We start from the raw sequence: 288,358 nt of genomic DNA, 5'->3' as shown, positions 1-288,358 counted from the left end.
TGGCATCCATTAACAAGTATAACAACAAATGAGCAGCCTTCCGCGTATTTGAAGATTCTTATATACGGTTAAGCAGCTTGACCTATTTAGGTCTTCCCTTAGAAGATACACTCAAGTAAAACAGTGAAAGTGCCAACAATTGATTAACTTGAGTTCAGTCAACTTACATTACAGTTTTCTTTAAGGAAATCAGGTGTATTAACAAAGGGAAAGAAACCTTCCAGAAACCGATCCGCCTTCTTATAAAAATCGTTCAACCGTTCTCTCTCCTCACAGGTAATAATATAATATAACATAGCATGTTACTGCAGTCAAGAAAGTAGACCTCAAATTTGTTCGGTCTGTCGATACCGAGTGATAAATTATTGATAATAAGTTTCAAGTTTTTGTAAAGCTTTCTTAAGATCTGGATTGGAGTACATTTTTTTATTGTTTTCTTCAGTTTTATTTTTTCGATAGATGGCAACTCTATATGTTACGACGTCGGTCGTCCCGACAAATGAGCAGCTTATTTGTAAGAAAAGGACAGGTGCAAAATTCTAGATCGATAGCTTAAAAACTGAGGGACTAGTTTGTATATATGCAGACAGACAGACGGACATGGCTAAATCAACTCAGTTCACCATGCTGATCATTTATATATATATATATTTTATAGGGTCTTCGATATTTCATTCTGGGTGTTACAAACTTAATATACCCTGTTCAGGGAAATATGCTATAGAGTTGCCCGTTATTCATGGACTTAATACTACATAAATAACTATGTCAAACCTTTTGCAACGTGTTGGATTAGTGTTAAGGCGTTTACTCGAAATTTCTCGCATTATATAGATAAACTATACCCTAGGGCCTAGGATGTGCAGAATTTCTAATGTCGTGCTATAATAAAATGTTGCTGAAATCAGGCATGAAAGTATGCTCCAGCAGATCTAAATATATATAGAATTTAGTATTATATAAATATATATAATTTAGTAGAAAAATCGCTTCGGCGATATAAAATCTGGTGACAGAATACTTTTGAGCGTAATATAACCCCTCTCTAAGGGTAGTTCAGTGATAGGATCTTACGAATTATTGGAAATTTTTTGATTGCTTGTCCTAAAAAATCGTTCAGTTGCAACATGTGGCAACTCTACTAAATTAACATTCTTGAAATCAATTATTTATATTACCTAATTGCATTACATGGGAATTGGTGGCAGGCGCCAGTTGGCACCTGGACATCACCACTATGTATAATACATACATACGTACCTACATATGTGTTTTTTGTATGAAATTTTTAGTTGATGATTTTTTAATAAGTGCAACAGTTTAATACTTATGTAAGTCAGCTGGAGAATTCACGCGAAGAAAACGGAGAGTTACAACTTCATAAATTTTTAAGTGTTTGGGTTGCGAACTATTTCGTGTATGGCAAAAGTTAAATGCTTCTGATTGTGTTAACAATTATTAAATAATAACTTATTAAACAGTATACTAGTGTTTATATATAAACGATAAGTGCAGAAATACTGGAAACTTTATTTATAAGCTTTGAACCTAGTTCATAACCCCACTAACCACAGTGCAGTGTGAAGAAAACACCTGTTGCTGCCACATTCTCAATCATATATAATCCATTTAACTTATAGAAAATGTTTTGCACAGCAAATAGCTGTTGTTTCATTAAAAATTCACTCATTATTTAGTTATCGCTGCAATTGCTTCTAATTCCCAAAGAAATATAAATTTCGAGGAAGTTACCAAAGTTTTCAAACCATACTTGTATTAAATCACAATTGTGCCTGCACGACGTTAGACCAGATTTTAACCTCTTGAGGAAGTCCATCTCAAGTTGAAGAACTAAATAATGCCAAGTACGGCACCGATTTTGTTTCAAAATAGGTAGTAAGATGTAGTCCCTTCATATTATTACATCCCTTCATATTATTATAGAAAATTTAAGAAAATATTATAGAGATGTTATAGAATTAAATAAGACAATAAAATTTTTTTTTTTTAACCACTTAACTGGTATTAATGGTTGTCTTTTCAACGTGTGGTTTCCAATCAGGCAATACTTTTATCGGAGTTGGTCTTTTTTACAGCTTTTACACAGTTTGGTTTGCCATTTCATAATAAATAGACTTACTTCGGTATAACGTTTGCAAAAGAGCCCACAATGAAAATTTTAAACAGAGCTTTTCCTTCATTTTCTCTTATTTCGAGTAAATAGGGTGTACTAGTAGACATTCAAACATAGCACAATATACTTCTGCATGGACAGTGTTCTATAAATCGTTGTTTTTTCCCCCTTCGAAATTTTTTGCCCCGCAGTCATTGTTGTATACGTATAATAATACTGATATTTATGAGTTTTGTCACTTACTCAGAAATTTAGGCATTAGACCATGGTGGATCTGCATCCTCAAATATATCATAGTTGGAAATTAAATACGGATATTTACCTGAAAAGAAAAATAACAAAATATTCGTTTTTAAAGAGCCTTCGAATGTCATGTTAATAAGAGGGTTGAATTTTATATTTCGCGATTAGAGAACAAAAACAAATTTTATAAAATAAACATTAATAATAAATTATATATTATAATATAAATATTAACCATCGAAAATCGCTCTATGATTTTTTAAAATATTATCCATTAAGATCTTTACACTTTTGCATGCGTTTGAACCAATTGTCGAAGCACTTTTGCCACTCTGATTGAGGTATCGCCAAAACATGTGTTCTGAACACATCAACCGCCTCGTCAGGCGGCGAAAAACGTTGAACTATTAGTTTATTTTTTACGTACGAGAATCAAAAGAAATCATTCGTTGCCAAGTCACGACTATACAGTGGATGACTCATCAAATGGATGATTCGGCTCATCTTGAAACACCCATCCAGTCGACTGCTGTTTACTTTCGAGCTCATTCGACACGAACCTTTTTTGGCGCGATTAACAAATTGTGTGGGATCCAAGTGAATAAATCTTTTTACAATCAAATATTGATGGAATATTGAATTTATGCTGGTCCCACTAATTTTTATAGTTATCTCAATCTCGCGATAGGTTACATGACGATTTGACAATATAAGTTTGCGCACAGCATCAAAAGTTTCTAACACGCGAACCCTCAACAATCAAGATGCTCGAACAAACTGATTGTACTTAATAACGTCAGATACTCTCTCTTGCCCAGATTTTAGAAGAAGCGTGTCGTCGCCCCACTCGACGTTACAGCCTGTGGGACCACTTCGCGGTTAAGTTTGAATGCTGATTTGAATTTGTTCCCATGTACGCTTTGAATATGGCTAACAATGAACCACTAACCAACCATATCCCCAGGTTTTACTACTTTCCGACATCATTTTGTAGAACTTTTTAAAAAGCTTAAACTTTGAGACAACAGTACTCGAAGCATTGGCGACCTCAAGGCAAAGATTTGTGCCGAAATCGTCAACACTTCAGGCGGTATGTGCTCGGACGAACAATGAAAATGAAAGAACTAAAAGTAAGTAAGCAATTGTTGTGATCTGCAACCGATTAAGCATATTTACGACAATCGGATTCATTGCATTATTTTATGATGAGGTTTAGGTAAGCAGCAAAAACACAATAAAGGCTGAAATGACTAACCACAAAAAAAGTCATATAACAAAATTTAATTCATCAACCACACACGGAAGCACAAGCAAACTGACCGCAAAAGTAAATTGAAAAAAAATATATATATTTGCACCATCATAAAAAGATCAACGAAACTTGGCAGCCAGTTGATAGACGCACCCATTGAAAGTCGGCGGTGACCGCTTGACCTCGCCAACGAAGATTTGTGGTTGCAACCGCAACAGGTTCAACAAGCAAAGTATTGGGTGAGTTTCAAAACACATCCACACATACCCAATGACATGTGATGTAAAATTTCAAGTCCAAAGCATAACTCAACAGCTTAACCCACACAGATATATGTAAATACATACACAAATCCAAAGAGAGGCTTAATAACGAAATAAAGCAATTTGAATGAACTTATAAATCTTTTAATCCAGTTGTAAATTCAAAAGAGCTCCATACAAAATTGGCACAGTTTCAGCTTCAGCGTCCGTTACTCCCCAGTCGCTTTTACTCTATCTCTCTTCCTCTCTCACGGCCCATTGACTTCTTCTTCACTAACTGAATTGTCGTTTGGGATTGTATGCCACACGCAAACACAATTATTTAAATCACTCTCAAGCCATAACAACAGAGATCATTCACAAAAAGGTGGAATATCAAAAAAAACAACAACTATAGCATATGTGCGCAGATGGCAGAGTTTGACTAAAATGTTTCAATCAAAAGCACTTAATCAAAAAATAATGATGAAATTTAAATTGAGTTGCACATATTTTATTGCAATTCGCTTTATATTTGTGGTAGAGTTGCCAGAGAGGCGCGAAATATTAAATTTTATTTCTCCTTTTCTCTCTCTCTTAGGTCTACGTACATATATCACTTTTGGAGAATCATATGGGTCACTACTTAATTGTAATCAAAAAAAAATTCTGGCTTTGCGTGTTTAAAAATTGAAAAGAACACACCAGGTAAGGTAATCATCCTTCGAGGGAGGCATGGGAAGGAAGGAATCGCTGAAGGAGAAGAGCGGTGAGCTTTTTTACGGATCGATCAAAGCTTGCGGGGAGAGCGCAGCCTCCTTCAGAGTGGTGACTATCCACTCCGATAGTAGGGCAACGATATTAGCCTTGAGTTCGCTGACTGTGCGCTCAAGGCTAGTGAAAAGATGTCTAGACCCCTTATGTCTAGCATCGAGTTATTTTATGATCAGACTGGCTTGCTCGCTTAGCTTTTCAGTCTCACTAACTGCGGAATTGGAACGGATAGGAGCTACGTTGGCTTCTTATAGTTCACTACTGGACTGTTGGGCCTCAGACCAAATCAGCCCACTCTGGTCGACTATCAGCAGCAGTGCAATCGCAACTCCTTCTTCGCGCTCAGTAAGGTTCACCTTTCAATGGTTGTAGGGGTTCTAACTAGACACCAAATCAAGGCAAAAATACTTCGGACCTCATACATTTAGACATCTAAGTGAAATAGCGGAAATAGAAATAGAACACCCAACCAGATTTGTCATTTGTAAGCTGATAACCAACAATAAGAGTTTTTCGTTTGGCATCACAAAGAACTGTACTTATCAGTGAAATTCTGATCCCCCTACAATGATGAAAGACCAGTCATCTAACCTAACCTAACCCAATTAATATATTCCAATCAATATTTTATCTCAAAACGTGACTAAGGATTTTTGAAAAGTGGAAAATCAGCAATACCGCTCGGTGTTTCTTTACTTTTTTTTACAAAAGAAATTAAAGAGCTCTCGAATAAATAAATATGGCAACTCTATTCCTTCGGGAAAGCCAAGTGCCGATGCTCTAAAAACAGCTACCATAGAGAATAACGTGTTAAAAGTCCACAGTCTTCTATCGTCTTTAGATCGCCGATTGAAAATGTGCTTCATCCAGCGAACTTGCTCCGAGAGACGAAAGTCGAAGACTGTTCTATCGACCAGAAATGTGAAGCTGCATTTTCATGGTTTCATAAGATCTAATCTACACCGATTTCCTGAAGAAAGGTGGCCCGGTCATTCTTGTCTTCGGAGAACATGTGGCAAAAATAACAAAATTTAAAATAAACAATATTTTATAGTATGGCAACCCTTTCTGTAACACACAATTAGTGTTTATTTAAATCACTTTATTACACACACATATACACATATGTATGTACATAAAAGACGTTGCATATATTTTACTGCTCAATTATTAGCAACGAGAAAAAAGCTCCACGCCTCAAATCCATCCAAAAGCTGATCACATCCAAATTCTGTTATGTCAAACGAAGAAGATGTCACCCCAACTTTTTGTGAAATTCATATTATGCTTCCCAACATACAGTGGGATGAATAGATATGAAGAAGCTATTAGAAATTCCTTTAAGTTTTTAAAGATATTTAAATAAAAAATTAAAATACGTTCCTTATCATTTGAAACAAAGCGTTGGCGGGACAATAAATTCATTGCAACGAAAATGTGTTACGCAACCAAATTTCGTCACCATGGATTTACAGAGCGCCTCCATGCTGCTGAATCGATTAAACTTTTTTTCGATTGTTCGAAGTTATACAAAATAAACAATGTGGTGTTGCCAGCCTCTTGAATAATTTAAACATAAATATTATAAAACAAAGAAACACTGCAAGCTGAAGAGTTAAAAAGGCTTTCGCAAGCTGAAGAGTTAAAAAGGCTTTCGCAACTATTTTTAATTGCCATCGTTGCTAAATTATAGAGAAAAAAACACAATATGTCATTCAGAAACGTTTTACTTCTGCCAAGCGACTTTATACATAAAATCAACTAAGAAATATTATTTATTCCCTTACAACCACTGTATATTGTACACTGTATACTCTGATGTTTCCCAATCAATCGGTAGTAGGTAATAAATAATAAATATGTATGATAAATAAAAATGTGATTACTTTGCTTAAATGTAAATAAATAGCTGCTGCAAGGACAATCAAATTGGCATACAAATGAAGCCGAAGGTAAGGACGCCAAAAGCGCAGCTTAAGAGCAAATGGGTGAGTGCAAGTATATATTTATGATAATATACACATACAATGACATTTAAAGACATGTAAGAACGCCAATCAAATGTGCTTCAAACAGATGTTCTACGGTACTGCCTTTGGTTTGTTTTGAGTTCTTTTTGTGACTTTGCTTAGCAGAAGTTCCCCTTTGTTTGCTGTTACTTGCCTCTTTTTTTTGGGCTTCTTTCGTCATTAACATCATCATTCTTTGCTTGCCGTGGTTCAATCAACTGTTGTTCGCAAAAAGTTGAGTTGACAGACCTGTTCAATGTGACATTGCTGGGAAAAGATATCTTTTGAGGTATTAATTGCAAAAATCTGGCCGAAATGGCAACAAGTGTTTAAACTTTAAATCTGACGTTGTTTACCATGTACAAGTATGATCAGATAGGTTGTGGTAAATGTGGCCGACCACAAATGAGTAGCAAGGAAGTTTGTCAGACTTTTTTTGAGAGTCTAAATGCAGCAGACTATCAAGTTTTTTTTACTGGGATGAGTTTACCACAGGCGGCAATGATACTGATGTAAAAATATTTCCTCATATCACCCGTAGTCCTTTTCGAGTTGCCTTTCAACATTATTAACCTTATTTCATATGAGTAGGAAACCAAATATGTCATCTGTAACCAGTTCATCTCCAATAACATTTTAAAACCAAGAATCTGATAGTTGTTGCCCTCGACAACTAAAAGGTATGACGATAACAACCAGTTTCCCTGTCTTGCATGGGAAAACATATCAGTATCTGTACTCTATTTGGGCGCAACGAACCTTTCACACCTTACTTTCACTGAACTGCCTTTTTTAGAAACCAGCGAAACTTAATAGAGGTCTAAAAAGTCAAAACTTATAGTGGAAGTGCTGACCACCAATAAACTCCCAATTGATGCAAATATTATCGGTAAAACAATTTTCCCTAACAACAACCCTTAAGGGGGGGTAGGATTTTTACTTTCGAAAAATCATTTTTTTTTTGTTTCTCTTATCTTATTGTTTAACATTTCAAAAATATGTCCTTAAAATTTTAGGTCGATAGAAACAATATTCTTAAAGTTATTGTCTTATTAATCTCCTGGCCTTTAACGCTAAAATCAATAGTTCATAAACTTTAGACGCGTTTTTCTCAAAACTACTTTTTCAAAGTCCGTGTTCACTGTCATTTCAAAACTACTTGACCGATTCATTTCAAACTTTATACACCTTTTCGACATATAAAATACCGCCCCCCTACGTTTAGTAAAAAACATTTTTTTTACATTAAGGGGGTTTTTCACCCCCAAAATGGCGAAATTTTTAGTGGAAAATAACAGTTTACACTTTAAATAGCCGCCAAAAGTTTTTAAATGAAAAAAAAATATCAGAGAACGTAGGGGGGAAGATTTGATCATAAATTTACTAATTTTTCTTGGTTTTTTCTTTCGGATAATTTCCAGCCGAGTTATGGTGAACACCGCAAATTTTTTTTTTCTTAAGACGTTCTGGGGGAAGCTCCGTTACCGGCTTATAGCGATCGAACGAGTGTGGGGCAATTGAGGACCTACTACAATTTTATTTAATTACACCCTGAACAGTGTATACTACGTTTGCCACGAAGTTTGTAACAACCAAAAAGAAATGTTGAAACCTCTATACATATATATATATATATACCCTAAATTATAAACGCGGAGAGCGGAGTTGATTTAGCCATATCCGTCATCAATTTTCCTTTAATTTATGTCGCTGGACCCACCGCTAACGCCATATATTTATATACTATATATAATAATCTCAATTAGCACCAGCAAATAATAAAATTTAACAAACATGAGATTAATTCGGAAATTATTTAACTGGAGAATGTGCAGTCCTCTTACCAGAATTCTTCTAAAATCTTGAAAATTCTTTTTATACTTTAAAGGATCAATTAATATCATAAAGCCATAAAGCTTTTAATATATTGGACACATATAGAATTTTCAGATTTACAGACATATATATATGTATAATTTTTACTACTTAACGGAACACGCCTTTATGAGTCGCCGCAATAAAAAAAAGACTTCAAAGTAAGCCCCGCTTAACCGCGAGTCATCATATTTATATACTGGCGTTGCGCATGCGCAGCTGTCAAAAATTTTAAAATTGTAGATTAATATAATAACATGTTAGAAAATAAACACAGAAATAATCGAACCAACATATTGAGTGACAATTTCATCAAATGGCGTTCGCCAATAAATAATCGCTACAAGTTAACGGCAAACAATTTGCGGTTGTCGAAAAAATGTCAAAAAATGCAGTGAACTGGAAAAAAACGCGCAGCACTCAGAATTTGTGTACACGTCAGAATATTTATGGACATTCGAACGTATTCATATGCTAAGTTATTTGTTGCATATACAAGTATGTACCATATATACCGTGTATATATACAGACAATCCAATAAATTGTAGCAAAATGTTGTTCTCAACAATTTCGAGCTCGGCTTAGATGAATGTACATATGTTCGTATGTTCGAAGCTCATAAATTTCGTAGCCAAAACCGCAATGACGACAACCCACGCGCGCGATCATAATGTCTGCGATACTTAGGTGGTGAGCTGATAGGGGTCGACCGGGCGGCAGTAGCAAAAAACATTTTCGTAATTTGTTTGTCAATTTGTTTATGAACATATTGATCGGGTTGTTGGTATTTTTTATTTAAAAAAAAAATATTTAAAAATTTTTTTATATATATTTATTCAATATACCTATGTATGTTCATAAAAAAAATTTATTTTTTTTTTTAATATTTTTTAATATCTATGAGTTTAAAAATAGAATTTCAAATTTTTTGTAGATATTATATTTCTTTTGTTTGCCTCGACTCACATGCGAAATTAAAAGTGTGCCCTTGCATTGAATTTGCGACCGATGTTGTTGCTGGCAATTTGTTCATTAATAAATTATAATATTTACAACAGCAATAGCTGGCAGCAATAAAAAAATTTGTTTTAAAAATTTCGAATTTTACACAAAGACCTATTCAAGCCATAATATAATTTTAAAATACTTTTAAGCTTTTAATCATTTTTAATCTGTTTTATAAACGATTGTTGTTTATGTATAAAACTTGTTTGTTAGCTGTTGTTGTAGTCTTTATAAATCAGCAGCTATGATTCAAAGCCTGATTTATGATGTTGTCAACGTTGTGAGGCAAATACGGCAATTTTATTTGGTCAAAAAATGCTAAAAATCCAAAATGTTCATTTATCAGAGAATAAATTTGCGATTATACAAATATCTACCGTTTTTTTTTAACCTAATACACATGTTATAATTATTTGGATAATGAAAATTTTGTTCCCGTCAGAGCCGGTGTCAGAAGTGATAAACATCTTATTATCAAGATCATAATTATTAGACCCTGCTTATTTCCTCATAAAGAATGATCCAATCACTATCAAATTGTTTCTGCATATTGAGGCCGAAACCACTGCAGTATTTGAGGACCTTTTTGCATGGCTGTTGAATATTTTTTTAGAATCTCACACTATGTATGCCCCTTTACTTATGGTAAACACTGTTTTTGTCAGACGATTGTGTTTATGTTGCGTGTATCCTCATTGACCATATATAATAATTTTGTTTCAATCACGTGCCGTCTTATTGTGCTATATATTCATTTCTGTCCTCATATACAATCAAGATAAATCCTGAGTTTCACACAAATGTTCTGTAACGTGTGTCAGACTGCTATTAGTTAAGGCAAAACAGGAACCCAGACATATGCCATTTGCTCTACCAATGATTTGGACCGAATCAAAGGTTCATTTAAGTAATTTTTATTTTTATTGGACTCAAACGTAAGACATTAAAACCAAGTTCAACCATACTACCCAGTATCTAAACTTGTCTTCGGCCAACAGACCCATCCTACATAGTGCCGAACTGCCTGTGCCAGGCCACCAAACCGATGAAATGAATTTAGTATATACTTATCTGAAAGAGGGAATCCCCAAACTCAGGGAGGCGAAAATTAAAGAGGGAATACTGCAGCTGATAAAGGATAAGAGCTTTGAAGAAAATCTGAATGGTCAGGGAAAACCCCGTCTGGAAATGTTTTGCGAACGTTGTCCAACATTTTCTAGGAAACCATAAGTCCGAAAATTACAAAGATATAATATAATAAATGAAATTATGTCATATTGTATAAACCTTAATGTGTAATATTATTTCCTTAGAAATACATATGCCGGACTCTCTTCTGTATTTCTTGCTGGCAAATTTGGGTGCTATGAGTGACGAACAATGCGATAGGTTCCATCAGGACATTTCCTTAAAAAAGACCTTCCAGAAGCCAATTTTTCACGCAAATCATAAGAATTTTTTCTATATTAAGCAAAAATTTCTCAAAATATAGCTGATGTTTGTACTTTTTAAGAAAATATATTGCATGTTTTGATGTTACAGGAAAACATATCGTGTCAATTCCTTTTCATTCACATATTATACTTTAGTAGTCCTACTACATTCAAAATTAATTATGTTTTCATGTGACAAAAAAACGTTAAATTTTGTTAACCAATGTAAGATAAGAGGAAATCAATTTATTAACGATAACATAAGTAATTAAAGAATAGCTGGGAGCAACTACAAAGTTGACTCATATTATATTGTAGAAACAATAAAAGAGAAGCATGCAATTCCTGATCGCTGTTTCAATAGTTTATCAGCCTAACCTTTCCAAAGTTGTATAATGGAGCCGATGGTCGTCTACAATTAAATGTTTGATTTGCTCGTATTCACATCACGTCATACAGGCTTTTCTAAGAAGAGTAGTATGATTTCTTAAAAAAAAACACACATAAATTGTTAAGGAAATTCAAATGTTTTTTATTTAAAGTGAAGTACAATCGATATAATTAAGTTCTGAATAGAACATCATTCAAATGGCCTCCACGACTTCTTTTGCAGGAACGAATTGAACCCAATTTTAGAGTACTTTTCCACTAAATCAAGTCATATGTCATGAATAGCACGTTCAATATTTACTTCTAAAGCTTGTAGAGAGTCTGGTTTATTGCTAAAGAACACTGACTTCTAACGAGCTCACAAGAAGTAGTATAACACACACTAAGTCACAACTTCTTGGAGGCCATTCAATGTCACAATTTCTTGAAATTTTTGAATCTCCAAACTTTTATCGCAATAATTCGGTTGTTGCACTTGCCTCGTCTTGTTGCAATCAGATGTTGTCAAGATCAACTTCTTCCAATTACGGCCATAAAAAGTTGGTTACCGTCGATCTATACCGCTCTGAATTATTAGTAAAGGTGTCACCAGTTTCTTTACGAAAGAAGTACGGACCCATAATTCCACCAGACCAAAAACCACCCCAAACTGTCAATTTAGGTGAATGTAAGGGTTGTTTGTGAATAATTTATGGATTCTCTTCGTACAAGAATTTTCAAAAATTCGACGAATAGCGAACACAGGTGGACGGTTATTACGACCATAAAATGGCAAAACGGCACGGAAAGTTACAATTGGAAAGCGATTGTTTTTATAATAAAAAAATTTAATAATTGGTAAGCGTTGTTCTTGCGTATATCTTTCTTTGATGAAATTGTAAACACCACTGAACACAATGAAAAAAAATACGGATCATGACATATTAAAAATGGCCGAAACACTTGGACATCGTATCATCCCTATTGGAAATCCCGATATATGGTATTTCTATAATCTCTCATAAATTAGGTAACCATCACATATCATCGTAAGTTCTGTCATTTATGGACTGGAATTCGAATTGCCGCAAACAGAATTGATTCGAATCTCGATCTGGATATCAACATGGTTTCCTACGTTAGGGGTTCGCCAGATTATAGGGTAGCAAAACTGGCTCAGTGTGATGCTACGAGAAGCAAGTAAACGTGATTTTCAAGTCACGAAAAGCAATCGATATTGTTTTGCTAGTTTTCATGTAATCAGGTTGTCGAATTCGATACGAAAGTGCGAATCGTTTGCGGCGATGAACGATCGACGGCAGTATCTCAGATAACTTCATTTGAAAAGTGACAGAAACGGAAAGAGTGTGTAGATACTAGTTTATCATGGGCATAAATCTAAGGGATATTTCAACTAACTAAGCTTGAGAACACTGGTTCCATTTAGTAAAACACCCGCCAAAAACTATGAACCAGACTTATAACTTATAAACAATCAATTAAGCGGTAATCTAACTAGCCGCGGGAATTTCTTTGTGGTAAAAATAAAATTTAAAATTATTTGCGAAATTTTTGTGAAATATTTATATATTTCAGTTATTTATTAAATAAAGGTGTCAGTACAATAATGACTCCCTATCGCTGTGAGATTTACTTTATCAGAAATTTATATCATATTTTCTGGTAGCTTTCGATAGCTAATCGACACAGAACTAGTACCTTGTTGTTGTTGTGGCCATTGAGTTTGTGTTGTTATTGTAATATATTGCTGTGTGCTATTAATCCAATCGTTTTCAATTGAGTACTTACACAACTATAAACGTTGTTGTTGCTTTTGAAGTGTTTGCTTTTATATGTGCTAATATAACCATTACCTGACTTTTTCTTTGCGACAGAAGTTGTTTGTTGTTGTTAGCATCAATAGCGATCAGCTAACGCCAGATCAGCAATTGACTATCGGCAATCGATGCGACGATGATCTGTCAATTCAATAGCGTTCGCAACAAACATATACATATACTATATACTGAATATATGTATATATAAATGGCTAAAGCTGAAGTAAGACCTAAACTACAGCAACATTAACAACAACACCAACTACTCAACACAGTTGTGAGCAAAATTTCGACGTACTACGCAATAAAAATGTTGCTGCAGCACCAAACGGTTGACAACGCATTTGCTGGTGACAATAAAAGCAACAAAGAATATGTCAAATACAAAAACAGCAAATCAATGATAACTAAGGTGTTTGAAGTTTCGCGCAACACTTTTAGAGCTAAAGCTCGGATTATTTTAAGTTTTTTCTCGAAAATATTTAATTTTATTTAATTTTTATTTTTTGTCAAACACACATTTGCAATAAACCAACTTACACACATACCTACATGACTGTCTACGATTTTGTAGTAATTTTTTTTTGTAGATTTTTCAAATTTGTGTCAATAAGATTGATTGCTCGACAGCAGCTACACACCGGTTGATATTGAGCTGCCAATGGACAGATCGATGTGCTCACGGACGGCCAAACGGATGGATGCTTAGTTAGTTGGTGGATTGAGTGATTTGCAGGCAATTGGATAGCCACTACTTAATAAATATAATATTATATACTCGTATATAAACGCGACAGCAATCACACTTGAGTGTTGCAGCTAGTGTTAGCAAGCCGGCAAGAGGCATTCAAGCCTAGAAGCTGGCGCCCTACACGGCTGATTGAATAACAAGCGCAAAAAACGAGCTTCGCTGCGTTGCAAGCGGTGTAAAGTTCGCCCAACAACAACAAGTTGTTTCCTCCGTGAACTCGTCTGTTGTTGCGGAGTGATTGCTGGTGTTTTTTGTTGTTGTTGTTTTTGCTGTTATGATTGTTATAGCTGTTGTTGTTGCTAAGTGCTGATGCTGCTGTTGTAGTTGTCATTGTTGATATATTTGCTGTTGTTGTTGCTATTGTCACTGCTATTATTATTGTTGTTGTTGCTATTAATATCTTGTTGTGTTCAGTGTTGTAGTTTTTGTTTTTACTATTATTGCTGTTTCCGTTGTTGTTGCTATTACTATGTTGCTGTTGTCATTTTTGTTGCTGTTGCTTTTGCCATTGTCGCTATTGCTATTGCCGTTGTTTTTGGTATTATTGTAGTTAATGTTGTTGTTGCTATTACTCTTGGTGTTAGTGCCATGGTTGTTGTTCAATCTGTTGCTTTTATTGTTAATATTGTTGTTGCTGTTGCGCATGTGTGGTCGCCACACACCAATATTGCTGCCACCACTTCAACTATCTTTGAACTCGTGTTGTTGCTGCTGTTGGCATTTGGCCTATTAACGAGCGCACGTCTACCCGTCCGTCCCTCCGTCCGATCTGTCCGTCACAACTGGCAACGTCGCGTCGCAATTTGATGAATTGATTAAATTGTTTTGTGTGCGCATAACTCAGCTCGGATGACACTGAGCCGCCGCTGTCGGTCCCATTGTTGTTGTTGCTGCCACAATCGCATTGAATGGTGTGGCATAATGTTATGCTGCGCTGCGCTGCACCGACCTGAATCAAATCGAATTGAATTGAGTTACGTGGAATTAATTGGGATTATCTCCTCGAGCATTTTTGTTATGAGTTGTTGTCATTTCTGCTTGATTGGTCTATAAACTTGTTTAAGTGCATACATATTTATGTAAGTTTTTCGTGTTGCCATATCTGCGAGGCTTTAGTTAATTGTAACATATAGACATGTGTATAGATGTGTGTGTATGCAATTTTAATTGTTTCGAGATCGTTTGTCGCTCGAAATGTCAAAAATGTAATTGGTTTGAGAAGAGTGGAAATAATGTGTGATTACTTTTTATCGATATTAGGGTGGCACTGAAGTATATGGTAATATATTATATATAGACACATTTTACATACATCAATTTTCCGGACACTTGGCATACAGATTTTGCACCCGACTGTAGACTTGTAAAGCTTGCCATTCAGGGTTAATGCTGAGAAAATATAAAGAAGCCTTACAAAATACCAAAATGTCAGTTGTATGATGAGTCGGAAGCTCTGGAACAATACTCTTTAGTGACAAAAAATATAAGTAAATTTATTCAGATCCGACAATAGACTGTTTGGCTAGGACCACACTATCCTTAAACTGTCTACAAATTCACCCAAAAGATTATGCAACGGCTTTTTGGAGACTTCACTTGAGTAGTTGTGTTGGATATCGTATACAGATTTACACATAGCGATAAGTGCAGTGTAAGGACGCATTGTTATTTCGCCTTGATAAAAATAAGCAAGTTTTTACAAACTGTAAACCTATTGCTTGGTGCCACACGCCACATGCAAGTTGAACCTGTTGCTCAAGAACAATTAAGATGAACGCTTTGTTATGAAAATCTATTAAAAATATAAAAGCCAATTACCAGTCCATGACAAAGAGGCCAGCAAAGAAAAAGTGAAATGTGAATGTGTGAAGTGTGAAGTGTGACCCAAGTTGTCGATTACTAAGCTCTAAGCATCAAGTTACAATAAAAAAGTTATCCGTAACTGGTTTGAGCTAGAAAATAAAAGGCGTCTGATAATTAGTTAATATGATTACTATTATTAGTTAAATTACAGGCCATTAAAAACATGTAATTGTGCTTGGGGCTACGACGCAGAAGACAAAAAAAAAGTTATTTAAATATATAATACAGTGCATTAAAAAAAACAAAGTTTTTGCTTTGCGCGATCAATTTGCAGAAAACTGTTTGTTTTTTTCTTAAAGTGTCACGTGGTACCGTAAAATAAGAAAAATGTAACGTTTTGAAACTGCAAAGAACAGGGGGGAATGACGTGATATCTTAAAGTGAGGACAGAGCTTTTGTTCTCGTTTATGAGAAGAAACCACTGATCAGCTGTCTAAGAGAAACCGAAAAAATTGTGTTTAAAAGGGGATCTTTAAATACAATACGGGACAGACTTCAGAGATCTGGTATTAAACGCAGCAGTGCTGTAATCAAACCCCTACTTTCAAAAACACACAAGGTTGAAAAGAGGTTGAATTGGGCACAGAAAAACATCAAGACGTACATGTTTATGCACGCTTCTCTGTTCATGGATTTGAGGTTTAGAGGTGCTACACAGAAAACCTGAACGCCGTTAGTATGATAAGATCTCATAAAAAGGGTGTATTTCAGTCAGCTGAAATGCTTTACGGCAAAAACAACTATGATTGCATACTGCAAGTAGACAATGATCCGAAATATAGTAGCAGACTCTGTACTCAATGGAAACAAGAACACCATATTGTACTACAGATTGGCCATCACAGTCATCAGACGCCAATCCAATAAGAAATGTTTGAACTACTACTGAAAGCCACAATATCAAAAAAAAAAAAACATTTAACATCAACAAATGATTTCATTCAGCTACTCCCACATACATGGAGGATGGAGGTCGCTTCCTGTGGAATATTCACAAAATTTAGTTGCAAGTTGCCATCAAAGATGTCAGGCTATATAGGCAACGCTGGAGATTGGAACAAGTATTGAATAAACGTCAGCTATAAGAAAACAATTTATTTTCTTTAATAACAACATTTTTTACAATAAACGCTAACTACATTGCGGAAAATTAAATGTTATTTTTTGGACGCACTATACGCTCTTAAGCCATCATTAGGCTAAATGTGATCCCAAGTATGATTATGATTACTATGCACCACTCAATAAATCGCTAGATTAGATGAAGTTCTTAATTTTGTTTCGCCCTGCTAAAATTATTGAGAACCATGAAACATATATCTTCTAAACCAACTCTAATATTCTCTTCTGAAATTCTTACTACGTGCTTTTAAGTGAGGATAATCATAGAGGAACATTGCTATATATCAAGTTATATACAGTTGAGATGTATGCCACGCAACGCGCCCCGTCTGTCTGAATGTGAATATGGTATATCTGCAGGAACCGAAGTGTGTCAATTTATATTAGCCAAGCTTTTGCACTAGAGAAAGAAAATGCCCAATTCTGCATTCATCGAATATTCCTTTTCTCAGAAAATGATAATGTTTGTTTTCATCGCACCCGGAATTCTTGGCACTTGCTTGCTTTGAAACTGCGCCGGTGGAGCTTAGTGCTTAAGTCACGATTAATTATTTCATGAACCCCACCATTTTAGTAGTTTTTTCTGAATTTAGAAACCTCTATACCAGGCAATTAAGCTTGATATGTCCCATGTGAGTGTATGAGTTGATGAATGAGCACTTTTTCAACGAATTTGTATGAAGCAATGCAAGCAATTAATTGCAATTAAAAGGCAAATTAAAAGCGCATACAGCGATTATCGTAAAATGTAATTGAATGAGAGGAAAAATAACAATGGGAAAAAGAAGCAACAAAAACAACAGCAACATAGAAAAGTAAGAACAACCAATGACAGCAACACACAATAAGTTGCATACATATGGTAGATGCACCTTTTTGATATTTTGAGCATTAATTATGCCACCAGCCCATGAGTGCCATAATATAATATAATAAAGTGATAGCAACAGCAATCGGTGTACAATAACATTGTCAACTGCAGGCCATAAGCGACTAACAGAACGCGCATTGGCGGCGGCGACAACGCTTTAATCGCTTGCGGATTGAGATATTTAGCCGCCAGTAACAGCACAGTGCCTACAAACCCACAGTAATAACAGCTAATATCAGCTAATAACAGCAACAAATAGTGTGTTGGTTGCGGCGTCAACTAGCAACGGGTAGTTTGTTGCCACATAATCAAATACATACGAGTATGCATATATATATGCTAGCGGGCTTATGTATGTATGGTATGTATGTGTGTATATATGTATGTATATATGCATATATGTATATATTTATGTATATTTGTATGCATGTTTGTAAGCATATTTACAAACTGCGGCTTTATTGGATGCTTGCGAGGTTAATTACATGTTTGACGCCACGTATGCGTGTATGTGTTGTGTTTATATGCAACAGACACTTTTGCAACATGCTGCGCGCCACTGGAGCTGTTCAGCAACATTTCACAGCGCTTTTTGTTGTCATATTTCATAATTGTTGGCGTTTGTTAATGCTGCGCATGCGCACGGGCGACATTAGCGGCACGCAGAATGGGGTGTAGTCCAATAAATATCGATGTGCCTGGCTACAAATGTTTTGTGCCAACAACCTGTATGTACATACGTATAACTGCTATGTTGCAATTTGTACTGCGGCGTGTGATTGGTGCGGCGAGTGCGTGAGAAAATCAGAAAATCTGTGATTTAATAAACTGAAGTAAAATGCATGTGCGTTTCGGAGGAAAAAAACCCAGCAACATAAAAACAAACGCTATAGCAACACTTTTTGCTTTATAATTACGGAAGATGACAAATACTGGCAACAGTAAACCATAGTGCTCGTGGCCATGCGCGTACGCGAGCAACGGAAACTGTTTGACGGGCGCCATCAAAGCGTGTGTTTACATTGTGCTGATTTATTGCACAATATTTATCAATATGTAACGTGCGGAAATTGAAAGTTTAGTTTAGCTTGTTTCTAATTCGAAAAACTTTAACTAATTATGAATAATGATAGTATAAATAGAGAGGTCGACAGTTTCGTCCCGTTACTTTTTTTATACTTTCGGTAAGGTATATTAAGTTTGCCATGAAGTTTGTAAGACCCAGAAGGAAGACCTTATAAAGTATATATTTAAATGATCAGCGTGACGAACTGAGTCGATTTGGTCATGTTTGTCTATCGTGAACTAGACCCTTAGTTGATATCAAAAAGCTTATTATTTGTCGGAACCGTCAATATCGGACCATTATAGCATATATAGTATATACAAACTGGACGATCATTTTCCAGTCTTTATACGGAAAAATTTTTTATTTGACGAGATACCTTCACGAAATTTGATATAAATTATTGTCAAATGCAACGCTACAATCTCTAAACACATTGTTCAGATCGGTTCACTATAGCGTATACCTGTCATAAATCGATCTGTCATATAGCGATCAAAATCAGAATAAAGATATTTTTCGACTTTTCTATGCTAAAAAAATGCAACTATGAAGGGTATTATAGTTTCGGTGTAGCCGAACGAAAGAATGGGACGGCGCTGCTTTCGCAGTCGGGCATAAACTTGTAGATCATTATATTATATTTGTCAAACATTAACTACCTATACAAGTATCTAAACTTACAAATAAATATTTGTATATATATGCATATTAGTTTCCTATAAGTAGTCGTGCGAGAATGCAGACGACAAAGTCTATATAAAAGCACCTTGTCATGTAAAGAAGAAAGAGGTAGGTTTTAAATAAATAACAGAGTGAGAAACTGCCGTCGCATGGGTATAAAAGGTAATGGGAATCGCTGATGACAAACTCTAGAAAATATTATAGCTTCAAAATTATTGTTTCAAGTAGAGAAGATTAGACGATCAACCCAATAAATGGAACCAGTTTCAAACCGATTTGGCCTTCAAGAATACATGAAAGGGCGCAATGGTTAACTGGCAAAGTTGTGACGTCTATATAGTGGCCACGTTTTAATAAAATAACGCACTATTCCATCATGTTTATATAACGAATTTCTCTATTCGTTAGAAAGAAATTTAATGACAAACTTGAACTGAGGCCTATTTCAAAGTAGAAGGCTAATCGCACTACGATAAAGAAATTGAAAATAAAAATTACCCTTATGACTCAAATTTTCCCCCAAAAAATAGGTTTTCTTTCGATCGAATTGAAAATTTCAGCCTGCTTATAAAATATGGTAAAGCTTTATTTTGATCTTTCCCAGCGGGCATGGTATTGACTCTGCCTCGAACTCATCTAATGAGGCTCATAGCTTTACCAACTCATCTGCTTTTTCGTTGCCGAAAACGTTCCTGTGACCGGGAACCCAAATTATGGACAAGTGAAGTAGACCTACCAGGTAGCCTTTCTGCAGTTATATAGTAGCCTATAATTAATCTGTTGCGTCGACAAGGCCAGCATGGCTTATAGTCAATAGAATTTCACAGGCCTTCTCTATACCTAGAACTTCTGCTTTGAAGATGCTGGCTAATACCCCACCTCTGTAGTCCATTTTTGATCGGTCGCTATAGATAGAGGTATTAATATTCTCTCCTGTTAAACTTCTTCTTCATTCACGTCTAGAGGATAGCCTCTTCCAAAAGTGACCATTGAAATAAAACCTTGGGAGGATATAGACTGATTCACTTCGACTTAGAAGATTTTTTTTTTCGATTAGAAAAATTTACTTGAATTACGTTGTCGAGATCAGATCAGAAATTTTAGACTTTTCCCTTCAGGAATAAGCCATGTTGTCGAAGACATTGTTCATTTCTCTACGTGGCTTTTCTATATGCTGTCTCAAAAGTTCGCACAATATTATTGTCATTCATTTTCGGTTGAATCGTTTGGCTTTATGGCTTTGTACATACATACATACATATATAGTATCTGTAGTGTCATTTAGAAGTCAGCGCTGAAAGGTTAAAGCATTTTGTAGTTGGCGATAACATGTGGCAGTTGCAGCTTACTTGCAAGTCTCGCTTATAAGCGCAGTCAACTAATTGTGTTTTTTCCTATTTAGATTTCGTATTATTTATTGCATTCCAAGACTTTTTACAGAAAATATCCACTTTTTTGTTTTTTTTTACAAATTTTAATTGTGTAATTAAATGTTTGATCACTTTATGTTGTCAACTTTATTTTTGTATATTTCCATTTGGAATAACTTGCTACCAGATTTGGGTGTAATTAATCGACCTTACATGCCAGCAATTAACTAATCAGTTTTAGACATAACATTACACGAAAATATCTCTCACATTATGATACATTGGTGCAAGTTTGGAATACGCGATATTTTGGATTTCTATTCTGACTTGCTATGTTAACCGTAGAGGAAGCTTCGCAGCTGTAAAGAGTTTGGAAATATACTCTCAAAACTCGAAAGATGTTCGGTTAACGAAAAAGATTCAATATTACCGTTAATAACGCTACCAATATATGATATCTTGTGCTAAGACAACATTCGTTGGACAAAAATAAGTAATATTAGGAAATCACTAGAATGTCTTAACACGAAACTTTTAGTGATACTAGTAATACAACAGGTACACAGTAAATTATCTAACATCAGTCTCTAAGTGATACTTGCAGAATATGCTATTAGGTTAAAAAATTAGCATAAAACATAGAAATCTTCGAGAGTTGCGTATAAAAAACTTTCAAGCACGTCAATTTCCTTAGTTTCCGAAACTACCCAATTTAGGATGCCCACTTTTCGGAGATTTTCAACAGTTTAATCAATAAAATTTTACCATTATTACACTCGAACTGTGGGGAGATGTCAGACCCGCGATGACTAGAAGGACACACGTCTTTTTAACAACAGGAAGTCCGCCAGAATGACAGAATCTACAATCATTTATAGCAAAAACAAAGAGACTGACTATAAAACTTTGTTTAATTTCAAAGAAGTCGAGGCTATATTAGGGCCAAAAAAACGGACTAATCAAATAGAAAAACCAAAAAACAAGAAAAAACGTTAACTTCGGTGCATTGAACCTATGGTACCCTTCGCAAGTACAAAAGTTTTCTTATATAGAATATTTTTAAAACTACTCAAGCAATCCCAATAAAAGTGGTAAAATATTAATTAAAACCAACTTTGCCTTCGACATAACAGTATATATATAAATTTGTGCACGAATACCCATTAACTTAGTCGTCAGGAAGAGAATCTTAGTACATACATATGTTTCTAGTATTATATTATTGAATAGAGATATGCGGTGAACGCAAACTCAAAAATCATTTGTGTCAAGAGTTTATTTTAATTGGAGAGTTATATAATCTTAAAACCAATAAAAAGTAGATGGAAATGCTAAGTTTACTGAACAAAGAAAATGTTGTCCAAAGCAATATAAGTATATTGTTTATTTTTTATGCACCTGTGAGCCTGCTATAAATTTTGAAATTTTCAAATTCGAAGTGATTTTCTGTGTAGTTTAAGCTTCCGAGATGCCGCTGAAGCCAAGTTTTTACAAAAAATCTGAGATACGAATAATTTTAACTCATACATATTCGATATATTTACCAATAATTGGAGGATTTCAAAAATTGCAGCGCTAGGTGGCGCCAGAGTCGAATTATTGCCAAAATCGACCCCGATAAGACCCGATATATTCACTGATATATATTATATATAAAATTTACAACAAAGTTCTTTTCATTTTTCAAACAAATATTAACTATTAGCATAACTATTTTATGTTTATCGATTTTAATTAATTATATGCAATTCAAATATACTTCAATTGCAATTGCAATAAACCCGTTCACACCACAGCTGAGTGATCGGCAGTGCAGCGACCACCGTGAACGTCATCAGGTGTGAACAAGCCGACAAAGCCACAAAAAATACAGCATTTACTAAAAACAAACAAAAACACAAACACCTAGTCGACAACCCTATTTGGGCATGAAAAGTGCAAAAGCCGCAACATATGGCCGCCATGATCAATCGCCACACCGCACCAACCGTCAGACGGCGCCCAGCCCGAGACTCAGCTGGGTGACAATTGCCAACTGACAGAAACCAGTAGCAACGACTTTGACATTTTGATTATAATTGTTTCGCTGCGACGCGATAAATGCATTACTCAAGAAAATTGAAAAAAAAACAACAACAACAAACAATTCCGCAAAACTAGTAGTAGAATTATAGCCGACCAATAGTTATTAGAGTTGCAGTGTTGTGGCGGGGTTGGTGCGGTGTGCTGCCGTCGAGCGGTTTAAAAAATAATTACAAAGCACTAAAAGTTGACATTTGACAATGGCGACGACGATTGGCCGTTGACGTTTGAATGGCGAAAAGACATTGAAAAATGAATGGAAAATCAACAAAAGGTAATAATCTAATATATGCTTATTTGGTTGATAATTTAATATGGGTGCGCTCGGTAGGTGTTGAAACCACATGTTGCATATGTGAACTGTATTATTTTAGCGTGCTTGAAGTAAATTTTTTAACCAATATTTAAGCACACGTAGTATATCCCAGGCTCAGTGATTATAAACTCGTCAAAGTCAATTCAAATCCAATTTTATAAGTGTATCTGCTTAAAATATTATTGAATGAGATATATCAAAAGTAGTGGTTTGTAACTCGTGAGTCACGCATAGACCAGTTGTGGTATTTAGCGATGTCAGATGGAGTGTCGTTACGTAGTTCATGAGAAGTAGTCATCCTTCAGGATCACAAATGTTTTAAGCGTTGCCTTGCTAGTACGGTACAAGTGCATAAGAGATGTTTAATTGTTTCACTGATGTCTTGCTCTTGACATGTCAGCCCCATTCTACAAGCATGTGCCGCCACCACTTCCTACAGTCTCTTCTATTGTATCGAGAGTGAGTAGGAACTTTGTGTATTTTTGGTCTACCGTTTTGCACTTGACTCTTGCGGTTTTGCATTCCGATAGATCATTCCATCGAATTTTAACCTTCCCTGCCATGCTCTTTTCCAGATTGCCGTAAAGACAATGCGTGGGCTTACCAATGTCAGTGACAGTACGTACACAACTCTTGGCAATCCCGTCCATTATCGCATTGCCATCGATGGCCTTGTTACCTGGCACCCAGTAGATATGAAGTCGCTTGTTTCTGACGGCACTCTGCACTGCTTCTCTGCTTTGTTTACTTTGATCCTTTTTTCCCAATTGAAATGTGGAATTATGTAGTCGGTGCGAGCCAAACCGCCATTACCCACTCTCTATATGTAAATTCTCCTGCAGCCAGTAGTCGTCTCGCTGATTTTGCCGGGCAACTTTCAGCGAAGAGATCTATGGGTGGCAGGTTCAGTACTAGTTCAAAAACTGCCGTTGAATGGTTCTCATTTCTAAAATCAAATGCCTCGTGGTAACCCTGTATAATAATAGGTAGAACTTGAACAACTTGGAAGCTGGGTAAAGCTTTGAATTCAAATGATATACAGAAAACTTTTATATTATATGTATGCCTATGGATGTATTGATAAATACTAACTCAATCATAGCCTAATATACAATACAAACTCCAACTACTGAACGAGAAAACTTATAATTTGCCTCCCAAGCAGATAATCTTGGACTAACACCTTCGAGGTATTCAATTTTTCACATGCCAAAGATAGCACCAAAATTAACTGGCTATTAAACAAAGATCACGCGTACATATTTCAGGAAACGATTTTCAAAATCAATAACGCCAGTAATGAACGAAACAATAGACTACTTTATTTTGATACTAAATTCCTTGCTTGGAGACGGTGACTCGATACTAATTGAATAACCTCATATCCAGTAATATTTTGAATGTCAGTTATTAATAGATTGATATCATCTACCCATTAAACGCCATTAAATTAAATTCCCATAGAGCTTAAAGCTCCATTAAAGCTTCTTAAAGGAATTCGTATAATGCGACCCTTTTCCTTATATCCACTCATTAGCACACAACACCTACCTGTTATTAATATCATAAATGCACTTTACACTCCAATTAAGAACTTAAATGCAAATATATATGTACATATGGTATATAAGTCCAATTATCAATGCTGCGATCTTGCAATAATCTAATGCAAAAGTCACGTTGACACTTTCAGCTGCTGTTTTTAACAGCCCACAAGCCATAATGCTAATTGAACGCTAATCACTGGCAAGAGCCGGCGAAGTAAAGCCAGACAATGTGTGTGTGGTTCAGAATGTTGAAGATCGGCAACAACAATAACAACAATGTGCAAATAAATTCGATTTACAAACGGCGAAGATATTAAATTTTCCAATGGGATACCAATCAGCGAACAAAGCCCTGGCAGTGAGCTCCGCATTTGTAAAGGGAAGAGACAAAGTATGGCGAAGATGGAGACGAGTTGGAAGAAAGATTGCGCTTATTATAGCAAACATAACAAATGTATGTAAGCCGGGATAGCAACAGCCAACCCACTGTAATTGCGCTGAAATGGCCAAAGTGGCCGCCAACTAGTTCGCGTTCACCAATTGTTGTCACAATTTTTACGCACATAAATCGTTGGGCAACCACAGTAAAGTGGGCTTAAACGACGCGACGACAGTAAAAGGCAGCTGCAGAAAATACTCATATGTAAGTGTTTACATACTTATGCACCTCAGTGTATAGTTCGAGGGCAGTGCTGAATTTACGGGCAGACGAGCTACAGTGTCCGAAGGAGACATAAAAATTGATCAAAATTAAAGTATATGAAAATATTTAAAATTTTTTTTAATAATATTTCTTTATAATACACTCAATAATTTTTTATTTTAAATTCAAAACTTTTAAATTTTTCATAAAAAAATATGAACTACGAGTATATTCTCACATGAAAGAATGATTTAGGTCAACGAATTTGACTTTTCTGAAAATTTTTAATTCTTATTATTAATGCTATTTCGATTGGCGTTTTTCTATTTATTTTGACAACTTTCTAGATTATTTTTTTCCAGTGAATATTTCCGATATTTCAATTATAACTCTATTATTCAGATATCATCAAAATTAATTCAGTCGCGCTTTAGTAATAAATGGTGAAACTTACCAGACTTGGTTTTTTTATATATAAGATTTCAAACATGAAGAGCTGTTTCCACGACATTTGGGCCCACAAAATCAGAACGGGCTCAGATTTATTTCCGATCAAGGAGTTTGAACCTAGTAGTATACCTCAAAATCAATTTGGTAATATTTTTCTTCTAAAACAATAACAAAATTTTGTTTTAAACACTAAATAAATTTATATACATACATATGTATATTTCCTATTTAAGTTAGATTAGCAGAAGTTAGGTTAGGTGGCTAATCACCCATGCCCATGCCATGGCGGACCTCATACGATTCATCTTTCACCAGAAGGACCTTGCGATTAGCAATTATGCGATCTGACCAGTGCTTACCGAGCTGGCCTAAAGCCGAACCATCCATGAGTGAACCGCAAGAAGTCAGTGGTGCTCCTACCCGTCCTAATGCTACTGCTAGTGGGGCAGAAGTACATAACCTTGCAAGTTCATCAGTCTTACAGTTTTCTGCAATTTCACTATGAACAGGCACCGTCCTATTTAAGTTGTAATATTTTATATATTTTTTAAATACGTACAAATATTGTATATTTTTTCATAAGATAAATTAAATTGATGTAATTTCAAGACCATTCCAGACAATTTGATTTATTTATTTAGTTTTTTGGTAATTTTTGAAAAAACAAATATTGAATATACAACGACCCATTTGGATCAGGTGTTTTTGTATTTTATCTATTAGAAATTATTTAATTTTTGATCAAAGAAAAAGAAAATTTTCAAGCCATTGTAGAATAAAACATGATTGAAACGGTGGTTTCAACTAAACATTTATAGTTTCCTACAACCGAAAGTGGTAACATATATGTTTTTGCATTTAGAGAGAGATTGAAATTGACTTCAAGGTGATATGATAGAACTTTCCAAACAGAATACTTCGACTAGCTTCGGATAAGTTTAAGTGCCTACTTCATATTCAAAAAGCAGATTATAGCCGCAGTTCTAGTAAGTAAGATTTTCTCAAATCGAATTAAGAAATGTTCTGTCTATATCACAAAAATATTCACACTTTTCCTATTATATTATATATTAACAGTGATGGCATCTACTTATGTACAATAAGTATATAGTATATATAGTAATATACATACTATAACTAAATCAAATTAAAACAAATTTATAGACAAAAGTTTCACTGTGAACCCGCAAAGCCAACAGCAAAGTTGTTCAATCTGCATTCCCCTTTTGCAAGTAAGCTATTACTGTTCATTGGTGACATTATACATAAAAACAACAACAACATTATCCAGTCCGCACTCCATCCATCGTTCAAAGCTCATTTACTTCTGATTTATTTTATTAGATCAAATTCAGTAAGTTATTTTATTTTGTTGTTGCCCTACTTGCTAATTAAAACTCGCAACTACACTAAAATTAAACAACTATCCCTCTCATTATTTTATATAATGTATTACCTATAAAGCCAATGTAAAGCCATTATTGCCATTATGATAAATACCTTATTTAAATTCTGTTACTGAGTGTCGATTTCTTTTCGATTTTTAAATTTTGTTCACGGTCCAAATGATGTCCAAGAAATATATCGATAACAACGATAATTCACTATCTAACCGTAAGTCAGTCAGCCCCCACGCACCTTATTGAATTTACAACATTGCCCGATTTTCATGGTAAAAGCTGATTAATAAGAGACTAAAAAATATATCTCTAAAACCATTTTGGAACACCACTTACTTAGTTGGTATGTTGGACCTCTGCTCTCTTCTAAAAAATTATTTATCACAAATGTCAATTCGATACTTTCTAGCACTAGACTTTCGTTTCATTTACAGTTGAGCTTACGTAACCAGGACACACTCAGGTTTATATCCAATGAAGAGCTGTCAACTCGACAGCATGCTTCAAAATTATTTAAGGAACGTCTTTCGCGGCCAGAACAATAACAGCAACATCTCTAGGTTTCCTTTTAAAACATTTACTTTTGAATCAAATACTCACCTCTTCAGGCAGTCATTGGCATAAATAATGTCATAAGGTCATTGAAACTCACCTGAAAATATAGAAAACGCAATATTTATTATTCGTGATAGACTTTTTGGGAAGAATTCATATAATTGGAAAATTTTTAACTCTCTATTTTTTCACGGTTCACCAAAAATGAAAACTTTCCCATCAGTGCTGATGGAATTTACAAGTACAATACAAATAAGGGGATCAGTACTTCCCTTAGCTATGTCATTTTTCACGATGTATTAATTATACTCTCCGATCTCAAGAATTAGTACGAAAATATTCTTTAAGCAATTAAGCAAATTTTTAATTTTTTCGAGACCCAAAATAGATATATATAGCGGATACTTAAATAATCAGGTCAATTAATCACACCCACTCCCGCTTTACATAACACTTTGATAAACTCTCTGCTGAACATATGGTAATAAATGAACTTGGCAACCCTAATTCACACCAGTTCGCTCCCTTTTGAAGCAACTTTTAAACGCGCTCTCTTTGCAGCATGCTCTTATCCTTAATCAGAATACTGCCACAACATCATTAAACACTCTTTACAAAGCCTTGCCACAGCGGTAATCGACCACGCAATACAAGTATCTGTCTACTTGGGTGGTCCACCAGCGGCAGCAGCCAAAGCCGCAGCCGCCGGATCACTGCAATTTTCTTTGCTGTTGCAAGTTATGTATGCATGCAACCGAGCGTTTGTGTTGCTCTTATAGTGGCAATTGCTATATTGGCACTGCTGCACTTAATGAAACTTCAATTGTTGTTGTTGTTTAATGTTTGTTTTGCTGATATGTTTTTATTGCAGTGAATCGAAGATTTAATGTTTGTATCTTGCAACGTTTACATTCGCAGCGCGCGCCAAACTTTTTCACCTGGGAGGGGCAAAGAGGTCGCATTATTATTATTATTGTTGTAATTATATGTGTTTTTACTAGCCTTCCTATACTCAATTTCTCAATTCCATTTTAATTGCTTTCCACCACTTGGCGCCAGCTTCAGAGCGCCTTAATCACTGCAGCGACCCACAGCGGCGCGGCCGCAAACTCGGCGAACGCATATCTCACTGCAATTACAGTTAGGTTGATCTGTGTCTAGAAGTTAGTCATTTTTGATATTAGAAATATTCATTTACAGTGCGCCACCTTGCTCTGCGGTCCAACGCGCCGACGTAAGAGCCACCTCAGTGTGCGCAATGCGTCAGGCGGGTCGTTGCGCTGTGCATCTCTGTGCAATAATTGCAAGCGCGTAATTGCAACACATACATATATACACATGTGCTACGATCCATTGTTCATTGGCGTCCAAAGATCAACATTTCAGTGGCCATCGCGATAGTCTTCTAACAGTTTCGCGCATACCAGCGCGGCTACTTCTCTCCTACTCTCTTCGTTGGCTGTCGTGGACCACCAGCGCTTGAGTCATCGCTTATCGAAGTGTGTGCGGACGGGCATAACCACTCGCTGGCTTTGGTTCGTTCCGTGTGTGTCTGACGGCTGCCATCAACGCATTATCAGCATTCTTCTATTGATGATGATATTATTGTGGCTTCAAGTATCGGGATATGGGAGTATGGGAGACCGGTTCGTTGCATGCAATGCCTTAATTGCCGATCTTATTGTTGCATAGTGTTGTGGCGTTATCATCTAATATTTAGCTGAGAAGTCATAAGTTGCGCTCTTCCCAGTCGTTAATTACACAAATTGAAAAATCACTATTTACATTTCGTTTTAATTGAATTTTAAATGATAAGCTGTAGTATAGATTAAGAGTTAAAATGAATCGGCATCTCCATAAAGTTTTCTGATTTATCAGGGTCTGTGAGTATTTACATTGATATTGAATTCAAAGCGCTTCATTTGACCACATAATGCCAAAACTCTAAGATAATTTCATAAACTTTCGACTCATAAGATTGTTTTCATACTTAAACCTCTCACTAGCACAGCATCAAAATACCAAATAGGAACTCGATTGGTAAACTGGACGTAGCAGAGTTGCTGGAAAATGCAAAGCCGATGAGATAGCAAGACGGTATATTCATGCCACACTCACAACGAAGTGGCAATAGCCATTTATGGGGTAACGCTAAAAATCTTGTCGGACGCAAGTTATCAAAATTGTTTGAGAGAAGTTGAGGTGGAAATAGTCAAACACATTCTTCCCAATTGTACAGGTTTTGCAAGAAGTTTTGAAGATTGTAACATCTCGACAGACATACCTTCGACGAACCAGAAGACAGCCGAAACTGATATTAGCCGTCTCAACAAATTTGTCATTGGCTCAAAACGCTTTGTCGATGTTGGCACATTTAACAGGATCGAACTTTTCACCTAATCCTAACCTCTCAGACTCATAGCTTATAAAACTAATAAAACAAATTGTTCCGGGTTTCTTGAAATCCTATTTGTTCTACGATTATATTTCAGAAAGAAGTAGAGAACCGGTACTCAGGAGAAAGGAAGTACATAAAGACTAACCCAAATATAAGTTGTCAGCATTAAGTGGATGAGGATCAAATCATTATAAGGGAAGGTATAGCCAAACTTTACTTGAAAATGCAGACACTTCATCCAGTTAAGACTCCCTGTTTTCGAAACTCCACCATCACAACAATATTTGAAGCCAATAAAAGACACTATTTGAAGTAAAACCATCCAAAAACAAGTAAGGAAGGGCCAAGTTCGGATGTAACCGAACATTTTATACTCTCGCAAAGTCAAATGGTATACTCGTTTGAGATTTCTTTGTGGATTGGCTGATGTTTTCGGTAGAAGGTCAACTATAGGCACTGGGGTCCACATATTTAGTACTTAGGGGCTTGAACACTTTTGGTTCGATTTAGACAATTTTTGGTCACTAGGTGGCATACTTTAAACGTATTATTCACGCAAAGTTTTATCCCGATATAATCATTGTTGCTTGATTTGCATAGTGGAATGTGAAAGAATCAGATGGAATTGAAAATGGTGTTACATGGGAAGTAAGCGTGGTTGTAGTCCGATTTCGCCCATTTTCGCACTATGACATAGAAACATGAAAAGAACGTTATGCACCGAATTTGGTTGAAATCGGTTGAGCAGATCTCAGGATATGGGTTTTCACCTAAAAGTGGGCTGTGCCACGCCCACTGTCTAATTTTGAACGCGGTTCCTATAAAGTCATCTTATACCATCTCAGAGATAAAATTTAATGTCTCTGGCGTGTTTAGTGCTGATTTATCGCGCTTTTAGTAGTTTTTAACAGTACCGTTATATGGGGAGTGGGCGGAGTTGCCACCCGATTTCAACTATTTTCACACCGTCAATAGAAGTGCTAAAAATATTTGCTTCCAGTGAATTTTGTTATTATAGCATTAGCGGTTTAGAAGATATGCACATTAAACCTTTTAGAGGCGGGACCACGCCCACTTTAAAAAAAAATTTAACTGCAGATGCCCCTCCTTAATTTGATTCTGTGTACCAAATAACAGTCTTGTACCTTATTGCGGAGCTTAGTTATGGCAATTTATTTGTTTTTGATTAATGGCGTTTTGTGGGCGTGGCAGTGGTCCGATTACGCCCATCTGCAATACCAACCGTCTCACGATACCAAGAAACATGTCTACCAAGTTTCATAAAGATATCTCAATTTTTACTCAAGTTAGAGCTTGCACAGACGGACAGACGGACGGACGGACAGACAGTCACCCGGATTTCAACTCGTCTGGCTTCCTTTTTTATACTCTCGCAACCTGTTGCTACAGAGTATAATAGTTTTGTTCACCTAACGGTTGTTTGTATCACCTAAAATTAATCGAGTTAGATATAGGGTTATATATATATAAATGATCAGGATGAAGAGACGAGTTGAAATCCGGGTGACTGTCTGTCCGTCCGTCCGTCTGTACGTCCGTCCGTCTGTCCGTCCGTCCGTCCGTGCAAGCTGTAACTTGAGTAAAAATTGAGATATCTTTATGAAACTTGGTAGAAATGTTTCATGGTACCGTGAGACGGTTGGTATTGCAGATGGGCGTAATCGGACCACTGCCACGCCCACAAAACGCCATTAATCAAAAACAAATAACTTGCCATAACTAAGCTCCGCAATAAGATACAAGACTGTTATTTGGTACACAGGATCACATTAGGGAGGGGCATCTGCAGTTAAAATTTTTTTTTAAAAAGTGGGCGTGGTCCCGCCTCTAATAGGTTTAATGTGCATATCTCCTAAACCGCTAATGCTATAATAACAAAATTCACTGGAAGCAAATGTTTTTAGCACTTATATTGACGGTGTGAAAATAGTTGAAATCGGGTGGCAACTCCGCCCACTCCCCATATAACGGTACTGTTAAAAACTACTAAAAGCGCGATAAATCAGCACTAAACACGCCAGAGACATTAAATTTTATCTCTGAGATGGTATAAGATGACTTTATAGGAAACGCGTTCAAAATTAGACAGTGGGCGTGGCACAGCCCACTTTTAGGTGAAAACCCATATCCTGAGATCTGCTCAACCGATTTCAACCAAATTCGGTGCATAACGTTCTTTTCATGTTTCTATGTCATAGTGCGAAAATGGGCGAAATCGGACTACAACCACGCTTACTTCCCATGTAACACCATTTTCAATTTCATCTGATTCTTTCACATTCCACTATGCAAATCAGGTAAAAATGATTATATCGGGGTAAAACTTTGCGTGAATAATGCAAATAAAGTATGCCACCTTGCGGCCAAAAATTGTCTAAATCGAACCAAAACTGTTCAAACCCCTAAGTACTAAATATGTGGACCCCAGTGCCTATAGTTGACCTTCTACCGAAAATATCAGTCAATCCACAAAGAAATCTCAAACGAGTATACCATTTGACCTTGCGAGAGTATAAAATGTTCGGTTACATCCGAACTTGGCCCTTCCTTACTTGTTTTACGTTTAGAAATATCTATAGCTGAATCATAAGTACCTTACAACCTTTATTTAAGACGATCGATACATTAAAATCAGAGGTGATACCATTTTAACGCATCCGAAAAATCCAAGCCGGCTTCGACTTGTCCACATCTGGTAAGAACTTAACTTTCACTTTAAAATCTTTAGCGCACAACAATATACGCTGATAAGCTGAAAATTTCGTCAGTGATTGAGAACGTCAAAAACAAGCCCTCATTAAGGTTCTGATAACAGCATGCCACTTTCGAAATTTCTCAAAATAAGTGTTGAACTTACGCCATCAAGCCGCAAGCCATCATATTCCGTCATAAATCTCCGAATTACGTTACAATCAAAACAATGATTAGGAAAAATTACAAATCAATTAAGATAAGCCGAGCTCATTTGTTGGTACACGGACCACCCCAGAGTCAGCGTCAAAATCAAACGCAATCACACACTCGCACATAAAATACACTTGTTGACAAGCTGCTTGTAAGTAATTTATTTGTAATTTATGACTGGTTGTTTCTATCTGTGGTAGTTTGTTTTTCATGTATAATATTTCTCGGAAGTAACAAATTTCGATAATTCATCTTTAGCTATTCGCCTGCGAGTTTTGATGCCTCGGCTGGAGCGTTTATTTGCTCAACACTCGACGTGTGATCGAAAACTATGCGAAACGCTAAAGGCGTGTGATGTAGGGCTTTGAAGGCTTACGAGGCTTTAACGACTGCCAGCGCGCCGGGCAGTTAGATAGTTATTACATATAGACATTACAGCGCTGATGGGGAGATAGACAAATGAACAGATGCAGAGACTCACAAATCAACGGCTGACCGTTTGCTTGAATAATTGAGATAATCAAGAGCCGCAGAGAAGACTCCATGCAATAATAGACGGGTGGACTAACTGACGCTTGCATTTACCGCGGCTAATGGCGAGTATGTTTGTATATGTGTATGTATGTGTCTTAACTCTGGGCACAGGTACCACTTACACACATTTGATTTCCACTAATTTTGACTGATTTGAATTTGAGTTGTGTCTACACGGCGCACAGAACTCATAAGTCTTTTTTTAATTTTTTGAAAATATAATCAGCCAAGTTTAAAGATATCATAAAGTGGTAACTAGAAATAAAAACAAAAAAAAAAATATAGTAAAACAGTGGAAGACACTCAAGTGTCAAAAGATTATGATACGAGTCGCCACTTGAGTGCCTCAGTTTAAAGCACCAATGTATGCATACGAAGATAGCCGAGTGCGGACACACAAAATTTCCTACCTAATGCTAACTATACATGCATACATATATAAATAGGTGTCTGATATAATAATATATTTATGGTATGTATTCATACATAAAGGGTGTCTCAATAAGAACAAGATTGCTCTACGTTGAAGACATAAGGTCCAATTATTCTCTTGTCTTTCACTTATGGCAATACCTCTTTCCAATAGGGCACTGATGCCATTTTCGGAAGATAATCAAAAATATTCGTCTCTTTTTCAAAGAAAGGTAAGTTTCACTATAACTATCCACTAAGGGAATCCGCCTGGTAATATGCATATAACTTGATAACATTCGTGTAAAGAATTCGCCCAGATCAGTCCTATTTCTCGATACCCAGCTTGATATTTACCTTTAGATCTTCGAATTTTCCACTACCAACGGAAAAAGCAGACATTGCAATCTACCTCTTTTTCGAGAACCTGTACTAGGGTCTTGAAAACATCCTCTATATTTGCCAGCATTTCACATTTCTCACAGAAAAAATGCTATATGATCGGATTGGTGTTCCAAAAAATCACCTCATTGGACATAAATGGGCCTATCTACAGCGCTAGTGCTTGAAAGCTTGGGGATCGAAAAAAAAGTGAAACATATCTATATTCTATCGAAGAGAAAAGTTGGTAGTCCATGCATGATATATAAAGCCAAGGTGGTTTCGGAATACAAAATTATAGATAAGATCTGCCCTAAGATCTGCCCCAACTCGCCATCAAAGGAAACTTACTTCTTCTTCAGCCAATATGTAGAACCAAGAATTATCCTTCACTGCTAAATATTTTCAGATGATCTATCTGATTTTAGTGTACCTCTGTGCGGATAGCAACTGAGTTTTAATTCACCTAATCTTCTAGATCGTTTTTATTAAAAATCATAATATGTAGAATCACAAACAAAAGATGCAACAGTCGAAATCTCATATAGCTATAGAGTCTTCTCCAGATTTATACAACAAAGATCAATACAACCAGACTTATTACACAGGTAGAACTTTTTATACCCCCAAAATAGGAAAACAAATATTGGACTAGATAAGTAAACCCGTAAGTTTGATCTGAAAAGGAATGCAGTTTTTTACCTGCGGTTTACCGAGGACCTTTCCTAGTAAATTCTACCTATGGATATAGAGGTTAGACAGGTAGGAGGGTACAGGTATTTAGGTATTTAGATAAAGAATAGTTACGGTATAAAAGGCGTGAGCAACGATCACGGAAATCAGTCCCAGTCTGTAAACAGAGAGAATACAACGCGCCTAAAAAAGTAAAAAGCTTCTTGACATTAAAAATTTTGCTTTTAAAATATAAATATTCGAAATTAATTTTTTAAACTCGATTGCAAATATTAATATGGCTGACATACAAAACTGTAAAGCATTATTCTACGAATTCGAGGCATTCTTCAAGCAGAAGATGGGGGAGTTTATTTGCCGAAAATCAATTGAGAACACTGAAGAGGAGAATCTCGGCGAGGAAACACCAAAAGCATCATTTGTACACACTGAAGAGGAGAACTGCGGCCAGCATTCACCAAAGAGATTAAAGGAAGTAACGACTGTTAAAGAATCAGAGACGATGGAAGCACCTAAGCTGAACGAAAAACAATTACCTCTAATATTGATACCCTACGTAGGGTCGCCACTGGCACACGAAAGAAGAGCGAAACGTAGGTGGTTAGATTTCGATGTCGAAGAAAGTGATGAAGGAGAAGATATACAGGAAATTATTCATGAAAGATCGAATAAGTATAATGTGAAGCGACTTAGATTAGAAGAAGAAGAAGAGGAATACATAGTTTTAGATTAAACATTTAGTATTAACTATTTTATAGAATTTTTATTGTACCTATGCGTTTAGAAATAATTTGTTATTTGATCTTTTGAAATATAGTAAGAGCTGCCATAAGTTCTGTTACAAATTCAGCCTTTTATTTCATAATACCAAATGCGCGGTTTATGTGAAATGTTCCCCATTTGCTTTAACACAAGCCTTCAAACTATGCGTCCATTTATCAGCACGCACAGTTTCTGCTCCAACTCTGACCACAAACTGTAGTTCAATTGATTCAAATCTGAACTTTCCGATGGCCTGCAGCTATAAAACCAGAAATATTGCTTTTAAAGCACTGCTAGGTGGTTTTTGCTTTATGTGCTGAAGCAGAATCTTGCTGAGAGATCCAATACTCTCTATCGAAGAGAGTATTAATTAATTGCCTTATCCACAAAGGTAAAGAGGTTTAAATCCTTTACAAGAGACTCCCGACCTTTGGAATTTTGCGTCTTTGTAACATTTTCCATGGATTTTGTCGTTTTAGTTATTTTAAATTTCTAGAGCAGTGCAAATTTTTGCATCTGTAAATCAGATACTTTCATCACCGTTGAACCGCTTGCATCTGTTGAGCCTTATTTGCTTCAAGCGCAGTGCCAACAGATGACTAGTTGACGGACGTTAGGCTTTCATGTGGATATCATCTCAAATAAGTCCTGGCTATAATTTTCTGCTGCCTCAAGGGATTTCACTTTTTTCTGAGAATTTTTCCGTGCTTTATGCAATGTAAACTTTGTAACAGAATTTATGGCAAGATTAAGTATATATTATTACACAAGAATTTTGACCTGAAACCTTCATCTCTAAGAAGTCTTAATTGTTTTGAAAACCTCGCGTACCTATTAAACATTTCCGAGGTAAGTCTAAGTAGGCGAAATTTTAAAGAAGTAACTTATTTTAACAAAGTAACTACCGGTGCTATTCCCAAGTACCATTAAAGTTCCGAAATCACGTAACTTACAACCACAATTACTATGATATGGTGGAACGTCATTATCTGAATGAAACTTAAAAACTTGGAATATACATATTTGTTGGTTTTTACCAACCTTTAGGAAAATTACTCATAATATAGACCAGTCAACTGCATGTAACAATGCTAATTCATCACACGATCCACCACAGTTACAAATACATACTGTTCTTTTTTAATCGAACCAATTGAGAGGTATAAAATAGAACGTGAATCAAACGAAAAAACCCAAATTAAGAAAAAGAAATCAAGCACTGAAGCATAAAATGTACAGTTGTTAATTCAAAATCATGCCTTGCAACATAAGGCGCAATTAAAAAGGCAACAACAACATCCCTCACAATTGTCCAAAATACCGTCTGCCTCGAGCCTGAACATGTCAAATGCGGTTGACCACACCCATACACACTAATCCACGCATACATATATGGTAAATTAGAACCCAGCCATGTTGAGAATATGAGAGAATCAATGTTGCACTACAGTTGTCAGTTGTTGGGGCAGTCATCAATGTCAAGTCGACACGACGATACCACATACAAATCAAATAATAATAACAACAACACAAACAACAATTGCTTTGTTAACAACAAAGCCGAGAAGCAAAAGCATGCAATCCGATTTTGACAGCACCATCGGTCTGCTTGCGGTGGCGTCAGCGACGAGTAGCAACAGTTGATCTCTTGGAAGGTCATTCGGGAAAAGAGTACAACCAAAACCCTCAACACCAACAAAAGAAAGACGCTACAAAATCAAAAATAATTCAAATCAAAAAGTGGAGTAAAGACGGAAACGCATTGCATTGCCAGCCGATAACAACACTAAGCTGGCGTCAACCACACAACAACAACAGCAACAAAGAATGCTTGCAACAACGCCGAAGTCTGTTGGTGCTGTTAAAGTGTTTGCGCAGTGTGGCAAGGAAAATAAGTTGCTCGAAAATTCCACACGAATAAGCACACACACAGACATAGTCACACATAATTCCGATTTCCAACGGCCCATGAGGTAATCGACAAGTGTCGGTCACATGGAGTTCTCAAATTATTTATTTATTTTTTTTTGTTTGCTCTTTGATGAGTGTCAATAAATTGATGGATTGTCAATCAAATGGAGAAGAGTGAATTTATTAAAGAATGAGTCAGTGTAGTGAAATATGTACCCCCATTCACCATATTTTAGGTGAAATTAACTCATACAATATCGTCATTAGAGTGACTTTACCGCATGAGATAGAACTGAAGAAAACTTAAACAAAAATTAAGTGTTAAGCTCCTGCCTGAAAGGTAAGGTCGTAGGCATCCAAACGGTAATTCTTTATTTAATTTAAAGAAATGGTTGGAACCATCTATATATAACTATATGATATGATAGTATAATAAATCGTTAGATCACTAAAATATGAAATATTATTAATAATAGTAATTGTAGAACTAGATACCCTCTTCAATTACGTTTTGATTCGAATAAGTTGCGGCTTAAATAGTTTCTGTCCCAACACAGTGTTTAATATTATTTTATAACTATTGGTATTCAGTCTCAGATAAACCTTTACAGTCTAAATCAGTGTCAAGACTTATTCGAGATTACATTAAAGCCTACCGTCGGTCAAGTAGTCGTCTTCAGACGAAAGTATCCGTTTTATATATAAAAAGATGTTCACTATTGAAGAACTTGTTAATAAGCGAAACGACAAAATCCATGCAAAAAGTTTTTTAAAATTTGTTATTCCAAAGGTTCAAAGGTTAGTCATCATCCAACTGCTTGGCTTGGTTTAGTGGGGAGTTCATGTAAAGGAGTTACATCTCTTCACTTCTGTGGAAAAATGCTTAAAACTGGGGCAAAATGGTATCAGCAGGGTGTTTTAGAAAGTGTGAAAAAGTAATTAAGCAATGCATGCAGTGGTTTAAAAGCAATATTCATGCTTTCATAGCTGCACATGATTGGCCATCGGAAAGTCCAGATTTGAATCCATTGAACTTCAGTTTGTGGTCAGAATTGGAGAACATGACCTGTCGAATAATCCACAGAAATTTGGAGAGTTTCAGAAATTATTTGGTTCCAGCAGCCTAAGTCCATGCCAATGGAAACTGCGCGGGCTGCTATTGATCAATGGTCGAGTCGTTTGTGTGCTTGTTTGTAAGCAAAAGGTAACCATTTCGAATAAAAACTTTTACATTGCCCATTTAATGTATGCGTTATTTATAAATATATAAAATAACTTTATTAAAATTTCATTTTTACAACCTATCATAACATATAACAGAACTTATACTAATGCAACAATAAATTAAATCGCTTTTCCAACTAAACAACTAGTTCCCTCCACAATCAGCCACTGATATTCACTCTGTTCTCTTCAAAAGTGTGGAAGAGAGTCCAAAAAAAATACATGGTACCTTAATAATCTACAAGTTTTATTATTCAGAGGAAATTATGGTATATCTGCTTTTGGAAACTTATAAGGCCTATATATATTTAAACTCCGAAGTAAAATTTCCCCGGGTGTATCTCAAAGACTAATTTTAAAAGTAATGGGACTTCATTTTAACATTCTAGGCATGATGATTGATTTATGATAACTAAAGTGCACTGCATAACCAGCTTATAAAATTTAAAATATTCCTAAACAAACATTTCTCAAACAGCTTACAATTATGTATATAAATTTATTTATTGTTTAATTAATTTGTAAAAATTATAATTTTCCTAAAATTAGCAATTAATAAAAAAATATATCAGCAAGCACTTTTTAATCCGATTAGCTTGATAACCATTTTTGAGAAGACACCTGTTTATTTTCAAATTATTAAAAATGTAATATATATATAACATATTCATATATTAAAAATTAAAATAAACAGCAGCATTTCTCAAAAATTGTTTTAGTTGTATAATTGTCAAACATATTTAGTTTTATACCTTTATTGTATTCATTGGTTATTTTAAAGAGTTTATGAAAAAAAAAAATCAGAACGGCTGGCAACGCTCCTCAAAACCATTTTAGCTACGTTAATTCGTAAACCACTCAGTTTAATACCCATAATATAATAAATTTCATGTTCTGCATTTTTACTAAATTTAAGTAATCAACTACAATTTTGCAAACAGATGGCAACCTTTAACTATTTTTGTTTTAAATCAATATATTATTAAATTAAGTATTTACATAAAATATTTAAATTTAGTTACCATTTACCATAACACTCTATTTACTGTGAGCGTGAAGGAATTTCGTTTAGCACACAATTTCGTTGCAGTCACTGGATTTTGCGAATGTGTTTGAAGAATTTAAACTCGTACTGTAAATTTGTATATTTGCCTGTTATATACATGTATTATGTATATATATAGGTATGTATATGGTTCTTGTCGGGTTTTTTTTTGCTCGCCACAATTTACACCTCAATATTTTGTATCCATTTATTGCTGTATTTTAATTATTAATTTAACATTTCAATTGCCATTTGAACTTTTTGCGTAAACTCTAGCACAATAACAACAAAGCAAGCTTTCAACTACTCCATCATCACAGCATGCTTGCCCACCTACCTGCCTACAAGCGAGTACAAACACACATAGAAACAAACATACATATACATATGTATCTACATACTAGCTTGTCTGTTCAACCACTTGACTGGCATCAGTTGACTGATTACGTCTGTCAAATGGTTGGTGATTTCTATGACTGGGTGGTGACTGAATTCTTTTGCCGCCTTCAAACGGTAAGTTTACACACATGCACACACACACACCTAAGATGAAAAATTACAATATTTATGGTATACATTTGTGGAATATGTAGGTAGGTGTGTGCGTTATTGTTGTTCATTTAATTTGTTTATTTACTTGTCATTATTTTTGCTGCTAAAGCAATTGCAGGTAGAAGAGACATAGAAAACCAAAAACAAAAAGAAAAAGAAAATCGCGAAACGATTAATGAATGACGGGTAAAATTAAAAAGCTGTCAGATTTCATTAAGTCTAAATCTCATTTGATTATTCCATTTCGTACGCTTATTTAGTCATCTTTAATGTTGTTGCGCTATTGTTTTGCCAATTTTTATTGCTTTTAATTGGTTATTGTTTTTTAAGCCGGATTATAATTCATTTGCGGAACCGCCATTCATTGTATGGTACATTCCGCTGATCGCTCGAAAAATGCTCACTCATATTTTTTTTTTTTTTTTTTTTTTGCTACAATGAAAGCTTTGATTTTGTAAGCTGTGTACCGCTCCACTGAACTTACGATCGTTTGCTTGTCAGTCAGTACAACAGTTCATCAGCATGGCTCAATTTTGATTATTTTGTATCTGTAAGTGTGTGTATGTGTAGATTGAGGAATTACTATAAATATTGTCGAACTTTGTGAATTCCGAAACTCAAACAAGAAAAAACGTTAACTTCGATTGCACCGAAACTAGAATACCCTTCACAAATAAAGAAGTGACTGTATGCAAGACTTTAGAGCAATATCTCAAAAACTGGTTTACTATATCGCATATATACAAGTTCAGACAGACGGACAAAGACATGGCCATGGACTCAGCTCGTCGTACTGATCATTTATATATATATTTTAAATTGTTACCGCCGCTTTCTTCTGGGTGTTACAAACTTTGTGGCAAACTTAATATACCCTGTTCGGGGTATAAAAATAGGTGTGGATAGATATACCATCTGAAGATACATATCTATAAAATTAGCACTTACATTTACACTAGATAATTCGTCAAACTTTTTCTTGAATTATTGAACTCTATGAGAGCAACTACAAACCATCGGAGAGCGACTGTCGACACTGAACAACTGCTTCGCCTCAACTTCGAAGACGCTCTTCGTGTGATCTTATATTACAAAAGCTCTGATCAAAACATATTTGGCCGAGCTTTTCCTTCGATTCGAAGAATGCCGACAAGTAAAATGATCTACAATTTTAAGCGTAGTCTAAAATATCTAAACTAACAATTGTAGATTTACCATGGCCTTCAAAGATCAAACTCTGTTCCTGCCTGACGGTACTGAGCGCAGGGCAAATGAAATAACGGACTCCGTCTAATAAAATTTATTCCCTGAGGAAATCTGAAATTAATATTTTTACTGCAATCGAGGATTCATTAAAGGGTTTTACTGCCAAATTATATGAGTCGAACCTCGTGCAAACTTCTTTTTTCCAGAATTAAAAACAATGGCTCAGTTTCAAACAGGCTTGCCAATAACGGCATCGAGTTAATGGAACAGCCCGTTGGATTATCGAAGTAATTAAATGTTTTTAGGAAGCATGATAAACAAACTTAGGCTATCACGACATTTTTTACTCGCCTTACCATTGAGGTAGAAAAATAAAAACTTCGAGAGAAGAAGACAAAACTGTGACTAGAAAAATTCTCTAAAAACCCCGTGGCAGTTCGGAGGCGAATTGACACTCAGTTTTAAAAGATATACCTTATACCGAGAATTCATAATCTCACTATTCGTTGATATTGGCGGTATTTATTACAAGTAGAGTAATTACAATCAGCTCCACAATATTCACCAACTGTGCTTCTTTCCCTCCACCCTTGCAGTCGCTAAACACTAATCGGCAATGCTGTGACTTCCAAATGAAAAAAGAAGTCGTTTTAAGTAAGGCGCATAAATCTGTAATTATGTATGTATACATACACGTAAGCATGTCTGCAGATATCTGTGAAATAATCAGTTGCAACAACAATTTGTATAACCACAAAATTAATATTTTGACAGTTGTAAATATAACTGACAAAAGGCGAATGAAGTTATAAAAAATCATCGAAAATCAGCGACAGCCCGCGGATTAAGCTGCACAGCGCCAGAGGGAGAGGCAGAAGCGGGGTATACTTAAAGACACTACAATGAAATGCCGAAACTTGCGTCTATCTCTCTTACTAAGTACGGCGTGATCAACAGCTTTAGCTTTTTGTTGTTGTTGCTATTTAACTTTTGACTTTGCCTTATCGCCTTTCGCTCGAAATCTTTAAGACACATTTTGGGTGGTCCATTGGTCGGTCGATGACAAACTCTTTGCCGATGCATGGGCGCACGAGCGCTCGGGTGAAAGCGCGTTAGAGCGATGGGAGCGCAAAGTGTTGATTACACATACTAAAAGCACAATCAACGCATTTGACATGCGATATTCATGTTTACATACGAAGAACACATAATGATGTTTATAACTAAGCATTCGGCTGTCTTTGCAAACGCCTTAATGGCTTTATTAGGGTTAACGATTTAAACTTTATACGTATGTCGGCTCATGTGATTTACCGCAATAAAGCTATGCATTAACGGTTGTTTTACATATTTTGACATTTGATAAATTTTACTGACTTTTAAAAGCAGATAAACAATTAGCGGAATTCAGCGCCAAAGAAGGAAAGGGAAAGTGAGAGTAAAATAAGAGAAGACAGGAGTAGAAGCAATGCCGTTACAATAAAAAAAACGTTTAAATTATTTAATTTTTTAATATCTCGCGTTTTTTGTGAAGAAATTTTCCATGCACACACATTAGTTCTAGGCCAGAGGGTCTTGAGTCAAATTTCTACTTTCTCTCTCTCTCTATCTAGCAATAAATACGGTTCTCCCTACCTTTCTCAAAAGCTAATCCATTTTTCACTTCTTACATATAATCCAGATAATTGAGATTTCGCTGTTCTATGCTTTGCCCTCTTTTAACAACTTCTTAACTTAGGCCCTAACCTCAGGAACACTACAACTCTATGCATCTTGTCTGCTGTATTATTTCTTATTGTAGGAGCCCCAGACAGGAAGAATATAAGTTGATGCGGCTCTTTAGACTAACATTCGCAATATCTTTTGCTAAAAGAGATGCGAAATGCGAAGTTTTCAACTAGTTTGTGGTTATTTGAGAATATATTTAGTTGCTTTGTGTAGCCATCCTTTTTTCTTTCAAATTGACAAACATTTATTCAGCGCTTCTGATTTGAATATTCTTGCAGAGCTCGGCTCCCGAACAGAGAAAATTTGTTAATACTTCGAGAATTAACCCCCGTTACCATTGCTGAGTTAATCGACTTAGATGCTGAACTACTCGGTTATCCTCGGACTATCGACGAGCCCAAATCAAACATTTGTGCAAAAATCATCAATGCCATTACAAGCTCATTTTATGGTGACCAATCTTTATTGCCTTATATTCTAAAATATTATTGTGAAAGAGCAAATTCAATAACAGTAACTCAATAATAAAAAGCAATTACTTTTTCCCCAAGTTATTTAGTATTACACATAGCGATAAATATGGCACACCCTGTAATTGTCTTTTGCTTTAAAGACTCATACTGGGTTCTTACCTGTTGATATTTCCTCTCACTTCTTATAAAGCTTTTTTAAAATTACTAAAACTTCATGTAATACATAACCACTAATGCTAGAAATGGATATATGAGAAGTATGAGGATTTCAATTTCAACCAAATTTGATTAATTAACATCCTCTTAGTAAAGTTAGAGAGCAAGCGAAATTGAACCAAAACCACGATCACTTTACATACAATGCCATTTGGAATCCCAAAAGCTATTTTTATATTATTTATATATATATATATATTCATTTTACCATGAATAACACCAACAGCTCAAAAACTAGATTAGTTTAGGTAATCAGCCTGATCTTCTGAAGCCACGAATTATGCCGCTTGGTCAGCTAAAAATATCGGTCCGTTGAGATGCCCAGAACTCCTAAGAATCGAGCGAAAAGACCAAGGCATCTCGACAAAGCGTTTTGAGTCTCCCACAATTTTGTGGAGGCAGCTAATTTCAAATTCGGCCAATTCGCCTGGTTTGCAGAATATCTGACTACCGAGATGATTAGCCAAAAGTTGAATAGTGGTGGTGATAGGGTCCAGATCTTTCACCTTTGTCCATGCAACTTTGACAATTTGCGTTCACCAAATTTTTTAGCCTCGACGAATGAGTGCCAATAGTACAGTGGCCACTTAGAACACTTATCGTTTCGACGAGATCAAACTTGCTAAAAGCAAGTAATTTAATAGATTTATTACGTTCCACTTTGGGTTCCTCCTGACCTCGCTATCCCTTATATGCCAATATTTACTGAGATCACATGAGGTCCACAGATCCAGTGCTAGGATTTAAAAGACTAGCCGAGCACCGACTCGTTACCAGCCTGATGAGATTGCGGTAAGGCAGGCCTTTCTTGCGACTTCAAAGCAGTATATCTACTGTTCTCCTCTGATGTAAAATTACTATATAGGTCTGATAGTCTAAAGCTCAAGTAAATGGAGAGCTCATTACAGAAAATTGCATCTCCATTCTTTCTTCTGAATTTTTATTCATCTTTGAAAAAGATCACTGAGGCTCTTCACCAACGACTAGATTGTCTCTGGCGAGGACCCGCCATATATCTTCCAAACCCTAGCTTAGATATATAATGTTTCTAACATGTAGCAGCTCTCTGTTGAAAATCCCTAATACTGTCTTCTGCTAATTTCTTGTAATATGTGAGTATGTAGCAAAAATTAATCCAAATAGGCTTTGACTTTGCTATCCTCAATATACAGAAACATGAACATTCGAGAGAACTGTGTTTCACAAGGTCTTTGGATCCGTCCACGTGACCAATGAGTACTGAAGAAGATGAAACTACGAACGGTATGAGCTTATGACGACGACATGGATATAATTACGAGTAAGCGAATAAAAATTCAACGAATCCACTGGTTAGGCCATGTCGTACGCATGGAAGATGGTGCTCTAACAAAAGTTCCTTAGATTCAAGACCAATGGGTGGACAATGGAGGCAAGGGTGCCCACGCATCCAATGGGAGCGCAAAGTGAACAGGGACTTGTCTGCACTTAGGGTGTATAACCGGCGTGACCTCGCAAAGGATAGGGACAACTGGCGAAGTTTTGTGTTCTCGGCCCCTACCAACCTACGGTTGTAGTGCCAAAAAAGAAGATTGAACAAAATATTCTGTTAACTTAAAAATGGAAAAGTTGGACAGTAAGTGCTCAATTTTATACGAATCTTTCTGTTGTGAACGTTCAGTTTATATGGCAGTTATATGCTATAGTGAACCGATCTGAAAAGTTTATTTCGTCATTGTAGCATATACTATCTAGTTTTATAGGATCTTCGATGTTTCCTTCTGGCTGTTACAAACTTCGTGGCAGACTTAATATACCTTTTTCCGGGTACAAAAAGAGGATCGAATTTTCTGCGCCCTCTGAATACACCTCTTCATTTAATGATCAGGAATTAGACCGTTAAATTCTATTCAAATCTTTATTACAACTGTCGTCTTCATATATTTAGTTGGATATTTATGTATTTTGTTTACTGAAGTATTATATTACCAAATGGCAGATATATGTACTTCTGCAAAGCTATAATTACGAGTATTTACGAACGAGTACGAGCATATCGAACTGGAGCGACAGAATGTTAGATAAGTGGCATGCTGGCGAACAGCACGTGCAACATAATAATTTTTGTGGCCATTGCGAATGTGTTAACTCGAACAAAATGGTAACCGATGCAGCAAATGAAATGCATGAAATGCTAACTAGCCATGAATGTATGAGTACGCGCCGGCTGACCGCAAATTCTATAGTTACAAATGAATAACTGGCAAATTAGTGGGGCAAAAACTAGAAATTTCCCTTAAAAACCACAAATGCTTTCATGCGATGGTCGGCCGGGCTATTCCTCAGGGTACCATTGCGGACGCGCACAATTGCGCTGCGAACAAAAAACAAATTAAATGGCAACAACAACAACAAAGTGAAATACACTTGCCATGCTTAGCTGCCACATCGCCGCGCTGCATCACTGCACCGCTAGCCATCTGCGAAGCCGCAACTCCAGTCAACTCCATGCCACATGGCAACTGCTGCAGCTCATGAACGCCTCTAATGCCGCGCACATCGCGGTCCGTCGCCATTTGTGGCGCGTAGTGTATGTTGCAACAAAAGAAATACGGCACTTAAGAAACAACAATCGCACTTGGCCACAGTTAGCGATAGTTTGCTTGTTTACAACGAACCAGCGTTTGTTGTTGTGTGGCAACTTCCACTTGACTGTGCGTTGTATTGTTGTTATTGTTGCGCTTTGTGGCAATTGCTGATTTTGTCTCATTTCGCTTGTTCAAGCATGACACTTTTATTGCTGGCCATATTGGCGCACCAATACACACACACAAACACATACACATATATGGTACACACTGATGTGTCTAGCGCTGCAGCGATAGCAGTTATTAGTGATGACGCTGTGTCGCCGATAATGCTAACAACTGCGGCCGGTCTGCTGCCACATGCCACTGCAACGGTGATTCGGAGGTGCCACAAATATGTTTAGTCGCCGACAGGCTCACCACTTTTCCAGCTCATTTGTCTAATTTGGTTGCAACAGCAGTGAGTTAGTAAGATAGGCAGACGGACAGACTCACATTTGCTAATGCCACACGCTCGCCAACTTTGCTGCAAATACCGCCAATAGCTGCAAATGCCATAAACTGTGGCTATCGGTGGTCGTAAAGCCATTTATGGTGTGCTTAGCGCTTTTTTTTTGTTTTTGTAAAATATTAACATGGCAAGTGTGTGACTTAATATAAATATTAAAACACAAATATCTATCTATCTAACTATCGACATTTTTATAATAAATTGTTAAGATTTCGCACTTAATAACTTTAAGCTACAAAGGCTATGTGAGGAAATTAAGCTTTTTTGTGGTCACGTGACCGCTTTGAATGGCGTATTTGCTAAAATTTGTCTAAAATGACGAAAGTTCGAGATATTTGAACAAGCTTTTGGTATATGCCCCAAAGCTCAGTTGCAAAGGGTTTTTTTTTAGACGTGTAATTTTCAACGAGGCAAAACTTTTTTCGGAGTTGGTGTTTTCGACAGCTGTTACTTGATTTATATTTAGTTTGGTTTGCCATTTCGTAATGAACAGACACACTCAGGAACAGCGTTTGCAAATTGTGTAAATTTATTGCCAAAATAATGGTTCGGTTCGCTCACTGCGTCCAATATTTGATCGACACAATCGCCGAAGAGAGTTGGTAACTCGAGCAATCATAGATCGGTTTCGCAGATCGTGTATTACTGCGAATAATTGACATCCTCAAAAGCACCGTACAGTGCACACCGATTACGCTATTGCTGCTGTGGAGCCGAATAACACAGAAGACCCGAATGGGGTCATCCGCCATCATGCGCAACAATTGAAGCTGTGCCCACCCACTTTATGAAAGATTTTGCGGAAGGATTTTGGTTTGCTGGCTCAATAATCCAACTCGTGCAAGAATTGATGGTCGTTCGTCTCAAGCGCGTTGCACGTTCGGTGAATGCGCCCAAAAGGAGATGGTCCCCAACCCGATATTCACAAAAAACTTTTGTTCAGCCGTAAATGGTTGAATGGATCAATAAACAAAATTGTCGCATTTGAAGTAATGATAGTCCACAAACCGTTTTTGAGACGCCGCTACATCCTCAAAAAGTCACTGTTTAGTGTGCTCGATTTGCAACCCTCTGCAAATTTTTCGTTCAAATTTCTTCAAAAATCATGCCGACTATAGTGTTAAGGTCAATGAGGAACGCTATAGAGGAAAGATATTGATGATGGATGACCTTTGGTTCCACCAAGATTTTTAAGATCGTGTAATTTTAAACTGCTAGACTATTTTTTGTGGAGTTATTTGAAGTCACTTATCTACGCAGATACGCCCGAGACGATTGACGCCTTGGAATAGAATATTTGGGGCGTTATTACTGACACACAGCCCCCAATTGCCGCAAACAGTGGTCGAAAATGGGTCTCTGGCTGAAAATTTTCTAATCAGCCACGTCGATAACTTGCCTGAAATAATTTTTAAAACATAAAACCTTTATCTCTATAATAAAGCTAAATTGTTGGTCACAACATTAAATTGTAGGGGTTTTATTTCTCTCTGAAAACTACATGTCTAAATAAACAACCTTTAATAAGAATTTAGTCCGTGCGACTTTGCAAAAGAGTATAAGGTGCTTGCTTAAAGAACCACCCTTTATTATCTATCATAAATTTTTTCAAAACAATACTTCACTGTAAACATGTAAGCGCTATAATTATTTTACTTCTCTTCTATAACTACAAGTATATATAACTACTTCGTATCTACGCTTCTTTCACTCTTCTCCATAATATTTCGTAGAAACAACTACTGAAAGCTGTAAATTTTTTTGGTAAGTCTGTCTTTTTTGTTCCAGTCTCACAAAATAAATTTTTCGTAATTCGTTAGTTTAGATACTCAAAAAGGTTTCTCCAAATTCGAATTATTTTCATAGTTCAAAGTTTAATATTGTGGCAACTGGACCGGTTTAAGCAAACGACGAAACATTAAATTTTTTCAATACGGTCATCACGACATCTGAAGTTTTTACCAGTAAATTTTCTTGAAATTTGGCGCCATTATTTTTGAAATATTCTATCTATTTATCCTATAAATCAACAAAAACTAAACATTTCTAAGTTGTAATATTTTTCAAATCAAAAAATCAGTTTTGTTGGTTTATACGTTAAGAAAGTTTGTTGTGATCAAGAATCCGTCATTGTTTTATTTATCAAACGACCAACGCTGGAAATCGTGTCGGATAGGACGCGGTCTTTCTTTCTCCACTACTTGAAGGACGCATAACTTTACTTTTTTCTTTTAGAAATTTATTTTGTGTACTCTGAAAATAGAAATAAACAAATGGATAAAAAAAAGTATTAATTGCCAAAAAACGTTGGGCCTCTAGAATAGCCCCTCAACATATGCAACAGTCTTCCTCCTAGTAAATTATGGCACCTCAGTATTGTGTATACAGTATATCTGAAAGAGCCCGCATTTAAGGTCTTAAAATAACCCTTAGATAAAAATGAAGAATTTAGTTTTAATCTAACGTGTAAAATATAAGATGTGGCTTAAGCTTCTTCTCTTTTCGTGTACTCATAATAACTGCCCCTGTTTCTTCCAAGCGACTTGGTATTGGTTAAACATCGAGCGGCAAAACAAGTGCCAGTACTGCCAGGGACTCTTTCAAAGCTCAGTATTAAGCCAATTCAAAGTTAATCTTGCGCTTCGACCATAGAAGACCTTCAAATACCTAACTGTTACTACGAAACTCATATTTCAGCACAATTAGGCTCATATGTACACGGAGCTTATATATCTTTCGTTACACTAGTTGCTCACGAATACAATTAATTGCTGTGTTTGTTGAACGCACACGCACCAACAACAACAATTATTGCAGCAACATTGTTCTATGCAAATTTTATGCAACACAAGTAATCTGCATAAAATTCTAATTGAGTGCACAACATTAATTTCGAATATTTCAACACCAACAACACGAATACATACACATGTACCTACTATATGTACATAAGTATATGGCACTTCAACGGTGAAATAAAAGTGAGTGAAAATGATTTAATAAAAGCAAAATGAAAAGAAAACTAAAAAAGTAACCAAATTACTTCACAACAACACCAAAAGTTACATGCAACATACACACATGCACATATACGCGCCTAACCACCAAGTGCTGGAAAGAGGAGTGATGCAACAACTTTATGATCGCGGCAACTTTTTCCACTCAATGGCTCAATTTACGGCGCGCCAACGATTTCCGCGAAGCGAGCACGAAGGCAAACGGTCACATGCCACAGGCAAGCGCTGCTTCCTCTTCGCAGGAGCATTCACTTCCCGCAATTCAGCCAACAACTAACTAAGCTAACAGCAACTCCCTCTATTACACTTTCGCTCGTGCTAACAATGCGCTGTACATAGCACCGCACAGCACAATACCGCATAGCAAGGCATGGCATGGTATAGCACCAACACGCTTGTGTGACGTGCGGTCAAAGTGATTATCATATGACGTGACAGCTTCAAATATTCATGATGCATTTGGGTCATAAACATATTGTTGTGTTATTGCTTTAACAACATGTATTGTTGTTGTTATGGCTGTTGTTATTGTTGTTGTAGCTGTTCCTTTTAAGTTTGACTGCTTAGTTGCTTGATTTAGAATGTTGGCGTTGATTTTGTTATGCGCCATTTGAGGTGTTTTTTATGGCCAGACATACATACATACTTACATGCATACACACAAACACCCACACATACATCACATATACACATAATTCGCTGCAAATTCCCAACATTGCGCCCTGTTTTGCATATGAAGCACGTGACGAGCGTTGGACCTGCCGGTTTTGGCATATTTTTACTATTTTTTGTAAGACTCCCATATCCACTCACATTCACTGTTACATACCTACACACATACTTAGCAATTGTCGAATTTCCTCCATTCACGTTTTTAGCGCAATTTCGCTCTAAAACACTTTTCCATTTGTTTTTTTTTTTTTGTTGTTGGCGCATAAAATGTTGAAAAACTGCACTGACTTCATTTCCGTCCCCTTGGCTCCCTTGGCACACTGGCTCCAAGGTAAGTTTGGTCGTTTTGATTGTTTGTCCTTTTGGTATCGTATTAGTCTCTACACCTGTGCCTAGTGATTTTTGACATGCAAAACTGTTTCGGACGACTGCCAGCAATAATCTGCGCTGTGGATTGTATAATCATAATTACAATAACAAAAATCACAAAAAGCAAAAAGATAATTTGAAACAGACAGCCAAGCTGTTTAAAGGACGCTTGGATCAGAACTATTTAAGATGTAATATACTTTGTAGGACATCAGCCTGATATCAAAAGTCAACTATTAACTATGTGAGCAGTAAGTTCCACCTGTAGTCAGCGCCTGAAAATCACAGATCAGCAGTGAGAAAAGAGATAATTCTATATTACGAAAGGACAAAGTACACGAGTCTTTCGTCACAATACCCGAGTTAAGAGTTCCATCGAAATTAAAGCTCAAGTTGAAGAATTTTTTTTTTTTTAATTATCTTCTTGAAACCCCTTTTAAAGAGTTCGATGATTTTGTCTAAAAAATTCTTCCTAAGTAAAAACTTCTTTTTTAAAAGACAAAACATCTCCAAGTTATGAATAGCAAGTTCCACTTATAAGCTGTTTAGGCAGTCCTGAAGACAACTTAAACATTATCATCCTGTTCCACAAGGGAAGGAAGTCGTTACGCACTATATACATGTACATCTGCATACCAGGTATTAAAAATCTAGAACACGATAAAGCCTAGTATGACGGTGCAGACAGTTAGACTTAGATTAATTAAGATGAATGAGACAAAGCGAGTTCTATACAACTAATTCGTCTGAGTCAGTTTCGAGAATAGGAGTTAGTTTCTAGAAATAGGAAATTAATAAATAAATTATTTTTGAGAACAACAAATTAGAACTCTATCAGAATAACATGCTGTAAATTATTAAGTTATGGTTCAGAGGCACGCATGATAATAATTTATAACTTCGTGGACGAAATTCTGCATAAGATTTCTTAAATCCCAGCCACCGGCGCCCTCTTTTGTCAGAAAACATCGACCACTGCTGTAACTGCTGGTGGGAGTAAGGGAAAAGAGAGAAGTCCTCGCATTTTCCATAAGAACCGAAACATAATCAGATTTTTAAACGACCAAGGATTACTAAGGCTCTGGTATTCTTTACAATTATGTGGAACATTTTTTTTCCCGGTACAGAAAACACAATAGGGAGATACTCATTTTTTGTAAGGATCAAGCGCATTAAGACTGGAACACTTTGGTATTGTTGTAAGTCAACAAACAAGATATAGTAGAAGGTATTGTTTTGTTAGATTAAAGCCATGTTCCTGATTTATATTGTAGCCTGAATGTCTGATGTCAGAGTTTAGTTTCCAAAATTTGTAGTCTTAGTTTTTAAGAACCATCTGGGTCTGAGATAATAATGGTAGAGACTTCAAATATTAAATGACGAGCTCGGTTCAATAGTTAGCAGAGCTGTTAGGACCAGAAGGGAATGAGAAAGTGAAATGTTCGAGACTACGAATTCGCCATCTCATCAAATATTCGCATCACACTCCCCAACTCTAATTCCTTCGTGTCATTTTTATGAACGAACGAATCGTGTGAAAATTTACTTACATGAAAAAACAAAAACTACAATACGTGCAATGTCTACTTATGCGCACTAGCCAATAATACAGCAACAACGACAACACCAGGAATGCTTCTATTACAAGAACATTAGAAGAATCGGAATCTCGAACGCCAAGGAAAGCAATACAATGCCTGAGGGAAGCGAAGGCAGGTGCAGGTCAATTAAATGCATTAAACATGCGAAAAGCAAAAACTTGTTACGCAAATATTTTGAGCCATTAGCTGCCGCCCGACAGCCGACAAGCGACAGCAGAGGGCAACAACAGCCAAGACAGCAATAATAACCGGGAGGAAAAGCGCCAGAAAACTGGCAATAGACAGTCAAGGAGCGAAAGCAATGCAGCAGTAGTGACAACAACATGCACAAGTATACTTGCACGCACAAACATATATGCATACAAATACTTGTACATATAAGCATACATACATACATACCTACAAACAACCTCCAGCTTAAGTCTTGGCGGCAACGACGCAGCCAACGCCAATCAACGCATAATCAAAACAAGCAAACATTAGACAACAACAAAATCGATAGCAGCAACAGCAACAACAACAACAGTGACAGCAGCGCTGGGAAATTAGCAATAACAAATCGGTTGGAAATTGCTAGCCATCTATTGCCCATTGCTGCCATTCAAGGGTGTTTATGTTTGTGTTGTTGTTGTTGTTGTTATTGTTGCGTTTATTGCTAATATTGTGTGTGTCGGTGCGATTATGACAACATAACAATGAATTGCCGCGTAGCATAACCGCTTTGTGGTGCATAATATTGAAACTTTTGTTGTTGTTATGTTTGTTGTTGTTGTTGATATGAAGGTATAGTTGCCTTGAGGAGCGCCCGAACTCCCTTCAAAACCATAGCCGGTTTCAGACACTTTATTGCCGCCAACCCATGCGGCGAAGGGGCATCAGCAAAAACAACAACAACAACAATAAGAACATTTATGACAGCCGCGGCTCCATTAAATACTAATTAAAAGGTCGCACGCCGGCGCTAACGTATCATTTTCCAATTAATTATTCAAAAATTTCCACTTTTCGCATTTGGAATTCACCAACCTACAACAAACACACACATATGTAGTATATAGATATATACATATATACATATATACATATATATATATATATATATACATGGTAGTACGTGCAACAAGCTAAGCGCCAGCAACGCCTGTTCAACATTCTGCGCCGGCGACGGCGTCATCATCGATTGTTTGTTGTTGTGGCAAGTATTTATTTGTTATCGTTGTTGTTGTTGCTGTGTGGTTGCACTGCGTTGCTGTGCTGGTCGGTTGTTATTGTTAGCATTATTGCCGATTTTAATGCTCTCCTGGCGACTGTTGTTGCCGTGACTCATGGGTGTTGCTTGCTATTGTTGTTGTTGCTAAGCGATTTTCACATTGTTTTGAGTGCGCAAATATTTCCGCCAAGTTGTCGGTGGCAGTGCGCACATTGTTCACCGATTGTTGCATGCAACAAATGGATGTGCGTATTGTGCGTAATGTTGCAAACAAATTTTTACATTTGTTTGTACATATGTTTGTAAATTTATATAACTGTGTACGGGATACAGCACATAATTGCATCATAAATTTTATATTGATTTTTAATCACCAGAGAGTTGCACTTTTGTATTATATATTATATATATGTATGTATATATCATACAGGTTGGTTGAAAAGTGAGTAGTGCTCACTAAGCAATAGCACATTTTTTTCTCAAGTTAGTATATCTGTCGTGAGAACACATGCAAAGTTTCAAGTCATTCTGTCAATTATTTTTGGTTTACAAGTCATTTGAAGTTGACGTGTCAGAGTATTTTTTTAATATACTTGTAGAAAAAAGTTTAATATTGCGCATCGTAGATCATATGTTTTGAAAGGTTTAAAAGCTAAGGAAATTTATAAAAAATTCTTAGAAGTATAAGGAGTCCTCGCCTTCAAAACGCACCGTTGAATTTTGGGCTGGTGAATTTAAACGTGGTCGTACTAGGCTTGAAGACGATCCACGCGAAGGACGACCAAAAAACGCAGCTACACCAAAAATCATTGTGCGAAGATCCCAATTTGACTAAGCGGTAAATTGCTAATGCCATCTCAGACGAATGGGTACTTCACATTTAAGGTGAAAATTACATATGAAATAACTATTTGGTAAGTTAGTGCCGCACACGTTAACAATTCAACAAAAGCTGGATCGAAAACTAATTTCTCAGCATAAATTGGAGCGTTTTAAACAGATTAAAACCGATTTCCTGCGTCATTTTATAACTATGGATAAGACTTGGATCTACCACCTTGATCCTAAATTGAAACAACTGGTGAGGTCACCAGGTGAAAGCAGCAAAGAAGGTTATGGCATCAGTTTTTTGGGATGCAAAAGAAATTTTGTTCATTGATTATCTGCAGAAAGGTAAAACAATGGCGCAAAATAATTGGAGTATCTTTGGAATAAGTGTATTGAAGTTAAGGGAGATTATTTTGAATAAAAAAATATATTTCGTATCAAAAACAGTATTTCTTCATTTCAAGCGCATAAACTTTTCAACCAACCTGTACATACATATTTATCGTACCTTGTCTCTACTTTTATACCCATTATCATTTGAAAAAATTGTTCTAGCTGTAAATATATATTTTTCTCCAATAACAACACTGAAATATACATAAAATGTTTTTTGTAAAAACAAATTTCAAGATTTCTTCTTCTTCTCTTAGTTTCAACTACATAAATATCACTACACTTGTTTATGGCAAGGATGTTTACAAATACTCACTTTTTATCAGATTTTCGTAACTAAATTTGTGATTTCACTAAGCCACAAAAAGAGCACTCTAAATTAGAGAGCCCTCAAATTTAAAGACCAGAGACTTACCCAAAGTACATAATTTCGACAAAGAACCACTTTAATTTGATGCAATATTTACTCACATATGTGTGTATGTACGAGTATGTACACAAACACATTCATATTCACATTTGCATTCATATATAGGCGCACGTTAAGAAAAAATAATTTGAGCATCTTTTTCCACAGCATTTTGCAAATAAAAATGTCACTCCGCCAGCCAATTATAGCGTTTTACCTTGCAACCACACTAAACTGCCAACACAAAAGCGACTACACACACTTACATATATGCATTACATGTGGTCGAGTGTGTAATTATAAAGTGAAGTATTTAATTTTTCATATAACCAACAAATATGGCGCTTGGCAGCAAATAAACGAATTGAAAAAAACGCCAATAACAATAAAAACATCTGCAACTAAACTTTGAACATTTCATTAAAATGTCATTTTCAGCGACAGCAGCGACCAGATAATTTAACCGCAATACGCAGTTGTACACGTCAACTGCAATAACGACTACAACAAAAACAAAACGAACGAAAAAAGCAATAATAATTGGCAAAATATAACTAGGCGTTACAAGAGTGTTTGTCACTGTGGCCAACATGTGTGGCAACAACAAAATGGGCAAAGGTGTGTACTACATATATACGCGAATGGAAGGGTATTCTAAAAGACGAATATCGATCGCGTAAAATTCTCTTGGACACATTTTTAGTTTGGCATTAAAATGCTTAGAGCTGAGTTTGTTATCGAAATTTAATTAATTCAAATAGCAAATTCAAGTTGACAAAATTAAAATACCCTCAAGGCCACAAAATTACGCAAAACTCAACTGAATTTAATTATTCTCATAATTTCTATTTTTATACTCTTGCAACATCTTGCTACAGAATAAAATTGTTTTGTTTACTTAACGGTTGTTTGTATCACCAATCACTAATCGAGTTAGATATAGGGTTATGCCTATATACATATAATTTGGCACAGTAGCAAGGAGCACCTGAGGGCTACAAATTTTGCAAAATTGGAGTGGCCCGCCCTCTAAAAGGTTTAATGTACAGATCTCCGAAACCACTTAAAACAAAATAACCAAATTCCCTATAAGTCAAGAAGATACCAAATTTGATTGTATTTTATTAACGATTTCATCGAATAATGGATGTTTAATTCTTGCGCAACATTTTTTAATATAAAAATTTTCGAGCACCTGAAGGAATTTGCCGAACTTTGATTCTTGCAAGTTGCAATAGTATATCGTACAATTTTTGATTACACCCGAACTTAGCCCTTCCTTACTTGTTTTATTCTATTATTATTCATAGCTGCAATCTGACTGATTCAAAAAAAGTTCTTGTATGAAAAACTTTTTCCTTTGACGAGATTTCTTCACGAAATTAGACATGTATGATTCTCCAACGCTACAATCTCCGAACAAATTATTTACAATAGATCGGGCCACTCTAAAATATAGCTGTCTTTTAAACGATCAAAATCCAGTTCTGGTATGGGTTAATAATTTTTTGAAGGATATTATTGGTTCGGAGCAACTCTTGTTAACGTATTTATGGTTTTGATCTGAAAATTTTCTTAAAAACATCCTACAGCTACACGACGACGTATCAAAACTTCCATTTTTCGAACGGTATCAAGACACATAAGATGTCTATGGAATATTTCAGATAAATAATCAATATTTTCTTGAGAATTGGTTTGCTTATCACTTCACAATTATTTCTAATAATAGTTATAAACAATTTTCGAAAACAGTTTTCGGAAGTAGTATAAGCATGCCTTTTCTACGACAGCATAGATCCAATCATTTCAAGAACCAACTAATTTCTTTAATTTAGGATAGGTTAGGTTAGGTTAAAGGGTCGATCCTAGAAGAGATCTCACTTAGACAGGTTCGCAAAAAGTAATATTGCCGAGATGCTTCAATCTCAATCTTGAAATGGCTGGATAATGGGGAAGAAGCTGTGACAAGCGTCCGACAAGAAATTTAGCCTTACCATGGCATGAATGTCTATTGGACAGTGTCCAGTAAGAACGCCTACTTTGCTAAGGGCAAATAGTTCATAAGATATTCTGCGTTCTACTCTAGTCCAAAAGAATCTCGCCTTGACACAGTAGCTGGTCGTCGACCAGTGCCAGAATGCAAGACGCCAATTGAGAACCAACTCATTTCAATTCCGATGTGAGACGAGGGTGGCCCTCTGGAATAAAGCATTTATATAGATATGCAGTATACAAGATTGACAAGAAAGAACTCAGATTTTTCTGGGAACCGGAAGAAGAAAAATTTTACCCGGGCTGTCCAAAAAAATCATGTTCACCTATTTTAATACAAATCTTAATTATCACTTTAAAAATGGGCTCCTGAACCAATACAAGCATACCAACGCTTAATCCAATTTTCGATGCCGGCTGGGACGGCCTTCAGTGTCTTCAGAAAATTTTCGGTTTCGCCTCATTTTTGGAAAGCCATTCGCTAGATTGTTGGACAGTTTCGAAGTTATATCCATAGATTTCCGCCTAGCATCTAGCATTGACACGCTTCAAACCTAAAACATTAACCAAAATGTGTTGAGTCGATCCATAGGAGATGTTGAACTCCTCAGCTATCTCAATGAAACCAACAGGACGATTAAAAACTGCGAACATGTTAGTACTCGATTATCATATTGAGGGCCCGCAACACCGCTCTGTACTTCGTTTTGCATAGATTTACTGTTATCCATCCTAAAGTTGTTCAGGAAAAGTTGAACATGAACCTTAATTTGTGCCATGTCTATAGAAACCCTCGTCCCAGGGCCCTCAGTCTCCCACATTGTGCAGTTTTGAATAACGGTTTCGTCGAAACGGGGCTTAATAAGTTATAATGCTCTCTCTGGTCTTTAAAGCAGTGATTTTTACGCATCTCTCTAAGTTTTACTCTCCTCATTTCTCTAAAAAAGAACACATAATTTCACCAATTAAAAGCATACAAGTAATCGCATATTTACCATATGAGCCTTCGTAGCAGATTAGATCATTTTCTCATCCACTTTAGACCAAAGTATTCACTTCAATTTCCAACCATTTTAAAGGGCAATATTTACAACTGTCACTGCCACACTTGGTTGTGCAAACAAACCGTGCAAATGTGCAGCTACTTTAAAATTGCCGCTACAAACCAATTGAAATGCACCACGCTCACGGACAAGAGCACCTTGAACCACAACTAAAACTATTCCAGGCAACTAACCGCTACTTTGTCTCCTCTCGGCATTTTGCTGAGCAATTTTCCATTTGCAAAGTATTCGTCATTAAGCAATTTCCCCGCCACAGTGCAACAGTGGCTACCAAAAGTAAACAAACGATTTTCAATTTTCCCAATTGCGCAATTTTCCAACTTTCGTTACGCTCTGCTACAAACAAAACCTATTCTTTTAACTCTATTGCCACCTATGCTTATATTCACTTATATACCTACTATATATGTATATCTACTTGCACCTTAGCCGCTTCATGCTACTCCCTCAATGCACTGAAATGCCGATTCGCCATGGCTGCCACAGTGTTGCCTACTTTTTTCACGGAGCATTTGAAAAAAGGTAATTGCTGCAACATTTTAGCGGTCGGCAGAGCCAAAAGTTGTACAGCAACAACAAGTGCAACATTTTGCCTAATTTACTGTCGGTCTTTTTCCAAGCCCAAGACCAAGTCTGTCTACAGCGGAGAAATGCTCAATTACGGTGAGTGTGGTAAGTGTTGAAGTTTCAAGTTAAGTTTTTTTTTTTTTATCCTTTAGCGGTGGCTGTCTAAAAGTGTTGAAACGGCCATTACGTCGATTAAACGCTGAACCAAGTTGAAGAAGGCAGAGAGTTGTGGAAATTTAATTTTTACTCTCTATGAGAAAAATAGTATTTTGAAGAAAGTTTTCAATGTGTTTATATATCCACTTATATATTGTACTATACATTAGAGTGCTACTTAAAAATTTAATAACACATAAAAATTAAAAATAAATAATTAAATCAAAAATATAATTAATTAAAAGTAAAGCACTCAATAAATACATTTCTCACGAATTTTAATAGATCTTTCAATCGATGATATTACATTTCGAATACATAAAAGTTTTTCTGCACATTGTAAATTGTCAAGGGATATTGCACAGAATCACCCTCAAAACTACCCTAAGAATACTTAAAAAATTATGTTGTTAATGTAAATAATATTCTTCATTCACCACTCATATAATATTCAATTAAAAATTAAAATGATTTTCAGTTTGTTCTCACAATTAATGATCGCTCTAATGTACATTAAAAATGAATTACGTATATATATTGGGTCTATAACTACATTCGTAGGTTTCTTTTTCAAGATTTTATTTACCAAAAGCATGAACAATAGTATAATTCAAAGTATTGCCCTGAAAGCTATAACATTATCCCAACTTTCTGGCAATATATGGATTCCATCCCAAAAGAATAAGCACTTGCTTTGTGGCCAAGAATGAATCAAGCCAATTTTTGATACTCTGTTTTGATGTGAACCAGTTAGGGCGTTCTGCATCGATTGGAACAAATAGCTGTCAGTATGGCCATATGGTGAAGCAAAAATTCTCAGCCGCTGTTTTCCAAATAGTTTCTAACCGGTCTTGCAACATGGGGCCAAGCTTTGTCATGTTGGAAATTTATTGTCACATGATGAGGTAACACCGATAGAGAGCCTCATCTTTTCGTCAAGGATCCTTTTTAGAGTTGTTGTAATAGATCCATTTTTCATCACCTGTCACTATCCAATGATTTCTTTTTGAAGCATTCAAGCAGCATTTCTGACATGCATAATCGCCTTTCAACGTATCTTGGGTTCAATTCCTATAATTCTGATTACTAAGTCATGGAAATTATGAAAAAGAAGCGACATAATAAACACCATTTATATAGTACATTGATTCTCGACAATGGCGTCAGTAGATAGACTTGGTTGAATCATACAATGAGCTCTCAATTTTATTATGAAATAAAATTATTTTATGAAATAAAGAATAAAGAAAGGCTCTTCGCAACACCTTGAACAACTTATGAGTCAGTCTTTGATGTAATTTGAGCAACGAGTTGGCTTTATTTAAAAATAATCTAAACTAATTTCTCACTAATCTAAGCTACTAATTTATATAAGGTCACTAGGCAACTTCTCTTGTCTCAGCTTCTGTTTTAATGTTTTATAAAAGTTTATCTTTTTTAATTAAAATTTAACGGTCTGTGAATAATTTTGATCACAGAATTAATAATTTAATGTAAACTTATACATTGGACATCCTTAAATAAGCACTGAAAGAAAGATATAGAGAAATCATCGATTTTGTTTCCATTATCTATAAACAATTAGAATATCTAAATTGTTTTCTAATCTGCCTGATATAGCCGACAACAAATAGAGTTTGTCGAGTATATTCGCCAAAAAATATACTCAAAATTCCTCATGTCAACATAAATATATTGGCAGCTCTTTCGATAGCCAATCGATTTTACCATCACTTATAAAAAAATATATTTTTTTTTTGTTTTTGATTAAACATTTGCATATGTGTATAAATTTTGTCATTCATTCGATTAATTAACCCGAATGCAGCCGTCAGTTGTCAATTGGCAGCAACCAGACTTGCCATCCTACATAACACAATACGTAAATATTTTGGTACTTAACCAATGAAAACATAAAAATTTTTGACGACTCTCATTTTAGTTTATTGCCATTTTAATTGGCAGTTGGCGCGTTTTATGCCGCACATCTGCATTTTTCGGTGTGTCAAAATTTTGCATTTTTGATTGCACTTAATTGCGACAATATTATACTCGAACAAACCAGCAACAAAGTTAATTCTCATGAAAACCATTCTACGTTACGTTAAAACCAAACAATTTGGTAATTCCAAAAAACAAAAAAAAAAAACAAAATTGAAAATTATTTTTGCAATAAAAAAAGAGACGGCCCATGTATAATGCCGTACTAGAGAGAGACTAGAGAAAAGTATGAAATTCGCGGCTAAAAGTGAATGAAAATTAATTAAACAGTTAGGTTAGGTTAGGTTTGATGGCTGATCCAGAGATCGCACTTGGACTACTAAATGCAGTCCTTGTGATGCCATAAAAATAAAACTCCTCTAATTCAAACTTATAATTCAGCAAAATGCTTTGTGATGTTTGATTGAAATTTGCTCAGGCGCTTAATTTTTATTCCCAGTAGTTCGGTAGGATGTTTGAAAGTGTGAGCTGCCAAGTGTTGGGGCCTTAATCTCGCAAACGCGGGACTATCAAGAAGGAAGTGCTGAGATTGCTTTCCAACTCGTCTGCTTCCATATAATTAAACAGTCGATTTCACTAAATTCTTTAATTATTCGAGTGATAGTAATTCAGCGAATTTCTAAATCAATACAAAATTTTATTCAATTTTACTACACTATTTTCTGTGTCCTACTTGCAAGACAACATATGTTGGTAACATCCGAGTAAAACGAGCAATCGGCCGTAATTAAGCCGTTATATGCTCATGTGTCACTGAACCAGATTCTGTTTCTGATATCTACCCCATTCATTTCGCATGGATTTAGACAACCCACCGTTATCATTAATATTACAAGCTTTTCACTTTACTTTCAGTAACTTTTTACGAATTTCTATATGATAAATATATGCTCTTGAATTCAAGCTATACTTGTAAAACTATAGTTATTTAAAATGTTAATCATTGCAAGACCCATACTTCTTTCAGACAATTTACTCATTATATTTCTTACACACACACACACATTTACATTTTTTTTCATCTTATCCAAAAAGTAAAACCTATTATTTGATCAGCATCTTTGCCGATATTGACAGAGAATTTTCACTTCACATTATCAATCTTGAAAATACTTATGTACATGACTAACTTTTAAATCGCTCTCAACCGCATTGCGAATTTAAAATTAAAAAATTTATGGATTTTCGATTTTAAATTTCAATCATTAAATTTTAAAATTAGATTTTGTAATCCTAAAATCAGAAATAAAAATTGATATTTTGATAGAATTATATAATTTGTTTTGAGCTTTTGCGATTAAAAATTAAAAATTAATTTTTATTCCAGTTTTCGGAATTCCAATATTTTTTTTTTTGGATTAAATTTTTTTTTCTTTTCAATCCGGAGTTTGAAGTTAAAAATTTAAAAATTACTGTTAATTAAGATTTTCGAAATTACAAAATAAAAATTAATTTAATTCAAATGTTAATTCAATTATTTTTTTAATGCATTACATTGATATCAAGAGTTAGTTAGATATAATAAGAAAGTAATTTTTTGTGCAGGTTGAAATATTCTGGCATTGTTTGATATTCGTTTTACCGAAACATTTTTTTTTTTGAGATAATTGTTAAAGGAATTCAAATTTTACACGAATATCTGTATATTATATAACTTTAAAGCGAGAAACGACAAAAAATCTAAATTTTGAATTGGTAAATTGGGAAAATTTAAATAATGACAAAAAAATCGGTATTTTGTTCTAAGTCAATTTGTGCGAAAAAAAGAGAATTAATTCTTTTTTAAGATGTGTAGTGTAAGTGGCAATCAACAACGTGCAAGTTTGAGTAATTTATTTTTTGTAAATTTTTGAAATATTAATAAAGAACTGATGAAAATTTATAGCAAAATATTAACCCAGGTCATTTTAGTTTGAAATTACTCCCATTGCCTACCAATTCCTTTGTAAGTAGGTTTTGTTAATGGACACATATAAAACATATTATATATAGATTTTGAACTTTAATTTTATAACTATATTATTATGTTTATATGTTAGTAATAATATTTTTCGCGAACCTTTATGGATCTTATATGTCAACATATTTTAAGTAGCATACTTGAGATTAACGGCTTAACAATTACATAGGCGAGTGGCTTTGACTAAACCTATACTAAATACTCAGTTTTATTAGGTTAATATTTATTTTGTCGCCTAAAATTTTAAAACAATTAAGTTTCAGTGGAAAATGTTAAAATAAATCAGCACTTGAAATTTGCATACTTATGCTACTAAAACGTATTATATAAAGCTTGGCAAATGTTTAATTTTTTATGATGTATTAAAGTTCTAAAAAGATCATTCGACCTCAACTACAGAATATTACTCATTGTAAAAGATATTGTATGTGATTCGAACACACCGGTAGTAATTAATAATGTGATTAATTATTACATATTTAATACCCCGAAATATGTATTTCAAAATATTATTTTAAATCCTTCAAAACAAAAACCTTTTAAAAGAAATGCTTTCAAAAATTTCGATTCAGTTATAGCAAACAAAATAATTTTGAAATGCAAAAAATCTCTTCTCCACACAACCGAGGTTATAAATCATAACACATTCCTTGCATACCAACTAACACTAGCATATTAAATAAGAGCTAATTCTTTAGTAAAACAGTAAACCAAAGTAAATGAGTGTTATTTAGGACCAAATACCGCCCAATCCAGCAAGCCTGCCTCTCTAAACTGGCCAAGTCCTGTGAAATTAAAAGCAAGAAACACACATCCAAACACATAAACACATGTATACGAATGGATACACACATACATATATATAAATATATACACACAAACATAATGGAGCACAAAAACATTAGCTCTCCACTTAGAGCCCTTAACGACCCAAAAAATCACAAGTCAAAAACAATTATCCACTCTCAACACCACTTTACGAGTTGCCAAACCGAGGTATACTCATATACACACACACACACACGCATATATGTGTTTGGCTTAGCTTTCTGTGGTCCAACGCCAATTTGGAATTATTAGGGATAAGCCAGAAAGCCAGAAGGATGAGTCAACCATACTGAGAATTCTCTGCGGTGTCATAAAATAAATTCATAAGCACCCATAATTGTAAGCGTTTGACAGAACATGAAAAGCGGGGTGAGAGCGCGGCCGTGAGGGAGGAAAATTAAAATTGAGGAAAGTTAGTGGTTGAGTGCTAGCTACAACAACAGCTATACACATGGTGATATTTAGGGGAAAAGAGCAGAAGAAATTTACGTAAGTCGCACTTGATAAGTGTTTGCATAGCGTAATGAGCTTAAATGATGTGGGGAGAGTATATATACAAGTATAGTCAAATATTCAGACATGAGTACATACATTATCAGTTGATAAACATATACAATGCGCAAATCGCTATTTATGTGAGAAAGTTGTGCGTGTGTGCATGTGTTTGCGACCCCTGACATATATTAAACGCTCTGGCAACACTCACACGTATACACATACATAGCACATGTGTTCCATATACAGTTACCACTTAAATATATACGAAGTAGCAGCTGCGCGTTCCCTTAACTGTGTTTTGGGGGGTGTTACCAAACCACACACACACATATATGTAATCACATACATACATACATATTTATCAAGGGTTGTTCGCACATTGTACTTTTGTTGTTCTACCGCTACCGTTACCGTTACCACTGCCATTTGTTGTATTATTTATTGCTTAACCACTTATTGTTTGTTGTTTTTGGAATTATTGCCTTTTCTATGCGCCATACACATGTACATATGATTGTATGTGTATATTATGATTATTTGATGCGCGTAAACTTTTAATTAGCTGCGCTTGAGTTTATGTTAAATTGAGAATAGCAGACACATACTTCACTTTCAAGTACGGCAACCACGAAAGGATGGCGCTTCGCAGCCTCAAAGTAGGCTATGTGGTATGAGTTAGAAACGACATATGTGTATATGTACGTACATATATATATTTTTATTACAATTTTTTAAATTGTATACTATTTAATGTAAGAATATTTAAATTTGAAAAAAATTTAAAAATTTATATAAATTTTTATTTTAGAGAACATACACACAAATGACACTTTTGGTATGCATCTATGTATATGTGTAATATATGTATGTATGTATGTAGAGCTGCAATGCCACATTGTAATAGTTCCTGTTACTCAGGTAAAATATTGCTCTACTCAAAGTATGCACTCGAAATTAAGCTGGTTTATTTTCATCTTTTACTGGCACCTACACTTTAAAAATAAATAATTAATTGCATCATACATGCATACAAAATGCACAATAACGCGACATCATTTTTCATTGGTTAAAAGAAGAAGGAAAAAATAAATAAAATATGAACTTCTCATAAGGAAACAAAGTTGAAATTTTCGTTATAACTTGATTATACTATCTCATAGTAAAATCTTAAAATTATATATATGTATATATTATATATATGTATATATTATATATGTGTAAGTAATAAGATGTAGTGAATTGTAATCAATAAGAAACTGAATTTCGAAATGTTTTGTTGATCTTCGATATTTGCATTTTTAAGTGACCTTATGTGCATACAAATACATGTTTAAGGGGTAAGAAAACTTCAACACATACAAAAAAATAAAAATATTAAAAAAATCTCGACAGTGTTGTTTGAAATATAACATTTTTATTATATTATTTTTTGGAAGATCCGATTTCGACCGCTCTCTAACTTAAGTTTGACCGAAATTTGTTATACCCCATTAAAATAAGAATAAAAAGGGATTGCCTTAAATTTTAGTAAATTCACTACCACAATCAATTAAAAACACTTCAAAAAGCCTAATTTCGAAATTTGAAGGCTTTTTAGACCACAAAAACTAAGAATTTACTTTTTTACCTAAAACAAAAACTCCCAAAGGAATTTAGTTTGGTCTAAATCCCAGCGGATTATTGCACATTATCATAGGGAAAATGGGAGAAATAGCTGTTAATTTGACAATAGTTGAAATTAAACTATTGCAAAAAAATTTACTAAAATTGCTTGCATGGACGTATGTACTAGCTGTTAGCTGAAAGATTAAGCAATTATGGAATGTTCTTGTACTTACACACACATATAGGTATACTGAAAATTTTTAAAATAATTTATTTAAATATACATTATTTTTCATCTATTATTGGGTGTGTGAGAAGGCTCTACTAGTATTATTTCGCGCCGTGTTCATCTGTGGCTATATTAATTTCAAAGGTACTGTCATTTCGCGTCGTTTTCAGTAGATGTCGAGATTTGTACCAGATAAAGTGTTTTTGCGGGGAGTTCTTCTTCATTACTTTAACATGAAGAAAAGTGCTACCAAAAGCTATCGTATTTTACTGGACGTTTATGGTGACCATGCTTTAGCCGAACGAATGTGCCAAGTGCCAAAAATGGTTTGCACGGTTTAAAAGTGGCAATTTCGACGTAGACGACGAAAATTTCAAGACGAAGAATTGGAGACATTGCTCGACGCAGTTAAAACTATTTGGAAAACTGTGGGTGGGAAGTTCTACCTCACCCGCCTTATAGCCCAGACATTACACCTTCCGATTACCACTTGTTCAGATCAATGCCGAATGCCCTCACCGGAGTACGCTTCACTTCAGAACAGGGTATCAGAAATTGGCTCGATTCTCTCTTGACCTCCAAGCCGAAGAAGTTCTTTTGGGATTGGATCCACAAACTGCCAGAAAGATGTGCAAACATCGTAGCTTCCGATGGACAATACTTTGAACATTAAATGTATAACAATTTTTTACAATAAAGTCTTAATTTTCGAAAAAAAAACCGCACACAAATCAAAGTAAGTTTCTTCAAGCAGAGAATTTTGAAAAACTTCGGTATCAGACGATATCAAAAATTCAAACTTCGATAGATCAGATCGCACTAAATATTTAGTCGCGTATTTAAATCTTTCACTGGTATTAATCAAAGATACGAACTGAGACTAATTCTGATTTACAAATTTCCAATAATATAACCAATTCCTCTCGAGCTGACTCATTAAAATTAAATTAAATTAAAAAGAAGCTCAAAAGTTGAGAAAATGTACACATAAAAGAGTAAACATCTTTATATGTAATTGTTTTCTTAACAAACAGAACGACTGCGCATTCGATGTTCCATACTCTGTCTTCTAAAGCGATAGGCTCGAGTATACCACATCCAAGCAAAAACTTCAACACCGTTACAGCACAAAAAACATGACTATCATTTCGTATATATGTAAATATAAATCAAATAATATTCAAAACTTTTCAAAAAATATTATCACAATATTCTTATATGCTTACAAATTGCGGCTAAATAGACAAAACGCAGAACAAATTCTAATTAGCTTGATAGCAATTACAAAAAAAAGCGTATATATATGTAAATATATTTTTTACTTTTACATATATATCGCCACATTGTCGAAATCGCAACTCATCGCACCTACCTGAACTGGGTCGATCACTGTAGCGCGTGCAGTACACCCACGCCGGCCAAACGATGGGACCGCTGCCGCTCGCACCTGTACCGCTGGACTTAACAGCGTTACCGCTGCCGTTCGCCTCTTCCATCGCCTTCGCGCCAAACTCCCCTGGTGTACACTTCGCCCCCGACGAACTTAACTCACCATTGGCGGGCGACTTAGCATGCTCAGAGGTAGCGCCAAAGCTGCTGCTGACCGCGGTGCTATTCGAGTCGCTGCTGTTAGTGCAGATATTGGCGAGTGTGTGTGAGAAGTTTAGAGTTGCGGACGACGCTGCTGTGGTTGTTGCTGCGCTGAGGTGCGTTAAATCAATCGCGGTAGAGGAACTGGCAGCGCCACCCACAGCAGAACCAACAGCTGGTAAAGCATTTGCCGCTTTACGTACGCGCTGCGTAGCGCTACTACTATTATGAGTAGTGATACCTTTTGCAGCGCGCGCAGCATTGTTACACGCTGCCATGCAGGCAGCGCCTTCCGCAAGCCGCCTGCCAAAATCCGCTTTTAATATATTGTCAATGCTAAATTTTAGCGCTGGTTCATTTAGATTGTTGTTGTTGTTGTTGAGGTTATTATTGGTATGATTGCCGTGCGCGTATGGAAAATGCGCTTGCATTTGCGCCTGCAATTGGCTCAGGCTCGAGACGGCGCTAGCGGTTGTGGGTGAGAGTTGTGTATGCGCTGTAGTTAAAGCGCTCAATTTGTTCAGGGTATCGGTGCTATTTGGTAAATTTGTTTTATTTTGCTGTTGCGTGGCTTGGTTGTTATTAGCTACAGCCGCAACAGCAACAGCGGCTGCTGCTGCGGCAGCGCTAAGTTGTGACATTTTTGTGATAGCCGTTAATTGGGATTGTATGCCCGCGAAATTGGACATTGGTTGTGGCGCGCCCTGTAAGCGCGTAAAGGTGCGTCTATCAGGCGTCAGTGTGTCTGCAACGGCTGCGCCGCGCAATGTAAACGCGCTGGCGCGCGCCGCTGCCATCAACTGCATCTGCTGCTTCATCAATTCCTCGGCATACATGTGTGACTTACGCATAAATTCCGTTTGAAAACTAGCCGTATGGTTGGTGGTACGAGGCAGCACCGGCACAGGCATGCGTAGCGCGCTGGCCACGACATATGGGTCTAGCAGAGCGCTTGACGCTTGTTGCGCTTGCAGTGATATATGCTGCTGTTGCGCTGAGCTCGTGCCACTACCAACACTCTCCTCATCCAGCTGTTGAATGGTATTATCGTCCGTTGAGGCACTGGAACGCGCATCACTGCCATCGCCGCTTGCTGAAGCCGTTGCGTGTACGCTGCTAAAAGCCGACGGCGCGCATAATGCCATCATATTACCAACATTGCTGAGTAACAAGCGCCGTTGCTGGTTAAAATCACAAAAGCTAGGTGCTGTTTGGCACGCGCTAATATTGGCGCTGCCACCTTCCTGACCCACAGACAATTCGCTATCTTCACTACAAAGACTCAACGCATCATCTTCTTCTTCAACATCCGCCTCCGTATCCACTTCCTCCTCACACCGTATTGCTGCCGCATCAGCCAAACGTGCTGCGGCGGTTTTGGCTTCCAATTCAACCTCCCTCTTTGCACTACCCTCGTCATCGCCCACCACATCCATTTCATCAGCTGAATCAATCGATTCGCACATATCGACCTCGTCCAACGCGTTCGCCTCCCTGGACATTGTGTCGCTGTGACGCCTGTGCTTCTCACCTGCCAAAATAGACGCGCTTGGGCTCAAACGCGGACTTGTTACGCCATGCGCTTGCAACAGCATACAATCCGGATGCATATCGACGCGACGTCGACGCAGCGCGCACAGCTGTTCGAGTATGGGCGGTCGCGTTTGCGATTGTGACGTCAGTCCGTTGAGCGGTGACGTGCGGGGCGACAGTGAAGCTGATGAATTGACACAAATCACTGGTGACAGCGTCGGCGTCGCAGGTGTGGATAATGCGTTTTGTGTGAGTGTGCCGCGCGTGGTCGCGACCGTTGACATTGAACTGCTGGCAGCTAGCACTCACTAAATTCGTTTCAGTTGCGCACATGGAACGCCGCAATTGATGAAAAGAATTTGCACATCAAAAATTGTTTTCGAGTGAAATGCCGTCGGCAAGAAAGCGTTTATTTTCACGTAAATCTGGGTTCACTGCCGCTTGTCACTTTCATAATCATACTTTATAAATAACTAATACAATAACACATATACACATACACGCGCGTGGCTGTCAGCAGCGTGGCATCGATCAGCAAGTCAAAACGTTAAGTCCAGTAAAAATCGCGCTCACTAATTATTGAAACGGTGTTGAAAAAACGCGTCGGCAATTCACAATTTTTTAGCTTTCATGCTTGTTCTTCTTTTCACAAGTACTATTTGCTTTGCTCAAGCCACTATTCATACACTATACAAGTACCGCTTGTGTTTTCTTCTACGCTTTGCTTTTGTATTTTTTATTTTGCTTTGTCGGTCAAATGCTATAAAAATTTCCAAGTAAAAGAGACGCGCGCGCCCGTTCAATAACTCTTCGCACTGCTACTCTGGCCGACCACGTCGTTTAACTGAGACCGGCGCCGTCGCGTATAGCCGCGCCACATGCGATCGCACATTAAAACGCCTGCCAGTTAGAAGCACCCACCCCTCGCGCCTTCACTATACAGCGCAAATTTCCACTTAGACTGCACATAAGCACATAGGCGCTAGGTGGCAAAGTCGTTCGCTCACTCGCTCGCTTGCCAATTTCAAATGAGCCAACAGCAACGGCAGTACTACTATAACGCTCTCACGCACACAAACGCCGGCGCTCTCTAGAAGTATATCAGACGCCTCACAGTTTGACTGCAGCGCGCTGACTGAAATTGTGCCCAGATCCAATGAGAAACGCGTTGTTGCAGTGCATGCAGCGCTGCGTCGCCGCTCAGTGGTTCGGCAGGTTTTTTGCCTGCGCACTGCTGTGAGAGTGAGAGCGCGTATGTTTCCAGCACGCAGCTGCCGTTAACACAAATACATAGGCGTAATGGTAGTATATAAGTGCGCTATAGGGCAGCTGCGCTGTGCGAAAGTTGAGAAAGAGTGTGGACTAGTGTTGTCCGCGTACGCGAGTGGTGTGAGCAAGCAAAATGTATATTCACTGGTGAGTAGTACTAGTACTAATGCGCTAAAAGCGTGCCACTATATTGTGCTTTGTGTTTTTGTTGCTATTGGCTTAAGTTTGTTTTGCTTTTTTGTTGTTCTTGTTGTTAATAAGTTATATTTTACGCTATCCACTTTGTTACTGCTATGCTGGGGTTACTCTCTTTAAACTACGCTAATAAATTGCTTGTTGTTGTTGTTTGTTCTGCTATCGTTTTTCCAATTCTTCTTCTACCACCTCCGCTGCTGCTGTTATTCTTGTTGCTACATCCATGCATACATATGTACGGCAACTGCTTTTGCTTTTATCCTCGCGGCTTCACTTACTTTTATCAATATTTTCTTTATTTATATTGCCGTTGTTATTATTATATTTTCTTTTCTGTCATCACTATGCGCTTCCCATATTCTTCTTCTCCATATGAATTTTGCTGAAAATACAAAAACATATTGAGATTTGTTGTTATCAACAATGTTGCAGCGGACATCGTGCGGAAACTCGCAAACAGTTTCGTTTTTGCGTATGCATGTATGTATGTATGTGCGTAGTCTTGTTTATATATGGTATAAATATGTTCTATATCTGTACGTATCTATAGACGTGCATGTGTTCGTGTATTTTGTTATTCTTGTTGCTGCTGTCATTTGAGGTTATGTTAAGTGCTTGTATATTTGTTAATTAAGTACGCCGTCGACACTTGAGCTCATTTTCACTGCCAAAGTTAGGCAAAATGTTTGCTGCTGCATATGAACATATGTATGTGTATAAAGGCATGCCTGTCTGACTACATATCTACATATATAACTATGGGTATTCCAACTTATAACATGAAGGTTCGCTGTTTATTTACTTTAGGGTGATCGGCTATAAGACTTTTTAGGTAAAAAATTAATGTTGATATATTTTATAAGAATAATACAGGTCAGTATCCGAAAATATGTTTAAAATCATTTATTATGATTGTAAATTATAACAAGTAAAGAAAGCTACGTTCGGGTGTTCCGAATTTATAATACCATACACAAATACAAAAGCTTACACGCAAGCACTTGATTCCGATCTTTCAGTTTGTAAGGCAGTTATATGCTATAGGAGTTCGATCTGAACAATTTCTTCAGAGATTGTACCGTTACTGTACCGTTATATATTTATATATAGGGTCTCCGACATTTCCTTGTGGATGTAACAAACTTCGTGGCGCACTTAATATATGTACCCGGTACAGAGTATAAAAAAGTTGCGTAAGAATTATTAGACTAACGAAAATCTTGATATTTAGTATATGAGATCTGCGGTAATATTATACAAATTTGCTAAGATAAGATATAAAGGCAACCGGAGTTGCAGTTGTTAGTTAAGATATTGACCGATATATACATATGGTAGTGAAAAGGATAGAGAAGGCACTGAAACAATTTCAACCATTTTTAAAACCAGCACACATTATTACCAAGATAAGACTCTCTAAGCTTGACAAGTTAGGATAAGATTTCGACTATTTTTGGACATGAGATGTCAACCTTGAGGGCAATATTTATACAAAATGTTTTCCGATAACTTCATTGCTATATGATTTGTATACTGTAAATGAAGGGAGCAGATAGAATTTAAAATTTTGTTATATAGAAAGTAGGCGTGGTTTTATATCGAAAAGAAATTCCGCTATGACCAGGCATCCAAGTAAGTGTAATAATGAAGTAAATTTATGCAGTTGATATGATGAGTAATGAAAACATTTATAATCAAACACTCCTTAACTAGCCTTGAGTGCACAGTCAGCGATCTCAAGGCCAGTGCTGGCTGGCGGTCTGCTACCGGAACCAATGCTCATCTCTCTAAAGGAGATTGCACTTCAGAGCAGATCATCTGCTGCTACCTTAATGGCAGCTAACTCACTAAAAAGACATTACAGTAGTCTTGTTGGCAAAAACTAGAGATTATGTAGAACTCCCAAAAGTATAATGAATAAGTACAAGCGGAAATTAAAGGCATTAAACTATGCCTGTTTCTTCATAGAATAAAGAAAATATTTGAATTTTGTATAATGATTCTATGTATTATAAATTAATAATCATAACTATCTGTTTTTTGTTATTAATAATTATAACTGATTTATAATTTAACTAGCAGGAATCGTTTCGTTTAAGAGCCAATTGCGCGAGTGATCCGCACTGCACTTGTTTTTTGACAAGTAATTTTTTTCTAATACGTACATTTTTAAATTCATTATATCTTTCAAATTGAATGTTCCAATCGTATAATTCAAACAATTATGTAAAGGTATTTTATTTGCATTGAATACTAAACAATTTATTTTGATAAGGATTAGTATTAAGGAAAACAGACGCGTAAATTTAATGTTTTTTTTTCTAAATGAAAGAACACTTATTGTGACGTAACTACAACAGTTGGACATATGCCATTGGGACATTTTTGTAGATAATTATACGTTCTTCAAAGTCGTAGTATATTTTTTTGTTCTATAATCAATAGTATTTGCAGCGCACGCGTTATAAGAAATTCGTTAGCTCATTTTTTTAAAACCTTGGGTTACATTATTGGCGTTTTAGTAAGGATGCCTAACTTTTTGAAAATATAATGTACCCTATGTTGACCGTGGACAGTGTAACTTAACAGTGGTGATAGAATTTTTCAAAATCCATCAAGGCTTCGAAACTGCCTACTCAATTCAAACAAAAAAACAAACGAATTTTTCCGCTTTATGCTATTAGCATAGATGATATCAAATTGAATTAGTCATTATGATTACCAAGAAATTGTTCCGATTACTAATCGTAATGCAAATGTAACATCTCTACTCAAGATTAAATGGAGAACTAGGAAAGAAGAATTGAATTCACACAATTGCTGAATAAAAGATACATATGGTACATACATTTATACAATACACATACATATACAAGTATACAAACAAAATTTTAAGGCTTTTGGTTGAAAATATCTATCAATAGGGATGCAACGCGAAGTCTCCGTAGGAAATATTATTGAGATCGTTTTCATCTTTTTAAAATGTTTAATTCATGCAAATTTTGTGTTTAAAAATTTCGTTTCTGAAATTTCTTAAGCATAAGTACATGTTAAATAAATTTATTATTGAAATATGTGTTTATTCATTAATTTTTGCATAGTTATTATATCTAAGGTTCACTATTCATCCAACAGCTGGCGATGTTAGCAATTGTTGCCATTAAACGTATGCTGAAAAATCGTCTCAAAGTTTGAACTGCTTTTGTAAGTATTGCCTTACAAATGGCATACAATTGCTTGCTGTTGTGTTAGTTAAGCATAACTTAACTCAAATAGCTTGCACCGTCCCAACGCATGCCAGTTTTGTGCCTTAAGTCTTTAGTTTGTTCGAGCTTAGCGGGTATTGTATACAAATTTTTCGACTCTTATTTTTCTTATTTATTATTGCATATTTATTCATATTACAGGCAGCTCAGCAATTTTTCATAACTTCACTTTTCTTCTTTTTTGGCTACAATTCGTTGGCGCTTTTCTGTGAGCGCAATAAAAAGTCTCCTGCGGCTTTTGCACCGTGCAACATTTTCATTTGCAATAATGCGCGCTGCAGTACTTATAACTGCGCCACAACTAAACCCATTTATTCTTGTATTTTTAGTTTTTTGTTGTAAAATATTATGAAACTATAAATGTTTATTGCATACTTGCAATTGATTTTGCCTTCGCATTCAGTTCGCGTTTGTTTACTTTTCATAAAGGCAAGTTGCCTGACAATCTAGCAGTATAGCTGAGAGAAGTGCAAATTTCAGTTATTTATCTGAAGCATAAACATAACTATCAGCTGATTTGAGAGAAGCTTTGTTAGTGCGACTTTGTGTGAATAACAATATTTTATAATGACAAAATTATAATGACAATTATTTATTATTAGATAGATTAGAAGTGTGATAAAAATGTTTCGATAAGAACTTAATGGAGAATAAACGTATAGGAATTTTTATTGCAAAATACAAGACACCGCACACTCACTATAATATCATAATAGAATTTATCAACTATCCAAAACGTACCTAAACATTTGTAAATTGAAGAGATGTAGACCCTCAAGAGGCTAAGCACCCCCTTCAACTTACTACTACTTATGTTAGCTACTATTCCTTTATTCATTTAAAAATATGTCAAATAGCAAAGGAAACATGAACTAAATTTTAAATATCTCCCTGAAAGCAGTTTCCTAAAAAAAATCTTAAAATTCTTATAATTAAGTAGAAAGTCTCTTTCAAGGAAGTAAAAGATTCCATCGAAAACCTCCATTGTGTTTCATAAAGCATCATTTTGGCCTAGTTGTCCATAAAAACCCATATACGACTAAATAAATTAATATCAAATGGCATGGTAGTTTCCATTAAAATACGAAGGTAAGCTTACCGAGGCGTTTGGTTTAAATCATCTTCAGTTCTTAATTTCACTAAAAAAACAATCAAAACTTAATTTCGGCTGCCTCGAAGCTGTAATACCTTTGAGAAACACAAAAGATTGCATACAAGAACTTTAACTCTAACTAATTGTTCAATTTGAATATATAGTGTATAAGGTCTCCGACGTTTCCTTCTGGGTATAACAAACTTCGTGGAAACCTTATATAACCTATTTGACGATAAACCTGTAGTGGGTTCCAGACACAGTGATATTCCAAATAACTGTGAAGCAAATGAACTAACCAGAACAAACGCCTCCTTACAAATAGACTCCGATATAGAAAGAATATATATGCCTCTGACTGTAGAGATTTAATATATATAATGTAATGTAATAAATGGGTCTAGGTCGAAGCTATTTATGACTGTCTTTTTAGAAGACACACCAGCAGACTGGTAACATCATACAACGATTACTGTGGAAGCGACCAAGAGGTATAAAAAGAAGAGACTCTAGAACATTTTCTATGCGACTTTGTATTGAAAAAGAATCGCAACTTAAATTAAAAAGATAATCCTCTCAAGCCGTTGCTCTCATGTCATAGTTTTCTAAAAAGTCTTATATCTTTATGTTGAAATCGACAACAAAATCACGTATGTATATAAAGAAGTATAACATTGGACGGAAATGAATATCGTCCACAGTTGTTCCATATATGGAACGCAAGTATGTAGAATGGTAACTTGAATATCAAGAAGCCACAGGTAAAAGTTTCTACAAACGATTTGTGAACCACTGGCTGTGAGTAACGAAGGATATCACTTAATATGAAAATAATCGGCTTTATGGTGGCTCATTGAGCTTTCACCTTGTAACTGCGTTACCTTGAACGTGTCGTTCGAGTGGGTCTATGTTTCAAAGCTCTGAAAGCATACATTTCGGTACCAACTAATGAAGGTAGTACAGGAGAAAGAGAAATGGGTGATTCTTTTCAATATGAAAGGTCATGTGGAAAGACTTTGGTTCTGTAAGAGATAAATACTTCCGTAAACAAGGTATCTTGAATATATGAGTTGTCTAAATTTTCTGTTTATCTAGATATGTTATAAGTGTTAAACAAGTAAGCTAAGTTTCAATTTTTGACTTTTAAATAAAGTAAATACAGTCGTATACGGTAATCTTCTCCGACATTTTTAGACTACGGCGTCTGGATCTTATGACATTGCACAACTTTCTATTTACAATTTTTTCTCGACTTAACGACTTTAAACTAGGCTCGTCTATTTGAGACTTGAGACTTGTTTGAGACTTTCTAAGTTTAATTAAATAAAAGAAGAGTAAACTACTTATTTATAAAGTGTGGTAATATTCAACGCTATTTGTGACAAATCACTATTATTGCCGAGGCTATTATTCTAACACTGTAAGCTGGAGTGTTAATGGTTATGTTTTATCTGCGTAATATCCAATCATTGACAATTACAATAACTCAATAGCTTTATTGATACTCCTGATGAATTGTCTGAGCTCTCCTTCTTCTATATACAAGTGTTGCTGCTATAAGAGTGTTTACAGCTCGAAGAAAACAAAAGCAAACCAATCCAACTCATTCACTCCATCTGACATGGCAGCAGGTGACTTGAGTAAAGAAATTGTAGCAGTGATACTGTAGTGATGCCAATTAATTCAAACTTATGTTCAATATTTATTTACATACAGACACACATACATACATATGGTATATGTATGTATATAAAACTTTTCACCACGACTTGTCGCATTTGTGTGAATCGTTATGTTCGTTCGTGGCATATAATTAGGTGTTTCTGTTTGTTAATTTAAATATGTCGCCGTTCGAACCGCCCAGTCAACTAACAAAGCCTTCAACCGACCGACCAATCATCCATTAACCAAACTCCTAGTGAACCTGTCCATCAAGCACATTTCCATTTCAAAAGTAGAGTTACCGCAGTTTTCTATGTAAGCATTTGCATACTCATTTTGTTTACCCTTTAATATATGGAATACCCTGTAGGGAGAGCTGGTAAAACTAATGAAAGATGCAGCAAGAAAAAACTTAAAATTTCAAGAGTGTTTCGCCACGTATAAAAATGGTTTTCTATGGTAGTCAACTTGTGGTAAAACCCAAGGAATCAAAATAACATATATACATGTACGATCAATAATTAGTACTAAAATTGTAAAATACGAAAAATATTTTATTCACCACAATTTTAAATGTGTGTTGTGCGAACTAAGCCTCGCTTTTCTTGATATGTATATTTGGTTAAAAGTTGTCACATGTCCAGCGCTAAGTTATTATGGAGATCCAGTTTTACAACCTAACCTTCAAATATGTCGAAAAGATTATTCGAAGAAGCGATAAGAAGACCGAAATGGTACCCTAGGTTAGGCATTGTAAGTTCTTATCACGAAGTGGAGTGATAACTATAGCAGATTATTAATATAATGCAATGAAATAACATTATAGTGCCGCTGGTTTTAACCAGCAACCATCCCTAACCTCATTTTTGAAATTAAACATTTGAATTCAAACCTGAGGTTTTTAAAATCAATAAATACATACTTACATACATATAATAATAAGTTTAAGGTTCTCCTCGTCTCGCACTTGGTTTTATAGCTCCTGGGTTCAGGTAAAAATATGAATGTTAAAGTTTCCTAAATTTTTATTAGTTGTACTAAAATAAAATTACTATGTAGCCTCTTCTAGAGAGAGCCGTATTTTTATTAACCATATTTTAGTACCGACCAGCGCAGACAGTTATCATTTGTCCATAGTCCGTTTAAATTTCCCTATTCTACTTGTACAAGTCGAACGCCTTTATAATCGGTCAATTAATTTATTACTTCATTCTCCATTCCATCTTTTCCAAAACCTCATTCGTAAGGAACGATATGAGTGTTCAAAACTCCTATGAGGAGTTCAGCATAATTTTCGTATCATTTCTTAAAGACCCAACACAATATAATAGAATCCGATCCGCTCGAACAAGTTTGTTTTTGACGATTGGTGGGTTGGTTGTGAGCTTTTGAAGCCAACGAAATGGAAATCAATGAGAATGAGGAAATTTCAATTTAATTTGTTTGGGTATTGTTGTAAGTATGTGTGTATGAATTGCATTCGAACTTTCACCCAACGCCCATTGTCTTTGTTTGCATTGGTAAGTTGTTTGTTTTTTCATGGTTCACGCGTCACCGTATTTGTTTTAACGCTATTCGCTTTACTCACACATACATACTTATGTATGTGCATAGGTAAGTGGTGCATTTGATATGTAGTTGTTATTGTATTCAAATTCATTTAACATTTATTGCATGTAATTGAGGCGTTGCAATTCTAATTTGTTGTTTGATGAATAAAATAGTTTTCAAATGAATGTCAGCGCTATGAGTTCTGGTGTGAGTAATTAATAGGCAATTAGTAAGCTTTCATTGAACAATGTGTTGTGAATTGATTTAACTGGATAGACTGTTCATACATATATGGCACACGTAAATGTGGTATTATAAATAGTGCAAAGTATATTCACACACGTTAGGAAAATAAAAATGTTTCTGTGGAGGGTTGCCACCTAATTGTAAATTACAATTAAAGAAGAAGAACTTTTAGAAGAGTTGCCACCTGCTCAAAAAATTAATTCAATAATATTAATTATATAAACGAATTATTGCAGCATGTGTAGGTATTAAATCAAAGATGGTTTTAAAATATTATAATTCGAAATACTTTTGAGGAGGATTGCCACCCGTTTGCTCCTTTTAAATAGAAAATAATAGTTTTACGGAAAGACTAAGTATTGAAGAGATTTCAGAAAATAGATTATATTTTCTTAAAAGAGTTGCCACCTGTTTGAAAAAAGTACTGGAATAATATTTACATATAAGGCAAACAAATTATTATTAACATTGATATTAAACTAAAGTTAGGTTAAACTTAGAATTTCAGATGAAAAATTTTTGAGAAAAGAGTTGTCACCTGTTTAGAATTTTTTACTCAATTATATTGATAACATAAATTATAACTAAAATTCGTTTATGAAACCAAATTATTTAAAAAGTAATATCCGAGATTAAAAGTAGAATAATTTTGGTTGAGCTAGAACAAAAACACCAATCGAGATCCAAGCAGTCCTCTTGGTCTTTCCAAAACAGATAAAGGGCATTTTTCTTTAATACTGAATACTTCCGAAGCTGAAGACCCTTAATCGATTAGAATAATTATCTAGCGTGGTCACTATCACTAAAGTTCTTGAAAAGCATTATTCCCTTTTTTTTGAAATTCAGTGTTGTCCACATGTAAATATACATCAGCCTTTTGTTCAGGATTTCTCTTTGACGTCACAAAAGCGGCCTCATCTCCATAATGAGAGACTTATTGCGTCTACGTATTGTTCGTCAAGAGAGGACTTTATTTTTCAATCACCTACTCAGACCAAAAAATTTGACAAAAGTTGGATTTCAACATTGCTATTTATATCCTGAACAGGGTATATTAAGTTTGTCATCAAGTTTGCACAAAAAGAAGAAAACGTGTAAGACGAAGAAGGAATTTGGCTTAATCTCCGTTAATCACCAAATGCTTTGCTGCTTTATCTAATTTAGAGAATGCGGTACTAGTATCGAACACAAAGGTTCTTTCAGTATTGATTGAAGAAACTCGCTCATTGATAGAAAGTTTAGATATCTCCTACCATAGCTGATCTTTGTCCGAACATTTGAATTTGGAGCAATTGATTTATTAAGGGTAAGATAGGGTCTGATTCTATCAGCTCAAGTTCAGCTGAAGCTTCGAGGGTTTCGTCAGTCTATCGTCGCAAAATATGGTCTCCAATAATCCATCTAACGAGATCGTTTTGACTTCGAAGTGGTTTCATTGTTCATGTTAATTACGTGGAGGACTAATTTGAATATGTTTACTAACTAGAAGACATACAAAGGGACGAAGAAAAAAAAATGATTTTTGCGGTCTCTCCCATCGGCTTTAATTGGAAATTATATAAAATTGGAATAAAATCTGAATTATCCGTCGCGATGACGGGTATGTATGGAAAAAAGTGGAAGTATGTTTTCTTTTGCATCAGGGAAAATCTCTGCTAACCGATTTCATTTTGCAATCTGCCAAACCAGAGCAGACCAGGGGCACACAGCACAGCCATTACGCTTGATTTGCCAGCGTCCATGTTAATATTGGCGCAAAAGCCATAGAAATGCATCAATAAAATCCAATAAAAGCTCGACAGACGTCGTTCGATACTCGACATTCGACAATCGGCTGCAACGACGCTCGCTGACATGACACAATTGCCAAAGTGAGGCAGAAAGCAACAGACACACCGGCGGACCAAACAACAACGGAACGACTTGACTGAATGCAACTCAAATTACAAATCAACATACAAATGAATACGCAAATTGCAGATATAATAACAACAATGCGAAATGAATGGCAATGCCGTGTCAACAATGCGCAACGCACACTGATGCCTGACCGGTGGATAGCTGGATGACGGCTAGCGGCTGGCGGTTGACGTAGCAAAACTGGCGGACGACTGGGCAGCTGGCAGCAGTGACTACTGCCGCTTGCCGCTTGATAGTCAATTTGTGTTGTAAGCGAGGCGATTGCAGACAACTTTTCGTTACAATATTGCCCGCTTTTCATGGCGATTAAATGGTTAAAATGGTCACTTGAATGGCTGCCGCCGCTTGAGCTGTTTAACAAGCCCGTAATTAGTTGTGCTTTTCACTTAAACAAACAGACCGACCCGCTCTACGAACAACCGAACGTTAAATGCAACAATTACAACAACAACGAGTGGAAACTGATGCAAATATAAAACAGCAATAAGTGCGGCAGTGGTCACCGAAATCATATAAAATACAAATAAAGTAGGTAAAATAGTGAGCGACAGAACGCCTGAATGCCTGAGAGACGAAACCCCGGAACGCCTGAGCAAATAAGCCTGCAGCTAACAGGCAATTGAACGCATGAACGATGGTACAAATGAAAGCTGACAATTGACAATGCGTCGAGGATTTAATTGAAAGGATGTGGCCTGCTGGCTGCCTAGCAGCCTGATAGTGAAGTCGAGTCATTGAGCCCCACTCGACTGCTTGTAGCTGGGGCGCTCTGGCAGAGAGGAGTCGCAGACTAGTAGTTGGAGCTGCAATGCGATTGAGGAAAATGTGTGAAGAGTGTTGAACAACACACACAACAACAAATAGCCGACCACAATGGCTGCAAACGCTGTTATTATTTCGAAGTGGAGTTGAGAGGCCACGTCGTCGGCATACTGCAGTATGGGGCTAATGGGCGGCTGAGCTTGATTGAATTAGATGTGGCACGTACTACGATTGTCACCACTTCTTTTGTTTATTGAAATTCATTGATATTGTTAATTTTTAGAGCTTGGTTTTCAAAGTTTTAATTTTTGCAGAAAATTGTAAATTTTCCATGTATTAAAGCAAATGGCGGTGACTACATCAATCATAACAGCCAAGTACTTAAGTTAAAAAATGGTACCTCTTCTTTGGTAGCATTTTGGGTTGGTATTGCTATACTGCGCCACTCCCAGACAGCTGGTGAAGCCGAAGAAGCGCTTCGCTTGGTTCTTAAACCAACAACCAAACAAAAGGTGACTCTTTCGTCGATGCATCGCTGAACAATTACTCCATGTAATCTTGTTTATATATTATATACAATATTTTTTCTTGGAAGGTCAAGTCATAAGATCAGCGCCCGCGATATATTCCGTGGCTAACACTCCATCATTTGGCTGTAGATACTCGCAAGAAGGTTTTAAAATTGTGTACATCTTCTGTTCTTATGAAATAAAATAATCAAAATGAATCTGATTTAGAAGACATATCATATGATATTTTGATATCGATGAATGTGGTTGATACAGAGTCATAGACTACTTAACAACTCTTCAAAAGTACAAACGTTTCCACACAAGAACTTGATTTTGGTCGGCCACAATGTATGACAGCTATTTATATGCTTTAGTGGTTCGATCTTAGCATATTCTTCGGATATTGTTTTTACGGTGATATCTCGGCAAATAAAAGAGTGTTCCATACAAGGACCGTTAGATCGTTCAGTTTGTATAGCAGCTATTAGCTGCAGTGGTCCGTAATCGGCGATTCCAACAATTGAGCGGCTTTTTGGGGAGAAAAGAGCATTTACAAAATTTCAGATCGATATTTCATAACTAGAGACTAGTTCTCTTATATACAGATAGATGGTCAGACGGACATGACTAAATTGACTAAGCTCTCATTTATATATACATATATATATTTAATGGTGTCTTCGACGTTTCCTACCCAAATATGGTAGAGAAGATACATAACACAGCTCTATAAAAACAAAAATTTTATCTTAATGAATTTCGATGCTTTCAAGTGTTCAGATTAAGACCTTATTCATGAAAATATTGATGATTGCTTTTGAGATTTGTATATCTGATATTTTGATCAACTACCGTCTTATTAGCAATAAAATTAGTTTTTTCAGTCATGAGTAGGGTTCTGCGCACCTTTTTCACGCCTACAAACATTAAGTGAAGGATATGGTCATATATTAATGCGGTAAAACTATAAAACTTGTCGGACGCTAGTTATCAAAGAGAGGAGAGTGGGCTGGAAACTTGCAGGCACCTCCTCCTCCATTGATTGACAAACCAAAAGACATAGCCAAAGCTGGAATTAGCTGTCTCAACAAGTTTGTGAGATTGAGATTGTTTAAGACAGATCTCTCTTAGGATTGACCTCTCAACCTAACCTAACCATTTGTAAACAAATTTCCGAACTTAGTAAGGCAAAGATGAAAGGAGAAAAATTTGATGGCCCTCAAATACCGCAAATAATGAATGATACAGATTATATCAAGGTTAGAACTCTTCCGGAAATTGAAGCTTGAAAAGGTTTGTTTAGATAGTCGAAAGTTTCCTAGGCAATCACTAAGTAACAAATTATCAAGAATATGTGAAAATATTATGACAGCAAATTTTATCAACTTAAAATGTCTACGTAATAATGTGGATAAGTTTTCGGATAATTTAGGAAATTATGCTAAGGGAGAGGGAGAACGGTTTCAACTAGTATCTAAAAGTAATGGAAAAAAAGTATCAATGTTACTGGGATCGTCATATGATGGCAAATTACTACAAGTTCTTAAAAAAGGATTGTCGACTGTAAAATTATAAAAGGAAGCTCATCAAAGGCGTATTATTGAAACAAAGTGCGTTTTGTATGTTTTCGACATTTACCTTTCTGTTTTCTTCGATACATCCTAATTTTTCAAAACAAAACTGACATTACACAGATTTCAATTAAATTGTTTCTTGGTTTCTGATTTTGTAAAGTGAAATGAAAATAAAGATTTAAAAATAAACGAGAGCAAACCTTACTAAACCACTGATAGTTTGATGAACTGTGGGAACATATATATTCGAAATCGAACTTATACCTAGAGCAACAAAACCACTGTAGATCAGTGTAATAGGTATTTTGATAGAGAGTTCCTTAACGCAAGAAAACTATTGTATAATAGATATAGTCATACAAGATCATAATCTTACATACAAGATTTGCAACTTTATGCTAGATAAATATATTGGATTTAAACCATTAAATAACCCCCAAAGCAAGTGTTTATTCCAAATTCATTGAAAGATCTGAATATCCCAATATAACCGTTAAATATATTAACGCATGATCACAAAAATAAACAAATAATTGAACATTCTTGAGAATAAGTAGTTTATTACGTATACAGTTATAATTGATAATAAATTTAAAGTAAAATTTCTCCAACAAACAACAACAAGCGATCATTTCCATTGAGAATTTCTCTTTGCCATTTTTAATTTCCGCATTGACATATGTATTTGACAAATGTCACACGGTTAATTGCTTATTCTCTCCACCACTCTGTTTATAAGCGAATATCTACAATGCTAGGCATAAAAAATACCTGTTATGGCTGATTTGTTTTTAATTTGTTTGGGTTTGTGGTCACAAAATGTCCACTGCATGCGTACTTCCGCATTAAAAATGCACAAAACAAAGCAACAGCAGCGACCTCTAGCGTTGATCTTTAGTAATTTACTGCAAATTACATGCCTAAGGAGCTCCTTCTAACCGTGCTTAGTGTCGTCAGTTAACGCAGCCGAAAGAAGAAGCCAATAAGTCGCGTCGTGTTCACAGGCGATGCGAATGTGGTTTTCATTACTCGTAAATATACCGTACAACTTGTTAGCGACGCATAGCAGTATTCTAAATGAAGAGCCACAAAACAGGTGGAAATGGGCGGTGAAAGCGCGTCAAAGAAAAAGATTAGTGCGTCGAATAGAAGTAATGGCGTTTCTTCGACATTTTCAATATGAAATAAGAATTTGTTGTAGTTGATGTTATAGCTGTTAATTGGGAATTAATTTGAGCGTTTTCGGTGGGTTCGTTCTTACAAGACGAAGAAGGTTAGAAAATATTATTTTAATTAGTGTAGTAGGTAAGTGCTTAAATATTACAATTGAAATATTTTACTCTTGTAAGCTTAAGTGTTTTCTATGAAGGCAAAATATAATACTTCCGTTTTTGAATAAAATAAAATTAAAATAAAGAATTGAATGAACCAAAAGTGGGCACTAATGACAGTAGATAAATCTAAAGCTGAATTGCGCTGTATCTGATCCCTGCAGATCCATTAATAAATCTGAGGAGGAAGTAAGGAGGAAAGGGTTATGTATTGGTTAATGATTCTGTGCTAGTGAATTTTCACCGCCAAGATTATATTCTCCTGTAATGAGATTTTTTCGGCGTAAGTTAACTTTATTACTCAGTTGCTTTCTTAGCTAAGGCGCCCGCACTTATGCCATTATTAGGACCATTGTGCTCCCGGGTGGTAAACAAATTAAGTCTTATCCAGCAACTTAGTAGATTTGGTAAAAAACCTGATTTTTTCCACCCCAGCTGTCCAATGTCCCTTAAGTTGGAGCATTGGAAGCCGTGGTATACTCCACGTCGCGTCCCATACGGCTGACATTCGCATAAATAATGTTCCAGCGTCTCATCACCCTCCGCATATGCTCTGCATTCCGCCGAATCCATTTTGCCAATTATCTGAAAACGGGATCTTAAGGGGAAATGCCCAGTGATGATTCCTACAATATTACTAAAAAGCTTTTTGGCATTGTCTCATACTTCACTTGTATATGTTTTGCCGGATGTCGAAATCGTAATACTCATTGCGCCCGTAATCCCCAGCAAACAGGCCCGTTGCCCTGTTTCAGGTTTTTAATACGGAACTTTTTCGATAATGACACCAATACTAACATATGGTGAAGTATGGGACCGACGACACTTGTGTAGAGCCAATAAACCATTTAGGGTCGTAAACCCTTTTTTTCATAATGCAAACACTATTAGAGGGGTCTAAAAACGAACATAAGGCAATATATTAGGTGCGCAACTAAGTTCTCGCCGTTTATTTTTTAAATGCAATTTTATTGTAAGGAAGTGGTTACAAATGAATTTCTCGAAGTATTGCCCATCGGTAGTCACATCTTTTTTCCATCTTTCTGGCAAAGCTTGAATACCATTACGGTAAAACGTGTTCATCTTGTGATGCTATCCAAGAATCAAGATGTCGTCTTGTGAATGGTACTGCTTCTTTTTGGAATTCCCGATGTGCTTCAGCCGCCGATTTATTTGACTGAAAAAAGAAAATCAACACTTCTCGCAAATGACAATTATATTGCGAAAAATCGGAAGTATTGGCACAAACAAAAGTATAGACAAATAAACAAAGTCTCTAATGTGGAAACGCAGTTTCTTTTTCAAAAGTCTAGGTAAAGTTTATCACATTTTAAATATACTTAAATTGATCACCACTAACTACTGGAGCCATCTATTGACAAACAGCGGGAATTTAGTTGCGCACCTAATATAAGAGCCTATTTAAAAAGAGGTTTGGACTCGATGATTTTAGATGGTAATCCGTATTTGCAAAAAGATCGATAGTAACGTTAAATAGAACGGTATATACCTATGTTAGATTCAATATCTGTCTGTATGGTTCTATTGTATCAATTACACTCGGATAACAAAAATATTAGAACACGATCCTAACCTATATGTAAAAAAACATTTAGAAAATGTTAAAAGGCTTATCACAACTGTTTTTGACACTCTCTTGTTCATTATTTTAACCTTTAATTATTAATTATTTTTTTTGTAATTTTCTCCAGCATTTATTATTTGATCAGTTTGTATGAGACCATAAAAGATCACTAGAAGATTACAAATCACTTCACATAGTTTTTTAGTTCAGAAAATTCTACATTTTCAAAAATATAATATGTATTAATATTCATAAACACAGAAATATATATGGCAACCCTCGTAACAGAAGCTATGTTAGTAATTGTTTACTTATTGTTGTTATTGCTTTAGCGCTATCCGTTATGGCATGCAACTTTATTTAGTAGTGCCACAACCTGACGTTTATATTGCACAACCCTCCGCTACATCCTGGCAGGAGCAAACAGGCCAAGACCCTTGCAGCACTAAACTTAGAAAAGTCAACTTTGCCTGGACTCCACAATATGTGCTTCGGCCACAGGTAATGCAAATCATTACCATTATGGCTACAGCTACATAACCAACATAATCATTACAAGTTTCGCAGGTACAGCTGCAACTATCTAACGCTGGACAGTTGGAGTTGGTCCGTAGCTAAGCAGCTAGTGCCTCAGTTAGAATTGGCCGGGCCAGACGGTCGGGTGAACAATGGTGCCAGCGAACAAATCAATTTTTCCCGCATTGCACGGAGCATGCGGCACACTACCAAGTACATGTGGCATGCGGCATATTCGCCAGCCACATTTGCAATAAAATGCAAATGCAAATTTTCCACTAGCTTTTCGCATTTGCTACTCCAACGGATTCCAAATGGATCGGCGCGTTGTCGACGATCGCGCGGTTGGCTCGTGTTCGTTTGCCAGCAGTGAGCACACCCATTTTTTATGGTACTAAAAAATTATTTGCTTGCTTTATGGGATACACACACACACACAAGTATGTGAAAATTTAATATTTGTTAAAACTTTTGCCCTCGCTCTGCCGTTTGTCAGTCTGTACGTTACAAATGCTATTTCATATTTCAATATTTTCTGCTTTGTATTGATCTTCATCTGATCCACCTTAGACGAGATAAGCTTGTTCGCGATCGGCGTTGATCGATTTTCTTGCACTTTGCTTGCTGCGATGATCACAGCGCTTACGATGACCCTTAACGATCCACACACCTAAGTGTGTCTGGTGTATTAATTTTGTGAACTAATTTAGCCATTTTGATTACTTTGACCCGAAAGTTTGTAGCTCGTGTGCGAGGCTATCGACGGTATCGATTACAAAGATCAGAGAGTTCATTTGTTGGGAACAAGGTGGATTTGCGACTGTTGCAGCTGGCCCTAATACTCGTAATATGAAGTGTGACTATTAAGTAGTGGTAGTGATAATGAGTTAACACACCACCAATGGTCAATGGTCATCGGAAAACTTTTGCTATAGAATTTAGATTTTCTTTCTATGAGAAAAGCTATTGATGTTCCTCTTTTATAAATTTGGGAAAAAATGTAAACGCGCAAGGAACATTCAAGAACTAAGTTGAGGTGCTTTTACATATCACTGCCATCATGATCCAGCGTATAGACCCAAGTTATACGTTAATGCAATAATATTACATATTAGCGGTTTTTTAAAATCAATTTACTTTTTGAGCGAGAAAACCAAAAAGATGAATAGATTTAGCGGTCTTGTGATTAATTATTTGGAAAAGCAGTAGTTAAAATATTTTGTTTCCATTAAACGATTTTTGAGGAGAGTACTTTAACAAGAACACGTATGGAGTGGTACAATGCATTCAGTGAGGAAATTTTCCAACACCCCTATAGATTACGATAACATCAAAAACCGTGAAGAAAGCTGTGCTCAAAAATCATTTAAAACTCTCTAATATAACGACTCAGTACACATTGTTTGATATATTGGGCCTTGAGTTAGACAGCGCCACACTCTAGTAATTATCGCACACGAGATGTTTGCTAAATAAAAAAAGCAACCAACGAATTCTAACCATTCAATCTGTCAAATTTGGTACCCAATCAGTTTTTCTTGTCTCAATTTTGAGATGTGCGACATTAGTCAATAGAGATAAAATAAAAGAAAATTCGACGATGAAATAAAAGTGTTAATCCGTCCAATTTGGTCGCGCCAACTACATCAACACTACATGATAGTAAATTTGCCTTGCAACAGTGACGCCATCGGACGGTGAGGTATGCCCTCTTAATAAGCGAAATCACCATTTCCAGACAGAAAATCTATCCGAGATCCTATTTGGCCAGTGTTTGCACCAAATAAATTATTGGACCATATTTTTTGAAACAAAATGATACTGCCGATGGAAATCGATATCAGTGGACATTGGCTGATTAAATCTGCCAATAAATGCAAGAAAAACTATTCAGTCTCTCTAACAAAACTTCCCGGGACATCTGATCAAATGAGGTTGATGCTGACCATACAAAATGAAAAAGGCAGGTAATTTTTTGTTCCGAAATTTCTTGTAATCGAAATATAGCCAATCTAAGTTGAAAAGGACCAAATTAAATAAAATAATCTCAAATATAGGTGGTTGTTTTTGTACCGTAAACAGGGTATATTAAGTTTGCCATAAAGTGCGGCACAGGCAAAAGAAAACGTGGGAGACCCTATAAAGTATATATATAAATAAAGTATATAACAAAAAAAGATCTTTCTCGGAACCGCCGATATCGAACCACTGTAGCAAATAGTGCTGCCATACAAACTGATCAATCAAACTCATGGCCTTGCATGGAAACCTTTTTTACTTGACAAGGTAACTTCACGAAATTTGGCATGGATTATTGTCTAAAGCACCGATACATTCTCCGAAGAAATTGTTCAGATCGAATAACTATAGCATATAGCTGCCATACAAACTGGACGATCAAATGCTAAATAAAGATATTTTTATGCTATAAAAAAATGCATCTGTGAAGAGTATTTTACCTTCGGTGCAGCCGAAGATAACCTTTTTTCTTTTTTTTTAATTTATTCAACAATTACATACCAACATAAAATATGGCATGTGGAGATTCCAGATTTTCAGAAAAAAACTCCATGAACCATTTCACCGTTTCCACCATTCACCAAAAATAATTTTTAGATATTTCAAATTCATTTTAAGTTAAATAAATACATATTATTATAGTCCCTGCACAACTATTTGTACCGGTGTTCTCTATAAGCGTCAACTCATCCTTTATCTTCACTCTTTTGCAAATTGATCAAACTTTCCAAATTGAAGTTTCATTATTTGAGGCGCTTTTTTGTACCATAACCTAAAAACGTGTAAAGTGAGCATATTGTTTAAGTTCGAGATTGGTAACTGTTAATCGAAAAGAAACTGTCATGCGAGTGTCAAAACTACAAACTAAACCAAACGAACTGACATTGGCGCAAATTAAAATAAATAAATGACACTTTTCATACGAATTTTGTTTGTTTAGCCTGACAACTCAGGCATGACCCGAACAAATCTCTAATCAAATACGAAGGAGATGGAGGAACAGCCAATTGCCAGATGCAGAAAACAATGGAAGGCGGTAGTGAGTGAGGTCCATATAACAAATGCCATTACAAAAACAAAAACAAAAACAAAGAAAAAGAAAAGTATAAAAAGCAAAGAAAATGGCAGCAGAAATAGTCCCCGTTTCGCGACGAATGCGACGGCGATGAGACAGAAATCAACACTCGGAAATTGGCGCAAATAATTGTGGTGTTCATATGTATATATGTATGTATGGAATGTATAAAAATGCCAACTAACTACCAACCAACTGCGTTGCATGCAACCGCAGCATGTGAGGCAGCAACTGTTGCAGCATTAGCAGCCTTATTTTTAACCCTGTTAAATGTAACAGAAAATTATTGTGAACAACAAACGCTTACAGCCAAGCCAACAGACAGTCAGCAGCAACGACGATATGATCAGTGTGCAACAACAAATAGGAATTTTCTAACAATGCCTGCAGACTTGTGAGTGAGGGTGTTCGCGGAGAGTGAGTGAGGAGGGGTGGGGGAGGTGTTTGGTTACTGTTACAAATTTCTAAATCAAAGTTACGCTAACGAAGTCACCACCAACGACAAAACGACAATGGCGATCACAATGACGGCGACTGCAACAACAACAAGCAAATGTTACAACAACAATACCAACTGCGCGTACATTAAATGGTGTTAACAATCAACACCAACTAGTTGCAACAGCTGCCACCAGCGACAACAAGCACTACAACAACAACAATAACAAATATATTGCAGCAGCAATAGCAACAACAACATGCAATCCAACAATGCTATGCCAATAAGTGGGCAATAATGTAAAATGGCAACTTCAAGTCGCCCGAAGGCGCTCATAAATTGTTGCCACCACCAACATTGCTGGCAATAAGAGTGCCAACAATAACAAAAACAACAGCAAAAACCGCAACAATGACAACATTAGCAGCCGCAGTAGTAGCGACAATATCAATATTATTGCATGCGCAACAACAAATTCCACAGGAGTGCAGAGGCAGCAGCAACAGCAACAAGAACAACAACAGCAATTAGGGAAACTCCACAAGTGTCAAGTAGGCGACGCGACAGACAATTGAAGACACAAATCGCCAACTACATAACCGCATGATCAACTACAATAAAAACAACATCAGCAACAACAAAAAATGGTTAGTTACAACAACAACGAACACATACATTTGTATAAACCTAAGATCCTTAAATCACAGCTGCACTGCCTTCCCCTACAAGCTGTAGCAATGGGTGCTGCTGCTCCCGCATTTGCTGCCAATTAAAGTTTGAAAATCGGCAATAAAATTTGTGGCAGTAATAGTCGATTGTTTGCTCTCTTAGTGTTTCTGGTTTCCTTTCCGTTATCTGAAATAAATAAATATGTACTTGAAAAAACACATGTAATAGTCGTGCAACCTATTTTTTTGAAAGAAAGCATGTATACTTAAACCAGATATTGGTTGATAATAGTTCGACTTCGACGAAATTTTTTACACGTACTGCGAATTCAAGTCAAAACAAGAAAAAAAAAACGTTAACTTCGATTGAAGCTACAACACCCTTCGCAAATAAAAAGGTTTCCATACAAAAACTTTATTTTGATCGTTCGGTTTGGATGGCAGCTATATGCTACATTGGTCTGATATCGGTGATTCCGGCAAATGGCCGAAAAAAACGTACGCAGACTTTTCAGAACGATATTTCAAAAACTGCAATACTAGTTCACGTATATACAGATAGACAGACAGACGTCACGGTGATCAGACCTTTCCTTCAGGGTATTACAAACGTCGTGACAAATTTAATATACGCTGTTTAAGGTATAAAAAGTTTTAATAGGGACGTCCTATAGAATATAGAACAGCTGGGTCACATTTTCGATACTGACTTTTTTGATCACTTTTTTATACCCAGTCTTGAATGTTCTATTAGATAGTTTCTTTTTCGGCTTAAAAGTCTGTTGAAATTGAAAGTTGGTAGCGTCCATCCACAAGTTGTGAATTTGTCAGTGGATGTCTGTCTTTAATAAACGGGCCAATATAGCATATAAGTAACTTTCATACAAATTGACCGATAAAATTTAAGTCATTGTATAGAAAACTTTTTTATTTGACAAGATATCTTCACATAATTCAGCGCAAATTATTATCTAAAAAATCGCTACAATCTCTGAAGAAATTGTTCATATTGGACCACTAGACCAATCAGCTCTCAGATACTTTGAGAAGCAATTGTTTCCAAAATTTCATCATGGATGTTTGGAATAGCGTTCATTTAAAAGATTTTAGACTTGAAGAACTTCACCATTTTTTGGAAACTATGCAAATTTATAATAAAGAGTAAAAAAAATCTGATGATTACTAATTCATGATCTAGCGAGAGATTCCATTTTAGATTTTTAGTTTAACGAAGAACTTTATGATGATTTGACGGTGGATGGATCTTGTTTTTTTATTTTTATCCGAAGTCACCTCTTACTGGTAAATTTTAAAGATCTAATTCTCGATAACTTTTTCAGCTGTGCCATCAGTATCCCACGAAAACACCGCAAGAATAACTGATCTAGTTAGATCAAGCTATAATTAGTCTATTTCGAAACCGCGTAATCAATCAAGCTAAGTCTCGCTTTTTCAAGGGATTGGCATAAGAAGAGCGAATAGAATTCCATATTTTTAAAAGTTTATATATCATAAAACTGAACTCAATTTCTGAAAGCAATTTTTGAATCAATTAATCCTAATACAACTCTTTAAACGTATACTAAATCTTTTTTCCCGGTCGGTTATTAAATTTTCGTGTAACCCGACGTTTGTACATGACAGCGCAATGTGCAACCGTGTGAGTTATACAATTGCCACCGTAAAGTGTAAACAATCAACCCACCAGCTGTGGGACACACAACAACAAGCAATCGCTGCTGCCACAGAAACAAAACTACGCAGCTAAACTAACGGTGACAGCTACAAATGGCCAATGGTCAACACTTGGAACTAGAAGAACTACAAACACAACTTACTAAAACTTAGACAACAACAACAACAAGGGCGATCAATAGTAGTAGGCTTAAACAATAACAACAACAAAATCAGAAAAACAAGAGCAAACTTTTGACTACATACTTGTATATTGACCATAAGCATAAGAATTCTTATTTAGGTATTTACAAGGGTGGTCCCTAACTGAAGAAACATTATATTTTTAATAGTTTTTTCACATTGCACCACGAACTCGAGTTTATTTGTCAGTTAGCAGTATAGCATTAAACCCACAAACTCACAAACTTCAAGTTTGTTTTAAAAAAAAATTTCTATAACTCGCCTAAAGGGGTTAAAGTAGGCTAATCGTTAAAAAATGTCTACCTTAAAAATTTTATTCTTGGAGAAATTTTATTAAACATGCATTTAAAATTATAAACCTGTTCTAATATTGAAATTTTGAAAAAAAAACTGAATCAATTTTCGGAATCAGTTTTTTCAAAAGCTCCTCAGAGAACTTAGATTCTAGGAGCTCAAGATATTTGAAACAAAATAAATTGCTTATTAGAAATTTCCCTACTACTTGTATATAATGTTAATGTGAAACTACAGTTAAATTTTCAAGTACTCGTAGGTACATACGAGAGTCTTCGAGTATCTGCGTCGTCTGATTTGAAGTCATACTTGCTGAAGCTGCCTGAACCAAACAATATATTAATTTTTTTTTTCAGAATACTGTACTGACCATAAAAACCATTTATAGTTGTTTAACATTTTCGACTTTTGTATAATTGACTTTGGCGATGCAATCAAAAAAATTGTTTTACGCTTGTGAACCTTATGTGAAGAACTGGCGCTCCTCAATCTTCTCCAATCGGGCCCAAAAGGTGTATGCATTATTAACGACATTAAGGCAACAGCTAGTGTGAAATTTGAAAAACAATTTTTTTTTTGCATATTTCGATAGTCTATGCTTTTAAAAATAACAGTAAAATGTGAAATTAATATTTAAAATATTTAAGTTTGCCGTGGTGTTTGTATCCTATAAAGAACATATTATACATAAATGATCAACGTGACAAGCTAGCTAGCTAGCTAGATAGCGAGTCGATTTAGACTTGTCCGTCTGTATATACATGAACTAATCCCTCAGTTTTTGAGGTATGCACATGAAATTTACCACACGTTTTTTTCTCTCCAAGAAGCTGCTCATTTATCGGAACCGCCGGTATCGGAATAACTATAGTTTATAGCTGTCATACAAACTGACCAATCACAAACACAAGTCCTTGTATAGAAGCCATTTCAATTTGTTTAGGTGAGGTATCCCGAAATTTTCGCAGATTTATATCCGAAGAATTGCTATTATCACCTAGTGAAGTGCTTGTATGGAAAACCTTTTAATTTGACAAAGTATCTTCATGAAATTTGGCATATACATATTATATTATTATCCAAAGCATTGCTATAATCTCCAAACAAATTATTTAGATCGCGAACCTATAGTATATAGCTGCCATTCAAATTGACCGATCATATTCAAGATTAAGATCATTTTTACCCTTTTATGCTATAAAAAATGCACGGGAATTATAGCTTCGGTGCAGCCGAGTTTTTAGAAGAGGTTTTTTTTGGTTTTATCTACTGAGACAACTGGAATCAGCAGGAGGACCTCTTTTCAGCGCCGTCAGTAAACGCGCGCAGCTCGAAAAATATTTAATTTTGGTCTTCAAAAATTTCACCGTGTATTTTTTAAAAATGTATAAATATACTTTCTAAAACAATTGATGCAGTAGTGTTTTTTTGTAAATATCTTCTGTTTTAATATGTCACACTGAGTGTGTCCTTTAAAAAATCTAACTTTAATTTACCAGTACCACCCTAATGCGCACGTAACCAACACCCAGGAAACTCGCAGCAGATTGCCCACGAAAGCATCGATCGCACTTGCAAATTGGCCAGTTCGTCGTCGAAGTGCCGTATTTAACACCTCAGCAAAGCTAACAACGATAGCAACAACAATAAACACTTACAACAACATGATTGGCTACCGTGCAACGTGCAACGGGCAACATTGCCGCTATTATAAATTGTATTGTATGCATTTACTTTTGTTTTTGCTTTTTGGCAGTGCTGCTGCGCCTGCGCATTGCCGCCTGCATTTTTCGTAAATGTACAGTTTTTTCCAATTTTCGTTGTTCAGTGTGAAAAATGGAAAATATTTGAATTGATTTTCAACGCGGCTTTTAGTTTATCTGCACGTACGCGCAATATCGCCTTAATGGCTGTACTGTGCTGCGCTGCGCTGCCGTTGTGGCCAAAATGGATAATTGGTTGTTGTAGTTGGCTTGTTCACTCGTTCGTGCCTTTGTTTGTTTATTGGCAGCATTCTTTCATTGCTGTTAGTATTGTTTTTGCTGGCATTGTTTTTCATATTGTTGCTGGTTTTGGTTGTTGTTGTCGCCGTTATTGGGTGGCGAATATTGTACAGGTCTTGTTTGGTAGCCACTCTTTTGGTAATTGAATTGGCTTGTTAGCACCAAATTTTATGGTGACAGTCGAAATGAGATGGCCAACAGTGATAAATTTATTTTTCCAAGTGCGTAATTTTTCTAAATTCTTACAGACCTTTTTTATTTTTTTCCAGCACACTCGAACGAAAAAATTAGTTATAAATACTTGTGGAGTTTTTTGGTAATTTCATGTTTTTTGGCTTTACAAGCAATTTAAGCCGTTTTTAGTTAGCAGGTTTCCAGCATTAAGGCATGTGAGTTCAATTTCAAATAATATGAAATACATATTAGGGTTGTATTCACATGCTTGTATTGGCTAAATAGAAGATCCAGAGTATTATAGTTTTATTACAACCTAACACTTGTTTGTAACACCTAAAAGTATGCGAGATGAATATAGAGATAAGTATGGTATACCAAAATGATGAAAAGGACGAGAAAAATGGATTTCCGACAACTTTAGTAAAATGTAGAGATATCTTGATAAAGCTTTGTCTTGCTAAAACCTAAACTGCTATAACTAAACCACATGTGAGCTGTACAACGAGAGTGAGGTCACATTTGGTTGACAAAAGATTGCAAAAATTTACGAGTGTAATCGGATAAAAACTAAAAAAAGTGTGAAAACTTTCTAACACAATGTGTCAAAAGCATTAAAAATGAATAAAAAATGTACTTTTAAATCAAGCTTCATAAACTTAACACTTTCCTAATATTCTTATATTACAAAATACAAATTATTAAAATCGGTTTACAAACTCACCTACCACTCAGGTATCCAATAAAAGATTCCATCTGATCATTTCACTTTAGAATAAACCCATTTTTGGAAACACTTTGCCTTCAAAGTGTGGCACCTCTCTTTTAAAAATTATCAAAATCGAATACCGAATATAAGCCTGTCAGTACGTATAGCAGACTTTTTACTGAAAATATCGATCAACCGTGTGATAAATTATTGAAATTCAGAGAGAATCGGTTCATTATTTCCGCTAGTCTCGACATACCTTAAATGACCAACTTCCGGTAAACCTTGTACTGTATATATAACTAGGTCAATACACAAAATAGCTTAGGTGCGCATATTGAATGAAATCGGAGCATGAATTACCCCAGACCCTCCCTATCCAGGACTTGCAACGATTTTCAATATACTAGCGGGCTTAATGCAGAATATATCGATCAATGGATCTTAATAAAATTGAATAGACACATATTCGCAAAAATACTCTAGTTTATTAAAAAATATAAATGCAACCAGTTCACATCTTGCCATAGCACCCACACACCTAACATATGTAACTATGGAGCCTCTGGTTGACTTTATACCATATATTATATGTACATACATACAAGTATATCGATCAATATGTGTGACATTTCATTGAAATAATATAAAATGTTCGTCTTTAACCAAACTGAGACACTCTTTATATGTTTTTCTATTTTTTTCTGCAGTTGGTTTAAAGATATAAAAAATTTGCTCAAACAAAAATACAGATGAAAAGCAAAATATAAAATATTTTATAAAAAAATATTTTCAAAACGGATAACATAAATAGCGGGGAAGAACGCTAACGACAAATTTATGTAGGCGAACAAAACAATGTACTCGTATATATTGTAAAAAGCTTGGTCAATCAAAAAAAATTGTCTGTAACCACCACTTAACTGTACTCTAATATTACGCAAAAATATGGTGGTTAAACAGAAAACAAGTACGTACTTCAAAGCAAAAACAAGTATTTGTGGGCACATCTACCTGTTGAAACACTACCTAGAATTAAGGCAAATCATCTTAAACAATGCGTCGGATCATTTATGGTATATTTCGATAGGATCATTTATATTTGCATACACTGAGCACCGTATTGAACGGATATCTCTGTTGACACCCTCCCAGATCACTCACGAGCAGCATCATGTGAAGTACTAGTAATTGCGATTTATCGAAGATATTATTCCAAAAAGGTACGATAATGAGTCTGAAATACAAATCGAGATTTGATGCATTAGCTATGTGGGCGAAATCGTTTATGCTTGAATCTTTTTATAAGAGGCAAAAGAAGCTAGTTATTTACTACGATATCTACATACCGGATACCTCCGATTCCGACGACGAAGAGCAAACTCTTCATAGTGAAAATACGGACGAACTTCCCGAATAAATCGCCAAAGCGATACATAAAGTGAAGAAGACTCACAAGTGGCTTCTACAACATTCGCAATGAGACAGATCAAGCGAAGACGCTCTATCTACCTACCTACCTTCGTGCTAAGCTAACCGATCCAAATGCTGCGACACTACAGCTGATTGGACAAGTAACTTCTTTTTAACATATAAAAATAAATTAATAATATTTTTAGGGCCTTAAAGTATAAAAAAAAATTTTCTTATTCAATGGCTTTTCGCTAATACAAGTAGAACCAAGTGTTTTTTCAAATTCTTTGAAATTTTTATTCCTTCGGTAAAGAAAATTTTTTAAATGTTATTACTTACAGAGTTTTATTATTCAACATTCTCGAGATCATTTTCAGAAATACTTTGTTTTGAACCCTCAGTTTTGATGCAAATCACTAGATGGCGTTGTTGTCAATTTTTTTGGGTTTATTCAACATACAACTTCTCTTCAAGTAAACAAATTGTAGACTTCAAATGCCGGCCATTAAACTTTTCAAAACTAACCGATCAGAGTAAAAAAACTCGGATAAATTATGCAAATTTAAAATATGGATATTTTGTTTAACCAAGTCATGTCAACGGCAATCCCGTTGTTACACCGTGCAACACTCGACTGGGTATAGAACAAAACTCATTTTTACGAGAGTTTGAAATTCGAAGGCAAATATTTCAATATTGGAGACTAACTTCCAAAAACGACTAAAACTCTAAAAAAAGTTCGTTTCCCATATAAAAAATCAATTTTCCCATCCATCAACTATTGAGCTCTTAAAGTGAGATAAATGCGAAACTTTAACCAAAACCTTGGAAAAATTTATTCAAACAAGAAAAAAGTTAACTTCGGCTACACGGAAGCTACAATACTCTTCACAGTATAAAAAAAAAATATCTTAACGTTGATTTTTGTCGATCTGTTTAAATGGCAGCTATTTTCTATAATGATCTGAGCTAAACCATTTGATCGAAGGTTATAGCGCTGCGTTGGAAAATAATCTATGCAAAATTTCGTGAGGGTTAAATAAGAAAGATACTTGAGTTTGATCGATCTGTTTGTGTGGCAGCTATATCTTATAGTGGTTCGATATCGGCGGCTCCGACACATCTTGAGGAGAAAAGAATGTGTGCAAAATTTCAGATTAATATCACAAAAATTGAGGGACTAGTTCACATACATACAGACGGACATGGCTAAATCGACTCTGCTCGTCACGCTAAGCATTAATATATACACTTTATAGGATATTCGACGTTTCCTTCTACGGTTTGGGAAATATAATCCATTTTAACATACTTTAGTACAAATGTCAAGAGATTGCTTTTTTGAATGGGGCCTTTAGAACCAATTGCGTTTCATTCCCCAAGTAGTTGTAGTAGCACTAGTCAGCGAACAGAACGAAATAGAGTTAGAGTTTTAGCGTTCATACGATAGTCTGGGCTACGTAACCGGAACGCATGCGGATTTTTATCCGGCTAAGGATCAACTCGAAAACATTTCTCCAAATTACTTCGGGGATGTTTTCTGGCGCTACGACAAAATTATTTAGAGTTTTTAGGTCACAAAGAACTACTCGCTTTTTCTTTATTGAACAGACTATATTATATATTATATATATATAGTTTTTACCTATTACCAAAAAATTAAATGTAGACATTTGGTTTACGATCTACATAAGTTTAGAAGGGCTTGGTCAGGACCACTTTTTGTTTCGTTACTAGTACAATTTTTATAAAATTTCTCAATTGGTATATTCCATTGGCCACTCACAGCCTTATTTATAGATCTGCTTAGATCTGTCTTTGATAATGCTCTTACGCTATCTGACCGACCGAAGCTTTGTAAAGGAGAAAGTTGACATCACTTTTTTGAAAAATCGAAGGCTTGAAAATCCGTTCCTCAAGTAGTTTTAAGGGAATGATTCAGGTACGTCTAGTTTTTTCCTACAAATAAAACCAAAGCGCCTGCCATTTCATTTCATATTTAGCAAAGAATTATTTATTGAATTTGTTCGTTGAGTGTATGTACAAATACAAGTGTTGTAACTTTGCATATATCTATTTAATGTTTTTCTGCTTTAATTAAGTTTTAATCTTTGTTATTTTTGTATTTTTATTCAAGTTGCCTGTACTCATTTATTTAATACTTTTCTGTAATATTTTAATTTTAATTTTTTTCAATTTTTTTTTTAAAGTATTTCTCTTTGTTTATCTCATTTACATTGCTGGCTTAAATGGTTTGAAATCACAACAACACTCTTTAAACGCAGCTAAAATAACGGTTAGTGTATTTATTTATTTATGTACAGCACATACACACGTAGCTACATATAAGTTCATTGCAAGAGTTTGTATATTATTTCTTTGTGTGTGTGTGTTTGTGTATTTTATTGTTAGAAATTTGTTAGTACAATGGCTAGTTACTAAATTAGTTAATTAAATTTGAAATATACAAGCGTTCATTTACATACATATATATATGTTTCTATATACTAACGAGTATTAATTCTTGTAGTAATTTGATAAAAACTAATATTATATTTTATATAATTACATGCTGTCGTAAATACATTTTATATTTATTTTCTTTTACATATATACTTATATATTATATATATATATAAAACATATATGCATGTAAGTCTTCAAAACCACATCTAGACTCCATCAATTGAACGAATGCAACAATACTGAGTTTATCATTTTAAAATTAAATTGATTTCATCGCATTGAATATATGTATATACATACATACATACATGTGTGCCCTGCAGTAAAAAAGCGGGACAGTGTAGTGACTAAATGACTATCTCTGAATGGAAGAGTTATTGCTCATATTTGCAGAGGCACTGAATTTCCGGCTGCTTGTTTCTAAAATGAAGAAAAAAAACAAGAAAAAACGTTAACTTCGGTTGCACCAAAGCTCTAATACCCTTGACAAATACAAAAGGTTCCTTACAAGAACTAGTTTCTTATTCAGTTTGTATGGCAACTATATGCTGCAGGAATTCGATCTGAAGAATTTCTTCAGAGATTGCATTATTATCTTAGGCAATAACCCATGGCAAATTTCGTAAAGATATCTCATCAAATTGAAAAGCAGCTTCTTGGGAAGTAAATGACGTGTGCAAAATCTCAGGTTGATATCTCAAAAACTGAGGAACTAGTTCGCGTATATACTCATGCTGATCATTCTTAACATATACTCGTTTATATTTTATAGGGTCTCCGACGTTTCCTTCTGGGCGTTACAAACTTCGTGGCAAACTTAATATACCCTCTTCAGGGTATAATTGCAGACTTTTTCCAGAGGTTGGGTATTATTATACTTTAAATTTAAAACCATGTGTTTAAATACACCGAAATATAATATATATGTATATTCATTATTGTATATATATAAAATATCATCTCACTCAAATAAACTAGTGTGAAATTAAAAAAAAAAAACAATTTTTTCAAATTTCGACCATAGCTAACTTTTATGGCTGAAAATCGCAAGTTCAAAGGCTGTGCTGGTAAAAGTGGTGCAAATCAGAACGTTTTTGTATTTTATAAAGTATTATCGTGTTGTATGATATTCTATTCAAACTTTAAACAACAATTTACGAACTGACAAATCACTAAAAAAACATCCTTTATTTATTTTTTAAACGCCTCTGGCCAATCATGTACGCGTACTAGAGAAAGACAGAACCAGTACCGCTTACTAATGAAATAGTTCTGCGCTTATTTCAAACCAACTCGATTTACTGCAGGGCACACTTACATTTTTCTTTAAGTATTGAGTGACATTAAATTTTATTATGAACATCGCACGCATTTGGAAAATCTTTTACAGTGTGGCATTTTCAGTTAATTTTTTTACAATTTCTAAATTTTTAACATTTTTTTCATAACTATTTTTTTTTTCAAAAATATAAGTATGTACACATGTCTACATATATTTATTATTTTCTATGTACATATATAGGTTGTTGTTAATACATATATATTAGTAACATCACATGTAATGCGGCAAAGGATTGCGCCTTTGCTTCGAATTTCATTAAGAATCTAATTTTTTTAATTTATATTTTCTATTTATTTATTTTAATTTTTAATTTTTTTTTTATTTTTTTTTTAATTATTTTTTTTTATTATATTTTATTATTTATTTAATTTTCACAATTTCTATAATTTTAATAATTTCTATTTAAAATTTCAACTGGACATTTAGCGGCTAGCAAATATAGTTTGCATTTGTTTAATATTTAATATTCTTACATATTTTTATATACATTACATTTGCATATACATTTTATGTATAAAGTATACAGCTATATATTATTTTTTTACAATTATTATTATTTATTTTGCATTTCGAAAAATTACTAAGTATTTAAACTTTGTAATTAATACTTACATAGATTTCTTGTAATTAATACATAGATTGAAAAACTATTCATTATCCATAAATACTTAATAAGTACTTTAATTACCCGTATAAACGTTTGCAGCTGCCTGTTTTACGTGACGAATCATCACTAGGTGGAGAGGAATCATCACAAAGAGCAAAAGAGTTTTTTTTTATTTATTATATGTACATACATACATATATATACTACATATATTTATTATGAGTAAATACATACATCATCATAGAAATATCACTTAATAAAATAAAAAATAAAAAATAAATTAAAAAAGTCACGAAAATTTTAAATTAATATTTTAGAAATGAATAATTTTTATTAATAAAATTTTTTTTAAAATTATTAATAATATAGTATTATAATTAATAATTTTAATAATATTTGTTTAATACTATTTGTAACTCAATTATATTTAAATTTTGACGTTATAAAAAATTGTAGTAGATGCGTTTTTGCGCAAATGAGTTACAAAAGCACTTCAAATCGAAAAAAAAGTATGTCAGCTCTTTTCGTTTATGACGTTACGTTTCTCACTCATTTACTGTATTTTCTTGACTAGGAGAAAATATTTTCTCTTTTATGTGTATGCACTTCAATTTCCTGTACGTATTTTAATAGAGTTAACTTTTCTAAAGGTCCAACAACACCGAAGGTGCTACGAATAGAATTCATACTATTTTCTTCGCCTGCGAGTTCGAGTTCTATGAATTTTACCCACCAAAATAATTTATTTAATGAAGCCTTCTGTCTCACATTTTTTGATTAACTGTATTATATAAAAGATTGGCGATCAATTAAGGATCACTTTTCTAAGTTTATGCTGTCTCAAATAATCGTCATACAACAAAGAAGCGAAGAGTTTCAAGCGAAACCCATTATAGATAAGCGAAAGTAGAAATTAAACTTGGCTTCCAAACCTCTGAAGTTATGTTAAATTAATTTTGTGATATACATATTTATAGGGTAGGTAGGGTAAAGAATATTCAACTGATCAGAAATATATTTTGAATATTAATAAAATGTGTATAAATGAAAGGAAATAGTATTTTTTTGATAGTTTTGGCTGAAAAAAGAATGTATAAAGTAAAATTTCAAACCACAGGTAATTTAATTAAATAATAAAAGATTTTAGATTTGTGCTTATAAATTTCAATATTTCATAATAAATTTACACTTACCATAAGGAAATTGCAAAATTATTTGTTAATAAAATATATTGTAAATAATTTATTTGATTATTTTAATTAATATGTGTATTGTTTTTGAGAGTATATGTACATACATACAGCTATTTAGGATTATATAGGACAAAATTTATTTATTTTTTCGTTAAAAAATTCTGTATATACATATTCTTGTTACATTTAAGCAAGTGTTGAAAACATATTTAATGTAGACATTATTATGCAAATATATGTGTATAAGTATATAAAGTTTATACATATGTACATTAATATATATGTATATATATATATTGTAAAAATTATATGTCTAGTATCTATAAGCGTAATTTTTCATGTCGCAAATATGAAATTTCATTTGTTCAACGAATCTCAAAAAACATAACCTTAAATTAAAGAATATAAAAAAATTATATTTTTGCTATGATTTAACTTGTAACTGCTCTCAATAACAATAATTATTATTTTTTATATAAAAAAATTTATTGAAAGTACCAGTCTTTAACTAAGAAAATTAATAGAAAATTACTCTCCGTCACAGTGCTAACTACATATGGTACATATTTTAATAAGTTGACACCCGGCACAATTAACTTTCTGACACGCCTCTGTTTTCTAAAAAAATTGCTGACATATGGCTGATTTACCTGGTATATAATCTTTAATGTTAATTAAATTCAATTCGGCCTTACTTAATGATCATTACCCAATATACCAACTGCTGTACTGTACTAAACAAAAACGAAATGGAAGAGAGCGTTAGACGAAGCATAATTTTAGGCGGTGCCGAGATACACAAAACATAGTTCCAAAGTACCCTGTAGGAAAAGTTAAAGCAATTCAACTTTCGAAATATCTATATCGTATATATTGACTCATAATCAGCGCCCGTAAACAATGATTATTGCTGCGATTTTGAAATCGATTACCAATTACTTACAATCGACATACAAAAAAAACTGATAATGTCACGTTGACCCTCTTTCGAGGATCTCAGCTTTTCGGTGAAGATTGTTTAATTTCTGATTCATTTTATAATAAATAACCACAATTTTTTACCAAAAAAAAATAAATTCATATATAATCATTATTTTGAGCAAAACACACATGAAAGTCATTCAAAAAATAGTTTCTGTCTGTAAATACGAGTCTTCGAAATAATAATTTCTTTCCAAATATTTATGTTATTCACAAAAGAGAAAAGGAAGATATACTTTTGTTCTAAAAGGGCAGTTAACAAGACACTCTTTAAAAAACCTGTGATCAAAAGTGAGTTTTTTTGGAGCAAAAAAGGATAAAAATCATAAATTATTATACTTGATTATTTACGATTTATTATAATATTAATCAAAAATAATTATTATTGGTGAAGGCAATCATAAAACTGAATATGTACTTTTATTTCTATGAGCCTAGCCTAATTATAGCAGGGTCTCTGAACATATGAGTTCCGTCAAATTTCTTAGGAATTACGAAGCATTTAAGGGGCAAAAGTGGTTCCATACTTTGTAAGGCAAATCTTTCAATTAAAAATTAGGCCAAAGTCGGCATAATTTATAAGAGAGAGAAATTAATTTTCAGTATATAAATGTATATATCTCACGTTCAAAATACATCCAAATATTATTGAGAAATCTAAGACCAATATCTGTGTAAAATGCGCCTTGAACTCAAACCAAAAAATTTATAGAATCAAAATATATTTGATATAAAAACTTTCGAAATTTCTCCTGACTTGTGTTATTGTTTTACCAGATTTTTACAAACTACAACTGTAGGCAATTTTTTATTAGCTGGAAACTTTAGACTTCGAAGTGCTTTGGATTATTATATATATATAACTGCTTTCGGTTGATTAATTTGAACGAATAACCACAAATGGGCTTGATGTCCAAACAAATAAAAAATAGCTGTTGATATTATCAAATATTAAACAAAAAAGTTCTCAAAACCTTTAAATTGTTTAAGAAAGCTATATTCGGCGGTATTGATAATTTCGAAAATCAAAATTTTTTACTTCATTTCTATGAAAATTTTGCATCTACTAATAAACCACACGGAATACTCGAAGGAACCGTTGCCGAAAACAGCTATGTGTTAGCGACATGGTTTTTTTACCAGAGCGGTATTCAGCTGAAATATTGCGGAAACATGAAACATATGTTTTTACTATTGTCGATGTTGTTGTAGCACCGAAGAACATGTCCCAACTTTTTTTTAGAATGTTTTCGCATTGACGACTCTTGTCTGGATTTCAAATTCGCCTCAATTAATTTGCGACTAAAGTTAAGTACTTGCCTCAAAAATTATTAAGGGGTTAGGTGGGGTTGAAAATTAATATTCTTGAAATATTATCTTAAAATTTCAAATAGATCCGAGTAAAATTCTAGGAGATAGACCCTTCGGTAGCTCCGCCCATCACACCACGTCAGTGCACCGTTTCGCACTTAAACGCGTTTATAGCAAACCCCAATTTCATAAATCGTTGGACATGACTTGTCGAAAAGTTATGAAGCGATTTTCAAATTTTGCACACATTTTTGAAATAACATTATCTAATCCTTGATAAAATGTGTTCTTTGTTCAAAGTCTGCCAAAATATCAAATTTTAATTTTTTTCCTCTCCATTTATCTAAGTACTAACGAAATATTTTTGGTTTTTTTCTTTTCGATGAATCAATAATGAGTTGTGCTGTTCACCGCTGGAGGTATTTCTTTTTTTTTTTTTGAGACGTCAAGGGAGTTGAAATACCAACGGCAGAGTTTTCGGAATTATTAATTAAAAATTTCACATAATACTGTTAAAAAATTATATTAAAATATAAATATTAAAAAAAATAGTAAAAAATACCCTTTTCTTTAAGCCCTGCAACCCATCTAACCCCTTGAGCATAACAAAAACTAAACAAAACCCGAAAAGGAAGCCGTTTTCTCAGTCTCGCATACTTAACCCATTTACACATTCCAAAACAGATCGTAAGCCGCCAATTTATGAAATCGGAAGCAAGAAATATGCGCTTATAACGATAGGAGTATATACGGAAGGTTTTGGACAAATTAAAAGACAAAAGTTTTGTTTTTGTTTCTTTGTTCTTTTTACTCGCATAAATTGCATTTTCTTTTTGCATGTCACAAATTCACAGAACAACAATTTGAATTTGTTGTTCGCGTTTTTCATTTCCCATTTAATTCGTATCGCTATTCATTGCATTTTCTTTAAGCTAATACTTAAGACTATACACCTTTCTTATTACATTTTTTCAGAATATTTTTTTTAAATTAATTAAATTTTTTTTTATATTTAGTTCTTTTATTTATTTTTTATTATATTTATTTTTGTGGTTTTTTGTTGATTTATACTTTTTATTTATTTATTTTTTATTTCTTTCGTATATTTTCTCATGCTTGCAAAGGCTATTTATTAAAATGTATTATTCTACTTTTTTCATTAGAAGCAATTTCAATGCATTCTTCTTGTTTGCTTTTAGCGCCATTTGCTTTCAATTATCATTTTCTAGCCAATTTTTTATTTACACGGATTTTTATTTGCGTTGAAATTAAATGTACGAGCATATTTTTACTTTTACAACATTTTTAACTTGTTTTTATTTATATCAATATATTATATTTACTTTTATTTGATTTTTCATTTATTTATTTAATTTATTTTTGTAACTTGTATAAAAAATAATAGTAATAGGTGTAAATGTAGTAGGTTCTGGTTATTGTTTAGTGTATTTATTGTAAAAATTACGCATTTTTTAATGTTTACCATATAAATTATTTAATTAATTAAAGTAGGTAGGTATGTATGTTTGCATTTAATTGTTATTTTACTTAATTTGTATTTGTTGCTCTTAACTAAGGCAAAGTCAAAGGTGAAAAAAACAGCGAGCTGCGGCCAGGTGAATAACTTGAGTGAGTGTGGTGAGCCAGGCATGTATTTATGTGTGTGTGTGTGTGTGTGTGTACACACATAGCAGTTTGTAAGAATACAAATCGATGTACGAGGTTGGCAGTGTAGAAACAAGCTGTGATTGAAAATGAGATGAGCGAAATCAGCAAATAAAAATGTTTTTTTTTTGCTGGGTAATGGAAATAATTCTGATTTTTAAAACTGAATCTATATACGGTATTCAAATAAATATAATTAAAAAAATTTCACACCGTGATTTGAGCTTAATTACTTAGCGAGTAGGACTCAACGAGTCAGCTGACTTTTTCAAAAGTAATTTCTTATTTATTTTTGGTAATTTTTATTTAATTTTTTTTAGAAATTTTTTTTTTTTTTTGAACCAACAAAGTTTAAAAATATAAGCAGAAAACTAAAATTTTATTTTTATTTAAAAATTTAAGGCAAAATTATTTCTGGAATAGAAAATATTAAAAAATTTAAACTAAATTGAAAATTTTTTAAAACATTAAAATATTTTTCTTCTATTTGATTTTTGAGGTATTTATCTTCTCTTCAAATAAATTTAAAAAATATTATCTTTAAATCCATTAAACAAAAAGTTTTAAACATATTTTTAAAACCAGGTTTATTTAAACCCAGCGTAATAAAAAATAATTATTTATTTTATATAATTTTAGTGGGAAAAAATTTAAAAGTTATATTAAAAAATGTAAATAAATTTCAAAAAATTCTAATTTTATTGCGAAAAAATTTAAATGAACTTTTATTTTTTTTGGTTTTAAGCAGATTTTCAAGTCGTTTAATATGCAAAGCAAGCTATAAAATTACGAATGACTGTTGTTAATTTTTTTTAAGTAAATATAAATATTCTGGTTTAAAGCTACTACCAAGATTATAAAAAAAAATTTAATGTAAATAACTCATGCCCATAAAACTAAAAATCAAATAAGTTTTAACTCCGAAAATGCAGTTAGAATTTATTTTTTATTTTGGCATTTAAATGGAATATATTTTGAAATTTAAACTCTAGAATATATTCTTTTTATACTTGTGAAATTTTTAACATTTTAAATTATTTTTAATTTTTTGAAATTACTATAAACTACTTTTATATTTTTAAAATAAATAAAATTTAGAACTCCAAATAAATAAATAATTCTTTACGGATCAAGAATTTCTTTTGAAAATGGAAAACTAAATTTTGAATATTAAAATTGAACTTTTTCAAAGAGTGTATGGGACTCACGGCTACGCATATAGTGAGACGAAGCACACAGCACTAATGAAAATAATTAGACAGGTTAGAAAAAAGATGAAGCTATACAATTTCTTTTAATTTTTCATTTTTGAATGAAATTTGATCTAATTCCATCATATTTTTGTAATCCTTTTTGTATGACTAAACTTTTAAAACTGAATTTTGAAGAAATTGAAAAACCGCATTTCATAGCACCCAAAGTGTTGTTGTTTTAAGTACAATTTTTTAAACTGAAAAATACTTCCTTTTGAAGTTTGTTTATTGCGAATTGAATAAATTTTGATTCCCACTTTATTAAATTTAGTATAAATTTGAAATACCTAAAGCAAAAGTTTCGTATAAATTTTATATACAGAGCGAAGTAATATTTGCAGTCGCAAAAGGAGCAAATTTCCGAAAATAGTTATTACCATGTGAATAAAGTGAATAAAAAGGACGATAATAAGAAACAAAAAAAATCCTCGAATCAGTTCACAAAGTTGGGAAAATATCTAAAGTAAATGTCATTGCCCGCAATCGATAAAGTCAAAGCTTTTGGGAGCGAAATAAAACTAGAGGGAAACATCGAACTCATCCACACGAAGTCAAGTGATTCCGTCGCCGGCAGCACACACACACTTCTTTACACACTTTACATTTGCGCATTTCCTTGTTTCAAGTTGCATCTTAAAAAAGCTGTTTGTTTGTTTTTGCTATTCTTTTTTTTTTGTCTCGCTTTGAAGTCGTTTATTACCGCTAATATATTTTATAATTATAATTATTTAGTACATAACTTTTAATATTAACATTAATATTAATTTGTTTTATAATTTAATTTGTAATAATTAAGTTTAATTTATTCATCATTATCATTATTATCATTACTATTACCTATTTACATATTGGTTTCATTACTTCAACGTTTTCATATTATCATATTTCTATAATTATTATAATTATTATTATTATATTTATTTGCTTCTGCCTGTGTTCTAATGTTTATGAGTGTATGTGTATGATTTTTGTTTTTGTATGTAGGGGGTATGATAGCAGTACTTTTTTGGGGAGTCGAAATTACAAAAAAAAATGGCAGGTGACAGGAAATGTATGAGAGCCCCGCTTGAGCTGCTGTACGTATATTTGTTTGTGTGTATGTATGTAGTGGTGTTATGCAAGTTATCATATTAATTTAAGAAATTACATACAATGCATTGAAGAAATGAACGGAAACGACCAAAATGTTTGCTTTAAAATATTTGTGTTGTTGTTTTTTCGTTATGTTTTTGAAATTTAGTCACTGTGGTTGCAAGACGTTCAGCTGTTAGGTTTTTTTAACGGAATTGTTTTTTTTTTTAGTTACCAATTCCAATAAACTTACAATTACAGTCATTTGAAACAAATTTTCATTATTTTTTGTGGTAAATGCTATTTTTTTAATATTACGGTATTTTTATGTATAAGTATATACATTTATACATATATATTTATAAATTTCATTTTTTCTTCTAAAGGTTCTAACCTCTCTTTGCGGTGCTATTTGTACATATGTATATGCGGAAGTATTTGGGCGTGTATTGCAGAGTTTTTATGGATTGTATGGAGTTTCATATTTGCCATCAACCGATTGCCTTCGTTGTAGGCCGAAGCAGGTATACTCATCAAGAAATTGTACTGATTTTTGAGAAAAAACAATTCTTGAAAACAAAACGTGGACACGTATTTAAAATTTTTAAATAAACGCTTCGCCGCTACACAGTATTTCAGTTTTTAGAAAAGTAAAACAAATTCATTATTTTAGAATTCGATTTTACGAAACGTTGAATTTTTCTAATCTCCTGAACACTCCAAATTATTATTTATTTATCAAAAGAGTTCAATTAGTTAAAATTACATTAATTAAATTTAGATTAATTAACTTTGGATTAATTACATTTAGACAATTAAATGCAAAATTTTGTTGGTATATTGAGATTAAGTTAATTAAATTTAGATATTTAAATTTAAAAATTAACGAAATGTTTGTAATTAAATTTTTAATAAAAATTAAATTATCACTCATTAAAAAAATAATAATTTTTTTTGTTAATTATAAGAATTTTAATTTATTATTAAAAATTTGGTTAAAAATTGAATTATCTAAACTTAATTAATTCAAACTCTTATTTAAAATTAATTAATTTATTTACCTAAATTTATTTAATTCAATCTCACAATAGACCAACAAAAAAAAATTTATTTTCAAACCTAAAAAATTGTTTTTAACAAAAGTGCTTTCAAAAATTAATTTCGCTCTCAAAACCACTGATTCTGTTCCAATTCAAATGTCAAGAAAACGAGTCACACTACCACTACTACTGCAATAACTACAAAAGCAAATCGGTTGTAAGCTGATTAAATAGTTTTTTTTTTTAATTTATTTTATTTTTATTTATTTTTTTTGATTTTATTAAAAAGTAAAAAGTCGATCTTGAAAATAAGATCTGATATACATATATCATAATAAGCGAATGTCGTATTTCAACTTTTTACGGTAGCACTTATTTGTCTGCCGCATGCTTGACGTATCTAACTCTTTATGCTCTCCCTTCTCTCTTCTCTCCTTCTGCTCACACACACACACACATACTATTTCTCTCTATAATAGCTAGTATGTATGTACGCTGCTCCTCGAGGCTTTTACTTGTATTTCTAGCTATCCATTTTCTTTTCTTTTTCTCTCTTTTAATGATTTACAATTTTTATTAGCGTAAAAAAATAAAAAAAATGTGGTAGTAGAAATTAATAACTAAAGCGTTACTTAATTTATTTCTAACGCCTACCTATGAACGTATTATCTATATAACGATTTTTTTTTTTTAGAAAAATAAACTAAAACAAAACAGAAAAAGTAACTAGAAATAATAACGCAAATATACTAATTACAAGAAATGAAAATGTAGAATTTTCTTTTGTTGTTTTTTTTTCATATAACTTAAGCAGATGTATAGCAAATGAACTGGTTACAAAAATGTTATCTACTTTTGTATTAGAGTTCGGCAATGGAATGAATTGTGCGAAAAAATTGGGAATTACCGCAGAATATATTGAATATTGTAGCATTCTTTAAAGTGTAGATAAACTGAGCATATATTAAATAAATGGTATATTATTTTTTTTATACGAATTTCAAAAATTTTCGCTAAATATTTTAAGAGCGCCCTAACGTTTGCAAATTAAATTTTAATATCATTACTTAAATAAGTTTGGAAATTTTTTATTTTTTGCTTTTGATTTACTGTTTTTTATTAATTTTTAATACAATTTTCATCACCTTTTTTTTTTAATATTGCGCGAATATATTTCAAAATCGTTACTTAAATAAATAAAAAAAATGTTTGCATATTTTTTGCTTTTGATTGCCAGTTTTTTTTTTTATTGCATATTTTTAATCTATTTGTCATCATAACAAATATTTATTTGCAGATTAGCCTGCGTTTGAAGGCAGCCCTTTGTGGTTATATTCGCTTCAGCTAACAGAAAAAAATTAAATCGTTTATAAGCCATAACTTGCAAATATTTGATATATTTAAAGAAATTAGCGGTAAAAAGTCTGTTTGGGCGCCCCTACACCGCTGACTACTCTTTTTCTGCTGTTTTACGCCTTTCCTAGCCACAATTCATTCGATGCTTACTCTATGTTTCTTTTTTACATAATTTGCAATTTCCAATTTATACGCTCATCAACTAGGACTCTTACTTTACAAAGTGACACACTTCTTTTGTTTTAACGGTGTTTTGCTTTTACATATTCACCTATGCTCTTTTATGCATTAATCATTTTAGCTTTCTTGTTTTTTTCTTTTTTCTCTATTTTCGTTTACTTTTCATTTCTTTCGGTTTCATATATCATATCAGCTCAACTCATTAAGTATATATGTATGCATATAGATATATATGTATAATGATGCATATATATGTATATATAAATTAATATATAATCTACAAGTACATTATTAATTATTAACAACAACATCTAGTAATATTACAAGAGATTGGTAAGGTATAAGTTGTTGTGTTGCTGCTGTTGTAGCCGTTGCTGCTGCGATATCTCCGCTTTTAGCGCTGTTGCCACCTGCTCATGTTGATTAAAGAGATGTAAGAAGGTTGTTGTTGACTCGCTGGTGGGCATGCTCCACTTGCACGCCGCAACCATCTGCGACTATGATCCCGTTTTTGCGGCGATCACCTGTTGGCGCTCGCGTTATGCACACAATAAAACCAGCACTCACTCATCACTTTGTGTATTTCGTCATAGTCCAGTTCAGCTACTGCGTTTGCACTAACAACTGAATGCACTCACCAACATTTGGCTCGGGCGCCTATTAGTAATCGCATGCCAACAACCAACCACACAACACCTTCAAAGCTTCCACCTCAGCAAGTGCGCGTTTGTCGCCATCGGCAGATGAATTTTATGCGGCAACAATGCAATTATAACTACAACCACTGCTGCTACTGTTGCACACCAAATGCGACATGTTGCTGCTGCCACCGCTCGACCTGCGACAACGGCGACGGCTGCGCCCACCTGTGCGGCGCACACATTCTCATAATCATTTTTTCTTAGTGTTAGTTAGCTCCCCGTGTCTCACCTGTTTATAATTGCAGAGGCGAGCGTGTTATTGTTAGCAGTCGCTGATATCGCATGGTTCGAATTGCCGCCGCCGCCGCCGCCGCCACCGCCGCTACTACTACTATTGCTATTACTATTACTGCCGCCGCTGCTAATTAGCGTCGCTGTTGCATTATTGTTGCCATTACTATTGTTGTTGCTGGCAACAACGCTCTCAATGCTCTTGAGATCATTGCAACTGGTCGTTAGCGCACCGCCGCCGGCTGTTGTGGTTATAACATCGGCCGCCGCAGCTGTGGAATTCGTAGAGACTATATTCACCAGCGATTGCTGATGCACCGCCACCGATGATGACAGTGTCGTCGCATTCGTTGTCACCTGCGCCAAACTGACACTCATGCCATTGCCACCGCTGCTATTGTTGGCCGCTGCCACTTGCAACTGCTGCATGGTGGTAGCATTGCTGACCGCAGAGCTTGTCGCTATCGGCAGCGTGCGCATGTTTGTGAATATTGTCTGATTGTTGCCGATTCGTCCGCGTAGCAGCGCATGTGTCATGCCACCGGGTCCGATTTGCATCTGCATCTGCCCAGAGTTGTTCTTTTGCAGCGGTTTCACGTTCAACAGACTTGTGTACAGCACGCGTTTACTATTCTCACCAGCACTACTCGAGCTCACCGCCGCATTCGTGGCGTTCACCTCCATATTGGAGGCGCCGATTATGTTCAGTATGCGCTCACGTTTCAGCTTTTGTTGTTGCAAATTTGCATTTGCTGTCGCCTTATTCAACACCACAGCCTGTTGTTGCACCGTTGCCTGTTGTTGTTGCTGCTGTTGCGACTGACTGACTGCGGCCGCCACAGTCTTTGCGTCCACCACAATACTGCCATGATGCACACTGACAGCGCTGCCAACGCCACCGCTACCACCGCTACCACCGCCACCTGCACTCGAAGTGGACACGAAGTTCACCTTCAAATTGGAGTTCTGCAGTTCTTTGTAGTGATGCAGCTTCTGTGTTATGCTGTTGTTGCTGTTGCTATTGCCGTTACTGTTGCCACCACTATTGTTGTTGCTATTGGCCTGTTGCACAGCAACAGCATTGGCCAATTCGCTGGCGGTGGCAATGGTGAAGTTGGTGCCTCCTCCGCCGGCATTGTTGCTGGTCAAGTAGATTTTATTGCCCTGTTGTTGTGTCACCGATTGTGAGGACGTTATTATCGCTGTCGTTGGTTGCAGACTGTAGTTGTGATTGGCCGCAATTGCTGCCGAATTGTGCTTTTGTTGTTGCTGGTGGTGTTGCTGTTGCTGCTGCGCAACATTCAACTCGGACACGAGCAATGGGTATGAGGACATCTTTATCACTTTGCCTCCCTGCATTTGCACCTTTTGCAATTGCTGTGTGACCTGGGATGTTGTACCAACTAATGTTGTTGTAAGGCCACCGCCACCACCCGAGTTCGTTTGACCTTCATTCGCAGCACCATCATCATCTTGTTGCTGTTGTTGTTGCTGTTGCAACTGTTGCTGCTGCTGCTGATGGTGCAATTGCTGTAAATGCTTTGAGATTTGGATTTGATGTTGTTGCGCCGCTTGGGTGATTATTTTTCGTTGTGAGAATTTGCGATTCAGCAACAATTTGTTTATATCTGAAATAAAAATAAAATATGGCTTTTAGTTTTGTTAACATTTTCACATAAATTTATACAGCAAAATTAAATGAAGTTGTTTATATATAAAAAAAAATACAAAAAGGTTATTTATATAAAAAATATATAATTTATTATACTAATTTATTATACTATATCTAAAAATAAATATTTAACAAACAATTTAAAACAAGTAATTAATTATATATATTTATATATATATAAACACAAGTTGGTGTTAAAGCCGATTATTGAATACGCTCGCAAGTATTGGATATGTAAAGATTATAAAGGGTGTTTTTTTTAGAGGTATAGATCTTTAAATTGCAATACAACATAAGCAGCTTCTTGGGGAGGCCGTGCAAAAATTTCAGATCTATATCTTAAAAAATGAGGGACTAGATTGCGTATATACAGACAGGCATCGAATCAACTCGTCACGCTGAGCATTTATATAGACACTATAAGGTCTCCGACGTTTCATTCTGGATGTTACAAACTTCGTGGCACACTTAATATTCCCTGTTCTGTAAGAAATAACCACTTTAAAGTTTACCGGGTCGACGTATATCTACCATATACTCGATAAATGAGAAGTATTGATTGATTTACAATCTTTGTACCAAAAAACCAAATTTCTTGAAGCTATCTCACATGCGACACAAGATATATTAGGCAGAAGTCTATGATCAAAAGAATATTCCATAAGTTGAGGTTAGGTGACATATGAAATTTTGAAGATCAGGTCAGGGGCATACTTTCTGCTCACAATTGCAAAAGAACATTCTTCAAAGAATCTACCAGGATTAACGTTAGCTAAACAAAAAATATTAAAGACCCTGCAACATGTTGAACGAATGTAGAAATATAATAAAATACATTTGACTCACCCGTCGCACCATCTGGACCGTTCAACTGCCGCTTTTGCCCCGGTCGACTGGCCCACACAATCTTATTGCCGGTCGAACCTGCTGCAGCTGCTGCCGCCGCCATCGCCGCCGCAGCGTCAGCACCACTTACCGTCGTGGCACCGCTTGAAGCCGCATTTGCCGACCCACCACTTATCTGCCGCCACACAATCTGCTGCGTTTGCTGCGGCACGAGCTGCTGATGCTGCTGTTGCTGTTGCGCTTGACGGGTTGTTGTTGTGACAATGAGTGGTGTCGTGCCGACGGACGCTGACGACGACAAGTGTTGCACTGTGCCACCGCTTCCGCTGGCATTAGTCAAATGTTGTACGGCACCGCCGCTAATACTATGCACAGCCACTTGATGTCCACCCGACGTACTGATAATATTCACACCGGAACCCGTAGAGCTCATGTTCGACGCCGTCACAGCATTGCCATCAATGGTCAGTATATTCGTGTTCGCCGTCGACGTTGATGTTGTATTCGCATGGCTGCCCGATGCGCTGCCATCACTATTATTTTCGAACTTCACATTGGATAACGTTATAACCGATGCTGGCGCTGTGTTTGTGGACGTTTGGCTATTAGGAACTTGCGCCGATGATGCGGCTAGTGTGCCGCTGGTGAATGCGGGTGTGGCTTTTTGTATGTAGATTTTTTGTGTGCCACCAATGATGGTGCCATCGGCCGTTGTGCTGGTCGTGTAGATGGTGTGATTCCCCGTTGCTGTGGCGCCAATCGGTGTGAGCGTCGGCTGACGTAGTGGCGTTGTTGTGACGGTTGTGGTGCCTGCATTCGTTGGTGTGGCGGACACGTATTGTGTGATGACCGGACCGCCGGACAAGATATCACGTTGCATTTGCAAAATTTGTTGACGTTGTTGGAACTGTTGCATGACATTTTGTATGCGTGGCTGACGCAACTGTAATATTTGATGTTGCTGTTGTTGCTGCTGCTGCTGTTGTACCTGCACTTGCTGGAATTGCTGTTGCTGTTGTTGCTGTTGCGGCTGTAATGCCGGCACATTCGACGAGGTTACCGTTATTATGTCACCAACCGCCGCCACCTCTTGCAAGTGCATCTGCGTCTGATGGTGCTGCTGTTGTTGTTGTTGTTGTTGTTGTTGCGGCTGCTGCTGCGTGACTATCTGTTGCTGCATATGCAGATGAGCTTGTGGCTGACGTTGGTGTACTACACCGGTTGTCGCTATAAGCTGCGGTTGCACGTTGTTCGCAATGAATTGCGGCACGCTTGTGACGCTTGCTGCGCCGCCGCCGCTGTTACTGCTGAAACTAACGCCAGCCACAGCCGTATTTTGCAATATTTGCGCGGGTATGGTTGCTATCGAAGTGGTCGCCTGCTGCTGCGTGCTCACCAACTCACTAGTTGCAAGCGCTGGCAACGCGGGCACCTCATCGGCGGGCTCTGTCTTGACTGTCGCATCAGGAGCTGATGATGTTGCAGCGGCTTTGACGTCGCTGACGTCAACTTGCTCGGCTTTCGGCTGCAACTTTTGGAAAAATACGTCATCCGGTAGTGTGCTGCTGATGTCTGTCATGTGGAAACTTGTACCGCCATATGTAGCACAACTACTGCGCCATTTGCCGCCGCACTTGGCACGTGATGAACGTGCTTTGATTTTTGCTTTGTCGTCAATGCAGTCCAGCAAGTCGGTCTCTACGTCCGCTGCAACTTCGTCAACCTCGGCTTCACCTTCCAATATGCCATTCCAAAAATTCGTAGCCTGATTCAGCGTCTTGATGTCGTCGCATTCTTTTAATATATTCACCAACATATTCTCATCCGTTTCATCGCCATCACCCAGGAGGTTTATATCCGTGAGTGAGTCACCACTTAAATTGAAATCAATTGCTGAATTAGAGCTACCGGCTGCGCCAACATCTGGACTCTTGCTACTGCCGCGCGTTACTTCAGGCGCATAATAAGTTTGTAGCAACTGTGTGTCTGGCTCGAGTTCGGCATACTTGAAGCTGCTGCTTACGAAGAGCGCATCGTCGGAATGTGTATCCCACATATTACTCAGCGTCTGTTCATCGCTTTTGTGGGCACGCTTAACTTTTCCAGACTCAATATTGTCACATGACAACCGAAGCATTTCAACGGATATTGGAGTCTGTTGCGTCCACTCAACCAGCGGCTCTGTTGAAGTCATTTTGCAATCGCCGCTATCGGACAGCTCGTCGGTCGGTGTTTTCGGGCGGAAATGTAACCAATCGCGGCGTATCTCCGACAGCAGCTCATTGCAAACGTCCAGACGTTGACTGGAGGTCGGCGAAAGACTGCCAATGTAATCGTAGTTATCATCGAAATGCGTCGTTGAGTCATTGTCGATTAGAATATTTATGCCGTTAATGCTGTTGCTGCAAGCGTTCTCAACACCGCTCTGCTCGCTCTTTAATTGATTGTTGCGCTGCAGCGTCAGCCAATGCTGTTGGCGTATAACATCAGGCAATTGATTCAGCGGCGTCGATAGCGTATCCTCCTCGTCTACATTGACATGCGCAGAATTGATGGAATTGAATTTCGTTGTTGAGTTGTTGGTTGGCTGTGCCATATCGTTGCTATCGAGTGGCTCTTTCTTCACGGTGTGACGAATTATGCTACTCAATTGTGCCAAATTCACATTCTCCTCATCTTCCAGAACCTGCATTTCGGAGTTGGTCGTGGTGTCCGTTAATATGGACGACGACTTCTTTATGCTGCTCAAAGGTTCATTCGAATCATCGGCTGAGGCACCACCACTTGTGCAATCTATCAGTTCTTGTTTGATAGCTTTGGTTAACGGTGCTGTTGCCGACGGCGTGGACGTTATGGAACCGGGCGTTGTGGCGGACGTCATTGTTGCGGTAATAGCAGCTGCGGCTGATGCGGCTGTTGTTGGCGCTGACAATGACACCGCCGGTGCTGATGCTGGGCTAATGCCTTCGCTTTTTATCACATTAAATTTATCGCTAACACCTACATTCTTATTTATATTACTACTGCTATTGTTGTTGTTATTGTAGTTCATCAAATTGTTATTGGATCGATGATTGGGCCACGGCTGCTGCTGCTGCTGTTGTTGCCGCATTAAATCAACCACGACTTCATCGGACACATTCTCACCGTTCAGCTTTTCACGCTTCACGTTTTCGCTCAACAAGAAACTACTTATGCTATTCATGCTCTTCTCATCAATCAACTTGGACAGCCGATGCAATAAACGACGCGGCATTGGCTCTTTTGTTGATGCAACAGTTTGTGACGTAGGCGCAGCTTTAGCATCGACAACAACATTGGCATTATTGAAACGCCGCCGTTTTGTGTGCTGGCCATCCGCTGAATTGCCACCGCCCTCTTCAATGGCCTTCCGGCGCTGCAGTCGACGGCGAAGACGCAGCTGTTGCAAACGCATACGTTGACGTTGGCGCTGACGCAGCATTGTCAACGACGAAATGTAGTTGGCATCACGTGAGATATTTACATCTGGTGACAAGGCCTCCTCATAGTCGTCATCGTCATCAAAGTCTGCCTCGACGCCATCATCGTCACTAACTTGCGTGGCCGTAGCGTCGTGTTTGGCTGACGGTAAACCAGACGGCACCTCAACGGGCTCGACTTTGATCGTCGTATTGGCGGGTATTAGTGATGCAGGCATTGGAGCAGTTGAGCTGGTTGCGTTAGTTATGCTGGGCAATGGCAGATCAACAACTGTGGGTGGTGAGGCGGGTTTCACATGCTCGCTTTTAATATTTGCACACTTCGCCGCGGCCGAAGTGGAATCACTCTCAAATATCGTGTAGTCTAGCTGTGACCAAAAATCATCCATGGTTGTGGCAATGCGATCCAACATAACACGACCACCACGTCCCATGCGACGTCTGGCGAAACCAATGCAACGTGGTCTAAAAGGGAAGGCACACCCAAATTATCTAAATCGCAAAGAGTCTGTTGGGAAAAGATACACACCTCGGATGTCGGATGGATGTTAGTGTAAACCGATATTTCGTATCACCAAAACCGTTTTCGTCCTTCGACTCCCAAGGCCAGTTGCCATCATGGGCTAGCGGCTGTAAACAAAAATGGGATATAGAAATATTAAAAACATAAATAATAATTTGTTATTCTACTAGAGCAACAAAACACACTAAATTTTAGCATACGCGTAGCATATTTCTTGCATACGCACGCACACATGCTACCATGCTATGCTCATTTATATTAATCCCATTTTATATTATCATACTCTCTAGCCAACGCATAAGCTCACCCTCTGATAGTCGGAGTGCTGCTTTCGCCTAAATGCAAACGGTGCCTCCTCCTCGCTCTCGGAGCCCATTTGGTGCGCATGATGACCGCCACCACCACAACCCAAACCGCCGCTGCCGAAATCCTCCTCCTCCGTTTCGATATTGGATTCATTTGCAGCGGGCGATGAGCTCTGACGATGCAGTTGCAGCGCGCTTAGCGCTGAACCTGGAACGCCCAACGCTGACGCTGACAAACCATTGCCAACGCCACTAATCAAATACTGTTGTTGCTGTTGTTGTGTTAGATGCTGTTGCTGCTGCTGCTGTTTATCGCGCGTCAATTTATGTTTCCGCTTCTTGTACGTCCGTTTCTCCTTGCGATTACCACCGCCATTTGCGCCAGCATTGATTGCATCTACATATGAAAGGAAAGGGTAAAGCATGATTTTGTTTTTAACAACTAAATTGTATTTACTGAAATCGTTGCTACTCACCAATCGTTAGAGTCGAAGGATTCAGGTACTGCGAAGCCGACGCATACAGATGGCCACCACTGCCGGGCGTCACATTGTTGGCACCCGCCGCTGCTGCCAGCAAACCACCAGGCCCCAGTACACTGCCAATGCCGGTAGCATGCGTCGCCCCACCGGTCGACACCACACCGGCGGACGTGGCGCCTGTCGCAGATCCATGTTGTGAGTATTGATTCGTATACAAGGGGGCAAACGCTGGTCTGCAAGTTGTCAAATGAATAATAATAAGCGCTGTGTGGCATATAAAAATGCTGGATGGTCAAAACATACCTGAAACTCTTCAGAGAAGAACTCAATTCGGAGAGCAGAGCACCACTGAAGTCGCGCAGCTGATATCGCTTCTCGAAGATTTCTATAGATAAATGCAATTGCTCACGTTTCGTCTTCTCGCGGCGCTTAACCATCTCCAGCACGGTGGTGGCACGCTGCAGGTCGCGCCTAATTTAATATATATATACGCGTGAAATTAATACGATTTTTTGAGTAAACAAACTGTTTAACAGAAGCTCAGTGAACGCTACTACGTACGGGTTATGGTGCGGTTTTGTTTTGATCCTGAAGACCCTTATTTTCTTACGTTATAATATCTAAATGTAAAGCTAACCCTGATTATACTACAAAAGTTATAATTAGAAGTGGAACGCAATATAGATGATTTTTTTAATCAATAGCAAGCTTTCAGGTTTGAAATTCAAAAATGTATCCCTGTATTCTTAAAAAAAACTTAATATATCTGGATCCTAGATATATACATACAAATTAAATACTTTTAATGTAAAAAGTTCAGTTCAGTTTCAAAATTTTAATATAATTCATTAACGTTAACTTCGGCTGCATCAAAGCTATAATACCCTTCACAGGTGCATTTTTTATAGCATAAAAGGGTGCAATAAGATAATTATCTTGATTTTGATCGGTCTGTTTAAATGGCAGCTATGTATATGCTATAGTGGTCCGATCTAAACAATTTGTTCGGTGATTGTAACGTTGACTTGGCTAATAATCCATACCAAATTTCGTGAAGACATATCGTCACATAAAAAAATTTGCTAAAGAAGGGTTGGATTTTGATTAGTTTGTATGGTACTATATGCTAGTGGGCCAATCTAAAAATTTCTGCGGCTATTGTAGTGATGCCTTAGATAATAATCTATGTCAAATGTGGTGAAGATATATTGTCAAATAAAAGTTTTGATTGCAAGGACTTGAGTTTGGCCGCTCCGTTTGTAAGGCAGCGATTCCGACAAATTAGCAGCATCTCAGACAGACATGGCTTAATCTACTCAGTTCGTAGCGTCAAGCGTAGGTCTCCAACATTTCTTTTTGGATATTACAAAGATCGTAGCAAACTTTATAGAGCCTGTTCAGGGTATAAAAATACAAAGTTATTTTGAATAACAAACTTTGAATGTTATTTTCTTTCAAACCTAAAAATAGGTTTATGATCTTTTGTCACTCCACATCCAATATAATAAAAGATTTAAATCCTAAACTACTCTATCGATTATAATCAAATCAAAAAAATCCAGAAAATTTAGAGGTTAGTATTACTCAGTACTATAGACTCTACAGCATTTAAAAAAAATTTATTTCATGTTACAACAATAACAAACATAAACCAAAATCTGTTTCTTCAATGATAATTAGGGATCAACTTTTGCTTTAAAATACTTTCTTGATTGTTCCAAATTTATCTTCACCTATGTAAATATTTTTTAGATTTAAGCAAATAATACTAAAATACCGTTATATGGCGTTCACTTATCAAATCTTAAACTAGAAGAGCAAAATTATCTGAAACAAATACTGCCACTTTTATGTACTTCACTTGTTAATTACTATTGCTGTACTTTTAATTACGATCATAAAAGACGTGTAAGCTTGCACTCGTGTTACCCCAAAGTGTTTAGTAAAGAATTGTTACTGAACTACTGGAAACTACATTTACTTTTTTCATTAGGAAACAAAAGCAAACAAGCAAAAAAAAAAAAATAGGTAGTCACACTGGCCCATATAGTTATTCGTACGCACCTCAGCTTGAGCATCTTCTCATAGGACGTTTCATCGTTTTTGCGATTCTTTCGCGTTTGCATCTTTTCGGTGCGTCGGCGAAACGCTAAGTACGGATTGTTCGAAGATGCGCCCGGACGATTCTCCGTTTTCACAGTCAGTATCAGCGGATGTTGCTGTATTATTTCAAGTTTTAATTTAGCAAAATTTGTTGTTACATTTTTTCAAACATGTTTAACAATTTCTCTTTTTTGAAATTTAATTTAAATTAATATTTTTATGGTATACAAATTGTGCGTCTTTTATTTAATTGGCACATTCTTTTTTTTTCTCAATTATTATTAGGTCTTTTCGTTAATTTTAATAAGATTATTACCATTTTTAAGCGTTTATTAAGCCAATAGTCGTAAACGGCTATGCTGACTTCATCGTCCTGTTTAAGCAATGCTTTCGCCTCATTCAGCTTTACGACCATTTGCCCTGAACTCTTCTCTAGCCGATCCATCATCTGCTCAAACTTCAGTGGTGTCAGATCGAGACGACGACTCTGTTGGCTGATCCAAATCTCGTCGCTGCTATCCATGTCGTAATCTGGCACATCTTGCTCGAGACCCAACGCTGCAATGCGAGTGTGTGTGTGTTTAAAAAAAAGTTTACAAGTTGTTTTTTTAGTGCTGTAAGTTTTATTTTACTCACGTTGCATGTGTATTAGTTGGCGCGGCATTTTGTAATTTGGCGGATACATGCGGTCGTAGGCTTCCTGATCGGTGGTAAAAACCTCTGGAGTTGGTATAATGAGACCAGTACATATTGCGCGTTGCAGATGATGTTCCTATAATATTTCAAAAATAATATATTAGATATTTATATAATTCTTTTGATATAGAAGGCAGATATTTTTTTATTCAATTATATTTTTTTTAAAGTTTGTGGAGATGAAGAGAAAGCTTTGAACGATTATTTTCGTCCTAACATCTTTATTATCCTTGATTCTATAGGTAAATATTTACGTTGATTTAATTTTTTTTGTTTTTGTAAGCTTGGCGATTTTCGTTTGTTAAAAGAAATGGATCAAAATTTTGTTTCATTAATTCTTGGTCAAAAAAATACTGTAACGATACCTTAGCCTCTATATTCACTAGACATGACTCCATGTGACTTTTTCATATTTCCAAAAATAAAGGGCCGTTGTTTTACAAGCATAGATGACATTAAAAGCGCATTGCTGAAAGAGTGCTTATAATTTCTTCGGAGATTTTACCGTTACCTTCTACAACAATCCATAACAAAAAAGTTGTTCACACAAAGACTTGATTTTGATCGGTCAGTTTGTATGACAGCTATTTGGTATATTGGTCCGATATCGGCGATTCGGACAAATGAGCAGCTTCTTGAGAAAATAGGATATTTCAAAATCTGACGGACTAGTTCGCGTATATACAGAAATACGGATACAAATCGACTCAGCTCGTCATGCTGATCATTTATATATACATTTTATAAGGTTTTCGGAGTTTCCATTTGGGTTTTACAAACTTCGTGGCAAACTAAATATAGACTGATCAATGTATCAAAAAAAAAATAATAATCGAAAGATATAAAACAAACTAAATACTAAAAAAAAAAAGGATTGACATAAAATCATTTTAATATCTCTAAAAATAGTATACAAAAGGTCATTCCATTAAGTTTAAATTATATTTTTGATCAGAATATCTTGGAAGCGAGACTAGTAGCACAAATTGCAGAGTAACATACCTCACTATCATATTACTGAAGACAAATTTTTTTAGAATAAGCGTATTATTTCAAATACGAAAAAGCTGATAAGAGTCAAATCTTCAAAAAGAGTCTTTGTGCCTCTTCTAATATATAATTTGATATTTTTTGAATACAAAAATAACACAACCAAGTTAAAGAGTCTACCAACAAGAACGACGTTATGTTAATTAAATAAAACAGATAAGTTTATGTCATCTTTGAACAAAATATCGGTCAAATGGTCACCACGGAAAATCTCCACCCGTTTACGCCAATTTTCGATGACCCGATGCAGCATTTCGGCTGGAATGTCGGCTATAGTACGCTGAATGTTGTCTTCGAGCTCCTCGAGCGTTGCCGGTTGATTGGCGTAAATATTTGATTTAACATACTCGCTTAGAAAATAATCTAGAGGCATTATATGGTATGATCTTGGCGGGCATTTGACTGGGCCATTTCTTGAAATTAACGAGTCGCCAAATTTTGCACGCGATGTTTCCATGTTTAGACGTGAAAGACGAAGCGACGCACATTCTCGTTGAATATATACAAGTATATCGTCCGCGTCAATTTCATCAAATTCCGGAAAGAAAAGTCAGTCACTTGATGTGTTCAAATGAAAGGTTCTACGAAAAATTACAAGTTTATTCTAAGTAATATATAAGAGGGAACCATGCTCCTAACCGCGGGTTTTACGTTACTGGAATGACCCGGATATTATCCGACCAAGGGCTGTAATTTCGGCGATCAAACCCCATTTAGATCGGTCTAGGAACGATGAGCTTCCACGGACCATACGTACGAGAACCGGGTCAATCGGAATCCTGATTTTTTATTGAATTGGCACAATCAACAACCCTCTTAAGAGCGGTATGTGCAAGCAAGATGCCAATATTCCAAGTAATTTTGTGCAATACTTATATCTAAAGAATTTTCTGATATCTTCGTTTATTACATACATACCAAACCTACAAGCAATGTGGAAGATTAATTCATATAATAATGCACCACAAGTTAACAAAGTCGCACATAAATTTCAATTCAATTCATGGTAATCAGTACAAGAAACCAATATTGACACGATTGTTTCAACCTTATCATTTTATTATATTATATTTATGTAAGCAAATACAATAATATAAATAAATAAAAAATTGACACTGAGTGCGCTAAATGACGAATATAAACGCATCAGAGCAGCCAAAGGGCAATAAAATGATAATGAATCATTACTTGCAAACACACACGTATGCAGGTACATATATATTTCATATTGATGCGTGCAAACTACACCGAATGGCATGAAATGAATAAACTAAAACAACAATTCATCACAGTCATCACATGTTGTCAACCACGCTACACTCACTAACGGCAAAACGGCGAAAACGTCAAAATGTGCAAACGAGTGTACCATAAACATTAACCGGGTACGCTGTACGCTTCTGCACTTGCACGAAACATGTGTTTGTGAAATAATCGCAAATGCATATAAGTAGATATATTTACATATGTATATAAATTTGTTACATTTATTATGCACATGTTCACTTTCATGTCACACTACGCCGCGGCTCACATGGAAATGCGCCGCGTTTTTACAATATAAAAATGAAAAAGTAGATAAATACTCGCGCCAATTTCATTAGACGGTCGTTGAGCATTTGAGACTTGCGTCAGCGGTGGGTGGTGCAGTGTAGTGCCGGAAGTTTGGATTGTGGCAAATGATATATTTTGTTAACAAGCGCAGCGTATTACTCTTGCAATTAATTTGGGAGATGAATGCTTCTCTGATGCGGAGGGAGTGGAGTGTTGAGACTGTGACAGGAGGCCTTTAATGTTCAAATAAAAACAAACTAATTTGTTGAGATAGTTCACTAAGGGCAACATGTACACATACTCGTACGTGGAATGTATATTTCCACGCTAACAAGGCTTAAAAACTGTAATCGGTGTTCAACAAAAATAAAGTGCATACTTCGAGTTAGATATATTTTCGTAGACTAATTTAATTAAAGATTTAACCTAGATATTAATTTTTATAAATATTTAATCAAATGAAGCAGAATTTTGAGCGGTTTTTGCTCGACAAAAGCAGATAGTTCGACTAAATAATTTCTGAGTGGCACCGCTACTGAAACCTGGGAAACCCGCCAACTAGTTCGTCGTGCAGTGGCATTGATGACATGTGTTCAAAAGTAAACCGCTACATGATCGGTAATTTTCACTTCTTTACGCAAGGAGCCTCTTATACACCACTCCACGGCGACCATTTTCACGGCTGGATGACGAAGCACGTTTCCTGAGCTCCCGGTTAAATGACTTGAACCTTGCCACCCAAAAAGCTATTAGATTACCATTACAAAAACCACAACAACTAAGTAATACTAACTAAATGAGGAGTTATCATTAAGTAACTTAATAAACTATCAAAGGCAGATAATTAACGAATGAGACATTTTTTAAGTTGAAAAATATTGTTGGTTCTACGTCCAAAACTTATAACTCAGATTATGACAACTTACACATGTGAACAGAGGCCACCTAAAAGAAAATTATGTATCACAAAGGCCCGTAACATCCGTGGAAAACAGATATTTCTTTTTACCAAAAGATAAACGTTATGAACTGACATTTATGGCGAGTACTAAATAAAACAATCAATGGAAAAATGGATAAAAATATTGAGAAGTACGGTATTCTGCGCTAGTAAGTACTTTTTTTTACTTCTTATCTAATCTGCGCAAAGTTAATTAAAAATATAAATGAAATTTTAATATTCGAATGAATTTCTTTAAAAGAAAATGTTTCCAATGGAATGAAATTAGAATAAGAAAAGACCTTGCCCCTATTACCCCTATTATATTATATTTACTCTATTTACGTACATTGATCTGAATAAATTATCAGTAATCAACTAAATAAAATGTGCTAATTATATTATAATGAATATCTGTGATTCACATCGGAACTTTCGTACATAATATACACATGTACTTGCGGTATATACACTTATGCTTGTTTAAAAGATTAGCAAGCAAACGCTTGAATATTTTATATTTTTTCAGTCAAATATCTAACAACAGCTGCGTAAAAATCCATATTTTCTCAGGTAATTTATATGTATGTATGTATGTACCGATAAATTTTTTTGCCCCTGAACTCTATACAAAAGTGTGATAAGATTATTTTCAGAAAACATGAGATTTGGAATCTTCATTTTACTTTTATTTACAAAAATGTTATGTTTTCAAGAAATTATTATTAATGAAACTTTTTGAAGTTCAATGCACAATTCAACATATTATATATACACTACGCATCAAATGAAAGTATAATTTTCATAGTAAATTTTTCAGTGCACATTTATTAAAATAAATAGGTAAAAAATCATACAATGTTATAATATTTCAATGGATGTTTAATTAACAATTTATATATGAATATATCTTTTTTTTATAGCCAGGGGAGATATGTGTTATCTTGTGGGTGGTTGAACGACCCCGAATTCATTCTGCACTTACAAGTATTGTCGAATTTTCCCTAAGAATGTTAACATATGTAGCCCCCGTCATTCGCCGATCGATCTAAACTACCTACACCGAATATTGAAAAACAACCCCAAACCATGAGAGAACCCCTCCATGCTTTACTGTTGATTGTATGCACAGTGGGTTTAAGCGATCAGAAGGTTTACACCACACTCACTTTCGTTTTTTTGAATTCCTTAGCTCGAATTTTCGACCCATCGGACCAAATTACTTTGTCCCAAAATGGGGTTGACATGTTTAGATATTGTTTTGCGAACTCCTATTCGCGATGGAAATCATAGGTCGGTTTTTGCGACGTAATTTTTCAAACCAAACGTTCGCAATTTCTTTTGCATTGTACTAATAAAAACAATCAACTCCCTCGGTGAAATTTCAGTGGTTTCGGCAACTTTTCTTCTTATATATGGAAATTTTGAGCTTTGGACCTCCACCGTACTGAGTCTTGCATATTTTATTTTTCTCGAAATTTTCAAAAATATTTCTTGCTTCTCCGATCGAAATGGAATACATTTCAGATATTTTTTTTTTATATGTTTCACCCTTCTTCCTATCTTCTACAATTAAGTTCCAAATTTCTTCAGTTTTCTTCATTTTTCACTAAGAAACATAATTATATTTATCTCAACAGAAGTTCACTGTCAAAATGCAAATTTATTAAAACTGTACGAAAATTAAATTTTACCTTAAAAGAGCTCAACAAAAACTTAATTAATACTTTCATTTGACGTGCGCGAATTGAGTAATTATTTTTGTGGCATAAAGCTGTAAATTTTATTTGAAATATTTATTTAAATAACGATACATGTTCATGGCATGCTTTATGAATTTAACTATAAGCGAAAATGTAAGAAGTAAATTAATGCTGTAAAGTTGCCAGTAAATAATATATTTATACTTTCAATTGATGATTAATGTAAATCAAATTTAAAAAGGACGTCAAAGTCGAGTTGGCAAATTGCTAAATAAAAATACTCTGCCATATTACTTAATATACTGTATACATACGTATGTATATATGGGAGAAATTGTTCAAAATCTTTAGTGATAATTCTAAAAGCATTGACAACATTGCGGATGCTTATTCCGCAAGTAATTTCGGTGATAAATGATATTAAAAGTATTTAAATACTGAAATATATTTTTTGGTGAATAAATTATTTGATCTTAACGTTATTTCATGTGATAAATTAATTACGAAGATAAGGCCAACCGAGATGCACATGCGAGCACGTATTATGATATGACAGATATTGGAATGGCGTGCCACTTCTTCGAGTAAATAAGTAGCATGCTCACAAGAAAAACAAGAACAAACTTCAACTTCGGTGCACCGAAACTGTAATATCCTTCACAGTATACAAGTTTTCCATACTTGATTATGATCGCTCAGTTTGTATGGCACCTATATGGTCCGATCTGAACAATTTGCAGGCTATAGCGTTGTTTTCGGCAATTATCTATGACAAATTTCGTGAAGATATCTTGTCAAATAAAAAAGTTGTCCAAATGAAATACTGATCAATCAGTTCGTGTGGCAGCTATATGCTTTAGTGGTTCCGACAAATGAGCAGCTATTTGAGGAGAATAGGATGTGTGCAAAGATTCAGAGCGGTATATATCTGTATGTATTTTACATTGCTTTAAACTTTTCTTTCTGAGCGTTAAAAGCTGCGTGACAAACTTAATACACCCTGTCAAGGGTATAAAAAATCGTAAATTAACAAAACTTAGGGAAAGCCAAAAACACGTGGAACATAAAATATGTTTGTATTGGTAGTCTATTTCAATATGTATTATTCTCGGGTTTTCCCGTAGAAAACTAAAATAGATATTTTTTAAGAGATCTCTCGCTTTAAGTTTTGAATACTTAAATATTTATTTTAATTTTTTAAAAATTTTCGCTATTCACATTTTTTTTTAATATTTATTAAAAGTTTTTCGGTTGTAAAATTTAATCATATTTAATTTCTACTTAACACCTTCATTGAAATTAAATGAGGCAAGTATTTTATTAGTCTTCCATTTATGTAGTTGAACCTATTATACATACTTGTATATATATATATAAAAAAAAATCGATGAAGCACTACACTATATTTTAATAAAACAATTTTCCATTGATTTTAGATTAATCGCCAAGGATTAGTGAAACAACTATTACATCTTCAAATTTCTGTCAAGTCAAGGCGAAACCTTTTTAACGCTAGAACTACGAACCGGTCAAAATGACCGGTTGCATCCCGTTCCCACGACAGTCGGGTCTACGTAACCGGAACGGACCCGGATTCATTCCGGCCAAGGACTGTCAACTCGGCAGAATTCTGCCGCTACAACAACAACAACCAGTTGCATCATTTATACATACCATTTCCACATTATTCCTATTTAATATTTTACGATAATGTCATGATTTTAATTAAATTTGTGTATAGAATAATATTATAGATTATTGTGTTCTTACGCTTCCAATTTTCAGAGAGAGAGAGAGAGAGAGACCTATTTTTCTACTGTTAATGATACTATTAGTATATTCACAAGGTGTCATATTGTGTCATATCGTATATTGTCTCATTTTTTTATGACTGTCATATCAACACCGTTGTTGTTTCCCATGCAAAATTGTAATACGACAAATACAAAACTGCGAGGTATGTCTTTTGAATGTGCAACTGTATCAGCTATTAACTGTATTTACTTTTTTTTATTGTTGACGTTTAAGTGTCTAAAATTAATAAATTAAATAAAATATTTTGTTGTCTATGTGGTTGCAATTGAGTTTATTGCAGTGTAAACCAAAACGCCGCTGTTTCAACCCGGTGCATAAGTGGAGTGCGGCACAAGAAAAAACGCTTGTGGAGTTCCTAATGGAACATTAAAGTTTAAAGGTTTGTTATTTCCATTAAATAAAAAAAAACACAAGGTTAAATGAATGTTATTAAAAAGAAACCAACGGCTCAACACTTCTATGGTCGCTTTACCGAAGAAACGCAATGACGGTAGGATGGAAAGTAGTGCGCGCAAAAGTTCGCAACATGCGCACTAGTTATAATAAAGCAAAGGCGTGGGAAGTGTCGACACGTGCAGGGAGTATGGAAGGCGACACAATAAAAAGTAAAATATTTTAATGCAATCTCATTTTTTTAGTTATGACCTTTATTTTTCTCTTTAGATAGTTTACGCAATATGTGTTTTTTCTATGAGGAGTTGGAGGATATTTTCGGCAAGAGATTGAATAATTCTGCGGTAGTCGAAGACAGTGTGAACTTACTTGATTCAACTCCTAATAAAGTCAATGTATGATTTTCACATAAAGAAGCTTTAATTTTATTTTTGTCACTTTCTCGTGGCATTTCTGTATTCTTAATTTTTCACTATCAGCTGGTGAAGTGTACAAATATTACACAATTTGACATACAACGATTAAAGGGTGCTCACAAGTGTCGTATTTTTTAAGACTATTGAAATACAACATAAGACATAAGACAAAGCTTGTGAATTGCCTTCCGGATTTCCGACAAAATACTAATTCTTGACAATATTTGAATATTTTTTTGGAAATATTTTCCTAATTATTTTGTTTATTTTTTAAAAGAAAAATGTATATTTCCAATTAGCTGTCGCTGATATTTATGAGGGTTTCGGAGCGAAATGTATAAATCAAAGCGATTTCTTGGATAATAAAATTAAAACAGCAAAACTAACGTATTTGTTTCCAATAAGTGGACAACAGCTGTATGAGCTATATATTCTAAAAAATATAGCTTTTCACACAGCAATAAAATATTAAAACATAAAGTAACAGAGGAACGTCTTTAGTTTAAACTGTACGCGAAAATAAAAATTTACTTAAAAAAAATAATAATAATAAGAAATAAAAAAGAGGAGTGTCTGAAAAAAAAACCAACTCAATACAAAAACACACATTTAAGCAGATAGACATTAAGAACTTGTCTGATCGCAATCAAATTTAGCAAAAAGAAATAGTAGAAAATTATCAGCAACAAAAAATCCGTAACAACAACTACATTAGGATTTATAGCTATACATAAAGAAATATATATTTATTTACTTAGCATTAGCTTCAAATATGTTATATACTCAGCACAATCAACTGGTAAGCGAATATATTTTTTTTTTTTTGCGCATACATGTTCAAATTTCGGCAGTTTTTATTTTTATTTATACTCTACTTTGGGCTTCTTATGAAAAGGATATCGCCTCTTGTCTAGTCTCTATAGTCTGATGACTATCGGTCGGTCAAACTGTTGTCTTATTGTGGTAGTGGATATATTTTTTGGACATTTTTTTAACACATAGGTACAAGGGTGAATAAAAAAATACAATTGTACTACTTTTTCTGTGAATAAAAACTTAGATAATTGCATATGTAGAATAGTAACAATGATCAGTCGAGAAAAAAAATAGATAATCTTATGTGCGAGTTTAGAACATTTTTTATGTAATTTTCAGTTAAAGTAGCTATGCTATAAGGTAGAGATAACTAACTGCACCATTAGATTCGTTATGAGCTTAGCGAATTAGATCCGTTATAAAAAAAATCGTAAGGGGTCATTAGAAATTGTGTACGCAATCAATCGACTTAATATTACTAATGATAGCAAAATTAACAATTTTTTTTTTTTTTTTGAAAATTAGTAGTTTTACCAATTAGCATCCTCTTTGCATTCAAATTAATTTGAATACAATGCTTCAATTCAATTGTAGAAAAAATAAACAAAACGGACGAAGAAAAAAATAAACAAGAAAGTTATCTGTAGCGACATATATATATATACATGTTAACGACTATATAAATATGTCCGCCGATATATACACTAAAGCAGATCGATTTGTAGGAGTCGATAAAACTGTAAAATCGTATATGCGGAAAATGTTCTACGGATCATTCTAAACAACTTTGCTGAAAAAAGTATGGGTCTAAAACCTAACGTTAAGTTTAGTTTTAACTTTTAGGATTATAAATTTTGTTTTTTTTTGGTTAGTTTTTGAATGAAATTTCACACACATCGATATTTCGATATTGTATTGATAATTTTTGGTCTCAGTCAGATCGACTATTCGTTTTTTTTTTATTCCCGTTTTTTTGAGTTATGTATATAACTCTTCATTTTTCGGTTTCATCCACGGAGAAGGCCGGAATATCTGCAGCAGTGGATGACCGTTTATTTTAGCGCCGTGCGAGATCTCAGAGCTACATAACACAAAAAAAAAATTTTTCAAAAATTTCGATACTGTATTTTAATTCCCAAAAATCGTCGTTTTTTAGGCTAAGAGGATAATTCTGCAATTTGGTATGCTCTTAGCTTTTGAACTGAGGGCATCATACCGGATAATAAAAAATCTGAATATAGGGTTGTATGGGAAATATATGTTATTTATAGTTGTCTGATACTTTCTTAAGCAAGTTTGTTCAGAATTATCTATAGAACGTTTTCGATTTTATAGAAAAACAAAATGCGATTTTATAGAAAAAAAAATGCGATTTTATAGAAAGAAAAATAGGCGACCCGCTCTAACACACCCAAAATTATGTAAATGCACGTGTGAATGTACATTTGATTATTGGTACGTACAACTGTATATACTAACATATGTAAGTGGGTATGTGTTATTTCGAATGTATTTAATAAACTTTTCGATATCTTATCGATAGTAACTAGTGTGCTGCAAGGTAATTATAAAGTTTTCAAATATTAAAGTATGATTTAGTACTAATTATAAGTTAGAATGTAATATTGAATTTATAATCATATATGAAAACCTGGAAACCGCAGATCACGAACGAATAATATATGTCTTAAGCACTCGTCGTTACCGAACAAATAAGAGTACGAGAGAAAATATTTTAAATTTGTCACTAAATCTCAGTTTGACGATTAGAAATGTGGCAAAGCTGCTGAAATGTCGAATTTGGTTATCATATTTAAAGCCAACAAAAACACACTATAAAGCGAGTTAAAAATTTATTTAACCATAAGCTTCAGAGATTTGTTTTAAGCTACGGCGACACCAAGCCCTGTTTTATATACAAAAATATTTAAATTGCCAATAAGTGAAACCACAGAGCCAAACGTGCAAATAATTTCACTTTACACCCACGTACATGCATATATGGTATTCCAGAGCCAGTAAGATTGTGTGAAGCACTAAAAAAAACATTCACCGACTGCGTTCCGTTGAAGAACAAAGATGATAAAGGCAACTGGCTGCTATGAACTGCCAAAAGCAGACACAGTAATGAAAATAACAACAACATGTGACTTTCGAAAACGAATAAAACCAAAGTAAGCAAATCGACTTGAAGACGGCAGAAGTTTCAGCAACAAAAAAACATAATAAATAAATAAATAAAAATTTATATTAAACAAACCAAAAGAGTTGCGAGCAAAAAGCTAACTTTGTGAATATTGTGTCGCGAAGAATACACCAAATGAAGTGGAGGTAGACTGAAATATAATGGCAAGGCATGAAAAGGAAGTAAAAACACTGCCAACACATGGCAAATAAGAATACAAAGTATAATAATAAAATAAAAATAAAAAGGGAAATGGAAAAAAATTTGTACAATTGCAAATACAACAACAAGAAGCGCGATTGCACTTCCCAATTCTTACAATGAGCAATTTCAGCAGGTCACGACTTGCGTTAAGAGCAGCCAAGAACACACCGCTACAACAACACCGCTGGCGCTCTCGAAACGCCTTGCCGAATTTTTTTTGGCCTTCGTCGTGTGAATAACAACAACGACGACTACAACTGCGTTTGGATTTTTAGACTCACAAAAATATTTTAAATTAGGTATAAAAAAAAAAGTGATAACGAAAGCCCGATATAAAGATGGCATAAGAGAGTTAAATAAAGATAAGCAGCAAAAAAGTATGAATTTATACAAATAAATGGATGAAATAAAAAAACATTTGCTTTGCAAGTCAAATTCGTAATACATAAAAGGTTTAATGTAAATGAAACGATTCACACTGCTTACTAATATATATGATTTTGCTTTTCATGACTTTAGGCGATGACGAATATTTTTAAGAGAACAAAAAATATAATTAACTTCTGCTGTTTATCACACTTGTATGTCACTAATTATAGCAGTAACTTTGATAACATTCATTAAAATAAAGTAAACAATAGAAAATGTTAATGCATCGTCCTTAAATTAATTGTGATAAAAAGTTTTAAAAAGATTACAAAAAAAATACAATTAAAAAAAACAAATAATTTATAATCGAAAATAAATAAACTATAAACTATAAGTAATAATAAATAATAATAATAAATTCAAGAACTTGAAAGCCAAAAGATTGTCAACTAGATAAGTATTTAATTGAATAAATATTTTTCAGACTCGACTTATGAACCACCCTGTTATAGTGAGTTGCACCATAAATTATAAATTTGGCAAAATTTTTTTATTTAAGAACATAAGAACTTATTAAAATTCAATGACTCAATAAAATGCAAAAACAGGCATTTAAAATGAATTATTTGCGCAAAGTAGCTATTATGAAACACTAAGCTTTCCTCAATAATAATCGATTTAAGTAATTACAGGTACTATTTATAAGAAATTGCATTCGTAATGCCATACAAATAATAAAAAAATGATTGATTGAAGGAGAAAAATTACAATCGAACTTTTTAATCTTATCAATTAAAAGTATGTGTATATATGCATACATACATATATGGTTGCACGAACTATTAATAATATAAAAAAAAAGTCACACAAACTGTTATACTCAAAAGTATAATATTGTATAAGTTGAGTTATTCAGTTCCAGTTGTTTAATCATTTTTCAATGAACTTGAAACAAGTGGTTCATGAATCAAAATAAATACATATACACATATGCAATGTGATAAAATAATTTACAAAAAAAAAATAGAAAAAAGTACATTCTCGTTACTGAAGTGTAACCTGTTGTTAATTATCTGGGTATGTACATATGTACATTTATGGACAAAATAAAAGGTGTACAAAACTTTTGATTTAAGGGGTTAGGGGTAGTCAGAGGCACGAAAAAATGAGAAGTTTCAGTAATTTTTTTTTAGTTTTGCGAAAAACGCATTTACAGTTACTCGAATAACTCAAAAAGTAGTTCTCGGATCAACTTGAAATTTTTCAAGATACTTAACGAAAATGCACAAAAAAAAAATGACTTATTTGAAAATTCTAACTACCCCTAACCCCTTTATAGCTTTGCAATTATAAAAATTTTGTTTCAGTTTTAAAACTAAGTTTTTTTTCCATAATATGAAATATCATTGGTAAAAAGAATAGGTGTAAAACATTTATTTTTCTAAATAAAAATAAAAATTCAAGTTATTCTTTAATTAGTCCATGGGTTAATAATAACCTGTATATCCTTCATGGTTTTGTATAAGTATTCCAATTCTATTTGGCACAGGTTTTTATTAATCTTTGGCAGGTTCCTAATGTGATAGCATCCTTAATTGTCTTTATGGTATATCTAAAATCAATTTTTTTTCTTTTCAGTCGGCGGCAGGTTCTTTTAAAATCATTTCAGTAAAGATGAATCTTAGCTCCATCACTGAATAAAATATTGCGCCACTTTTTTTCCATAGTGAAACCGCACCAATTTTTATGTTCAGCGGCAAAATCTTTTCTCGTGTGTATGTGGACTTTTCATAGTAGCGGAATTTTTCTGACCTTACGTCCCAGTAGATTATTGTTCACTAATAGATGCCGAATTGTCTGCGAGCTAACATTTAGTCCAACTTCCGCTAAAATTTGTCTGAAGTCGCAAAAGGATCCTTTTTTAGCTACGAAAAATATACGGCGAAAATTTTTCTGGGATAACCAAGAGTTTCCTTTCAATTTTTTTTGGTTTTTTTTAACAAAATAGTAATGGAAGTTGCAAATACCTAAGCTCTACTATTTCGCCTTCATCGTAAAAATTTAATGGCATTAAAAAAAGGAACAGTTACAACACTATTTAGCAATAAAACAGTACCAGCTAAACTCACCAATTATTTAGTCAATAAGTGTATATAAAACATTGTATTTGTAATAGGTAATTAAGAAATATTATACAATTATTTTCACAAGAATTAAGTGTTTGGGTGTCATCGACTGCTTATCACGAATCATCTATCTACTATTTGGTTGGTGGAACAGTTTATGAATAGCCAATACTTTTTACGAAATAAGAGGGTATAAATATCTTATATAGTAAAGTAATTTCTATACCTTGTCAAATTTAAAATTTTTCTACACAATGAATTGATTTTGATCGAAATCAAATTAGTATATGTTTACATATCTATATACTATAATGTTATAGGAACAAAATAGCCCACGCAAAGCGAAACAAATGTGTTTCTCCATGTGTAGCACTTTCTAAGGTATTTGCTTAACGGCTTGTTTTCGTTCTTAACAAATTCACCGCATAGCGATTCTACCAACTCTACTAGAATTACTTGCAGAATCAGTGTGCGTGAAACCTTAACTAAAAAATGTGGGCAAATATGTACACACTTATATCTACAATATATACATATGTATATAACAAAAAAAAAAACGTTCGCATAAAAACCACTATTATCCGTTTAAATCAAAACGAAGGGAGAAGACGTTATTGAAAGGTTGCTATCAGCAATAACAGCAACTTTCACAGTGCCATGACTACAACAATTGTAAAGCTGTTGGCAAGCAATACAGTGGTGTTCAAGAAATCCTACAGCTGCAGGCAATGTACCACTATTCCCACATCTTTGCGCTTAATTTCAGAAAGATGTTTGCGTTACAAAGTGTGACTGTATTGTCAGCTGAAGTGTGAGTCAGAGTTTATTTATGTATGAGTGTGTTGCGGACTGTTTAGTATTCCCATCATTTGGCTGCGGTTCGATGCGTCTGTTTCTGATTTAATGGACAGTAGTTTTAACGCTACTCGCTTGCTAGTTGTATTATTGGCCGAAGTAAAGTGTTTTCTTCTCAGAATACTTTGCTAATTTTATATGTTGCTGCAGATTTTGTAAAATATAGTAGATACATAATATATGATATTGATCCTCAGAGAAAATGACGAGTTCGAGTCAAGCTGCTTTATTTTTAAAAAATATAGAGGGTTCGGATTAGGTTTGCTAATATTTAAATATTTGTCAAGTCATTATTTTATCATAAGTATATATATGCACATATCATTTCCGATATAATTAATTTATAATCAAAAAAATATGTATATTTCAAATATGCAAATGACAAATTCCACGGAAAAATGTGGTGTTATTTATTGAAGTTAACCACATTCCTACGTACATACCATATTTACTTATAACAACTCAGGAAATTCTACCTGTCAAATGAGCAGAGGCATTATTAGGTGTTTACTTGCTGCATATTCATACTTGTATGTGTGTTTATATGAAATTATATGTAAAAAAAAAAAATGTATAAGATAAAATTGTAGTGAAATATAATAAGCAAATTAGAGACCTGTTAAATAGCGGATCATGGTATACGACCTAACTTTTAGATATATCTACATATATATGTATATCCATCTGCAGAATGTTTAAAATATATTGAACAGAAACAAATACGAAGAAAAATATAAAATTTAAAGGCGTAATAGCAGCAAAGATATATTGATTATGAATAACGCAAACTGTATAACGACGACGCAATTCTGAACACAAAAACTTTAGTCGTTTTTGTTGTTTGCTGACTAATGTATAAAGATCATATTGCGACGAATAAAAATAATACGACACATACACATACATACAACAAATGACGTATGTATACATACTTTAATTGCCATATAAGTGAGCTAGCACTTTTTTTTAAGCGGTTGTTCGCATTTAATTTAATAACTTTGCTCTCCACTCCTTAGAAACAATGATATTTTACTGAACTTCCAACATTATGACATTAGGTTAGAAATCTTGTAAGCTTACCGACTCCTCTTCCTTCTCCATGCCACTAGGCATTTGTGGCACAGCACGATTTATAGCCGAATATTCAGGCAAATCAGGCAGCTCCTCGGCCAAGTAGATGGGCATCTGCTTGGAGGGATCGAGCGCACGCGCTCGAAACGATAACTTCGACATGATGATATTACGAAGATGTGTGTATGTTATTTATGAATGCAACGGTGGTTACTGTTTTTTTTTTTTACTTCTATTACGTTTCCTGACTCTTCTTGCACTCTTCTTCGCAAATGTACGCTTCGTTAGTAGTCGACTTGATTATGCCAAGATTATGACCGATAAGATACGTTTTATGATTTGGATTGTTAATGATTATTTTATGTTGTTAATGAGCTTGCTTGTCTGCTAGCTAATGAAGTTTGTTCTTATGAAATTAAGAGCTCTCCGCTTTCTATTATCTTTCCTTTTTTTTTTAATATTAATCTAATTTAAGCGTACTTTTTCACGCCAACAAGCAAATGCTGTAGCTTTCGCGATTGTGACGTTGACTTTCGTTGTTGCACAAAAACGTGTAACGTCGACGATAAGTCTAATTTTATGTTGGAATGCGTCGACTGCTGCTTGTCCTGCAGCAGCGGCGTTAAACTGCTACTAAATAGCCTCTGTGCTGAAGAGGTGGAAAACGGCTTCTTGTCGTTATTAAGCAGGTGCTTCGAGGTAAAGGAGCTGTCTTTGAAAATGTTATGGGGTGTAAATGTAGGATGCAAGAAGAGGTGTGTGAGATCCACAAAATTCGGTATTATAACCACCGCTACAACTCCTGATTTTTTAAATTTTATTGTGGTAGTTACACTTGGTCGCCAAGTGTAGATGTTAGTATTTGACAGAATTAATAGCGCGCCTTGCGGACTGTTGCTATCGTTGTTGACGCTGTTTCTGTTGTTGTTGTTAGTACTTATTCGATAATCTTTGTTATCGCTTTTCGCAAACCAACAATATTCCCTTTTTCGATGTTGTTTTTCCAACTGTGGTTGTTGTAGTAAACGTCGATCAGTGGTAGTTGCTGAAACTCTATTTTTTCTGTTGCTTTCCCAACAATTGCTTCTAGTATCGTTGTAGACGCTGAGCTGGTCGGTAGTTTTAAGGGGAGTGAGAATATATGTATCGGAACTTTGGCAATTGCTGTTAACAATAAGATTACTTTCTTTTGTTACAGCTCCAGTACACACAACTAATTTATCGACGCAGTGTTTAACGCAACCAAGACGATAGCTTGGGATGTTGATTTTTAGTTTTGATTTAAAACTGCAGCAATTATTATAATGCTGTTGATGGTTAGGGCAAGATTTATTGTTATTGATAGTTTTCTTGCTGACGCTGTTAGAACTTCCGTAAAGCGTGGACAACAGCGTTGATATCAACAACAAAATGTAGGCGAGAAAGTTATTGCAATTACAGCACTGCGGTGGTAGCAACGACAACGACGAGCGGTGCAACAATGGAATCGACGACATTTTTCAAGTTGAAATCGAAGAAATCAAATGAATTGGCATAATTACGTTGATGACTTTTGCACATTTCATTGCAACATTGTAATTCTCTTACACTATTATTTAAATATTATTATCACACTAACACGTTTATGTTTTTTATTTATACACAATGTTTTCCAGTCGCCGAATTTGTTTGTTGCTATTTTTTTGCTTTAACTTCTGCTGTTGTTTTCGGCTTGTTGTGCTGATGTTAAACTTCGCTTCCTATTTCTCCTACCTGCGAGTATATCTTCCTTTTATTTTGGATCTGCTCTTTGTAATTTTTTACTCCATTATTACTTTTACAATTGTTATACCCTTTTAAAGTTCAATTTAATATCTGCATTTAAAAGGGATTAATACTAAATATATTATTTCTAATTAAAATACTCGACTTTTTCTTATTTCATATGAATTGTTGTTGTGTATATTTTCTTTGTATGCTTTGTATTACTTTTCCGGCGAATTAAAATGACAGCTGCATAAGAATGCATTGTCAAAAGAAATTAGAAAATTAAGAGATCTCTTTATAAATCCAAATTTTGTCACTTTTTCATGTTGTTGTTTTCATTACATTATATTAAAATGAGCATTTAGATGCATTTTAAAAAAGACCACTTATGAACGCATTTCTGTTCAATAATTAAAATGGCTGGAGGCAGCTTGCAGGTAGGCTCACTTTCCCGCATTTTTAAAACTACATAAACAAAAGTGGTTGCAACACTTTTTACAAACACAAACTGCTTTCTCAAGCGAAGGCATAGCCGGGGCGGGATTATCACGACGCTATACGAAGCGATACGGCGAATTCGTACAAAACAAATACAACCCGGCGAATTCACAAATGCTTTCTCAGCATTAATACAGCGCCGAAAAAAACACGGAAATTGAAGAAAAAGGGCAAAATCACGTAAAAAATAAACGCCTAATTACAATTTTTAGCGCACATATATAAACTATAAATCATTCAATGACGCCGAAAAGTCATCAATTATGTTACAAGAATACGTCTCAACACCACATAAAACTTTAAACACTTAAAACTTTTCAGAAAATTTACAAAGAAAAATCACAATTTTGCAGAATAGCGTGGTTTTGGCATAAAAGCCATAATGGCGGAAGACTAGTCGTCGACGATATTCTCGTCAGCGTTCGCGCTAACCGACAAGGAGAATATGTATGGAATGTACACGATAGTGCCGGTTATCGCATTTACACTCAAGCCCACCAAGCCAATGCTACACAAACGTAGAGTAAAGTCGAACAGAGCCAAAGCAGAAAACACAATAACATGCTACAATAAACGACAACGACCGAACCGAGCACGTTGCTTTTCTCCGAATCATTATTATATACACACTATTTTCAACTCTTTTCCGCACACGCGCTTTAAACATACACAATATTTCCGATTTTTTTCGAAAACTATATATTCAGCGCAACTACTCGCACCTAAATCCGAATTTTCGAAAAACTATTGCTCCGCGCACGCTATCCAGCGACCGTTACACACACTGATACAACGTTCCTACCACCACACCAACAATGAGACGCGTCGTTTACTAGGGTATTTTGACGAACTTGTAATTCCATCTTCGCGTCTATCTTATCGGTTGCACACTACACCTCCAGCCATCCACTTAATACAATGCGCATACCCTTCTTACAAAAACAAAATTTCCCGAACCAAATAGCTGGGCTAAGCATACTTCGTGCACACACAAATACACCCGTGCAAACACGAAACGCAATATGCGCCATATAATCTTATTCACTACCGACCTCTCGTTCACACCCCTTCTTTCTGAAATGCGTGCGAGTGAGAGGCAAATAAGATGACCATTATTTTTCGGGTCGGGTAAATGGCGAGTACCATGAAAATTTTTTTTCACCAAAATCGATCAAATTCGATTAATTCCTACTTTTTTCACAACGTATTTTCTGCACTTAAACTCCGCTACTTTCACATATTTTATATGCGAAACACTACGCGCAATCGTTAATTGTAAATTTCAATTAGATTTTGGAAATAATTTCCACTTTTTGCGTTAAAATTCGTTGCCAATTGTGCAACGACACGACTTTTTCACAGGGGCACGTTCTTCACTGAACGTAATGGCGGCTCGGCTAAAATCTTTCCGAATGCTTTCGGAGTTGTAGTGCTACTTGCGAAATAACATAAATTAAAACACCTCATTAGAGGACATAAAACATAGTCAAAATTGTATGCGAATACATGGAAAAATCGGGAAAATTTTCAAATAATTATTGAAATAATGTTTTTGAGGTGTCAATAAGGTTTAAGTAGAAAATTCTTTAAAAATCTTGCTTGTTCTAGTAGCGAATGTTCGAATTCATATATTCAGCGCTTACGAGTATGTTCAGTTAACAGGGTGTAGCAAATAATATGTAATTTCAACTAATATTTTGTATTAAACGTATTAGGAAATAGCTGAAGATTGGTGATTACCAACATGTTATAATTTTCTTATCTCTTTTTTTTAAATGTTTAGAATTTAGAAAAAAACGGTAAATGTATAGTTTTGGTCTCCCAACTATGGAGGCCTCAAAAATGATTTTTTTTTTTAAATCTTCTTATTTTTACGCGAAGATTACAAATCCGTGAGCGGAAAGTGAATTTTTTCAATAATTTATATATATATTTACAAATATATTTTACGCACTTTGCACATATTTTCTGCAGAATTAAGATCACTGAACTGTAATTACCAGTTCAGTGAGTTAAACATTTTTTGTGAAAAAAACAATACTGAAGAAATGTAACAGTCACAATTTCTTTTGCGCCGCGATCTGATGGTATGAACGAACATCGGAGATCGTCGAACTCCTTTCCGGCCGCGATTCAAAAAAAATAACTGGTCGGTCCAACACCGGGGTGTCCATAGTTCTTTTGTCCCGAACTCCTTTCAACATTAAAAAATAAAAGAATTAATTTAAATGTGTCACAATTTTTTATTTTTAATGCACATTTATTTTAAAAATTAAAAAAAACGTTTTCTTTGTTATTATTTTTTTTTTTTGAAAATATATTTAAAAAAATAGAATTATTGAAGAAATTCACTTTCCGTTCACGGATTTGTAATATTCGCGTAAAAATAAGACGATTTAAAAAAATAATATTTTTAGCGCCATCTATGCAAAAAGTTATGTGACTTCAAGAGAACCGATTGTTATAAAAAATTTGCGACTTTCCTAATTGCTAACACCCTTAGATATGGAAATTCCAATAAAAGTTCTGCCAGTGTACTAATAATCGGTTTCTTCCCAAACCGCTTATACTCAGCTATGCTAATAGTCTCATTGTTATTATTATTTTCATAACTCTGTGTGATAAGACACAGGTGAACAGTATTAAAATGCTCCGACATCGGCACTGATAAGAAAACTCCCCTGTACAAAAATGATACGCGTAAATAGAAAAGATTGAAATAAAAAACAATTATTGTAGATAATACTGCAAGCTATACAAATACAAACACTCACAACACAGGTCTAAATGCTAGACGTGCAAAAGCAAGAGAATATAATTGAGATTAGGAATTGAAGAATTGATAACTAACGACATTTGGTGAATTATTTGACGGCATGTTGGTAATACTTTTTCTTAACTGATATTGGAAGTCAGTCGATATTACACATTCATGTCGTACACTTATAATTCGTAGTTTTTAGTGCGAATTTAATAACGGTTAAAAATTGGCAATGGCTCATTGTTTGTTTCCACAGCTAAGCATTACGTATATTTAACAGTTAGACGGTTAATGTTATCGATAACGCCGTTATAATCGATTCTTTATTTAATATAATTATATAATTCAAGACTTCGGTGGAATATCGTATTTGTGCTTGAATACGATAGCAGAATAGTGAACAATGCAAACACAATTCCAAATCTATAAATCTAAGCAAAATATTGTTTAAAAATAAACTCAAAATTGGTTTTGAAAAAATTCTCATACATTTCGCCGTGTTTTTATGAAAATAATAGTTCCACGAAAATTTTAAAGTACAGCAAAGGAATGTAAAAATGTCTAAGCAAAATGAATCACCATAAGATGATATGGGAATCCACTCATCGTAAATTAATTTTGCGCTGATAAAATAGACGCCTTATCAATAAACTCAAGATATTTTCGTATGCTTACCACTTTTCACAAAGCTAATAGTGATTTACTTTGTTTTGTATATGACTGCATACCTTCATTTGTCACTTATGTAAGTCTTAAATACCCAACGCCCACTTAAGACATATTGGAAACCGCAACTATATATATTTATGCGTAATAGTTTTCCTTGAAACGTTTTGGTTGGCGTTAACGACTATGGATAACAATTACATTAGTACACCGAACGACTTCCAGCACATGGAGGGCATCGAGTCGGTGGAATTAAAACGAACGTTCGCACTCGATGGCATCGGTGAGGACGAGACCTTACGACTGTATTTGCGTAAAGCGGGATTATCCGACGAAATTGAGTACTTGACATCCGAACAGCGACGTGCCTTCATTTACGATATCATTAAGAGCAACAAAATGCCTGGATATTGGGTGGTAATAATTGCATACATATGTATATAAATGTAGAATAATTGCTTGGTTCGAATATAAAAAACAATCTTTGAAAGTGACCTCTCTCTTACGGATCTACATATTCCAAAATATGAAGAGAAAACGCCTTATAGAAAATACTTGATTTCGTTGTTAAACTCGAATCTCAAATGCGTGTCAAAATGTGAAAAACTCACAAGTCTTCTTCCTCGTAAATCCGATCTCAAGTTATATCAATAGCTCTTTGTTTTAGGTGTCTCAAACTGTTAACAATGAAAGCAAGTGTAGGTCGTCTAGAAATATAGCTAGTATACTGATTCGATTAACTACAAAGTTATGTTTTTATGAGACGGTTCGTAGAATCTCCCATGAGTAAACACCCATATCTGGCAGTAAGAACAGGGCTATTAATAATATTGAAGTAAGAAAGCAAAAATTGTATTAAGTTTAAGTTAAGTTTTATTTTCTGTCAATCGTTATGGCTTTAAACTCACAGTCGAAGTATCGTAATAGTTTGGATATTAGGGTTCCTTGTGTTCTTTCAATATACTTTTATTTCACCAAAGTTTCTATTTGGCAGATTGCACAAATGTATTCTTAAAATAAGTATCCTCTGGCATAGATGCCACTCAAACTGACCGATCGCCACCAAGATACCCTTTTATGCTAAAAAACAATGAACCTGAGAAGGGTATTTAGTTAACGTTTTCTCTTGCTTTAAAATCCGTCCGTGGAGAAGCCCACTTACATACTTGGTCAAAAAAAAAGTATGAGTCTGATTCGACAGAAATTTTGAATATAGACAGCTAATATACGAAATGATAGTATGTTATAGCCTCTTGCATTACTGGCGCTAGCGGGCGGAGAAGCTAAATATAAGATCAAAGTAGTCACATACGTACAAGGTTTGAAATGAGTATCTCAAGGAAATTTAGGCTGACGAGCCGCACTTAAGGTTGGCAGTTGTGTATCCAAGGAAGTTAGCAGATGTCTATGCTATTTGTTTCGTTTAAAAATTATGCAGAGATATTGCTGTGAAACTTTTCGTTCAAACAATATATGTATATACATATAATTCCTATACCCTAAAATTGTATGCATCTATTTATAAAGAGCTTTCGGTTTTGTACACTGAAACTCAACATATTATATGTTGAGAGGATATGCGTTAACAGTTAGTAAGAAATATAATTATAGCAAAACTTTTATTAATAATTTATGAATTAATATCACAAACTGATAAATTTTTATTGTGATTGTAAATGTCATAATGCATATCAGCGATTAACTCAAATTGCTGCGAAATTATTCGGCAGTTACACAATATATATGTGTAGAAGTATATATGTATGCATATCTTTAGATAAAATATGCTGTTATAAATATGGTCCCTCAGAAATATCCTGATCCTGATTCAAGGATTTCCAATATGATTATTTTTACGGTACTAGTGCTGATTTCAAGTAATCTTTTGCCTTGTTATCGTTGCATGTTGCTTTGTTGTAAATCCGGGGTTGTTCTGTTTACGTATACATGACTTTGTAAGTGCGTTCACTTCTCGTCTTATTTTTTGGACGATCCATCAGTTCGCCTCCATCGGTGCATGGTTTCTGTATAATGTTGAAGACGTGGTCTCTGCCCTGGTATTTAAAATTGAAGCTCTATTTCATCTACGCAGCGAAAAACTGCGAATACTCACTTCCTCCACTAAAGCTTCCTAACCTTTTAGGCTACTTTATCTAGTACAAGAAATATTTAGAAATAGCAGCGTTTACTGTGAAACTAGAAGAAAAACTATGTCAATTTCTAAGAAGTTTTGTTCTCAATCAATCTGGTATCAAATAGCGCTGATAAAATTTAAAGGCTACTGAGCTTTTATGTTTAAAAAAGTACGCTTTAAAGACTCGACTTCAAATTTTCAGCCTTCCACAGTGACATCGCCATCACCATACAATTTACAATCAACACCAACAACTAGTAGTCGTACACCACCACCACCGCCTTTACGCAAATTCACCGCCACAAGCAACAACAGCTCAACTCCATCGCCAACACTCAGCTACGCCACTATGAGCGCAACTTCGTCAAGTAACAGCTTAAAAAGCTTAGAAAAAAGTAGTCCTATTGTACCGCGTCGATTTGAGCCGACACCACCTACACCTCCTTCGCCATCAACATTTGTGACTAGCATTAAAGGTTCGAAATACGAGATAAGCGGCCCGATGAACTTCCAACACATAGCTGGCGATATGACACGGGATCGGACGCGCCATGCATTCGATCTTACGATGACAATGAATGATAATGTATTGCGGAAATATATGCTGGAACGCGGCATAACGGAAGAGGACTTGATAGGCATGCGCAAACAGGATATCATTAAAAATATCGTGCAATCAAAGTTCACTTGGATGGTAAGATTTTAAAATCAAGTGCAGCAAGACGATATTTCCTTATTAAAAAATATTTTTTTTTTGTATTTCCAGCCACCTAAGCGTAATGTTAATGGCACAGTAAGTCATCCTCCACAAGATATAAAGTACGCTACTGTATCCTCCGGCAGTGATCATGGTCTAATCACCTCACCAAGGTTCTCACGACCGAAAAAATCAATGCACGCTCCCCCGCCACCTCCACCAATTACCTGGGTTTCATCATCTGTACCAGCTACTAAGTCACAACCAGAACCGGTACTGCCACTACCACCAGCAGCGGTACCGCCATCAACACCACCTCCAAATTCAAATGTGTCGTTAAAAACGGCCACTAATGCATACTCAAGTTTGAACTTATTAGCCGCGAGTTTCGCCGATCCCACCGATTTCCCTTCTATCGAAGATATTTACAGCAACAAGACCGAAATCGAAGCAACATCGTGGCAAACTTCCATGAAACCGAGGCTGACTTTAAGACAAGCGCCTCCTCCACCCCCATCTGCACAACCGAAGACATTCATTGATGCACCACAACAGCCAACACCACCAGGTCTTGTCAAGGCAAACATGAAAAAATCGTCAGTGATTTACCATTCCAATCAGAGTTTGTACAGCCTCGACGAATGGACAATTGATGAAGATGCTGCTGATAGTGAAAAATATGGAAGATCCAATGCCGGCGCAAGAACGCCGCCGACACCTAGCGATAGCAATTTGTATGCTTCTGTAAATCCAATAAATAAACAAAATAACATCAAAATTAACGCGGACCTCGGAGTATATGCAAGTGTTGGTGTTAGAAAACAGCTTACTGGACCACCAACACCACCGAAGCCTACGCTAAAGCCATCATTTGCTGGACGAGCTTCTAAAGTGGGAGCACCTAACCCTCCACCGCCTTCACCACCAGCTCAACAAATTTCAGTTACGAGTGTTCTTGTACCACCACCACTACCTCCTACTAGTGGTGCGTCTATTGCACCACCACCTCCACCTCCACCTCCTACTGGTGGTGCACCTATTCCGCCGCCGCCACCACCTCCTACTGGTGGTGCACCTATTCCGCCGCCACCACCACCCGGTAATGGTGCACCGATGTCATCACCATCTCCTGCACTAAACACTACAGCGAAAGGAAGCACACAACCATCGGTGCCTACATCTAAAAATAATGATATCGGCGATGCGCGTGGTGCTTTGTTAGATAGTATTCGGAAGGGTGTAGCATTAAAGGTATGGCATACCGATCACGTTTTTTTTCTTAATTCTGTTATGGTTTTTTGTGTCATCCACAGAAAGTCGATCAGAAAGCAGCCACAATTAGCGGTGTAAAGCCACGCGCCGAACGTAAGCCGCCAGTTTCTGATTTCCTTTCCGAACTTAAACTGGGTATAACGCTGCGTCGCGTGAAAGACAAGGCAGATAACCCATATGCTGGGGAAGATCCAGATGAATCCCAAGCTTAAGGAAACTATTTGTACATATGTATATACTATAAATGAGGTTTTCATACATACAAAAATCGAAACCAATTCACAGCATTGTTTTAATATTGACATCTGAGACCAATGATTATCACCAACAAATTTCTATGCAGAACATTTACTAGTTTAGTAACTAGAGGAGTTCCTTGGTAAACTACGGTATTCTAATTATTTTGTTGACTGTATGTAGTAGATCCGACAAAAAGAGAGCCTAAAAGTCTCGGAACGGTTACTAAATTTTAAGATAAGCTGTTTTTTTACCAGAAACACACTCAAATAACAGTTTATAACTACTTATATAAGACACTTGTTCATTTTTGTTGGAGAATGGGTTTGAAACCAGATATAAATATCATTAACACCATTTATATATACTTTCTTGCATGGAACTATTTTCTATATGGGCGAACTCTGTCGCAAAAAAGGTTGCCGATAATCTCACTTAAGTCTTATAAAAGCTCTGTTTAGCAGATCTCTGCAAGATATATATATAAAGTCGTAATTTACCCCAATTTTTATTTAATTCCAAAAACATTCAACTCAATTCAAAGCACGAGAAGTCAAAATCAATTAAGACAAAAGCCCTCATGGCATAATGAAGTAAAATAACGCAAGGTGCAAGTTTGTGCTAACATCGGGGTGTCGAAAATAAGTAATTGTTTGATCCTCTTATCCTCACCGTAAAAAAAGCGTCTTATATTCGTTTCATGTAATACAATTTTTATTGTTTCAATTTCTAAGTGCTAGGGCTTAAGTATAAGTCAATAATATCTGTTAATATGTGATGCCATTCTCGGCTTCTTAGTATTTGTGATCAGCTACAAATAAACTTTGTTCCGCTTTAAAGGGCGGTATGGAACCAGCTACATATTTACCACTTCTGGCTAGCGAGCTCGCCTGTAAAAGTAAACAAAGACCGCAAATTAATAATATGAACCAGTAAGTACAACACTATTTTTACTTTAGCCCTCTTCTTAAGCTCGGCCTGACCAAGTGGTATGTTTTCTTTTTTGCCAGCCCAAGCTGCCATCGCCGAAGCTTGTAGTGCACGTCCGTAAGAGAATGAAAGCTCCCATGGCCGTTTCAAGTTTATAGTGTTTATAGCATTTAAATGGACTGCAGCCTCTTCCTCCGATTGGCCACCGGAAAGGAAAACGATGCCTTTAAATAAATATATAAGAAGTCGATCAATAGTTAAGGATATGTACATATGTATGAATATAAAATAAAATTTGATATCCGCAAAGATCTCTTGGAATTGTGGAAAAATAAACAAAAATATAAAGTTAGTGCCCTGAAGAAATCGCGTCATGGATCATAAGGGGAGAAGATAAAAGGTTACAGGAATTACAGGAAAACATTATAGTGAAATATATAACGGTATTATCTTGAGAAGATCTGTTATATTATAAGTTATAAAAAGTATCACAGTAAAATATTTAGCCGAAATATTGCGAATAAGGAAACGCTCCGACCAAAATATGCTCGGAAAATATTTCCGATACAAAAATTAGTAAATGGGTTAATACCTGGTACAGCAGCTGGTACTGTCCTAAGAAAACTTTGCACAGTTATATATGCTACTTCCTCAGGTGAATTCTTTCGGCAAGAACTTTGACCGGGTAGTATCATATTCGGTTTCAGCAGTGTGCCCTCCAAGAACACGTGATGATCATTCAATGCCTTGTATTGAGCGGCCAAAACAGTTTCCGTCACCTTTTTTAATGAAATGGGTTAAAATATCCGAGGACATGCGTTTAGAAAAATGGCGTACCTTTTGAGCTCTAATGATGTCATGATCACCATCGACCAGCACTTCTGGTTCCACGATCGGTACAATGCCCTGCGACTGGCATATGGAGGCATAACGCGCGAGAATATTCGTATTCTCCATAATCGCCTGATAAGAGGGTGTATGTTTGCCGATCTTCAAAACACAACGCCATTTCGCAAAATCACAACCATCACGTTTGTATTTGCCGCAACGGCAATAGAGATCATCAAGACCCTCTGTGGTACCCTCATCTAAGGAACCAGGCAGCGGTACAATGCCCTTATCCACTTTTATCCCCACGATTATGCCACGATGTCGCAGCAAATCACCAAATGTCTTGCCACTATCTGCTTTTTGGTAGAGAGTTTCGTTATGTAATATAACACCCGATATGTAGTCCGGTAGATTTTCGGTCGTAAACAAGAGTTGGCGATATTGACGTCGGTTTTCTTCGCTGTTTGGTAAATTGTACGGTGAAAATCTTTTTTCCATAGAACCGGGCGATTCATCGGCCGCCAATATACCTTTGCCCGGTGCCACTATTGCATTAGCGATGCGGCTGAGCTCGTCTTGTAAAGCGCACGGTATATATTGATAGTTGGTGCCCATTTGTTCGATAACTATTAATTTTGTTAATTTGCCAAATTTTATTGAATTTTGTTAAAAGGTGATTGTTTATTGCATTAAAATTTTGATGTCACTACAAATACTATTCTGTTTATTTTTTAATTAATTGAAAGATTAGACTGTGGCCAATTCCAAAATATTGAATATTTATTTACAATTGTAGCGACTTTCATTATATATCGTCGAGGTCGTCCTTAACAAGTTCACCTTAAAAGTGAAATAACCGACGTTATATAATGAAAGCCGCAGGCGAGAGCTTTCCAGGTGCCATCGAAAGGAATGGTGTGAAAGGAGGGGGTTTTTCCAAGCCATCACGCCAAGGATAGTAAGGATCCTAAGCTGTTGCCAAATTCAAAACGCAGTTGTGTGACTTTCATTATAGGAGGAGGAGGAGCAAGTATGCCAATGTAAGTACAAAATATCTCTATGCTGGGTCAAGTTATCAAATATATTTGTTATAAATTAGTTCTGGTACAGTTACAATTATAGGGAAGTATAAGGTTTCAATAGTAAATATTAATGGTTTTCCACTTATTATGTACTGAATACCGCTAATCTTTTAATTAATTAGTTTAATTATGTTAAGTTCCTTAGTTATTTTTGATGTATGCTGCATTGTGAACTTTTCTGTTACAAATATATATTTGATAAATCAATTTTCTTTCTTTTAAATCACCCTGCACTAATCCACATCATTGTAACAGTGAAGAAAAGAAGAGGAAGCAGCATAAATAAATTGTAGCCGGTTAAAGAAATGTTTCCTTTAAGCTCACAGAAAAAATTTTGGACCTTTACAAATGAACAGCAACTTAGTGAATTGCGTTTGCAACAGAATGTTAATTACATCAATACTCATGGCGCTGAAATGAATGTAAGTAAATATACAAGCTCAACAAAAGCCACTTTTTAGCTAATTGCATATCGTTTATTATTTCATACTTGTAGCAGGAGCAACGTGAAGCCTTTTTCCTGCTGCCTATCGAAGAACGTGTATTACTTAAGCAATATGAATTATATTTAAATGATTTCTGCCGCCGCTTCGAACCGCCTATGCCAAAATGTGTTGTCGGCACTGCATTCCATTATTTCAAACGTTTCTACCTGAATAACACACCAATGGATTACCATCCTAAAGAGATATTGTATGTTTGAAATACATGATAACAGCTGTCATATTAATTAGTTATTGTTTTATTTCAGAGCCACGTGTGTCTATTTAGCCTGCAAAGTTGAAGAGTTCAATGTGTCCATTGGGCAGTTTGTGGGTAATATAAAGGGCGACCGGAATAAGGCAATGGATATTATACTATCGAATGAGTTGCTCATGATGCAACAACTCAATTACTATTTGACTGTGCATAATCCCTATAGGCCGATCGAGGGATTTCTCATCGATATCAAGGTTGTGCTATAGTCTGATATAGCTATACTGCTGTTAGTTTTGCAAATTTTTTACATATTTTTTTATAGACTCGCAGCAATATGTCGAATCCCGAACGTTTGCGGCCACACATAGATGAATTTATAGAAAAGACATTCTTCACCGATGCATGTCTGCTATACGCGCCGTCACAGGTAAACACTGCAGTTTGCAAACAAATAATTGTGTGCGAACATAATACAAATGTTTTTTTTTGTCATTTTTTTTGTTTTTTTTTTATTTATTTATTTATTTATTTTAAATAGATTGCACTGGCGGCTGTGCTGCATGCAGCTAGTAAAGAACAAGAAAATCTAGATAGCTATGTTACTGAAAATTTATTTGTGGCGGCGCGTGATAAATTGCCTGTGCTCATAGAGGCTGTGCGAAGTAAGCTTTTTGTTAATTTTTATCCACTTGTTATATTAATTTAAGATTTATTTTTAAGAAATACGGTTTATGGTCAAGGCATACGAGCTGCCATCGAAGGAAAAAGTAAGATTGATTGAAAAGAAGTTGGAAAAGTGTCGCAATCAAGAAAATAATCCTGACAGTCAAATGTGAGTATAAAATCTTGTAATAGAATATTTATAAATATATTATTTTTATTGTTGATCTCTAAATGTTTTTTTTATATTTCAACTTTGCAGCTACAAAGAGCGCATGCGCAAAATGCTCTGTGACGATGATTTGGACCTGCCCTTAGACTCTTCATATCACGTGGCAGACTCTAGTGCAGACATGTCTATGCTTAATATGAGCCAAGAATCTGTATGATTTACAATTAAGTGTTTTATTATTAGTTTCTTGCGGTATTCTGTCATTGTTAATAAAAAAATAAAGCGATAAAATCGAAAGTGACAAAAATTAAAATAGTTCATTAACATTGTAAAGTTGAAAGTGACGTGATGAAAGCCATTTAAACAGATTAGTCTTTTTTGAAATATATTTGCTTAATACTTACTTTGTTTTCACACAGATGTTTACATGTTTATCGTAATCAATACTCCAAACACGAACAAATTTGAATTTCTTATGTTAACAGTATTTTTTATTGCATCTGATACTACAATGTCTGTCTGTTTTGGACACAAAACATTAATAGAATATGTTGTTTTTACCGTTAATATTATTAACAATATGCATATGTAATACATACATGTGTAATCAATATTTCTAAAACCAATTTTATTGCTCTCGAAACAGCATTTGGTTCCTACGCTTATAATGCTAGTTTCATACTGTATTTATTTTGTTTTTTAAGTGGCATTAATTTTGCTTGAGAGTGCTTTCAATTACACATAAGTATGTATTTAAGTTATATTGATGTTATTAAATTTTTGCATGTGAGGAATTTACTGTTATAATTTTTAATGTTGCGTTAAGGCTTAGTAATTACTTTCATGGTACCTTTATTTCTATGTCCTTCAACAATGTGTAGTATTGCATATTTAATATTAAGCCTTTTTATATTAAAACTTATTTGTCTTTTTTAATATGCAAATGTTTTTTTTTATTCATATTTCTATAAGCTATTACTAATACATAACAAATGTTTAGAACTTCTTTGTCTAATATTTATTGTAGTGCTTACATATATATCGATAACAAGTTTTTAAAAATAATGTTTTTTAATGCCACTTATTATAAAAAAAAATAATTTTTTTCCTAATTTTCATAATTGAAGTTTCAAAATATCCTTCTTAATTTAAGTTATTGCAGTTTCATTAAAGATTTCCAGCATTTTACATCAACAACTTCAATCCTTACAAAACTTGATTTTAAGAAAAAATTAATTCTTTAATCCTGTTGTTATTATTATTGTTGTTAGGACTAAATGTTACGGTCTAAACATAAATATATTTTAATAATTTGAAGCGCGAAAGTATTTTAATCATAAATACTTCGAAACGGCAAAACAAAGCGGGTGTTAAAGTTTTCAGTTTAAATGTTTTCATTTGCAAAAATTTTTTTATATATTGTGCTAGAAACTACATTTTTGTATATAGCAGTTATGTATACTATTTATTGTTCTTCAGAATATGTGATTCTCTGCTATTTCTCTTAGAGTTGAGAATATTTGAAAGCTCTCTGCATAAAATTGGTTGTGAAAGCTTTGGCTTACGAATTTGTAACTTTAAAAAACAAGCAAAGAAGTTCAGTTGAAAGCTCTCTAAACTTGTAAGCAAAGTTGGTGTGAAAGCTTCGAAATATCAAAGTTTAAATGAAAACTTTGTCTTATGAATTTGTAAAGGAGGCTTTTAAGCTCAAAAAGCTCGAAAGCATAAAGTTTATGTTTTTGTATAATTGATTAAGTTTGAATTGAATAAATGGCTTAATTATACAGAAGTATTAAGTTTAGGAAAGTCGATTTATTAATGCATTATTGATTGGCTTTCAAAAAAATTATTTTTTCATTAATTTAAAATTTAGGATGACATTTTATTATTTTCGCTACAAATAGTATTTTTCACAAAAAACTTAATAATAACCATTAAATCTGTTGCTTATTTTTTAGTTTAAAGCTAAATAATTGTTTATTTAATTTTGCTAAAAAAATAGTATTTCTCTCAAAGCTCTCAAAAGCTCTGCAATATATTGAACATATATAATATTTTTAAATTTAATCGCTCGAAACAAAAAATAAAATTTTTTTAAATTAAACGTAAAATTTAAATGAAATTTTGAACAACCATCATAATTTTTACACAGTAAAATAAAAACCATAAATATTGTTAGGCTTTAACATTTTTTTAAATTTTTATCATAATTTAATATGTGTATACATTTATAAAAAAATCAGTTTCACGCTGTGAATGCTTTGTACTGTAGAGCTTTCATTTGCTGAGTTTTTGAAAAAGCATAAATATTTTTAAGCTTTAAAATTTTTTTAAATATAATATATGTATATTTAAATTTAAAAAATCTGTTTCGCGTCGTAAAAGCTTTATTCTGTGGAGCTTTCACATGCTGAGCTTTTCGCTGACAATTTTAAAGCTGCTCTTTGCTGTTGTTGTCGCTGCTGTTGTGTGTGTTTTGTGCTTGCGTGAGGGGCAGCTCGGCTGTTGTTCTCTTGTCAATGCTATTTCTTTATCATTATTTAGATTTTCGTTGAAAGCCCATAAAATTAAACTTGAATTGTTAATTTTATGCGTGTGTTGATTTGTACAAATGTTTTTATTTATATGTGACTGTATATGTGGTATGTGTGTGTGTGTGTGATTTAGCATGTGTATTTGCGTGTCTTCTTGTGTGTGTGTGAGCTTAAAAGTTTAGCGTTGAAGCTTTCAACGGCTAAGCAGCAAGTTAAAATATTTCTGCTTTGAAGCGCGTTTTTAAAGATTTCTTAGCTTTGGTTTACACCTTTTTTTTCGTGGCATTCGTAGCTAAGTTAAGTTTGCTTCTTATATGTATATATTTTTATATATTTATTGTATATTATGTAGCATATAGTAGTAGTTAAAAGTATATATGTACATATATATACGCTGTTGTTGGTTGGTTGGTTTGCACATGGTTGCGATGGTGGTACATGATGAAAAAATTTAAGTCAGACCATTGGCATCGTATGTGAAAAAGCACTTTTCTTCTTTTTCTTCGCTTTCAGTGATCTTTTCTTTAGTTTTTTTGCGTGTTGACTTTATTTAAATATTTATTGCTTGTTTCTCTCTCAAAGCGCAAATTGCAAAATTTTACAAATTCATTTTTTTTTTGTTACACCCGAATTGAAAAATGTGCACGAAAGTATTTTTTCTCTCGCTTGCAAGCGACGATTGGTCGCGGAGCGGCAAGGGAGAGAAGAAACGCTTCCAACACATTTTTTTTCACTTTCGTTTAATTTTTTCATTTACTAAATTATTATTTTATTATTATTATATATTTTGTGAGCAAATTAACCAATTTAAAGTAATTAAAAAAAATATTTTTCGTTCTTCTTTCGCTGTTTTAGATGAATTTTGAATGAAATTTGTAAAAAGTATGTATTTTGAAATATAAAATGGTTTGGTTTAAAATTGTGGCACGATTGAGAGAAACAAAGCGAAACAGTTACTTATACAGTTGGATAGACAGAGAGAGAGAGAGAGTTATAAAGTGAAAGAGTAGAGCGAGTTGTTAAAATGTATGAAGAAATTGTGATGAATTGAAATGCTCAAAAATATTGAGCAGAATTTTTTTATGAAGAAAAGAATTTGTTTTTAAATAACAGAGCGCGTGCGGCAAATTAAAAATGACTTTATGTGTTAATGGAAACACGTTTAAAAGAGAGTGAGCGTGAGAGTAAGTGGGTGTTTCAAAAGTTCAGTTGTATGAATGGCGTGTGGCCAGCTTTAAGACCGGGCGCAAACGCAACTTTACACAATAACTGAACCGAACTACACGCAACAAATAATAAATAATACTTACATATATGTAAAAATGTATATAATATTGATATTTTGAAATATGCGTGACACAATATCATAATTAACAAAATTTTGAGTTATGAGTGTAAATGTTGTTGTATTAGCGTGTAGTATGTAAGAAATGTACAACTCAAGATACCACAAAGTAAAAGCGTAATTTATGAGTTACTTATATAAAATATAAAAATTACCACAAATACACATAATCAGTTATGTTTATATAAAATATTTAAGAAATAATAAAAAAAGTTTGTTTAGAAATGAAAACCACATCTTCTCACATCATTGATGAACGAAAAGACATCATCATTTGCATTACATTAATTTGAAATAATATTTTAAACCAATATTTTCTTAATTTTTCGACAATTAATATTAATATTCGTAATTTTTTTTGATTTTGCTTTTGTAATGTAAATCATTGATTATTAACAACAACATCGAAATTTGTTTTTGTTGTTTTGGAAAAAAATTAGAAGTCAAATATTCAGTGCTTTTTGCATTGTGAGGAATCTATGGTTCGTTCATATCACTTAAAATAAGTTACGCAATTACGTTTACCATTACAACAACTTGCCAACAAGCTTGCTGTCACCGATAGCTATTTTGCGATCTTAATTTTTCATATATGTTTTTCAACGTTTTTTCTTTCTAGCTTGCATAAGTACTACGCAATTCAAGCAGCAAATTAGTACAATTATTATTACTGTTTTTGTAAAATAGCAAAACGAGGCGCGCACGCGTGGTCCTAGGCCTATAGTAAAAATTTACTCTTCATAGAACGTAGAGCAGGAGCGTCGGATGGTTGGATACGGAGATGATCGGTTGACTACGTCACTACAATGAAGTTCGAGCTGAGTCAGAGTTTGTTTTGGGGATGTTTTTGTTTAGCGTATTCTGGTGTCGCTTGAGAGGAGCTTTGATTGATAGAGGAATTTTGGTAATGGTATGACTGGTTACGAAAGTAGTTGTGGCTGTTAGTTTGTAACGGGCATTTATGAATTAATAATTAGTAGTTTGAGAAAATACTATTTAATTTCATGCTAAATTTTTCGTTAACTGCTATAATTTATTAATATTTTTGTATTTTGTTGAATTTGTGTTGTAACGAGTTTGGCAGAATTAACGGGATATGTATTAAAGATAGAGTTTTTTTCCATAAGGATCTTTTCTAGGTGCAGTGAGGTGCTCAAAAATTTCTTAGAAGCATTGCATTTCAGCAAAAAAATTAAATGAAAGCTAAAAATATACAATATTAAATTTTTTGAGTGTAGTGATTAAAATACACAAAAAATATTTGTATGGAAGAAAAATTATGCGCGACTAATATTTACATATGTACATTACTATGAATACATAAAAAAAAAAATATTTTTTGACATAATTTTAATTTTTTTTATAATTAATATTTTTGATTATTAAAAAAAAAAAAAACAGACATTTTCAGTTAGAAAGTGAAATCATTTCTTTCTTTTAGTTATTGGTAAATTATTATTTTTTTAATAAGATTGTTCACCCTGTGTTGAATTGTAGATTGAGGGAATATAAGTTAACACTAAATTCTGAGAATAATTTAAATTTGTTGTCAGTAAATACAAAGTTATTATTTAATCTTGTCTAATAATAAGTGTCTCAAATTAATGCAAACGATGAATTTTCAAGTTTTTTGAGTTTCCTGATGTCATGGACTAGTAAATCAATGAAAAACATTCAGTGTCTTGTCTGTCTAGACTAAGCCATCCGAATGGACGCAAATACATCAGTTGCGGAAAAGTCTTGTTAGAGTTGACACTTGTGTTGATGAAACTATGTAGTATAATAAAATATTCTTTACTGACATCAATTGTTTATTAGCAAGAATAGATACAAAGATCGTAGTAGTAGAGGGTAGTTGAACGCGAGAACTATATGATAGCGTATATCATCTAGATTTCATACGTGTTTCTTGTATAATTATACTTCGTTAAGTCCGTAAAGGCGATTTATATAACCTCAAATTTTATTTTGCTTCTAGTAACAGACAGCGTTAGAGTCAACTTCTAAATAATCGTCACAAAGTGAAATGAAATATTTTTTAATATTTACTTTTTTTTTACAAAAACTGAATACTGAAAAATCACTAAATTTAATGTAAAATATTACTTTTCGTATTAAATGTGTTAACATTTACAAAAAAAAATTAATAGTGCTTAACTACTGAAATTCAAGTAAAAGGTGTTGGTAAGAGTGAAATATTAGCAAGTGATTCAACAACTACATAATTACAAAAACAAAATTTGAAAAATACTAAACTCACCATTTTCGAACCCTTCATTTTCCATTCAACATTACTGATGCACTGAAAATCATAGTACAAGATCGCGGCGTAAATATTCAAGTATACTCAGACAGCTACAATTGTTTTACATGCATTTCCATATGTAATTAAAAATAATTAAACCGAGCAAAAGCACTACAAATTACTACTCAATTTAAAAAGTATAAACCAAGCAGTCAGTTATAACACATATGAAATTTCTGTTGTTATATATTATTCATGTTATAGAAACCATCGTGAAACCATCTGTGTAGCTATTTTTGCACTAAAATAAATCAAAGAAAATTGACTTTTCTATGTTTGTGTAAAAAATATATTTTTTGTATATTTATTTTTTCTAAATAAAATAAATAGTTTATGAATTCGCCAATTGTCATATCTGCTAAAGCTTAAATTATAATAAAATAATTATATGCTTATGTGGGTACAACAAGTTTTTTCATAATTATGAGTGATTGTGTTAACATTAAGTCTTCAATATTTTTTAGAGATAGATAATGATTAATATTCGAACACTGCACTACATGAATAGAAGTACATATGGTATTTCGAATATTTTGCAGGTACAATTCTACATTCGAAGTATTTGATAAAGCTTAGATAATCACTGCTTGACAAGTATTTCAATGATTAAGAGAAGATTATGAGTTGTTTGAGTGTTTTAAAATTTTTTTAAATTAAACTTTTTTGTGTCTGGTCACTCTCGATTGTATGAAAAACACGCCACCCTACTAATTATTAAACTATTTTTCAATGAAAGTTGAAGTTTTTTGAAAATATTCGAAAACTTATTGCCTTCAGTTTGCAATTTATTAAATATTTGGTATTCAATATTTCAAAACAGTTGCAAAAATCATAAGTTCAGAATTTAAAAAAATTTTGCTCTAGAGATTCATACATGTTACTCCAAATAACAAAAAACACAGACTGTGCTCACATTTGAATATCGACCATGGCGTATAAGTAACCTTCTAACCCACTCATTTCTTTGCTAACGATCATTACTTTTTTAAGTAGAAAAGCTTTACAGCTACTTCTGTTGACTTTATCGTGTGACAATAATTCTTAAAAATAATTAAGTGTAGATAACGGTTGTAAAAGTGATATAGGTATAAGTACTTGATTAAGCGTAGTTTCTTATAGTGAATTTAAAATATTTTCTTATTTATTTATTATTAAGATTTTTAAAATTTTTTTTTCTTTTACAACTTCATAAGTATTTTTTGTTTTTATTTTTTGTATGCTTTATATTAATTTCATGTTTTGGTTTGTGTTGTAGGTTTTCTCGTTCTTATAATTGACAAAATAAAATATTTAACAACTCTGCGCATTTAAGAAGGGAAATTGATAGAAACAAGAAAAAAATATTTTCTTTGGTGTATGGATATTTGGACATTTTGTACATCGGTTGTTTATGGTCTTCTAAGTATCGACCTGGTTCGATTTCCGCGATGGAATATTAACACTGGCTCGAAGATGACGAGCCTTCCATATGTAATATTATCAAATATTAGATCTTTCGGCCATTGCGAAAAATTTTATTATAATTCCCCACTGAAATATGTATTTGAACGGTTTTTTTTAGGGAAAAATGTCTTTTTGGAACATATGTCATTAAAATTATCAGAAAATATTTTGAAATAATTTAATACATTAAAAACATTTTTCACATACCCTCATTACTAGCACAGAGATTTCGCCTAAATAAATAAATAAGTGCAGGTGTGTTACATGCTTTGAAAATTATTTTTTTTTTAATAATAATAGTATTTAAATGAAAATAAAATATAAAATACGAAAAAATATTTCCGACAAGCTTCACTAACCGAAAGCTTACAGCTTTGCACCACTCGCTCACAAAGTGGCAGTGTTGCCACTCTTTACTACTACGTATATACCATATTTTACCATTTATTCTACGTCTTTGAAGCCAAAAAGCATGCAATGCTTAGAAATTTCTTTTATAAATTATATATTTTCACTTAATTTGCAATTCGTAACACTAAGTTCTAGTGCTTGCACTAATCACTCACGCTTTTATTTGAATTTTTATTTTTTTACTACTAAGTACTAAGAAAATTAATTAACAATTAATAACTACGTCTTTTTTCTTTCCATTACACAATACATATATGATTACTGAGTAAATAATAATAAATAAAAAGTTGTATAGCTTAAAACAAAAATTAAAACAATAAAGGAAGAAAGATTCTTATTGAATTACAATGCTTACCAAAGTAAAATAAATACTACAAACATTTTTAAAAGAAAGTTTAAAATTAAAACTTACGAGCATTTGGGGAAAAATAAAATATTGTAATTAATGTCTAAATATATAGTTTGTATGTAAATATGTAGTTAAGAACTATGCAGTGTTATCGAAGTAGTCACAATTTTTAGTTAAGAGCAAAATTTCTAGAGAAAAGATAACAAGTGTTTGTGTATGACTTTTAAGAGGGGTGGGGAAAGACTGAAACGAGCGTGGAGCATTACTAAGTACGTATAATGTATGTATGTATTTATGTACTATGTACGAATATGTATTTATGCAGTAATTACTTATTTATGTAATTATTGGAAACAAAGTAATTGTAAATATACAAATACTTGAGTATGTGTGTATGTCTTTCTTGGACACGTGGACGTTGTAAAGAGGTGTTTGTTGACACCAACAGCGCATTCCTGTGGAGCAAACGGTTAAGGCAACACAGTTTTCCGACAATCAAAAGACCAATACAAGCCAAAGTAAGCAATGTATGTATGTATACAAAACAGGCTGGAGCACTTTATTTTTAATGTAATTCCGTAAGGCATTACACACTTTCTAAATAAGGATTCAGATACACGATTCGGATACCGACGCATTACCATAAATTACTTTATGTGTATGTATGTGCTTTAGGCAATACCAAACATTACTTTATCAATATTACAATGTGCGTTAGCACAAATTACTTGATCCATTACTATATATAACTTTATGTATTACCATAAATTAATTTAAGCATTACTTTGTGCATTACCACCGATTACTTTAAGCATTACATGACCATCATCCACCGGAATGCACTGTTATACGGGTTTATGTGTGTGTGTGTACCATTTTTACTTTCAGTTTTTGTAATTTAGTGTGTGGCTTTGCGGGTTAAATGGACCTACACTCTATCTTTCTACGAATTGTGCACATATATTATTTGTTTTTGTTGTTTTTATTGGACATGCAACATGTTTTGGTTGTTCGGTTGATGGCATGCAACAAAATTTCGGTTTTACTCTGAATTTCTCTTGTTCTTGTTGTTGCTGTACATTCATATGACAACGGTGATTTGATATTTGTGTTGGTTTTTGTTGTTGATATTGCAGTTGGAGTTGCATTTGACTGGTTGGGGTATGTTGTGAGAGTATTTGTTTTTGTTTTTCATACTTTTCTACTGGTTTATGCTTATGTTTTTGTTTTTGTTTATGCATTTGCAATAGTCGAGCGAAAAATTGCAATTGCGCACGAATCTGTATTTGATTGAGTAAATATAATATGAATGAGAGCGCTGAGATCATGATGTAATGGTGTGATGAACCATTTTGCAATAAATTTTTACTAGAATTGCACATATCTTCCTCACAAAAGCACATATGTCCATTGCCTGAACTTTCCATCATGCACACATGATCGACCATAAATAAATTTATTTGCAATTGCGACGTACACATACGTCGTACAACTTCGTAGGCTGTAATGCAACACAATTCCGAATGAACACGAAGATGGAGCAAGGAAGAGAGAGAAAAAGAGAACATACATTATATTAATGTTGGCAAGTAATTGTAAGTAATCATTATGTAATTAGCTTACAGCTATTGTAGCTCCACTAAAGTACTCATATTAACTGTTATTTTCAAGCATTACATTAAAGTCATTCAATATTGAAATTTAGAATCGTTGTTTGTTTGGCACTTACGTGATTTCGAATGCCGCACCATTTTCACACAACAGCCATTGCAGGTCATCAGCGGAGGTTGATCACGCGGTAGCGCCGTGTAATTGAAGGGATCCTTGCAGCGTGCATCCGTCCATGAATCACATTCATAACAGTAAATCGAACGCGCTGCGCATGCGCAGTTAGTGATTTGTGGAGAAAAATTGAACTGTGTTAGCAAAGGCTTTGAGCAATATTTTCAAATCAATTTGTGGCTATTTTTTTTTCATTTCTTTATAATATCAATTTATTTTTATTTTAATGCAGTGCCAAACATTGACATTCACATTTTGACGTTGCAATAACAACTACGAAAAAGTATGCACTAAACTACATCTTAAGCAAAGCAAGCAAAATAAGTTTGTAAAGGTTTTAAAAACTGTGCAAAAAAGCTAGATCTTACATTTGATTAAATAATATACAATATTTACATATTTATAAACACATGGGTGGGTAGTTAACATTTCCTGTTTATTCAATAGCATTTTACAAAACTAAATTTATTTACAAATGAATTTAAAAAACTTTCTACTTAATTGCCCATTATTCTTCGACTATTTTTAATAAGGCGCTTTTGAATAAATTTTCTGAACCTCGTAATGCTGGATCTACATGTTATTTACTTGCCTTTATTTATGCTTTTCTATAGTTCTCTCACATGTTTAATTGTCCTTACTTTAGGCTCTTACTATCGCTCCGATCGATTGAATTTTAACGAACTTGAATAATTGAAAACTTACTAATTTAATTTAAATTTAATTTTTACGGCATTTTCTCTTTTTATGAGCAAACATGCAAAAATATTGGACATGTGGAAAGGAAAAATTATCCCTTAAGGGGTTAGCTCAGTCTAGAACGATTAAAAGCGGGTAACTTTGATAATTTGTTACGGGACTAAGGAAAAAGTAATCGAATTGCTATCTACATCTCTCCATATTAAATTGATATTTTAATACAAAATGGCGGTTACTCGGCCAATCATCGGAATAACGTTTTTCAAAAGTGCCTCTACGGTCGTCAGTGATTCTAGGAACTCGTGCTATCAAAAACAAAATAAAAAACGGATTCCTCAATCTAACATATGTACATAAGACTTGTTAGCACATTTTTAGCTTACTTTTGCATAAATTCTTCTGTTAAACTGTTTATAAAACAAGGAAAAACGAAGCTAATAATTTGTTGAGATTGTGCAGTGGTTTTGGACAATAACGCTAGTTTACAGCAATTTTGCGACTGTGATGTTAGAGGCTGTTTCTTGCTAATTTTGGGTTGCTAAAACCGAAAATGATTGTAAAAATTTCCTAATATATAGGAATTTAGTTTTATGATTTGTTTAAAAATTAGGTGTTAGTGTCTCAAACGCCAAAAGCCGCCAAGTGGTGTAGGGCTCAAATCACCACCATTAATATATTAGCATCGTAATATACTTTGCCTACGCCAAAGCTAATCTAACTACCTATTGCTTCTTAATTTGTAAATGCTACTTCACATTTAAATCGAACTGCTAGGCTATTGCTTTCCTGCGCGTTGTGCAGGTGCCGCTTTTGTTTTAACCTTGGCCCCTTTCACGTCGCCGTCACTGCGATAAGTCAGTTGTAATTACGGTTAGCAAAAGAGAATATGTGTTTTTAGTTTTGAACTTTTTATGTGAACTCCATCAAAATGTCTAAGGTACAGAAACGTGGTTGTGGTAACCACGCGGCTAGTTTTTGCTATATATGTGGCCAGTTTAACCCTAAATCACAGAAGGGGACAATTACTAAATTGACAATAGCTGTAAGCGATGGACAATTTTTGAACTCAAATTCCGGACATCTCAAATACCACCACAAACCTCTTAGCACATCAGTCGTCATGCCAAAATTTCGTGAACATATCTTGACAAATAAAATTTTACACACAAAAATATGATCAGTTTGTATGACAGCTATATGCTAAAGTGATCCGATATCGGGGGTTCCGACAAAGCAGCTTCTTGGTTGGAAAAGGGCGTGTGAAATTTTTCAGCTCGATATTTCAAAAAGATATTTTTTAATTTTTTACCAAGAGAATAATGATTTTTGGACTCTAAGTCAAGTTAAGCCAAAAAAAACAGACATTTTAAATCCTAAACTAGGCAAATGTATTAGAAAAACACAATATTAATGTTTATTTGCATATAAAATATTTCCCATAAACACTTTTTCCCACGGCAACGCTATATTTTTTGGAGATATCGCTGCAATCGCTTTGGAGAATAATTTATTTCGAATTTTGAGAAGATAACATGTCAACTAAAAAGTTGATAGTGATCCGATGTCGGCGCTTTCGACAAACGAGCAGGTTCTTAGAAAGAAAAAGGCGTGTGAAAAAATGCAGATCGATATCTCAAAAACTGTGCGACTAGTTTGCGTATATACAGAGAGCCGGACATGACAATTATATATATATTTTATAGGGACTTCAACATTTCTTTCTGGGTGTTACAAATTCGTGGCAAACTCAATATCCTGTTCAGGGTATTAAAAGTTGCAATAATATAAAAAAATCTACCTAGCTTACTAGATAATATTACTGCAAAGCTATAGCTAAAATTTCAAGTGCATATATAGATAGATTGTACTCAGAATATCGCAATTTAAAAAAACGATTACGAGAAAAGCGAGTTCAAAGTTTTGCTTGCTGATGCTGACTGACCCAAGTGCTTCGAAATTTTTTTGTTCTATTCTATAATGATTTTAGGACTCTAAAGTCTACTTTTAGCCAAAAGAAACATTAATTTTTTTTAAATGCAAAACTAGCCTAATCCACTAAAAATAATTTTCTCAATAAAAATAATTATTTTTATAACACAACATTTCCGATAAACATTTTTTCCCAAAATAATACTATATTTTCTTTTCAACAAAAAAAATGATTAATTAGGACTTTTAAGATAAAACAAACAAAACACATTAATTTTCCATAACATTCACAAGAATTTCATAACTCTTGATCGAATTTACTCAATTACTCAATTAATGCAAGATCACCAACTTTAAATACTAAATTTTAAATAAATTCTTCCGGGATTTTGTTACGAAAGTATAAGCGTCGTTTACTTTTAGTTCTATTAAAAGCATCGAATCTTCTAGTAAATAATTTATTTACTTCTAAATTAATTATGTCCTTTAAATTTGCAAAAAATTTCATTACATTCTCATCCGATAAGACAAATATATGCACTATATGAAAAAAAAGAAACATCCACTCAAGAAACTCGATAACAATAATTACGTTTTCTTCATATTGTTTCCAAAAAAAAAATATTACGTATTGTAATTTATTTGAAGTAAACTACTTTATTTGAACTAATAACGGTTTATTTAACGTGCATATAGAATATTAGGATATGCTACATGAAAATATCTATAACATAATCATTAGCAAATACAATGTACAATACTTATAGCGAATGGAAATATGTTGAAAAAAAAACAAAGCAAGTAGGATAGAAAAATAGTTTTAATTTATAAAGGAAAAAAAATTATTTTTGCTACTTATGGTAAGGTGAAGGACTACAAGTTATTTTTAAAAGTGACATTTTTAATTTTAGTAAGTTAGTGAATATGTAATAGAGAATTAAAATATAAAGGCAAAAGAAAATAATTATAATAAAAATTTCTAATTTCTTATAATCTTTTCACAACTTAAAAATGTGGCATTACAAAACCGTAAATATTGTATTGTTGCTACCATAATTTTTTTTGTATACTTAACGGGCAATTAATAACATATCATAGCAATTATTTATTGTTTAGTTCGATACGGTTCATTACAACCGCTAGTTAAACTTTTTAAGCTCAAAATTTTTTTAGAAATTTTGTAAAATATGTAACTACACTAATTTTTAAAGCTATTAGTTCTAAGCGGAACAAAAATATAAAAAAGTCATATATTTGGCCACAAATCCCAACCGTCCAAACAGTTTTTAAAAATTTGGCCGGAGAGCCCTGCATGTTTCGAAACACCGAAGTTTTATGAAATCAAACGAAAAGAAAAAACTGCAAAAATATATAAAATTAATTTAAAGATTATGAAGAAATCATATCGCTAAGTTTTATGAATAGACGATCTGAAATCGAAGGCTTTAACGACTAAAATATATTATAATATTCGTTGAAGGTTTATGATTTGTGACCACTAATATTTGCAAAAAAATATGATATTTTAAATTGAAAGTATATGTTATAATCTTCAAAATGTCTGTTTTGTAACAAATATATTTAAATGTATTTTGGTATATTTGGAATATCGATACATTATAGGGTAATCAGTTGAACTGCGAATAATTTTATACAGCATAAAAAAATCCATGTTATTAGTCGAGTTTTAGAATAGCTTTTTAAACTTGACTAGTTAAACTAGTCACCACAGATCTCTGAAAGAAATGCATGAGATGTTACCAGCTTGTAGACATATAGTATGCTATTCACTTGGATGATGGAGATCAAGTTTATGTTCTAAGTTTGTACAATCTATTTGAAAGGTTGTTTCGGTTTCCCTTTTCAATATTTAAATTATTTTTGTCGGCAAAAGACAAGAAAAAAATTTTACTTCGATTGCATCGAAGCTAGAATACCCTTCACAAGTAAATAAGTTTTCTTTACACGAATTTGATTTTGATCGTTCAGTTTGTGTGACAGCTATATACTATACTGGTCCGATGTCGGCAGTTCCGACAAATAAGCAGTTCCTTGAGGAAAAAAGAACGTGTCCAAAATTTCAGAGCGATAATTCAAGAACTGAGGGATCAGTTCCCGTATAGGTATATAGACGAACGAACGGACATGGCTAAATCGACTTAGCTCGTCAAGCTGAGCATTTATATATATACTTCTTAGGGTCTCTGACGCTTCCTTTTGGGTGTTACTAGCATCGTGCAAACCTAATATACCCTGTTCTGGGTAGAAATACCATATATATATTTACAGCGGCTTTACCGGCATAAAAGTTATTGTCTTTTGCGTATTGAATGCCGTTGTTATTATTATCGATCATTACTTTTATAAAACTAAATACGGAGCAAACTTTGAACCAATGATGAGGCAATTGGTTTCAAAAAGTTAACGTTAATGGTAAAAGGACCAAGACATAAGGCACTTGAAACCTTTTCTTTATGACTGGTGAAATCACAAGCCACCTAGGTCAGGTTATCTGACATTATTCGACCACTTTTGTGGAATAAGTAAATAATCTATACTTTGGCACGTTATTAGGAAAATACTAATTAAGCACGACCTCCTAACCTAACCCAATGTAACCTTGATGGAGAAAGTCCGAAAGTCAGGTAAGCTGTCACAGTGGTCATATACCCGGAGCCCAAAAATATATAATTCATTCACTTTTGTATCTCTAAAAATAACACCCTTTACGTACTCGGTTTTTAACTAATAATTAAATCTGCAGTCGAGATGCTCCACTTTTTAATGATTCTCAAGATTTTTTGTTACTTTCAGATAGGGCTTGTACTCGAATAGTTCTCTAATAGAAAATTATTCTTAATATTTTCCGGGCTTAAAAATTGTAAAGGTCTTATTTTCTATGGTAATACTATAACGAGAATTCTCTTAATACCGAGCGCTCTAATTTTCAAAATCTTTCTTACTGAAACTCTTCTGTATGGAAAATGTATATATCATATTGTTATACAGTTCTGCTGTTTTACCCTATAATAACGGAATGAAAGTAGTAGATGTTTCGTGTAATTACTTATTTAAATTTCCGGAATTCAGTGTAAAAGGGCAAATTGTTCTTGAAAAGAGCATATCAGCATATAAAAATATTTGAAAACCAATGCAAGCATTTTACATTTAGATAAAGAAATGTGGTTATAATAAAAATGTATTTGGGTGTATTTAAAATATTATAAAACTTAAAAATCCTCTTTGTATTAAGTGCGTGTATGTTAGAATTTATGTGTAAATATTTTTTACTAATATTTTAACACGAAAAGCTTTAAACACTTATTATATCTTGCGTTAAAAATTTTATTTTTTGTTTTAATATGGGAATATACGCTTTTTTTAAATTTAATTTAGAAAAAACACAATTATATTAATTTATTTATATTTGCATTTGTCGCATAAAGGAAAAAGAGCGATAATTTTTAATTGAAAATACATAATTTCTTTTTTGCTTTGCAAATGGAAAGAAAAAGTGACATTTGCTTGAGGCATGAATTCATACTTTGACATTCAGCTGACACTTGTGGAATCCAAATGAAAATGAGAACTCCAAATGCCGCTGTAAAGAGTAAAAAAGAAGAAGAAGAAAGACAAATATTTGTTTTGTTTTTTGATTTTGCATTGAATTTAATTGAGATAAAAGAAAAAATAATACATTTATTAAGGTATTATGACAAAGTTGACTTTAAAGATTTACTTAGAAAAATATTGAAGGAAGAGTAGACAAACTGTTTTATCGTTTTCTATATTTTTAAGAATTAAGACTTATTTCAAACCTAATACACATGTAAAGCACTCATAAAACCAGATATTGTATTAATATTTTATATGCCATTGTAAAAAATTATAAATACTTTACGATGTCGTAACAGTTATCGATAGGTTAATTTCCAAAAGGAGGTACCATAATATCATTTATAGAGTTACGTAATTAAGAAACTTTAAACTGAATGAAAAGAAAATAATTATGTAGATATGTGACCGTGTCGCCGTGCCCCTAATTTATTTAAGATGATTTTTCAAATATAAGTCTGATCTATTAAAATAGAATGCAAATTTTAGTAGGTATTTAACAGATGATATAATAGATTTTGAATTCGTACTATTTTAGACTTCTAGGCTACGTACGTCTAAGGAATGACTTTTTTGTTTTGCATGTGATGTTTTGTTGAAAACGGCAATTGAGAAGTTTCTATAATTATGTATTTGTTATATGACTGCTGCACGTCTGATATTTTTTTTACACATGTATTTTCCGTCGGCTGAAGCCGAACCCTCGAAGTTTAGATGACATTTTTTAGTGTTCTACAAGTTCCTTTCCTTTAATATTTAAAATGTGTTAAAATAATATATATGTAGATATTTTATACTATGCAAAAATAGGGCAATTATCACCCAACGTGAACAATCTGGGATTAATTTTATATATTTAAATTTTATTTTAAAGGACTATTGAACCTAATGGTTTATGTTTTAAAACTTTAGATAAAAGCATAGTATCTCTCACGGCAGAGATCTATTTGAAAAAAAAACTGTAAATTCTGTAAAATGTAAAACCTATCAGCGAATGCGTGTTATCGGATCTAGTGTTGCAGATGAGGATACTACATCGATGAAAAGTATATAAAATCTGTTTGCGAGAAGTCTATTTCATATATCAAACCTCTATAAATAAAAACCTGACCCACTTGCAGTAAATTTGTAGTGATTTACCCAAAATGAAAACCTGTACGATAGACCCATGCCTTTTTACCAACTCGTGCTACAAATATCTTAATTTACTTACAGTAAATAAATACAATAGATAGATAACTTCTGTTCAGAAAAAATATAAATAATTAAAAAGTTAAAAAACTAAAAACAGTAAAAGAATATACAGTGAAAATAGACGAATGATATCAACGAGTAACGAGTATATGAGTGGAGGCAGTTTTTTACTATACAATTTTTTTTACACAGAATTCAGGTGTGCAATGGACGAATACACATGTATGTATGTAAGTAAGAACTGTGTTGCACTAGTACTGGGTTGAACCAGTGTACTAGCGAGTGGCGTACAAGTAGCGAATACTTTGTTATGAGTGAAAGCACAATACTTTTTTTGGCTTAGCCAGTTAGAAATACATAGATGTATGCATGTTTGTAAGTAGTTTATGATATTTCACTATAATAACAAGTTACTTGAGTTCGCAACATTTACAAGGCGTATGCAACGCAACGAACGAGTAAATATCAACGAGTTAACGATTTAACGAGCGAACCAATTAACGAGTAAATCAATAAAGGGCTTTGCGCTTGCTTTAAGTTAGTTGTAAGATTTTATAATTTTTTTTTAGTATAAATTGAAAAGAAAATATAAAGGAAGTGAGACAAACCCGAAAAGAAATGTGCACTTAAGTATTTTTGTTCAATTAAATAGTTTAGTTAAGGTTTCTAAAGAAATTTTACGCAAACGTCAGTAACTCCAATTAGTAAAATTTAACTAGTTGTCAACAGGTGTATACACACATTTCTCTACGTGTTCCAAAAATTAGTAAACAGTTTTCGTAATTTCAACTCAAAAATTTGAAAACTAGCGCATTTAATTCGTAATAGTTTTTAAAATTTTAAATACAGAAATTAAGAAATATATATGTAGGTAATTTAGTGTTTGTTAATTAATTACAGTTTGCTGTCAGTTTTAGAATTATTTTTTAACAAAATAAAATCAAACAAATTTTTATTTCAATTCACTACTTTTGCACTTACATGGAAAACAATTGTCCGCCATTGCATTTTTCGCACAAATCAGCAAAACTGGTTAGGTAACAGGTATTGGTTCAAAGAATTTCCGGTAATCAATTCAATATTAATTTAGGTTTGGTATTATTTCGGATGTTGATGTAGTAAATGATGAGAACATAAAAAAGTAAAATAAATAAGGAAAATTAGAAATAATTGAATTTTGATACATTTCAATTTGAACAGAAAATAACAATTTTTTTTTTAATTTTTCATTTAATGTGAAACCGAAAATGATATAACATAATACAACTTTTAATAAATACAATGACAACAAGTAAGGAAGGCCTAAGTTCTGGTGTAACCGAACATTTCATACTCTTGCAACTTGCAAGGATCAAAGACGGCATGTGAGAATAACGAAAGTCATTATATGTAGTATTTTATAATTTCAGATATTTTCAGTATTAAACTATAGTATATGCATTATTATAGGTTTAGTTAATTTTGCACATTTGGAAGTTTGAAAATTTTGTAGTATGTGGGAGATAAGGGTAGTATTGAGCAGATTTGATCTATTTTTGGCATTACTACATACGATATGTATTATTAACAGATAAAGATGTAGGGTCAGACTACAAAAAACTGCTGATGGATTCACCAATACACTCACATTTATTATGTCAGTACTGACGGTGATTTACCCTTCAATGTCACTGTTATTGTTAAAAAGAGACTCTCAAGATTTATATTGCTTACTATAGCAAGAATGAAATAGGTGCATTCTTTAGTACTGTCACCACTGACAGTCAAAGGAACAGTAAAATTACTGTTAATGTTTACGATTTTTCCAAAAGCAAATTTTGTATACGTCGAAAAGAGACAGCACACATTTCCATAGGATTACAATTTTTGTGTTAAAAAAATGAATAAATAACGAAGGAGTTTGCAAATATAATATACGTAAGTTATTATTAAGTTTCAAATAAAATCATATTTTTAGTTAATTTTAATTTTTATTTAAAAGTGAGAGTGAGCAGTATAGATAAATAGTGAAGCAATTCCGAAGCTGTGACTGTCATATTACTGGTGATGACTGTCACTGTTCTTGTACCGAAGTTTCATTCAGATAGCTTACACACCATTACCAATATATAAGGAGTAAAGTCAGTCGAATTTTTGAAAATTAGAAAACTAGTTATATGGGAACTGGGCAAGTTTTCACTCTTTCAATTTCATTAAGATAGCTCACATATTGGCCGATTTTGCCATATAAAATCAGCCGGAAGTTCGAACAATTTTCTATTAGGTATACAATTATATGATTCAATCCAACACATTTTCGGCAAACAGGCATACAGGATTTGCTCCGAATTTCAATAACATATCTCACAGATTGACCGATATTTTCGGTAAAAAGTTCGCAATAGGAACTGGGGTTCACATACCTGGGGGTTTGAATAGTTTTGGCCGATTTCGAAAATATTTGGTGATAGGTGACAAACTTCATAGGCACTATTCGTGCAAAGTTTTATTCCGTTATGGTTGTTGGTGCCTGATTTGTTTACTGGAAACTGAAAGAATCAAATGGAATTTAAAATTGTGTCATATGAGAAGAAGGCGTGGTTTAAGCGGGATTTCGACCATTGCACTGTAACATAGGAATATCAGAATAATATCCCGTACCAAACTTGGTCGAAATCAGATAAGCAGGTCCCGATATATGGGTTTTCACCTACATGTGGGCGGTGCTATGCCCATCTCTAAATTTTGGCAGCAGCTTCTATAAAGCCTTCTCATATCATTTTGGGTGTAAAATGTTATGTCTCTGGTGCATTTATTTATAGATTTATCGCACTTTTAGTAGTTTGATACAAAATCAGTTGGAGTTGGAGAGGTTATCATCAGATTTCACCTATTTTCACATTGTCGTAAGAGGTGTCGAAGAGACTTATCCTGTGCAAATATGGGTGATATTGTTTGAACGGTTTGGGAGATGGCTTAGTGAACCTATAAGAGGGCGGGGTCACACACACTTTTAAACGCTTTTCAAACCACAGTTGCTCTTCCTTGTGACTTAGTTATGGCACTTTATACGTTTTCGATTAATGACCATTTTCTTTGGTTCATTTTTATCGCGTTCCCGTTAATTAATTTCACTAGATCACCTTCACATTTCATGATCTTTTTTGCGATTTTCGGCAGAGCAAATATATTTACCTCAAAAAAGTGATATTAGGTTGAACCAACTAAATATTCTAGAAGTTTGTTCACTATTCTGAATTTAGAGGAAAATAAGTTCCTGGAAAATCGATGTATGTATAAAGGTATTCAGTATATGTAAGGTAGATAGTTACATGCTCAACATATCACGTTTACACATCAAGATTCCATATTCGGTTTTAGGCAAAAAGCTCTGTTGAATTTCTCCAAATATTTAATAAAAAGAGTGTGTTTTAAATCAGTTGACAACAGCTTCGCGTTTCCAGTGAATAGGTTACCCTTTTCTTAACACCTTCCGCTTGCCACCTATGCTCTTAATGAACTTGGCTATGCCGGTTGAAACCATTAACACCGCAACCTAATACCTTCAGAGCTGCTACTATAAACTTTTAAAACCCACCCATGAGCAAGTAGCACAAGTAAATACAATAAGCATAAGTGTCAAAACTGTTAAGGACAAAATGTTAACCATACCATGGCCCTGTGGGTGAAATATAATAACTGTCGCATGTTTATACAAATCCACACAAAACCCATTAGTACTTTGCACCTTTCATTAGTAAATAATCGCTTTACAGAAAATCCGCCCACACATAAAGTGACCGTCATAAATTTGCGCACTGACAAGCACGCCCTTACTTGACCTGTCTCCTTACATATACGCGCCTTAGTTAATGGCCGCTCGAGGCCAGCACAATGTCGACTCTTCTCACCTCGTCAAATCACGTGTGAAACAATGGTAGGATGCTCGTGTTATGCGCCTGTCGTATCGATTACAGATGGGACTATTAGCTCATCAAGTTCATCAAGTAATAACGGCACACGCGACCAAGAAAATAAACAAATAAAACATTTGCCAAAATATAAAAGAAAACAAACAAAAATCGGAATATTAAGTTGTGGAGCGTCGAACAAGCTTGCATACGAAGGTACTTTTTAACAGAAGATATTGGAAAATATGCGCACATTCTAGTCAGCCAGAGATAATTAGATTGTCTAAAACAAGAATTATATATATTTAGTCTAAAACAAGAAAAAACGTTAACTTCGGTTGCACCGAAGCTATAATACCCTTTACAAATACAAAGGTTCCTAACAAGAACTAGTTCGTATATATACAAACATACGGACATGTCTAAATCAACTCAGCTTATCATGTTGATCATTTATGTATATATTTTATAGGGTCTTCGACGTTTCCTTCTGGGTGTTACAAACATTATGATCAATCGTAATCGATTTTTGGACTCGGCGATTTCCATTATTTGATCGAGTTTTCCAATAATTGGAATTGCGTTTTCGCCCTTATCGAAGAAAAACTGTAAAATATAGCTATTTTCTCTTTGCTAGTGTCCGTCTTTGACACGCGCTCAAACAAAACTGAATAAACCAATCACAAAACTGTCAGAACTGTCTTTTTTAGTACGAAATGTCATCTTTCTAACGCCGTTTAGCCGGACATGATCGGACAACGCGAGATATAGATAAATAACGACATATATTGGAAAAATAATGGTTTTTTTTTACTACACCTATATAAAGTTTGATTAGACAATATGAATAATACGGAGCATTTCTTGGGAAGAACTTAAACCATCAGTGTTTTCGACCTTAATTCAAGCTGAGTCTCACTGAGCACGTTCAGTGGACCTTACAACACTGGTATCTAAAATATACATATATGGTGAATTTGAAGAGGTTTTCGCTGAAGTTAAATTATTACTTGACTTAAATATCTATCTACTAACTTAGTTCATATTCTGTATTATGCCAAAATTGTATACCTTTTTGGAGAGTGTTATAATATTTACCCATAGAGATAGCGAAATTGACAAATATAATATTTATCCCCCTCATAAAGTAAACGGATTCATATTCCCACGTGTTTAGAGTTATAATGAATTTTTCTGAAGTCTAAAACAACCATTTATTAAATTTCCAATAAGAAAAATGTGTATTTTACTATCATATATTACGACTCGAAAATCCAGACCCCACATTTCCACCCATAGGTCTGCAACGAAAGTATTGTTTTGATTTCCACTGGCGATAAATTGGTTTATAAATATTTTTATTGGTTTCTATTGCAAATAAATGTTTTAATTTTTCCGTGTTAACCTCAAAAACCAAAATGAATAAATGTAGAAAATACGCAAAAATCTTTTTTTCCATTTCATTGTGATACCATAAATTGGCTTGCTTTGCAGATTACAATTTGAAGCAGATGTGTGAATGAAAATGATAAAACAAAATTGGAAAGTATTGTTTATTTTACAAAATCAATATACGTATATACGTACAGGGTTCACTAACTTGTCCAGCTGTAGAAATTTAATTACTTTAGGATAATACAAGTATGTATAATTAGGTTTTATATTTGAGGTATTGATACTTAATTTGACCATTTACAATTTATTTAAACTGTTTTTGATTATATTAATCAAGTGGCCGCTTAATTGAACATAACATAGTAAAACGAGCTCTTTTTGCTACGATTTCTACGCCTTTTTTGAGCAAATTGGGCTGTATAGCAATGACTTCGGCAGGAATGTTGGCCTTAATTTCGTGAATGATCCGAGGATACTGCCGGTGTACAATTATACTTTTCGTTTTAAATAACTCCATATAAAGAAGGGAGAGAAAGTAAAATCTAGAATTCTGGGGGTTGGCCATGTTACCTCTTTTTGGCATTAGTCGTGAATTGAGAGTGAATTGAAACCTGGTATACATAATGATCTAACCTCCACCTTATCGCCACTAAAGAGGTCTACTATAATGAGCTCCAGAAAATATTTTTTTTTTTAAGTTGAGCATCACAGAGTCCAGTGTATCGGGATAAAAAAACTATGTTTAGATGTTTCGCTTCACAAAATTTTCGAAAAAGTTTTGTAGATTATGTTTTTATTGAACCGTATTCGTAAAGCGTCAGTATTTGGCGCATTATTTTGGTTAGACTAGTACCTGGTTGAGGTTTGCAAAGCAACTAAATCGGTTAGTTACTAAAATACTACCATAAAAGTGGTTGCACCCTGTATGTAAGTATTGTATGTACATGCGTATGTAACAACACATATTGAAAATACCTTTTGTTCAAATCTGACTGCAAATATTTTAAAATAATTTTGAGTAAAATTACAGAACTTATACTTATTAAGTTTTTGTTCAGTGGAATGTAAAATCATGAAATTTTAATTAGTTTTAATGCATGAAAGTTCATAAAGAAATTATAAAATATTTACAAAATATTTTTCTTAAGCTTCATATTTTTTTTTGAACGAAATCATTAACACGCTAATACTAATATTTTATACTAGTAAGTACTTGTATATAAAAACTTAGAATATTTATTTTTGTTGTAATATATATACATTTTTAGTTTCTGTTGAAAAAATAGTATATGACATCTCGTTGATGCTGAAAAGTCGCTAGTTAAAATTAATTGAATTGAATTTAATTTTTATATTGTATTAAAATATATTAAATGTACATAATAAGTATTTTTCAATTTTATATGTTTACATATAGGTACATATGTATATAAGTAATTATGTATCCAAGATACTTTGCATTATCAGCAATGACTTCTTCTGTTTTCTATTTGTTGTTGAAATGGCATAATATTTATTTTTATTACCAAGTGAGGAAATGTATCTATGAAATTAAAATTGCTTTTACTTATTTATAGGCACAACGCTCACCTGTCAACGTCAGCATCCATTTGTTATAAGTTGTGGGTGGCGTCGACGTTGCCCGCCGCCAACGACCCATTCTAGAGACTTTACGTTTTACTTATAAGTTTGCAGATAGATCTTTAATGAGTTGTTTGAACTAAGAATTGAGAGAAAATATGTATGATCGAATGTATTTTTTGTATCATAAAAGTTATATATATTTATTATTTTTTTTTTTTTGAAATATAGTTTTTTAAATTTTGTAGAATTCTTAAAATATACCTTATAGTTGCTGTTACTAGTGGAAAATATTTTTACACTCGCTTCGGATTTCCCCTTGAACGATTTTCCACTTGAAAAAGATTATGGTCTCCCTTTTATACATACAATTGACCGTAACAGCATTTTTCGCTAGAGGCAAGGTCATTATTATGCCTCTGAGAAATGAAAGAAACCGCTTTACACCTCAACAATATTTTGTCGCAAACGGGGTTGCAAATTTTTTAATTCAAAAATTTCGTTAAATCAATTATTTTTTAATGCATTTTTTTCTGAAAAAGGCACTGAAAAATATTACTCAAGTTCTGCATGTGGTGATCGAGAAACGAAACTATGGACTTTGAAGCACTTGCATCTTCTTCCCATTTTTCAAATTTATCATCTAACCATGTCAGTGCTATCGATTTGACTTTTCGGAGTAATAATTTGAAGTTGATAGACTTTGGAGATGTCGCAAAAGACTGAAATCTATCAGATTCGAGACATAAAGTCAAAAATTTATTAGAGCTTGAAAGGGGCGTGACTGTATTCAAAAACGCTCTGGATACAACTTTTCATTACGCCTGCCCTACCTGGCGACTCAAGAACAAAACGAAGCCCCATTGGTGGAACAAGGAGCTCTAGTCTCCCAGGCGCAGAGTACGGGAATTCTGCAACTTGGCCAAGCTAGCAGAAAGCGAGGACTGTTGGAACGAGTATAAAGATCCATTAAGGGAATACAAAAAGTTTATGCGCAGAGCAAAACGAAAGTCCTGGAAGAACTTTTGTAGCAACTTTGAAACTACCAACGAGGTGGCAAGGATTAGGAAACTACTTGCAAAAGTTGCGAGGAATGCACGAATAACTATGAGGACTCATTGGGAGTGAGTGTGCACTTTCCTGGCTGTAGGGACGCGATTGGTCCGAGCTATGAGGTAATAGTGCTGTAATCTTTCCCGAACATATCATTACGGAGAATAAGATAGAATGGGCAATCCGGTCATTCGACACATTCAAATCTCCCGGTACGGATTCATTCCAGCCAAGTTGCATAATGGGCATTGTCTATTCGTGACTTTGCTAGAGGATAGAGTAGTGTGGTGGATATTAGGACTTACCTACCGAAAGTCAATGGAAAGGGTTCAGAGTATAGCTGCGCGGTGCATAACAGGAGCTCAGAGTACCAGTGCTAAACCTGCCACCTATAGACCACTTCGCTTAAAATTTCGCGGCAAAATCGGCGGGGCGACTGCTGGCGGCAGGAGAATATACATATAGAACCTTCGGGCATAGCTCGGTGCGCAGTGGAGGTTTGGCAATTACCGACTTCCTTATCCCACTTTGGGAAAGAAGGTACAGAGTAAGCATAGGAAAATATGGTTGACGAAGAGGCATGCTAGCTGGGGGCAATAGGCATAAGGCAGCCTTTTAAACTGCCACACCACTGCAGCAAAATTCAAGCAAAGGTTTTTGGTATTTGGAAGCTAGCCTCTAATACATCAGCAAACAACTCTAGAGGCAACATCTACGTGGATAGCCAAGCAACAATCAAGGCATCATTTCGCATATCGGTCGGAAGAAAGCAGGGCAACTGTGGAAAGTATCACTAGATGCAAGCGATTTCACTTCTACTGGGTGCCAGGTCACCAAGGCATCGAGGACGATGAGATAATGGACGAGATTGCTAAGAATGGTGTATGGCTGACACCCGAAAACGTGATCAACATTGGAAAACCCATGCATTGTCTATATGACGATATGGATAGAAGCATGGCAAGCAAAATCAAAACTCGATAGTAGATCGGAAGTATACACACTTCATACTGGCACTCGATAGAAGGGACTGCAGGAACATGAACGGAATACTCACTGATCACTGTTTAGTGGCGGCACACGCCTGCTGAATGGGGCAGACAGATCGAGAAGACTGCAGAAAGGCCTTGGACCTAACCCTAACCTAACGTAACTCTAACTTAACCTCTCACAAAAATGGTACAAACTATTGAGTATGTCTGATATATATCACTTACCTTTTATCAACCGTATGCAATTAAGAATCACTTGGTTTTATGAGATCAACCAGAGCAGCTTTGTCAGCAACACTACACAACCATCGTATCTGTTCCTCAATGTATTAACGGCCGCCGCCGCCTCCTTAGAACTCGCTTCTCGTTCTGTGATAATTATCCTTTACTGGCGGCTTTCTAATATTTCACTGCTTTGTTTTACAGCAATAAAAAAAATCATTTTACCAGTAGGCGTAGGTGAATTGAATCATTATTAATTTGTGTAATGAATTATCGATTCACAATTAATTAATTAATTATTACAAATTTTTAATTATTAAAATGCAATTATCAGACAATAAGATAGTGAGTGCGTGAGTTTATTTATTTTTGGTACTATACAATAAATTTATTTACAAATATTTTTCAGTAATTCACTATTTTCTGAGTAATTTCTAAAAGTAATTATAAAGTATGTAATTGTAGCAATCATTCGAACGTTTTTCGTTCATAAGCGCAAAATCTAAAAAATAAATTGAAAATATATTTTTAAATTAAAAACTGTAGAAAAAAGAAGAGCATGCTAAATAATTTGTATAAATTTTTTTTGAATAAAAGTATATAATATAAAAGTGACTTTAAAAATATTCTGTTTATAAAATTTTTTTTTTTTGAATGACAAAATTCTAAAGTGATATTAATGACGTCATTGTGTGAGTGAGGAAGATTTTAAAATCTTCTGCCACATTTCGAATCTCATTTTTGTAGTTATACATGTTTGTGTGTGCATTATTCATTGTGCATGGAAACAATAAAATATTTTACGATCATATGAATCAAATTTATTCAAAATATATCTGGATATACGAAAATGTGTTTAAAATATTTAGCATTGAACTTATTTTGACCTGATAGCTTTGTAAGTAAAAAAACTGAAAAATAGATTACGGGCGTTATTCTTCCTCATAAAATATTTTTTTATTTCTTGGATCTGGGAGTTTGGGATTATATTTTATTCTGTTTAACTTTCTCACACTTTTACTCTTCATAGTTTGTCAAAAGCCATTCCCCTTTGATCTTCTCTAAAGTCATGGAACACTTTAATTCAATGCTCTTACGAAAATATATGATTTCGAAGATCTATGGTCAAGCACAATGAAGTCGTTGAACTTAAAGCAGAGCTACTCTAAACAGGTTGGGATAGAACGCATCTAGTTGAATTTTATTTAAATAAAGTCAAAATATTAGAGACTCAGACTATTATCCAGGTACTTTTCAGTAAGATAAATAAGTTGATTGGCCTTATCACTTGTTTCCGGGATTAGCTTACTTGTTAGCAAAACCCTAACTCTAAAAAAAAATGAGAAAAAAAGTTAACTTCGATCGTATCGTATCGTATCCCTTCACAAATACAAAATGCATGACAACTATATGCTATTGTGGTCCGATTTCTTCAAAGATTGCACCGTTGCCTAGAACAATAACGCATGCTTAATTTCGTGAAAATATCTCCTCAAATGAAAAAGTTTTCCATACAAGCATTATAAAAAATTGTTTCGCTTCACAATTCTATAAGTCTATTGGACAACGTCCGACTAAAATCTCTACAACTGGGATAAATTAGTTTGGCTAAGAGTAGAATAGAACTATCTATCAGCCGCCCAAGTGATAATTGTTGACCAATTCTAATCAAGCTTATGAATATTCTAGGCGTCTAGTTCTAGACCCAAAGAAAACAGCAGAGCACCGACCTGTTTTTGTAAGCTTATTGAATTTACAGTTTGCCACGATTCCCCTAGAAATCTTATCTTGAAGCATGCTTGGTGCAATTGAAATTGAAATACTCCTTGAGTAATCTTGAGCGCATAGCTATCGAAATCAAGATCAATATTGTGTTTCTGTAATTAGACAGGATGCTCATCTGTCTGAAAGATGTTGAAAAATCATTGCAGTTTCGCCCGTCTGAAATTTGAATTGCTGGAGAGCTTAGAAGACTTCTCTCAACTTTCCGCTGGCTCTTCAATCCCTTCAGGTAGGACTGGCGTAGCAAACTTTTAATATCATGTCAAAATGGGGACCAGAAAACTGCAATGTGCCGGGTAATTGAAAGGTTTATGGGCCTGACTGATGGGACACAATCGAATAATCGTCTCTGGTAGAGAATACTATACTAAAGTTACTAACGGGTGCTTTTTTAAACGGTTTTTAAGTGGTTTTCAATGAGGCAATACTTTCATCTGAGTTGGTCGTTTTAACAGCTGTTACTTGATTTATACTCAGTTTGCTTTGTCATTTTATAATGAACAGATTTACTTCGGAACAAATCGCGCAAATTTATTACCAAAATAATGAGCTGTTCGCGCGAGGCTCCGGTAATTCGGGCAACCATGGATCGGTTCGCACCACGTTTACTCTAGTGCATAACACGCATCCTTGGAGACGCCATACGCTATTGCTGCTGTGGAGTAGAGTATCAAATAAGAAAGTATGCGTTTTATTTCTTCTTTAAAGCCATATGTCTAATAAAAACCCTCTTAACAAGAGGCTAGGGCATGAACGTCATTCTTAACGCATCTCAAATAGATAGTCAGCTGAATGTCATTGTACAGAGACAGCACAGCGTCGAACACTCAGCTGGAATAGCAATTAAATGAAAATATTCGCTATGAAAATCAGAAAAATGTTATTTATAGACTATACAATATCCAGCTGTATGGACAATAAAAAGAAAAGAAAAACAGAAACCACTTGCAGGCCACAAAAACTAATTTAACGCATCGCAAAAATATAAATTGTGTTTGTTAAATATAATTGTCACACGCCCACTTATGCCGTTCATCACTCGTTCAATTCTAATATTAACAAAAATTGTTTTGTATCTCGCAAAACTACAATAAATACTAAGTGTTATTGGACGCTATTTACGTCTGCATGGAAATTAAGTTGTAAAATATATTTTTGATATCAGAAATAAAAGTGTGACTGGCAAATGAGCGCTGCTCGACGTGTGCACAAACAAATTGGCATCGATAAGTGGGTGAGTGCGTCGCATGCTCACATTGAACTCTGGCAAATAATCAAAAAAAAAAAAAAAATAAATAAAATAAAACTAAAAATATATGAACACAAGCGAATGCTTTGAGCGACAACAAGACAAGTGGTAAACTGGCACAAACATACGGACGCACAGCTGCACATATATATGTATGTTTATGCGTATTCTAGTCTGTTCAGCATAAGCGTGTATTTTATTTTAAATCTATTTTTGAACACATCACACTTCGCACACAGAATGCAGTCACCAATAAATGTCACACACATGCACGTCCATGTGTGTGGGCAGTAAATAAAATGTTTTTTTTTGTTTTAGTAAAATTTTAGTTTATTTTCCTCTTTTCGGTTAGTCTTCTGTGCGTCATGTCAATATTTGTTCTCATGCTTTTAGAAACGGGTTATTGTTGACGGACATACACGGCGTATACGTAATAAATTTTGTGGCATCGTCATTTTGTGGGCAAACAGGTGGTTTTCTTTCTCAAAATTATCTACTTTTAAGTTATAATGCAGCATAAGTGTTTCATTTGTTTTACTGTTAGTCCAAAATGAAAACTTTCAACGGTTTGGAATATACCATCTGACCAAATATGAACCGGACTGGTCTATTTAAACTGCATGCGGAAACTGAATCGATAATTTCTTATTTTCTAGATTACAACTTTTTTTATGTTCGTGTGAAGTTTGATCCCCATGTGTCAATTAGTGTGTGTTTGGCAGCAGTTTGTTTACGACGCGAAAAGTTAATCTGTTGATTTTTACCATGGAAAAATATTGACCAACGAGTTTGCTTGAAATTTAGTGTTTCCAATGAAGTCACGGCTACGCATGGTTCAAAATATTGCAGAAGTGTTTCGGAGAGTTTATTCTATCCCGAACACAAGTATTTGAGAGGCATAAAGCATTCAGTGAAGGTCTTGAAGTCGTTGAAAAAGTTAAAGAAACAGTGGTTGAAAATCGTCGTATTGGCATCAGAAAGATATCAGAGGATCTAAACATCTCTTATGGATCTACTAACACGTTTTGGTTAATGTTTTGGGTATGGAGCGTGTCAATGCTAGACTCGTATCAAAATAACTGAATCTTTCGCAAAAACAATGTCAAGTAGAGGTCGCAAAAGGGATGTAAACACTCTCCAACAATCTAGCAATTGACGCTCCAAAAACTAGCTGAGATCTAAGAAACCAAAATTCGCTGAAGTCACTGTAGACCTTTTCAGCCGCGGCTTTTAACAAGTGTGTGAAAAATTGGTCTAAGATGATAAAATTTGTATTAAAATACCTGAAATTTGTTTTTTGTCAGTCCGGCTTAAAGTTGCTCAGATGGTACACTATTCACCATTTAAAACGAGGCGTATAACAAATGGATGAAAAGTTCGACTAAGATGATAAAGATTTGTTGTGAAAATGTGGATTTGGTTGGTCAGTCTAGGTCAAATTTGATCAGATGTTATAATGTTGAACTACAGATAAAGTCTAAAATGGTTGAAATAAATACATGCAACATATTGTGAAACACTTTTAGAGGAGAATTACTTCTTCGTGATTCGGTGATTCTCCTCTTTCCACTAAATCCACTAAATTTGGATGAGTCAAATCAAGTTTTCGGTAAGAGTTTACGGTTCACTGAGTTCATTTACAGGATTCCGCTAGCTTTTTAATACAACTAGCTCTTTAAAGAAGAGGTTTAACACCATTTCGGGGGAGTTGTCCCTATTAAATTAGTACAAATTTACTTTGATATCTAACAACGATAACATTTAGAACAAAGTTGGTTCCATAAATGAGTGGAACCTCCTTCAGTTTCGTCAGTATACTTTCACTACCATTTACTATTTATTTGAACACGACCATTTCCGGCGTAATCTAACAGCAGTCGGTCTTGCAAGAAAAAGACAAATACGGAAGTGTATTTATTAAGGGAAATATCGTTCATAAAAGGCAGCTGTCTTAACATGGCTTAAACTTTTGGTTTCCTGCATTTGGTGCATAACAGTGAGCAAATCACGAATCGAAAGATAAGATCGGCTAACCTTAACATATTAACCTAGCCAAGCCTACTTCTAACATTTATTTAAGACCCATGAATGATTTTCTAAATTACTGCCATGAGGTAGGTCTTCTTTTTGTGTCACTTTATCAATTTTCTATCATTCTCTAAATATATATATATATATGTTTGTATCATTGTAGCTGTCAACCGTAGTAAAACCGGAAGAAAGAGAGACCTAAAAAAGTGTCAAACTGCAGCTTTGACAGTGAGAACACAAACATATAGACATGGATATACATATGTACAAGTATATATAGCTTTGTATTGTTGAGAAAGACTGAATTATTGCTTTTGTTACAAAATCGGAAGCTGTGCGATAATCAAATGTTGCACCGTCTATTAATACTACCTTGTTTGTATATTTGTATGTATATGTTAATTGTGGCGTGCTTTGATGACTGCCTTGCCGTGTGTCAACAACAAATTTATGTAACGCACTGATTTATCGATTACCGAAGTTACAAAAAAAGGTGTGAATATTAATAGATACATACATACAACATTACAAATACTTGGTTTTGTTGTTGTTTTAGTATGATTTTGCCAAACACACGAGCAGTTCGCTTGCCATGTCATCGTTTCATAATTAATCGATAAAGAAAATGTTGCAAAAACCGAAAAGGTAAAACAACAAAAAACAACTATGCATATAAATAAATACAGGCTTAAAGATCTAACTACACGTGTGTGTGTATGTGAGTAAATACAAATTTTTGTATATACATATGTATATGCTACAAGGTTTAACACCGAAACCGTGTCAGCGGCAACAATAACAATAATAGGTGACTACCGAAATTTTACAACAACACGCTTGTAAGTAGGCAATAGAGGTTGTCAAAAATCTATGCCAACTGCGCTGCAGGCGCAGATCCTTACAATAACTATGTTTTGCAACATAAATTTTCACTTTCCTTTCGCAAAAATTTTGCTGTTGTTGTTGTGATTTTTTTCCTTGTATGGCTTTTTAACACATTTCAATTTGCATTTTCATTAGCTTTTTTGTTGTTTTTTTTTGCTACACTATTTGCTAGTTTTGCTTAAACTTCACTTTTTCAAACTCCAGCTGACTTCGCCCGTTGGCCTACGCTCACCCGCTGCCTCCTCCGCAGTACGCAATCAATTCATCGATTCTTTCCTACTTGGCATGCACTTTTTTCATTCTACATTTCTCTGTGTATTCCAAATGCCAAGCACACGTTATTGCTTTGTTTTCGCTTTTGTATTTCTTATTAAATTTTTTTGCACATATTTTACTTTTGCAATGCTCTTATTTTATTTTTCACAAATTTTCACCAAAAATTTCTAATTAAAAATTTGCATGCTTTAGTTGTTTCCACTTATGTATTATATGGGTGTATATAAGTATGTGTGTGTGTTGCAGACAATTTGACCGTGCGCTCAAGCTGTTCCGTTTTGTTGCGCGTTATCCGCCGTTACGAGAGCAACTGACTCGGCCGAAAGTTTTTGGGTGGTCGCTCAGTCATATTAGCCGAATTTGTTGGCCATCGGGAGTATTTTTGTTGACATTGCTTGTGGTATTTCCCGTTCAGGGATGCCAACGCGCTTGCATTATTATCGCTTAGAATGTGCCATGTGATTTCGGGTGAGAGGACAAGAGACTACCGCCTTATAGGATACTTGAGTAAAAAATATACGTTGAACTTAAAAAAATTATTATTAACTTTGCAGAAAAAACTTTAATTGTTGTTGTTGTCCTTAATGTAGAGGCATACAACATTTTTGATATGGTTTTGCGGACATGCCGTTTTAGTTATTTAGACCTGACTTTCGTGGGAACGTGTCCATTGAATCTTTCCCTCTATCTGCTGGCATTATCTTCGGAAGAAGAAAGCTTTTCTAACAAATGGACTGTCTCTTAAAAACCATATACTTGTATGTAGTCCTCTAAATAGGCATCCATTATATAAGTTTTTCCAATATCTCTGTATTAATATTTTTCTAAAAAATATATTCTCTCAGAGTTGGCAATCCAACTTGTATCCCACTCTCACATCTCACGGTTCTAAACATGTTTAGCCGACAAATGTGGTCGGCGAAATTTGATTTTAATCCCACAATGTCTGCATCTATTGACATTCGCTTGGTTGTTTTGTTGTTTTTAGCTGTGTCAAGTGGGATTCCCTGAACGACGTATGTAGATATGCCACAACAAGTGTTTTACGTGAAAAGCGTGATGTTCGAAAGAGCTTCCGAAAGCTTTCTTGCGATTGCTTGGAAGCTTGTAAGACTGTTTGACGCCCAGCAAAGTAATATTTCAAGTTGTGTTGGGTAAATATAGTGTTTATTCATATTTATTTATTCATATAAAGTTTAATAAATCCGTTCCGTTTGGTTCACATGTTTTAAAAAAAAACAAAACGTTTTAAGGCTCTTGCTCTTTCAAATCGAATACTCTAACAACTAACTCTTTAGTCGGATATATGTATATAAATCCACATCACCCGGTCAAGTAATCGCGGCTGTCATACGACAGTTTCTGACATTTTTTTGTTATACTATTATATAAGCCCTGCTTAATTTTGACACCGGATGTTGCAATAAGTGTCATCTAACGGTTTGTACACGAACCAAACAAGAAGGATATTAGATACAAGCATGGGGATACTAATAAGATAGTTACGACGCAGATCATATAATAATGTGTGGTAACCATTCATAGCCAGTTAAGTGTTCGAGTTCGTTCGTCTTGGGAACATTATTATTAGTATTCAAGATACATGAACACACGAAAGGTAAAGAAAGCTGGTTTTTTGACGATTCTGGATTAGGTAAATAGTGTCTTATGTCATCACATTATATATATGTGGTAGTAGAAGCATGTAGGTGTTTAACCTACCACAATATCCAGAACCCAATCAGCAATTCTAGCTCTTCGTCCTCGATGATTTGACACGGTGTATATCAATTTTAGTTCTTGATGTTCCTGGGAAGTGTTTATGCTTCAATCAAATACCTGTTGATATGGTTTTAATGAAAACATGCCAGCAGGTATTTTTAGACATATATTGAGGAGACATCAGGAGGCAACCTATCACTGTGCGAAGGTCATGGCTTTCACGATACTTTAGTTTCCTCACCTTTGACCTAATAGTGCCACTAGTGCTCCCTTGTCTGTTCCACAATTCAGGCCCTTAGCGACTTTAGGTTTTTGTTTTGTATAGAGTATTGCAATGGATCAGATATTAGCGTTAATAATAATAATAATAATCAAATCAAATATATACACCTTCATCCTAGTAGTAAACCGAGCGTAGATGAATTAGTTGGAAATGTGATTAAATTCTTTGTTAAAAAAAAAAAAAAACAAGAAAAACCGCTGACTTCGGTTGCACCAAAGCTTCCATGTTTTATTTCGATCTGTCAGTTTATAGGCCGATTTGAAAAATATCTTCTGAGATTGTAGTGTAGTCTTGGAAAATAATCTATACCAAATTGCCTGAAGATATATTCTCGAATAAAAGTTTTTAATACAAGAACTTGACTTTGATCATTCAGTTTATATGCCGGCTATGTATATGCTATAGAAGTCCAATATGAAAAATTTCTTAAGAAATTTAGCATTGGCTTAAAAATATCACCTACACTAAATTTCGTTAAGATATCTTGTCAAATAAAAAAGTTATTCATACAAGAACTTAGTGGTCCAATATCGGCGCCTCCGACAAATTAGCAGCACCTTGGAGAGAAAAGGTTCCATATATACAGACAGGCAGACGGATATGACTTAATCGACTCAGCTCCACGTGATCATTTATAAATAGTATATACTTTATAAAGTCTTCGACGATTTCTTCTGGGTGTTACAAACTTTATGGCAAACTCAAAATAACTTGTTTAGAGTATAAAAAATATAGTTTAAAAAAACTAAAAAATACACTTTTAAAGCACTCCAAACTAAAAAGTGAAAAATAATTCCTTGTATAAACTGACAGAAATATTGACTGAAAAATATTTGTATTATTAAGAGAAAAGCGTGATGGGCTCGATATACGAAAATTATGACACGCACCATACCACGCTTTTCTCCCAATAATACAAGTATTTTTCGGTCAATATATCTGTCAGTTTACATTATATAAGGAATAATTTTTTACTTTTTAGTTTAAAGTGAGTTTTTAGAAAACAAATCATGAACAGATCCAACTGTGATCTAATCTTCTTGTTTTTTTGTAACGGTTTTCTTACCACTGTTCGGATGAAAAACAAACTTATTGTCCGAAGGCATCTAATTATAAGCTGAGGAAGATATTTTGATGGGTTCGGACCATAGAGAATGATGATATTCTCACACTGACCCTGTTTGGGTCGGTAACTAGAAGTAAAGAGTGTTAGATGACGATTTGACCTCATAGAAGTCAATTAACATAAAATTATTCAATTTACTTAATTCGTTTGCCAATTTTTTTATTCATAAAATGGTTTTGAATGGATTATTTAGTAAATTTTAAAATAAAATATTGCAATGCAGTGGTGCCACATACTGTAATTCCGTACTACACATACAAACATTAAGTGTCTATTACTACACAAAGGAGATTCCTAATATTGCGCATGACGTTTATATAACATACATTTATTTTTATTTATTTTTTTTTTATTCGTGTCTCTTCAAATCGAGTAACTTGGTTAGTTTAATTCCGCCCGACTTTGTAATTTTTTTCGAAACAAAAAATGTGCCAATTTAGCAGCAATTTCTGTTTTAGCACATCAATTGTAGATACAAAAAGCTTTTCATCTTAAAACTAAATATTATTACTTTATGTATGTGTTTCTGTATACAACTGCAATGCGTATGATATTCTACCGAGCCTTTGTAAAATCTACTTGCATCTCGACGACGTTTACACTCAAGTCCAACGGGAGTTAAAATTTTCTTCAAATCGTAGTTTACATTGCGTTGTATTTGCGATGATATTTTGTTGTTGTTGTTGTTGGTTTTATATGTATCATGTAGATACTACTATTTGCAGTCGTTACAGTCCTTTTGTTTAGAGTCTCTTCATTCAAATATTTAAAAGAACAAAAACAAGATAAAAATAAAAAACTAGTATTTAGAACATTCCACCGTAGGGTGCATCAAATTCACTATCTCTCATTGAATAAGCGAATATAGTTAAATAGTTAATCACATTACTGATAATTGTAAGTGTAGCTGCGGTCCAAGTAATCTAAAAAGTAAATCAGATTAGAAGACAATGTGTGTATATACATATGCACATATATGAAGATTTTTCTTACCACTTGACTATGCGCTAGTACCATTGGAAAAGCAAATGCACTCAGCACCATACCAGCGCAAAGGAATAGTGCGAACTCTGTCTTTGGATTAGTTTCATTGCCTTGATTGAAGCGTTTGGCTACGAATACCGGTAACACGGATAGGACGTAAAATAGCAACACAAAGAACGGATAGAAAATCTTCGGTTGTGGCACTGCGCACGCCAATATAAGGAATGTCATGCCCAAGCATGTTAAAAATGCGCACACTAGTAATCTGTATTAGTAAAGCAAAGTGGAAAAATAAATAAACAGTTTACACAACGCAATAATGCCTGTGACAGACATGTGGTAACAATACCATACTATGAACGAATACCAGATACATATGTATCACCATAAACTAGCACTTTACCATGTGAGCAACCCAGTAAAAAATGTATGGATTCATACCAAAATCGAGTAATTAAGGAGTAATGACTCGTTCATCCATTTTCATTAAATGGGCACAAAACGTTTAGTTTTACAAAAATCTTCTTCGCTTATTACTACAAAATAAATGGATAAAGGATAAATAATAACGGCAAATTATAATTGTTAACTGTTGTGAAACTCCTTTAGCTTTCAATAAACGCGTATTTTGACACTTTAAATTAGTCTGAATTTTGTAATCAACGCGTGAACGTGAATCAAGTATCGCGAATATATACAGTTGTTTTACGGGTAAAAGGTGATTAATTATACATAAGCAACTTATGTAATTTTTATTAAAAATGTGTAAAAATATTTATTCTCTCGTTACTTAAGGCAATTAGTGAAAAGCGAAGCTTTAAAATAATATGGAAAATAAACTAGCCGAAATCGGGACGTTAAAAGAAACTATGTGCAAACAGACAGTAATATTGGATGCGATTGGAAAAACCTTACGCCCAATTAGTATTGACTTGCAAATTTGTCCAATCAATTCTCTGGTTGAGCTAAACAAAAGAGCTGATTAAAACAAACCGAAATCCGAAGTGGTAAGACCAATTTCATCAATCTTTTTGCAAATAGAAAAGTTATTTGGAGTTTTTAATGTTTTCCAGATTTGCTATATAAAATTCATGTTCGATAAGATCTAACTTGAAAAGCTCTTACCAAAGATTTTACACAACAACGTTTTGCTAAAAGTCAACTGGGATGCCTCGACAAACAAAACACCGATAAATAATTTCCTTTTTTTCGGCAAGATCTGAGTTTTTTATATTATATAATATCTTAGGTAACTAATATGTTATCTACTTTTTCATCTTTTGCAGAATCCGTTAAATAACACTTTACATCATATGGGGATTTTGAAAAATCGATTAAACTGCCCTTTAGAAACGTAAGGCAACTTTCTACCAAAAGACCTATTCACCAAAATCTTTTCCGACTCAGAACTTTTCGTATATATTATATTAAAATAAGCTCTACCATTTAACAACTATTTACTGTATTTTTAATCATTATAACTATTTTTGTGAAGTGGATTACTAATTTTTAAAAATATATAAAAAAAAGCAGTCACTTTTCGTGCTCTTTCTGGACACAAAAAGCACATTACTCTTTTTGCGCTCTTTACGGAGACAAAGTAGATCACTCCCTCTGCCCTTGTTTCGGAGGTCAAAAAGAGCTTAAGGAATGTTCGATTTGCTTTCTATTAACTGTTCAGAAAGTGTGATCCCACGCCATGACATGAAGTGTTAAAAAGGAATATTAATTGCATGACGCTAGATATGTAAAGTAATCCATTGCTCGCAAAGGAACGATCTAATGTTATCTTTGGATAATCCGACTTTTTACACAGCTAAAACAATATGTAGCGAACTTAGATAAAAGCTTTTGCACTAAAGCTCTTCAAATTTTCTGCAAAAATGACAATTAAAAGTTAATGGAAAGTATGAAAAAAATGCGCATTTAATTGAGCACTGCCGAAACGAAGTCCTTATTTAAAGTTTGGAGCCAACATGTGGAAAAACTGTTGCCTATCAAAAAAAAGCTTGTATTTGAGTTTACTAAATTGATGAACATATGTGTCATCAACCGTAGTAATCCAAATATCATAGTTTTTATATTATGGTATTGTTAAATTTCTGTCACGGGCATAAGATTAGGTTATCACTTTGGATCTTTTGTTAACTTACGCTATTATGTACATATATAACCATTCCGTCATAGAGATAATGCATCAGCGCAGCAACAAAGCACATACAAAAAATACAAGAATAATATTAAACAATGATGAAACAATGTAATTTGTCTTATATTACCCTTTAAAGCAGCCATTTTTTAAACTACTTATTGGATTTATTATAAATTTTCACTTGTGATCCTTTTGTGTGTTTACGAAAATTGTTGTATCTGCATTAATCATCAATAAAACAACCAAGAGTAATCAACTGTCAAAATATAGAGTTACCGGACATTTTTAAAGTAAATTTTCTACTGTTATCAGTTTTGCGAATTTGTAAAAACTTAATTTAAAAGGTAATCCTAAGTGTTGTAATAATAAAAAATGTTGAATTTGTTAAGAATAAAAACATTGTATGTAAAATTAACTGTAGTTAAGTTATTATTCCACTTTGATATCAACTTTTGCATCTTATGGCAACGTTATTGAGAACAGTTTTGACAATACAAATTTATTAAGGAACAGCTGACTTCCTATCGAAGAGTTGCTTTTCCAATGGTATAAAAATGTTATGAACAAATATATTCGAAATGTGCACATTATATAATTGCATATTTAAATTAAAATAACTGCTATTAATATGTGAAAACACCAAAAGTAAGTGAATTGTATATTTGTTTAGTAGTATAGAAGAGAAGATTTGAACTTTTTACGAATTTGGCACATCTTCAAAATCTAGTAAAAGAATTAAAGAATGCTGCTAAGGTAGAAACTTGGTTTGCAAAATTCCATTTCCCTTCCGTCTTTTGTACAATCCGATGGTAGGCGGAAATAAAAACAAGCTTAAGGCGCTTTCACATACAACTTACCTCGCTGTGTATGAGAGTTCGTACTGAAACAACGAAGCGTAGAAAACAAAGGTTATGCCACAATGAAGGCTTTGCTTTCAGTGTTTTTGTCTTATAAAAATGGCGCTATTGTTTGACAAAGCATAAAAAGACGAGAGCTGCCCAACATTTTGCTTAGCTTCGCATCGAAAACGTTTTATGTGAACGTATTCATACCGAAGCGTACATCGAACTTTTCTGTTAAAACAACTGTCTGACGCAAAGCGAAACAAAAGTTCTATGTGAATTGGTCATTAGGGTGTTAACTTATGGCAAAGCAACAACAAGTGTTACAAAGTTGGTTTAAATTCTAGAGTTTATAGCAGATATCTTTCAATACTGGAAGCACTGAAAATGTGTTTATGTATATATGTGTATGTGTATAACCTATTCTTTAACAGTTTTCGATAAGCCGGGTATGTTGTTGTTCAAAAGGAATATTCTTGTGGTCCAAAGTATCTACCATTCAAAGGGTTTGTTGGTAAAAGTAAAATTAAAGTAGCGCCATTTTCGTAGTGAATATACATCCATATTTATATTCTGAAACTACCGAATCTGCTCTTTAAAATTAACAACAACTTTTGAATAGGAATTCACAGTGTATTCATTTGAACCCGACCACTTACGTAGGCTCTCATAGCGCCAATGAAGAAAGCGGTATATAATATTTAAAATATGCATATTAATTGTATTAATATAACTCATTTCTTCACAAGTTGCTTGCATTGTAACATAATTATTACGCCTTTGACAAAGTTGAATATATCACTTGAAGCCTTATTACAATACATTACGCGTTCAAGGCTGATTTAAAAGAACTAATAAAAGCAGCGCAATTTTGCAATTTTTTTGCAATATTGCTATTACCATATAACACTAGTAATTCAACCACTGGAACAAATGGATACGACGCGAACGTAACCGATTGAATGCCAACACTGCGCCAATTGAGAGACACAAACCGACCTACTACACAAACAAACATTCATATATAAATGTATGTATGTGTGTATATGTAAATAGGTATGTATGTATGTAACCAGCACTTGGCTTAGGTTAAAGGAGCTTGAATGATTTTTATGGCTTTACTATGTGCTGATAAGGGCAGCACTGCCTCATCAAATATATATTATATTTCAGTGGAAACACACATTAGCATATTAGCATTAGCATTGCACTAGTAAATTGTATGTAACCAATAAAATTGAGTACAAACATACACATGTATATATGTATGTATGTATGTATGTATTAGTATATAGTATGTATTAGTATGCATACATATACATATTATGTGAAAAGCTTTGCTATGCGCAAAACCCACACGTCACTGGGACACAAACACGAAATCTGTATTCGTGCTTGAGGAAAATCTGCAAATATTTGTTTATTTCTTTGTGAACGCCGAAAAAGTTCAATGGAGCTACCGAAATGGGACGCGCATGAGCGTCGAGTCCTTCAAAAAAATTTCATTGATGAAAAATTTTGTCCTATCCCACATGGAAATAGGTTTAGCACCCGCGCTGTATACCTGCTGCTACTGCTGCTGCAGCGGCAAACATTCGTACACAATAACAAAGCTACAAGCACTGCAGAGCTAGAAACTTGTTGGCCACTATATATAACAAGTGACAGAGAGCCATCCATACAGTTGTACATATGTACGTACATAGAGCCAGAGAGCAAGTCCAGTTCTGTGCGCTTTCTATTCATACCCCCGCAAAGTGGGGTGGTACTTGCTGCTTTTGTCAGATTCTTCGCTTACTAGCGCAGCGCCAATGCCATCGCCACCTGTTATAGGTATTTCAATGAACTGCAGTTGAAGGTGAAATGTGCGGCAGGCGGCGTCGGGGGCGTATACAAATACAATGCAAATTTAATGCAAAGTCGATTCGCACCGCAGTGGCGCAGTTGTGAGTGACTGAAAATTTGATTTGCCTGTATACATGAGTGTATGAGCTAGTAGAGCTTTCGCAGTATAATGCTGGTTGTGTGTGTATACGCGCTAACGGTTAATCATACGCCTGCGTGTACTCAATAGCGAAGAAGTGCAGTGTGCATAGTGTGTAATAACGGCAGTTGAAGAGGTTTTTAGTACAAATAAAAAATTTATTGCAGACTTAAGTATTCATTGCTTAAGTTAAACTATTTTTGCAAATATATAATATTTAATTTGTTTTTTAACATATTTGTTATACAGTTTTATGACATTTTATTACATTTGCATACTTTTTTAAAATTTTTGAATCACAATTTGTACGCTTTGCATTATAGTAGTGTTTTTAATAGAAAGTTAAAATATTTATAAGTCAATGAACATTGAAGGCGTTATTTTACTGAAAGTTTAAAATTTTTTATGGGAAGATAACGACAATTTTTCTAGAATTTTAAAACAAAAAGGCTGCGTTGGTGGTTGATTGTAGAGCTGCAATCCTTAAGGCCCCTCGACCGAAAAATATTTGCATGCAGTTTTGATTACGAAAAAGACAATGATGTAGGCATTTTTTTATTATAACATTTTATTCATTTCGGATAAAAATGCTATTTGGACAGAAATAAATACGAACAATTCTTTTAACAAATTAAATGCTTTCAAAATTTCAAGCGAGTTATGCTTCCGGTTTTGTAAACTTTGAAATGTAGTACCTTTATAACAACCCACAATTTATTCCATAACTATAATCTATTTTACTATAACTTATATTTAAGGTAATGTTGATGAGGTTGATGGAAAATTCTATCACACATCTGACCAAGGCGTAACTACGAAATATATAAATAAATGAACTGATTCGAATCATGGCTGTTACCTGACTTATGCTCAGTTTAGTTTGCCATTTTGTAATTAACAGGCTCCGGAACAATGTTTGCAAATCGTGCAAATGTATTTCCAAAATAATGGTTCTCGGATCACCTGAATGAGTCCATCTGCCCTCGCGCGCAACAATTGGAGCTGTGCGCACCCCCTTTATGGAAGATTTTGCTGACGGATCCTGAGTTGAATATGAATGTGCCCAAAACGAGATAGCTAGCGATGCCGATTTTCACAAGAAATTTTTTTTCAGCAATGAAGCTCACTTTTGGCTGAATAGGTAGGTAATAAACAAGTTTGTCGTATTTTTATTGATGATAATCCACATGTTCATATTTCTTCAAAAATGAAGGCGACCATAATATTATAGTCAATTTGAAACGCTGTAGAGCCATGATTATTCAATAGTGTTGTGAAAACCAAGACAGTTTTGCTTCACTGTCAGAATTGCAAACCAATTTTGATTTTCAATGGTGTCACAGAATCTGATTGGATTTTCGTCTTTTCGAACATATGGTAAATATGCAAAACCAATATTCGAATAAGCTATTTACTTATAAGAGGAAACTTGCAAATGAATAAATTTGAGAGCATTTGATAAATTTAAAATACTGAATAAAATCTATTAAAGTTTACAATGAGTTTACAATGAGTTCCGCAATTTCAGCCTTTATTTTAGTGGAAGAAAAAAGCAACAAAAACAATTAAAAGGAAGATAGATAGCCCACTCAGCTGAAAGTGAGCCTCTTCGGAGACGATTTGTTCCAAGGCAAAATCAACAAAATCACGAGGATTACGGTGGTCCAATGGCTTCAGTTCTTAAGTGAGAACAATTTCATACGGATGCAAGTCCAATTCCTTTCTTAAATTCCACCAGGTTGTGGTTTGAGACAATCCCATTTCTTGAGAACGTCTTGGAATCGATAAATCAGTCTTCAGCAACACTTGCCTGAACGGCAGCAATATTTTCATTACTTCGAGCGATTCCTTTCTTACATTATGTAAAGAAAATGTACGCTCGAAATTTTTAACAATTCTACGTATATATTAAAAATGGCTGAAACGAAAATAAAAATCATATCATCCCCATTGGAAAACCCGATATAATAATAATTTTCTTTGGGTTTTTAGATATAATTCTAAGCAGTAAAATCTTCCACACCGTCACCTTTTTACAGAGATCTTCCTGGAGATCGGCTAAAATGAATCATCAATTTTTAAAGTATAGTAAATTCTGTAAATGTAAATTCTTTCTATTTATTTATTAAATAAAAGGCTTCTTAAAAAAAAAACACATCTTTTCTGACTTGCAAGAAAATATAACCCCTTAACCCGTTTGATTTGTAGTTGAGTTCGAAAATCGGGAAAGAATATTTTAAGATAATTTAGTTTCATAACCCCTAAGGGTATGCTATATTCACAATACAATCGAAAGCAGCATTTCATTTCTCAACAAAATTTTTCTTTCTTACTTTTTTTGCTTCAAGACACTGTACCGCTACTCAACCGACAGATTTGCAATACTGCATTAAAGCACCAGCACACCAGCCAGCCAACCAACCGGCTACTGTCTCCTTTGTCTCCGAAAGCTTCGTTGTTTTTTCTCTGCAATTTAGCTACTTAGTATCCGTTGCCGTCAGTGGCAGGAGCCGGAGCTGGAGCAGCAAAACAGCGGCAGCTTGGCGCACTACACACACCCAACGTACGCTCTCACCACTGCGCTGCGGAGGCGTTGAAACATTGAAGCATATGCGACGACGACACCATTAACATTTTGCGTCACAGCTCGAAAGCTACAAGTTTCAATCGAATGCCGAACAACGAACGACGAAACCACGACGCGGTTTGTGAAAAAACGAACGTGTCATAGCGTTCAAGCTCCAACCGTGGGACGTTAGCGAACGCCAATTCAGTACAACGGGACATTTCGTTGCTACCAAAACGAACGAAAACGAAACGGAAAACTAAATTTGAAATTAAATGAAAGAAACTCAAAGGCTACTGCTGAACACACAGAGCAAACGCCTACACATTAAATAGAAAAGAGGAAATTAAAGTGAAAGGTCGACGCTTTACAAGTAAAAATTTGCACAAAACCCAAAGTGTAATTAAGTGTACAGTCAATTTGAGTGGCAGCTTGTGAGACGCAAGTGCAAAAAATCGCAAGAAAAAGCAAAAATCTGTTAGTTACATACGAAAGATTGTTAACTGCCTACGCGCGTACGAAAATCGATAGTCAAACGTACGAAGAGTGTGCAGCGGGCGCGCGGTATACAACACAACAACAACAGCAATAGCAGTAAAAGCAATTTTGTGCGCACTGCATTAAAAGGGCAAACGCCAAACGGCAGCACACGAGCGTACATACACACACGCAACGCCAGCTGAGTGCCACAAAGCGCACCATATGGCAGCAGCGAAAAGCGAAAAAGCCAAAATTTGATTGCAATTCGCCAACGAACACGCAAGATTGCATTGAACTCGCTGAACTTCATTCTTCAACTTCCACGAATTTGCACAGCGTGTGCGTGAAAGTGTGCCCCGGTTACCCCACCCTGTGAGGTGCGTCCGTAAGCAAGTGACAGCGTTCGACGCGGTGCTGTAAGCGCTGTGCCCAAGCGACGTTTATAATGGCTAAGTGCGGTGCAATCGCGCTGGCCCTGCTCGCTGCAGTGCTGCTCAGCATTTTGGGTCACTGCGAGATGTCCGTTTACCCAGGTACGTATCGGCTAAAAATAGCACACAACGCAACTGCAATAACACACAAGTAACAGTAATGGCTATTATGACAACAACAACAATAATAACATGTACACGATTACAAAGTTACTGCTGAACACCCGCGCGCTTACAAAGACACAGGCGCGCGTGCGAAAGCAACAGCGAAAAGTGAAAAGCAAGAAAGGACATTAGAAATGATTAAATTTAGAAATCGAATTCAAATAAGCAGTTATTTATAAACACGAAGACAGCGCTTAACCATGCAGAACATGCAATAGAAACTTGCCATTGTAATTTATGTGTGTGTATGTGTGTATGTAGTGACAAGGAGCAGGACAGACAGGGACACACAGCGCTCCTTTGACCATTCGCACGATGGCTTTTGCTATTTTTAAACATTTCCATGCCATTTGCGTGCCGAATGCCATTTCGCAAACAGCTTTACACTTTTGTATACATATAGCATAGCTGTATAACTGTATGTATGTATGTATATTCTTGAAAATCAGCCAAAAGCAAATAGAGTAGACACCATGCCACAAGCCACATTCAGTAACTCGGCGCAAAGTGAATACATATGTATATATATGTATATGTATGTATGTTGGTGTATATTATTGTAATATATGAATGTATGTGTGTGTTAGCGCAACTTCGTTAGGCCAGAGTGTTGAATTCAACACACAATAGTAATCAATTGAACACTTCGCGTATCGAAAAGATATTGAAAACACACACACACACATACTAACAATATCCACATGTCTACAATGTAATCCCACATAAAGCCTAGTTGGTGTTGGTAGAAACTAAGAAATGCGGATTAGGCGAATAAATAGGAAGCGCCGAAGTATGAAGGAGGAGAAGGAGGCACACAGCGGGCTGGCCGAGCAAAACTGTAGCAACAATTATCATTAATGGATACATGCACACTGCCAATTGCACATATATACGTATGTATATATGTAAATGCGTGTGATTGTTATTATTGTACTCCAAAAACCAAAACAAAAAAGCAACAAAGCTCGGCACTTCATTGAGTTTCGTGCAAGCCCGCTACAAGCTAACTATATATATATATATATATACATATATGTATACGTACATCTTAATACTATATACCGCCGAAACGCGTCAGCAATGCGTTCGTGTTTATGGCCAACACCCTCGAGCACCGCTATTCGCCTGCTCACTCCGGTCCAACATTGTATTCTACGAATTGAATTCCAAATATAGATCTTACCTACATGCATACGTAACACCGTTATCCGACAAACAAACCTCGGCGCTGAACTTTAGCACGCTCCTTGCTGTTTTTGTTGTTCTTGATATCCTTTTTTTCGTGGCTTCGCTGTCATTTCCGATTGCAATGCGGCGCTATAATGGTTTTCCTTGGTATGGGGTTGCCAGCTGCCGCAAGCTTTCTTCCCATTCACCTGCTTGCGTGTAGTTGTTGGTGGAGTTGCGTAAACTTAGTTGGGTTGGGCAGCAATGCAGCCTATATTTCGGTCTCCGTAGCTTAATTATCTGCATAAAAATAGATTTCTTCACCTCACCTATAAATGGTGCATTTCTGTTAGACTTGGTGACATATGGTTGTAATTAAAGGAATTATACGAGTATAAATATCTCGAAAATCAAATTGAAATTTCGCTTTTGTCAACTCAAAAATATGAGAATTTGTTGAATATAACTTAAAAGAAGAATTTATTTTTATAAATAGTTTTTTTTTTTTATTTCATAAGAACTAACACCTCTAAACCCAAATATTATACCTATATATAGTCACAAATTCCAAGAAATCACTTAGTCTACAAAATCATAGCTTTTTATTTCTCGAAAATTTCCATTCAAAGTCTTAATGATCTGAAGACACCTAGTCTACTAGAACTGGTAGAACAGCCTGTGATGACCAGAGGAAATGCTAAGAAAATACAAAAAAAAAATGTATAAGCCGAAGTATACCTTTTAAACTAACTCAATCCTCCATCAGTTCGAGATTTTCGCTCTTCTCTCAGCCAATCACTTATTTGCACTTAACACCAGAGGAATTGTAATGAGTTGAGTTGAGTAAGACTGTTTCCTATATCTATCATACATATGTATATTCAGCTAAAAAATGAAGTACCCATTTAGTTGCTCTCTTTAGAGTCAAGGGAATTTTTGAATACTCCCTACTCTCAGCGGTTTGAAACATTGAAAGTTTTTATAAAATACAAGTACTATATAAGACTTTTTAGTTCTATTTCCGAACACCTCTGTAGATCAATAAACATTTTTTTGATTCTCCTTATACAAATTCTTCTATTATCGCGCCTCCAAACAATTTTTGTACGCACATGAGTTCAAAATTAAGCGAACTTTAACATTTTTCTTTTCCAAAGATCAATCAGTAAAGGTGCTACTGCTACCAGAAATTTAACGGCGTTGTTGTTGCAACAACTACTCAAACACTGCTTCGGGTTGAAATCTTAAGGAATACTTAGTGAAAATCAGTGTATGGGCATAATAAAGAAGCGATTTTACCAGGTTTGCAAACAAAGGCAGAATCGGGTTTAATGAGCGGAGTTTGCGAACCTAAGGCAATTATTATGGTATATAAAAATGTATATTGGATATGCCTAGGTCAAACCTGGAACATAATTGTGTTGAAGTTACTGTTTCTTTAGAAATTTGTTCTAAATTATCCTGTATGAAATAATATATATCTGTTTATAAGTTAATGAAATCTTAAAATAGGTTTGCTTTGCGCCGGAATATCGACGATCTCATTCGGACTAGCGTTATTTTTGGCCAGGCAATCGATGTAATAAAAGGATCTATAGAGCTTATAGACTTAGATTTCACTTCGATAGGGAACAGGGTTGCTCATTCTTAAGTTAACTAATTTTGGATTAAAAAATAAATTTTAAATTACAATTTTGTAAAAAGTGAAAATCGAATTCCACAATGTTCGGATTAAAAATTTGAAAATTTAATTTTTAATTAAGAAATCGTAATTAAACATTGAAAATTTAAAAATATTTAACATTTAATTTTCATCTCAAGAACAGAGTTAAAATTTAAAAAAATATAAATCGAATATCGATTGATGAAATATAATCGAATAAGATGACTGTCTGCGAGCTCAAAATTGTTAGAACACGAATTACACAAGCACGAAAAAATTTAAATTCAAAAACAAATTTTTTTTTAATTCGTAATTATAAACTTTTGATTAAGTTACTTTTATTTTTCAAATCGGTATTTGGGATTAAAAATAATTTTTTTGTGCCTCAATCCGGTAACTGGGACTAAAAATGTATTGTTCATTCTTCAATCCAGAAATTTGAAAATTATTTTTTATTAAAATAATATGGATTACAAAATAAATAAAAAAAAAATTATTTAAAACGTTAATTAAACTATGCTTTTAAGGCAACCCTGATTGGGAATTGAACCTATGACCGCGTATGTGATATTTGGGAACTCTTTTATAGTGATCATGAACAATTCAAAAGCCACTGGCATATTTGTTGGTTCTAGTAACCTATAAAGAACTCACATGTCCTTCATACATTATTTTTACTTAATTACTTCGGCAAAAGTAACCATCTCATAAATGCATAATGTGGAATTATGGATTGTTTTTTTATTTTTAATAAATATTTTCCCAACCAAATAACACACATTTTACCAGCTGGGTCGCAAATTTCGGTATACCAAAATATTTTTCTATACTATAGTGTGGAAAATCAGACGCGCGCATGCATACATAGTATAGTTACATTCACAAACACGCGCGAGCAAACATGCACGCGCACAAACATATCATTGCTTAGACATACATACAAGTATATGCACATATTATATCTGATTATTTGATATGTATATACAAGTATAATCAGTGTACATACATATGCACTTATGGTATATATCTTATCCTTGCCGACGTCATTGCCGAAAGCGGATACCAGCTCCATACAAAAACAAAAAACAAAAAAAAACACAAACTAGAGCCAAACTACCGCCAACACTCCACCAATGAATATCCTCACAAATGCGACACATTTGCACAGCAATCTCACACCAACTCTTCAAACACCTCTTCAACTCCTGCCGCCACCATACCGCTGTGTTGGCCAACTTACCGATTTCACGACAAACAGCAACAATCAAGCGAGCGAACTTTGTTACCGTCGGCTGCGCTGAGTAGCCGAACACGCCGAACACAACAGTTGTCGGTGAAGTAAAAGCCAAAGCAAGCAACAACAACAAAATGCTTACCACTACCAAGATTAGTGAGTCAAGAAGCGAAGGCAAATGGTGTGGGGTCCACCACAATCGCCGCATTAATGAGACCAACAAAAAAAAAAATAAGAGGAAAAAATTGTAGCGAAATCAACAACTCGCAAAGCGAAAAAAAAGCAAAGATAACACCAACCAGCGAATCTAAAAACACCTTCAGTGGGCTTTGCTTGGCCAAAAGCGCCTCAGACCTCCTTGAGTGGGTGAATTTAATTCGTGGAACGCACTAGTAATTATGTACACACATTCAAACGCACATACATATATGTATGTGTATGCACATGTGTGTGGTGGTGTTTTGCGGATGTTAGCCTTGTCTTAGCCGTTTAACGCAGCGGGTGCATGAAGCAGTTATTCTTTATCTAGCACACTTGCCTTTAAATCCGGTCTCCTCTACCCCGACACTCATACATTCACACACACTTACTCACAGTCGATAGCTAACTAAATTAGAAACTATCAGCACCGCAATGCAACTCAGCTAGTAACCGTTCGCTCCACGAAGCTTGTTATGGCGCCTGTGGGATCGAGTGTGTGCGCGGGTTGTAGTTGGTGTGCATTTATGCATGTGTTGGTTTATTCGCTGCATACATAAAGTTCGGGTTATTTTTAAACTTAGATTATACGCTCTTTGTTGGTGGTGGTGTTTCAACAACTCCTCGTCCAGTACTGGTGTTCGTGTTGTTGTTGCTGTTGTTCTTTGGGGCGTTAGTCGTTCAGTGGCCACTTCTATTTTCAATTATATTTGCACTGTATTCACTTGAGTGGCTCATTTGGCGTAAGTTTCAACTATGTTATTTCTACAATATTTTTGTTGTTGTTGTTTTTATTTATACTTGACAGTAGTTTCATGCTGATAGCAATAACACCGTATGCGCGGCACAGCGGTAATTTCCATGCCCCAAATACGTTAATTACTCCGGTCCGTCGTGGTGTGAAACTTTTTGAAATTTTAATTAGCTCCATTAAGCATATGGCGGAAATTCTTTTTTAAAAATATTCAAATAAAATAATAATAAGTTCAGAATAATTGGAGCGTGTATGTGTGGAGGGCTCAACTATCGACAGAAACGCCATTTTAACACACTGCTACGAAATGTAAATGCTTCCTGTAGTCAAGATTCAGCACTGTATTGAAACCACTTGCTACACTTGATGTGTCTTCTGATATCAGATATAAATTTGGGAACAACCAAACTAGATTTTTTGCCTTATGATAATGAAGCATTTTATGCCTGTTATATGAAAAATATGAATATACGTCGAATATTGGATCGAGTTCACCTTCTCCTTAATCTGATTTATAATATAATTGGCAGGATATGAGCCCAGCTAAATTTGCTTGAATGGGAAGTTCGATTTGTTTCTTCTGCTCCAAGAACTATTGCTAATTGATATTGTTTAGTCTACTCTTCGGATTTAGGTCTTGATCAACTAATGGGTTTGTTCATTATAATGCAGATGGTTCGAAATCAAGGTAATGATACGCAAGTTGAATGCCGTTTTGTGCTCTATTCACTTGTTCTTGATTATAAAAAACCTAACCACATTTAACATAGCGAAATATTAATTTCACTATTTCGTCAAGTCTTCTCCTTTCAGCCTTTGGAATGTAGATGTAGCTTCTTCGTTTCTCTGCTACGAGCAGCAAAACTAGTTTCATAATTATGAGTTCAACATCAACAATTCGAACGAAGTTTATATATATGTGGAACCAGAAAATAGTCGAGATTTAGATAAAGGTATATATCAACATTTTCATAATGGCGAGACGAGTGTTTGGCTAGGTCTGTCGATCAATTTAACGGATAGCTGAAGTAAAATATACAAGGCGTATCCCAAAACTAACTGTATTTACCAATATTTATCTATAAAACATACAACATACAGCGTTATCTATTTGAAATATACATTCTCCTTTTTTTAAAGATAATATAATGTGCATTTTATTCTATATCCAAAGAATTTAGTGGCTTACTGAATTGTGGGTATGGTAAATATACATAATGGACCATTATCTCTGCTGCTCTATTTATCAAAACTCCAAAAATACCGTCTTATGAAGTTAATTAATTAATATTCAAAAGAATTTTTCAAATTTATATTATAAATAATTTATAATGGTATTATATAAAACACTAAATATCATACTTAGCTAATATTCTTAGAAGCAACAGAAGGATGATGTATTCGTCTCAAATTATTAACAGAACCAAGTATGAGAATTGCCATATAATATACTTTTTCGAACTGACACAGCTTAAACTGTTTCGTAATATAAATATAAAAATAATTTAAGTAATGCTGTAGAGCCTCGCCAATATATTATATGTAACTGTAGATTCTACATTCAGCAGTCGCACCTTACTAAATAAATGTTTGTCTCTGTCGTTACCGATCATCGAATTCCTTTACGGCCTTCAATCGTGAATCGATTAATTTTATCAAATGAAAAACTGAGAGAACTATAGTGAGAACAAGTGGAGGCTTATAACAAAATATGGAAAATTCGATACGTCGTTGACCTATATTCAGTAGGAGACAATTCGATTATGATTTGATCAGATATTTAAAATTGGCTTTACAATGGACTACTAAAATCTCCGGAATCAGTTAGAAAGACAATTTAGCATACATGATTCCTTAGTAAAAGCTATCGTATGGAAGCTGCATGCTATAGTGGTCCGATATAGGCGGTTCCGATAAATGAGCCGCTTCTTTGGGATAAAAGGACGTGTGCCAAATTTCAAATCGATGTTTCAAAAACTAAGGAACTAAATCGCGTATATACAAACGGACGGACGGACAGACAGACGGACATGGCTAAACCGACTCAGCTCGACATGCTGATCAATTATATACATATTTTATGGGGTCTCCGGCGCTTACTTCTGCGTGTTACAAACTTCGTGGCAACCCTGTTCAGGGTATCGGTGTTTTTTGGGATTCACATGGGATTATTTTCAAAATGTTAGATCCACCTGTGCGTGTATGTGTTCATGAAATGTGATAAGTCCTCAAAGTTTTAACAACACGCTTCCCCAGCTAACTGCTTACAAAGCAATTATTGAATTATAACCAATTACAAGTGACAGTGTGTTAAAATTGATGGAAATTATTGTATTTACTGCGACACCTACTTTGGTGGGTTTCAATAAAAAAAATTTAGGGCAATAAATATTTCCAAGCAAAATAATTTAAACATTTATAAAATCATTCCGCAGTGTTATATTTATGCTTTTTTCCAAGACCTTGAACAAATTTTCAAAGTAGCTAACTACTATTTTCTATTGTTTTCTACTTTGCGCCTAAATGATGCAATCATTTTTGTCTTCATTATTAACTTAAAACCTTTCTTGTATGAAATTTGTAAATTTTGGTAAATTCTTAGAATTTTTTCTCAAATTAAAAGCAGATCAAAACAATTTGCAAATAAATCCCGTTGGCATTCAAATTCAAGCGTGCTTCATTGGTAATTATTCATGCGTTTTCCATTCTCTGTGCCTTCATTATTTTACTATGGAAATACGGAGTACTCCCTCTCTCAAACGGTAATTCGTTATAAACAATTACATACAAAAGGTTGCGTAAAATTTCAAGTGGGCGTTGAAAGAAAACTTTGTCTGAAAGCGTATCAGCTTGTCTAATATGTTATAAAATATATATTTCCACATGCATACACACACATACATACATATATGCATATATATAATTTGAGAATTCACGAAAACGCCTACGCGGTTCAACTGATGTTGATGTTGGCATAACTAAAATGTTTACAGTTATTAGACATAATGTGTAGGCGACTGACATACTTGACTGTACATGTATGCATGTATGTGTGAGTGTACAAAAACGGCACTAATTTGCTGGGATAAGAGTATGTATGCATATGCGGACGCAAAAAACACATATGTCTGTTGTTTGTTTCTGTGAATGTGCGCGAACATCAAAAGGCCTGAAGCTTTTCAAATTTTTTCCATTCCAAGTCACACAAATCACTGACATTTTATGTGAATTTTTTGGAGTGCTTAAATTTTATATGGCGATAATCCGTTTCTCATATTTTGTTTTCCGCTACCAACAGTTTAAGGTGTAGGACTGTCAGATTTTCATGCAGTACGCCTGAAAGTATGCCTGTAGAAAAATATATTAAGCTAATTTTATTCTTAAATTATATTTTATTCTCAAACAAACAAAAAAAAAAAGTTAATAACAATATTAAAATTTCCATTACATATTTTCGAACATCAGATGATTAGTTTTTAAATAAAAGTTAAACGTGCATATCTATGGGCTGCCATATGCATTTAATTATGAAACTGTATACAACATATTTTAGTCATATTACTTTTTTTGAAATATAAGCTTTTAGTAAAAGGTATTTTTACAAGCTCTATTAAAAACTTTATTTTGGGTAGTTGCATTTTTTTTTATTCAAAAATTTGGGATTAAAAATTAACTTTTAATTTTTTAATCCAAGATGTTTGGGATTAAAAATTTAAAATATTACTTTTTGATTTGAATGAACGCTTTTTTTAATCCTTAATTACATGCTTAAGATTAAAATTATTCTATTTTATTTTTCAAAAAAGTCAGCCGGACGTTTTAAAATCGTGAATATCAGTTATATGGGGGCTAAGACAAGTTTTCGCCCGATTTTGATCGATTTTAGGTACAAAGATACACTGTTATTAGAAGAACCCGTTTTCCTAATTTCATTAAAATAACTAGCACATTGACCGCTATATGTGGTATAAAGTGGACCTGAAGTTCAAAAATCTTTATATTATTCATATGGTGGATAAGGGAAGTACTGATTCGATTCAACCCATTTTTGACAGATTATTATCAAAAAATTATTTTATATTATTCATTATTATTATCAAAAAAAACATTTTCACCGAATTTCAGTGACATATCCCGTAGATTGACCGACATATTCGGTAAAAAGTCAGCCATATGCACTGGGGACCAAAATATTCGATATGTGGGGCTTGAACAGTTATGGTCCGATTTTGACGATTATTTCCAATATGGCATACCTCAAAGGAATTTTTTGTGCAAAGTTTTATCCGATTATATTCCTTAATGCTTAATTTGTGTACTAAAAAGTGAAAGAATTGGATGGAATTTAAAGTTGTGTTGTGTGAGAAGTAGGCGTAATTACTGTCCGATTGCGCCTATTTTCGTACTGTTACATAGAAATGTCTAAATAATCTTATGCACCAAATTTGGTTGAAATTGGTGGAGTAGATTCGGAGATATGTGATTTCAGCACCTTGTTATGTGCAAATTTGGGTGATATAGCTTGAATAGTTTGGTTTAGTTTAGTTAGATATATAAAAGTACATTAAACCTATTAGGGGCGCGGCCATGTCCTCTTTTCAAAAGTTTTCAAATCACATGTGCCCTTCCCCAATATGATTCGTTGTGCCAAATTTGAGTTCTGTCTCTAAATTTACGGCTTAGTTATGGTAATTTATAGGGTTTCGATTAATGGCGTTTTGTTGGTGTGGTAATGGTCTGATTCCACCCATCTGCAATACCAACCCTTCGTGGATGCCAGGGAACAAGTGTACGGACAGACGGACAGACAGCTGGATTTCGTTTCGTCATTCCGATCATTTATATATAACCCTAATATAATAATAATAAATAAATCTAACTAGATTAGTATTAGGTGATACAAACAACTGTTAGGTGAACAAAACTAGTATAACATACTCTGTAGCAACAAGGGTATAAAAATCAGCGTGATGAGCTGATTCTATTTTGCTATGTCCATCTGTGTATACGCGAACTAGTTTTTGAGATATCACTCTGAAATTTTGCACATGTTATTTTCTCCCCGAGATGTAGCTCGTTTATCGGAACCGCCGATATCGGTCTACTATAGCGATATCGGTTGCCGTACAAACTAAACGATCAGAATGAAGTTCTTGTATGGAAAACTTTTAACGGTAGGAACCAAAATTAAATTTTTTGAATATTAGATGTTAAAAAGGGTCTAAAAGAGGGAAATAAGGAGAATTCACGTCGATTCAAGGCAAAAATACAAATATTTTCCTCCGTAAAAATTTTAATAACACAAAAGCAACCAAGAATTGATACCCTCACGTCGGCGTTCCATTAGCATAAGCACTTCCTCGTTCTTATTGTATTTCATTTGCCCTCCGCCGATTATTTAATACAAGCGATTTTATCTTCTACATTTCTACTCTTGTAGGGCTTCGACGCAAACCATTACGCCAATTTCTGCAACAACCGTTTGATGTGTCATCCGATTATTTGGCCCAACTAATGGAGGAGAATGCGCGACGGCGCTTACAACAAACATTCGAACAACAATTGGAGCGCATCCACATGCAAATGAATCGGCAGCGACAACGCGACGAGCGGCGCGAACGTTTGAATCAACGCCTACAGATGCTTGCCGCTGAGAATGCGGAGGAGAGCAACGAGGATAGCGGTGAGGTTGAAATGGAATCGACGGAAGTCGATGAGAATGCCTACGATCTGACTCAAAATCAAGATAATGTGTATAGAAGCAACGACAATGGAAATCGAAATCAATACGTGGACCCGAACGGTTTCTTTACCTACAAATATGACACACCCATGGAGATGAATTTGCGCGAACGTATACCCTTCGCCGTGGGTCCAGACGATCCTCGTTTCTTCGAGCAGAATAGTGGCGAAGTTGAAAACGCGCGCAACAGCGATGAGTTGGATTCGCGCGCCTTGGATGACTATCAGGAATTTGTACCAGCCGAGTCACAGAATATTGGCGCCAAAGCAGCAGCTATTGCAGCAGCAAATGCCACTCCCACCAGCGCAACTAATGCTGAGCTTTCGACAGATGCGCCCACTGAAGTCAAAGCGCCTGTGCTTGCGCCAGCACCTGTTGATAGCGCGAAATTGAGCGACAGTGGCAGCACCACCTTCCATCGCATCAAACCGCAGAACGCTGCGGCGGCAGCTGCGGTCGCGGGTGCCGGCGTCGTGGCGGCAATGAAGCTCCCAACCGCACAGGATGCCAGTGATGATAGCAATGCACGACACCACATCAATGCGCTCATCGATAAGCTGCAGAAAGAGGGCAAATCCGCGTCCATCGTCAACACACACGATGTGGCTGCAGCTTTGGGCGGTAATAGCATCGGCGGCGGCGACAATTTGGTGGTGCGTCAACATCTGGGCGTCGACGGCGAGATGGGCATGTATTTAGTGGCATTGATTGCGGGCGTAAGCGCCGCTGTGACTGTGGGTCTGATAGCGCTCGGTATTGCCTGGTACACGTAAGTCCCACCGACGATTGTGTACATTAGAGAGTTTGTTTTTATTGTATGTTTGTATTGCCTTTATTGCAGCTTGCGTCGCAAATCGAAAGCCGCAGCGGATGTTGAATATCCGGCGTACGGTGTGACCGGGCCCAATAAAGACATCTCACCGTCGGGCGATCGCAAATTAGCACAAAGCGCACAAATGTACCACTATCAGCACCAGAAGCAACAAATAATCGCAATGGAGAATCGTCAGGCGGCGGAGGGCAGTTGCGGCATGTCCGATGTGGAGAGCGATGATGAGGAGAATGAGGAAGGCGATTACACTGTCTACGAATGTCCCGGACTCGCACCGGTAAGTGTACACAAATCAAATTTCGCTTAGAAAATGAGTATGTAGGAGAGGCATGGAGTAAAATAATATTTTTTTTCGTTTCACAAACACACAGCCAATGGGCGAGATGGAGGTGAAGAACCCATTGTTTATAGATGAAACTCCAGTTACGCCATCGACCAACATCACCACTACGACCACGGCCACCACTTCCACACCAATCATCACCAACAACCTGACACATGCCACACCACAACAACCACCCACACAACAACTCGGCAAGAAGCCCAACTACAAGGTTATTGTTGGTGCTGCACCCAATCCCAAAGCTACCTCAGCGGAGTCCACGTCTTCCGAGGAAAATAGCAAGCGGAAGAAGAGTAAGAAGTAAACTATCAACTAGGTGCAGGCGGAACGTTGGTGCTCGGCGCAGTAACGGTACTTGGTGTTTGTGTTGTCAAATAGAAAAGTGTTTCACGCAAGTGAATTTGCGAGTGATTTACTTAAGCGAGCAAAGTGCACAAGCAGAGCAAACAACAGGCGGAATTAGAAAAACAGGGAAAAGTGTAGTAACACGAGTGGTGCCATAAGATGCAAGAAATGGTGGCGCAAAGTATTACTTCAATTAATTTGTTGGTTTATGCACACTTCTCGAAGCGTTCAAATGGAAACCACTCTCTTTCACAAGGCCAATTAACACAATAAAATAAACAGGTTATTCAAAATACTATATGTGTAACATAATAGGTGTTTGAGCTGCAACGGCGGACGGATTTCGTTGACAAGGTTCACTTGCTGTTGTTGTAATATTGTAAATACACATTTTCTGAAGGTGAGGTACAAATAAAGCGTAGTTTTGGAGTTACTGATGATTGAAGGAAAGAAATTGTACAGCCTGTCAATATTTTGGGAATTGTGAATATTAAAGGTGTGCAAAAATAACAGTTTGTGAATGTAGTCTCGAATGATATCTTCAGCGTTAAAAGTATATATTTTTATTTAAAAAAATTTTAGCAAAAAAAATTTTTTAATTTCTGTTTATAGTTACATTACAAAAAATATTTTAGTTACAAAATATTAAAAAAAAAATTTTGAGTTAAGGTTATTATTTTTGGATTTAAAACTAATTTTGTTAATAAAATTTTTCCGTTTTTTATTATTTTTTAATAAAATATTTGTTGCTTTTTAATAAAACAAAACATTTTTAATCAAAATATATATTTTCTAATTAAAATAAAATTTTTCTTATATTTTTTAATAAAATATTTTTTGCTTTTTAATAAAACAAAACATTTTTAATCAAAATATATATTTTCTAAATAAAACAAAATATTTTTAGTATAATTAAAATTTTATTTAAAAAGATATTTTCCGAGTTAAAAAAATACGTTAGTTTAAAAAAAGATTAAAAATAACTAAAATATTAAAAAAAGATTAATAATAAATTGTTGGTTTTAAATTGTTACTTTTTTAAAAAAAAAAATAATTTTTTTTTTTTAATTACAAATATTTGTTTTATATGTTTTGGCTTCTTTTAATTAAAATAATTGCATAATAATTAATTCGTTGTGAATGTTTAAAAATAATAGCCAAAGAGAAAAATGGTTACAATCAAGTTGAATTTTAATATTATTATAACCGAAAATTTTAAAATTAAAGGAAGTTTATTATTTTCTATATACATTTAACCAAATTAAAAGCGTTTGATCCAACAGAAGCTTAAAAACAGAAAAGTATAAATTTTTCAAAAAAAAGTATTATTTTTAAATATGAAATAAAATAAATATTCATAAAGTCAACGATAATTAATTATTTTAAAGATATTTACAAATAATTTTTTTTTAAGTTAAAAGTTTTTTTAAATTTTTTACAGTTCGAAAACAAATAAGTAAACATTTTTCAAAAAAAAAAAAATTTATATATATAAATATGAAACTAAATTAAAAAAATAAATATTTATAAATTCAAATATAAATATTTATTTTAAAATTATTTACAAATATTTATTTGTTAATTCAAAAGTTAATAATAATAATTTTTAATATTTTAAATATTTAACTATTTTATTTAAAAAAAATATGTTTTTTTTACACTTTTATTAATTTAATATGTAAATCTATTTTCATTTAACTTGCCTAATGGAAAAGTTGTAATAATTTGTATTTTGTTGAATCAAGTAATTATTGAAACAATTTTTTAATTTGTGGACTCAAGTAAAATATTTAATTTTATTATTATTATTTTAGACTAAAATCAAATTATTAAAATATTACAAAGCATGAAAAAAATATTTTTTATTAGAAATCATTTAATAATAAATAAAGCAGAAAATGTAAGTATTTAGCGTACTTTTTGAGTTCCAATATGTAATTGCGAAAAAAAGTTCATTTTGTATTTTTACTATAACCTATAAATTTATTTTAAATTTACAAATATGTGCTCAATTATTAACAATTATGCAAATACACATTTTTTCAAGTTAAAAATATTTTCTGCAGATTTCGTTAACACCAAAACTACGTCATCAACACCTAACCTAAAAATCTCCAAAAATATTAAATCCAAAAGAACAAAAAAAAAAAAATACAAAAGATTATACAATAAATGATGTAAGTGAAACTCAGCCAATTGTTAAGTTTGTAAAACTATCAGCGGCGCGTTGAGGGCACGAATGTAGTAATCATATTGTGCGTACGTAAATGGTGTAAGGAATCAAATTCCTTGCCAACAATGAAAAAAATTTAAAACAATCTTTAAAATTTAACAAACTAAAAAAAAAATATATATATACAATATTATACATATATAAACAACACTCTAAACTAACTAAAATGTATGAACGAAAACAATATTTTTCAAAATCTTCCCTACTTATAGATTAGCTATAATTTTTTCTAACTACTTCAAACATACATACATACATATGAACCTAAATCAATTACTAGCAACCAAGCGTTGATGAATATACAAGCATTTTCCGGTCAACAGGCAGCGAGAAAATGAAAGTATTTGTCAGCACTGTGACTAAAACTAAGATTAAGCTGAAACATTTACAAAACCAAAAAATAAACTTAATCAGCGCATTTATGTCAGAGAAGTTTAAAAATTAGTTGTCTGTGCCAGAGAGGCTGCGTAATTTTATATGCAACTTTTAGTATTTTTTACATATACATATGTATATAAACATACATATTCATACGCATCAACATACTTATATATACAAACATACCTACACTATTTTTACTGTATATATATAAACATACGCATATATAAATTAACTAGCAAACTTATTAAACATATGAAACACACAAATACACATACATACATCCTTTTTTTAACAAATCACACAAAACACACTTACCTAGACAGTACAGAAACAGCTAACTTCATCCGAGCCTAAAGTAATAAGCAAACATCCAAATCTTATTCGAAAACAAAAAAACTTTATGTATGTTTGTAAAATAATGTAACTGTAATTATGCATAAACACCTAAACACATGTGCATTCGATTTCATATTTAACGCTTGGCAGTGTTGCAAAACAAACATGTCTGAATATTTGTGTGAAGCTATACAATTTTATTGCCGGACAATATTAATTTAATTTTTTTTAATGCTAATTTTTTAGAAGATGACAGATATATCAATTTTTTATGCTCGAATAAGCTCTTTGAGTAAAATGCGCCTAAAAGATGCTTTGAAAATTTTCAAAGTTGAACTGCAGTATAATAATAAGACACGCAGTATAATAATTTTTCCCACGTTGGCGTAAACGCACTTCTTTCTTAAATTTAGTAATTTTATTCTTAATCTTCAAATATTATTTTCTTTGTTTTTAAACAGTTTTGAACTAGTTTGCTCGTGTTTAAAAAAGTTTGTGTCAATTAGCTGCTTACAGCTGCGTTTCAGGGATATCAATTAAATAATTATTTTCCATTCAGCTTTCAATCTTCAAGAATTCAATAATTGCAAAATCTGTAGAGTAAAAGCGTATCACTCAAAATTGTACCATGCTTCTAAACTCATTTATTTAAAAAGAACAACTTTTAAACCGCCTTCATTTAAGCAGCTATAACAGTGTATAAAAAACTAATGGAACAAGAAAAAAAGAATAATTACTGTAAAAAAACTCATAATTATTGTATAAAAAAGCATGCAGCACACTTATGCTGAGTATTATGTAAATAAATTAAAACAAATATACGCAACACATAAAAAACAACATAAATATGCATATATATTTTCATAATATCAATCATTAAATTTATTACATTCCTAAACAAAAAAAAAATATATATATATAAAATAAAAATGATATATTATGTATACATATATAGAAATATGGCCGGCCCTACAAAAGCAGCTTTAGTGAGCTTCAAAAGTTTTGAAAAGAGTTGCATGCAATCGATAATGACTTTGGACATGCTTAGCATAGAGATGAGACATTCCTATCGATTGTGTAACTTGAATGGCAAAATGTTGCTCATTTTCTGGCTATAATTGGCTAACATTTGAATATACATTTTAATTGTATGTGTGTGTGTACTTACCAATGTAAATTATATAATAATAACAACAATAACAATAAAATATTGCAATTGCAAGCAAACAAGTTGGCGAAGAGCAAATTGAGTTTAGCAGCTAAACAATTAATGGCCTCAAGAATTTAATTTCTGCAAGTACAGATAAATACATATACATACATATATATTATATATTACATATAGTATATACTAATTTATATATTAATAACTATATATATTTATACAAATCAAATAAAATTAATTAAATGTGGATGTATTGTAAAACAATATCATATAAATATTTTAAACTATTTTGACAATTTATTAATTAAATCAAATGCATGAAGTCAAATTGCATTTTTAAGATTTTTTCGTAGAACGAATTTGAGTTGTTATACATATACATATGCATATTTTGTTGCAAAATTTTGTAACTAATTTTCTGTATAAAATTTTGTGATCAATTACTAAGAAATTTACATACATATATCTGTGTCAATTTATACATATATATACATATAACATTACAATTGGCCTCTACACATTAACAATTGAATATTAAAAATTATAATTGCAAAACAAAATAAATTGTAAACACATAATTGCATATGTATAAATATAGCAATTATGCGTAATAATGTAAATTAATCAGATGTACACTTGTGTGTACATGATTTTATTATATGTATGTATTTATGTATATCAACAGTAGCATTAATGTGCAACTATTTTGCTCCCTTTTCTATGAATATAATTATTATTTGCGTTTTTTTTCATATTAAGAAGTATACTGTTTGTATGTAAATAGTAAATTATTATGGCGCCAACGTCAATGTACATACATACATATGTATATATTGCAAAAACTGAACAATTAACAACAATTTTCAATTATTTTGAAAAACCAAACCAAACTAAGATTGACTGAATTCCCCTACACATGTACACAATCGCATACCCACTAACATTTGCATATACATACATACATATGTATATACAAACACACACACGTTAAAAAAAACTCCAAATATACCAACAAAAGTGGCGGTGGTGTACAACAATTAAGATTTACAATTAAATTCAACAAAAATTGATTTTAAAACTAACATGCAAATTTTAAGGAGAACGCAAAAATTATCAGTTAATTATATTAAAATATATATATACATATGCAAACTACACAAAGTATTTACAACTCACTACAAACATTCAATTGCAAATTTCCACTTTTATCAACTCTTGCCAATAAAGAAATGCTACTACGAGATAACAAATAAAAGAACTATTGTATAATAATAAAGGTCTAAGAAACATTAATAGTCGATTGAATAACTGTGAATTTTGAAAAGGTATTTAAAAAACTTCACATGAAGCAAAATAATTATACAATACATAAAAATAAAAGAAATATATATCAATAATGGATGTCTGCATTATGGACGTACAGGGGAGTAAATTGCATTTTGTAAATAAATAGATAATGACAAGAAGCCGTTTAACATTGTTGCATATTTGTTAGAAATAGTGAGCGTTACAAACACATACATAAATATGTAGGTAACAACAGCTGCAGGACGTGGTTGAACAGAAAATATAAATAAAATCTAGCAAATCGATAATATATTTTTAACAGCTTTACATAATGACAGCTAACACCAAAAGAAATGAAAATTACTTACAATACTTGCGACAAATCTTTACTTTACTTAAATATTTTTTCATTCACTTCACGCGTAAAAACAATAATAATTTCATATTTTTACATTCCTGCAATACTGCAAAAGAACGCCGACTATTCATACTTTGCATGTATCGATAACTATTAACTCAAGTCGAAACACAATAAACTGTAAAACCAATTGTCGAGAAAAGCGGATGAGTTGAAGCCATATAAGAAATGATAACAATGGTATAATGATGATAAATTATATATACATAATTAATTGTACTTACATAATGCAAGTTATACATACAATATATACAAATAAACTAAACTTAACTAACAAAACAAAATGTTTACTTAACTTTGTATAATGGAAATGGTAAGTTGTTCATTGCCGCAGTCAAAAGAATGTTCAACAGTTGCAGCTTCAGCGCCATAAATGAATGAATGAATGAATAAATGAATGAATGCACATATAAGTATGTAAGTACAACGAAACTGCAAAATAAAATTTATGTAGAGTAGGTCCTATAGCAATTATTCTAAGCACTTGTTGTTACCAATATTCTACATATCTTTACAGATATTTCAAAATAACTACGGTTTATTTATGTGAGTTATTAATTGCTCCATTAGCTAGTAGTATCAAAGTAGAATTTCGCTCAAAACTAACCTTTCGCAATTTAAAAATTATTAAAGATGGCCGATTGACATACAATATGGCTGCTTGACAGTTTCTATTCGTATTTCCATTCGTTTTCAAAGAAACTGAAAAATAAAAAATTTCAATCTTCTTTCATTGTTTATAAATAATTAAATATTTAAACAATGTATTTCATAAACAAAAAGTACATAATATACAAAATTATATATATATATATATGTATAAGCAAAGATGATGACCAAGAACGGCAGCGGAAATCAGAAGTATTTTTTTTGCGGAGGTCTTGTCCTTGCCAGCTGTTTCTCGAATGTTTTCAATAAAAATAATAACAATAAACCTGCGATGAACGTTACAGTTCGAAAAGAACTCTAATTGAAAATAATTAATTACAACGAGGCTGTTATAAGCCTTTCATATAAGTACAATTCACAAAACACGTTTTACAGCTCAATTGAGAACAGTTTCTTCGAAAAATGGCAAACGACAGTTCTGTTTCAAAATGTAGAGAATGTTTTGTTCCCATATCACATACCTTGCATCTGGCAGTGCTGCTTATTGTTTTTTCCTTTCTATGCCCGTTCGCTTTTTCTGTCATTGCTATTTCCCTTTGTTATTATTTTATATTTTTGCCGTAGCTTCGCCGCCTCTGCTTTGAAGCCGTTGGTTTTTCATTCGATTTTCGCTGCCAGCATTTTCAATTGTTTAGTGCAAGTGGGAAAAATCAGACGGTCCAAAACCAATTGGCTAAGTAAATAAGCGGACGTTCGAGTTCTCCCGTTGACGCCGTTGTAGTTGCTTTACCTTTGGCCATTGTGCATCGTTTTTCACGCTTTAAATTTTCACTTCAGTCGATTTCCAAAAATTTGTATACATTTGTAAATATTAAAGCAATTGAAGTGTTTAATAAAATCATACAAACGAAAGAAAGAAATTGTTTAATTGAGATACACAATTTATTAAAGAAAATTCATAATATTAAATAAATAAAAATACAAATTTAATGTGTTTTCAGTTTTAATAAAAGTAAAACTTACAAATTTGTGCATATATGGCGAGTGTTGAGATTGTGAAGCAGGCAAGAAAGGGTGCATAATTGTAGAAATCTTGTGATAGATATTTTGAATATTTTCTGTGGCAAATAGAAAGCCAAGCGTTCTGGCTTAGCAAGAAAGTAGCAATTACAATAAAATTAGTGACAAATTGCTTAAGGAGACTGTGTGGTACCCACTTATGGCGGCGTTGGCACTGTTGGCGATGTCGCTTTGAAACGCCACTATACATACAAAAAAATATTATTAATTAAAATTAAATTATAATAAAAAGGGGTGTGAATGCACAGTTGGTTGGCTGTGAATTTGTCAGACGGCAGCCGCAAAATCAAGCAGATATTCATCATACAAAAGTGGAAGCTCGCCAGGAAGAGGTATGTACCATATACAGGGAAGTGTTGTACAAATTGCATGCAAATTAGTATTTCGCCTTGGCTACGCCTTGTCATGTATATATATTATTTTCTCTAGCTGACCTCAAGTTGGGCAGAGGTGTATTATTAGCAGAAAGTTTCCCATGAACCGATTCTGTCATCGAAAATAGGAAGAATATTATTCGCTTTCCGAGCATATTTTTGATTTATAAATGTTTGAGTTGAGTTATTTGAAAAATTTAATATTTTAAAATTAAAGTAGGCTGTACAATATATGCACATGTACTTAGTCCATGTACAGTACTAGGTATTTTTGTCACTATTAGATATTTTTCTAATGCATATATGAGTACACGCAATAATTTAATCTAAGTGTAGCTACTGAAATTAACATGTTTTAAAGTGTTCACAACCGCCAGATATTTACCTACATATCTACATAAAGAATTTCGCATTTCGTTGCTGTTGTTGTCGAGTTATTGTGTGGCTCGTGGCTTTTATTTAAAGAAAGAAAAAGTATGTGCCTTTAGCGATGGAATATGGTTTGTTGCTATGGTTGTCTGTGACATTTATACATAAATTTAATCTATGTGTTATATATTTGTACTTTTACATTCATAATATTGTTTTACGTGAACAAAATACTTAACATATGTACGTGGATAGTAAAAGATACCAAATACATTTTTTGTATGGGCAAATATAATCTTATACAAAGGTCGGTAGAAACTATTATGTGTGTATGTATAATACAGCTTTTCTGTTAGTTATTCTTGTAAAAATTTCCTTGTGGGTAAGGGCAAATATTTGTAGGCGTTTCTTGTGGTCTCCAATGATGTCCATATACATTTATACAGATTCTCTTGCAAATGATAGAAACGTAAATAATTACTTCCTGTTTGCATGCATATTGGCCCCAATAGATATGCATGTACACATACTTTAAAAAGGAAAATATTTGCTGAATAGCCCACATCACCCACCTATCACTAAAAATCGATCTGTTTTAATTTTGTTTATCAACAAATAAAATTTACATTTGCATTCCATTACACAGTATTAAAAAAAAATAAATAATCATTAATTTTAGTTTAACTCGTATCAACATTGGTAGCTTTATTCTGTTGAAAACAGCGACATTGTCGAGTATTTATTTTGGATAGAATACCGAGTAATAGCAGCACTCGACGGTACTGCGCTGTGTGCAAATAGTAAAATTGCTAAAATATTTTAAACGAAAATAAATACATACTTAAATGAAAAGTGAGTGTATACATATACATATTGTATGAGCATTCAAGAAATGATCACGCGTTTTCCGCTGTTTGGTGGAGTGAAAAGTGGGCGAAGTAGCTTAACCGGCCCGCTTCTTTAAACATTTATTTGAAATTTCTAGTTACTAATGCTTGCTGCGCACAAAATTCTCAATGACCAAATTTTTCAATAATACACAGCTACGTACGCTCTTACATAATATATGTTTGTGCATGGGGAACTAATACAAATTAATTTGTTAATTATACCCAGATGAAAAAAATTCTATTATGGTGAATCATGAGCATTTGTTGCAAATATTTTCATTTAAAAATAAATATAGGTTTCGAATCCGCTGATTACCATGTTATATATGTTCTAGTCCAATTGTGTTGTTTAATAATGTTATACATTTCTTATCAACATCTGCACCGAGTTGAATGGCCAAGTGTATAATATTGCGTTAGCCGCAGTAAAAATGTATTTATTTATATAAAGAATGCCGTTATGCATTTCTAGCCCCAATAAATAAATAAAATATTTGCAACACTTGCGTAAGCTAAGTTATTTTGTTTTTTTTGATTTTGTCTGTAGCCAGATGAAAATTATGCAAAGTCATGCTTAGGGCAATGATAGTGGATGCCCAATGACTTGCTTGCTGACTATTATTCTCAAGTCGTGCTGTATTTGAACTTTTCCAGTATGCTGATAAAAATGCTCTCTTATTTCAATAAACAATATATATAAATACGTCAAAACAAACCCTATCAACAATCAAAAGTCAATGACATTTTAATTACAAGGGAACACATTTTTCGATTATTATACTCTTGCGATTATTATATGTTGCTACAGAGTATGATAGTTTTGTTCACCTAACGGTTGTTTGTATCACCTAAAACTAGTCGAGTTAGATATACGGTTATATATATATAAATGATCAAGTTGATGATGAAACGAGTTGAAATCCGGGTAGGTGTCTGTCCGTCCGTGCAAGCTGAGCAAACTTTTTATTTATGATTTAAGTTTAATGTATGTATGTATGTATTTGTTGTAATAAGTTTAATGTACATACATATCTTCCAAACCATTCAAGATAAAATAACCAAATTCGCTGAGGACAAATCCTTTTAAAACCTATACAGACACTGTAAAAATGGATGTAATCTGATAATATCCCCGCCCACTCCCCATTTAACGGTACTGTTAAAGACTAGTTAAAGCGCAAAAAATTAAAACTTAATACACTAAAGACATTTTACATTCGAGATGGTACGAGAGGGCTTTATAGGAGCCGGGCTCAAAATAATACGATGGGCGTGGCACCGCTCACATTTAGATGAAAATCCATAACTCAGTACCTGCTCGACCGATATCGACCAAATTTGGTACGTAATATTATTCAATTGACATTCCGATATTCCAGTGCGAAAATTGGCGAAATCGGACTACAACTACACCTTCTTCCCACATAACAAAATTTTAAGTTCCATCTGATTCTTTCAACTTCCCATACAAATCAAGCAGCGATGAATATGTCGGGATAAAACTTTAAAGTAGGTCACCTCAATACCAAAAATCGTTAAAATCGGCCCACAACTGTTAAATCCCCCAGATACCGAATACGTGAATCCCAGTTCCTAAATCGAACATTTTATCGAAATCTGTAAGATATGTTCTTGAATTTTGGAGCAAAAATGGGTGGAATCGGATGAAAGATTCTCTTAGCCGCATAATACAACATTTTTCGAACTTCTGATTTACTTTATACCGCATATATCGGCTAATAAGTGAAAACTAACCCCCTGACTGACTTTACTCCATGTATGCATATTGGTGAAGGTAGGAGTACTTAATAAAACTCAGTGAGCATATTATTAGTATGCGGCATGTTATAGTATGTGGTATTGCCAAAAATAGATCAAATCGGGTCAATACATCCCCTAGACCCCATAGATCTAATATACAATTTTCAAAATTTCGGTTGCCCTTATACCATATATACAAATTACGCCTACTCCCATATACTATAATGATTTTCGTTTTTCTAACAAGCTTTATGACGATATGTCGTTCAGTGTGTGAGTTATATATTAATAAAATTGCTTGAAATTATGTTCTCAAGCAATGAGCAATGTCTCTCTGCCCCCAATACAGCATATTAATGATTTCTGAGAGGTTTTGTGAAATGTATGATATTTTAATGAAATTAAATGGACGAATTTGCATATAGCTGTCATACAAACTGAACGATTGGAATCAAGTGCTTGTATGGAAAACTCTTTCATTTGACGAGGTATCTTCACGATCTTGGCATGGAATATTATTTAAGACAATAATTCTATATCCGAAGAAATTGTATAGATCGGATGACTATAGCATATTGCTGCCATATTAACTGAACGATCGGAATCAAGTTCTTGTAAAGAGCCTTTGTATTTGTGAAGGGTATTATTGCTTCGGTGCAACCGAAGTTAACGTTTTTTCCTTGTTTTCATTTAAGGACGATTTTAATATAAATTTCGTTGACATAATTAAAATATATTAATAAAACTAAGTGAGTACATGACCTTCAATATAAATTAATAATAATAATAACAATGAAGCTGAACCCTTTCGCTAAATAGTTTTGGCAACACCTGAAGGTATTTCGCCGGCTTTGATATTGCTGATTGCAAGAGTATGAAATGTTCGGTTACACCCGAACTTAGCCCTTCCTTACTTTTTGTTTTGGTACATTTTCTTTTTTACTGATTTTATTATCGATTTATATAAGTGAATGTTGCTATTAACTTAGCCTTAAGTATAAAGAGTACGCATGGAGAAAAACAGCTGCAATTTGGTGAGCTTCACAGCTGTTCTCCATGTCGCAGGTGCAACTGTCATTTCTGTTGCATTTAACTTTCATTATCTTTGCTTTGCTTTCCTTTGCATATTTTTTGTTAACGTTAGCTATCTGAAACGCTTATAGGTCCGACGATATTTAAATATTTTGTATACAGACTTGACAGCTGCTGCAACTGCGGCTGCCACTTCCGCAACTTTTTTTTTTTAATTTTTTCTTGTGTCTTTTGTTTTATTGACATTGATGTGTTTGTAAACATAGCTACTTCATGGCTGGAGTTGATATGTAGTAGATTTCTTTTAAACTGTTTTATTGTGCAGATTTTTATTTTGTTTTCTTCTCAAATACTCTTCTCACATATATATACTCTCATTTTTACATATTTCACGCAACAGCTGTTTTATTTTTAATGTTACTGCAAACACCTTAAGTAAATTTCAAGAATACGAGTAAAAACTGCTGATTCCTGTGTGAAATAATAGGCCGAGACTTTTATTTGCAAGTAATAATTTTTGCAATTAAATTGAATTAAAGAAAAAAGGAGTAATTCATCGGAAACTCGGAAAATGCAAAGTAGAAATAAGGAAATGGCCAACTTTACTGGCACTTGAACTTAAAGAGCGCAATTCACCTAACCGATTTTGACTTTGACAGTTGAGTGGATCGGGTAGGTTTGCTGTTTAGCAATTAGAACGGTTAGATTGAAATCCTGCCAAAAAATAAGTGATTGGCGAGATTCGTAACTGTCGTTCAATATTTCTAATAAACAAGAAAAAATATTCATTCAATTCAATTCAGCTGAGCCAAAGCTACACAGGTACATTTTTTATAGCATAAAGGGTATAAAAACATCTCAATCGTGATTTTGATCGGTTAATTCGAATGGCAGTTATATGCTATAGTTGTCCGATCGATGCCTTAGATAATAATCTATGCCAAATTTTGTAAAGTTACCTCGTCAAATAAAAAAGTTTTCCATACATGGACTTGAGACTGATCGGTCAATTTGTATGCGAGATATATGCTATAGTTGTCCGCTATCGGAAATTCTGGAAAATGAGCAGCTTCTTGGTGAGAAAAGGACGTTTGCAAAATTTCAGATCGATATCTCAAAACTGAGAGACTAGTTTGTGTATACTCGTACTAGTATACAGACAGACAGACGGATATGGCTAAATCGACTCAGTTCATTACGTTGATTATTTATATATACACTTTATAGGATCTTCGACGTTTCCTTTTAGGTGTGACAAACATCGTGGCAAACTTAATAAATCCTGTTCAGGGCATAAAAGTGTAAAACAATAAAAAGAATTGGAAACGCGAAATTTTAATATATTTCATGAAATCTTTTGTGTTCTGATTCTTCTGGGTATTATTTCACAATAGAAACTCATAAAATTCATTACTAATTAATTGACAATTAACAAGTTTAATTCACCCTATCATTCAAAGTTAAAAAATGGCTGTTTTAATATTCCTTAAAATCACAAAAAATATATTAACAGTTAATCAATATATTAAACGGTTAATAAATAGTAATTTTTAATCGTAAATATTGTGTGTTTTAATTTAAATAAAATTATCAACTTAAAATTATATTATAACTATTTATTTATTTTTTATGCAGTATTTTTTTTTCTTTGATATTAATTAAAATTGACATTAATTTGATTCTCATTGAATGCTACTTGTGTTTTCGAACGCACCTTTGGATTATGTTTGGAAGTGTCTCAAATAAACCTTGGTCCGCAATATTCAATATTTCTTTCAAAGACATGCCTAAAACCATAAAACAACATAAAGAGTCCAAATATCCCCAATCCTATGGCTATTTGAGACATCTAAATAAAAAACTATATAAATTCTCCGTTAACTCTTAGACAAAAGAAAGCTAAGAAGGTGGATGGGAAGGTAGATAAAAGGGATTTGCTACAATACTTAAATAGGAAACATTCAAGTAAAGATTTTTGTATAATATTGTGCCAAATAGCCGCACTTTATGGTTATTCAATCAAAAAATTTTAACAAAAAGAACGATATTAAGAGTTTGATCAACGAAATTCGCCTGCATTTGTGATAATAATTAAATCTGTGTATATAGAGTACTCACTCATTTTCTTTCACTATTTTTTCATCGCTTTCTTCACAAATAAATGCATTTTGTTTATACACGTTATATACAAATTTTACGCGTACTTTCCGCACATGCGTTTGCCTACAAGCCTCTTTTCCCGACGATACCAAAAGCTAAAACTCATAAATTTAAAAACTTTTTGACGATCCTTCTGGAAGGGAAAAATGTCAACCCCGCAAACCAGCAAACACAGAAAAAATTGACAAATATGGCAACATAGTTCTTGTCGATTTAAAATATTTTACAATTCAAAAATATTTTTACATGGCTTGCAAAATCTGCGTTGATATATAATATAATATATGCATGCTCATACATAAACATTTCGCATAAATCAATTAGTGTACATATTTATGTAGACAAATATACAAACATTACGCGTGTTTATTTTCGTTACGGAATTTCTTGGATCGGTCGCCGCGCTCAAAGCCCGCGATAAAAGCTATGCAATAGCTTAAAATGTTACAAAAACGCTAATTTTGAGGCGTTCTCACAATAGAATGAGTTGGTCATCCTTTATATTTGCTGCAGTGCACTCAATGTATGAAATCATTTTCATAGCTGTTGTCCTAAGAATGGATAATAATAAAACAGATGCTATACCGAAATAAGTAAATCATTATAGTTGTCGTAATATACAACTAAATATTGTTGTATCAGCAAAAAAAGCGAAAAAGTGGAATAAAATCGCATTTAGAACACATACTACAATAACTTAAATACAGCAAAAGAACAACACTTTTCAATAAAAAAATAAATACAAAAGGCAAAAGTGAAGTGACATGTTCGCGAAAGTATAATTACTTTTATTTGCTTTGTTTTGCTACCCAGAGAATAGTCGCTTTGTGACCCACTTAATGACGGCGCATCGACGTTACCACTACAATGTGGGTCAAAATCATGCCGCTGGAAGCTTCTATCACTTCAATCCATTACTCATAAAAATACCTACATACTTATATTCGTTTGGATGTGAGACCTTTTTCCACGCATTTGCCTATACTGCCGTGTTGCCCTTCACATACTTACTCAGTTCCGCGTCGCACCGAACCCCGCTACACCGCACTAAGTGTTCCAGTTAGTAAACGCTCAATATTTTGCCGGCCGTCAGCCACTCATTTGTGTATGGTAGAACCTATGTAGATGCTTTTTAGTGGTCGACACTTGACGTTTGCGCACATGCCTTCGCACAATTAACGCTTTTCACTTAATTTCATCGACATAGTTTTTATAAGCGCGTGTTCCTTTGCCCCCACAACATTTCACATTTCCCTTTTCAGCGTTTTTCACTGCAATCTATTTTTGTTGTTGTTGCAGTTTTGTGCTCGGTAAACAAATGACTAGCTGGCCCAGTGCAGCTGCATACGCTGCCTTGTGTGTGTGTGTGTGTGAGTACTATGCGTAGGTACGCGCTACTCAATGTGCTCGCTGACTGACGGCAGAGTTGAATGGAAATCAAAACAAAAGAACGGAAAAGTTCCTATGTAAAGACACAAGTGCTCCATTTAGTTAAGGGTGTTTCGTTGGAGGCATAGATTTTGAAAAAAAACAACATACATACGTTATGTGAAGTTAGTAGTCGACAAATCTTTTAAGTTCTCAGGATCGTCAATCTATAATGCAGTTCCAAATTTAGGTTCCTAGATAAGCCAAGCATGTAGACGAACTGTTGTTGCTGTGATCGCGCTAGGAAACATTCGCCAAAATAATTTAAAGATGTAGCCCCGCTGACCGCCCTTGACCGGATGTAAATTTGGGTCCATTCCGGATACGTACATGCTACTATCTAGGTAGACGGTTGGGGAAACAGTCTTACCGAAATTCGCGATTTGGAAATTATTACTGTACTCTTTATTTTGTGGGAAATATGAACCCGATAAACTTACCTAACCTTAGAATAGTAGGCTTATACATGGAAATTTACCTCGGAAACTTCACTCAACTTACGAAAGATACCTTTCAAGGTATCAGAATAATAATTCTAACTGTCCGACCAATCGTCCAAGTCGAATGTCAAACAGTTCGACCAAAAGCTTCGATCTAAACTGGGCAGCAGAGTCCTTGGCCGAGTTAAAACTGGGTCAATTTCGGTGAGGTAAAAGGTTTATCCTCCTACAGTAACAACGGTAAAAGCCGAAGATTTCAGTTTCATTGCTCAATTACCGAGACCAAATTGTACTCTGAGCTCCGAACTATTGTCTTAACCCTTAAGGGGTTACATGGGTTTCGTCGAGCAAAAAACCCCCTATTTTCAATAATTTTTTTTCATATAAGAAAAGAAAGATATTATTCAAAGCTTTTATTTTTCAAAGATACATATTTGATAAAGATTTTGTGAAGTTTTTAAAGGGAAATATTCAAACCTCGGTCATTACGATGTCATTTCCGGCAGTTCCTTGGAGAAAAGGTGCTTCCTCGTTGACACCAGAACTTCTGACAGGATCATCAAAATAAAAAATAAAAAAATTCGTCTTTGAACTAAGACCATTAACTAGGTATTGGACAGAAGAAAAAATAAATAAATTGAAAATTGTATTTTTGGCAGACGTTTAAAAAGAAAACGCAAATTTATTGAAAATGTCTCGACGTTTTTTTGTTTTAAATAATTGTAATTGATAGAAGATAATTGTAATTAAATTCAAGACCTTGTACAGGATATCTTGAAGACCAGTGTAAAATTTCATCAAGATCGGTTGAGTAGCTCACGAGAAATTTTGACAACCGACTTTTAAAACACAGTTTCGAAAAAACGCGTTTAAATTTTTAAGTTACCTGACCTCGAGCGCGCAACTTTTCAAAGCTGTACCTTCAAAACTATTACTGGAATAAACTTGAGAATTTGGGACAACATTCTAGAGATGTTTTAGAATTATATAAGGCAAACCAAATACTTTCTTGAAGCCGTGAAACCAACGTAACCCCTTAATATAAATGATATATGGGGCACATGATATTTCGCGAGGTTTAAGTGAACTTTTCCTTCCTTTTTTTTTGTGGCGGGCTTTATATTACCCTACAATGAGAGAATTCTGTACTTTTTCAGTCGGCTTAAAAGACGGAAAAAAGGTAAGAAAAACTCTTCCTTTCAGAAATATACACGTCTAAATTTGCTCCGTCAATATGTTAACTAACAAATAACTGAGTGGTAGTAGCTCTCGTTATAATTTTGAGGTTATATTTTTTTTACTGTAAAATACGCTCCTAGAATTTTACATCTAGAATAATGGATTTTATTTTTTATGAAATGTGTGTGAATCCAACTCACTTACAGCACTTACACTTGGCGATTAGCCACCATTGAGTGTGTTGTTTTTTAAAGCGCGCGCGTCGACCCCATTCTTCGTAAGCTTTTTACAACTCAACGTCCGCTCATTATCACTAATTAAAGTTGTTGTTGCTATTTTATTTATTTTTTCTTTCTGAACCAAAAAAAAAAATCTGTTGTAAACTGTATTGTTTCGTTCGAGACGTTTGAAAAACCTGCCAGTTTTGAAGGTTGACATTTTGTGTAAAAAACTAACGGTTATTGAACTGGCAGTGTACGAACTTGCCATTCGACACTGAAAACTAAAACATGGACACATGTATATGTACGAACATCTGCTTTATTATCTCCATCTAACCACCCACCCAGCCCCTCCGCGACGCATTTTATAAGCCAATTGACCTTGTCTTCTATGGCTGCCTTGCTTTTGTGGGGGGTGTTGGAGCAGTGCTATGAAAAGTGCGACCAATGTCCACAATGACTAATCGTAAATCAATGTGTTGGCGTTGTATACATATGTATGTATGTATGTATATAAAAATATTTTTTTAAAAATTTCAAATGTGTTCACTCGCCAAATGTGACCCCTCTACATTACGCATGTTTTCATAATGTTATTCTTTATGTTTTTATTTTTGTTTTGATTTCATTGGCATTGCATTGAAACATTTCTGATTTCATATCAATTCCATCTGATTTACATAATTTAGTCATTGGCCGATGTACACATGTTTGGCCGAAGAAAACACAAATTAATTGCCTATACATACAAACAGATCTATAAATGTTTATATGTATGTCAGTATGCATTATAAATTAAAATTTAATATTTTCAACAATACAATTTATTTCGTTTGTAGATTTTGACATTGAAAATGAAAATTAAAAGATTTTCACATTTCGCAATTGAGCATTCATTCATATTTGATACGTGAAAACTGTATGTATGTTTTCACATTAATATATGAAAATAGTATATCAATTTGAACATAAAATTGTGTATAATATTTTCATTAATTTCACGGCGTCTGTTTTTCGGCGGCACGCACAACCAAACGTTAATTTCATATTTTAAATAATGCTCATCTGGCAACCATGACTTGGTCATTGGTTTCGTTTGGAATGCTTCATAAACATACATACTTACATATATGTACATCTCATTTTTTTTAATATGCAACTTTGTTTGCTCTAATCCACTTTTGGTTCTTTTTTGTTTTGGTTGAAATGCCCCGATCTTTCGAAAACAGGCGTTTATTGATTTCGAAAAAAAATATTTCACCCCACATTTTTCTTACATTTACATTGAGTTTAGATATTATTGTGCCAACACTAAAAATTCTTAAGTGATTTTGTAATGTACACATACATACAGTGCGCTCAAAAAATAACGTTTTCGTTTTCCAAAGTGTAGGTAGCATTTATTGGGAAACCTATTGTAATTATAAAAAATATATTGTTTTGTTATAGCTGAAGTTTATTCAATAGTTGCTCTAATCTGACGCGTTGCCTATTACAACCTGACATCTTTGATGGCAACTTGCAACTAAATTTTCCGCATATTCCATAAGAAGCGACGCCCAGGTATGTTGGAGTAGCCGAATGTAATCTTTTGTTGACGTTAAGTGTTTTCTCAATATTTTAGCTTTCATTAAAGCCCAAACATTCTCTTTTGGATTGGCGTCTAGTGACTGTGATGGCCAATCTAAAGTAACAATATGGATTTTTTGTTTCCATTGAGTCTACTCCTATGTTTCGAATCGTTGTCTTCCTGCAGTATCCATTCATTGTTAGTTTTGCCATCAAACATTTCAGCTGACTTCAGTAATCCCTTTTTATACAATTTTATCATTCTTATGGCGTTGAGGTTTTCTGTGAAGCAACTTAAAACAAAACTTGACTCATCTGTATATTTTACATTGCTCCAGCCAGGGTTGATGGTTTCCTACGCCCAATGCAATCTTTTTTCATCTCTGAAGTCTGTCTGTCCCGTATTGTATTTAGAGATATATCTTATCCCCTTTTAAACTAAATTTTTAAGCTTATCTTAGACTGAGTAGTGGTTTCTTCTCAAAAAAGTGCACCATAGCTTTGTCCTTACTTTTAGATGTCACATGATTTCTCCCTTTGCCTGGCTTGTCATTTACGTTTCCAGTTTCTCCATAATGGTCAGTTCACCTTTCACAAATGTACAACTCATATTTAAATACTTTGCAGTTTTTTTAGTTGCCCATTTGGGGCCGTTAGAAAGGCTGCTTCAAAGCGTTTTTCTTATTTCACGGCACGACGTGAACGATTAAGAAGATCGAAAAACCTGACCGAATGGTACGCGTCAGTGATCGCAATTGAATATGTGTAAATTTGCAAAAAAAAAATAAATACAGTTTTCCGCGAATTGATCGCGTCATAGAAAAACGTTATTTTTTGAACGCACTGTATGTATATAAACTTGAAGACTTGTATATTTCGAGCACTATTTAACAATTTTATGTCCAATAAATTTTTAACTTGGCTATTGAGCTTGTAACAAGTTTTTATTGTTAAGTATTTGTAGATATTTAGCAAATATTCACATGAAATTCACTCCAAAATACATGTGTATGTGTGTATATATACATATATGTATTTTAATTGTTTTTAAACTATGTTTACATTTATTGTAAAGTTTATAAATGAAACGGATATTTATCGTACATTCAATTGTGCAAGATGTAAGTTTTCCAAGCGTGGAATTTTAATTGTGTAAGTTTTTTGTATGCTATGTTATACTATGAACTGTAATTCTGTGTTTATGTTATGCTTCTGCTGTAAACTTAAACAAGTGATGTAGCAGTTTTTTGTATCAATTGTTCTTGAATGTTGACTATAGGGAACTTTCAATATTTATTTCCATATGTCCTAGAAATTGTAGCCCCTATCTATCTATAATATTATGTTAGTACGTATGTATTATCTATTGAAATTTTAATTTAGGCTATCTTAAAAATTTAGTAAAAAACTGGTAAGGAAGGCCAAGTTTGGGTTAACCGATTTATACTCTCAATGGATCAATACTTTATTTTAAAAAATTTTGTAATTAATCCAGTAATCCGTAGAGGGCGTAATGGAAGAATTGGGCACCAATTATATGCTTCGGTACTATTTCAAAACATATTCCAATTTTAGTCAATTAGGCAATTTTCATATCTATAATATAATAGGCGTCTTCGGTTTGCCACTTACATATGAAAGTAACAACAGGTATATCTGTTTGATTTCAATACAAAAGATTGCGTGGATACCACATATTAATTGCATGAATTCATTTCTATTCTATCTTTCTTTATTTTATTCAGTTTTTTGTTCGATTGGCCACTCTCCAAGTTTTGTTGAATTAATTTGTCCATAGTTAGTTCAAAAATATAAATAGCAACCTCGTAATCACTCTTATGAACAAGCATGTAAAGCAAAACCTATAATCCCTAACATAGAAACCATTATATGTATCATTATTACCTCATCTCACCTGACTTATGCACTAACCAGCTAGAAACAAAAAATAAAGAATGTGTCCTGTACTATTCAAATTGGCTGACTTCATTCAAGCCCTGGAATGTTTGGTATGTTGTTTTAGTACCCTCGCACCTCAAGCCTTGAAATTAGCTCTTGTTATGCTTAATACCGCCCGCACATTGTTTTTGTTATTTTTCTGCTTTCGTAAATAATACTTGTTGTCGAATGTTTGCGAGGGATTTTCTTCATGGTGAAAAACAAGAAATACTTTATATTCCGTTACCCAAAAGCGAAACGTATTGTCTAGTCGGACATACTCCATACCCCAACCATTCTCCGCACATATTTATATGAAAAAAAATTTTGGATTTTTCTTCTGGGAATCACTTTGCTATTTTTATAAGCGTACTTATGCTATGCCAAGTTGCTTGCGGTATTTAACTAAATATTATACGTAAGAATACTTACGCCTCCACTTGATTATTTAATTAGTGTAATAAGCGCATATCTATTTTCAGCCGGCGTATTCATGTTCAATTATGTATGTTAAACGGCTATCGTATTGGCAGCTAAAATTGACGGAATGATTAAGACACAGACGCAAGTAAAGAGCAGAATTAGAAAATTGTTTTGATATCAAAAAAAAAAAACATAAATTTCTAATTAGTTTGATTGAAACTAATCGCTGAAAGTTTTATTAGAGAATTCTAGAAATCTAAATAAGCGAGTAAAGGGTAACATTTGAGCATTTGTTTATATAATATTTTGCTATAATTTCTCCAAAGAAAAACAAATATGAATCAGCCTCTCTTAGTGTAGCATTTCGTAAAGTGACACACCGTTTTGATTGTGCTTAATTTTTTTTCAACGCAAGCAGCTGGAATGGACCTGAAGATAAGTGATCGCACTAACAAAGAGGCCACAGCGTTTCACAAATTAGGCCAGGGTTGCTCAGCTAGTAGCTGTCTTTAGCAAAAACTTCACTGTGGATCTTCTACAAAACTAACACCACATTTATGGAATCTATCTTCTATTCAGTTACTCTCCACAAGTTCAAAGATAAGCTTGAAAATAAAGGTAAAGATCTTCCAACTGATGGAAACCAAATTTATTCAAATTTAATCTAAGACATGTTGGATATCTGAGTAGCCTTTTATATTATAGATTATGGAATTATAGCAACTAGATATTGACTCCACTTTACACCCTGTATAGGGTATGTTGAGTTTGCCACGAAGTTTATAACACCCAGAAGGAAACGTCGGAGACCTCATAAAATATATAAATGATCAGCGTGACGAGCTGAGTCGATTTGTTCATGTCTGCCAATATGGACCGCACATGTCGACTATTAAAATTCAAAAGGAATAACGTAAGGACTCTAGTAGGAGTGCCAACTGGTCCTGTTTTATTGACAGACATGCCAGTAGACTGGGAGTATGATACCACACCTATTGTAGAAGCTGGAAGAAGAGACTATAGAACACCTTTTATTTGAATGCAACACTTTGTATAGGAATATATTGGCAACTATCGGTCGAGGATTTTTTTGGCGATGTCTCGGAGCCTGCACATATAAACAGTATATATATTGATGAACTTCATCAGAAGCACAGAGTGATTTAGAGTAGACATAATAGAGTGAGGAGATTTTAGTCCTGGTGGTTTCACAATGGGCCTCCTAAAGGCCTAGGTGTCTCGTCAGACATCCACCCTACCTAGATAACCATGTCAGTCTGTCCGTCCATCGGTCTGTATACGAACGCGAACTAGTCCTTCCTTTTTCCTTTTCCCCCCAAAAAGCTGTTTATTTGTCGGAACCGCCGATATTGGACCACCATAGATCAAAATCAAGCCCTTGTATGTTCGGTGCATCCTACGTTAATGTTTTTTCTTGTTTTTGGTTGAATTTGCAGTGCTTGGTAGTAGGTTAGAATTTAATTCTAATATTAAGACAAGTGCACTTCTCCGATATAAATAAACTTAATTTAATTTTACACACAAAAGACTACTTCAAGTCTTATAGACGAATTCTAGGCCATCCCTAACAATTCTTATAAGTTGTAAAAATACGATTTCAAAATATTTTTCGTTGATTTCAAGGTAGGTGATGCTAAACTTCCAAATATATTCCCGACATGTAAAAGTTCTAAAAAAATCTTTAATTGTTCGAAGGTAATCTAAAATTTTCAGAAGATTTTATTTAACGGTATGTATATATTTCGACCTACCTCACAGAATACACTTAATCAAATATAGTAAATTACATAACCAGTACTAAGCGGAAGTCTCGGTTTCCCGGTATAATTTTTATGATATATAGATAGGTGCTATGTACATACGTACATACATACATATTTGTAAGTACATATGTATCTTTCTTACAAGGATCTGGAAACTTCTATTGGGTTTAAATCTACAAGTTTAATCTAAGTATTTCTTCTACTGATGTAAAAATGTATGTATCTAAGTATGTATGTAAATTTATAGCATACCCGTATTGGCAGCTCACCATAGCTTCCTTGTGCTAGCGGCGCTTGAGCGTTTTGCTGCTGGTGAGAAGCTCGGGTTGGGGCCGCAATGACGTGCAACTACCAGCAAAAGTTATTATTATTAGTTTTATTACTGTTGTTGTTTTAATCGCCGTTACTATATATGTATTATTAGTTGCAACTTGTTATTGTTGTTGTAATTTAATGCACGCGCATTGTTGGATCAATTGCAAAACAGCCGGCCGCAAACAACAACGAATACATTTGTTGTTGTGATAGTTGTATACTATTGTGGTTCTGGTTTGACTGCCGCCTCCCACCACTCAACGCCCGATTGCGATATGCGAATGCCCGAAGCACACACACACACACACACAAACAAACATTCATAGACGCATTCATTTCTAGATATGTATATTTGTATGTATGTTTGTGCATATATACGTATTGCTTGCGTTCACTTCGGTATAGGTATGTATGTATGTATGTAAACAATTTCAATTATTCGCCCGATTATTGTTTTTACTTACAAGCATTTTTACGTGTGTTTGTGTGTTCTTGTTTTTCCCATTTTCCATTGTTTATTTTTTCGATAGGAAAATTTATGTAAAGCAAATCCAGAAGTAGGCGAACTGCGAACAACCAACGGCGTACGTCAGCCCCAAAACGTCAGCAGCGGCGGTCGCCTTAATGAATGGACTCGCTAGCTCTCGGCTAAGGCAGTTGGCGGAGGCGTATGTACGTACGCTTTTATTCGCTTTGCGGTTATGCTATGCTCAATGCGGCTATGATATGTGCATGTATGTATATATGTTTATATGTGTTTGTGGTGTTGCTGCGGTTGCCACCAAAAATGCTGCGCCACCTGCCTCACTGAGGACGTATGTACCCATACAAACATTTGTATGTATGTACATATGTATATCCAGTTGTACATTTGTATGTTTGTATGTGCGCAGCGCCGCCTGCAAATATCGAAACATTTTATTGTTGCCAATAATTTTCGCTCCATTGCCGTTTAGTTGGCTTTTGTTTTCATAATCGTACGCTTCTTTCAATTCGTGTCGGTGCATAATTTTTTTAAATTTTTACTCCAACTTGCGCTTTGCAGCAACGCGCTGTAACGTTTACATGTTTGTGTTGGCCTTACTTTGGCATCGCTTTTATGGACTAAAGTACCAACTGTATTAATTACGCTACAAATTGACAGTTTGCATAAAATATTGAAAAAAAGTGCTCGTATAAAATTGTAAGTCGTGCACTTGGCGCTATTAACCGGTACAGTAATTGTTGTTGTTGTTGTTGTGTGTTGTTTAAGCTCTTGAATGAATTCCTGCACGCAGGCGCTTATGTTGACGTGCCATGTATGCGCGTAATATCAATCAATTGTGCTGCGGAAGATCACGCTTGTATACTTCTAGTCTTGCTCTTTGTAATGCCAAATGCCAAAAAAGTTCGTGCAGTTAATTTAAACTTTTGCTTCACTGACGAAGTTTACGTTAGTAAGTTCAAATCGATTGTAAGATATGTAGAGATGAACCAATCTGACTTTACATGTTGGTTCCCAGGTGTGGTAAAATTATGTGGTCCATTCTGCATCTTACCTCCTTAAAATCACAAACTCAATGAGAGGGGAGTAGGATCAGTTCGTGTAAAACCAAGCCCACTTTTTTTAATATTTTTTATTTTTTTTTTTATAAAACAGTTAAAACAATTTTTTAAAACCAATGGTACATTATAGTATATAGCATATACAAAATATATTATATCTTTAGATAATCCCTTTGCCCAGGTAACGCCGGGGAGTTTTTCGCAATATAAATTTTGCACTTTTTGGGAACACTTTGAAGAAAAAACGTTGATTGGTATCCTAAAACGAAAAATATTTAAAACCAAAAAGTTTAAAAATTTACAGCGTTATCTTGTAAATTATGTATAAAACTAGTTTTCAAAATTTCAAAACGATCAGTGGAATAGTTTTGAAGTTGTGACATTGAAAACGCTTTAAAGATTTGAAATCTAATGTAAAATGTTCATAAGACAGGTATAAAAATATTTGTAACTCAATTTTGCTCCAATCGACTTGAAATTTAGATACAACATTCTAGAGATATTATGCATTCATTTAATTCGAAAAAAAATTTAAAAGCCCTACTTAAAATATTTTTTTTGTTTAAACGGGGTTCAGATAATGTATTTATATTCCTAACGTGGATTATTTTTCTTATTTGATTTTTATTAGCAAAAATACCCAAAGTTATCGCTCGTAAAACTCACGCCGTAATAATTAGGGCAGTATACCCCATATATTTAGTATCCAGTCCGCTCGAACTTTTTACGCGTTGGATCGAAATGTATGTATGCAGCAAAATGTATATAGGATCTTACTAATCATGACCTTTTTCAATCTATTTTTTAAGATTTCTCGCTCCAGTCCACACTTCAAATTTGAGTGATTTGAGTCAGCAAAATTCTTTCCTCCATATAGCTTTGTGAGTTTCTGTTAGTGGAGTAGGCTGTAGACCTATAAAGCATAGAAGTGTTCTTATTCAATCTTTCATAGAAGACTCCTTGTATTATATTCCAGTGAAAGTATGACAGTTACATAAAAAACTTTAGTTCAAAGAGAGTCAATGAATAGCAAGAGCTAGTAAAATCGATGGTACGATGAGTTTTGTGCTCCGACCGACCGATTATTCATAGTTATTACTGAGAAAATGCAATCATTTCTATTGCTAATTTGGAAGAAATTCAAACTGCAGTGTTCTCTAGTTGAAGCGATAGTTGCTTGAACTAGTTTCTTTGTGCTAATAGCGATTTCGTAATTTTTATCAGCTTGATTAAACCCTAACTTTGTTGTTGTTTACAAAACCAACTAGAAGAGGCAGCGTGAGCTCATCCAAAAGGGTTCTCATTTTAATAAAGCCTTACCTAGAATTTTGATTTTTTCGTAATGCAACACTAAAGGTCCACCGTCCGCTCCAAAGGTGTCCTTCAACTCTTTTTATAGGCTTGAGAGATCAAAAAGTAAAGGATAGTTTGAAATTGTAATTGAGATATTAAGGTCGACTCTTTAGTTTTATAATAATTGGCAAAATGAAGAAGCCGGTTAGTACAAGTGCATGTTAAAACCGTTAGTAAATCCTAAGGCATGTCCGGCGCATGGTCGCAGAACTCGCAGTTGAAAACATCCAGAAAAAGGTACTTTTTAACTTTTCTTCCTTTAATGGTGTACGGAACGCTGTAAACAATGGCTCCGATTTTATTAAATAAATAAATAATTGTCAAGAAATAAAATCGAACTACGCAATGGTCGTCAGTGCTGTAGGCTGAGATGAAGTAGCTAGTTTAATGCCATCATCATCTCTGAGAATTTTAGTGGCAAATTGTGTTATGCAATATGATGGATTGCTTAAACGGCCTGGAATAAATTTTCTTTCTGATGTGTTCACTACGTAATCTACTCGTAACTCAAAGATCCATTCATTTGAGAAAATATGCGCGTTACTTTTCCAACTTATTGTATCACAATTTTGAATTATGTCTGTAGTCCGTTTCGCCGTTAATTTATATTCAAAGCCTAGCGCCTATTGGTTTGGCGGCTGTGGTTGCGTACGTGCAGCGTCAATAGCCCGAACGGCATTAGGACGCGCCACCACCAGACTACCTGCATGTTTGCACACATACATATAATATATGAAACTCATGTGTTTATTTTGTTGTCCATTTGTAGATTTTATCTGTCATTTATTGTATTCGTAATGCACTTTACTCATTTGCAAAGCTTGCCATGTTTGCTTATTTATATTCCCCCTTCCTTCGAACTCGATTGTATGCAATGTGTGCCAAGTCTGCGGTCTTCAAAATGCATTATTATTTATTACATAATTAGTTTGCTTTTAAAAATATTATCGCTAACGAAATGCGCTACAAATGTGTATGTATGTATATAAGCTTTCGTAATCACTTTACTCGTACAAAATATAATATATTCTGAGCTTCGAGGTGAAGTAGAGAGTTCATGGAATATGATTTTTTCGTTCTGATTTCGAAACATGTGCGAATATTCGGTGGTTATTCTTTCAATTTTCGTTTCGTTCCAATGAAAGATCTACATGGTTTCGAAAATTAGGCACATTAGGGTGGTCCATTGAAATAATAAATTAAGTTTTCTCGATTTAAGCCTCGCAGTAGGAGTAATATTTTGTTCATAACATAAATAAATTAAATTGTTTTCTCGCCAAAAAGGTGCTCATTTATCGGTATCAACGTTATTGCACCACTATATCATATAGCTGCCATACAAATTGAACGATCAAAATCAAATCCTGGTATTTTTATTTGAGAAGATATCTTCAGGAAATTTTTCATAGAACATTTACCAACACAACGGTATATTCTGTGAGCAAATTGTTCAGATCGGACCACTATAAGATATATCTGTCACACGAACGGATCGATCAAAATCAAATTCTTGTATGGAAACGTTTTTAGTTTTGAAGGTTATTATAGTTTCGATGTAACCAAGCTTAACGTTTTTTCTTGCTATTATGTTAGTTTGAGGTTAGGAAAACCTCTGTCACCGCATTCATAAATATTTCTTCTAGATTTTAGGACCACCCTAGTACACGTAGACCTCTGCATCGTTTGCAGTGGTTCTGCTTTTATAACTTTTTGTTACGCTACTTTGCACGTTCTTTATATTCGCCTTAGGTACCCAGGGGGACTCAATATTTTGCATTGTACATCCCATACATAGATACAAGTATCTTCGCCAATTCATTTGTTGGCAGCTTCACTGGTATTATCGCGAGAAATCTTAATTGAAACTAATTAGTTTGGTCGTCTTTATTTTGTCTTTCTCCCCTTAAGGGTATGATATTTGTTTGTCTCAACTTTCGCTTTAATTGGTTGATTTTTCTAAACGCTTCCCATTTTTGGCTGATGAGTGCATACATCTTGAAGAATTGTGTGTGTCACATGGCATCTGCATACATACAAAAATCCATAAATAACCTCTCCCATTAATTTATCAACTTTTATTGTTGGGGACCTCAATGAATTCATGGAATTTTATTGCACAGTACAACACGAATAAGTTTAACGGTTGCGTTTGAAAGTAATTTAAATGAATATATTCTCGTTGAAGACGCATTTTTATGCTTTCATTAATAAATTTTCGGGTTCTTAGCATACATTTCACATTTTATGTGACCACAAAAAAATTCTATAAAATGCGTTCAACGCGCTCCAAAAATAGAATTAATATACACGCGAATTGTCAATAAAATTTATTATTTTTTGTTGCCTTAAAACTCATAAGTTATTATGTCTTACAAAACTTTAACTATATCACATCGATTAGGTTCCCTAATGGTCTGAAAAGAGCATTCAACTCTTCACAAGTTTTATTGTCGCTAAAATAGAAGGATAAATTTTCCAGAAAATATAGAATATTTACTTAATACAGACTGCTTTCATCTCTCGATACATTTAGTCCTGCATTGCAGGAATTCGTTTTATTCTAACTCAATTATAGGACTTATTACAAAAATTTTACCTAAAATCTCTAGTTAACTTTAGTCTGGAAACAAGTTTTCTTCTCTGTAAAACCTGGATGTAATTTATTAGCGAAAATGAAGTGGACTTCATTATTGCAACAATCTGAAAAACCAATTTTCTGGTCTCCAAAACCTGGTCGGTTTTTATGTATGAGCTATATTTCTATTTTAATACCGACGAAATTTCCTTAAAAATTCAGTTTGGGGACCAGAGAGGGAAAGAGAGAGAAAACTTCATTGATACGACTATTATATATTGTATTATGATTTAGCACCACTAATCTTCCATTTCGTCCAAAGTAATTACTTTTGAAATTTGTTAGTATTGATTGACGCTCATGGGCACTGTCAAATCTCCAAGTGTAGAAAGTTTTTTTCTGAGAAGCTGCACATCTACTAGTCCAATTTTCCAGCCTATTTATTTTCGGAAAAACTTCAGAACAGAACTCTGCCAAACAACTTCCAAAGCTATTATCTTGTTATCGTTCATAGTCAATAAAATACTACAAACTAGAAATTCTCTAATATTTTTATTCTAAACAAAACATGATTTATCATAAATTGTAGAAACTTTAGACTGCGTAGTTTTTCGTTAGCATCACGAATACAGAGCACACATAGTTTCGAAACAATGGCATCGTTATAAATATTTTTCTAACAAATCAGCAAAACAAAATATTTTCGAAATTTTCGTATTCAAAATAATGTTTTCATTTCGAGTTTGTAGACCTCTACTTTGTGGCAGTGCTATCACACTCAAATTATTGATTGACCTATCAGAAAAATATCACACTTTCAACACTTCTCTGGGAATTTATTTACGGCTTTCCGCTCTGCCAAGGCCTCTTTCCTGTGGGTGCTGAAATCACTTCAACGCCTTTCTTTGAAGTTCAACGACTATTAGCGACGACCTACACTCAAAATCTCGAAATACTTCAGTAGGCAAGGAATGTGCGCTCGATCAAGATTATCTGTGCACATTGTGAACTTATTTTTCAGCATACATTTAAATAAATAGTATAGACACCTCTGCAGCACATTTCAATTACAAGTCCATTTTCGACACTTGCTTTGTGGATGTTTCCTGTTTTCGCTCTAAATACGCAATTGAATTTTCACATTAGCCAACCAAAAGCGTAATAAGGAATGTGGCTTGTGAGAGCATTCTGGCCCACAATGAAAACACTGACCCGATTGAACGTGGCGCTGGGCGCGTGTGCATCTTGCCATAGATTCGTATATAGTATGTGTGGTCATGCCAGTTAGTTCAGCGTGGCTGTGTTTGGTGACTTGCAGCAGATCCAGCTTCTCAAGTGCATTTATACTATTTCGACTTTTTATATTTTCCCTGTCAGCTGTAATCGTGTTTGCCTTGTGGTCCATTGTCACTTCATATATATGTTGGTTTTTGTTGTTTGTTTTTTATACTCTCGCAACATGTTGCTACAGAGTATAACAGTTTTGTTCACCTAACATTAGTTTGTATCACCTAAAACTCATCGAGTTAGATATAGGGTTATATATAATATATATAAATGATCAGAATGAAGAGACGAGTTGAAATCCGGGTGACTGTCTGTCCGTCCATGCAAGCTGTAACTTAAGTAAAAATTGAGATATCTTTATGAGATTGGTACACATGTTTCTTGGTACCGTAAGACGGTTGGTATTGCAGATGGTCGCAATCAGACCACTGTCACGCCCACAAAACGCCATTAATCAAAAACAAACAAATTGCCATAACTAAGCTCCACAATTAGATACAAGACTGTTATTTAGTATACAGGATGATATTAGGGAGGGCATCTGCAGTTTAACAGTTTTTTTAAAAAGTGGGCGTGGTCCCGCTCCCTAATAGGTTTAATATGCATATCTCCTAAACTGCTAAAGCTATAATAACAAAATTCACTGAGAACAAATGTTTTTAGCACCTCTATCGACAGTGCGAAAATCGGGCGACAACCCCACCCACTCTGGAATGGTATGAGATGACTTTATAGGAACCGCGTTCAAAATTAGACAGTGGGCGTGGCACCGCCCACTTTTATGTGAAAACCCATATCTTGGGATCTGCTTAACCGATTTCAACCAAATTCGGTACATAACATTCTTCCCATATTTCTGTTACAACACGAAACCACGCCCATTTCCCATATATTGTAACATCATTTTAAATTCCATCTGATTTTTTCACTTTCCACTATGCAAATCAAGCAACAATGATTATATCGGTGTAAAACTTTGCGTGAATAATACGTTTAAAGTGTGCCACCTTGTAACCAAAAAATGTTCAAGCCCCTACGTACTGAATATGTGGACCCCAGTGCCTATAGTGGATTTTTTACCGAAAATATCGGACAATGCCAAGGGGCAAAAATATATAATTGAAATTCATATAATAATATAAATAATTGAAACTCTCGATAATATTATGTTTTACTCATACCAAATTATCTCATAATTTGAGTAAAATTTAGTTTACAAATTGCTCTAATTAATTTGACTGTGAATGTAAATAACTGAGGCAAGAGTTCCTACTTTTAATTATTAAGATATATGAAGAAATCTCAAACGGGTATACCATTTGACCTTGCGAGAGTATAAAACGTTTGGTTACATCCGAACTTAGCCCTTCCTTACTTGTTTCTGTTTTGTTTTGTTTCCACACTGCAGTTAGCCAATTATATGAGTAAGCATTTGCTTTCTTTATGTTTTTCCTCGACTATCGCGCTTTTCTTCGGTTTTCTTCTTGGTCGTGCATCCTCCTCTTCGATTGTGGAGGGCGCGATATGGCGACCTGCTGGCGTCAGGCGTTTTTCCAAGTGTGCAGCAGTCTTTTCCTCGCCATCAGGAGGCTGTCAATGCGCCTGCTACTTGATCAACATGTTTTTCTGGTTGCGTTTCTAAAAGGTTTTGTTGTTGTCGCTAGTTTATGTGCTACTTTATGTCAGTGTGGCATCTTTATGCTGTCTTAACGGTGAAAAAAGGGGCAAAACGTATAATGCGACAGTCTTTCATTACAAATATGTTAAAATGGCTTAAATCGACTTAAGCAAAGTTAGATATTTTTATTTCTGGTAAAAAGCTGGGTGTTTTCTTTAGTTATATTTTATCGTTATATGAATTATTATCTGACTCTAAGCTACTGTTATACATAAAATGTGAGGTCCGGTTTATAAGTGTATTCAAATTGTCAAAATAAAATAAATACGACTTAAGCCATTTTAACAAATTGCCACAAAATTGACCACCGAAGTCCACATTCACGGCCCAATGCATCCATAACCAAGCAGTACAACAAAAACAAGCTTTACCACATAAATTGTAAAATCGGGAAAAATCGGAAGTGGCAAGTTCACTGCACGCCACTATAAATTCTTTAGCGTTTTTCAGCGTTAAAACAGTAAATAAAATAAAAATGTGTGCTGTGTGTGTAACGCTTGCCAAATATGCATTTGGAATTTTCGTGGGCGTAGTCTCTTGTACTTGTCGTCTGTTGTTCTTTTCGATCACCTTGAAATTACGTTTCTTTCTCTACACTTACACCCCCTCTTCTTTGTAAATATTGCAACCATGTCATGTTTTTTTTCACTTTTATGTATTTTTCTTGCTTTTCACAGCTGCTGATTGGCACATTTTGTTTTTCTTGGCTAGACTGTTTGTTTTTATATGGGGAATTGTTTGCTTTTGTAATGGCCTTTGCAGTAGCAATAATTCAATTTAGCTGGTCACACATCATGTGCGTAAATATTTCAATAAATAAATATACATACATACTCCCCGTTAGCACTTTACGCACTCAATTGCATGCTGTGGCAAATCAATTACCCACTAGGAATCTTAAAGCAGTCTGACACAATTCGTAAAATTTTATAAATTAGAAAAATTGAAAAACATATTTATTATTATTTTTTAATGTTAGTATTTTCTAGTCGAGTTTAAAACCGGGTCATTCGACTTTTTCTGATCCTTGTTATTAACAAGAGTCTGGATGGATGATTTGTATGGTATATATCAAATTTCTATGTCTGTTCTCAATCAAATCATAGAGCGCATTTCGAAGTAGCTCAATGTGTTTCAAAGCAAAAAGGGTCTTAAGAACTAAATATGAACTAAAGTTTGGCTGCGCGTTTAAATTTCAAACAACTAACCTATTTTTGATCCCTATGTGAAATTTTTGATTTCTTTTGTGAAAATTCTGTTTATTTTTTATACGAGTCTCGCAGCAACCGGTTTCGTACCTAAAATATGAACTGACAATTTTTAGTCGTTCTCAAAAGCGTAAACAACGATTTCCGAGCCTAATTGTTTTTTTTTTTTACTTTTTCTATTTGATCGCCACTAAAATAGATAGAAAAGAAATTTGAAATAATTGATGAATAATATTAATTTTTTTATGGGCTTTATTCCGGTTTTGATTCTGGTCTCACGAATATGAAATTAATGCTCTAACCTTTCAACTACTTCTGAAGTATAATACTTCATTTCTCTACTATGTACTCTCGAGAATGATAGAGACAAGATGTGGACACGCGTAAACTGTCAAAAGGAACTGTCAAACTTTCATGGAAACTGTAAATAAAGTCTTCCCCTTCCTTCGTTCATGACGTCAGGAACTCATGCATTTTTGAGTGAATTGATTCCAAAACAGTTACGAGACTATATCTCTGTTAAGTTTGTTGCTGCTACGTACTAGTTCGGAACTATGGCTATTTAACTGGTTCAATTCTGATCTTCTTCCAACTCTCGATCTTTTTCCAACTTTTTACTGTTTGTTTCACATATTTTTGCAAACTAAAGATTTATTTCTTTTAATGCGGAAGTCTCCGAGTCTCATAAAGATTCGTGCGAACTTTACAATATAATTTTAGGCGTATATTAAATTCATGAGTTAAGGACATCTGGTATTGGGTTTGGCTTTAATAGCCGCGTGGATCGGCTGAAGTGGAAAAAAATTGTATAACCTCAGTTGTGACCCCTCAATGGTATTGATCAAAATCCGCGTTTATTTCAATAAAGGACAAGGTTCATCAAAATATAAAAGGTATTCAAAAGTGGTTTTAAACTTGTAAGCTTGATTTGGCACTAGTTAGAATGGTATTTTGAGAATCACTAATTTGAAACTTTTTTGTAAGACTGTTTTTCTATACTCGATCGCAAATCAGCAAGTCTTAGAAAAGCTAAACATCGGGACCTTCGAAAGAATGTTATACGAAGTGCCATTTGTTTCCACAACAAATAAGTAGACAAGCCTTATAACAGCAAATCTGTATAACTGCTGTCAAAAGTCAGTTAGTTTATTGTGTTACAGCCATTCGACATTTCTTTTTCATTCTACATTCGCACTTTCATTATTGAATTACTAGCAAAGCATACTTTGCGGCGCTCACACTTTGCTTTCTTAATCAATAATTCACGTGCGCTGTGTAACACAAAACAGCCAACAGTTGACCGAACTGCTCGGTCAACCAAACCAACAAATGACCCATAAGCCACTTAGCAGCTGAGTGGAACATGTAACTCAAATACATACATATACATATATATGTATTGTAAGTTACAACCAACAACTAACAACAACAAGTTATTATGCATGTGTAACTGAATCTATGCACTGGCATGAATCACCAAATACCGCGGTGGCGTGTTTGCAAGTTTTCTTTTGTCTTTAGTTTGAGACAGCTACCTCACTTTGTTTGCTGGAACTAGGCACTGGGGAGGGGGAGTGAAGGCGTCATCGTTTTCATGACGTGCAACCACTTAGCTTGGCATTGCGTAACGACAGTCTAGTGCAGATGACGCCTGTCACCATCACCCCCACCAACACCTATATATTGTTGTGCCACCACCACCAAGGTGTCCACCAATCGCTCGTGCCACTTTGTGTTGCCATAGCGCTGCTTTTGCTCGTTCCGTTTGCTTAGACAGTTTTGTTTCTATTTTTTTTACATCTTGCTTTTGGTTGCTGAGCCGCAACAGCTAGTTTATAATTCTCGGGTTTATTTCAGTCAGGTTGCATTTCCTCAATTTAGTTGGTAATACGTAGCATATACACATATAAATATATATATATATATATATATATATCTCCTCATATTGTTTATAAAGCTCGATGTTGTTTTTATTGTCGCGCTTCGCTTGGCTGCCAATGCGCTCTTTGCGCCCCGTAAGCATATGTTTGTGCAAGAAAACGCGATCAAGCAGCCCACATGAAGCACAGTGGTGCAATTCGATATAATTTTTTATTGTTAAAATTTAGTATTTGACCAAGCCTTCACTTTAACGGATGCAAATTTTCTTCTGACGTTAAACAGATATTACCTATAAACATGACATCAAAAATACAAAATACGCCCCGAAATCCCTGATAATCCTAACTTAGAACAAAAACACTAGAATAAAAGTTAAATTAAGAGCTATAAATATATAACTCTGAGGGTTTGGTTATATAATTTTAATAATATAATATTATAAATTAAAACCAAACAAGTAAGGAAGAGGTAAGTTCGGATGTAACCGAACATTTTATACTCTCGCAAAGTTAAATGGTATACTCGTTTGAGATTTCTTTGTGGATTGACTTATATTTTCGGTAGAAGGTCAACTATAGGCACTGGGGTCCACATATTTAGTACTTAGGGGTTTGAACAGTTTTGGTTCGATTAAGACAATTTTTGGCCGCAAGGTGGCATACTTTAATTGCATTATTCATGCAAAGTTTTACCCCGATATAATCATTGTTACCTGATTTGCATAGTGGAAAGTGATAGAATCAGATGGAATTTAAAATGGTGTTACATGGGAAGTAAGCGTGGTTGTAGTCCACTATGACATAGAAACATGAAAAGAACGTTATGCACCGAATTTGGTTGAAATCGGTTGAGCAGATCTCAAGATATGGGTTTTCACCTAAAAGTGGGCTGTGCCACGCCCACTGACTAATTTTGAACGCGGTTCCTATAAACCCAATTTATACCATTCAGAGATAAAATTTAATGTCTCTGGCGTGTTTAGTGCTTGATTTATCGCGCTTTTAGTAGTTTTTAACAGTACCGTTATATGGGGAGTGGGCGGAGTTGCCACCCGATTTCAACTATTTTCACACCGTCAATAGAAGTGCTAAAAACTTTTGCTTCCAGTGAATTTTGTTATTATTGCATTAGCAGTTTAGGAGATTTGCACATTAAACCTATATTAAATTAGGGGCAGGACCACGCCCACTTTAAAAAAACAAATTTTAACTGCAGATGACCCTCCCTATTTTGATCCTGTATATCAAATAAGAGTCTTGTATCTCGTTGTGGAGCTTAGTTATGGCAATTTATTTGTTTTTGAATAATGGCGTTTTGTGGGCGTGGCAGTGGTCCGATTACGCCCATCTGCAATACCAACCGTCTCACGGTACCAAGAAACATGTCTACTAAGTTTCATAAAGATATCTCAATTTTTACTCAAGTTAGAGCTTGCACGGACGGACGGACGGACGGACGGACAGACAGTCATCCGGATTACAACTCGTCTCTTCATCCTGATCATTTATATATATATAACCCTATATCTAACTCGATTAGTTTTAGGTGATACAAACAACCGTTAGGTGAACAAAACTATTATACTCTGTAGCAACAGGTTGCGAGAGTATAAAAATTATATAAATTATTGGTAGTGAGAGAGAGGCTCTCAACTTTATTCGACCAAATACGCTGCTAGACTCAAGCCAAAGATATTGTTCGTTTGTAAAAAAAAAACGCTGAGTAAAGGTCGCAAGACCGTTATCATGCTTGGCAATAAGAAATGAAGAAAACCAAACTCCATATTTGGATATCTGAAACTTTTTTTTGTTTCCTTAATTGAAATATGTGATTCGGTGTTTGCTACACGGTTCTATTAAAAACATCTAAAAAATTTCCATTGCTATAGTACGATTGGCATTTTGTTTCAAAATAGGTCTCAGCCGCGCGATTTCCTTCTAATGATCATTCCCTTGAGATCTGTGAATCGGAAATGATCGTTCAGGCCCAAATCCAGAAAATGCAGTTGACGGGTAGCAATTGGAAGCAATTTTACCAGCGTTTTCATAGATTTGTCTTGATTCTTAGGAGGTGCGACACCTACTTTGCACAGGGACTTCAACTACCCAAATTTTCATGAATTACATCCTAAACTTATTTTGATATCTTTATAGGTAGTTTACTTTACTTCATTTTGCGGTTATTAATCACAAAACTTCGCTTTTATCTTCATTTTTATACTCTCGCAACCTGTTGCTACAGAGTATAATAGTTTTGTTCACCTAACGGTTGTTTGTATCACCTAAAACTATTCGAGTTAGATATAGGGTTATATATATATAAATGATCAGGATGAAGAGACGAGTTGTAATCCGGGTGACTGTCTGTCCGTCCGTCCGTCCGTGCAAGCTCTAACTTGAGTAAAAATTGAGATATCTTTATGAAACTTAGTAGACATGTTTCTTGGTACCGTGAGACGGTTGGTATTGCAGATGGGCGTAATCGGACCACTGCCACGCCCACAAAACGCCATTAATCAAAAACAAATAACTTGCCATAACTAAGCTCCGCAATAAGATACAAGACTGTTATTTGGTACACAGGATCACATTAGGGAGGGGCATCTGCAGCTAAACTTTTTTTTTTTAAAGTGGGCGTGGTCCCGCCTCTAATAGGTTTAATGTGCATATTTCCTAAACCGCTAATGCTATAATAACAAAATTCACTAGAAGCAAATGTTTTTAGAACCTCTACCTACAGTGGGTAAATGGGTGAAATGGGGTGGCAACTCCGCCCACTCCCCATATAACGGTACTGTTAAAAACTACTAAAAGCGCGATAAATCAAGCACTAAACACGCCAGAGACATTAAATTTTATCTCTCAGATGGTATAAGATGACTTTATAGGAACCGCGTTCAAAATTAGACAGTGGACGTGGCACAGCCCACTTTTAGGTGAAAACCCATATCTTGAGATCTGCTTAACCGATTTCTACCAAATTCGGTGCGTAACGTTCTTTTCATGTTTCTATGTCATAGTGTGAAAATGGGCGAAATCGGATTACAACCACGCCTATTTTCCATATGACACCATTTTAAATACCATTTGATTCTTTCACTTTCCACTATGCAAATCAAGCAACAATGATTATATCGGCGTAAAACTGTGCGTGAATAATGCAATTAAAGTATGCCACCTTGCGGCCAAAAATTGTCTAAATCGAACCAAAACTGTTCAAACCCCTAAGTACTAAATATGTGGACCCCAGTGCCTATAGTTGACCTTCTATCGAAAATATCAGTCAATCCACGAAGAAATCTCAAACGAGTATACTATTTGACTTTGCGAGAGTATAAAATGTTCGGTTATATCCGAACTTAGCCCTTCCTTACTTGTTCCTTCTTTAAAATACCAAATCATCTAACCGCAACACAATAGGAGTCCAAAAATGTACCACTGTGCTAGCTTAGTCCACTAGGCAGTCAGTAAACCAACCATTCAACCATCCAAGCAGCCGAGCCCAGCGCACCGCTGCCAAAAGTGCTTAGTAAACAAGTAATCAAAAAGTCGGTGTTGCTTGTTACGCGCCTTTTACATTTCAATTCGAAAACAAAATGCATATCATAAATTGTATACAATATATTCATCGTTTCCGTAAAATAAAAGAATTAACGCAACATCAGTAGGGTAAACAAATCTTCATTATTATTTTGCCCGAGAATTTTGTGTAACAATCGCTGTTGTGTTTGTAAGTTTACATTGACCGTTATTGTGTGTCGATTTGGCCACTTTTAATAGCTCAAACCAATAGCTACGTAAATTTACTCATACTTGAATGTTATACCCCTATATTTACACAGTTTAATTTAATGTTTGCTATTTCCCGGCCTATGGACATTCGCGTGCCGGAAATCGTGTACAAAATTCGTAAGTCTGAAATAAAAAACAAGTGGGCAATTCTGCCTTTTATGGGGTTCCAACTATGCCCTATATGTGAATGTTTATCTATGTGTATGTAATATTGTAAATATTTATTAAAAATGGCATAACAAATTGCTATTTTAAAAGTAGACCCATTTTTTAATGTCGCACGTGTCGTGGGTGCGGCGGCCAAATATTGAACTGCTATAATTTTAATCTATTTTATAATGGCTACTAATTTTAGCTACAAGTTTATTGCTCTATACAAACACTTACACAAATTTTACAAATTTTTTTCAACTTAGCACCAGGGTTGCAAATAATGGTTTAAAAAAATAATTGAATTAACATTTAAATGTTTTTTTTTTTTTATTTTGTAATCACAAAAATCGTAATTAAAAATAATTTTCAAATTTCTAAACCGTATTGCCGTTATAGTTTTAATTTAAGTTTCTGGTGAGTTTCCAACGAAACTGTTCTGTTCAAAATATATTTCTTGTCCGCATTTGAAATTCTGTTAAGTGTAAAGTATTCCGAAACAAATTTTTGAAATTCATGTATCGTTATATAAAATATTCACTTATTTGTACGTTTGGTCTCCTCGTCGGTATTATATCTTCGTCGAAAATCAATTTCAACGAGTGATTTTTCGTTTCGAAATTCAAAGCGGCGACGATTTTTTAAACCAATTGTTCAAAACATTGGTATAAGTCCCATGATTCTCTGATTTTAGTGAGGAAACTCTACTTTGATGTTTACAAGTTGCTTTATCACGAAATAAAAGTGCTTTTGGGAGTAGTAGCGTTTGATTTAAGTGATTAATGGGATCTAACTTTTAACAAGTCATAGAATGTCGCTTCCTAAATGAAACTAATCCTACCTCAAATCCAGAAACCAAAAAAAAATTGACAAAATAAAGGCTTGTCTAAAAAAATTTTTTTTATTGCATATTTACACTTCTAAGTGGCTTTAAAAATTTTAAATTATTATCAAAAATTTCTCACCAAGAAGCTGGTCATTTGTCGAAACCCACACAGGTTGTTTTTTAGTTAAGTCGCACAGCCCGAATAAACTTTTTATTCTCAAAAACGCTTGGGAACTTATTATTATTTAACATATTTATTTTATTTTATTAAAAATGATTATCTTAATTATATTTTTAATCAAATTTAGTAGTTTTATTCAATATTACTAATATTTTTCTTGTTTTTATATTCAATTTGATTAAAATCATTTTAATATCACTTATTTTCTAAACATACATACCATATCTTACATTTTGCTTATTTTTGACTTAAGTTAATTTTACTTAACTTAACTTGACTTAACGTTATTTACTTAACCTAATGTTATTGAAATTTATTTCAACAAAACCTATCATTCAGGTATTAAAAGCCCTTCCTTTCATTTAACCATACTTTCATTATTTCAATAAAAGTCTTTGTTTCAAGTCATAACTGTTTTAAGTCGCTGACTCAAATGATTATACTGAAAGAATTGCAACAAAACTCAACTTTGTAATCACACGCACAAATACATACACACATACCCACAATATCATATAAAAGTTCCAGCTCATGTACAATAATAAAATCGGTTTGAGGAAAAGCATGAATTGAGCTTATCACATAAAACCGCAGTGCTTTAACATACATACAATGTACTTATGTTTAATATGTGCATAACATATAAATATAAGCATTGTACAATATGCGCATATGCAAATCGTGAACTTTGTACTTCTTCTAGATTTTGTAAAATTGTAGAAACAAAGTCAACAAGCATGGCATTTATTTCTGCTTCTGTTGAGAGTGGTCCGTTTGTCTTGTTACGTCGTCGGCGTCGATACCGCCGTCGTTAAAGTCAGAATTGATTATCGCCTCTGGATGACGCTAGCTGTCCGGCTGGCTTGTAGCTCGTTAAATATTCGGACTTGCTCAGCACAGCTACAATGCACTGTTAAAGTATGTAAAGCGTCGAAAGTGTGAGCATAAATTATAGAAAATACGAATAAATGCAAATATGCTACATGAATATCGCCAATGAAAAAAAAATAAATATATACATATGTATATGTGAAAAATAAATAAAATAAAAATGCAGAATTTCATAAATATTTTAAAATTAAATCTAATTGCGAGTTACTAGTTGTACAAATTTCGCATATATTATATTATTTCATGCAATCGAAATATCACCTCAAAGAATTATTGTATACAATTTTGAATTTTTAAAAATTTCTGTTTTATAATTACATTGTTTTAATATTTTCGATAATTTAATAAAATTTTCGATTTAACTTTTAACATTCTCTTTTTGTCCCTAAAAGGTATTGAAATAAAACAAAAAAGAGAAAGTACTTTTCAAAAATGTTCAAAATAGGTCAGTATCTTTTCCAAATCTCCAAATATAAGCATATCCAACCCTCCAATTGACCATACATCGATTGTCTCTAATACTTTGTATGATTTGGTGCGTTTTGATCTACATCCTGCTTAGGCTCCCATGTGCAACTAAATATTATTTCGGTACCTCATGTTTACTTACTTATATATGTGTATATCGGTCAATCTAATTAAAATTATTCACTCAGCGGAATGTCAACACTTGATAAGAACGGTATATAGCTTCTCTTAGTCCCCATATACTGTATACACTGCTTACCATACTCCGATTATTTGCAAAAAAAAATGTACAAAGGCATGTTTCTGAAAACACAATAAGCCAATCAATGTCTTATAACGGTTATTTGATTTCAACCGAAAACTTTCATTAAAAATCAAATTTTTGTTGAGATCTCAAAATTTAATATTTGGTTTCCTTCGAACCTAACCTATCTTTACTTGTTGCTATAATGATTCATTTAATTTATGCCGATTAAAAATGCTTTGTTTCTGCCCTTAACTGAATTTAATTTAATTTTTTTCTTTCTTTACAGATATCACTTTACGCCTGAGTGACTTCATTGTACACGTGATTGCATCAGACACAAAGGCGACCCTTTCCCATTCTCCTTATAGTGTGAAACTCAGCGTCGTACGTCAAAGTGTGCGTTTACAACAACTTTACAACTTTACCGCTACGTGAATAGTGTTTGTGTGTTTGTCCACTCATTGCCTTCATTGCGGAGTCTCCGCATGCATTTCCCTACACCCCACATGCCATGATGCGTTACTCGGAAATCTCCAGAGAATTATCGACGGATAGTTTGCGTTACGTTGAAGTAGGTAGTAACGGCTAAAACATATTTTATAGACTTTCGCACTTGTTGTTGTAAGAAAAAATCTAGTTGTACTCTCAATTTATCTTTGCAGCTGGGCGAGGAGTATATCTATAAGAATTTACGTGAAGATTCGCCGCGCAGTGACACCCATTCCAATGCTAGCAGCGGTTGCATAGCACCACCAACATACGCTACCAGCAATCATCACCAACACCTTACACAGCAAGAACGGCAACAACAACAATTGAATTTACAACAGCAGCAACAGCCACAGCCACAGCATCACCGCGCCGATTACACTAATTCGATGAACAATTGCGGCCAACAACACTCAGCCGGTTTACGCAATTCCAAACGTTATTCGTGTGGGCGTAACGGTAGTCATGATGGCGCCGCAACCATTTCCTACATGCGTCCACGCAAGGATAGCACACGCTCAACGCAGAGTTGTCAATTCGATGCCGAACAGTTGACGCAAGCAATCGCCAGCAAGACAATGCATGTGAAAAGTAGTCGTCGCAAAAACTCCATTGGCTGTCTGAATTCGTTGTCCTCATCGCCGGGCTCGCCGGGTTGCTACTACTGTGTTGGGTAAGTGACTGCTCATTCAATAAACTCATGTGTCATATATGAAACGTGTCATCATGTAACTTTATCTAACTAATCCTACTGTTTTCTATACTGCCCGCAGCACCGCACCACCGCCCGGAAAGAGCCAAAGTCTGCCCGCACGCTCGTCTATAAACAACTTAGATGCAGTCATTTTGAATGCTCTACGGGTGCCCGCTGATGAGTTGGCCAATCAGATTACGCTCTTGGATTTTCCCATCTTCGCTGCCATACAACCGGACGAGCTGACCAGTTGCGCTTGGACGAAGAAGGACAAACACGTCGTCACACCAAATATTGTTGCATTTACGAAACGTTTCAATCACACCAGTTTTTGGACTGTGCAGGAGATATTAAGCGGCGAACAGCCAAAGCAACGTGCCGAAATACTGACACACTTCATTAAGGTGAGAAACATTTTCTATTTTTTAATTAATTTGGGATGCCTTGTGAATTTGGTAAGGGTATTTTTTTTTTGTTGTAGTGACCGTAATAATTTTTTCAAGTTCAGTTCTTGGTCGGATAAAAGATCGGTTCCGGTTCGTTTACGAGAGCCGACGAGAAATTACTGACTCGACGTGTTTTTACTGGTTAGAGTATTAGCACTTTACTGTTTCCCGAAGAGTTGAGTCTAAGAAATACGGCAACATTCTTTAGAATTATTTGAGGAATGAATGGATCAACCGATTTTTTTTATACTCTCGCAACCTGTTGCTACAGAGTATAATAGTTTTGTTCACCTAACGGTTGTTTGTATCACCTAAAACTAATCGAGTTAGATATAGGGTTATATATATATAAATGATCAGGATGAAGAGACGAGTTGAAATCCGGGTGACTGTCTGTCCGTCCGTGCAAGCTCTAACTTGAGTAAAAATTGAGATATCTTTATGAAACTTGGTAGACATGTTTCTTGGTACCGTGAGACGGTTGGTATTGCAGATGGGCGTAATCGGACCACTGCCACGCCCACAAAACGCCATTAATCAAAAACAAATAAATTGCCATAACTAAGCTCCGCAATAAGATACAAGACTGTTATTTGGTACACAGGATCACATTAGGAAGGGGCATCCGCAGTTAAAATTTTTTTTTTAAGTGGGCGTGGTCCCGCCTCTAACAGGTTTAATGTGCATATCTCCTAAACCGCTAATGCTATAATAACAAAATTCACTGGAAGCAAATGTTTTTAGCACTTCTATTGACGGTGTGAAAATAGTTGAAATCGGGTGGCAACTCCGCCCACTCCCCATATAACGGTACTGTTAAAAACTACCAAAAGCGCGATAAATGAAGCACTAAACACGCCAGAGACATTAAATTTTATCTCTGGGATGGTATGAGATGACTTTATAAAAGTAACAACAAAATTAGACAGTGGGCGTGGCACAGCCCACTTTTAGGTGAAAACCCATATCTTGAGATCTGCTTAACCGATTTCGACCAAATTCGGTGCATAACGTTGTTTTCATGTTTCTATGGCATAGTGCGAAAATGGGCGAAATCGGACTACAACCACGCCTACTTCCCATATAACACCATTTTAAATTCCATCTGATTCTTTCACTTTCCACTATGCAAATCAGGCAACAATGACTGTATCGGGATAAAACTTTGCGTGAATAATGCGATTAAAGTATGCCACCTTGTGACCAAAAATTGTCTAAATCGAACCAAAACTGTTTAAGCCCCTAAGTACTAAATATGTGGACCCCAGTGCCTATAGTTGACCTTCTACCGAAAATATCAGTCAATCCACAAAGAAATCTCAAACGAGTAAACTATTTGATTTTGCGAGAGTATAAAATGTTCGGTTTCATCCGAACTTAGCTCTTCCTTACTTGTTTTTCATTTATTTCCTTCCATTCAAATACTAAAACTATCATGTCATATTATTAAAAAACAAATATTTTTAACATATTTTTTAAATTTTTTTTTGTTAAATTATATATAGCTTAATGATTTCATGTATTTCTACAAATGTCGTATTCCAACAGGTGTCCAAGAAACTGCACGAACTCAACAATCTGCATTCGCTGTTCGCCATCGTTTCCGCCATGCAAAGTGCCAGCATTTTCCGTTTGAAAAAGACTTGGGCTTGCCTGTCCAAAAAGGATCGGCAAGCATTTGAACGACTGAGCGATATATTCAGCGATCAAAATAATTGGGAGAATTTACGTGCCTATTTGGAGAGTCTACGTCTACCATGCATACCCTATTTGGGCTTATTCCTGACCGATCTAATTTATATTGATTTGGCACATCCACATAAGGGTGGTCTCGAACCCGAGCAACGACGCAATAAGATGAATAATATTTTGCGCGTCATCGCCAATTATCAACAGTCAAACTACACGCATATAATACCAATTGAGGCAACACAAAAGTATTTGACATCCATACGCTATATTGAGGAGTTGCAGAACATCTTCGAAGAGGATCAATATAAGTGAGTTTAGCAAATGCATACAATCACTTTGTTCACTATTCATAATAACTATATGTGTTTTTTTTTTTACAGAAAATCTCTAAAATTGGAGCCCGCCTCACCGTCCGGTCCCAGTTCATCGTCTTGCAGCTCGAAAGAGTCTTTCAATATAGACGCTATCACACCGGCATTAGCTTGCTTGAATCTCTCACCCGCCAAAACGATCGGTTCCATGCGCATCGCCAACAGTAGCGGCACTAAATTTATACCCGGCCATCGCAAATGTCGCAGCCTGGGCACCAAGTAAGTTCTAAATCTCACTCTAGTGACGTCTCAGTAGCGTCGTTCGTCTTATATAATATTAATTAGCTACTATACTATACAATTGCTAAATAATTAAAAGTACTATGTATTTGTATTTATATAACACTTGTAATTTTACAATTTGTGTTTTTTGTATTTCTTTGAAATGCCTTCTCACTAACATCTGTCACCTGCAACGCAAACGACACACCCATCATGCAATCTTTTTTACTTCCTTTCTCTCTTTTTGTATCTGTGTACTTAACTAACTCACCATATCATTCAATTGGATGTACATACAAACATACTTTACATTAAACGTCGCGTGCGTCTGCGAAACAAATATGCGAACGAAATTCTACAACGATTGTGTGCTGCCAAAACAAAAACAATAACAATTTGCTTAATTCATAACTATTATTGCTTTGTATGACATTGTCATGTGTGCTGGCAGATTTCGCAGCACAAGCTTGCCGCGAAATTTCTATCACAAATGCCAATGCTCCATTATGATGATCGCACCCGGTATTGGCACCATTTCGAATAAGCGTTGTAGATGCAGTCGGTGAGTTCAAATTGATACATAACATTGTTCGAATTCGAAATTACAAAACCATTTGGCTTTTTGTGCTCTATTTTCACTTTTACATAATTTATTAATGCAGCTTGTTAAATTTCTGCGCCTTTTTTTTTGAATTGCTTAAAGATTTTACTCTTTTGTTGCAAAGCTTTGGAATATTATATTGTTTCCTTGCGTTATCCTAATTTATTGTATTATATTGTATTACAAATACAATATATTGTAGATAATCGTTGAATTTCGTTTTAAGCGGTTTGTGGCCTAGATCTCAAATGTATCTAAAGCAAAAATAAGCTCAGCTATCCTTTCTGAGAAAAAAATAAAATCAAAACACATTATCATGCTTCAATTTGGGAAATAAATTAGTGAATTTTATCAGAGCAACTTTAAAATTGTTTTATTATGTATTTTATTATTTTGGATTATTTGCATTAATTTAGGGCCAGTTCAACTTAATTTGGGAACGTATCTGATTATCTGGCTAATTAAATTATATATTCCGAACAGCGCCATTCGCCGTCCTCTTCGCATCGAAATACATTTTTTCAAAAGAAAAATAGTTTTTCGATATCGCAATGAAGCATATTATTTACACACCGATAAATTGGATCCCATCAAAATTTAGAATATGTTTGATAATGTATAAATGTCAAATATGCCTAAAACAAATTTTCGGTTTAATGTTATAATTAAGAAAATGAAAGTCTGGCAAGGCAAAACATTTCTTCAGTTACTTATATTATTTATTGTAGTGGTAAAATTATGTTGTCTGCATTAAAAATATACATACACTTGTAATTGACACTGTAGGTCGGATTCGAAAATTTCCATTATTTTTTTTTTCGATTTTCCAGCAATTGGCCTTCTAGACCATGGTGCATCTTTGACATCTTAATTACCGTATCGCATCCTAAGTCAAGCAATCACAAAATTGAGTCTGAGCAGTGTTTTTTTTGTAGGAATTCTTTTCTAATGTCATATAACCCGGCCACAGTTATAGTACAACGCGAGATACAGATTACTCAAACCATCTACTGAAAAAGTAGTTATTTTCGTTTTACTAAACCTTGTATAACGCTCTTCTTCTACAAAAATATCTTAAAAGTTAAAAAATATGTAGCTATCAATTTTAAAATTAAAAAAGTCGATTTAACAGGATTTAGTAGTTGTTATAGAAAAATTATATTATTATTAATTTTAAAGTATTTTTAGTTGTAACTTGCAGTCGTACGTATACTTAGTTGACTCACTGTTTGCCTTTGTTGATAGTTTCTGTTGAAATGTTGTACAAAAACAAGTTTTATTTATTTCTAAATTTTTCAAACATATTTTCACATCAAACTAATAACATTTTCCTTCCACTACCTTCTTTTCAGCATTTTCGGCAAAATCACACATTCGCACAACGACAGCGCCAACTATGGCAATCCCACGCTAATGCTCGGCTATGGCGACGAACACTATCTGCACGACTACAGTGTGCTCAGCCAGCAACAAGCGCGCCATCTACTCGACGATTCAGTGTTGGAGCAGAGCAGTAATATGTTGAGTAGCGGTGATGCCACCTCGAACGATAGCGTTGAGGGCGCACTATGCCACAACAGCGATTTGGAGCTGATCTATGCGCCTACGCTCGATCCGGAGAATTGTGTGCAGGGTTGTGTGCGTCGTAAGACGGTGCAGAAGGAGGGCCGTAAGCCCGCTGTGGCCTCGTGGCAACGCTACTGGTTGCAGATTTGGGCCAATTCGCTCGTGTACTTTCCGCCCAAATCATTCAAAGGCAGCGAACGTAGCGACTTCAAGCGCGAACCGTGCAAAGTGTGTCCGATCGAGGGCTGGTTCGCACAAGTCGTCGATAATACAAAACATAAAAACTCATTTGAGCTGTATCATCGCACCTTGGGCACAGTCTACAAATTTCGCACGGATAGCGCGCAGGCGACACAGCTTTGGACCGCCTCCATTTGCAAGGTGGCCATGCAACGCAGTGCACCCAAACCGCTGCCCATCAATTTGATGTCGTTCGAGTGATTTGATGTGCCAAGTGGGCTAAAATGAAATTACGGTAAATGCAACGAGTAGCGGTTACTTTTGAATTTTACAACGCAGGCGGCGTGCCGTGTTTAAAATCTAATGCCCGCTCTATATACTATGCTTGGTGTGGCTTAGTTTTATACTCAACGCTTGTTTAATGTTTGTTGCTTTCATTTAACTTGTCGGCAAATTACTCAAAACATAGAAGAAAGAGCCCGCTTCATATGAAAGTTGGTGATCAGACAACACATTTTACAAAGGAGAATTAATTCTTTAAAGACTGATACTTGTCCGGATCGACGGACTCAACGAACTAATGGAGACTCAGTGGAAACTCTACCGAAACTCTTAACGGAACAAAACGAAAGCAACTTTCTTATTGTAAGGTTGCTTTATTATTATTTTTTTTGCTGAGGATTTCTGAAATTGTTTACTGCAATTAAAAAAAAAAAACAATTTTGTAAGGCATTTTAACTGTTACTCTCACATACATTTGTACTTATTTAATAAAACAAGTGCTTACTACGTTACGGAGAGAAATGTTAATGAAGACAGGTTTTTAATATGCATTTTTTAAACAGTAAATATTTACTTGAGAAAAAGAATTATATGAGCCTACAGCCTATGAGCCGCAATGTAATTTGAGCAGATGAGAGAAATTAATGACATTTTAATTTAAACAGCTAAAATTGTAGCTGAAAATCACAGAACAATTCAACTCTTACAGCACTGGCGAAATTACAGTGTGTGGTCGCCGGAAATGACCGCTAAACTCACATAAGAAAAATTTCGAACCGCGCATTCAAACTTTCAAAAACTGCCTGGAATTAGAAGTTTTTCGCTATAACACCTAACGTGTTGTTGCCTTAAATTACGATGTTGCTAATTGTTTTTTACTTGTATGGAAGTCATGAATGTGAATTTTACTTAGGCATTAGTTTTTGTAAACCTGTAGCGCTCTTTTTCCAACTAGTACATACAACAGAGTAGTTACATTTATGCAAATTTAAACTTAATACCTATTGTAACTCAAATTTAAATTTTTATAAGAAATATCTGACTTTCTGTATATTTTCGTGTTATATAATATTAAATGGTTTGCATAAATCTTGCTCGAAAAAACTTATTTCTAATTTGTATACTCTTGCAACATGTTGCTACAGAGTATAATAGTTTTGTTCACCTAACTTAATTGTATCGCCTAAAACTAATCGAGTTAGATATGGAGTAATGTATACTTATATAAATGATCAACGTGAAGAGCTGGGTCGATATAACTATGTCCGTCTGTCCCTCCGTTCGTCCTTCTGTCTGTATATACGCGAACTAGTCCCTCAGTTTTTGAGATATCGATCTGAATCTCTTTTCTCCCCGAGAAGCTGCGGAACCGCCCATATCGAACCGCTATAGCATATAAGTAGAAACAATTGAATATGCTCTTAAATCAAGTAAAATATTATTTGCCATTAGAAAATCTGTTAAAAATCTGTTTTCAACTTTAGAAATGAATATTTCGACCGTGCTCACGCCACATTGTTTATAAATGTATAAAAAAATCTTCAACACAATATTTGTTAAATTTTGAAAGAAAAATATGGTCAAATATGTTATAAAAATTTGGAAAATTGTTATTTCGAAAATGTTTTCAAATATTTTACCACCGCTCTCTCTCTGTCATGCAGTTAAAATGCCCAGTAAAATACATGTTTTATATAGTTATTAATTTTCATACGATTAACTTAAAATTAGTATTACAATTAACTAAATTACGATTTACTGTTCATACAACGACTTAAGATTTATCATCATACTTTGCCTTAGCGCTTTGCGAATACTCTCTTTTACACATAAGTACATACATATATACTGTATATTCTATAAGCTTTGCATGTACTATGTACCACAAATGTAGCTGTTAATTAGTCCTATGTATCAGTTTTATATGAAAAAGTCTAATTGTTAGTTGCATAGTTATAATAAGCTCATATGTTATACATATTTAATATAGAAAGAAATAATGTACTCTTAGCTTTAAATTCATAAAGAGAAGCCTAAACATTTGTTCCAATGCAGACGTGTCTGTGCGGAGGAGGCAAACGAGCAACAAAGAAATTAAGAAGCATCCTTAAAGTGGACTTGTTGCTAGAAATCGCAAAATGAAATAACTACAGGTGAAATATAGCAACAGTGCCTCCAAAAATTGCTGAGTAATGCTAAGATTTTCTAAATATGGAAACTAGAGCTTAGCGTTTATGTCTCCGCAGCGCAGATATGTATGCACATGTAATCGCAAAGTTCCATTAAGACCATGCCAACATACACACACATACTTGTACATATGTGCAATTTAACAAATAATAAAAAGTATTTTAAAAAGTCTACAGAATAAAAGTAAATTGTTTTAAAATTAAAATAAAAAGCAAAATTAAATCAAAATTATTAAAGCACCATATATGTATGTATTGTATTATACACTCATAAGCACACACACATATACATATATATTGAATTTTAAATAAAATTATTATACCTGTCACATAAATCAAGATCAATGCGACTATCCCATACATACATACAAAATATAAATATATTATATAACTATTATTACAAACAATATAGGGCAATCGCATACATCCACATATACCAATGTATGTATATATTAGCTGTTATTTATGAATGTAATTGCATGTCACTAGCATTGTTTTAACTTTTGTTATAGGCTTGTTTTTTATTGTAGTTTAAGCGCTACGCTTGAAATTACTATTAGTTTTACATACCTACGATATTTATGCATATGTATGTGCGTTGCAAAGTAAACAAATTTTTTATAATATACACACATACATACATACATTTACTACAATATATATTTAAACACATATGATGCATGTACTCACGTATAAAGGATGTTAAGCGTAAAAAGAACAAAAATATAAAGAAAAAAATTTAAAAAGCCATTAAACGAGAAAAGAAAATAAATAAAACGATTTATAAAGAAGTGATAATATTGAAGCTTATCTTTAAATTTTTTTGGAATGTTTATGATGCCAGAGCAATAACAGGAAAATTGCGGAAATTTCGACAGGTGTCGCTACAGTCGAGATAAATTGGTAAAAGTTTCAATTTGTGTAAAAAGTTGGTCAAAGCTCTAAATATGGCTGTAATCCTTCGGTAACGTCAATAGGTTGGCAGAAAATCCCCGTACAGAATCTTTAATTTTTATATATAAAGTACTGACATTTTTTTTAAATCTCCTGAGGTATAACTTATCCTGATCCTTCGACGGGTAACCCCAAAAGTCGAGCTATCTGCTATCTGAGGCTTTTGCGAAATTCCAAACAACTGCGTTCCTCCGAAGAAAGAAGAAGACAAAATCTTCATTTAATTTTGACTGGATGGCCTGATATTAATGGTGAGTAAGCGGAAGAATAATCCTTCTACTCAAACCTGGTAAAACAAATAACCACGGGGTTTCATTTCGCCCGATATCCCGTCATTCTGTAGCCATGCCTTGATAACACCGTTTCTAACTACGCTTTAGATGCTGACTTGTCTCCGCTCTGACAATGAAGTTTCCGTATTGTACAAAGACAACCCATAGTATTTAAACGCGCCAAATTTAACCTGTGATTACTTTATACCTTAACATCTATCTAGGGACAGCGTCTTACAGACCAAACATCAGAGCCCAATATTTAAACAGGCATTAAGCGCCATTCACAGAGCAATTAGTAATTCTCGTTGACTCTCTTTCAGTGAATGGCATACCAGCACTATTGCATTTAGGATATTGCAGCAGGTTAAATTCCGAATTATCCAAACCTGACCGCGACATACTCAATATACTTCTATACCCATATCTGTCCAGCATGACATATCCTGCTTGGTACTAATTAGCATGAAATATTGGAGATGAGAAAACTGCAGACGTGATGGTTGCCGTGATTGCTTATTCTAGATAACAAGCGCAAACGTAAGGCCACTTCAGAGCAGTACTTAACGTTGTTTAAGCGCAATTCGAAGAAGTGTCAGTGTCGTTTCATGACCGTCAACGAAATAGTGGACCGGTGAACCTATTCCGAAGAGGACGATGATTGTCCTATAGAAAAGGTTCACCATTTTCTGGAATTCGCAAAGTATTTGGAGATACCTTGAGAAAGGCAAAACGGTGCAGGGTTCCCCTATATCGAATTATTGTTCCGATTTGGCCCCGAATTGTAGAAAAATGGCCATATTTGACGAAGAAACAAGTTCTCTTCCACCATGACAACGCGCGTCCCTCTACCGACGCCATGTGTAAATTGTTCGAATTACGCTACGAACACTGTGACTCTTCTTTCTATTTCCATTTCGCTGCGTACAGAAGCCTAACTCAGCGCCGGCCCGCCCATATAGGTAAGTTAGGCAATTGCCTACCGCGCAAGAATTTTAGGGCGGGATTTTGGCTAATTTTCTTCGGATATTTTATTTATTTATTTTATTTCATTTAAGTCTTGGCAACATTATCAATTGAAAATAAAGTGGCACAAACTCTTAACATTTAAATAATGTCTGATTTTTCCAAATTAAAGGCACGAAAATATTTTCATAATTAACTTTTTTCATTGTACTACTAATTGGAATAATTTTGTAATAATTATGTTAAAGCTTTTCAATATGAGTGTGTCAAAAATTTTTAATTTTGTTGTTAAGACAAAATAGGTTTAGAAGGGGCGGAGAATTTGACATTTGCCTAGGGTGGTAAATTGCCTCGGGCCAGCTCTGGTCTAACTCATTATCCATAAGTACAATATTTTTCACGCTTTGAATCCATATGAATGTAGCGTTCGTCGAGCACGTGATTAATAACAGCTGATATGATATGATATGTAGTTGTCTCGATATTTTTCGAATACCATTTACTCTTAACTAATTGATTGGATTTTATATATTGTTTCATTTTTTCAACTTTCTATTGCGTTTAGCTCTCAAAACTTTAAATTCCTTTTTTGTTTTCAATTTTTATGTATAAATTTTTTCCATTTTTACTCGTCTTGAATTTTAAATGTTTGCTTGTGACGGTGATGAGACATGCACTGAATATTTACTAATTTTGCTCAGCGACTGTACCATAATATCCGTCATCATTAGTGTATAAATGTGAGGATACTCGATGAAGTGAGCCCTTTGCAATTGGTTTGGCTTTATAGCTTTAATTTTCCCTTGATTCCATAAAAAACAGATCGGCTATTAAAAACTTTACTTATTAAATATATCCATGGCGTCTTTTGGAGTTAAGTCTGGAATACGACGTTAAACATACCAAGGTGGACTAATATATATCTATAATCGAAGGATTGATGCTTCCATAGTACTCGCGAACACAGAGAGCACCTTATACTCCTTTGCATGACCACACGAACTAAATTCTTATTAAAGGGTGTTTGTTTAGACATGTGGTTTTCAAGAAGAAATAAAACGAATATAATTTAATGTTATGACCAAGAATTTAGCTTTATTATATAGATTAGGGTTTGTATTTTGTTAACTCCTCCGCTCCGCGAAATGACATCAGATGCACCAAGCCGATAGGACTTGGCTGATCTTTGCAGCGAGGCCACACATCATTGAAGATGAAGTCCAAAGAAAAGAAAATGTGGGTAGTGATCGATACTGGTTACAAATATCTAAACTTATGCAAGCTAAGCGCTTTCCGAGAGCTTACAACCTGAAAAGGTTATTAGCCTTCTCTGAGATAATGTAAGATGGTATGTAGCGATTAACTCTGACCACTACAGATTAAAACGTCACATGCACCAAATTTAAATCTGGTTGATTGAAAACTGTTGGCGAAGATACCGAAGAATTTGTTCCCTGATTACCTTGCAATATTAATAACCTCACCTAATCTTAGCTAAAAATTATTTTACAATTATATTGTATTCTTTACGGTCCAAAAAATCCACCAAATCTGCTTGGCTACAATAATATGTAAATTAATGTAAAACTCTTGCAAAATAGAATGTTATTGTTTTTGTTATAGCAGGTACATATCGTAAATACATATATACTTACATATGTAGAGCTAATTTTAATGGTCGCCCCATCTCTGACATGCGTCGAATTCTTAATTACAGCGCGTAGCTCGATGAGTTTCATACAATACATGAAGTATCAAGTTTATTTCCGACCAAAAGAGAGAGAAAAAGCATGGTGTTCAAAAAAGCTGACCACAATCAACAAGTGCGCACGCGTAAATGGGCAATTACATATGTAGTATCTACTCACATCCAGAGGGCATAGACATATGAGTACCGTCCCGCACATGTAAAATGTTTAATTTGAAGCGACGTAATAATGCAAATTGAATCAAATTTAAATGCATCGAATCAACAATAAATAAATATGTGTATGTATGCATGTATGTATATATGTATGTGGGAATGTGTGAATATTTTCTTTACCGACAAAAATCAGCAGGGGTATTTAATGCGACAAAAGAAAGCGCCGGCGTTTTATAATCAAATGAGACTTTAAAGTGTCTGGTGTGCTGATCGATTCGTAGTAGTGGACTCATTATAAAAAAGTATACTGTTGCAAACAAACTCAAAGGAAGTGGAATAAAAAGTGAATTAATTGAGAATGACTTCGAAAGTGAGTTCCCATCAATTAATCAATAACTAAAAATAATTGTTTTTGTGAGCTCAACAAAAATATATAAATATTCTCATGATTGAGTAATAGAAATGATTGAAAATTATAAGTGATCTTAATGATTTTTAAAGAGATTGGTTCAAAAAATATATATGACATTTTCTTGTCAAACCTTTACATACTTTATTCAAAAACCTTTACATAGATTAATAGTAACAAATCTATCCAGGTACGATCCATCGCGGAATGCCTACAAACAACTCTGCTATAGCGTGTGGTCGAGTAGTATTATTCTAATAAAAAAGAAGAACGGTATATATAATAAACTTCGAGGAATCAATAATGAAAGCAATTTATAGTAGATGTCCCATTTCTCCTTCCATGAAAAAATGCGGGAAACACTTTTTATTCAGATTGATTAGTTTCCGTACATTTTTTCTTCTTTTTCATTGCAAAGGCTTGAAAAATATTGACAGAGGTCCCAATTGAGCAAGCCAAATCATATTTCTACTTCTCGTTTTAACTCGAAGAAACCACTATTTTCCTGTCCATGTCGTTATATTTCTTTCAATAGAATCTTTCACTCCAAGTTCCATAACTACATTGTGCGAGGTGTGTTCAAAGGAAAGGTTAATTTTGAATTTTTTTGAAAAGTACTTATTTATTCATCAATATCTAATTTACCCCTCGGATATAATACACTTGTGCCAAAGTTTTTTTCCTCGCATCACTTCTGAAATGCGCTTTTCGGTATGGCCATTAGATCTTTCTTCGATTCTGACTTAATCTTATCAATTGTGGCAAGACGCTTTCCTTTCATTGGTTTCTTCTGTTTTGGGAAAGAAATAAGAATGTTGACGTGATCGCACCTCCAGGATGCTCATCGTCATCAACATCTTCTCGGCCTTCTGTAAAGCGCTTGTATCACTTATAAACCCTTTTTTGAGACACATTTCAAGTACCTTGGAGTACTTTATTCCAATTTTAAGGCAAAATTTAAAACATATTCTTTGATTCATTTCTTTCCAAAGTCAAAAGTAGAAGAACACACAAAAACGTGACTAACCTTTTCTGTTGTCAAAAACAAACCACAAATCGAAATTAACCTTTTCCTTTGAACACACCTCGTATATATCTACATATTGTCTGCTCTTCAGTACCGAAGGCGTACAAAATAACTAATCTTATTGTGGACCTATTGTGTGATAGGAAAATTTTCTCATAAAATTCATCATCCGTTATGAAGTTTATACATATACAAATTTACAGACCAATACTGCTGATTACATAAATATGTCCGTGCTAAGGAACTCCCTCCCAAAATTCCTGGCGAAATATGTGATTCTGATGGAAATTAATAAAATGTATAATATAGGAAAAATAAATTTAACCTTCTTTATCTATCTTTATATATCTTATGACCACAGACAGCTTATTCAGAGTATCTGTCATATAAAAGATCAAATGTTTCGCAGTGCTTCTGACAGAATTACAATAAAATTTTGATAGTTTATTTCTTGTATAAACTCAACTCCTTTTAATTCTTGGTTTAAACTACTTGCGATATGGATATGACGCGTTTTTACTGATTATACCCTGAACAGCGTAATTTAAGTTTGTTACAAAATTGGTAATGTCCGTCCGTGAACTGGTATCTCAATTTAGATATTGATCTGAAATTATGCTTACATCCTTTTCTCCTCAAGAAACTGCTCATTTATCGGAACCGACGACATCGGATCACGATAGCATATGGCTACCATACAAACTGAACAATTAAAATCAAATTCTTGTAAGGATATTATAGCTTCGGGGCAACCGAAGTTAATATTTTTCCTTCTTTTAAATTCTTTCGATCTGCGCTACGAGATGCAGGTGACATTGGCTCAATTCTAATAATAATTCTTGTTTTAATGTTGCCATGTAAATACATCTTCTGATATTCCAAGAAAAGATATGAGAAATAAGAAATTTAAAAAATTTACAGCTAACTGCATACATCGGCCTGTGTGCAGCTTTCTTCATCATAGCACTTCTTGGCACACCTTGTACGGCACATTCCTCTTCGCAGACGACAGTGTAAGTAATGGAATGAAAACACGCCTAAAAGTAGGCTTACATTTACTAGCTCTGCTTTTATTTTTTCAACATTTTTCAACACAACTCACCACATTAGTGTACAACACACCACCAGCAACGATCCCGCAGCAGATGGCTTCTGGAAACGTAATGTCGATTGGAAATCACGCTGGGTAAAATATTGGCGACCGAAAGCGATCTACGTGCCCGTCTGGAAAAAAGTCTGGACTCCAGTAGTACAAAACGAATGGGTGCCACTGCCGAAAGTGCCACCAGGTTGGGAGGTGCGCAAGGATGGTGTGATCGACAGCACCAACAGTGGCTGGAAGAGTAGTAGTAGCTACGTTGATGACTCCTCGAGCTCATCCAGTAGCGGCAGCAGTAGCAGTGGTCTGCGCTCGGGCAAGATTTACAGCGGTTGGAGTAGAGGAAGCAGCGGTAGTTACGGTTCTAGTTATAGCAGCAGCGGCAGCGTTGACTGGAAGAAAGGTGTTAAACAAACCCGTGTACGTGAAGTAAACGTTGAATAACGCGGGGAAGTCGTAACGTAACTTTTATACCAAAGGCGATCCAAAAATTTAATACTATACACACATAGAAGTATGTATGTATATCCTTAGAATTAATACCAAATATCAGGTTAATATATTTAATTTATTTTAGTTTGTATATTTTGTTCCTCTAGTATTAAATTTAATCACGTAATACAGAAACTTAAATGACATTTCATTTTAATAATCGATTTCTTGCTTTCTTCAACTGAGGAAAGCCCGTATTGTTGTTTTTATAGCAGTGTATGTTGTTTTTATAGACAGTCTTTCAAATGCACCAGAAATTAATCTATAGTTCCATCTTTTACAAAAATATCTAACTTGCAAATATCGCTACCATATATCTCTTATAGGACACACTTAGAAATGAATCATTTCCTACTGTTGCCCTCTATTTTTTTCGAATATAAATTTTTGATGAGTTTTAAAAGTTCGTCTCTACAGAACTGTACCACGCAATTGTCATCCCCGCCACAACTGTACTCAAGTAGTGCAATGCTACATAAGACTTCCGTGTTAGACGACTTGGCTTTTAGTGACCTACTATATTACTGCCTACTTTCGAAGTGTAAGAGGTTAATTTCTTCGAAGAAAAAGAGAAGAACAGTCCCGAATGACCATTCGCAGGTTTAATATGAAATGCATTACACTTTCCAAATAAAATACCAAACATTGTCTAGAGCAACAAATAAAGTGCATTTTGAATAGCGAGTGGGGGGATTTTAGGGTGAAGATTAAGTAGGTCAAGGCCAAAGATCTCTACTTATTACAACAAAGTGCTGCTTTTGATTCCATAAGAATCTCAAAATTGAGGTTTTATCTCGCTAAAGCAAACACTTTATAAGAGTTTCCGCATGATCGTCCTAATATACATATGATGTGGATTACTCAGTATTCGGCTTAGATTTGGTGTCAACTAGTGCGAAAGAAACACAACTAATGTCCTGCTGTTGTGGACTCTACTCAAATCAGTTGTCCATTACTTCGCTGATGAAGACGAAAACGTATACGTCATTAATAAAATATATCGGCTATTAATAACTAACTGCAAAGGCAAATGTTTTATGCCACCTTCAAATTGGTAAACATTTTTAAGTTCAATTCCAAATAAAAGTGGTTTGGAATGAAGCATGGGTTTTAGAAAAATTGAAAAAAACAACATCGCTTTGTCAATTATATTTTTATACTCTTGCAACTACAACTAATCGAGTTAGATATAGCGTTATATATACATAAATGATCAGGATGAAGAGACGATTTGAAATCCGGGTTACTGCCCGTCCGTTCGTGCGACCGTTTGTGCGTAACTTAAGTAAAAATTGAGATACCTTAATGAAACTTAGTACACATGTTTCTTCGTTAGACGGTTGGTATTGTAGATGGACGTAATCGGACCACTGCCACGTCATTAATCGTAAAGCAATAAATTGCTATAACTAAGCTCCACAATAAGATAAAAGAATTTTATTTTGTATAACGAATCTCATTAGAAAGGGGCATCTGCAGTTTAAAAAAATTTTGCGTTGCCCCGCCCTCTAATAGGTTTAATATACATATCTCCTAAACCATTTACACTATTATAACCAAATTCGCACTGAACAAATCTTCTAAGCACCCCGACCGACAGTGTGAAAATGGATGAAATGTGGTGATAACCCCGCCTACTCCCCATATAACTGTTTTAATTAAATTACTAAAAGACCGATAACTCATTAAATAAACACAAATCAGAGACTTTAATTTTAACATATTGGATGGTAACACACAATTAAGGTATACGGGAGTCAATACAAAAATTGTACAATTGGCGTGGCACCGACCACTTTTAGATGAAAACCCATATTTCGGTACCTTATTGTTACAGTTGTTTTATATTAATGATGGTATGTGAGCTATCTGAATTAAACTCAGAGAGCAAATTCTAATACCTGAAGGTATTTAGCCAGCTTTGATCCATTGCAAGAGTATAACATGTTCGTTGACACCCGAACTTAGCTCTTCTTTACTTGTTTGGAATAAAACTTCCGCATTGAAATCAAAGAAGGCTTGGATGCTGTACAGTATGTGTATGGTGAGTGCTTCGATATCGACCGTAAGAAGTTGGTTTATCGAGATTCTGTGTGGTCGCACGTCGGTTTTTAATAAGACACACACACACAGGCACAGATGCCTGGAAAACGACTACCACGAAGGATAATGTAAAATGACAAAAGTCCACGGTCTGCGGTCTGCCAGGCAGATTGAAGGTACGCGGGAAAGCTGCGACAGCAAGCATATCAAAAGACCACGAGTGTCATATTCTGAGTAAAATATCGGAAAAAAGTTGTCGCCGCTATACCGCTATATGTAGATGACGTGTTTACTCACGCTGAATAGCAAGCGTAACCGTAAGGCCACTCATGTGTCTTGAAACTGTTTAAGCATTATCCGTAGAAGTTTTTGAGTCGTTTAACGGACCGTCACTGATACATGGATGCACTGTTACACACCAGAAATCTAGAAATAGTCGAGACAGTAGGCTTTAGCGAACCTGCTCCGACGAAGGTTAACATACATCGATCATCTGGAAAAGCGCAGACTTATTGGCAAAATACAAAATCTAAGCCGAACTGCAGAAAATATCTTTTGACGAAGAAAAAAGTGTTTCTCAACCATGACAAAGCACTGGATCACAACTATGCCGTCCCCAGTGCCACTAACCGCATTTTCAATCGTAGGCTAGGCGCCTATCGTACCGCCCAAAAGTAAAACTCGCCGCAATGCTCCGAATATCTTTGAAGAGTTAATTGCAGGGTAAATTGCTAAAATTCGAAAATATTGAAACTATATCTTCATTATTTATTATGGTATAAAAAATAATTAACAATTTTTATTATTTCACTCAACTCTACTCGTACATGATGACAACTTCATATGTTTAATTAAATATTAATAAAATGAAATTAACCGAAACAACTTAGATATAAATTAAATATTTATATTTACTTGTCATAATCGTGGCATAAGTATAATATAAGTATATATAATTAAATTAAAATAATACAAAAGTTATAAAAAAGAATTCTTATGCATTGGTACGAATGGAAGGGCGAAAGGAATGGTTGGTAGGGGGGAGTGGATTAAAACTAAATAAATTTAAATAAAATTACGATTTGTGAAGCGACTTAAAAACTAACGACTGGAATACCTATTTACAAGTACAACAAAAAATGCGTTTAACTGATGTGAAATGTAACAACAAAAATTTTGTGCAACGCAATAATTTACGCACCAGGGAACTTGAGGCCCTGACCTGGCGTTTGCGCCACCGCCGCTGCAGCTGCAGGTTTTATACCCACCGCGGCGGATGTTCGCACCTCAGTCGCTTTTGCTGATTGAAAATCGACTGTGGCAACGGGCTTGAGTTGTGTCGCTTTGTCATCGCGTTTCCACACCACTTTATTACTATCCTGCGTCTGGACATCTTTGCGATCCCAGCCATGCTCTACGTGCTCGTGGTGGTGATCATGATGATCGGGTGTGGGGAACCATTCGGATATGATAACCGGTCGCCAGATTTTCTTCCAAGCAGGCACCCAAATTTCCTTCCACCCAGGCACCCAAATCTGTTTCCATGCTTCCTTCCATTCAAGTTTTTTGTCTTCGACCCAAATTTGTTTTTTCGCCGGTTTCCAAATTTGCACCCAAGATTCTTTCCATTCGAGTTTCTTGTCGGGAATCCAAATGAGTTTCTTAGCTGGCTTCCAGATTTGTTTCCACGCTTCCTTCCATTCCAATTTCTTGTCATCAACCCAGATCTGCTTTTTCGCCGGTTTCCAGATTTGCTTCCATTCGTCCTTCCATTCCAATTTTTTGCTTGGTACCCAAATTTGCTTCTTTGCTGGCTTCCAAATCTTCTTCCAATGTGATTTCCAAACCAACTTCTTCTTCCACAAATCATGACTGGTATATTCCCAACCTTCAGGGTCTTTACCCAAATACTTCTCACCAGGTACACCCACCTTAATCCACTCTGGCGTCCAGTATTGCTTCCACTCTGGTACTTGTATTTCCTTCCATGCTGGCACTTGTATTTCCTTCCATACTGGCACCCAAATTTGCTTCCACGCTGGCACTTGTATGTCCTTCCATGCGGGCACTTTCGTTGGCACCCACACTGGCTTCCAAATCTTCTTCCAATCCGGTACTTGTATTTCCTTCCACGCGGGCACCTTTATCTCCTTCCAAATGGGCTTCCACACTTGCTTCCACGCCGGCACTTTGATATCCTTCCAAGCGGGCACCTTAACTGCCACCCAAATCGGTTTCCAGATTTGCTTCCATGAGGGATTCCAAATTTGTTTCTTCGCTGGTTTCCAAATCTTTTTCCAGCCTTCTTTCCATGTCACTTTCTTCTTCCAGAAGCCCGGATCGTGATGATGCTCGTGATGGTGGTGTTCGTGCACCTCATGCTGATCGTGGTCCCAGCCGATGCGTTGCTGAGCAACGGTGACACTCTTCGCTTGCGATTCGGCGGTCTGCTGATCGATCAGCGCCTTGCCGGCGCCAAGTGTGAGTAGGGAGAGCGTACCAAGGGCACAAAACTGTGGAAGAGATTCAGTATGAGAGCTTTAATAGAAATTATAATAAAAGTGAGAAATAATGTCGAGAATGCGGTATATAGATATACTCTATACATTTGTAAATTTCTATGCCTTCACAAATAAACATGCAAAATTGTTAAAAGCAGGATGTAAGTTACTATATAATTGAGGTCATAAGCAGAATTCATAAATAACCGTGACCACCCCTTAAAAAGGTCATTGTCTGGCATCGCTGTCTGCAAATGAGGTTAATATGCTGAAAGCGAGCTTGCGGTTGATCGTGCTGGCTGTCTTCGGTGATCAGCAACTGGGCTGCTGAACCATTCCAAATTTGCATAACGCAGTGAAGGAGCGCTGACCGCAATATACATCACATACAAACTTACATTCAAGCTTACATGTGTGTTGTTGTGTATTGTTATATTGAAATGTTATGTAATTTCTCAAAATGGGAATTGCGATTGTGGGTGTCTGGTCGACAAGGTTGATGCAAAGCAAAAAATGTAACAGTTTCAAAAATATTTCATAACAACAATAGCAACAAAAGAGTTCATTAATTAGTGAAATATATGCTTGTCAACAAATTTGGGAAAAAAGATAACAAAAAAATATTTAATAAAAATCTAAGGTCACTTTAATCCGGCTTCCCAGAAATTAGCGCTGAAATGTAATAATTACTATTCGAAAATATGAACGTTAACAGTTATTGCGTGTTAATCAGACAAAAGGTATTATATAATATAATAAATAAAATTTGTCTACAAGATAATTTGTTGTAAATAAAAATTGGTGCTGCGGTCAAATTATTTATAAAAGACATACTTGTAGTTATAAGTCAATTTTGTTAAAAAATCAAAAGAAATAGATGAATTATATTCACTGGAGATAAATCTGTCATTAAAGGTGGTACAAACAGATTAAATATTATCTCCTTGGCGTGAGGAAAACTTTCATCAATTAAAAAAAAACACTTTTTTGCTGAATATTGTACTAAACCAATTTGTACCGAAAGATTGAGTCTTAAGTAATTTCGAAGTAAACCTCCAAATTTGAAATATTTGCCTTCTATGTTGGAAATTGAGTTTATTCCAAACATCATTATTCGTTCTGGTACGTAAACAACTAAAAAACTAGAAATGAGGACATAATCTACATTTTCCCCTGATTTCAATGATGTCTATCATTTTTCAGTCGAGTTGTAATTGGAGATGCTTTAAGAGGCTAAAGTTGGATCTTCGAAATATCAGCCGGGCGTTGTACAGTGTTATTAATTCGGAAAGCTAATTGTCGGTTAATTTTGATTTCCAAAGATATATAATTTAAAGAAAATATATAAAAAGTTTATCAGACACAATGTAAATTTAAAAACTTTTAGTCAACAAAGGCCTTTTTGTGACTATCGAAAACAAAACATATACATTTTCTATGTAGTATTTCACTAAAAATGAACACCAAGTGTAAAAACTTCAATTTTGACTTGTTTTTCGTTTAGGTGATTTTTACACGATATTTATTTTGTCAATAACGGAATGAAATTTTTCGAGCATAAAATGCTCCACTAGAACGAATGTATTCGAAAATTTCAGTCATAAATAAAATATATGATCAAATAACTTATTAAAACTTACTTACAAAGCTTTTTCGAGACGGCATGTGCTAGTTAATTTTCCATAAATTTGTATACTAAATAATAATTTTTTGAGGATCTCAATATTATATAAAAATAGTGCAGCTAAGCAGTTAAGACTTAAATTGGTTTTTTTTTATATTTATGGAAAATCAGATACTAACGAAGGCATTTGCTATCTAAAAATTGGTTCTGACTTAGTAAGGGGCGGTAGAATGGGTATATGACAAATAAGCTGATTCTTAAGGAGAAAACGATGTGTGCAAAATGTCAGAACGATATTTAAAAACTGAGACTAATTCGAGTATATATAGACAGACGGGCAGGGCTAAATCAACTCAACTCACCACTGTGATCATTTATATATATATTTTATAAAGTCTCCGACGTTTCCTTCTAAATGCAACAAACTTTGTGGCAAACATTACATTTATACACAAGGTATAAAAACGCATAATTTTTAGTATGGATTTTAAACATAAGCGAAGTTCAAACGAGCTGTAATTCATCATCATGAAACTTAGTTCGTATAAAGCATAGGTGAAATTTTGAACCAAAAATGAGTATAATATAGTGTAATTTATAGCAATAGACAGTTGCTCTTCCACATAGAAAATACTGTCTCCTTATTTACTCATTTATATAAAAGATTATAATTATTATATATTAAACAGATTATGCTGCTGTTATTATTTTTTGATAACAAATTTCGAGATGTATTATTAAAGTAAGTAATTTGTGTCAAATGAGAAGGCTATCACTGAAAATTTTAATGAACTATGTCAAAGTTTCTTAAGACGACTTAAGTTAAAATGGATATTTTGAGCTTATTTTTCTAAAATATTGCTAAGGTAAAGCACAATGTCGAGTCTTGAATAAGGTGATCAAAATATTTCTAATTGTTCATATTGACATATGTCGACTTATACTATTTTTACACTTTATTTCAAAAGTTTTTATTAAGGTAAAAGAATTAACTAAGTAGGCTTATTTTAGATTTATATTGTGTGTATTTTAAATTCTTGTCCGGATTTAATAGAGTTAAATAAAACATACATTATAAATAACTAAAAGCAATAATTTATTCGAAAATTTTACCACTTCAAATGATATTATATTTAAGAAAATATAAATTAAATTTGATAACTGCTATTTAAACACCAGTTCCTTTCATATAACATTATAAAATATTTAACTCAAATACCCTCGAGGTGACAACGAATAAACCAAAGCTTGCTACAACAATACTTATTAAACTTTTAACCGTTGAAAATTAGCACCCTCATGTTGGGTAAAAACAAGTACAATTAATTTATTACCTCCAATGGTCGAGGATAATATAAAAACATAAAAAAATCACAACAAAATGAATAATTTGCGATAGTGAACGCCATTTATGTAATAATAAGTAATTTAACTTTGTATAATCTTTTGCTAGCAAAATTACAATGAAATACGGTTAATTTATGGCGCTTAAAATAACAACCAACAACAAGAGCCGCAATGCACAAAGCAACAAAAACAAATGCTGAAATTAATTTCCGCTTGTGGCCTGGCAGCGTGCCGTGTTGAACGCGCCGCACTTTACCAAAGTTCAACAATGTTAGCAAACAGCTAAAAATATTACAGTGCCTACTGTAAATATGCAACTATTAAATAATCTACCTATTTATATTGGTAAAAGTATGGCAAATTACTGTTAATTTAGGTTGCAGCCACCAACGGCACACTGACACTAACAATTGTGCTATATTTAACGGGGTTGCTGTAGTTGTAGTTGTTGGTGCTTTCTTCGTTGCTTACCTCACTGTTACGCTGTCTGTTCATGACCGAATGCAAGTAATTTTTAAAACCATGAAATGACTTTAATCTTGCAACCTTTGCTGCTTTTATCACATCGGCACTACGAGTCGCTCTTGCATAGCGCGATATGAGGTTATGTTTTGGCGTTTTAATATTTTTTTGTTTATGAATGTTTTATTATACCCTAAATAAGATATATAAATAAATATAAAGTATATACATAAATGATCACTCTGACGAGGTAAGCCGTTTTAACCAGATCCATCTGTTCGTCAGACTGTCTGTATATACACAAACTAGTCTCTCAGTTTTTGAAATATCTATCTGAAAATGTATACATTTTTCTCCCAAAGAAACTGCTCATTTGCCGAAATTGCCGATATCGGACCACTGTGGTATATAGCTGCCATACAAACTGACCGCTCAAAATAAAGTTAAAGATCTTAATAAAAAAACAACTTTTTTCTTATTAGGTAATTCGACTTTAAGGTTGTTTATATTAAACAAAGTGACTAAAAAATATTAGCAAAACTTTATCCATTGAATGTTAAACGTTGGCCGGTTACGTCTAAGTTTTAGTTACACATATAGTTGCTATAAGAAATGCACTTGTAAAGGGTATCATAGCGTCAGCGCAGCCGAACTTAACAATTTTGCTTTATTTTGTTTTGTTTTGTTATTTTCTCGGTAGCAAATTGTTTACAAATTTAGTTCGGATTTTGTTATTGTGCGTTTAAAACATAGATCGTGGAGAAATAAGAAATAAAATTGTGTTTCAGAAATACTCTTGCGTACAGCAATTTTGTAACAATATTATTTAAGCTCAGCGAGCATCATTTCATCAAGGCATGTGATATCATCAGCTCATCTCGGGAAATTTCAAAAAACAAACGAATAACCAAAAGGTTGATTTGCGGTTGCTCCATACGACAGGCACTTATTTAATATTTGTGAATATCAGTATGCTTTTTTTATATGAAAATAAAAGCGTTAATGGCAGAAGCTCCAAAACCAAAGCAAATTTCATGTGAACTAAAGATTACAATTATAAAGTAGCTGTCAGCTGCTGCTTGATGTTTGCTGTGGAGCGTGCCTGGCAAAATACTTAAAGATATTTATTTATTATAAAAAATAACAACAATAAGCATATTAATGACCATTCAACTCAATCTATTGTGGTCATTTCATCTATTGCACTATGACTTTCAATTGCCTTTGTTATTTTGTTAATTTTACTTTCTGGCAAACTGCTCATTGATTTAGCAATGTTGCTCCCTCTCCTCCCTCAATTGTCCGACAACTAAATTTTATTGCGTTATTTTATAGGCATATCATCATTACTTGTGTTTATAAATTTGTTTACACAATTAAATTGCACTTTGAATGTGCTTTTATTTGTCCTCTGCTTTCTATACTTCTTCTTATTTTCAGGCCTGGGCTAACCCAATTTAAATCGCATATTTTTCGAATTTTGTTGACTCATGTTGCCATACATTTATCAACCAAGTTTATTACAAACGCATAAATTATTTGTTCGTTTAATTTTGCCTAGTTTGTTTTGAGGTTATGTTTCGTTAGCATAAATTTCCACTACTGTTTTGTGTTGAATTTAATAATTTGCAACAACGTAGCCTTTTTAATTAATTCAAATGTAAATTAGTTGCCACTTTTCACAAAGACTAATGGAACTGTTATTGCCTTTTATGAACAAGCATAGAAAATTATTGAAGAAATCAGTCAGATTTCAAACCCTTCAACTCTTTTTTTATAGGAATTCATTGATATTTTAGTTCTATTAGAAATTATTCAGGGGAAAGCAATATTCTTTTTTTTTATTTTACGCGTAAAAGAAGCAAAATTTTCATGAATGGCTAGTAAATTGGAATAGAATAGGAAGAATAGTTCGTTAAAAATTTCACACAATAAAAATATAACTTATATATTAATCCGACAACATACAAACATACATATTGGTTTGTGCTACCTGAAATGAGATGTATAAATCTTGCCTTTCCTTTGATACTAAAATTACAATATCGAGCTTTATAATCTTAATCGTAGTTTATTACTTTGAAAAGTCAAAAATTTGAAACAAATCAACTTCTTATATTTCAATAGTTTTGATACTCACAACTATCTCCCTAAAAGGATTTTTCAAAAGTCAAACGTCGTAGGATAATGATATTTGTACTACTTAAGAATTCGTCATTGCTTTAATTTTGAAATGACCACAAGGGTATAAATAAAGCTATACGAATTTATTATTTTCTTATACTCTTGAAATATGAATGAACTAATTCCAAAAAGGGGATAGTGAGTCGTCTAGACTAGACAATTCTAATTAGACCTTTATTTTAGATATAATTATATAGAGTTTTAAAGTATTGGCAATCTACGACCAAAATATTCGAACAAAAATATTTTTAAAACTGTTTGCAACAAATAAAATACTAATATCAAAATATTTTCAATAGATTCTCAATCCATTGGAATTCGATATCCTTATTGTTTAAAATCACTGGTCTACAGTGGTTTTGTTTTGTTTTGTTGACCACAATTTATGACACTATCAGTGATTTTGTAAGATTTGCTTTAGTAACAACAAAATAACAGATATATATACAATATCAGTTTAGTTTCGGAAAATAAAGATGCAGCGAAGTAAAACAGAGAGACAAATGTCGAAAACATATGTTATACATATCACAACTAAACGCCTTTTAAATATTATTTTCACACTTATTCTTATTACCCTATATTTAAAACCTTTTTTGTTGACAAATTTATATTTTTCTTTCACTTGTAAAGAAACTCCACCCAAGTGTCCACAACAATCTGATTTTACCACAGTTGGCACACTTTCTAGAGACTTATGTCAAAAGACTTAAGCAGCAAACTCGATGCAAGAAAAGTGATTAAGTTATCCACACAATTGGACAACTTTAAGTCACTTACGAAACAAGCTCCAAAAACTGCTGTTAGCGAGCGTGCAACTCCACATTGCCACAATTCAATGTAGCATTTTATTGCAATGAAAGTAAATGCACTTTTCGTTATACCTAAATAAAAAGTAGAAAATGAAAAGAAAAGTATTTATAAATTATCACACATTTGCAATTGGAAATAAAAATGATACAAGTGGATGGGCAAGTTTCCAGTGAGATATGATTGCTTTGCGGAAGAGTTACGAAATAGGCGAGTATGGACATAAATACAGTAACGGCAGTGGCCGACCGGCAGCACGTGAAATTCGATGACGTAGTGTCTTTTTGCAATCAGCTGGATGTGTGTGCGTATGTATATGTGCTTTTATATAAGCTTACCTTAGTACGGCAGAGTGGAGCGCAAAAAGTGCTAATTGCATGTGGGCAACTCGTTGATAGTGAAAGTGCGATACAAACACACATACAAGTATTTATATATGTACATACGTATATGTATGCACAGCTTATTTGCATGCATCCAGTTGAACCTCGCGCTGTTAATAAATGCTGCTCGATTTATCATTTTACCGCAAATAGAAAAATGGTACTTTTCTTGTGTACTTCAATACTGACTAATATTTATATATGTACACAGACACGCATATATCATCGTGCTATGGCATAATCGGTAAAATTGGAGCAAGTTTTTATGTAATGTGTTTTTTTTAACATTTAATAGGTAATAACTCCAAAAATATGTACAAAATATTAAATATACTCCACAACTCTCTTATAAAAGCATTGGTAGAGAATATATTTACTTTGTATCTAAAATTAGTTACAAATATCTTAAAAAGTTTGTGAAGTTTACGACTTCAATGTGTTAAGTTTAAAATATGTTAGAATGAACAAAAGTTATATTAGTTAGCTTTTAGCAAAAACGGCAATTTGAATGTATTTGGTTTTGCTCTTTATAAATAAAAATATTTTTGTTCCGTTAAATTATCAACAAATTTTGTCATAAGTAATTAGGAAAGAAATACGTTAACTTCGGCTGAACCGGAGCTAAATTTATGCGGTAAAAATTAGAGGCAGTGTATTTTTAAGAATTTTTTAATTAAGTGTAATCGGCTCTCAAAACTGCTTTTCTCCAAACGCTGTTTTTAGAGTCGGTAAGGAAAATTTCTTTGAATCGTTATTAATAGTTATTCGATCATTACCTGTATTAATATATTGTACTATTTTTTTTTTTGATATTTGGATTCTTAATAATTTTTATCGCCACCTTTTTTCGAAGGTCTTCCTTTAGATCATCAACGGGATCAAGAGAATCCAAAATATTTCAAAGTGAATCACCGAGAGTTACAGCACATAAAATTGTGTGAAATTCTTTAAAAAACTAAAACGTATTTTTCTGACGTGCAAGTGGATATAACTTCTCTTATACCCTGTTCTGGGTATAAAAATGCCAACATAGTTGTTATATTGCCAGTGTTATTATTATAATTTGGGTAGATAGATAGAAAGTTAAGTCTGTACTAAATAGTAAAAATGTATTTTGAGTTTCTCTTTTGAGACATATTTTCTGAAACAACATTTCTATAATGAAATACCAAATTAGAAAAATTTAAGGTCTTTGGTATTATTGCATTGCAAGGTATTTGCCGACATAGCATAGCTAAGATCATCTTCAGTTCTTATCTACTTCTAAATATATAATAAATCAAAAATGGTGCGTCTGTATATAGGTATACTGCATACCTACTTCGATTTATGGTTGCCAAAGAAGGCTTAGTTATATATTTTTATCCATACTTGTTCATTTTAACAACAAAATTTTGACCATTATCTTTAAGAGATGTTAATTGCAAAACTTGCCCTCATTCTTTATTTTCAGTTAACTAAAATAGATAATATTGAACAAAGCAGTGATAAAAATTAATACAGAGTATTAAATTTTCGGAGAAATATCGCAACAAAAATTACAAACGTAACACCAAAATCTAAGCGATAACCATTTATTTTATGGTGCTGAATAGCGTTGGCACGTATCGAAAAAATTAAAAGTAATTTAATGGTACTTTTAGCAAACTAATTCATATACAAAAAAAAATATATAGTTTCAAAACACAATGCTAATTGTCAGTTAGCAGTAAGCAAGTAAGTAATTAGTACGTCAGACAAAAAAAAAAAAAGAAAGAGCGATATACCATCAGATTCTCATCGAGAACTACTGCCCATTAAATTTTGTGACATGATCAGTGTCACGAAGGATTTTGGTACCATCGTGATTTCATTAATTAAAATTTAAACAATCAATCTGAAAACGAATTGTTTAAAAAGCCTTATATATTTTTAATTTTTTATAAGGTTAGACAAATTTATTTTATAGCTATTTTTAAAAGATTTGCAATTTAGTAGATTTATTATCGATGTGTTTTTGTAATTTTCGTCATTTTATGCCATTGTGCAGCGAAGTTAGGTGGAAAGTGTTAATGACATTGTCACATTTGTAGTGTCAATGTATTAGCGCATTATGCAATTTTTGTTTTTTTTTACGGTTTTACTCGCACAAACGTAAATATGTAAATTTTAGTATTGCATATTAATTAACAAATTGATAAATCACGTTGATATACACAAATATAGCAAAAAACAAAAGCAACAAATCATATATGAGCAGAAACCGAAAAGCCCATACTTATTCCGCGGAACCATTTATTTTTTCGTTTGCTTACTTATATTGTGGAACAGCCGATATTGAGATCTGTATTCGAGGTGAAAATTGCGAAGATATCAAAATTATTAATTATAGAACGCAATGCTAAGTTGCATGAGCAATAAATTACAAATACGTTATATTAAATATAATTTTTACTTTACTTTTTTTTTACAATTTGCCACACGTCCTGTTTTCCTCACCCATAAAAAAATCTTTTTTCCTTATTAAGTAATCCAAATCGACTTTAAGGTTGTTTATATCAAACAACGTGGCTAAAAAGAACTAGCAAAACGTTTTTTGTTGGATATAAACCATTGGCCGGTTTCATCGTCAGATTTAGTTATACATATAGTTGCTAAAAGAAATGCACCTGTGAACTGTATTGTATTATTATAGCTTTGATCGAAGATAACGTTTTTTCTTCTTTTTTCTAAATTTTGATTCCCAATATGCATAATGTATTCATAAAGCTTCCACAACGCACGATGAATGGATTTGCATTGATTACAGCTAATTAGTTATGATACATATGAAGCTTAACAATTATATTTTGCGTTTTTGATACAGAAATGAAGTGAACATTTTTCATATTAATCAAGCTTAACTCTTGAGATCAAAAATTTTCACTGAATGTAAGAATTAACTCGATTCTTTAGCTCAGTTACTACAGAACTTTTTATGTAAAATACAGCCCGTTTCTAAGTATAACCTTAAGTACGTGGGTTGATAGTTATATTTCCGGTCTTGAACAAATTAAATAGTAACGTCTGTCTAGTCGTAAGCATATATGAACACTAATTTAAAAGTGACTTGAAAAAATTAGTTGAAAAAAAATATTACAAATAAATCGTCAGAATTTTTTTCACTTTAGATGGGAGCTCTATTGAAAAAGAATTCCGTATTAAAAATTTTCGCAAACTAATAATTTCATATCCATTCCATATTTTATTCCTTGCTATTTCAATTACTCAGAAACCACTATAGACCTATAACTCAAAGAAAAGTAAGCTTCTATAAAAGATAGGGTCTTAAAAGTTATTATTGTGATAAAAATACAAATCTATTTGACAAAAATACACCAAACTTAGATAATGTATGTATATAGCATATAAACAAACAAGAGTGAATGACCATTGTTTGTATAGAAGGAATTATCAATTTATGGCATTGAAATGTATATTTCGAAAGTTCATTAGATCTGCGAGAGAAGTTTAGTACAAGCTAACTCACTTTACTGAACGAAAGTGTGAAGAAAAAAACTTTCCAAAGAAAAACAAATATGAGTGAGTCTTCTACATACGTCATCGACAAGCCGTGCTTGCATTGCCAACCAAGTTTGCTGCTTGAGTCTTTAGTTCCATGGTTAAGTCTTTAGTTATGCGCATGCAGTAATAATAATAAAAAAAAACCAATTAATGCAATTATTGTTGAAAGAGATACAACAACAACAAACACAAAAACACCAGCACATACTTCCTATAGCATTCGATTCGCATAGGAAATGTGCAGAATATAAGCAGCGTTCGAATGCCGCATTTCACAGCTGGAAGTGCATTTTAAATGCAACAAATGTGCAGAAAAACGTTGGCTATTAAATTGCAAACTCACAAATAAAAGGCGTAAATATATATTGATGTGCATAAATACTATTGCCGACGTTGATTAAGGCTGCCAGCGCCTTGCAAACGCTGATGTTGCCTTGTTGAGCATTCGTTGGCGCATGAAGCATGAAAAGCGAGTGTTTTTTTCTGACATTTCGGAGGTTGTTTTGTTGGCGTAAAATTGGCCGGTAAATTGGTAGCTTTAAACAGATAATGGGTTATAGTTATGTAAATAAACTGCCAAGGTTCGCTATCTAAGCACAAACAAAATAATATTTTTAGCTAACAAATTGGCAACATTTCTGGATTATTATCAATTATCAATTTTCATATCACTTAAACGCCTACCAACACTAATAAACACTGTCAGCACTTTTTAGAATCTTATCTCATTATTAGTATTAATTTTTCTAATATTATTTTTCATAAAATTCCAATTGATCAGCACATTTACCACTAGACTCTGCTGGAACCGCATCGTTCCCGTGTCCTAAAACACAAAATTTACAACTTCAGCGCAGAAATGAACGCTCCGTCTTTTCGAACGAAGACTTCCGTATGTTATATATTTTTAAACGCGTATGTAATCTACTTGAAACGGCTGACGCGCCGTGCAGACCAACTTGTACTCCAGCGTGTGGAGGAAAAAACTGTTTTTATAATTCTTTGACACTCCAGTTAAATACCCGCAATGCGATTGCAAAGCGCCGCAAATGCAGCGCAGCCGCAGCGACCACAGACAACAATGTCAAAATCCGTCATACGCCGCGAGAAGAAAGAAATACATATGTATGTGAGCGACGTTAAAAAGTAAACAAAGTAGGTGGCAAATGCACCAAAAAGCTCAAGAGCCCAAAGTAAACACAAAACAAAAAGGCCGCTAATCAAATGTGTGTGTGTGTAGCCAAAGCAACGCTGACGCGCATGCGTTGCGTGACGCAGCCGAGCGGCGAAGAGCTTTGAAGACAGCAGTTGAGCTAAAGAAACGTCTGCAACATCGCTTCAACCTTGAGTCGCATTGTTAACGGTAAGCACCCACTGGCAATGACATAATATTCGATAAGTGCGGAGAAAAGCTCGCAAATGAAAACGAAAGTGATAGGCTGAGCGCGGATAGCGACAGTATTGTGTTCCGCAAGAGAGCGTGTATACCAAGAGAGTGAGCGCACGAATTTTTGTTAGCGAGAGCAGCGCTGAAGTATGCACGAAAAAGCTCTGCACAAAAGAGTGTTGCCGGATAAATGTTTTCAAGTAAGTTTTTGGCATTTGTAGAAAAATATTTGTATTTTAAAGTGATACGTACATATTATTATTCAAATTATAAAAAAATATGGTGGATCAAAATTGTCCACTTGTAGGTTTTAATTAAACACATTGAACTCAGCGACATATTCTCACCTAATATTTGTGAGATATCTTCGTTTCTGACCGATGCATATGAAATAAAAACATGATAAAACTTAGCGGAAAATGTGGGCTTATGAAATCAATTTTTTGTACAAACTCACATTAACTTTGTTAAAAGTCAACCTAAAGGACAAATGCATAACATACATATATAGTATGTATTTTTTTTTATACAGAAATGAAGTGAAACTTTTGATAATAGCAATAATATGATAATATAACAAGAACAAACGATAACTTCGGCTGCACCGAAACTACAATATAATACCCTATTTACAATTAAAAAAATTGTCAAATAAACAAGTTTTTATAGAAGAACTTGATTTCGATCATTCAGTTTGTATGACAGCTACATATATGTTATAAAGGTCCAATCTGAATAATTTATTCTGATATTGTGGCATTGCCTTGTACAATAATCCATACCAGGTTTTGTGAACAATTCTTGTCGAATAAAAAATTTTTCTTTACAAGATCTATATTTTGATCGTTCAGTTTATATGTCAGCTATATGCTATAATGATCCGATATCGGCGGTTCTGTTGTATATACAGGCAGACGGACAGACGGACATTGGTGGCAAACTTAATTCATCCTGTTTACAGCATAAAAAAGGAAAAAAGCAAATCATTATTTTATCCAGTATGTAAGGGCTAGGCATGATATCAACCTATTTCACCTAATTTTGGCTAAGAGTTGAGGACTTTCAAAACGCCATTCTATGTGAAGTAGTCGTAGTTTTGATATTTTCAAACTGAACTATAGCGACGTCCAGTGATTGTTATTCAGCATTTCGGAATAAAATCGGTTTGTCAGTTTGCAAGGTGTGTAATTTTATCTACCTTGTGCATATTTAAATTTTTAAACTGACCAATATGGCAGCACTCTTGCCACAGTTCTTTTCATTTGAATGCTACCTCAATATAGGATGTTGTTATGTTTACCCCATTTAGTTGAGACATTCTAGTTCAGAGACATCTCGAAAGCATTCGCTACTGTTGTTAATGTGAATAAAAACGTAAATTATCTAGATATATTCGGAATGACAACACACAATCTTCGGTTGAAAATTATTCAGAGTTATTTCAACTATACAACGGTACAGCTTTGATAATCAAAAAGATTACAAGAAATATTATTGTAGCAACTATTTTGACTGGAAAATTTAATGGAGAAACGGTCCTCGTTTTCCAATGATACTGTCAGAATGTACGATACAAATAGAGCTTAATTAATTGATTTTGAAAATGTTTATAGCTAAAAACTATAAATATTATTGTTAAAAATTAAGAATAATCAACCTCTTTCATTATTTCAAACGTTATCTACTATTATGTTTATTTGTGTTTAATAATAAATCGAAGGAAATTAGTATCAATAATTTTCAAATTTGGAAGTGATCCGCTTGGTTATTCTTACATTGGAATTAACGTTTTCGTTTTATTTCATAAATACAATTTTACTGTATTGAATAGTTTGTAATTAATATATATCTTAGCCAAAGCAACGCGTGGATGGGATTCTCTAGTATAACATATATTTGATTTTCATAGTTTTAGCTTTTTGTAGTTGAAAAAATAATTATCATTTTTAATTATCATCCCAAAGATAATCAAGTACTTTTTGGAGAATTTTGTTAATTATTTATCTATACATTATTTTACATATTCATCTACCATATATTTTTATTTAAACATTAAACTTTCAAGTCCTTCTTTCTGGCAACACTACATTACTATGCAATTTTTGCTCGTTTGCGGGTATATGTGCAAAAATTAAAAGAGCTCTAGAAAATTTGCACTCATGAGTCGATGCCACTGCCTTAACCCTTAAATAGGCAACGAATTTAGCAATAATTTTGTTATTTTCACATCTCACAATGATCTTCTAGCAATTTCGCCTACTCTCCCGCAGCTTGTTTCCAAAAAACATTAATACAAAGGTATTTTAACTAAAATTTTTTCTTTCTTGTTGTTTTTTTTTTTTTGCTTTCGTTCACCTCATTATGGCCTGCCGGTTTGTGCAACATTCACGCTCCCAAATTGTGTAACATCGGTGATTATACACATATTTGCATTAAATGTTCGCTACTCCCAAGCGTTTTACACGCTTACGAGCCGTGTTGTTGCAAGAGCCGGGTGATAAATTCGCCAAACTCACAAATATGGCAATCTGCAAAGTAATAAATGCAGCAGTTTTTGGCGCACACAACTACAAAGCCAAATATGTATGTATGTATGTGTGTGTGTGAGTGTGTGTAAGCGGTCAAGCGCCCACTTTGCGTTGTTTTTCCCACATTATTAGTTATAGTTGGCAGTTATGATTTAATATTAATTTTTAGTTTTCTGTTTTTATTTGTAATTGTTGCTGTTGTCGCTTTTATTTGCAGCATTTTTACTGCACGGCTGGGAATTCTCAGCCAATATGAGGAAGATCGACACGTAAATCGCATTTTGGTTTTGCATACAGTTTTGATTTGATTTATAAAACCATAAAAAACAACAAAAAAACCAATAAATCACATTATGGTACATTCTTCATGCGGCGCAGCTCAATAGTTTTTAATAAGCTGGTATTTGTTGTTATCGACGTCACATACAATTTGTATTCCAATGATCGCATAATTAATTAGCTAAATAACCATGCCTACATACATACAAACATACCTAGGCATGTGTAAATATGTGGGGTCATCCAGTAAGCACGCGCCACTGCCTTAACGACCACTGTGTACTCACGATGCGTATCATGTATTGAAAATCGGTTAAGGGCGATGATCGATAACACTGATCAACATAAGTAATATTTTTGTTACCAACAGCTATCCTTAATAAATTTCTATTAGATCAATTGCATGAGTATTTAGATCTGCGGTTTTGCGTTCGATCTCAGTTTTAACTAAAGACAAATAGTTTTTTCTAGTATTGTAGCGGCAAAAAACCTGTAAAACCCTTTCTAGAATTTCGTTCACTGATT

The 288,358-nt window shown here is 34.3% G+C and overlaps 11 protein-coding genes and 3 long non-coding RNA genes across 24 annotated transcripts; 7 read left to right on the top strand and 7 right to left on the bottom strand.

Annotated features, from left to right (window-relative positions):
- Positions 1–54,380: 54,380 nt before the first annotated feature.
- Positions 54,381–70,241, bottom strand: LOC138857063 (streptococcal hemagglutinin-like). The gene is made up of 2 exons (XM_070108475.1): positions 68,207–70,241; positions 54,381–54,445 (listed from the first exon to the last, which is right to left on the bottom strand). Exons 1-2 carry the CDS (start codon positions 70,239–70,241, stop codon positions 54,381–54,383), a joined length of 2,100 nt encoding a protein of 699 aa, XP_069964576.1.
- Positions 70,242–111,146: 40,905 nt separating this feature from the next.
- Positions 111,147–139,255, bottom strand: E(Pc) (Enhancer of Polycomb). Its single transcript, XM_014232769.3, has 10 exons — positions 139,103–139,255; positions 123,537–123,672; positions 123,217–123,458; positions 122,862–123,016; positions 121,101–121,268; positions 120,792–121,030; positions 120,318–120,712; positions 120,017–120,117; positions 116,027–119,952; positions 111,147–115,136 (listed from the first exon to the last, which is right to left on the bottom strand). The coding sequence occupies exons 1-10, from the start codon at positions 139,253–139,255 to the stop codon at positions 113,503–113,505; spliced, it is 7,149 nt and encodes a 2,382-aa protein (XP_014088244.2). The 3' UTR covers positions 111,147–113,502.
- LOC138857123 (uncharacterized) lies at positions 126,013–131,911 on the top strand. The gene is made up of 4 exons (XR_011396105.1): positions 126,013–127,310; positions 130,280–131,037; positions 131,096–131,263; positions 131,322–131,911. It is a non-coding gene; the product is annotated as an uncharacterized lncRNA (long non-coding RNA).
- Positions 139,256–144,241: 4,986 nt separating the features above from the next.
- Whamy (WHAMM and JMY related) lies at positions 144,242–149,145 on the top strand. 2 transcript variants are annotated; one of them, XM_070107964.1, is made up of 5 exons: positions 144,242–144,843; positions 144,916–145,181; positions 147,101–147,592; positions 147,665–148,846; positions 148,909–149,145. In XM_070107964.1, the coding sequence occupies exons 2-5, from the start codon at positions 144,951–144,953 to the stop codon at positions 149,077–149,079; spliced, it is 2,076 nt and encodes a 691-aa protein (XP_069964065.1). In that variant the 5' UTR covers positions 144,242–144,843; positions 144,916–144,950; the 3' UTR covers positions 149,080–149,145. The 2 variants fall into 2 exon arrangements, with proteins under 2 accessions (XP_069964065.1, XP_014088231.2); XM_014232756.3 differs by having other exon boundaries at positions 144,242–145,181.
- A 646-nt stretch (positions 149,146–149,791) lies between these two features.
- LOC106616200 (fructose-bisphosphate aldolase) lies at positions 149,792–151,761 on the bottom strand. Its single transcript, XM_014232752.3, has 4 exons — positions 150,872–151,761; positions 150,627–150,813; positions 150,059–150,258; positions 149,792–149,994 (listed from the first exon to the last, which is right to left on the bottom strand). The coding sequence occupies exons 1-4, from the start codon at positions 151,478–151,480 to the stop codon at positions 149,899–149,901; spliced, it is 1,092 nt and encodes a 363-aa protein (XP_014088227.1). The 5' UTR covers positions 151,481–151,761; the 3' UTR covers positions 149,792–149,898.
- Positions 151,762–152,193: 432 nt separating this feature from the next.
- Positions 152,194–153,791, top strand: CycH (cyclin H). Its single transcript, XM_014232753.3, has 7 exons — positions 152,194–152,369; positions 152,444–152,640; positions 152,699–152,900; positions 152,969–153,073; positions 153,185–153,308; positions 153,367–153,478; positions 153,569–153,791. Exons 1-7 carry the CDS (start codon positions 152,253–152,255, stop codon positions 153,693–153,695), a joined length of 984 nt encoding a protein of 327 aa, XP_014088228.1. The 5' UTR covers positions 152,194–152,252; the 3' UTR covers positions 153,696–153,791.
- A 150-nt stretch (positions 153,792–153,941) lies between these two features.
- On the bottom strand, positions 153,942–186,767 carry qvr (protein quiver). Of its 7 annotated transcripts, XM_070107969.1 has the most exons (7): positions 182,538–185,137; positions 180,221–180,719; positions 177,960–178,089; positions 172,066–172,113; positions 169,820–169,876; positions 163,595–163,741; positions 153,942–163,366 (listed from the first exon to the last, which is right to left on the bottom strand). In XM_070107969.1, exons 3-7 carry the CDS (start codon positions 178,027–178,029, stop codon positions 162,801–162,803), a joined length of 888 nt encoding a protein of 295 aa, XP_069964070.1. In that variant the 5' UTR covers positions 178,030–178,089; positions 180,221–180,719; positions 182,538–185,137; the 3' UTR covers positions 153,942–162,800. The 7 variants fall into 7 exon arrangements, with proteins under 7 accessions (XP_069964070.1, XP_036218682.2, XP_036218683.2 ...); XM_036362789.2 differs by lacking the exons at positions 172,066–172,113; positions 182,538–185,137 and adding an exon at positions 186,354–186,767; XM_036362790.2 differs by lacking the exons at positions 172,066–172,113; positions 182,538–185,137 and adding an exon at positions 186,397–186,767.
- Positions 186,768–189,713: 2,946 nt separating this feature from the next.
- LOC106624274 (leptin receptor gene-related protein) lies at positions 189,714–190,786 on the bottom strand. The gene is made up of 2 exons (XM_070107962.1): positions 190,565–190,786; positions 189,714–190,494 (listed from the first exon to the last, which is right to left on the bottom strand). The coding sequence occupies exons 1-2, from the start codon at positions 190,784–190,786 to the stop codon at positions 190,378–190,380; spliced, it is 339 nt and encodes a 112-aa protein (XP_069964063.1). The 3' UTR covers positions 189,714–190,377.
- Positions 190,787–190,815: 29 nt separating this feature from the next.
- Positions 190,816–192,916, top strand: LOC118680893 (uncharacterized). Its single transcript, XR_004976531.2, has 4 exons — positions 190,816–191,273; positions 191,351–191,562; positions 191,629–191,767; positions 191,842–192,916. It is a non-coding gene; the product is annotated as an uncharacterized lncRNA (long non-coding RNA).
- A 5,122-nt stretch (positions 192,917–198,038) lies between these two features.
- LOC106624474 (uncharacterized) lies at positions 198,039–211,908 on the top strand. The gene is made up of 4 exons (XM_014244218.3): positions 198,039–199,112; positions 209,632–210,703; positions 210,776–211,043; positions 211,138–211,908. Exons 1-4 carry the CDS (start codon positions 199,025–199,027, stop codon positions 211,411–211,413), a joined length of 1,704 nt encoding a protein of 567 aa, XP_014099693.2. The 5' UTR covers positions 198,039–199,024; the 3' UTR covers positions 211,414–211,908.
- A 5,668-nt stretch (positions 211,909–217,576) lies between these two features.
- Positions 217,577–218,493, bottom strand: LOC118680892 (uncharacterized). The gene is made up of 3 exons (XR_004976530.2): positions 218,405–218,493; positions 217,882–217,976; positions 217,577–217,706 (listed from the first exon to the last, which is right to left on the bottom strand). It is a non-coding gene; the product is annotated as an uncharacterized lncRNA (long non-coding RNA).
- A 68-nt stretch (positions 218,494–218,561) lies between these two features.
- On the top strand, positions 218,562–262,457 carry RalGPS (Ral GEF with PH domain and SH3 binding motif). Of its 4 annotated transcripts, XM_070107959.1 has the most exons (9): positions 218,853–219,295; positions 232,807–232,892; positions 233,166–233,365; positions 253,214–253,498; positions 253,590–254,089; positions 254,190–254,514; positions 256,105–256,556; positions 256,629–256,838; positions 258,795–262,457. In XM_070107959.1, the coding sequence occupies exons 4-9, from the start codon at positions 253,439–253,441 to the stop codon at positions 259,447–259,449; spliced, it is 2,202 nt and encodes a 733-aa protein (XP_069964060.1). In that variant the 5' UTR covers positions 218,853–219,295; positions 232,807–232,892; positions 233,166–233,365; positions 253,214–253,438; the 3' UTR covers positions 259,450–262,457. The 4 variants fall into 4 exon arrangements, with proteins under 4 accessions (XP_036218677.2, XP_014100534.2, XP_069964060.1 ...); XM_036362784.2 differs by lacking the exons at positions 232,807–232,892; positions 233,166–233,365 and adding an exon at positions 218,562–218,620 and having other exon boundaries at positions 218,885–219,295; XM_014245059.3 differs by lacking the exons at positions 232,807–232,892; positions 233,166–233,365 and adding an exon at positions 218,574–218,747 and having other exon boundaries at positions 218,885–219,295.
- Positions 262,458–265,990: 3,533 nt separating this feature from the next.
- On the top strand, positions 265,991–268,796 carry LOC106624047 (uncharacterized). Its single transcript, XM_036362787.2, has 3 exons — positions 265,991–266,085; positions 268,073–268,164; positions 268,262–268,796. Exons 1-3 carry the CDS (start codon positions 266,074–266,076, stop codon positions 268,692–268,694), a joined length of 537 nt encoding a protein of 178 aa, XP_036218680.2. The 5' UTR covers positions 265,991–266,073; the 3' UTR covers positions 268,695–268,796.
- A 2,791-nt stretch (positions 268,797–271,587) lies between these two features.
- On the bottom strand, positions 271,588–284,631 carry LOC106624038 (uncharacterized). The gene is made up of 2 exons (XM_036362782.2): positions 284,430–284,631; positions 271,588–273,298 (listed from the first exon to the last, which is right to left on the bottom strand). The coding sequence occupies exons 1-2, from the start codon at positions 284,451–284,453 to the stop codon at positions 271,979–271,981; spliced, it is 1,344 nt and encodes a 447-aa protein (XP_036218675.2). The 5' UTR covers positions 284,454–284,631; the 3' UTR covers positions 271,588–271,978.
- Between the last annotated feature and the right edge of the window lie 3,727 nt (positions 284,632–288,358).

This window comes from Bactrocera oleae, chromosome 4 (assembly GCF_042242935.1).
Source record: "Bactrocera oleae isolate idBacOlea1 chromosome 4, idBacOlea1, whole genome shotgun sequence".
Taxonomy (NCBI): Eukaryota; Metazoa; Arthropoda; class Insecta; order Diptera; family Tephritidae; genus Bactrocera; species Bactrocera oleae.
The sequence above is the reverse complement of the archived record's forward strand: the minus strand, read 5'-3'. Positions and strand labels throughout refer to the sequence as shown.

What these genes read in the sequence shown, in the direction of transcription:
- LOC138857063 (XM_070108475.1), bottom strand. Translation starts at nt 70,241, where the DNA reads ATGTCAACGGTCGCGACCACGCGCGGCACACTCACACAAAACGCATTA. An exon ending in CAGTGATCGACCCAGTTCAG is followed by an intron (nt 54,446 to 68,206) that starts GTAGGTGCGATG and finishes AAAATCGCTTAG; the next exon opens with CAACAACAACAATAGCAAGC.
- Whamy (XM_070107964.1), top strand. Translation starts at nt 144,951, where the DNA reads ATGGATAACAATTACATTAGTACACCGAACGACTTCCAGCACATGGAG. An exon ending in AATCAAAGTTCACTTGGATG is followed by an intron (nt 147,593 to 147,664) that starts GTAAGATTTTAA and finishes TTGTATTTCCAG; the next exon opens with CCACCTAAGCGTAATGTTAA. An exon ending in GGAAGGGTGTAGCATTAAAG is followed by an intron (nt 148,847 to 148,908) that starts GTATGGCATACC and finishes TGTCATCCACAG; the next exon opens with AAAGTCGATCAGAAAGCAGC.
- LOC106616200 (XM_014232752.3), bottom strand. Translation starts at nt 151,480, where the DNA reads ATGGGCACCAACTATCAATATATACCGTGCGCTTTACAAGACGAGCTC. An exon ending in ACATCATTAGAGCTCAAAAG is followed by an intron (nt 150,814 to 150,871) that starts GTACGCCATTTT and finishes TCATTAAAAAAG; the next exon opens with GTGACGGAAACTGTTTTGGC. An exon ending in AGTACCAGCTGCTGTACCAG is followed by an intron (nt 150,259 to 150,626) that starts GTATTAACCCAT and finishes ATTTATTTAAAG; the next exon opens with GCATCGTTTTCCTTTCCGGT.
- CycH (XM_014232753.3), top strand. Translation starts at nt 152,253, where the DNA reads ATGTTTCCTTTAAGCTCACAGAAAAAATTTTGGACCTTTACAAATGAA. An exon ending in GCTCATAGAGGCTGTGCGAA is followed by an intron (nt 153,309 to 153,366) that starts GTAAGCTTTTTG and finishes TTTATTTTTAAG; the next exon opens with AAATACGGTTTATGGTCAAG. An exon ending in AATAATCCTGACAGTCAAAT is followed by an intron (nt 153,479 to 153,568) that starts GTGAGTATAAAA and finishes TCAACTTTGCAG; the next exon opens with CTACAAAGAGCGCATGCGCA.
- qvr (XM_070107969.1), bottom strand. Translation starts at nt 178,029, where the DNA reads ATGGGTCGTTGGCGGCGGGCAACGTCGACGCCACCCACAACTTATAAC. An exon ending in GGCGGACAATTGTTTTCCAT is followed by an intron (nt 169,877 to 172,065) that starts GTAAGTGCAAAA and finishes TACTCTTTACAG; the next exon opens with CGGCATTTGGAGTTCTCATT. An exon ending in AGTGTCAGCTGAATGTCAAA is followed by an intron (nt 163,742 to 169,819) that starts GTATGAATTCAT and finishes GCGCATGCGCAG; the next exon opens with CGCGTTCGATTTACTGTTAT.
- LOC106624274 (XM_070107962.1), bottom strand. Translation starts at nt 190,786, where the DNA reads ATGACATTCCTTATATTGGCGTGCGCAGTGCCACAACCGAAGATTTTC. An exon ending in TACTAGCGCATAGTCAAGTG is followed by an intron (nt 190,495 to 190,564) that starts GTAAGAAAAATC and finishes TTTACTTTTTAG; the next exon opens with ATTACTTGGACCGCAGCTAC.
- LOC106624474 (XM_014244218.3), top strand. Translation starts at nt 199,025, where the DNA reads ATGGCTAAGTGCGGTGCAATCGCGCTGGCCCTGCTCGCTGCAGTGCTG. An exon ending in CGAGATGTCCGTTTACCCAG is followed by an intron (nt 199,113 to 209,631) that starts GTACGTATCGGC and finishes CTACTCTTGTAG; the next exon opens with GGCTTCGACGCAAACCATTA. An exon ending in CTCGGTATTGCCTGGTACAC is followed by an intron (nt 210,704 to 210,775) that starts GTAAGTCCCACC and finishes CCTTTATTGCAG; the next exon opens with CTTGCGTCGCAAATCGAAAG.
- RalGPS (XM_036362784.2), top strand. Translation starts at nt 253,439, where the DNA reads ATGATGCGTTACTCGGAAATCTCCAGAGAATTATCGACGGATAGTTTG. An exon ending in ATAGTTTGCGTTACGTTGAA is followed by an intron (nt 253,499 to 253,589) that starts GTAGGTAGTAAC and finishes TTATCTTTGCAG; the next exon opens with CTGGGCGAGGAGTATATCTA. An exon ending in TGTCGCAGCCTGGGCACCAA is followed by an intron (nt 256,839 to 258,794) that starts GTAAGTTCTAAA and finishes CCTTCTTTTCAG; the next exon opens with CATTTTCGGCAAAATCACAC.
- LOC106624047 (XM_036362787.2), top strand. An exon ending in TCCTCTTCGCAGACGACAGT is followed by an intron (nt 268,165 to 268,261) that starts GTAAGTAATGGA and finishes TCACCACATTAG; the next exon opens with TGTACAACACACCACCAGCA.
- LOC106624038 (XM_036362782.2), bottom strand. Translation starts at nt 284,453, where the DNA reads ATGCGGTTCCAGCAGAGTCTAGTG. An exon ending in GGTTCCAGCAGAGTCTAGTG is followed by an intron (nt 273,299 to 284,429) that starts GTAAATGTGCTG and finishes TCTCTTCCACAG; the next exon opens with TTTTGTGCCCTTGGTACGCT.